This window comes from Tenrec ecaudatus, chromosome 16, assembly GCF_050624435.1.
Source record: "Tenrec ecaudatus isolate mTenEca1 chromosome 16, mTenEca1.hap1, whole genome shotgun sequence".
Taxonomy (NCBI): domain Eukaryota; kingdom Metazoa; phylum Chordata; class Mammalia; order Afrosoricida; family Tenrecidae; genus Tenrec; species Tenrec ecaudatus.
The window spans coordinates 102,528,010-102,797,097 of record NC_134545.1 but is presented as its reverse complement, the minus strand read 5'-3'; the positions used below and the strand labels follow the sequence as shown (position 1 = coordinate 102,797,097).

At 52.7% G+C, this 269,088-nt stretch overlaps 1 protein-coding gene, 1 non-coding gene and 3 pseudogenes across 2 annotated transcripts; 3 read left to right on the top strand and 2 right to left on the bottom strand.

Moving 5' to 3' along the window:
- Positions 1–31,366: 31,366 nt before the first annotated feature.
- Positions 31,367–254,753, bottom strand: GRK5 (G protein-coupled receptor kinase 5). The gene is made up of 16 exons (XM_075533349.1): positions 254,486–254,753; positions 151,452–151,547; positions 102,733–102,845; positions 77,710–77,787; positions 56,697–56,797; positions 54,825–54,917; positions 51,901–51,964; positions 50,719–50,859; positions 48,837–49,027; positions 45,878–45,915; positions 44,399–44,488; positions 42,147–42,355; positions 37,891–38,028; positions 34,038–34,175; positions 33,308–33,439; positions 31,367–31,814 (listed from the first exon to the last, which is right to left on the bottom strand). The coding sequence occupies exons 1-16, from the start codon at positions 254,535–254,537 to the stop codon at positions 31,716–31,718; spliced, it is 1,773 nt and encodes a 590-aa protein (XP_075389464.1). The 5' UTR covers positions 254,538–254,753; the 3' UTR covers positions 31,367–31,715.
- On the top strand, positions 161,502–161,636 carry LOC142429865 (thymosin beta-10 pseudogene; annotated as a pseudogene).
- On the bottom strand, positions 193,513–195,316 carry LOC142429561 (UPF0711 protein C18orf21 homolog pseudogene; annotated as a pseudogene).
- Positions 193,966–194,955, top strand: LOC142429562 (malate dehydrogenase, mitochondrial pseudogene; annotated as a pseudogene).
- LOC142429983 (U6 spliceosomal RNA) lies at positions 250,095–250,201 on the top strand. The gene has a single exon (XR_012780477.1). It is a non-coding gene; the product is annotated as a U6 spliceosomal RNA (small nuclear RNA).
- Positions 254,754–269,088: the final 14,335 nt, after the last annotated feature.

Here is a 269,088-nt window from a genome sequence, read left to right as displayed (position 1 = left end):
AATGGGGGCACGGCCTGGGCAGCGTGCATGGCTTGGCTCGATTCTGGGGAAGCCAGGCGGTCTCTGCTGATGACCCTTGCTAGTATGGCCTCTTCAGGGTCCCCACATGATCCAGCCTCGTCCATTCACTGCCCCCACCTCCTCTCATCTTGGGCCTAAGGGAGGCACGACCTTGGGGAGCCAATCCTTGCTGAGAATCAAACCACCTGGCTGATTGGGCACCAGAAATAGCAAAGGTTCTCTGCACCTGTCCAGGTAAGCCCAGTAGGTCTCCTCCTGTGTCCTCTGCCCATCTTGGAAACCTTGGTGTGAAATAGCGCCATTGGGCAGGCCGTCAAGTTCTCTCCCTGCCGTCCACGTCTAGGCGTAGAGCGTAGAAGCAGGCATCTCCCAGTGTGAGGACCAGCAATAGGACAGGTCCCTGAGCTCACCTTTCAGCGTGTACAGAAGAGTGCAGGTATGTGGGCCCCCCTGCCCCGACTGCCGGTGGAGGTGACTCAGAGGTGCCATGGAAGGCCTGATGGGGCAAGGAGGCCCTTTTTCTGTCCGCCCGTTTATGCTGGACTCGCGCCCGAGTGAGTGGGGCAGTTGCCACAGAAAGAGCAGCTCAGGAACATCAGTGGGATGTGGAACCTCAGGCTGCATCAGCGCTGAGCTCATGCCACGTCCTGCCTGGCTGCTGGAACGTACACCTCGCAGAGCGTCATCCTGAGCCAGTAGCCGGAGGGAGGCCCAGGCCTTGGGAACCCACCTGGCCAGATGGGCGTTGTTCACTAGCATTTCCTTCTCACCCCTGCGTCTGCCCATCGAGGGTGCACCCGCTTACCTGGCTTATTTGTGCTTGCCAGTCTGCGCTGCAGCATTGTATCTACAGGTTAGGATAGAAGCATGATTAAGCCCACGTCTTCTCTGCTTACTGTGAGCTGATACTTGTCAGCCTTACTAATTGATCACCCTCTCCATTCATTCATAGGAATCCTGGTGGTGTAGTGGTTATGTCCTGGGCTGCTCATCACAAGGTCAGCAGTTTGAAACCACCAGGTGCCCCAAGGGAGAAAGATGAGGCTTTCTACTCTCATAAAGAGTTACAGTCTTGCTAATCTGCAGGGGAAGTTCTACCCTGCCCTTGAAAGGTTACTATGAAGCAGAATTTACTCGACGGGACTTGGTTATATCCATTCATCTACTGACTAAAGGAGTTGGATTGCTAACTGAAAGGTCAACAGTTCGAAACCACTGGCCGCCGTGAGAGAGAATACTTTCTACTCCTATAGAGCCACAATCTAGTCAGAACTGTCCTGCTATGTTTGGAGGAGGAACCTCAATGGAAGTGAGGTTTTGTTACTTGTTAAATTTTTTGAGCCCATGTGGGTTACATGTTGGTCTACCACCACAGAGCAGTTCAAACCCGCCAGCTGCTCTGCGGGAGAAAGATGAGACTTGGTCTCCGTGAGGGTGTGCAGTCTCGAAAGCCCCCAGGGTCAGCCCTGCCCTGCCCTACAGGACATCTGTGAGTCAGAATCAACACGGTGACTGTGAGCTGTGAGTGACCAGGTGCTCGTCTCTGGGTGCTGAAAAGGCTGACACACTCGCCTGCGGAAGGTGGGGGGTTTGAATCCACCCAGAGTCACCTAGAAGCAAGGCCTGGCTATCAACTTGTGAAAGGTCAGCTGTTGGGAGCACCCAGAGCATGGTTCTCTGACACACACCATGAGTCTGGGTCGACTTGCAGGCAGCTGGGTTTTACCGTGTGCTAGGATCCATGGAAGGGGTTCTGGTGGCGCGGCAGGTCAAGGACCAGGCTGGCAACCGCAAGGCCAGCCAGTGTGAAACAGAGACCAGGGCTTCTGCTCCAGCCCCACGCTTGGAGCCCGTCAGGAGTTACAGCCTCGGAAACCCACGGGGGCATCTCTGCCCTCTCCCGTAGGGTCACTGTGAGCCAGCATCGACTCGGCAGTGAATGAGTGTGAGGAATGCGGCCAGGGGCTTGGTCGCGCAATGGGTTAAGTGCAGGCGTGGTGGTCGGAATCCACTGGCCCCTCTGAGGGAGAAAGTTGAAGTCTGCTTCAGCAAAGACTCCTAGCCTCAGAAGCCCTTGGGAGCTGTCGTCGGCCCTGTTGGGTTGCTGGGACTCAGGAGTCGACTGGATGGCCGTGGGCCCGGGGCTCAGCACCACTGTGGACAGACGGTAAAGCAGGCTGGAGATCCCTGCTCCATGGCGTCGGCAGGGGTCTCAAACCCGCAGCCCACAGGCCGGAAGTCGCATTGGGTAGAGCTTGGGCTGGCCCTGTTTCAAACCATAGACTTTCCAGCAGATCTGTGTGGCCTAATCGTTCCTTTTCAGGAAAAAGGAAATTACTCAGAGCCCCCTGGCAATTAAACATCTGCCCCTCCTCCAGGATAAACTGTAGGTCCCCTGTCCTTCCAGTGCCCTCCAGGGGTCGGTGTGGTCTGCTTTGGGACAAGGGGTTAAGCTTTCAGAAGCAATGGCAGACAGCTTGTGGGTGGTCCATTGGCGACAGGCCTCCCCCCCCCTCCCCCCTCCTGGTCTCCGTAGCCTCTGAGTGCTTGCTATCTGCTTGCTCCTGGTCCCTGGTGCAGAGCACAGCCCGAGTGACCTTTCTCATGGTGACGGCCATGCGTGCGTGCGTAGGGGACTCGGAGGCCCACCCTCTCCCCCAGCAGCACAGCAAGCACCTCACAGTGCAGAGGGAGCAGCTGACCTCAGCGCTCCCCCCTCGCTCCTCAGATCATAAAAGTGTGAACAGCCATCGCTCCCATTTTAGAGACTGAAAACCCCACCTGTGTTGGAGAGCAAATGTTTTGAGAATGATGAGGGCAATTAATGTACAAATGTGTTTGACACAATTGATGCATCTATGGATTGTGATAAGAGTTGTATGAACTCCTAATCAAATGATTAAAAACAAAACCACCTGTGGGGGGGGGTGGGCGTTGCGGCAGCTCATGGGAACCGAGCCCTCATCTCCTGACCCGGCTCCCCTCTGCCCATCCTCAGCCCGAAGAGGGCCAGCCACGCTGGGCAAACCTGCTGATAGCCTCACACACTGGACACCTCCCGGGCCACGCACCAGAAGCAAGGGGAAGGGACCCTTGGGGACGAAAGAACTCCTTGGGAGATGAGAGGGCGGAGCCACCAGCTCCCTGGGGCAGGGACCTAGGGACACAGTGGCCTGGCTCAGAGCTGAGCTCATGTGCTAGTGGTTTTGTCTTTCCCAAAATATCAGGCTGGAATGCAAAGCTGATGCGTTATGTAAACCCCCACCTAATTCACAATAAATATATCTAGTCAGATATCCGGCTGCCACGCCATGCTCCCTGGGGAGAAGCTTCCTGCGGGAGGGAGGGGGTGAGCTCATCATGTCTCAGGTGGTCCGGTGGCTCCGTCGCAGCTGTGGCAGCGGTGCCACCTGGAGGGCGCTGTAAGAAACACTGATTTTTCTGCCCCCTTCCCCCCATGGGACCCATGGTGACCCTGCAGGACAGAGCAGAACTGCCTCCCAGGGTTCCCAAGGAGCTGCCAGTCTCAGCTTTCTCCCTCAGAGAGACTGGTGCGTTTGAACTGCCAACTTAGGTTAGTAGTTCAATGTGCCACCCAGCCCTCTTCACAGGAATCCAGGGTGCTGGCTCTCAAGATGGCTCCGGGGCATCTGTCCCACCACAGCACCTGTGCCAGGTCTTCCCCCGTGGGCTTCCTTCTGCTTGTCTTAGGTCTCAAAGGTGGTTGGTATAAGGTTTGCCCTGGTCTCGTGAGCACGCCAGGCCACGTCTCATTCCCCAGCTGGGGGACAACCATGGGGAGTGGGGTGGGGTTGGGATTCACACCCCCTCTTTTGGGAAACCCACAGGAGCCATTCTATGTGGCCATCGAGGGTCCCTGAGCCACCCTCGACTCAGTGGCACACCATTCAATCCATCCTTCTGGAGAATGAAGCCTGGGGACTGAACATGGCTCCCGGTAAGCGGGCGGGGTACAGTCAGAGGGACAGGAGCCTGGCTGTTTATGAGCCTCAGCCTGCCATGACTCACAGTGTCTTTGTTTACTTCAGTTTGGCCTGGGGATGTTCTAGAGCTAAGTGTGAAACAGTGCTGTTGGCTTCTGGGGTCTGTGGCTGTGGGCCCCATCGAGGTGAGGGACGGAGGAAGCCCCAAGCTGTGCTGGGAAGGGGCTGGGCCACGGCTCAGGAAAAGCCGACAGACCCTCGAGAAGAGCCCGGCCCCCCAGATGTCGATGGCTTGGTATATTCAATGGAGTTGTCTTTCGGGGTGTTGCAGGGACGGCCAGTGGGTTCCTCTGTGCTGGGGAGCTTGGCTGGAGGGGTGAGCCTCTCCCCATGCCCTGTGGCTGACTGGGTGCTGCAGCCAGGAAGAAAGAAGGCAGGGGTGTGGGGCCCCCTTGGACTTGCTTTCTGGGCCGTGTGTCCCCCTCTGCCCTGCAACTTTCCCCCGTTCATTCACAATAATTGGGCAGAAGGAGCTAGAAGCCACCCCACCCTCCTCTTTCCCAGACGTCCGCCATTGACCCAAAGGAGCCCCGGAAGGGCCAGTTGACCTAGTGGGCCACTCAGTCGAAAGTGAGAGATTCCAAGCCACCCAGAAGCATGTTGGAAGAAAGGCCTGGTGGCCTGCTTGCTGAAAGCCAGCCCCAGAGAGGCCAGTGGAGCCGTTCCAATGGAGGAGAGACTGGGGGCTGTCAACAGCCAGGTGCCAGCTGCACTGCAGGTGATCTCCACATGGGTGGGGCAGGGACTGTGAGACACAGCTCTCACAGCTGTTGGGGCCACATCATGGTCCCCCAGGACCCCAGGCTGGGCCAGACCTCAGCCCAAGGAGCTTGTGGCCACCCCCTGGGAGAAGGCTGACCCCAGCCAGTGGTGGGCTTCTCTCCTCTCCTGGGGGGTTGGTGGTGGAGGTGGGTTTGGGGGAGGGGGCCAGAGCTCCTTTAAAGCTCGCTGCCCACCTCTGCAGGGTGACCCTGTCCCCCTGTGCTGACTCCAGCATAGTTGGCACGCTGCTTTGCCATGCGGGCAAGCGGTGCTCTTTGTCTTTAAACACCGGAATCTGACGTTAAGGTTGCGTGGCCCCCGTGTGGCCTCGGGGCAGCAGATGTCAGCTGGCAGGAGAGGCTTCCCAGGAAAGCAGGGTGCTGTGTCCTGGTCTCCAGAGGAAGGGGCCTTTCAAGTCCCTGGCTTCGGCTCCACGCGTCACGGCCACTCCCCGCCTAGGAAGAAATACCGACCGCAGTCTGAGTAATAAATATTTATACTGTCAGATCCTGGCTGCCTGGGGGCTGTGAACATTTGGATTCACCGTTACCAAACTGGCAGTGTCCCTGGGTGACCCAGACGCTTGCGCATTCCTGCTGACCCGAAGGAGGCAGGTCCAGTCCCCCCAGAGGCACTTAGAAGAGAGGCCTGGAGTTTGGCTTCTACAGAATCAAGCCCAAAGCAAACCCACCGCTGCCGCGGAGTTGACGCCCATGCATGGTGCCCCTGCACCCGCCAGGGAAGAACGGTGCCGCCTGGAATTCTCAAGGGCTAATTTTTTTGGGGGGGTGGGGGTGGGGGTGGGTGGGCAGGAATCACCAGACCTTTCTTCTGAGGTGCCTCAGTAGGCTTGAATGGAATGACCTTTTGGTTAGCAGCTGAGCCCGTAACCATTTGTGTCCCGGAGGGACTCCATACATCAAGACACTTGGCCCCAAGCCCAAGGCTCACAGTGACTGACCCTCTGATTACAGGGCCACCGAGCCACAGAGGCCTCCTGAGAAGGGCGCCCGGTCTCTGGTCTCTGACTCCTGGGCTGGGCTTGTCGCGGCCTCATCAGTGGTCCTAGGGGACACCCCCAGGACCAGGAGCTCAGATTGAAAGTTGCCATAGGAGTCTCCCTGTGGGTGGGCTCTCAGAGCAGGAGAGGGGGAGGGCCCAGATGCACCTACCTGTGAGGACAATGTGCTGGGGTGGCCAGACAGGTGAGTGTGAGACCTGGCAACAGGTTTCTCGAAGCCAGAGATGCTCCAAGTGCAAGAGCCAGTCTGGTCAGGAGTCTACAGGGGTGACTGGCGGCAGTCAGACTCCAGGGGGAGGGAGAGGAAGACGGAGGCAGTGAGCTGGGGGCTTCCCGCTCCTTCCAGACAGCCCGGGTCCAGTAGATGCCCCTAGGAAAAGCAGCTTGTCCCCTTGATGACTTTCCCTGGGCACACAACAGAGGGGTCCCCATGGAAGGGCTGCCCCATGGGCATCCGGTGCCCAGACTTAGGGCAGAGGCAACGCTGGGAGGACAGCCTGCCTGAAGGTCCCTGCCGGTGCTCACGGGAGAGCCGCTACACCGTGGAGGAGGCATAGCAGGACACTATGAGACCCTGGTACCTGTCCCGTGAGCCCCAAAGAGGTGCCCTGCAGTGCCCGCTCCCCAGGACCTGTTATCAAAGGGGCTTCGTGCCCATCTGTTGCTGAGCACCCAGGTCCCAGAAGGGGCAGTCTGGAACTGCCAAGTCTGAGCCAGGTGACCAACCCTAAGGCCCAGGGTTCGTGATGTGAAGTGGGATAGAGGCTTGGAGGAAGCATCGGAGAGAGCAGCTGTTCCGCCATGGGGCTCCCAGTGGGAGGAGATGACTTCTTTTATTCCACTCATTTTTAAAAAACAATGCTATTTTTTAAATGCATAGAAACAATGCTTTAATGTGAATGAAATTGGATTTATTCTGTGAGGTAACTGCACGGTACTCAAGTCACATGAAAGAGATCGAGAAAGGACTGGCCATTTGCACGGCCACTTAGTGGTTTAACCAGGGACTGAGACAATCTCATCTCTCTTCCCCACCGCTGACGTTTAGGAGCTGCCCTGCCACCCCCATCCAGTTCTTAGTTCGCCCCTCGTCCTGGACGCTTGTTCTGAAATGCCAAGATGATCTCCAACAGAAAATAGAACCTCTATCATGCACGCAGGGGCCACTCTCAGGAGTCCTGGTGGGGCTGTGTGTGTGAGTGTGTGTGTGTGTGTGAGTGTGTGTGTATGTGTGTGTGTGTGTGTGTGTGTGTGTGTATTTCAGACTGAAACTTTAGGTGCCCTGGTGGCTTAGTGGTTATGGGTTGAGCTGCAGTCCTCTAGGTCGGCAGTTCAAAGCCACCAGCAGCTCCAAGGGAGAAAGACGGGGCTTCCCATTCCCATAAACAGCTACGGTCTCAGACACTCACAGGGGCAGATCTACCCTGTCCTATGGGGACACTTTGAGCCAGCATCGACTCGATGGCAGAGTGGATGAGTTTGTTTGTTTTGAGGCATTTATTTATGTATGTATTTATTTATGTTCTTAGAGCAGTCTGCTCTACGCGCCGCACAACCACTCAACAACTGAAATCAGTAATAATATCCCATCACACCCCCACCCCATAAATGTGCTTCTCCCTCTTGTTTCCCTCTCACCCTTCCTCCTTCCACAATTTCCTCTCTCTCCCCTCTCCCTACGGCAATGGGGATTATTTGTTTTGTTTTTTAATCGTTTATTAGGAGCCCATACAACTCTTATCACAACCCATACATGCATCCATTGTGTCCAGCACATTTGTACATTCATTGCCCTCATCGTGCTCAAAACATTTGCTCTCCACCTAAGCCCCTGGCATCAGCTCCTCATTTTTCCCCTCCCTCTCTGCTCCCTCATGAACCCTTGATAATTTATAAATTATTATTTTGTCATATCTTGCCCTGCCTGATGTCTCCCTTCACCCACTTTTCTGTTGTCCGTCCCCCAGGGAGGGAGTTATGTGTAGATCCTTGTAATCAGGTCCCCCTTTCCAACCCATCCTCCTTCCACCCTCCCAGTATCGCCACTCACACCACTGGTCCTGAAGGGATCATCCACCCTGGATTCCCTGTGTTTCCAATTCCTATCTGTACCAGTGTACATCCTCTGGTCTAGCCAGATTTGTAAGGTAAAATTGGGATTGTGATAGTGAGGGGTGGGGGAGGGGAGGGAGGAAGCATTTAGGAACTAGAGGAAAGTTGTATTTTTCATCATTGCTATATCGCACCCTGACTGGCTCATCTCCTCCCCGAGGCCCTTCTGTAAGGGGATGTCCAGTGGCCTACACATGGACTTTGGGTCTCCACTCCATACCCCCCCCCCTACCATTCACAATGATAGGATTTTTTGTTCTGATGATGCCTGATACCTGATCCCTTCGACATCTCGTGATCGCACAGGCTGGTGTGCTTCTTCCATGTGGGCTTTGTTGCTTCTGAGCTAGAGGGCCACTTGTTTACCTTCAAGCCTTTAAGAATCCAGACTCTATAGCTTTTGATAGCTGGGCACCATCTGCTTTCTTCACCACATTGGCTTATTCATCTGCTTTGTCTTCAGCGATTGTGTCAGGATGGTGAGCATCATAGAATGCTAATTTAATAGAAGAAAGTATTCTTGCATTGAGGGAGTACTTGAGTGGAGGCCCAATGTCCTTCTGCTACTTTAATACTAAACCTATAAATATATGCATATAGATCTATTTCCCCATCATCATATATAAATATATTTTCATATGTACATGCCTTTATTTAGACCTCTATAAATGTCCTTTGCCTCCTAGCTCTTTCTTCTATTTCCTTTGACTTTTCTCTTATCCCACTATCATGCTCAGTCTTCATTTGGGTTTCAGTAATTCCTCTCAGTTACATTACCCTTAGTCACACCCTACCAGGCCTCCTACACCCTCCTCACCACCGATTTGGATCACTTGTTGTTCCCTTGTTCCTGGATTTGTTAACACCACTTCCTTTCCCCCCACCTCCCCCTCTCCCATGTCCTCCCGGAACTGTCGGTCCCATTGTTTTCTCCTCCAGATTGTTCATCCAGCCTATCTTATTTAGACAGACCTGTGGAGATAATAACATGCACAAAAACAAGACAGAGTAAGACTAAGCAACAATATACAACAAAAGAACAATAACAACAAATCAATGACAAACAACAACAACAAAACAAAACACAAGAGAGAAAAGCTTGTAGGTAGTTCAAGGACTGTTTGTTGGCCTTCTGGAGTGTTTTCTAGCCCAGTCTGTTGGGGCACCATGCCCTGACCCCAAAGTCCACCTTCAGCATTCCCTGGGGACCTCACTGCTCCATTCCCTTGCTGTTCTGTTGCACCCACTTAGTGTTTTGCCTTGGTGTGGTGGGATCAGATTGGGTGCAATTCCCAACTGTGTCTTCAGTGTTGTCCCCTGTAGGGCTATGGGTCAGTGAGGAATGTTGTGTCTCATAGTGGGGTCGGCCATATGGTCTTCTCTGTGGATTGGTTGCTCTGAGCTGGAATCTCATCCTCAAGGCTTGGTGGGCCAGGATGTGCTCCACTCTCTCTTCCTCCCCCTTCATTTGCTCCCGTGTGCTCTGATCAGACATGTCCCTCTTCTGGAGCTGTAGATTCAGTGCCATCCGTTTAAATAAATTCTTCTGGGGGGAGGGGCAGGTGTCCATGTAGCAGTTGGGATTGGGGTCGGCCCCTCAGACCTCTCCACTGGTTCCCTACTCCACGCCGGCATGTTGCATTCACATCTTAGAGCACTGGGTTGAAGTCTGGTCAGGAATGGGGAGTTTTAATAAGGTCTCAGAACTTGGTATTTGGCTCTCCTTCAGGGTTTGGGGGGAGCAAACCCACTGGGCTGTGTTTCCGAGACTGGACCAAGACTGGAGACTGGCTCCAGGCTTGTCAGGGTGGCATCCTTGCTCAGAGGAGCCTGCTTTCAGGGCTGCAGGATGCCAGTGTGGAGGTGTCCCTGGCTGGTCTACCTCAGGAGTGGCGCTGCCTTTGTGGGCACAGCTTCCTGAAGCGCCCCATTACCCACGGCACCTAATAGAGCTCAGAGTGCTTGCCCTTGCACATGCTGACGCTCTGGAGATGGTGTAAGTGTGTCCCTTGAGCAGATGGGGAAAGTGAGGCTGAAGCCAGCACTCTTGCCTGGAGGCCCAGCAGCCCCTGAACTCCCTGCCATCGGGTGGATTCTGACACACTGGACAGAGGGCAACTACCCAGTTGGGGTTCCCAAACTTTCCATGTTTACAGGAGCAGGCAGCCTCCTTGTGCTCCCTGAGAGCCCCTTGGGGGATTTGAACCATGTCGCCAGCTAGCACCAAGCCTCTGTCGCTGGGAACCACTGCTGGAAGGGTGACCAAGTCTGATGGGCTTCACTGTCCCCAAAGCCACTCTCAAGTAACTTTGGAAATGGAGGCGGAATTGTCATTCTGGGATTCATCTTTTACTATTTTTTCCCTCGTTCCTTTCTTTGCTTGTTGTAGGCTCTTTGGAAAGAACCTTTGAATGGTTTGCGACAGTGAGTGACAGTATGTTTGTCAGCGTGTCCTGTGGGCGGTGGCACTCTGCTATCTATTCTGCACACACACAAAGAAAGCCTCGACTCAGCATGCACGTCCCTCCTGGGTGTGCCCATCTGCCCCCTCCACCCACCTCCCTCGGCGCCAACGGGAGGAGGGTCGGGCTTTATCCTGGCTGTGCGTGGTGTTCACATAGCACCGGGAAAGGCGCTGTGGGGGCTCCTGTTCCCCGTGGGAGGGAGGAGTGGGGTTTATCTTGGAAGCTGAGGGGTGTGGGGAGGCAGCAGAAATTGCCACCGAGAAATGAAATGGCAAAGGATAGCTAGAGGAAGGGGGGGAAACATGTGCTGGGTCTGAGGTGTTGGGGTTTAGGTGACAAAAGAGGCAGACACATTTTTTGACAGCTCTTCTCAGAGGCTGAGGAGCCCTGGTGGTGCAGTGGTTCTGAGCTGGGCTGCTAACTGCAAGGTCAGCAGTTCAAAACCATCAGCAGCTCCCTGGGAGAAAGAGGAGGCTTTCTACTCCTGTAAAGAGTGACCATCTCAGAACCTACAGAGTTGCTGTGAGTCGGGCAGCATCGACTCGATGGCAGGGAGTGTGGTTGAGTTCCCAGAGGCCAGCCTGGTGGAGCGGCCCCCTCAGTGAATCCCCGGTAAGGAGAGCGAGGAGGGACACAGAACCAGATGCATTGAGTCAGAGGGTCTGAAGGAAACAGCGAAGGAAAGAATGCTCTTGGGCTCCAGTCTTTCTCAAGTTGGGACCATGGAGACCACCGAGTCTAGTTCTCAAGAGATAGAGCCAGTCCCTGGGGCTTGTTTCTTTCCCCTAATGTTGGGGGTAAAACGGTCCCCAAAACATGCCTCCGTAAGCTCACTTTAGCAAGATGAACTCAGAACACTCCCCACCATCAAGTGGAGTCTGACTTCTAGCAGCCCCGAGGACAGAGTTTCTGAGACGCGAACTCCTGATGGCAGTGGGAACCCTGTCTTTTTGGAGGGGCTGGTGGGTTTTGAACTGGTGACCCTGGGCTGAGCAGCCTGACTGCACCAGGGCTCCTCTTCCTTCAGTTCAGACCGTGAGAGGCAGAGGGAGCCTGTGACTGGCTTTGGGTCCCTGGTGGAGGCAAGCAGCAAATAGGGGACCCTTTCCACCACCCCTTTGGGCCTCTGTCGGTGTTTGCTTCATGGATTTCCGGCACCTGTTTGCTCTGACATGACTCTCAACCCCTGGGCTCCTCGGCCTGCTCCCCTCCCCTGCCCACTCCCCATGCCCCTCCCGCTGGCTGCTCCAAGTGAGCTGGGCACCCTCCAGGCACCTCTCTTCTCTGATTTATTTTTGCTGCCGGGAGCAGGCGCTGCTCTAAAACAGGGGGCAGGGATTTACAGGTAAAGAATACGAAAGCGGGCACACGTGGCCGAGGTTAAAGGGTGAGCGTGGCCGAAGGCCTGTTTGCAAGGCGGTGTGAGGGAAGTCTCAGATTAGCAGCTGAGGCAGTGTTGCTCTGGCAGGATTCTTGCCTTCCAGGCAGGAGGCCCGGCAGCCCCAGGAACACATTGGTCTGCTCACGGTAAGGTCAGCCGTTCTAAACCACCAGCCGCTCTGTGGGAGGAAGATGAGGCTCTCTACTTCCACAAAGAGTTGCAGCATCAGAAACCCACCTGGGCAGTTCTATCCTGGCCTGTAGAGTCTGTGAGTTGAAACCGACTTGGTGGCAAAGAGCTGAGTGTTTGGAGGCAGGAGCCCCCAGCTCAATCCCCACCGCCTCTCCGTTGGAGTGTTGCCCGGCTGTAGCACGGCTGGCTAGGACGGACTGGCTGCTTCCCCAACTCACCCAATGCCAGCCTTCTGGGCCAGAACACATCACAGGGTGGCCCGGGACCAGGCCAAGTGCTGTGTCCACCGCAAGTTGGAGACGAAATATAGGGTAGTGGTCAGTAGCAACTGTCCTTACCACGACCCTGCGAGCTGAAGACACAGAGGCCCAGAGAGAACCTAAGCATTGAAGGGACTTGTTCTGAGTGTCACAGTCAGGCAGTGGCTGGGACAAGACTCGCGAGGCCGGGTCGTCTTAACCCCGGGCCCATGCTGCCCCTGTGTGCTCGAGGGGCCTGGGGCTTGGGGCTGGTATTCCAGCTCCGTTGCTGTCCCCTGCACAGCCATCCCTGGGCTTCAGGCTGCTGCTCAGCGCTGCTTGGCTCCACAGGCTGCCTCCGCTTTCCCCAGGTGCTACTTCTCTACTATCACCTTAAGGGTTTACAGTGCCCGGCGATGTAGACAAGCTTATTCATTTCTTTACTTACATTTATTTTAAAAAATAGATTAACAAAACCCTCCCACTCCTGGTCTGGCCTGTTGCTGTTGTTGCTTTGCTGTTGTTGCTGCAGTTGCTGTTTTTGCCGTTGTTGTCATTGTTGCTGGTGCTGGTGCTGCTGCTGATGTGTCAGCAGCTCCGACCCACAGCGACCCTGCGTCCAACCGAAGGACACACTGCCAGTCCTGTACCACCTTCACAATGGCGGTTATGTTTGAGCCCACGGGGGCAGCCACGGTGCCCGTCCATCTCGTGGAGGCCTTCCACCTTCCTGTTGCCCCTGAACTCTGCTGAGCATGATGCCTTCTCCAGGGACTGGGCTCTCCTGAGAGCATGTTCGATGTATGAGAGATGATGTCTCGCCATCCTGGCCTGCTGCGGGCAGCATCTTCCCCGAGTGGCCGTGGAACAGATTCTGACTCCTGGGGACCCCTTTGGGGGCCGAGGGGGTACTGTCTGCTGTGTGTAGGTTTTCAAAGAGAGCAGGAGGGGGAGGAAAAGAAAAGCCAGAATGACCATTTAGCCTGGGGTTCCCAAGCCACTTTTGCGTTGCTCTGGGGACAATGAAGCCAGATGGACTTGGTTCAGTGTCTGTACAGATTGCCAGGCCTTTCTTCAGAGGCACCTGGGTGGACTTAAACCTCCAACCTTCCGGTCAGAACCCAGGACTCTCCATGCTCAGTGGCTGCCTTTTCCTCTCCATCTCTCCACCCTGGGGGCCCTGGCTGACCTGTTTCAGCCCCAGTTTACCTTTACCTGACCATCCAGGGATGGGCCCCTGGAGTGGACACTGCTCTGGGCACTTCAGTGGGGCCTGTTCCCTCATTTGAGACCCACATGGGGCCCCCTTTCCCTTCCAGGACACATACGCATTTTTACATGATGGGAGTGATACCATCAAGCTTTTGGTTTAGAGATGTGTAAATGGATGAAATCACATTGTTCTGGCTGACTTCGGAGTTAGGGTGGGTGGAGAAGGGGCCTCTGGTTCCTGCAAGGGCTGGGAGGGAGAGGGGCAGGGGATGGGACAGGAGCCTGGAGGAAAGACCTGCAGCTGGCCGGGAGAGTTGTGCCTCCCAGGGGAGAGCCCTGACCCCCCCCCCCCGGGGCTGTAGTGGGTGGGGGGGCGGTCTCTAGCTAGGAAGCCTAGAACACTCTCGACCCAAGAGGTGCTGTCGTGGGCCCAGCACATGCAGGCTGTGAGAGTCTGGCACACTGGCAAAGCCAGTCACAATGGGAAAGTCCAGAGTTCCCGCTTCGGGCTGAAGTGTGGACGTTCGAGCCCACCCAGAAGTGCCTAGGAAGAAAGGTCTGGTGATCTCCGTTCTGAAAACCCTGTGTATCCTATTTCCCACCGAGTGGGAGTCGACCCGATTGCTTTAGAAATGCTTACACCATGGGAATCAGGCAGAGGTGGGCTCCCCCATGGCCCGAGACCACCAGGATTCTCAGCAGGTGAATGAGGGCCCTGGAATCCTGGTCTCTGGTCTCTAATAAACTCCTTCATCAATGGCCATTTAATTTGTAGCGTTAGTTGAAGAAACTGGTGAAACTGATTCCCTGACAAGTCGTGAATTCAGACCAGGGCAGTGCGAAGAATAGCCTCCCCCTAACAAACCAACAAATAAAACACCTCCCCCCATCATTGAGTTGAGTCTGACTTATAGCGAGACAGAATAGAGGTGGCCCTGCGGGTGTCCGAGAGACTGTCTTGACAGGAGCAGAAAGCCTCGTCTTTCTTCCAAGGAACAACTGGTGGGTTAGAACCATTGCCTTTGAGGTTAGCAGCCCATTGCATAATCCACTGACCGCGAGGGGCTTCTGGGAGAAGGAAGAGGTGGGGAGAGGGGACGGCAGAGAAGCACCCATCAGGCAGACCTAGGAGGGTGGAGAAAAGCTCAGTAAATTCTATTTAAGAAAATAAAAGATGCCCCCCACGGGGGTGGGGAGATGAACAACAGAAACACAGGCAAAGGGAGACAGTGGTCAGTGTAAGAGATGAAAACCATAATAATTTATTATCTATCAAGGGGTCATGAGGGAGGGAGGGAGGAGGAAAAACCGAGGAGCTGATCCCAAGGGCTCAAATAGAAAGTGCATGTTTAGAAAAGGATGATGGCAAGATATGTTCAAACATACTTGATGCAATTGATGCATGGAATGTTACAAGAGCTGTCACAGTCTCCAATAAAATGATTTTAAAAATATGTATCTAGTTGGAATCATGATTCTAGGATACAGCTGTGCTTGAGAGCCATGTTGTACACAGAAGGAATGAGATCAATGAGAGACATGATTTCAGAGAAGAAAACAATGAGTTTTTTTAACTAACCAATTATATTTAAGGAAAACAAGCATCATTTTTTAAAACATAACATCCCACACACCTGAAATGTGTTTCTCAGATTTAAAAAGTGAATATCACTGAGTTTTACATATATAAAATAAAACTTTCACTAAAAAAAGCACATTGCTTATTGAATAAAAAATCATTTTTATTTAAACCTGTCCTTCCCCAGCCTTTAAAGAATTTCACAAAAGGATGTTGCCCCTCTCCAAACCTTCCAGAAATAGGCCTAACGCCCCACTTCAAGTCCAGCCCCACGGGGCTGATTCTGAATACAGGGACCACAGCCCGGGCCCTGGGGGGCATGAAGCCAGCGGTGGCCCTACTTCTCGCCCTTGCTTCCCCGTGGTGTTTAAATCAGCTAAGTGTTTCCATTGACTTGAGCGAACACATGTGCCTCTGACAAAAACATGCACAAAAGCTCTGAACGACATTTTCCAACCTCAAATCCCTCATTGACTTTGGAATCTCCAGGGGCCCCCAGAGCCAGGGCAGAACTTGGTAGCATGGCCCCTGTCACAGGCCACTCGGTACTCATAGGGCCCCGAGCTAGAACCCCATGGAGCCCTCCCCTCCCCTCATTGACGACGGGTTTTCCGTCTTGTTGCTGGTTCGGGCCCTCTTTCTGGGCTGGCACAAAGAAGGCTTTCAGAGTCAACACTGGAGGGTGCAGAGGTTGGCTGGCAATTGCTGGCTAGTGGTGCCAAGCCACTTCCAGTTAGAATGGGGCCTGAGAGCCAGGGAACTGGAAATGACATGGGGTGACCTTGGAAGGGGTAGGAGAGACTTGGGGCACTTGTCCACTGGGCCGGGTGGAGACTAGGCTGCAGGGGTGTTGGGGGGTGGTGGTGGCAAAAGGAAGGCATATGGCCCAACCCTGCCCCCTGTGCCCAGCCAGAACCTGAGGGGAGGGCCAGGTGAGAGGTCCTGCCCAGGGTCACTCTTTGCTCCCAGCACCGGCCTGGCCACCAGACGTGTTCCCTCTGAGGAGGGGGCACTGCCCATGAACTCCTGCCATCTGCCCAGCCCAGCCCAGCTGGGGGTGCTGAATCCCAACCCACGGGACTGAACAAGCTGCGGTGGGAGGCCTGGGGAAAGCCAGGCACTCCAGTTCCCTGCCCTCCAGATGAAGATGTGCAGCTGACCGGGCAATGGATTGATGCCTTTCAGCTGAGCTGCTGCTGATGAACTTGAAACCCTACGCCTGTGCGGCCTCAGGGCAAGCAGCCAGCATGCTCCTGAGAAGCGTGGCTGGTGAGACGCTCTCTCCCCTCCTCTGGAAACTCTTGTCAGGAAAGAGTGGTCCCTGGAGCAGGACGCCGGCCTTGGTCAAGCAGTGGCTGCCACAATGAGCTCACGCGGAGCCGTGGGTGTGCTCCGGTGTGGAGGGTCGCGGTGAGTCTGAGCCAACCCCATGGCATCCAACACTAGAAGGACGTTTCTGAGAGGGCCCTGCTGTCCATCTCTGCCCGTTCTCTGTGAGACCAGAAGCTCTGGTGACAAAGATCCAAGGAAGGAAGGGCCCCCGGGCAGGAGTGGCCTTGGGTTGGTCCTCCGTGTGGGCAGCCTTAGAGACCAGCAGGTTAATGGGCCACATGGCGAGGCCTGGATGGTTGCGTCAGCTCCTGGGAACTTCAGAGACCCAAGGCATGAAGGAGTTTTCTCCAGAGAGACAGAAACAGAGGGCAGGGGTCACGCTCAGGGGAAGAGAGAGTGCGCCTGAGGAGGACACAGACAGGAGGGGGGTCTCCCCATCACCCCTCCCCCCACTTCTTGCAGGCCACTCATGGAGGGACCTTAAGAGGGCTGCAGAGGGACAGAGCCGGGACCTCAGCCAGACGTGAAGGAGAGCCAGAGGCTGAGAGGGAGGCAGAGACCCCGGAAGGCTCAGGACACAGGGGAGACAGAGAAGGGGGCACCAAGGCCATGGGGGAGGAGGAGTCCTTGCTCTTCTGGGAAGAGCTGAGGCAAAAGATGGGGGGAGGTGTCTCTGGAATTAGCAGACCCCCAAAGTGCCCTGAGGAGAAACACTGCTCACAGTTGGGAGAAGGTGGGGGGGGGGGTCTTCCCTGCCCAGCCCTACCTTTCCTGGGGGAGGGGCCTCCGGGAGGGATGTGAAGGGCAGTTAGAGGTGGGAGGGGCATGTAGGACAGCTCTGCCTCTGCCGGGGCCACCCTGACTGCTAGCCACCCTGTAGGACAGAATAGAACTGCTCCCGTGGATTTGAGACTAACTCATGGGAGTGGAAAGCCTCATCCGCCCATGGTGCGACTGGTGGTTTCAGACTGCTGACCTTTCTGTTAGCAGCCCAATACATACTGGTCATTGTAGCTGAAGACTTGATTCGGTTCAGGTGGGCTGGGCTGAGGGCGCAGTGGGCTGTGTCTGTGAGTGCAGGCCTCGATGGAGGCAGGAAGCATCCAGGGAAGATGGGAAGAACAGACAGTCACTGTACCAAAAAGAAGTTGTGGACATCCACCATCTCAGGAGGGAGCATGTGAGCAAGAGCCAATGTGCTGAAGGGAGTTGAAGCTGTGCTGAAGGCATTAGCCAACAACAGGCTCCAGGAACTGCTGGACTCGCGGCTGAAATGGCTCAACGAGCTGATGGAGCCCTGGAAGCACTCGCTCGTTGGTGCCAGGACGTTTGAAAGACAGCTACTCGGCCAGCGAAGTGGAAGAGGTCCATACTTGTGCCCATTCCAGAGAAAGGTGACCCAACAGACTGCTCCCCGTATAGAGCAATATCATTGACCATGCCTGCCAGTAAAATGGTTCTGCAGAGCCTGCCACAGCGGATGCCGCAGGGCCTGAACAGGGAATTGGCCAGAGGCTTAGGCTGGATTCCGAAGAGGATGTGGAACAAGAGGCCTCATGGCTGATGCCGGATGGATCTCGGCTGAAAGCAGAGGACACCAGAAAGCTGTTTACTTGTGTTTTATTGACTGGGCCGAGGCATTGGACTCGGGCCTCAGCAAGCGGCGGATAGCCTTACGGAGCACGGGAATTCCAGCACACTTCATTGGGCTCATGAGGAAGTTGCACTGAGACCCAGAGGCCGTTGGGTGCACAGAACAAGGGGACAAGGCCTGGTTTAAAGTCAGGAAAGGCGTGCGCCAGGGCTGTATCCTCTCACCAGAATTATTATTTCTGCAAAGTCTGCATGCTGAGCAAATCACCAGAGAATCTGGATTAGATGTGGAAGCATGGGATTGGACGAAGGCTTACCAACAACCTGAGATAGGCAGATGACGCAGCCTCTCTGGCTGAGCAGGAGGAGGACTTGAAATCAATGACTGCAGGCTTCGGTATGGATTACAATTCCACGCAAGACCCAACCCCTCTCAGCCAGAGCCACCGGTAACATCACGATCAATGGAGAAAAGGTTGAAGTTGTCAAGGGTTTTCTTACGTGGATCCACGATCGATGCTCACGGCGGCGGCACTCAGGAGACCAGATGACTCTGCATCTGGTAGACCTGCTGCCCGAGACTCCGTAGAGCAGCGGGTCTCCACCTTCCTCATGCCACGGCCCTTTCATACAGTGCCTCATGCTGTGGGGACCCCCAACCATAAAGTGATTTTCGTGACTGCTTCATCCCTGTCATTTTGCTACTGTGATGAATCAGGCGACTCATGTGAAAGGGTCATTCGGCCCCCCCAAAGGAGTCACGACCCACAGGTTGAGAACCGCTGCCCCCGCGTTTTGAAGAGCAAGTATGTTTCTTTGAGGACAAAGGAGCACCGGACCCCAGCTGGGGTCTTCTGCATCGCCTCACCTGCGTGTGACAGTTGGACTGAGTCCAGAAGACCCAAGAGGATTGGCTGCAGGTGCGTGGTGGTGCTGGGGAAGCACAGGAAAGTACCAGGGCTGTGGAAAGGACAGACCGACCTGTCCTGACGGAAGGACAGGATGCTCCCGGGAGACAGGGAGAGTGAGACTTGGTCTCAGGTACTTTGGGCATGTTGTCAGGAGAGACCAGGCCCTGGGGAAGGACATGGTGTTTGTAATGTTGAGGGTCAGTGAAAAGGAGGGGGCCTCTCATGAGGGGAATTGACACCGTGTCCGAGGAGCGATCCTGAGGGTGGCCCAGGACAGTACCGTGTTTCGTTTCGTTGTTCATAGGGGTCGCCATGGGTCGGAGCAGACTCCGCCCATACAGCATTCTTTGTATTTATCTGGGGATCCTGCATATCTTCGCTCCCCCTAATGTGAGTCCCCTGTTCAGCCCAGCTCTGTATTTTCAAGGCCAAGAGCATGTATGGAGCCCCAGGAGAGAGCTCTCGGTGTTGGGGGGGCGGGCTGTTCAACTGGGGGAACAGAAGTCACGTGCCCCAGGCCAGTGGCTGCAGAACCGACCTGGCAGCCCCTCCCTTGTCCCAGGGTCTCCCTCACCCCAACTGCAGGGCCTGGCTCTGCCCTCTGGCCACCAAGTGTGGGCAAAGTGAGGGTCTGGTGTGTTGTGTCCTTTGGCTCAAGTGGGACTTTGCTGACAGCCTGCAAAGCCCAAAGGGTTGAAAACAAGAGAAACACCAGGTCTCACAAAGGGCCCTGGTGCTTAAAAAGGAGATGCTTTTCCTCTGTGTCCGTCTGTCTTGTTTTCAGGGGTGCAAAGGTTCCAGGAGATGAAGCCCACACAAGGGTGAGGATCGTGCCTGGGGACAAACTGTGTCCCCAATTAAGAGGACCCTTCTTATATGACACTCCCCCAACACCTGTGCTGTGCCCGGATGTGAGTCATTAGCCCGTGCACAACTTTAAAGTTAATAAGCCCTTATGGGCCGTTTGTCAAGTGGGGGTGGGGGGGGGAGCAGAGCCTAATTCACCAACCCCAAATGCTTAAAGAAGGGACTTTATATGTGGAAGAAACAAGGGCAGGTGGCATCATGTTATGAAAAAAGAGCTTGTAAAAATAAAACAGGTGTGTGTGTGTGGGGGGGATATTACAAGCAGCATCAATGACTTCAAAAATAAATGGCAAAGGGTCAGCAGTTAGAGAAGTTACAAGAGGGATCCCAGGAGTTACAAAGTGGCCACATCCCGCCCCCCCCCCCACCGTACAAAATGGCTACATTCTGGCTAATTAACACAGTATGGTTACATTGTTCAAATGGCAACATCTAAGTTAATAATGATGTTATGGTTGCATTGGGGTTAATTGTGGTGGGTTACTACATCCGCTTCCCTCAAGTGAGGGGGGCATTGGTGGGTTCAGGGTGGGTATCAAGTCTGGATAAAGGAGCCTTAAGGCTGTTTGTCCGTCCTGGGAGCTCGGGAGAGGAGAGCACCCGACACTTAGTGAGCAGTAAAGACAGACTATTGAGAGAAGGCACGAACGTCCACCATTCCTAGACGCTTGTCGTTCCTGGGCCTGCTGCCACAGATGGCTGCCCACTGCGCACATCGTGGCTCACACATAGCACAACGCTTAGCCTTCAGGAGGCCAGAGGTGTAACCTGGGCAGACAGGTGTGTGTGTATATGTGTGTGTGTCCTTGGAAATCTTTGCTCAGGGTCGATGTGGCTAGCTCCTACTTTGAGTGGCCATGCCTGGATTGTTTCTTCTTGGTGCCTCTGCTCAGTGAGCACAGGCCAGGTGACAGGTGGGGCCTTACTGGTCATGAGGACCATGAGGACAGGAGGTGGTCATGGAGCCTAGACCAGGCAGCACGGCTTGTCTACACAGAGGGCTAGGGAAGGGAGAGTCATTTGGGGGGTAGGGTGGGGAATAGCTTAGCAATTGGTAAACTATGGCCTGGAGGCCCCTGTTGTGTTTTATTTTGGGTAGATGATAGATTCCCACTCTGCTCCCCACATCTGTTCAGCCTGCGTGCTTATCGCTGCATCACCTTGTAGGTCACAATGCCTGCAAGATTGCCTATAGAACTCAATTTGCCTTTTTTGCTTATAACTCTCCCCCACCCTCCTCAGAAATAATATTTGTATTGATTACATATTGCAATGATATTTTGAATATATCAGATGAACAGAACTACTAAACTATCTTTTCATTATTTTTAATATGGCTACTAGAAAATTTCACCTTTTTAAAAAAATTAAAAGATCATGTTATCGGGGGCACTTCCAGCAATCCATACATCAATTGGATCAAGCATATTTGGACCTGTGTTGCTGCATGATGGTTTAAGTCTTGCCAATCTCCCAGTGTCTTTTCCGCCTCCATCCTTCTTGCTAAGCTCCTCCTGCATATTGCCCCCACCCCACCCCCACCCCAAGTTCACCCTCGTCTGCCCTCCAGGCCGTGACTTGCCCTCCCAGCCCTGGTACCCACGGAAGAGTGCTTCTCTTCGTGTGGCGAGCACTGCTGGGCTGTTGCTAAGGGTGTCTCACACAGCAGGTGTCCTCCAGCTCCAGCTGTGCTTCCAGGTGTTTTGCTGGTTTGCTGCCATCCTCTCACATTGTGTTGTGTATTTCCCAGTGTGTATGTACCAGAGTCGATTTATCCATCCTTCCGTGGATCAGCCTTGGGGCTTGTTTCGCGATCTTGGCTGTTGTGAGCGGGGCGAGATGAATGCAGTGTGCACGTATCTGCTTGCGTCACGGCCCTCGTTCCTTGAGGGTGTACGCCAAGCGGAAAGATGGCTGGGTGGTGTGGTATGCCTATTCCCGTGGGTCCCAGGCGGCAGCATCCCGTTTTCCCACAGTGGTAGGGCCTGTTTACGGTGGCCCCTGGCAGTGTGGGAGGCCTGCAGGCTTGCTGTCCCCGGGCCAGCAGGTGTTACTTTCTGGACTTGAGAGGTGACAGCTTATTATTTCTCTGACCCGCAGCTAATGGCTAGTGACCAGGAGCATTTTCTCATATCTTTGTTGGCTTCCTGAATGTCTTCTTTGGCACATTTTGGGTTAATCTTGGTCAGTGGGATGAAGTATGGGTCAAGGTTGGATTTATACATATGGATCCGTGTATAAACACACACACACACACACACACACACACACACACTATTCAGTTGAGTCAGCATCATTGGTTGCAAAATATTTCCTTTGTCAAAAACACAATAGGCCATATAATTGGGGGCCTATTTCTAGATTCTCTATTCTTCTCTGTTGGGCTCTTTGTCTGTCTCATGCCAGCCCCACACTGTCTTGATGACTGTCATTTTGTGGAAGTCTTAAAATCTGTAGTTTAAGTCCTTCAAATTCACTGCCCCCCCCAGCTCCCCCACCTCTCTCTCAATGACTTAGACTATTCTAGGTCTGTTATGTTTCCATATAAGTTTGAGAATCCAAAAAAGTGTGAGTATCAGCTAGATTATCAGCCCAGGGAAGTCTGCTGGGGTCTTGATGAGAATTGCATGGAAATGACATAGCTCAGCTTTGGGAGCAGTGGTATCTTTACAATGTGCTGTCCCCCAGTCCGGGAGTATGATGTATCTCCCATTTGTTTAAGTCTTCTTCACTGTGACTCAGCAATGAACTTTCACTTTTAGTGTAGAACTATTTCTGTCTTTCTTTACCCCTAGCATACTCCTAGTGTTTTATGGAGGTTTTATGCTATTGTAAATGGGCAGGAGCCCTGGTGGTATAGTGGTTCCTAATTGGGCTCTAACTTCAAGGTCAGTAGTTTGAAACCACCAGCAACTCTGTGGAAACGCAAAGGGGGCACTTCCACCCTGGCCTATGGGGTTGTTGTGAGTCAGCATCGACTCAATCAATGGTAGCATGGTTTTTAACATTTTAATTATTATTGTAAATGGTACTGATTTTATAATTTTTTCCAACTCTTTGATATTAACATATAGAAAAAAAAACACATATAGATGTACAACTGATTTTTTTTATCTATTGACTTTGCCCCGGTGGCAGAGTGGTTATGCATTGGTTGGGTACCACAAGGTCAGCAGTTCAAAGCCAACTGCTCTGCTGGAGAATGCTGAGGCTTTTTACTTTTGGAAACAGGTCCAGTCTCTGAAGCCCACAGAGGCAGTTCTGCCCTGTCCTGTGGGGTCACCATGAGTTGGACTTGATTGATGGCGGCTGGTTTTTTGTATTCTGAGACCTTTATGTACCACGTTTAGGGGAAGGTGAGTGTGTGTGTGTGTGTGTGTGTGTGTGTGTGTGTGTGTGTGTGAGAGAGAGAGAGAGAGAGAGAGAGACCGAGCAGAATCATTTGGATTTCCTTTTTACATGATGTGTCATTTCTGAATGAAGACCGTCTCATATTTTCTTTCTCAGCTTTTTTCTTGCCTTATTACATTAGCTAGGGGTGTAATGTGGACCAGAAATGGTGAGAGTGGACATCCTGACTCTTTTCCGATCTTGTGGGGCCCTGTGTTCTGAATCTCCGTCTGCACTGAGGTCGCCACTGGCTATCAAGTGGATTCCGACTTGGGAGGCCTCTCAGGGTCAGCGGAGAACTGTGCCCTGGGATTTTCAACGGCTGGTCTGTTTTGTTTGTTCAGAAGCAGCTGTAGGGCTTGGGGTTTGGTTTTCCTGGGTACCTCTGTCAGATGAAGGGCATTCTGTTCTGTTCTTGAGCTTGTATCCTCAATGGATGCTGGGGGCTTTTTCAAATAGTTTTCCTGCATCTTTGAGGATCATACCATTGTTGGTTTTTGTCTGTGACTGTGATTGATAAATTACATCGATTGATTTTGAATCTTAAACTAGCCTCACATTGCTGAGATGAACTCCATCAAGTAGCTGGCTGATAAGTGGGGCTTGCTTCTTTCCCATGAATTTCTGGTTCTAGAATCTTATCAAGGGGACTGTGGCACTTACATCACCCCTGTCAGTGTGCGAAGGGGTGGAGTCTAACCTGTCAATCAGGTCTCTGTGTGGGCATACCTTCTCCTGAGGATTCTGGGAACGTTTGTCTTCCTCCCTGGAGGTGGGAGACACACTCTCTGCTTTGTCTTCCTGATGACAAGACACATGGAGCTCCACTAGAGCCCTGGAGCTGGAGGAGCCACATGGAGCCCCACACCAGCGCTGAGATGCTTCCACTGCCACTGGGTCCATAAGACTTTCCACCCACTGGCCTGTGATCTTCTTCCATTTGGTGTCATTGCATGTGTTTCATGAGTTTGAAAAGGAATTTATAGATTGGTATGGGACATATGGGCTAATATCGGACTTATGGACTTGATCCGAACTGGACTGGGATGTTTTCTCAATATTCAATTGGTCTTGTATATAAAGCTCTTTCTTACACACATGAGTGACTCTGGATTTGTTTCTCTAGTCAACCCAGACTGACACAGGCACCAATGAGGGTTTCCTATTTTTTTAAAAAAGATGATTATTTTGAGTATAATTATGAACTCATGGATTTAAACACATTTGATGTATTTTCACCTTCTGTTGTCCCTATTAATACTCAAATCCACCCCACCCCCAATTCTGTAAAAAGAGCCCTGGTGGCAGAGAGGTTATGCGTTCAGCTGCTAACCACGAGGTCAGTAGTTTTAAACCACCAGCTGCTCCACAGGAGAAAGATGGGGCTTTCTGCCCCTTTAAAGAGTTTACAGTCTTTCTTGGAAACCCAAAGGGGCAGTCCTGCCCTGCTCTGTAGGGTCTCTGAGTCAGCACTAACTCACAGCCATGAGATAAAATGTTCCATCTAGCATAGTGCCCATGTCCCAGCCCCTCCCGCTCCACTGCCAACAGTCATATATGTGGATCTGCCGCTAGTCTGCTTCTGTGCTAGTTTTGTCTGTATTCCGTGTCTTGACTAGTGTAACACAGCCCCTCGGTCTTTGATGGTGCCCTTGTTTTCCTGTAAGACAGAATGTTCCGGCTCTCCATCCCCTAAGCCTGAACTCTCCCATCTCTCCAGAGACGCGTGGTTTCTTGCAGTGGAAAATGCCATTTATAGGTCAGGGTCTTGGCCCAAGGTGCACCCTGCCACGGGATCAATCATTCGTTGTCATGGGTTCAAATTTTGTAAACTTTTCAAAGCTACAAACGTAAAAAAAATTGGATGTATGTTAAAAGGATTTTATTCAACTTCCCTGATTTTCTATTTTTATTTGTCTTACATGAAAATCATTGTTTCTCAAAGACACTGACTCAGTTACTTGTTTTAGCTCCGTAACGTGTAACAGTCGAAGAAGAATAAAGGCCATCGTTACGCACAGTAAGATTTGTGCTAACGGTTTAAGTTTTTTTTTTACGGAGGGGGTTCGTTTTGTCCTTAGAGTGCGTCCCACTCTAGGGACGAGGGGTAGCATTTATGTCCTGTGACGTCTCCTGGAGACCGTTTTTGTTTTTTAATTAGAATTCATTTAATGTTTTTTTTTCTCACAGATACTTTTGCAGTGCTTTCAAACACATATTTGCAATTATTATAGCTCTTTATCATGGTCAGCTTTTAAAACATTGAAATGTTTTAAAGGCCAAAGAAACGCACAAATCCTACTTTGTTGGGAATGTTTTTCTTTGTGTGTTGGTGCTGCCAACACCACACGTGAGTAGAATGCTTCGCTCCAGTGGTGGCTTGGATTTTAGGCATTGCTTAAAGACAATTTTTCAGTTTTATCATTGTGTAAAACGTTGATATCCTTCCCAAACCAAACCCACCAAGCAGGGGGCAGGTAGAGAAAGAGAAGCCTGCCTTCTGTCTCATTCCCTTTGCCCATCTGCTCCCTCTCCCTGAATCCTTGTTCTTTCGGGTCCCCTTGCAGTAACTTCCCCTCAGTGGAGTCTTTCTGTCCATCAACTGGCTTGTGAAGCTTTGCCCCTGGACAGCGTGCAGTAGAAAGGAGATGGCTACCATGCCCTCACCAATGGGGAGAGTTCGCCTGGATGTGGCCTGAATGGGACTTGGGACACTGGAGCCCGCATGACCCTCACTGCCTTGCTTAGAGAGCCCCAGAGCCCATCCTGTAAGCTGTTGTACCTCGCACAGCGACCGTGTCTCAGTCACGGCCCGTTCCAGCTTCTGTCGACCCAGCTGCACTGTGATCCACTGATCTGCTGCTCTTGCGACAGTTTCCCTTGTGCTCCATGTCCTAGTTAAGTGCATTGAGTTTCTGCAAATCCGTAGACGCCGTTATGACCTCCGGCTGATGGCCTCTGCCATCCGGTGTGTTGCCCTGATCTTTGTCTCTCTTCATCCTGTTTAAGACTTGATACATGTAGCTACCAAGTGTATCTGAATTTGGGGTCTCTTCTCCCCTAGAACACTTTCTCCTTTTTTCAGCTTTTGGTCTTAGCAACACACAGGATTAAAAGCAATATAGTTCTCCTATGTATCCCCTCCCGTTTTTTAAAGACAGTGGTAGCCAATTATAGAGTTTTTAAAATCTGCTTACGGGGGAAGTAGCTCCTCCTGTCTGCCACACTGTGGTCTTGGTTTGCGAAGTTGTTACTTTGTTTGAGAAACAGTTGTTACTTTGCTCTGAGGTTGCCTGAGCCAAACTCACTGTAACTCTTAATGGGAGTTGACAGCCTCGCTCTTTTCCTTCAGAGCAGCTGGTGGTTGTGAACTGCGGACCTGGGGTCTACAGCCCAAGGTGTGACCACTCCGCCCGCAGGGCTCCTAATGAGCTGAGAAGTATTTTGTAAACCAGCCGTCCTCAAAACATGAGCATCCAAATCACTTGCTGGCCCTGAACGAGCTCCAGGACCAGCCTGAGTTTCTGGCTGTGTAGGGCGGGGCGGGGCCGGGCCAAACGCCTGCCTCTCTAGTCAGTCCCCAGAGAGACTGATGCCGTTTCTTAGGGCCAGACTTTGAGAACCACTGTTGCAATTTCTCCAGGGCACCACGGAGAACGTGATTATTCTCAGAGCTTCCTGCTCTGGAAGTGGACAGTGAAGGGACAGCGCTGAGACTGAGTCCTGGCTTGACTAAAATCCTTTCTGACTTGACGCCTTGGCTGACACTCGCCTTAGATTCTCCAAGGCCAGCTCCTCAAAGGGTGGTCTGTGGACCACCACCCTCACCCGGAACCCTGCCTGCCCTAGACCTACTGAGTCAGAATCTGCATTCCATCGTGTCCCCGTGTGTCCCCACTTCAAGTTTGCTGGCCCTGTTTTACCTACCAGTAGTCAGGTCCCACGTGAGTCTGTGATCCAAGTATCTGCCCTCTTGCCTTCTCTGCCTCTAGAGTGCACAGCCCTCAGGAAGGACATTCTCTGATGGAGCTCAGCACCCAGCACCTGGGACCCTGCATGTTCTGTGAATCCCTGTGGAGAGACCAGCTAGGAAGCCACAACTCTCTCATTCATCCCTGCCCTCCTCCTGAGACAGCCAGGCTCAGCGACCCCGTGCCCGGCCCAGGCAGCACTGGGCTGATGGAGAGCCACCAGACAGGGCCCGAGCCCTGCCATGCTGTGGCTCAGTGCCTGTCTGTCCCCAGGGGCCCAGCCTTCCCTGCTCTTAAAGGCCCGTGGTGGTGGCAAGAAGACACCAAGCCCTGCAGACCTGCAGAGGGACAGTGGGGAGGCCCACTGGGAGGCTTCCCTGTGAGTGAAAGATAGAGACTGTTCAGGGACCTACTGAACAGACCCTAGAGTCTGGCACATTCCACAGCCGAGCCAAGCAAGTGGAAGGGGACCGATGGGCCTAGGATCAGAGGCCGGGACCTTCAATTCTGGAGCACTGCAGGATGCCTGCCTTGCTGCCCCTCCCTGGGCTCGTCTGTGGCTGCCTTGCTGAAGGCCAAACCTCAGCCCTTCTGGAACCTGCTGAGATTGTGACCAGAAGCCAGTGAGCCTGGAAAGGGTTCAGAAAGTTCCCCTAGGCCCTGTCCACTGAGCCGGGCCATCTCTGGGCAGGTGAGGAGGGGGGGCGTGGTGAGTGTGGTCAGACCTGCTGACGGACCCACCCACCGATGAAGGGGACAATGAAGAACAGCAGCGTCTCGGGGGTGAGGGCCACAGTGGACGACTAGGAGCTTGGCAGAAGGAAAGGAGGCGATGCTACTTTCGGTAAGGAATTTATTTCTCTTAAAAAAAAAATGACAGTGGTTTGATCTGGATCTAGCAGCACTGCGACGCATGAGACGGCACAGACATGGAGTCGGGGTGGCAGGAGAACAGAAGCCGTGATCTTCAACATGGCCCCATGCGGACCGACTCTCATCCCCAGCGTTAACATCTCCCTGAAAAAAACAGAAACCTTTGACGACTAGGATGCCGGTTAGCTTCACAATATGGATGAATCGAGAGCGTTTGCTCGGGATCAATACAAAATGACTTCGCCGCGGGCTCGGGAAAAACATCTAGATTCTTCTTCGGGGAAACACCTTCCCTCCCCAGGAGAGCTGGCTTTTTGAATGCTGTAAGACACTGTTTCTAGAGCCAGCCTCCGAAGGTAGACCAGGTAGGACTCCCCACACCTGGGTGGGTGTCTACCCTGGGGGCCCTGTTGGAGCTCCCAAGGCAGGGTGGGTTGGTGGGTAGAACAGTGTGGAAGGAGCCTGGAAGGAGGGCAAGGGAAGGGGTGGGTGGGGCTTCCTCCTGGTGGTCTGCTGTGATCAGAAGGAAGCTTGGAAACACCCAGATTTCACACCTACTCGCCTTCCAGGACCAAGCAGGCTGTGCCTCATCTGGGAGCCGTGGGCTCTGGAAGTGGAAGGCAACTTGGAACGGTTGTCCTTGGAGGAGGGAAGAGTCTGTCTGGATACTCGGCCCATGAGTAGCCCGAGGAGAGAGCGGAGACCTCGCCCAGACGGAGGTCCTCTTTGTTCAGGAAGACGTGTAGCTGTGACAGGACCTGGGGTGCTAGGCTGAGAGAAGGTGTGAGGCTCCCAGGAGGCCTGTCCCTCTGGAGGGTCAGCACGCGGTCTGGGCCAGTGGCTCACTTGCAGAGGCTGCTGGGAAGGTGATCCAGGCTTTGGAGGAGCGGCCAAGGCATGGAAGAGGGCTATCCAACAAGCTGGTGCCTGAACACAGCCCTGGGTGGCAAAGCCTGGCCCAGGCTCAGGGGCGCAGGCATCCCAGCGGTGCCTCAAAACAAAGAGGGCATCTGTATGCTTGTCCTCAGAGCGTGCCACCAATGTCGTCCACCAGTGGGCCACCGACCGAGTGCACAACACCCCCGGGACCACACCTGCGTCCTTCCATGCCGGAACACAGGCCACCCTTCTGCGGCTGCTCCCGGCTTAGCTTCTGTGCAGGTGGGCAGCCCGGAAGTCGTGGCCAAGAAGGGTGAGAGAAGGGGGTGATGTCCGGAGTGGATGCCCCCTCCGTGGAGGCAGCTGGGTCTTCTTGATATGGTGATGAGTCTCAGTCCCTCTGGGGGCTGGGGGGAGATGTGAGGCAGCCCCTGCTCCACCGAGGACAGCAGCCCGTCTCTGGAAAGGGGCGGCAGAGATGCTTCAGCAAGACCCTGCGTCTCACCTCAAAGGCACTAGGTCAGCCAGCGTCCCTGGAGAACAGTGTCCCTGGGGGCAGAGGACGGCCCTGTGGGAAGAGCTCAGATGCATGAAAACAGACTTCAATCCATTGGACGTCCTGTTACGCCTTCTCCCAAAGGGTGGGTGGGGTGGTGGTGGTGGGTCGATTTAGTGCTTTCTTTTCCGTTTACAAACCTCGTTTTGAAAAACAAGTGTAGGAAACTAACTTAGAGTAGGAGCAGGGTGTGGAAGGGACAGGGGCTTGAGGGGGCGGGGTGAAGGATGGGTTTTAGGCTCTAAGTAAGGGCATCCCATGCAGGTGACAAAGCAATGAGCTGGAAGGAAGACTCAGTTGGAATTGAGAGTGGGTGCGGAGGCCTGCGGGAGGCTCCGTGGGAGCCCAGAAGACTTGGAAATGCAGTCCCCGGCCTCCAGCTGTCTGTCTGTCTGGCTCTGGACTGCATATGGACAGGGCACTGCCTTTGAGGTCTCCAGAGAGACTGCTTTCCACCCCCTACCCCCGCCCTTCTGCAAGGGCCTGGGCTACTGACAGTCCTAAGGGAAGACCAGCCATTTCATCATGAAAGGAGGGACAGCAGGAGCCGGAGGGCCTACATGCAGCCCAGAGAAACTGCAGCGCCTGGCTGCCTGTTTTTGTCTGCTATCTGTCCAGTCTGTAAGAGACCTTAAAGACGCAGCTCTGGAGGCCAAGGGTTGCTCTGAGCAAAACAATACTGTGGGCTAAGGGGAGCCCAGCTATGTCCACCTTCTCTCTCTCCCCCCTTTGCCTAGGCCCCTTGCTGGTGGCATGGTCTGCAAACACACCGCCCAGTCTGGGGAACCCAGGAGGCTGCCGGCTCGGTGCCCTTCCCTTCCTGAAATCTCTGGCCTCACCCCGCCACTGGTCGAGGCAGTGGCTTTCCCTGGAGCCACATCAGAAGGCAGAGTCCCATGCAGGTTCCTGGGTCACACTCCCCCAAAAGCCCACTAGGCGGGGGACGGAGCCCGGGAATCTACATTTTAACAGGAGGTGCTGACACAGGTGGGCAGGTCCCACTGTGAACAGCTCAGGTCTGAGGTCGAATTGGACACTCAGTGGGGCTGGGGAGTCACCCAACTCACCTGTCCTAGAGGGGAGTGGAGGGCTGTCCTCGTGAGGGCAGTAAAGGAAGGCCTGGAGTCCCTGGGACAGGACAGCCATGCTCTAAGGGCCCAGGGATCATCCAGAGGCCCCATGGACTGGCAAGTCCACTTGGGGGCTACTCCTACCTGGAACATGTAGCTCTGCCCACCAGAGCCAGCTTCTGCCCATTGCTCCAGGAAGCAGGAGTGAGTTTGGTCCTGGGGAACTAAGCCCCACCCATGCTACCTCGACCAGCTCACCTGGGGCTCCAGGAAGCCCTCAGGGGGCTTGGGAACACCCAAGGAGCTTGCTAGGGTCCTGGGGCAACCACACCCAACCCTGCAGGCTGTCGGATGAGCTGGTGGGATGGGTACAAAGATGGGGGCTCAGGGGTACCCAGTGTTTCTTGCTTCCTGATTCTTCCCTGGCCAGAAGGGGCCCGCCCCCTTCCCCCTTAGGTGTCTGTGGCTGAGCTGCCTCCTTACCAGGCCTCTCGGTAAAACAGATGCCCCCAGCGCTAACCTCTTGGAAGTATTCTGGCTTGAAGTAAGACCCCGGCCCCCAGGGTGTGGGCGGCCATTCTCCAGAGCCCATGCCCTGTGGGCCCAGCCTGGGGTCTGGCTAGCTCTGGGGGTGTCTTTGGGCATTGGAGGCAAGAGATGGCAAACAGCGGAAGGGCGGGGTCCATGTGAGCCCAAGGCTCTGGAGAGGGTGTAGGTGTGCACAGTGGTCCCCCCTTCAAGGGGACTGTGACTTCGTTTCTACACCTACTAACAGCTTCCCCAATGCCTTTGCTGCGTTTCTGCGTCTCTTCTAGTCAATCTCCTTCCCCCTAAAACAAAACACGTGGCTGCACGGGAAACACCCCCACCCGGCCCCTGCTTCAAAGTCGGATTCTCATTTAAATACAAATATACAAAATGTAAACCAAGACGACAGAAATTTACAAAACTTTTCTTTAAAAATCATCGAGACAAAATTCAGTTCTGGTGACGGCTATGGAAACGCGTGCGTTGTCCTGCGGCCCGGGGCTTCCAGGAGTCATCCCGTCCACACGGCGCCAGGGCCCACCTCTGACCACAGACCTGAGTGGGAACTTCGTCGCGAAACCTCGCGGCTCGGCTGCGAAGGCGAGGCCACCGCCTTCCCCCGTGCCTGGAGGGGGCTCCCAGCAGCCGTCCTGGCCAGGGCTTGAGCGCCGTGGGCCACCAGTCCTGAGACACCAGATCCGCGTCTGGGGGAAGGGTCCGGCTGGTTCCACTGTGGACGTCAGAGCCAGAACAGGAGCTAGCTGCTTCCGGTGGAGTTTGAGCTGACGTGGTTAGAATGTATGTGGCGGTTCAAACTGGCCTTGGAGTTGGGCGCACTCCTGGAGTTGCTCTGGTGCTGGGGGGAGAGAGGGCCAGTCAGTGCGTGGCGGAGTCCACCCAGAGCCCACCTACCTGAGGGGCAGGTGAAGCGCCAGGCCTAGTCTACCCAGCTCCTCCTGGGCAGTCTCCCTGCATGCTTTCACCCAGAGGTGGCCCCTGGCCTGGGGCAGAGGGCACTGTCTGCTCATACCGGGTGGTGGGAGAGCCTCTGGGTAAGTAGGTGTGTCCTGAGCCTGCAGGAGGAGCCCTGGTGGTGTAGGGGTTATGAGTTGGGCTGCTAACTACAAGGTCAGCAGTTTGAAACCGCCAGCCTATCTGAAAGAGAAGGCTTTCTGCTCCTATAAAGAGTTATTTTCCTGGACACCCATAGGGGCAGGCCTGTCCGGTCACTGTGAGCCAGGATGGCATCAATGGCCATGAGTGTGGCTTCTCCGGCTAAGCCTGAAGGGGCCCAGCACATGATTGTCCAGGTTCCCTTCCCTCTCTCCTTTCTTAGCCACGTTCCTGAACCTCTTGGCTTCTATGCCTGGATGCTCAGGGCTGGGGCCAATGGTTAAGCACTCCATTACTAAAGGAAAGGTTGACAGTTCAAATCCATCCAGAGGTGCTTTGGAAGCAAGGCCTGCAATCTATTCCTGAAGGATCACAGCCACTGAAACCCTGTGGGGGGCAGGGCTGAGGGCCTGGCTCCCCTGGCAGTTGGCTGGGAGGGAGAGACAAGGGCAGGGCTAGTAGGAGGAGGGGGGTGGATCTGGATGGAGCACCAGACTCAGTGTTTGAAGGGCTAAGTCAAGAGAGGCTGCTGGGGGCCACCTTGTGCGTGGTTGTTGGGGGCAGTAGGCTTTCACCCTCCTGCTTGAGGTGCCCCGGCCGCATGGACCAGGCCAGGCCCAGTGACAAATGTCTTTTCTCAAAAAGCCAGTCTTCTCTCAATGCCAGTTGGAGGCCTCCTGTCAAATTAAGGGGGCCCTGCCCCAGAGGCTGTAATGGTCTATGGGGTATCACCCCCATCACACTGCCTTTCTACAGGCTGTAGGGAGCAGCTGTCCCCAAGGAACACTGGGCAATACTAGGGCACTTCTGTGCCTCCCCAACACTGAGGGGGGGTGTGTGAGTGCTACTGCATCATGTGGGGAAGGCTGTGGTCCTGCCACGTGTACTACAGGGTACAAAGTAGTCCCTGCCCCATGACTGAGAGCTGACTGGCCCACAGTACTCAGGGTTCTGAGAAGCCCTCTCATCCCATTCATAGCCGGTGGGCAGGGAAGCCGGCACGTCCATTCAGACTGGTTCTGACCATGGACACCCTGCCCCCTACTGTGGTTTTTAGGGCTTTGTCTACACTGTGCTGCCCTTTGCCCCCAGCCCGCAGAACTGTATGTGTGTGTATGGGTGCATATGTGTGTATGCATGGGTTTGTGGGTGTGCATGCACGTGTGTATGTATGCATGGGTGTGTGTGCATATGTATATATAGGTGTGCGCACATGTGCACACACATGGCTCTCACCTGCCGTTTGAAGATTCTCTGTAGCAGTCCTTTCTTCGGAGGCTCTGGAGGACGACTTCTGTTCAGGTCTGGCGACAGGGTCCCGTTCGGTCCAAACACATTCAGTTCTTTGAAGCATTCGGTTTCTATCATCTGTAGGAGTAGGGCCCATATCTAGAGTCCTCAGAGCCAGCACCCCACTTGAGGTCCTCTGGGTCTGCCCTTCCATTTTACAGGGTGGGGCCAGGCTTCTCTCTTCCCCTCTGCCCCCACGAGCGAACACAGCACCCTCCTGGGCAGGGTGCACATTCCTGTCACCTAATCACAACTCCCCCATCATACTCCCATCCACAGCCACCTGATCACACCACCTAGTCCATACTCTCCCCATCCACAGCCACCTGATCACACCTACCTGATCCACATGCCACCAGATTCACACCCTGTCTGGTCCACATTCCACCTGGTCACATCTTACCTTAACCAGAGTCTACCTAATGCATACCCCATTCGGTCCTCCTTCCTTGTCTGTAGGCTGGCAGGCTATGTCAGCCCCTAGCACCCAGCTCTCACCCATCAGAACCTCACACATCCCTCCAGCAAAGTTCTCTCGGAATCACCTGTACAGGTCATGTCTCCTGACTCCCTCTCAGCCTGCTGCCGCTGGGACCCCCCACCACTGCTGCCTCATGGCCTATCCCCACAACCACGTGCCTTCACCATTGCCACACCCCCAGTGGGCCCCACACACCTCGTTTTGCCAGGGGATGGGCACGGAGCCTGTGGAGAACTTGGAGTAGAAGTCGTCGTCCGTGTGGTCCAGGTTGACGCCCTTCACGGTGGAGAACTGCTCGATGTCTAACACGTCCTTACAGTAAACGGCCCGGGGCTGTGGCCGGCCCAGGGAAGAGGGCTCCGTCACAGGCCTGATGAGCCTCTGGAGAACCTGAGCTCCCCGTGGCAGATGGCACCAGGCACGTCCACCCGAGGTGTCTAGACTCCCTGCCCCTCACCTCACAGATCACCCCACGGCCAAGTGGGGAGATAGAACACGCCCCCCCCCCCAGTCCTCGGTGCCGTCAGCCCTGAGGAGAAGATGTAATGACCCCATAGTTAAGCCCACCTAGTGTCTCCGCAGAGAGACCCAAGGAAGCCCTATGGGGCTGTTCCGCTTATTCATGGTCAGTGTGAGCCAGGACCGCCAGCACCTGCAGCAGCCACCGCCCCTCTATCCAGAAGGTGGCTGAGAACCAAGCACACTCAGGTGCTTGGGGCGCACATCTCAGAAGGTACTCGGACCCTCTCCCTGCCAGAGTGTGAAGGACGGTGGGGGCCGGTGGCTTAGCACCCAGGTTGGGCAACCACAGGTCTGGCCTGGGACCCCAGCTCTGCCCCTCTTGGCCTCAGCTTCTCCACCGGCAGGGTGGGGGTGAGAAAAGTCCCTGCTCTACTTTGGGGAGTAGCGAGAAGGGTCTTGACGGCTTATGAACAGCTACCTCAGGTGCCACTGTGGGTTTCTCTCCACGCAGGGGGAATACGGTGGGGAGGGGGCAGCAGAGAGCGGGAACTCTGAGTCCAATAATCGGACGGACCCCGGGAGAGAGGACAGGAAGACTGGGCGGCACAGTGGGGGGTGGAGGCTGGGGACCGTCTCGGAGGAAATGGGCTGGGGGTCTTGAGAGCTCACTGACCAACCACTTAAGGTACAGCTCTTGGTCTGCATGTGGTCCAGAGGCATCCCCATCAGCCACCCCGAGGCCAGCAGCTCTGAAAAGGATGGTGTTCTACAGTCCTGGGTAGAGGGCAGTGAAATGTGGAACAAGACTCAAACTCCTGAAAGAGACTGGTAGAACCCCAAGACTCTGGCCCTTAGTCACCCTTCAGGTCTGAAAGGGAACTTACTGCTGCGTGTTGGAGGAGGCACCCACTGAAGGACAAGGGGGTCAGGAAAGGAGGATGGAAGCAGGGACTCAGGGAAGCAGTGGAATAAGAGACGGTCCAATGTGGGACTGCGAGGTGAGTGGAAACCAAACTGACTGCTGATGGTAAACCGCTGAGTTGCTCTGTAAATCGTCATCTGGCCTCTGGGCAAGAGCTGCTGCCATTATGGTGGTGAGTGACCTTGAACCTCCCCATCCACCGGCATGCATGGGCAGGGCCTGCTCTCCACCATGGCTCACTGAGATGACCTCACTGGGTCTTGCCTCCAGGGTCTGGGGTTGGGGAGGGCCAGCACAACAGGGCTGGGGGGGCTCGAGGCATCCACAGAGAGGACTCCAGGGCAGAGGTGACCTCTGGCCCCCTCTATCCTTGTGCCCCAGCCCTTGGCCCAGCACCTAGCACAGAACTAAGGTGAAGGCCAGCATGTGAGAATCAGGGTCCTGTGGCTCAGAAGACTCCGGAGCTTTCTAGGGCTCCCCGGTCCTGCTTTCTGGGGTCCAGGCACCTGTGGGCAGCAGCTCCAACTATGCCTGGCTGAGCAGGGAACAGTGGGGTCCTGCAGTGAGAAAGTAGGGGCTGGAAAGCAGTCTGTTGCAACTGGACACCAGGCCCCTCTGTACTGGCACAGCCTGCACTCAGGGGAGCCACAAAGAAAGTGCCTTTAAGAAATATGTAACTGACGTTTATCCCTGCTTCTTGGCTGCTCTGGGTTCTGTCAGAATGCGTACATTTGGGTCTAGAAAGAGTGCCTGAGAATGAGAAATACGCATCATTCACTTGGGACGGAGGAAGGTGGTGGGAGCAGCTTTGTGGGGAAGGGCTGGCCTGGCTCCCCAGGGACACATGGAGGAGGCAGGGGGGTGGCCGTGAGAACAGACCCTCCAGCTCACAGGGCCTGGCATCCACTGCCGACAACTTCCAGCCCCAGTGCCCCAGTGGGCTACAGGGGGGTGGGGGGAAGAAGTCTCTAGCCGTGGTTGGCATCTGCTGTGTGCCCCCACACTGGGTCCACTCTTCTCATCCTCTCCACACCCTGGGGGGCATCTCAGGTGTGCCTTCTATGAGGGGCTTTCAGTGCTGGGTGGGGCTGATTCCAGTCAGGCCAGTCTTATCAGCATGGTTCCCCCAACCCCACCCCTGCCCCTGACTGTCTCCTCACACGGACCTGCTCTGATCCTGGTTCCCTCTCTCCATCTCCTCAGACTGTAAATTCTACCAAGTTCACTACCTTGGGTTTGTTCACCACAGGGGTCCCCCAGAGCCCGCACAGGCTCGGGGCATGCTGGGAGGTCGACAGCGACTTCCCCTTGTAGTGACTCATGGGATCCCATTGCCACCCAAGCAGCAGGCAGCCTGGATGCTCCCTCTTCCCCCTGACTGAGGGCATGAGCCAGTGACCGCACCCAAACCACCTCACGTGGCCAATCTAGGTGATTCACAGATGTCACTTCCGGCCATCTCCATAATCCTCAGCTTTAAAAAAACCACACACAAAGCAACCCACTCCTCAACCCTCACTACCATCGGGTCACTGGGACTGGCGCCAATGCTACAGGACTGGCAGGAGCTGCTCCGGGGAGATTCCCAGACGGTCACTCTTTATCCAGTAGGAAGCCCCATCTCTGCCGTGGTTTCGAAATGCTGACCTTGCAGTTGGCGGCCCAACATGTAACCAACTACGTTCTCAGGGCTCCACCTAACTCCTCCCCCAAACCTCACTGCCATTAAGTCCCTGCTGACTCATGGACCCCGTGGGTTTCCAAGACTCACTGTTGCTGGGAGTGGAAAGCCCAGGCTCCCCCACAGAGCTACTGGTGGTTTCAAACTGTCAACCATGGGAATTGCAGCTCAACTCGTAACCATAACCACTACGCCACCAGGTAGGAGTCACTTCTTCTGAGGGGAGACAAGCTGGCTTCAGAACATTGCTGCTGCTGTGGCCTCTTAGCTTGCCACCCCACCCCCCAGCCAGGTGGGGTTCTCGTGGGAACTCTGAAGGAGCAGAGGCCCCGGTTGGCCTTCCTGGAGAATGACATCTGGAATGTGCACTGAGCAGCTGGGAAGACCCCCTCTCACAAGGATGCTCGAAGCAAAGGCTGCCCAGCTTGGCAGGGCTGGTTCCTGGGGGTCACAGAGACGATGGCTAGCAGCCACTGGGACATCATTAGACCCCACAAGGTGAGCACCGGGGGCGGAGCTAGCCCTGTAGCCCTGGGCCTGGCCCAGAACATGCTCACCCATGGGTGCTCAGCGCACTGCTTAGACGGACAGGCAGCGGAAGCGAGGTCCCTGGTCCTCGGTGCTCTGCAGAGCACATGATCTCACCTCTTGTGTACCTCCACCTTTGCGTGGTGGGGAGCGTGGCTACCACAGCCTCTTAAGTGAGGAACTGAGGTTCAAGGAGGTTCCCTGGGTCTGGATGAGCACCAGGGTCTCTGGTGACCAGCGAGGGGTTCCCCATCTGCACTACTTGTAGACATGGTGAGGGGGTCAGGAGCTGGGTCCCAGGTTCCAGGGAGGGAGAAGGAGCTGCCGGACCCTTTGCATAAGGGGGTGGATGAAGGGGAAGCGTGGGAGAAGCCCACTGGGGAGGGGGCAGGGGCACTTGGGATGCACAGAACCGGCGTCAGAGTTAACACGGGCTGACGGCAGCAGCTACTCACATCGGGCACAAAGGGAGGGTCCAGCATCCCAGCTTCTAAGCGCTTGAAGTTCATGTTCCTGAAGAAGGCATGCCGCTTGACTTCCACGGCCCCTTCCTCCTGACAGCCCAGCCTCTGCTTTGCGTCTTTGGTGAGCAGCTGCGGTGGACAGAGAGGCTGTGAGGCCCGGGGGTGCAGGCGTTCAGTCACCTCGCTTTCCCTGAACCCTCCCAGATGCCCCTGCCCCTGTTGAGACCTCACACCCCAGGGCTGCCCCGGGGACCCTGTGTGCATCTGCTTACAGGGTAGTGAGATGCCTGTTTCTCCCTGGACTGGACACCGGGCCTGGTACCGACTGGGGAAGGAAGGAGTCCCAGCAGCACAAAGGGTAAGCGGCCCTATGCAGCCAGGCCTGGCTGTCTGCCCCTGGAAAGATGACAGGCAAGGAAGCCCCGGGGCAGCTCCTCACCCACACGGGTCACGTGAGTCAGAATGGGCTTGGCAGCCCTGAGAGCAGACCACCTGTCGGTACAAACCACTGTGCCGGCAGCGAGGGGCCAGCCCCACGAGCGGCCAGCGGTCACACTCGGGACCCAGAGGAACCCACGTCACCCGCCACAGCTGCCCAGAGAAGGGCACTGGAGGTGAGTCTTATAAGGCAAGGTCCCCGTGGGGGGAGGGGGGTGGCAAGCCCAGGCTGACCATGGCGGGTCTCCGGGGCATGTTTTTGGGAAACCACCTGAATGATGGTGTTGGGCTGGGGGAGTCCCCTCATTAGCATGCGGGCGAGTGAGAGGAAGTGGCTGGTACTCAAGAGAGATCCGACCAAGGAGGCTGGAGGGAGCAACGACTGGCTGTAGTGCGTGGCCACCTGCATCCAGGGCCTGAGCCCAGGTGTCTCTCTCCCTGATGCCATGCAGGGCCTCATTTCACTGTGGGACACTGCCTGGCTGGCCTGGGTGGGGTGGGGTTGGGGTAACCAGTGTGGGCAGAGTGAGCTGAGGCTGGAGGAAGGCCGACAAAAGCCAAGCAGGAGCCATGGGTTAGTCAGTCCCGGAAGGCTCCCCTGGGGCGGGGACACCTGGGGGTGGGGTGGTCTGGAGGAGGCCTCTGAGCTCTCAGGCAGAAGAGGGTGAGCAGTGCTCCTGGGTATGCTAAGGCTCTGGGGAGACATGGCCGATGTGACGTGATGCGGCACAGAGGTGGGCATGCTGGGCAAAGCAAAGGGGCCTTTGCTGCCCCTGGTCGGGGGGGATCTTTTGTGGTCACCCCAGTGAGCAGGTACAGGGGGTCTCACTTCCCCATGTGGGCAGCAGAAGGCGCTGGAGCAGGCAGGGTGGAGCTTATGCCCTTTGGGAGGCTTAGGGTTGAAGGGGAGGAGGAGCCTGTATCTACCAACCTGCTGGCCAGATGGGATGGGGGTGGGAGTGGGGCTGGCTTCCAGAGACATGATATTCTGAGCAGATCCTGAGAGGCCTGGGCCCCTGGAGAAGTGAGGGGATAGCTCTGCAGGGAACCTCCATGTCCTTTCCTCCTAAGGACCCCTCCCTGCCACCTAAGAAGGAGTCAAAGGTCCTGGGGCAAGTACCAGCCCAAACCCAATCCAGCCACTGCCATGGGGTCATTTCTGATGCCCAGTGAACCATGGGATGGCGCAGACCTGCCCCATGGGGTTTCTAAAACTGTCATCTTTATAAAAGCACGCTGCCCTCTCTTTCTCTGGAGCAGTGGCTGGTGGCCTTGAACTACTGACCTTTGATTAGTAACCAAGTACTTAACCACAATTACAAGGGCCTGTCTTTGAAAGGGTTAAGCTAGGAGTCTGGCCTCCTTTAGTCCCCTGGCCCCCTAGTTGGGACCCTGCAGCCCACAGGTGTTACACCAGGCAGTGACAGGGAGAGGTGGACTGGTGGGTAGTGCCAGGTGGCCATCTGTTCCTGCCAGGCAGGATGCTAGGAACTCCCGCTTCTGCTCAGTCCAGGAGCAAATGGGGGATACAGGTTTTTAAGTCAAATCCCCCCCATCTTTACATGTTGGCAATTGGCCCCTGATCTTTAAAACCCTGCGTGGGATGAACAAACACCCACAGATGCTGCCGGCTTGCAAATGTAGTATCAGGGACAGTTAAGTGACACCCACACTGGAAGTGGGAAGGAGAGCTGGGGAGAGCTAGGAGGGAGGAAGGGTGCCCTGAGGCAGGCAGAGAAGGGGTACAGGAAGTCCAGTGGGTAGACTCAGCTGGGACTTGAGGAAGCTGGGACTGGGGGTCTGGACCTGGGGCAGTGATGAGTGGGGAGGGGGTCTGAGGTGACAGGACAGGAGGGGTAAGTCTGGGGCCTGGGCACTGGCTTGCTTGCTGTCTTGTTTGCGGAGTGGCTGGTGCCCCAACTCATCCAGAAGCTGGGAGGCACCCCCCTTATATAAGACATCTGTCCTGTCCTGAGCTGGACAGGAGGCCATGTTCAGGGCATAGAAGAGGCCAAAGACCAGCACTCCCAGACCCTGGGGTCCTTTGTCAGGCAGAACGAGACTGGATCCCTCCGGGGGGTGGGCACACACAGTTTTCACTGGAGAGCAGGTACGGGGAGGTGAGTTTGAGCCTGGGTAGTTAGTTACCCCTGGGCTCTGGAGTGCCCTGAACAGGGGCTTGGCCTTTGCCTTCCCTGAGTGATCACCAGGGGGCAGCAGAGGGACAGCAGTGCCCTGTCCCAGCTGCGGGTGGTGGGGAGTGGGGTAGATCTGTGCCCCAAAGCAGGACCCAAGGGAGGGGGGGGAGCTGCGGGTACCCTCTCTGCCTCTGACCTCTCAGCATGCCCCTTCTTGCACGGCGGTCTCCTGAGACCTGCTTCTCTGCATCCCTAACCTGACCTGCAGCCATCTGGTGATACTCTGACCACGCCCCCCTCTTTCTCTTGTCCTGTGTAACCATACAGACCACTCCCCACAGACAAGCCAAGTGCTGCGCAGCCCGGGCTTACCTTGCCCATTAGCTGACCTCCTGTCCCCTGCTCCCGGCTGGGGTTCTGGGGGAGGGGCTGCATGCTGTCTGGGGGTCCTGGCTTGGGTGCACTTCTGCAGCCCTCCCTTGGGGCCTCTCAGAGGCCAAGCCATCTGTGCTTCCTTTTCTGTGAGGAGGGGTCAGAGGGCAAATGTGGCCCAGACCCTGCTTCCACAGCTGGGCGGTGGTGGAGGGAGGGGCTTCTTAGGAGAGGTGGGGGGTGGGGGGCGCTAAGGTAGATGGTCCCTGGGCTGGAGCGATGCAGCCTTGTGGGGGTTCTAGATCCTGGCACTCCCCCTGGGGGCTGTAGATACTCCCAACCAGCCTGGCCGATGGTGAAGTACAGAGAGGCCCCTCCCCAGGCCCAGCCCGCCCGCTGTCCCCGAAGGCTGCTCCTAGTACAGTGGCCTGAGGGAGAGGAAGTCTGAGGCTAGAAGGGCCTTCCTGTCTGCGTGGGGCTGCCACCAACTGAGAGGGGTCCCAGGTGGCCTGGGTGGAGATGGGGAGCCTGAGAGCCAGGCAGAAATGGGGGTGGTCTCCCTCCCACTCCCCTGCTTCCAAACTACAGCCCTGCTTCCTGAAGATAGAGTCCTGAGGCCTGCTCCTGCCTGCCCTCTCCCTCCAAAGTGATGGCTGTGGTCCAGGGGCCACCTCACTCTCTGCTCCAACAACCCCCGCAGCTCCTGTGACTGCTTTGATCTCTAGCTGCCCAAGCCCATGGGCCCTGCTTATGGCCCGGTCATAGCTCATTCCCCTGGCCACTGACACTCAGCACCAGGCATCACGTTCCTCTAAACCCACTGCCACTGGTGCCGACTCACGGGGACCCTAAAGGACAGGGTAGAACAGCCCCTGTGGGTTTCTGAGACTGTCACTCTTTATGAGAGTAGAAAGCCTCACTTTTCTCCCGCAGAGTGGCTATTGGTATTGAACCACTGACCATGCAGTTAGCAGCCCAACACATAACCACAACACCATCAGGGCTCCCTGGGCAACGTTCCAAGACAGTGATGATTCAGACAGGGAGGCCCAGCCAAGGGTGGGGTCGACCCCTGGGCATCTGAAGGACCAGCTTAGAACACCTCTTTCTCCCTCCCTGACTCCCCCAACCAGTTTGCTAGACCAGAGTGGCTTCCGCTGTCCACCTCAGACCCTCAGTGCCCAAGCCCCCTGCCTCCCCGTCCTGCCCCAAGAGCCCCCTGTCCGAGGCACCACAGAGGCTCCTCTGGGCATGCTGGGCGCCCCCCAGCCCCAGGCCGGCACAGCTCACGGGACTCACCATCTTGCAGATGGACTCTGCCTCCGCGGAGAACTTGGGCGAGTAGGCCTCCTCGGTCTCCAGGACCCGGCGGTCTACCTCCTCGCGCTTGACCTTCTCCTTGCGGCCGCGGAAGGGCGACTGGCCCTCGATCATCTCATAGATGAGGCAGCCCAGGCCCCAGTAGTCGGGGCTCAGGCCATACCTCTGGTTATTCAGGACCTCTGGGGCTACGGCAGAGCAGGAGGAGGGGCGAGAGGTGAGGGGCAGAGCGGGCTGGACCTGCTCCTTACCCTGGGACATGCTTCTCCCTGTGGGCTCCTGCCAACCAACTGCCTTAACCACCATTGCCTCCCAGGAGCCTGGCTGTTTGGCTGTCCTCTGTGGGTGCTGTGTGTGGCTACGGGGCCTATTCCCAGGGTGGGAGCTGCTTTATGCACACTGTGCTGGGGGCAGGAATGGCCCAGGTGTGCGGTGGGTGTCCATGCAGAGTTGTTGTGGTAACTGGAGGTGTGTCCCCGCAATAAAACTAGAGCTTCACGTGAACATGGACTATGCACCCCTATGACAGACTGCCTCATCACAAAGGTAGCAGAGAGCTAGGTTCCCATTCTCAGGCCGGCCGCAGACGCCTGGAGGTGGAGCAGCCCTGCACGCTGGCTACACATAGTCGAGGCTGGGCAGAGAGACCCTCACACACCGCATGGATGCGAACTCCAGCAGACACACGCACCACACAGCCAGACGCCTGTAGGGCGACCTCTGTGTTTTGCAAACGGGGGATTTGCCGTTTCGGCAGTGCACTCATTTCCTGCCTCTGTGTCACATTTGGTCACTCCCATGGTATTTGACATTTTTTCCTTGATGTGTGCTCTCTCTCTCTGCCCCCCCATCACTGCCATCAAGTTGATGCCAACACACAGGGTTCCTATAGGACAGGACAGAACTGCCCCTGTGAGTTTCTGAGACTGTATCTCTTCCTTAGCGTGGCTGGTGGTTTCGAACTGCTGACTTTGGGTTTGCAGCCCGTATGTGCTAATCGCTGATAATTTGGTGGAGGCAAACCTCTGACAAGCATCAAAACTCGGGCCACACAACACAGTCATCTCCAGTGAGTGACCCTGAATAGGATTTCCAGGACTGCGAATCTTTCTTCCATGGAGCGGCTGATAGGTTTGAAGTGCCAGCCTGGCAGTTGGCAACCCTGCGCCTAATTCACAGCACCACCACGACTTATTTCATACACACCCGTTCATGGCCAGAGAGGGGGGTGCCATCTCCTAGTGGCCCTGGAGGTTTCCAAAGGTGTAGTCTGTATGAGAGTAGAAAGCCTTGTCTTCCTCCTGCTAAGCAGCTGGTGAGTGAAATGCTGACCTTGTGGCTAAGAGCCAATAAGTAACCCACTATACTACCAGGGCTCCTCATTCTACCCTATGGGGCTGAATAGGCCGTCCCTGTGGGTTTCTGAGACTGCCTCTCCTTTATGGGAGTAGAAAACCTCATCATTCTCTCGAGGAGCAGCTGGTGGCTTCAAGCTGCCAACCTTGCAGTTAGCAGCCCAATGCTTAAACCACTGTGCCACTAGGAAACCAAATAATTGGTGTGAATCACTATACTGCTGTAGTCTGAATCAAACTTGCAATACCTTGAGTAAGTTCTCCCTGCACCTTCAGTCTCTGCATCTCTCACACATTTGTCCACCTACCTGCATACCTTTTTATCTCACACAGGCATAAACATACTCAGATATGCAATGTGCCAAATTCCATGAAATTCCATGAACGGAATGCTAGCCCCAGGTTGGGTGCAGAACTCCGGCGACACCTAAGCTTGGACCTGAAGCCCAGACTGGACAGGGCATACTAGGTGTGCAGGAGGAAGCCCCCTGCCTTCAACTAGAAGGGACCTGGGGGGACTGGAACTGTCCCAAGGCCATGGTCTCAGGCAGGGCGGGAGCCTGAGACCTCTGGAAGCCACGTCCCTCTTCTGAGCCTATTCCCTGGCCTACAAGGGGACTGCCCACCAGCCCACCGCCTCCAGGTAGTCTCCCCGAGCCCCACCACATCTAGACTTGTCCTCTGGGCACAGAGGGGGCCTGCCTTTGGAGTGCAGGTGAGCTGGGAGCACAGAGAGCTCCATCTAGTCCACCCACACCTGGAGGCCCCTTTGCTCCATGGCACCCTCCCCCAGCAGACCCGAAGGAGACCCCCGATTAATTCTAATGGTATCACACAAAAGGGGCTCTCTGTGAGTGGGCTCCTCCTGGCACTCACCCATGTAGCCGACAGTGCCCACCCGACCTCGAATCAGGTCTCCCTCAGGGATCTTCACAGCCAGGCCCAGGTCGGAGATCCGAATGTGGCCTGAAGAAAGAGCAGGTGGATGGGTCCCTGACTACCCTCTTAGGGCACAGACCTGCTGTGTGACCCTGGGCCAGGCACTTGGCCTCTCTGAAACCTGGGAGTCTTCACCTGGGGCCTAGAGCTGGTGATGTCTCAGGGTGATGTCAGGGCCTTGGGCGTGGGGGCAGGTGTTGGGGGGTGTGGGCAAGTCATTCCTTTCAGGAGTATAACCAAGGCCCAGGGAGCTGCCTGGGTGCTGACTAACCTGCCTCATAAAATGCCATCCCCGTGCTTCCTTCTGAGAAGGCTGAGGTCACAGAGGCCCTGGCCTGCACGGCCAGCTTCCTGGGAGGGATGGGAGGCTCCTGGCCATTTGCCGACCCTCATCGGGGAGGGAAAGTGACAAAGGCTTTGGGAAGCTGCCCAGGCCTGACCTTGCTGGTCTTGGGGGAGAGGGGGAAGGGGGTCAGGGGTGAACCCGCAGCTCAGAGTCTGAGGGGCTGCTGTGTTGAGTGGGGTCAGGCTACCTCGGACTCCTTTTCTCTCTGTGGGTGCCAGGGTCCTGCCAACCTGGACCCCAGCGAGGCCGGGCCCAGCAGGCTGTCCTGGGCTGAAGTGCTAAAGAGTTTCTGCCCAAGGGGGGCGGGTCCCTAACAAGAGGTGGAAAGGGGAGGCTGGGCTGGGGGATGGTGGGACTTCAGTGGGGGCAGTTCTGCATTAGCAGGGAACATGGGTCTATGTGGATTTACCTGCCCCTCCACATGGGACACCACACACAAGGCGCTCAGGTGGCCAATGAGCCACCTCCCTCCCCTCCACTCCCTTCCCCTCCAGTCAGGTTGCCTGGTATGTGGGACATGGGTACTGTAAGGATCTCTCTGGAGGCTGGCTCCACTGAGCCTCAGGCTTGGCCACTGTAAAATGGCACAAGGGTAGCAGCCCTGCCCGCTCAGGTGAAAGGGAGGCTGGAGAGCTGGTGGGGGGGGCTGTCCTCCGCGTCAGCCCCTACTCTCTGAGACACCAGCAATGAGCACATGTGGCACTATAGGAGCTGGCCCCAACTGAAAACAACAACTTCCCCTCAAAGTACGTGGCAGGGGCCCCACGCCACCCTCGCCCTCCGCAGCAGGCTGGGCGGGACCCAATGTCGCCTGCCCTCTCTCAGCTGAGCCACGCTGCCTGCCTCTCCACCTGACAGTGGACACGCTCTCCAGGTTCCCGGTCTTTCCCTGCAGACCAGGACTGAGGGAGGGTATGGGGTCTTCTCCCCCTGCTTGCCCACCCCCTCCCCACTCCCATGGCAGTGCTAGCCAAGGCAGCTTGTTGCCCGAGTCTCTGGGGACCCGAAGCCCTGCGGGTTGGGGTGCTGGCCTCAGCTAGAGAGCAGGACGAGGGCGAGCGCTGACTTACCGTAATCATCCAACAGAATGTTCTCGGGTTTCAGGTCCCTGAAAGGAGAGGAAACAAGCCCCTGAGAGTGGGCCCTGGTGTCTGGGGCCACCAGCTTGGGCACGCTGGGCCTGAGCAGCCAGGGACCTTCCCACCTCCTGCCTTGGGCTGCCTAGCATCTGAACAGCCTCTCCTCTAAGTCCTTTGATCAACTGGCTGCCCAAAGCTGTTTCCCGAACCTGCAGTGTAACCAGGGAGGGGGAGGCCAGTCCTGGCACCCGTCCAAGGCCCTGGGGGGCACAAGTGAGGTGCGACTGGCCACTAACCTACAGGCTGAAGGTTTGGGCTCACCTGGCAGTGCCCTGCGAGCCAGGTCTGGCAGCGGTCTGCTCCACACAGACCAGACAGGAAAGCCCGGCGGAGCAGCTGGATGGGGCCGCACGGCCAGCCGCCATGCCCGGGACTCGAATGGATGGCCACGGGCTTGGTGTGGGCACCAGTCCCAACACAGACAACCGACACCCCCCACCCCACCCCTGCCCCAGCCAGAGGGCTGGGAAGACCCTGTCGCTTCAGGATGCTCTGGGGTGGGCATGCACGTGAGCAAACCCACTGCCATTGAGTCCCTTCTGATCCCTCGAGGTGCTAGAAGACAAGGCAGGGCCACTCCACCGGCTTTTCCACCCAGACCACCTCATCTTCCCCTTGCCGGGTCTCGAACCACGCACCTTCAGGTGGCCCAAACCTTAACCCAGCACACCACCAGGTCTCCCTTTTATGGGCATGAAGGATGAGAAACGATCGTGAATACAGCACCAGATGTAAAACGGTGGGCAGAGGAATGAGGGGCAAGGACTCAAACAGGGAGAGGCAGGCCATTCCCAGGAGGAAGACCTAGGAGACTGGCAGACCCCTGACATCCCAATGTCAGCTGTGACCTGAGAGGAAGCACAACTGTCCTAGTGGCCGCTCTACCCCATCCCTGATGTCATCCCCTTTCCCGGAGTGGGCAGCAGTGGGAGGTGGCCGCGAGCTGGGCTTTGCTGGTCAAGGTCCCCTGTGGGAGGAAGAGCAGGGGCTGGGGGTGTGAGCTGCGGCGGAAGGCACTGGGCCAGTGTGCGCACAGGCAGGCAGCGTCTCAACCAAGTGGCTTTGTTTATTTAACTGATGGCAGCTGTCCTCAAGGGGCGTGGTCCACAGGCCCAGACCCAGTGAGGCAGCCTCAGTTGGTGTTTATGTGTAGTTTTTTTATTATAAAATACTTGTGGTGTTGTTGTTGTTATTGAAACTGCCTGCCTTGATGCGCCAACAATTCCAAACAAGGGCAAGAGCCCACATCTCCACGAGACACCCGGCCACTTGGCCGGAAGGGCAACTCACTGGTGGGTAATGGACAGAGCCCAAACCCCTAGGGAGGCCACAGCCAAAGGCCCCTGCCAGGAGGAGGCACATGGCCCCATCCGCCCCAGAAGGAGAGGACAGGGAGGGACTTGGAGAAACTTCTAAAAGCCATCCAGCAGAGGGTGCCTGCTCTTCACCCCTTGAATGAAAACAAAGCACAAATTGGGGAGAAAGGATGTGTGGGGGGAGGGGTGAGCAGGGTTGGGAAAGTCACCAAGGCCATCCCTTCCTGTTTTCAAACCCTTCTTGACCTCCTTCGACCCCTTCCCCCAAGAGCTTCACACTGGGGTCCCGGGAATATCCCAGCAGGCTCCCAGGGGCTGGTGGCTTTAAGGGCTTGAAGCTCTAGATTCTGAACTTCTTAACACTCCCTCCCAGGCCCTGGGTTGGGGGTGTGTGGTGTGGTGTGGTATGGTGTGGTGTGTGTGTGTGTGTGTGTGTGTGTGTGTGTGTGTGTTTGTGTGTTTGTGTGTGTCTCCCTCCCACCTGCCCTTTCACAAACGCTCTTCTCTCAATTTAGAGAAGAAAAAGCAACCGAGTATTAATGATAGTGCCCTGGTCCAGACCAATCCTTATGACCCCAAAGGAGCCATTACAAATAAGACCCACCGAAAGGCCAATAGTTTGAAACCACCAGCCACTCCTTGGGAGACAGACGGGGCTTTCTACTGCTGGAAAGAGTTCCAGTCTTGGAAATTCACAGGGGCAGTTCTACCCTGCCCTATAGGGTCGCCATGAATTGTCAGCGACTCAGTGGCAGTGAGAGTTGAGGCATGTAACATAAGAAACTGACTTAGCATTTCGAGCCTTAGCATCCAAGGGGGGTTAAGAATACCTCATTCCCATCGATCTACCTCTCGCCAGCACCTTTGTCAGGTGGTGTCTGTGGTGGCCTGTGTGTTGCTGTGATCAAGTCACCCCTGGTGGAGGGTTTCAGAAGAGTCTCCAGACTCAGACGAAGAAGAAAGGCCTGGTTCTCTGATTCCAAGAAACTAGCCATTGAAAGTCCTAGGGGGCGCAGTTCTTCTCTGATCAATAGGAACTGGTTTGGGGGCACTGTCAAAAGCAGGGCGTGACAATTCGATTTTTAAAGTCTCATATTTACCACTGTTTAAATGTAGTAACGGAAAAAACCTTATCCAAATTCTCTGGAGGCGGATGGTAAGAAAAGTTCATGGACTGTGGACACTGGGTCCCGCACGGTCCAGGCCCAGTGGGCCTGAGGGAAGTGGAGAGACTCGGACGGGGTCAGAGCAGGTGGAGGGCAGTGTGGGGTCACTCTATTTGGATGCCTGCTCCTGGTGGCATATCAAGGTCTTCCCAGACTGCTTCCAGCACACAGCACCAGCTCCATGAGCTTCCCTGGTGCTGGGTCAGAAGGCTGGAGGAACAGACTATGTGGGGGACATGTGATTCTTGTCGCCCCCAAACTCTGGAGGCCCCCGAAGGGAACCTGGCAGCCCAGACGCTGTGGTGGGTGTTGTCCGTCCAAAATATGGATCTTCACACACAAGGCCCTTGATCCCTGGGCTGAAGACTACCGCCCACCGGGTTCGCCTAGGTGGACGAGGGGGCTCACCTGTAAACGGTGTTCTCCCGGTGAAGGTCCTCCAGCCCGCACAGGATCTCCGCCGCGTAGAACAAGGCCCGCTCCTCCTCGAAGCCAGGGTTGCCCATGTTGTAGATGTGGAACTTGAGGTCGCCCCCATTCATGATGGTCAGGACCAAGCACAGCGCATCCTTAGTCTCGTAGGCGTAGGCCAGGTTGACCTGAGAACACACGAGCAGCCCCTGGGTAAAGCCAAGTGGGGGGGTGACCACCACCCCACTTTCTCTCTTCTTCCTCGAGCCCCTCAGGACTGCGTGTGGGGTGGGTGTGGTGGGGGCTGAAGCAGCATCACGCTACTCTCCCCAAATGGCCTCATGGTCATCCTGCCTGCGGGCCCTCTGGGCTGACGAAGGAGGAGTTATACTTGAGCCCTTCCTAGTCAGGGGCTGCAGGGAGGCAGAAGGGGTGCAGGCAGCAATTCCAGCAGGACCCTGGCTGCATTTCCCCCCCTTGTGAGCATGTGCATGCTCCATCAGCTGGCACGACTGTACCCTGCCTTGGTGGTCTGTCAAGAGCAGTAGGACCCTCGGGGCTGAGGGGAAGGCGGTGGGAGAAGGGCCTTTGTTGGGTTCCGATTCTGAGATGCGGGGGCTGGCCTGGACTAATGTAACATATGTAAACAAAATGGTGGCTTAAGCCATCTGTCACTCTTTGAAGAGAGAGAGGTGGCAGTCTGCTCCCCTGAACACTGACTGTCTTGGAAACCTGAAGGGGCAGTTCTTCTCTGCCCTCAGAGGTCGCTATGAGTCGGAATTATGCCGATGGATGTCATGTTTGGGAACAGAATTCCTTCGTCCATCAAGCCCATTTTGCTTGAATATAGTGGGTTCTAAATCGAATCACTTCTGAGCTCTAGAAAGATCAGATTAGGCAGTGAGGCCAACATACACTGGAGCAGACAGATGCCACCTGAGGACCATCTACAAGTCAAGGAATCAGCGACCATCTGGGACCACTGACAAGGAGAGAATTGACAGGTGCCACCTGAGGACTATCTCCAAGTCAAGGAATCAGCAACCATCTGGGACCACTGACGAGGAGAGAATTGACAAGACAGGGACTCTGCCTGCAGAAATGCGAGAAGATAAGCGTCTGTTCTTTAAAGCTACCCACGTATATTGGCTGGGAGCAGCAGCAGAAGGGGAGGCAGGGGCAGGGAGGACATGGAATGTGTGGCTAACTGCTTCCAGGAATAGTTGCCTCCCTTGCCACGAGCCTGGAAGAACTGGATGGTGCCCGGCTACCATGATGAATTCTATAAGGAGAATCTTTATCAAAGGGGGGGCAATGTAGAACAGAATTTAAAAATCTTCATGGAATCCAGACTTCCTGGAGTTATGTAGGCTGGTTGAACCCCAGAAACTGTTGCTCTGAGGTAATCTTTCAACCTCACACCAGAAAGAAATCACCTTAAACCCACAGTTTGGTTTAGCTAGGAGAGAATGCCTGCCTCCAGCATCGTGCTTCTTTAAGATCTATTATCTTTGGGATGCAACTGACAACAGCCACTTGGAAGATGAGCTGGGCACCTCCGGGGGTGGGTGGGGGTGGACACCAGTGGGGGGGGCAGCGTAGAGAAGGAGGGTCAAACGGGTGACAGAACTGGAAAGGCGCCATGGCAGGTCGCTGAACCAGACATGCCGAAACCGTTGACCTGAGATGTGTTCTGCTGGGTCTGTTCTCGACAATAACAGCAGCATGGAAATCAAACCATAGCTTTGAGGTGAAGGAAGAGGGCTGATGGACAGAGCTCTGGGGCGGCGGCGGTGGGAGCAGCAGCACAGGGACCCTGGAGAACCCCCGCACCGGCTCAGGAGGGCCGCTCCTACAGTGGAGCCGCACCCGGACTCACCACAAACTGGCTGTTGACCTTCTCCAGGATCTGCTTCTCATTGAGCGCCAGGGACTCCCCTTTCCTCTTCTTGATCCGCTTCTTCTCCAGGCGCTTGCAGGCGTACATTTTACCTGTGGCCCGTACCTGGCAGGCGCAGACCTGAGGAGGAGGAAGGACACAGGCTGGTTTCAATTGAGACTTAAGAGCCGAGGGGTAGAGCACAGCCTGCCAATCAGGCTGCAGCTTGATTGCCTCATTGGGAGGTGCTACAGAGATAAAAGCTCTTTCTTTTACACAGATGAGCGTCTATGGATTTGTTTCCCTAGTCTATCCAGACTGGCACAGATGCCAAGGTGGCAGGGCCGGGGTACAGGGCCTGCTGGGATGCTGGTCTCCAGGGTTGGGAGCTGACGGTGGGCACCAGCTTCCAGTGGTCTCAGGTCTACTGCTTCCCTGGGCCCTGCCTCCCCAAGTTGCCTTTGGCACACTCCACCCCCACCCTCAGAAGGATCCTAGCTCTGGAAGGTGAGAGGCCTCCAAGGGCACGTAGGTTGCAGATGAAGGTTTGTGGAACGTCCACACTGAGGGGCAGATGACTGGTGAGGGCCCCAAGGGCCTCGTCCCTGCAAGATACCTCTCTGCCCCAGGTTCTCAGCCATGTAGAGCGAGTACAACCTGGGGACTTTCCTGCTGGTGGGAGAGGCTGGCTATGGGTGAAGGGTGGAGGGAGTCTGTCATTCAGGGGAACAGGAGCCACAGCACACGGGGGACGGGCCTCAGTTGTACCCCTTCCCAGCTGTGGGGCCTGACTGAGCCAGGGCACCATTCTGAGCCTCTGCATTTGGAGCAACAAGGGAATATCGGAGGGTGAGCTGGAATCAGACCCCACGTGGCTGCACCTATTAACACCGCCCTCAGGCCCTCCCCCCTCATACACGTCTCCTCCAGACTTGAAGGACGCTGGCTCCAGAGAGCACCTCCACCCCACACCCCTGCCCCAGACCACAGCCCTTCCCACGTTAGACTCCGCTGAGTCTGAGCTAACCTCCCTAAAGGCCTGGCCCCTGCCCGCACTCACCATCTCAGCCCTTGAAACACCTACACCACCTGGGACCATCCATCGGCTCAGGACGCCTTGTCAGAAGAGTGCAGCGACTAGACTACCAGAACTTTCCCTGGAAGCGATAAACGTTCACTCACCTCCCCGAAGCCCCCCTTTCCGAGCACTCGGTACTGCCTGAAAGTGGTTTTGGTCACTGGTTGCCTGCAGGGAGGGGGTAGAGCAAGAATCCAACATTTAGTTCATGGCCTGAAGACCCAGAGTCCACAGGAGCCCAGACACACACCCCAGTCAACCTCGGCAGCAGGAAGCACAGTTCTATAGTCTCCCAACGATCCCGAGGACCCTCAGAAATCAGGATGGAGCTTCAAGGACTTACTCTGGGGCTGGGTGTCAAATCCTCTGGACAAGTCCCTGCCAGTTGGCTTGTTGTCCCCCACCCCCACATTACATGAGCCAACTCCTTAAAATAACCTCTTAGCATATATATGTACATGTGTATACACACACACACACACACACACACACACACACACACACACACACGCTCACACATCTGTTGGTGTTGCTTCTCTGAAGAGACCTGGCAGGCGCAGGCTCTGGTGGGATCAGTAGTTCTGCAGGAATAGAACTTAGGGTGATTTCTTGGAATTAGCTTGGGACCATGTGGACCAGGTGCTCTGGTCTGGTTCCACTGAGAGGCACTGAGGACTCTAGCAGAACTCCTGGAAGCCGCAATCGGTACTGTGCCGGGTAAATCTGCCCTGCGAGAGAGACCGCTGTAACATGGAGAGCCAGGGGGTCACGTGCACCTGACCCTGGCCCTTTCCATCATCTCATGTGCACGTAAGAGGTGGACAGAGTCTGAGGAGGCCCACAGCATGGAAGTGCTCGGATGACGCTGCTGGCCAAGAGTACTACAAGGCCCCGGGCTGCCCAGAAAACAAACAAATCCATCTCGGAAGAATGACTTTGGAGACCAACAGGAGAGACTGGGCCCTAGAAAAGACCATCAGGCTCCATCCAGTAGAGAGTCAGCAAAAAAAGCCTCTAAGACCCTTGATGAGATGGATGGGCCTAGTGGCTGCCACAGAGCGCACTTGTGAGGAGGGCGTAGGACCAGGCAGGGTTTTACTCTCTTGTACACGGGGACCGGGCAACATTCTGCTCTGCTATTCAGGGCACCAGGCAAGGACCGGGCAGTGTTCCGCTCTGCTGCACACGGGGGCACCAGGTGGCATTTCACTCTGCTGTACATGGGTACCGGGCGGTGTTCCGCTCTGCTGCACACGGGGACCAGGCTGTGTTCTGCTCTGCTGTACACAGGTCGCTATAAGTCAGGGCCGACTTGATGGTAGCTGATGACCATGATGAAAGGCCAGAGACTGCCCTTCTGTGTCCAAAAATGTAATCCCCTCAAAAGGGTGGATGATAAATTCCCTCCTCTGTGGTCAGGGCTCAGTGAGAATGTCCATTTCCACATTCCATGCACTTGGTACGGTCCAGTCCAGTGGATGCCAGTGGCCACAACAACTGAAAGTGGGAGCCGGGTGGCCAAGTGTGAAGGCCTCGAGTCGGTGGCTGGGTGAGTCCCTTGGTGTGTGACCCAGGGCCAACCCATGACCATCTCTGAGAAAATTGGAGCGAAGGGCAATGCCCCGGCTTCCAAGGCTCTGTCCATGGCTGTGTGTGCCCATGTGTCCCAACAGAGCTGCAGGGACGAGGGCATCCACCCCACCGCCCGCTCTCCAGGGTAACAATAGCAGTGTGAGGAGCACATTGTCACAAGGGGTCTCCTTTTCTCTCTCATCAGCCCCAGGAAGTGGCATGGTCTCGCCCATTCTGCAGATGGGCAGGCCAAGGCTTCCGGAGAGGGAGAGAGTGGCCCAAGGCCAGGCTGGTCAGTGGTGGGGCTGGGGTTTGAGGACAGACAGCCTGTGTCGCAGACCTCCTTGAGACCTGACCCAGATCAAGGTCCAAGGGGTGGGATTTGCTGGTAGAGCTGGTGTGATGATGACAACCCCCCATCCCCCCGCCCTGTCCTGGACCCTCACGGGGTCACTTGCTCTCCTCCCGGCCCCTCAGCTGGTACAAGACAAGTGCTCACTGCAGTCGGCCTCCTGGGGCCAGACAGAGGGTTCAGTTACGCACAACGTCGCTACCCAGGGAGATGGCCCCGAATCAGAGGACCACCTCGATGACCCTCTGCAGAGGAGTGGGTTCAATAAAGGTGGTCGTGCAGCTGCCTCACAGAATGGGGTAGGTTGTTACTGGCTGGTCAGGAGCCCCGGTGGCCCAGGGGGCTATGAGTGGGCTGCTAACCAAAAGGCCAATGGTTCCAACCCACCAACCTCACGGGAGAAAGCTCTCCACGGGAGAAAGCTGAGGCTGTGTGCTCCAGTACGTAAGTGGTCCACTCTGTCCTGGAGGCCACCGTGAGTCAGAATCAGCTCCAAGGTGGTGCGTTTTGAGTTTTATTGGCTGATAGGAGCCTGCTGGGCAGTATGCGATGCATCTCAGTGGTTTGACCCACCAGCCGCTGAGGGAAGATGAGGTTGTCTGTCTGTCTGTCATGAGGGACAGGCTGGAAGCTACGGGGGCGGCTCTGCTTGGTCTTGGAGGGTCACTGAGTTGAGGAGGGCAGCGGGTTGGGCTTCGGCTTTGTTGGCGCGTGGAGGGAGAACTCTTAAGGAGGGTGGTGCTGAGGAGCCAGGGCTGGATGCCACATGGACGCAGCAGGGCAGAGGAGGAGGGGGAGGTGCATTTTCTCTAACGCAGCGGTTCTCAACCTTCCCAATGCTGCCACCCTTTCATACGGTTTTTCATGTGGTGACCCCCAATCATAAAATTATTTTCGTTGCTACTTTGTCACTGTCACTTTGCTACTGTTATGAATTGGGTGACCCCTGTGAAAGAGTGGTGACCCCCAGGTTGAGAACTGCTGCTCTAACGGGAGCCATGGGAGGTTATGGGCCTTACCTGATTCCCACACGAAAACTCTGCACCCCATGCACACTCACACTCCTCACACACACACAGACAGGTGCAAGGGGCCCGGGCTCACCTTTCTAACCATTTCCACTGGAGGAAGCGGTCGAAATACATGCTGTCCAGGTACTCTCGGAAGGGCTCCCCCCGAAGGTAGTCGTGGACGGATCTAGCTCAGATGGGACAAACAGGTGATGTGTTCTAACCCAGGGCTAGAAGCAGATGGGCAGCACGATGCCCAGCAGGGCCCCTCCCGGCCTATCCACATCCAGACTCGAAGACTTTGGCACCCGGGTGCCCTGGGCGACGCTATGGGCCCCGCCAGAGGCTGTCGGAGATGAGGGCGACGTTCTGTAGACATCCCTTATGTGCCTACTACATGATGGCCGGAAGTCCTGGTGGTGGTATTGGTTACGTGTTGGACTGCTAACCGAAAGGTCAGTAGTTTGAATCCACCAGCCCCTCCGAGGGAAAAGGACCAAGCTTTCTACTCCTATAAAGAGTGACAGTCTCAGAAACTCACTGGGGCGGTTCTGCCCTGTCCTGCAGAGCCGAGCCATACAGGTCAAATTTGACTCGATGGCAGTGGACACGTGCCGGCCCAGGAGCCCTGGTGGCACTGTGGTGAAGCACTTGCAGTGACTCTATAGGACAGGGTAGAATGGCCTCTTTGGGTTTCTGGGACTTTAAGTCTGTACAGGAACAGACAGCCTCCTCTTTCTCCCGCAGAGTTAATGGGGGTAGTGGTGGTGGTGGTGGTGGTCAAACTGCTGACCTTGTGGCTAGCAGTTCAATGCACAGCCCAGGAAGCACCCAGGGATCCTCTCTAAAGATGGCAGCCTGGGAAACCCGGGGATGGGGGCGGGGGCAGTTCCACTCTGTCTGCAGGTGGCTCAGGGCCAGAGCCGACACAGTGACAGGGAGGCTGTGGCAGGTTTTGTTCTAGGCCCCAGTGCTGACATTGTGCTGGGGAGATGGCCCCACACACCGTACCGGGGACCCTCATGGACATGGGGAAGGAGGAAATCATAGCTGAGTCCAGAGGAACAGGTGGAGACAAGGTGCAGGAGAGGTATAAGACCCAGAGGTGGGTGGAGGGGGGATGGGCAAGGCAGCCCAGGCAGAGTGTGGCCCACGTGCAAGGGCCCTGTGGCAGCAGGAAGTGGGGGCTGAGTATGGAGGGTATCTGAGGGACAGCCTCCGAGCTGGGGAGGACTGATGAGGTAGCTGGTTTGGGGTGGAGGGCTGGAGGGTCAATGGTGGGGGAGATGACTGGGGGAGGCCTGGAAGTCTGATGAATTGGAGGAATTTATTAGGAGGGGGTCTTGGAGGACTGACAAAAGGGGGATGGTAGGGGGGCTGTGGGCAGCCTGGAGGGCTGATGAAGTCCGGTTGTGGCGGAGGGGTGGGTGGAGAGATGGTAAAGGGGATACAGGAGGATGGGCCCCAAACAACATCACAGGCCACGTTGGGGATTGTGGTCTTCAGAACAGTGGAAAGAAACCACAGGAGACCTGGGCAGAAACAGGTGGCCTGCATCCAGGAGAGGACCCCAGAAGTGGGGAAGGGGCTTTGAGTTCCTGGAGGAGTAAGGGCAGATGGGGGTCCTGCCTCCTCTCCCCCTCATTTGGAAAATACCAGGCACTTGCTGACAGGTGGTGATGATGGGGGTTGAGGGTCTTGGCCCCCTGCAGTGGTGGTGCCCATTTGGATTGAAGGTATGGGGTCCCAGTCCTGCACATCCCTCACCCCCCTGGCCTGGACGCCACTCTCTCCCCTCTGGGCAGCCTGGGACACAGATGGTTTCTTCTCAGAGGGACGTGGGATCCTCTGAGGAGTGGACCAGCAGCTGGTGGGCTTAGCTGGGTCCCTGGGCAGTGGAGGCCTGCACGGGTGCCCAGGGGTGTCGGTGGAGGCGGTGGGGTCCCGGCAGGGCAGCAACACTTACTGTGCACACGTGGAGAAGAGTTCTTTGCAGGGACTCTGCAGAAGCTTCTCTTCCGTCTGGGAGACCAGGTCTCGGTCTACTTGGGCCACGAACACAGGGGACTATAGAGGCAGAGGGGAACAGTCAGTGGGGAGAGGGAAGGTGGGTGGCCCAGCAGGCTCAGTGGCTACTCACAATGCTCCTGACCATCTGCCCCTGGTCCGGTCCTGGGCTGTAGCCACACTGACTAGTGGTCAGAGAGGTGGCTGGGCTGGGTGACGGAGCCCGGCCTTAGAGTCAGATTCCTAGCTCTGCCACTGACAGCTGTGACACCTGGATGCCACCTGGCTCCATGAGACTCACCGTAGAACATGGACACTGACAGTCCTGGCCCTGAGCTTGTGGCCAGAGCCTAAAAAGGTGCTCCCAGCTGTATGGAGCTGGACACGTCCTTGCCAGGTTCCCACCGAGCATGGCTGCAGTGACCAGGGACACCTGGCTGGCCCAGAAGGCTTGGGTGGGGGCTGAGTAGAGCTTTGGAATGACAGAGGCCTGGCTTTGAATCCCAGCTCTGCTAGCTGTAGCTGTGGCTAGCGGCCAAGGTCTCTCAGCCTCGCTGAGAGCAAGGACTAGCAGGTTCTCTGAGGAATCAGTAACACCTTTCGGTAGGGCACAGGCCAGACCCTGGCTTACTAACCCCCTGCTGGCACTTCTTTCTCCTTCCAGACTAAGCTGTCTGGGCGTATCCAGGAGCTGGGTGTCCCACCCAGGAGCCATGGGCTCAGCTGCCAACAGAAAGGGTGTCACCCTAAATGCTGGCTGGGTCCCTACCCTGGAGGAATGAGCCTGATTAATAACCCCTCTGAGTGGAACAGAGGAAGGGAAAATCAGGTCTTTAGAAGGCTAGCCAGCATTAAGACTATTTTGTGGGCGCCCAGATGAGCCCAATTTCCAAGCGATACTTGTGCTAATTTTTTCAGGTTCTCCATGAAGTCGGACTACCGTTCCTAAGATCCACAACAGGCTGCACCAAGCCATCAAACTCGAGCAGCACAGAAATCAGAGTGGTACATTGCAAAGACTTCTAGAACTCATTATGTGGACAGCTCCTTTCCACGTGGCCGTTCCTTCTCAGATTGATAGTCACTCACCGTCTGTGCTGACTCACATCGACCCCCTGCGGATTTCTGAGACAGGAACCCTATGGGAGTAGAAAGCCCAGTCTTTCTCCCTAGGAGCTACGGGTGGTTTTGAACTCCCAACTATGTGGATTACAGCCCAATGCATAACCACTACGCCCCCAGGGCTCCATCAGACTTATATAATGACTGACAAAGCTGGAAAGGTCAGTTCCATTAAAACAAACAAACAAACAAAAACCCCACCCAATTCACTGCCATTGAATTGGTTTAGATTCACAGAGACCCTGTAGGGCAGGGCAGAACTGCCCCAGTGGGTTTCTGACATTTTAACTCTTTAGGGAGTAGAAAGCCGCTTCTTTCTCCCTCAGAGAGGCTGGTGGTTTTAGACTGCTGCTGCTGAGGTTAGCAGCCCAACACATAACCACTATGCCACCAGGGCGCCAAGCAGGAGTTCATTACAGTATGGACATTTCAAGCTCTTGTGGGAGCCCCGGAAACAGCCCTAACACACCTGCTGTGATTGACTGATGTCTAGCAAATTCCATTCCACTGCAACGAGGCTGATTCAAATAAACGCGGCTGCCGTCGGGCTCATGGAGGCTATAGGAGGGGGGCTGAATCCACCAGGGACTCCGGGACAGGGATACGTTCGTGAAGATTAGAGCCTTTGAGGCTCTATCTGTCCTGTGGGGTCTCGGAGTCAGAATCAACGCAAGGGCGGTGGGTTGGTGATGCTTTTCTGTTTTTAGCCCAGGAGCAGCCGTCCTAGGGGGTGAAGCTGTGCAGGCGAGGCCAGAAGGCGCCTTATGAGAGGGCCCCTCCCTGGCACCTGCCCCACCCCCAGCCATTCACACACACACCCCACCCACCAACTGTTGGTGGGGCTGTCTCACCAGCTGGGCCATGAGGTGGGTGTGTCATAAATTATGGGGATAAGTGAGAAAATTGCTGAGTAGGCTCGGGAAGAGGGGGTGTAGACATGTCTCTGCCCCAACGATGCTGACGTCTGAAAGGTTGGTTTGCTCCGTCCAGCTAGTGAAATGTGAGGGGGCTGTGAGGGTGGTGTTAGTCTGCAGGGTCCCCTGAGGGTGTCTGGCAGGGGTGCAGAGTGCCCTCCTGTCCGGGCTGAAGGGAAACGAGGACTCACTTCTGGTACCCTATGGTTTTAAATGCTCATGCCCAAGCCTAGTCCCTCCTCTCTCGCCCAGTCTCTCCTGAGAGCCTCCCTGGAGAGGGATAGGGGACCCCCAGCCCCCAGGGACAGGAGGAGCTAGGATGGCAACTGCCCCCAGTGAAGACAGTCATGTGCCCTGGACAGGAGGGTCAGGACATTTCTTCAGGTGGTTCCCACACCACTGTGCCTGCTGACCCTTCTCCCCGGGCCCTCGGGGTCCCCTGGATTCCAGGTGGTAACGGAGCCTGCAGGAGAGCCCCACCCTCTGCAGCAATGAGCTCTTTCTGTGGAAAAGAGTCCCGGGATACAGAGAGAGCCTGAAGTCCCAAGCTCTGCCACCCCTAGCCCTGAACACCCTCTAGCCACTTCTTCCCCTGTACCAGGCAGGAGCCGCTCCCCAGGGGTTCTTCGAGATAGGGAAATCTAGTGGTGTTTTGCCTCCAAGACTTGGGACTCAGCATGGGAATTCTAGCAGCTGAGTCTCTGAGGGGTCAATGACTCGTGGCCACTTTGCAACAATCCAGTAGTCAAGCTTTGACCCAAGGTCATCGGCAAACACTGCACAGGCTTCTGAGTGACAGCTACTGGCTGGGGCTGCCTTGGGCTGGAAGGCCACAGGCCTGGCACAGACCTGGTGCTCGCTGCGTGAGTTCATGAACACGCTGTATGGCAATGTGACTCTGAACCTGGTGACAGCTGTGCTGTTCCAACGTGACTTTGAGCACGGTGCGGGCCAGCTGGGTGGACAGGCCGTGAGGAGTGACAGAGCCATTGCTGGGACCTTCAGAAAATGGACCTGCACTGCCCACCTGGATGCAATGGTGAGGTGCCACACTCTGCCTTGAGTCTGCCTTCATTTCTCCTGCTGTGAAGCCCACCTTACTCACGGGGGCCAGCCTGGTGTGCAGCCCAGGGCGGGGGTGGGGAGTGGGGGGCATGAAGCTAGTATGGTCCTTGACCTCAGAGTATTTTCCTCTAGTAAGACATGAATGATTGATGTCCCACAAGGACTTTCCAGTTGAGGCAAATGGTTAAGTGCTAGACCTAAGGTTGGCAGTTCGAACTCATCGAGAGGCACGTCAGAAGAAAGGCCTGGCTATGCGTGTCCAAAAGACCGCAGCCAGGAATCCTTGGGGAGTGCAGTTCTACTCTGTGCCCAGATGGCTGCCATGACTCAGAATGGACTCAAGGCGACTGGTCTTTTAATTGCCCATCCTCATATGAGTTGGGCTGTTAACCCCAAGGTTAACAGATCAAGACTACCAGCTGCTCCTTGAGAGAAACCTGAGGCTTTCTCCTCCTGTCAAGAGCTATGGTCTCCGAAACTCACAGGGACAGTCCCACTCTGCCCTATAGGGTATAGGAGTCAGAACTGACTCAGTGGTCAGGAGTCCCTCCACCCCCCGAAGTAGAGAAGTTATTTCTCCTCTGCTCTATCAATGATGTGGACAATGGGCACCTGAACCCGGTGACTTTCACCCTTTTATTAAGGCTTGAATGACGCCCCTCCCAGTAAAAGGGGCCCCGGTGCCGTAGTGGGCTGCCTGGGTTGCTGACCACACAGTCAGCGGCTCCTCGGGACACAGACAGAGGAGGCTTTCCACCCGTGAAGAGTTACAGTCACAGAAACGTGCAGGGTGGTTTCATGCCTGTCCTTTAGGGTCGCTACACGTTGAAATGGACTCAAAGGCAGGCAGTACATAAAGTCTAGCTCTAGAGCAGTGGTTCTCAACCTGTGGGGCACGACCCCTTTGGGGGTTGAACGACCCTTTCACAACAGGGGTCTCCCGATTCATAACAGTAGCAAAATGACAGTTATGAAGTAGCAGCAAAAATAATTTTATGGTTGGGGGGGGGTCACCACAACGTGAGTAACTGTATTAAAGGGTTGCGGCATGAGGAAGGTTGAGAAGCACTGCTCTAGACCCTTTGTTGAAGATTGTTCAACAATGGTTGTAGCCCCACATCAACAGGGAAATGCCCTGAATTCACACGGCTTCAGTAGCAGATGAAGCCGATGGCTATCATGGCTGCTGGCAGACGGATCTTAGCTGAACGCGGAGAGTATCAGAGACATGTTTCCCTGTGTTTCATTGCCCAGACAAATACATTCGACTGTGGATCATCATAAATCATGGCTAACAGCGAAAAGACCAGGTGTTAATTGTGCTCACGTGGGACTTGTGCACAGATCACGAGGCAGGGGTCAGTGTACACGAAGTGAGGGCAGCAGGGTCGTATCCTTTCACCGCCGTGTGCCACCCCCACCCGCGTGCCGAACAAACACGCGATCCAAGAAGACAAATGTGGCAGGAGGGCTGGATGACACAGCCTTGAAGCTTTTACTGATGAAGATCCCAGACGACAGCCTTCAATCTGGATTAGACTTCAATGTAAAGAAGACAAAAATCTTCACAACGGGACCAATGAGCAACATCCCGAGAGATGCAGAGAATGCTGACGTTATCGGGGATTTCATTCTACCATGAACACCCACGGAAGCTGCCGTCAGGAAATCAGATGACACACGGCATTTGGTGAATCTGCTGCAAAAGATGCTTTACAAGTCGTTAAAAAGCAAAGAGGCCACTAATAATAATTTATAAATTATCAAGGGTTCATGAGGGAGGGAGGGCAGGAAAAAAAACGAGGAGCTGATACCAAGGGGTATCAGAAAATATTTTGAAATGATGATGGCAACAAATATGCAAATGTGCTTGACACAATGGATGGATGTATGGACTGTGATAAGAGCTGCATGAGCTCCCAATAAAATGATTTTAAAGAAAAACAAAAAGAAAATAATATTAATAGTATAAAGAGAAAAATAAAGAGTAACAAAAAACAAAGAGGCCACTTTGAGGTCTAATATGCTCTGGATGAAGGCACGGCGTTTCAACGCCTCACATGCTGGCCCAAGCTGGACGAGGAAACAGGAAGCCGAAGAAGAACCGAGCCTGTCAAAGGATGGTGGTGTTGGAGTGCCGGATACAGCGCTGCGGCCAGCCTGTCCTGGAAGAAGCCCACGCGGAATGCTTCTTGGAAGTGAGGAGGGTGAGGTTTCGTCCTACGTGCTTTGGGCGAGTCACTGAGAGAGGCTGGTCCCTGGAGAAGGACACCACGCTTGGTCGAGCAGAGGGTCGGTGACAGAGAAGACCCCAGAGGAGACGGATTGCCACTGTGGCTGTGCAGATGGGCGGACACATACCACGCAAGGGTGGCCAGCCATTCATCCCACAAGCACCCTGAGAGAGATGAGGCTGTCTGCTCCCATTAAAGTTGCTGTCCCCGAACCCTAGCAGGCAGTTCTACTCTGGTCTCCCAGGGTCGCCATGGGTTGGACTTGCCTCAGCGCAACGGGTAACATCAACAACCCAGATCCAATATGGAGCCAGCCCTGCTGGAATAGGTCAGGGCTCCGTTCTAACCACAAGGTTGATGGTTTGAACCCACCTAGAGGTTCTGCAGGAGAAAGATCTGGCAATCCGTCCCTATAAAGATTCCAAACAGACTCACCACCACGGAGTCAATGCCGACTCACAGCGACCCCATAGCACACGGTGGAACTGCCCCTGGGGGGTTCTGAGAATGTAACTGTTTACAAGGTTAGCGAGCCCTGCCTTTCTCCTGTGGAGTGGCTGGTGGTTTCGAACTGTGGACCTTGCAGGTTGTAGCCCAATGCATAACCAATTCACCACCAGGATCCCTCTTGTAAAAGTTACAACCTAGAAAACCCTTTACGGCCGTTCTCCTTTGCCCTTTGGGGTCACTATAAGTTAGATCGACTCAATGGCTCAGCACATGTACCCAACTTAAGAACAATGCAAGTGATCACAACAGCTTACACACGGTCAAGGTGGACTCTGCTCACACATGGTGCTAGGCACTTTTCTGCAGCATTTCATGCTCCTGTCCTTCGGGCTGTGTGTGTGTGTGTATACTAGTATGCTGCCCATTTCTAAGCTACGGAAACGAAGGTTCAGAAAAGTTAAGTCACTTTTCCAAAGCCATGAAGCCAGTCACAGGCAGAGAGGGAGGTCTCACAGGCCAGACTCTGCAACTCTGCAATGAGTGTGCCGGCTGGAGGTGGTTCCCCTCCATCTGTGCCCCCCCAACTGCTCTACCCCCTTGGGGTATGTAGAGTTCAGCCTGCAAACAAAGACAGTGAGAGGCCCACCAGTGGCAGCAGCCTGAATCCATGGAAGAGGATGCAGCTTGGGCCCAGGACTCAGGCTCAGGGCTGGTAGGGCAGTTATGGGTGGGGTCATCTGAGATGGGCTTCAAGCAGGAGGGGTCAGAAGGAAGGTGGAATTGGGCCTCAGACTGCCAATCCTCACCGCCCGCCCACCTGAGGGCAAGGACAGCCAGCTGGCCAGCTTGGACTCGGCTGACTCCTAAGCGGAAGGGAAGGGCTGCCCAGGGCCTGGGGGGTGACCAGCTGTGTGTGTGAAATCATACCACTTTCCATACTCAGGCTGGCAGCAGGCTCTGGGGACACTGCCCCGAGTCCAGGCCCTAATGAGGGGGTTGATGAGCAGCTGGTCATGGGTTTGGCTCCGGGGCCATTGGTTAAAGACCAGTCTCTGGCGTGACATGAAGTGATTAAGTGGCTCCAAACCCTTTCAAGCTCCTCCAGGGCGCGACACCTCCGTCGTTTGCCAACCATAAGGAACAAGACACTGCTGGCCGGTTTACATCTGGAGCAAAAGCCCAGGCCTGCCGGGAGGGCAGCCAGCCGGAGCACACTGCCGTTCGCCGGGGCCTCCCCTCCCCAGCCCACTGCCATTGAGTCCACTGTGACTCCCTGCAGCTCCACAGGACCGAGGAGAAGGGTACTGTGGGGTTTCTGAGGCTAGTCTCTCACCTTTCCTCCGAGGAGTGGCGGGTGGGTTCAAACTACTGACTTTATGGTTAGGAGCCCAACACATAACCCACCAACAATCGCTTTCCCCACAACCCCCCACAGGGCTCCCGACAGTTGCATAGCGACCCTGTGGGGCAAACCAGAACTGCATCACAGGGTCAAGGATGGGCTCTTCAGGAAAGCAGGCAGCCTCGCCTTTTTCCTCCAAGGAGCTTATGGGTTTGAACCACTGACCTCTTGGCTAGCAGCGGAGTGATGAACCACTACATCACCAGCCCTTCCGTCAGTTCAGGGGAGTCTGTTTCAAAGAGGCCACAAAGAAGAAGGGGTGGGCCCACTCTCCAGACAGGAACTGTGGGCAGGGGAGTGGAGTGGCTCTGGATTCTGAGCGAGGCTGGGGGCCCAGCTGCTGGGAGCTGTGCTGTATCTTTTGTAGGCTTGAGAACTCCCTGTGATTCCAGCTATGTACCCCTTCAGGTCCCGGGGAGCGGGGGGTACGGCTGTGAGGTGGGACAGGCAGATGCATCCTCACTGCCTAAGTGACCCCCTCGGATGGGCAGCTCTGTGTCCTTTGCAGCAGGGGCTGTGGGGAGGCCAGGCCAGGTTGACAGGGTATACAGCAGTGTGTCTGGGGTGACTGACAGATTCACAGAGGCCCTTCCTCTAGGCCCAGCCCGGGGCAGGGGTGAGCCAGCACCTTTCAGGCAGGGGACAGGCGGGGAGGGGCCTTTCTCAGGTTCAGCTGCCCCATGATGCTTTACTCGGTGCTCCGTCAGGAAGCACGGCCTCACCAGCCCCAGCTCAGTCTCTAGGGGGCTAGAGTACCCAATTGCCATGGTACCCAGACCCCAAATCACACCATCAAGTCTGACCCCATGCATGGCAACTGCTGGCGCAGGGGATTAAACATTGGGCGGGCTGCGATTGGTCAGCATTTCCAAGCCACCAGTCAACCCGTGGGAGAAAGGTGAGGCTGTCTCCTCCACTAAAGATTTAGCAGTCTTGAAATAAGCAAGGTAGGCAGGGATTCACTTGTGCTTACTTGATACTCACGAGAAACAGTTCACTTCAAATGTGCATGAGAAATAAGCACAACCGAGCCCGCTCTGGTGGCATAGTGGTTTCTCAAGGTCAACAGTTCAAAACCACCAGCTGCTCTTGGGGAGAAAGAGGAGGCTATCTGCTGCTGTGAGGAGTTACAGGCTCTGCATCCACCAGGGGACAGGTTCAACCCCGTCCTACAGGGTTGCCATGAGTTGGCATCGACCTGATGGCAGTGAGTTTGGCTTGATTTTGAAGCCTGTTTTGACCCCACATTTGTTGGGTCACCCACCTCTGCTCAGTGCCCACTCCGTGACTTTGCAGTGAAAGGGCTGGAAGCCCTAGGTAGACGGCCAGCCGTCTGAGCTCTGCTGCTGCGGGGCACTCTGCAAGAGCCTGGAGTCTGTGCACCAGGTGGCGCCATTGAGCCTCGCCATGAGGGAGCCCCAGGTACAAGGCACCCCAAAGGGCCTGACCCTCCAGGTGCCCAGGGTGGGCAGGCCAGCAGGCCATATCTGGAATAATCGAGTTTGGCCTTGGCAGAGATGGGTGAGGGGGCACAGGAGACACAAGCTTGGGAGGGAGCCTGGCAGAGGTTAGAGAAGGGGCTTGAAGAGCAGCTGTATGCAGGTGGAGGTATGCTGTGTGGGCAAAGGCCTGGAGGCCGGAGTGCTGATCGGGAAGAGGGCTCATCCACAGGGTGGCTGTCAGCACCCAAGGCTGCCCTGAGTGAGTCAGAGCCATGAGGCCTGAGTCATCCGGCCCCAAGGTGACCTCCGGGGACTAGCTGCCTCAGCGGCTGCGCCTGCTCCTCCAGCCCCGCTGTCCCATTAGTAGCACGCATCCTGACAGGAGGGCAGGAGAAACTCTGGATGTGTGTGGTCTTATTCCCAGAGCACCTCTGTGCATCCGTCTGTTGTTTCGAGATGTCAGCCTGGAAGTGACAGGGACCAGGCGTGACGGCGGGCTCTGAAAGGCTCTCCCGACCACGTCCCCCCTCCACCCCCGCCTCCAATGCAGGCTTCTCAGTAGCAACGTAGGCATCACTCTCAGAACCTTCTAGAAGCACAGGCACTGATTCTCCTGAGATTCAGGACGTGATACTGAGATGGAGCAAGAGGAGGTGGGGGATGGGGCACATAAGACTCCCCTTAGGAGGACCCTTCAGGCCTCCCCCAACCCGTTCACTTCACAGAGGGGAAAACAGGTCTGCACAGAACCAGGTGCAGGGCTCAGAAGGGTGCCTCTCTCCTTGGCAGGCCCAGGGGGTGGGGGTGGGGATGGTGATGGTGGGTAGTGGTGTGTGTGTGTACCTGAACCATAGAAACTCTAGACTCTCCATCAAGGGTCCTGAGCCAGCCCCATAGAAAGGACACAACTTTCCTGTATCACACCAGCTTGTCCCCATTTCACAGAGGGGGCATCCACACAGGGCAATCTTACTGTGTTTCTACCACCCGCCCCACCTCTCTGCTGGTCCTAGAATTCCTATCTCGGCTCGTCTACTCTGCATCCTCCTCCGGGCTAGGGTCTGTCCCCAAGGGGGTCTTGCGCTACAGGTCCCCACAACTCACAGGACCGAGTCTCTCCAAGGGCCACCCCTGGAGCTCCAACCCCACACTCTGTCCTCGGTGTCACCGCACGCCCCCCACCTCCGCCCAGCATGGCATGCTCAGGGTCAGCTGCTTCCACCCTCCCCCATGCCCCCCACCCCTCAGGTAATGACTATTGACCTCCTCATTGCCATTTCTGAAACACCGAGACCCGGAGGCTGCAGGCTTGGCTGTGTGCATCTCACTCGGTCCTTTCAGGGCAGGTTCACAATTATCACTCCCCCAGCTCACGGATGCAGAAATGGGCTCCGAGGGATCCAGAAACCGGTCCAAGGTCCCACAGCTGCTATGTGAGAAAACATAGGATCGAAGGCCAGGTCCCTGACCAGAGAGCCTGATCCTTGAGCAAGCCATATCCTGCAAGGACACCGTGTTCCTTCTTGGATGGTGAGGCTGGAGGATGGGGTGTGGCCTTGGGGAGGCAGCCCTGCTTTGAGGCCCATGGGGTGGGAGTAGGGGAGCTAGTGGAGGAGATGGTCCTCTATAGTGAGGTGCACTGGACGCTGCCTGTTTTGGCCAAGGCTGTTTGTGCAGACCTTTTGGGCATCCGCACTTACACACACACACACACACACACACACACACACACACACACACACACACACAGCATGTGTGATGTCCACACATTCCACTTCACCCTTTGAAAGCATTGAGGGAGGAGCTTGGCTCATTAACAGCTACGCTGTCAGTGTACTGACAGTCCATCCAGGAGCCACTGTAAGCTCTGGGACCCCATGTGTGTGTCACGTGGGGGCAGCTGACATTCCCACGTAAGCTCCTTGCAGTTCCCAGGTGGACCCATCTCTCAGGGCAAGCTCCAGAAGCAGGAGCCCTGGGGGTCCCCTTCCTTTAAAATGAGGGGTTCCCCAGGATTTGCCCACCCAGCCCATGCTGAGGGGCCACCCCCATTTCTCCTAGGGATGGGGTGGCAGAGGGGCCCTCCCCTAGCGGCACCCTGGCCACCCTTTGACCCCTCATAGGGGGATCTGAGTCAGCTGCAGGGAGCTCGGCACAGAGAGCCACCCAGGGTGGGGATCAGGCCTCCAGCAGGAGTCTGGGTGATTGTGGGTGCCACAGAGGGGCTGCTTCCAGCCTTGACCCAGCGGCAGCAGTATGTGGACCTGGGCATCCTGAAAGGAGCAGACCAGGCTGTCCCGCTTCGCCGTGGTGGGCACTAGAGGCAGAGAAAGAGGGCATTTGCCAGGGGGACCAATGAGGCTGGAGGGACATGCTGAGCACAAGTCAGTAAGAAGGCAGACTGAGGTCACCAAGCAGGGGCAGTGCCTGCATTTCTGCTGCCGAGGGGTCACCATCAGCATCTGCTCGTGGTACTATTGAGGGGGTGAGGGCAAGGGGGTTCCACTTAACTTAGAGCTTGCCTGGGCACTTGTCACCCTTGCTAGGCCAGTGTGGGGGTGCGGCCTGGGCATTCTGTGCAAGTTCTGAGGAGCCCCCAGAAGTGGGAGCCACTGCCTTCAGAGGCGAGCCTAGTCGTGGGGCACAGTGAGCGCCCCCTAAATCCTTGTCAACAGAAGAAAGCGCTGTCCTGTGACTGCTCCACCATTCTGTAGGAACAAACGACGGATGGTGTTTCTGGCACACAGTAGGTACTGAACACACGATGGGGTCTGTGCGCACACGCACACACGGAGAGGAGGTGAGAGGTTAGGGGCGAGCCGAGGAGGTGTGCCTGCCCAGGGGCACCTTCACCAGGCTGCCTGCCCTACCTTCACAACAGCAGGGCCCGTCACAGCTCTTTTGTGTTTAAATCCACCCAGAAGTGCCTCCCAAGAAAGTCCTGGTGATCTAATTCTGAAAAGAATCAGTCATTGAATACCCTATGGAGTTCCCCTACATAGTGTCAGGAGTCGGATAAGGATCTGGAATGTGAGGTTAACTGCCTCCATGTACAACTCCCTCCCAGGCAACAAGATCAGAACTAGATGGTGCACAGCTACCACTGCTGGGCATTTTGATCACCAGAGAACCCCAATCAAAAGGGGTAGAATGCAGGTCAGGAGCCATGAGAGGCTGGGTGAAACCCTGAAACCATTGTCCTGAGATCATCTTTAAACCTTAATCACCACCCCAAGAAATTCCCCAAAGCCTTCTTAAAACCAAACAATGTTGTGTGTTAGGTGGTGTCGAGATGGCAGGCATTCACAGGGACCTGATGGGCAGCAGAACAGAACATGGCCCGGCCCTGCGCTATCTTCACAATTGTTGCTCTGCTTGAGCCCATGGCAGCGGTCCCTGTGCCAGGCCATCTCCTCCAGAGGGTTCCTCTTTTTTGCTGCCCCTCTGCTTTGCCAAGCATGATGTCCTTCTCTAGGGGCGGGGCTCTTCCGGCCGCATGTCCAAATTGTGAGCTAAAGTCTTATCATGCTAGTTCTAAGGAGCATTCTGACCGTACTTTCTCCAAGATGGATGTGTTTGTTCTTCTGGCTGCCGGGGTCCTTTCAGTATTCCCACCAACTCCATCCTACGCCTCGAGTCCACTCGCTCTTCCTTATCCCTGTCCGAGGGCACGGGAGGCGGCTAGAAAAACCCATGGCGTAACGAGTTTGGCTGAACGAGTCAAGAATATCTGCCTTGAGCACTGTGCTCCTAAGATCCAGTGCTGGGGTCAAATTCACAACAGCAACTAAAAGTTCATGGGAAACCTAGGGGCAAAAGAATGAAACTAACCCCACAGAGAGCAGGTGGACTCTGGACACACGGGGTCACCCTGGGTGAAGGTCAACTGGATGGCAAGGATGGTTTGTCTGGAGTAATGGAGAGGTAGGGGTTTGTCTCTGGTCTCCAGGGGTTGGCTGGTACCCAATTGTCTATAAACGTGAGGTTTAGGCCCAATGGGCCAGAGGGGCTTTTGACAGCTGATGCCTCCAGCCCACTGGGAACCCGTCCCTATCCCACTCTGAAGGTGCTTGCTCTAGAAACGGGCTCCTCTCCACTCACTGACCCCAGAGATGGGACTGGAGGAGGAAGTGGAACAAGGGGGCTTGTCTTCGCCCCCCAAATCATGGCCTTCCACACAGCACACAGTGCAAACCTCACCAGCGACCAAGGGGGAGGCAGCCCCAGGGCATCCTTCCTCTGGGTGGACGTAAGGTCTGGCTGACAGGAAGAAAATGTGCCATTCCTCCACCTCTCAAATTGAGACCCTCCTCAGACAGTGCTGGCAGCCTCAGCCCGGCAGGAGGCATCCTCCACGAGCCCCAACAAAGGACAAGGCCTGGGGTCGTTCTTTGGTCTTTGGGGGGATATAAGCTCCCAGACTCACAAGTGGATCACTGGGGCTGCTGTTGTGCTATTGGCAGCTCTCAGTCCCAACACCTGAGCCGGGCCAGGAAGGACCTCCGCGGTCGGCAGCTGCGAGGTGCTACTACTATGGGCAGACACAGCCTGATGGGTAAGGGACACAGGGCTGGGCAGAGGCTGGCAGCCAGAAGTCCTGGAAAGTGATGTGGGGTGACAGCTGAAAAATGGGTGACAGGCAATTGCCCTCTCCCAGGGTCGCCAGTGGTCCTTTTAAGTTCTGAGAAAGGGTGATACATACTTGCATGCTGCGCCTGTCCCAGGAGGGCCGGTGAGCACACCTGCTCACTACACAACCCGCATCTTCCTCGTCTCTGACACACAGGCTTTGGTCTCAAAGGAGTCTTCTCTAGGACACACACCCAGGAGCCCACCTCCTGTCTCTGACTCCCATCATGCCCCGGGAAGATGGCAGCTAATGCACCACCGCGGTCTGCCCCTTAAGAAGCCCCTTGTGCCTGGGGGTTCTCATGGGATTTCTGGAGCTCTGTGTGGTTGGGGGCGGGGGGTGGGTGGGCACGGTGAGGCCCATCATTTCTGGCTCGTTCCCTCTTTATCTCTTGTCTCTCTTTGGTGGAGACCTCTCACTTAGGCGGCTCTTCGGTCAGGTCATTTTAGTCTTCAGACCCTCAGAAGGCCATCAGGAAGAGAGCCCTGGGGTGGAAGGTGCCTCTGCAAGCTGAGACGGAGGTGGGTACTTCCGTGAAGGTTGGCTCAGGCCGACTCCCTTGGGTCAGCCGCAAAGTCCATCGATTCCCCACCCAGGGTCCAAGCCGCACAGCTTCCCAAGACCTCAGTGACCAACTCACTTGGGCAGGACTTCAAGGCTGGCAGGGTCCCAAGGGTGGCGTGGGCCCTCAGCCCCCAAGACGGAGAGTTGGGGAGACCTGGCTCTATAGATGCAGGTGGCTCCATGGCAGAGCCTGAAGAGTGGGATTTGGCTGAGCATAGAGAGCTACTCTTCCACTGGGAGAGAAAACCCCAGGAAGTCAAAGAACCAGTTTCTCCCTGATGGCCCAGCAGGCACTGTTCCAGAGGGATCGGTGCCTCTGTAGGCGGGCCCAAACAGACTCAGGGGTCCTGTGTCCGCAAACCAGCAGATCATGAGTGTTCAGAGCTAGGCCAGCCTCTAGAGGGGGCCCTGGCCCTTCCAGACTGTGCCCTGTTGCTCAGGCCCGAGGGGTCATGCTCCCGGTGTCTCCAATTGGAGAAACAAGGCCCTTGAGAAACAGCCATAGCTTGTCCAGAAGCGGAGAACAGATTGAGGCTCAAAGAGCTTGACCCCTCATTCCTGTGCCATTGAAGTGGCTTCGGGGAAACCAGGATGCAGGGCTTTTAGGAGCCGGAAGAGAGAGAGAGAACATTTAACAACCCTGGCAAAATCTGACCAGGGGTCCTGAGAGTCGGGCGATTTTCATGAGAAAGAATTGAACATGTACAAGCCCCAGCAACCCTGACCCAGGTCTCAGCCCTTGGGGTCAAACGAAAGACAACAATGAAGGGAATAAGGTCCTGGCACACTGGACAGAGGAACAGACATTTCAGAGGTCCCAGCCATCGGGGGCTGCTGGCTTGCCTAGCAAGATGTGCCGAGGCAGCCAGGCCCAGCCACAGCCCCCAAGGTGGCCACAGGGAGTCAGCTGGTAATGGTGGCCCCTGGGGAGCCAGCCTGTTCCCAGGGCTCAGTTCTCTCACCTTGGGAATGAGGAGGCTGGTTTGGCTTAGTGGCTTTGAAATGAGGTTCCAAGGAACCTTAAATGTTCTCAGAGATAGGGCCCAAGGAAGGGGTGCTGTCCCCAGGTTATCTGCAGTAGTTCTCTATGACTTGCCTGTGAGGCTATGGATGGGATAGCCTCATGGTGATGGCCTCCTGCCCCATGGGGCCGATGACCCAGCATTCCAGGCATCTCAATAACAACTTAGGACCCAGCACAGGGGTGAGGAGGGAGCGGAGGAGGGCTAGGACTCAGAGACCAGGATTCTCAAAAAAACTCACTGCTATCAAGTCGATGCGGACTGATAGCACCTTGACAGACGAGGGTAGAACTGCCTTTGTGGGTTTCTGAGACTTTTAACTCTTTACCGATGTAGAAAGCCTAATCTTTCTCCCTGGTGGTTTCAAACGGCCAACCCTGCGGTTAGCAGCCCCACGTATAGACACTGCCACCAGGGCTCCTTCAAGGGAGATGAGTGAGTGTATGAAAGATAGGAGCTTCCAGCTGAGACCTTCTCCTTGGGAGGAGCCAAGGAACGTTCTTAACAACACTGCTTTCCAACCTAGACGCGTGTATGTCGGCTGTAAAAGAAGGCTGACAAACCCACAGTAACAAGACAGACAACCCAACCTGAAAATGGACAAAAGAGTTTGAACAGACACTTCCCCAGAGAAGATGTGCTGCAAATGACCAGTAAGCACAATGACCAGTAAGCAAATGACCAGTAAGCACAAGGAGATGCTCAGCACATCCGTGGTACAGTATCTCATCTGCTGTGCTGTTTCAGAGGGTAGTGGATTGGTTACAAATTGGGTTCCTAACCATAAGGTCAGCATTTCAAAACCAGCAGCTGCTCCGAGGGAAAAAGTTTCTACTCCTGTAACGAGACCCAGAGGGGGCAGTTCTACACTGTGCTCTGAGTTGGCACTGGCTCAGTGGCAGTGAGTTCTTGAGGGTTAAAGTAAAGAGAAAGAGGCCCAAAGGCTCTGGGTCTTGGCAGGCAGAAGAGGTAGGATGTAAAAGCAGTGCTTCCGGTCTGTCGTGATGTATGGTACGCCAACCACATTGCTCTCCAGGCCACCGAGAAGGTGTCATTGGAAAACACACGAGCTTCAGCTCAAACGTGAGTGGAGGCAAGGCAAACGCCCACTGTGTCTGCAAATGCAGCACATGCCTTGAGGGTGCTGTGAGCATGACCGCCGTGTGGCCGGCCGGCCAGCAGCCATGCGGGTACCACTTTCACCCGCCCCACTGTCAAATGGGCAAACAGAGGTTCCCAGGTCCCACACGGAGAGAGTAGTAGCACTGGGGTTCTGTGAGGTTGGGGGGCCAGGCCTGAGGCCCACTGAGGGCCTCCACCCAGAGGCTGAGAGTCTGTCGCCTGCTGAGCAGGCAGCCAGGGGACGGGCGGTGCCCGAGGAGCTGCCGGGAGCCAACAGCCAGAGAAAGCGGAAACTCAGAGTAATTATTGTTTCCTTTCATTCAAGCCCTTTACGTTTGAAAAGGTGGATGTTTTTCCCGGAAATCCAAGCAAACACTAGGAATAGATTTCTTTTGTGCAGGACCTCCGGCTGGTGGCTAATTGCCCCGGAACCAGAAGCGACCTCCCTGAGGTGCCCTATCACTATTTAGAGGAGCGGAGGGGGCGGTGGCATCCGAGGAGGAGACAATGTGCCCCCTCCTGAGACACGCTGGCAAGAATGCACTGCTGGAGTGTCCCCGTATCCCACAGGATGCCTGCCCCACCTCATCCACGCAGGACCTTCCCACGTGACAGGTGAGGGGGCGGGGTCCAAAAAAGCAGAACAGCTGTGGAGGCCAGCCTGGCGCTGCGCGCAGGCCCGCTGGGCCCAATGCTTACCTTGCATAGCCTCCTCTCCTTTCTGCTTAGCTCCAGCTTTGGGCGTCCTCCAAGACGCCACAGTAAACTCAGACTCCCTGCCCCTGAGCTGGTTCTGACTCACAGCGACTCGGCAGGACAGAGGAGGGCTGTCCCTGTGGGTTTCCGACACTGTAACTATTTAAGGGAGTAGAAAGCCTGTATTTCTCCGTCGGAGAGGCTGGTGGTTTTGAACTGCTAGTAGCCCAGTGCATAACCACTGCACCACCAAAGCTGCCTGGGTGTCCTCCTACAGGTCCCTAAAGCCGTGCTGCGCCAGGTGGGCCAGCTCCGTGGGTTTGGGGTAGGGGTGAGTCCAGGCTTTGCCTGCTGGATGGAGCATCAACCCTCAAGGACCAAGACTTTGGCTCTAGGCATGGGCTGCTGCTCTGCTGAGCAGAAACTTTCCAGCCAACAGCCCAGCCTTAGACCCCAGATTCACCATGGCCCTGGTCCCCAGGCAGAGCCACGCGCAGGAAGGTGAGGGGTGGGGGGAAAGGCAGCACCCCAGATCCCCTCACTGAGGCCATTTAAACCATCGCACAGCTGGAGGGCTGTGTGCCCAGAGCTGTGCTGGGGTAGGGACACAGACCAGCAGGTGCCATCATCCCTGTCCCAGGAAGCCAGGAGGCTGTGGAGAAGCCCACTCACAGCAGTGACTCTCAGACAAGGTTCTCTGGCTCTCTTGGGGAGCCTCCACCTGCCCAATGACTCAAGACCAAACCCAGGACTCCTCACCCCTCAAATGGGGCCCCAGGCAACAGCCTTGTCCTCTGCACACTTCCCAGAGTCCCCAGCAGTTCCTTGTCCTCACGGAACCCACAGAGATGACACTCTTTAGGGGTGTGGGGCCTCAGCCTCAGGCAGAGGGAAGTGAGAAAGATGGGGGTGGAGGCAGCTGGCTGCAGGGTGAATGGCCTCCTGGAAATGAGGCATGGGGCTCTGAGACAAGAAGGGACAAGGGCGAGACAGGAGTATAATGGGTGCATGGGGTGGGGGCACCATGATAGAGAAGTCTCAGGGCATCAGGACGTTAGCATGGAAGTCAGTATGTTCCTGATGCCCTGGTGTGTTCACTGGGATGTAGAATTCTAAACTGGTGTGTGTGTGTGTGTGTGTGTGTTCGTGCATGCACACACAACAGGCGTGGTTACCAGTGAACCAAGACTCCTACCACGGGGCTTCTCTGAGCCCGTCCCATGCTCACAGGCAGAGACGGGCGTTGCCTCCTGGCCCCTCCCGAAGGCCCTGCTGCCCCTCCCAGTACCAGGAGCACCTGCCCACAGAGAACAAAAACAGGCCCAGGGGAGGCTGCGGGCGCAGCTCAAAGCTGCTGGTAGGCAAGTGGCCCAGGAGGGCCCCTCACCCACCTCTCCCCAGCCCCGGGGCCACAGCAGATGGTGTGGCTTAAATGTTTAAAATCAAGGCAGACTGAAGGGGAAATGTTGGCAGGCTCTGAGATACTTGTAAAACCGTCTGGGCTGATGGGAGTCTGGGCTGCGGGCCCTTCAGGAGACTGGACAGCTGGGAGCAGAGGTGAGGAGGTGGGCGGCCCCAGAGCAGGGGCTGGGGCCAGGGTTTCTCTAAGAGGGCTGGCTGGGGGTGAAAGAGGGAAGCAGAGCCCAGCACCGGCCTTTTCCAGGCTCCCCTTTGGAAGTGTCCAGACTCTTGCAGCTGGTCAGGCTAGGCTGGGGACCGTGTCACCTTCAGTGCAGGCCCTAGCAGGGCGGGTAGGGAGGTTAGGGCAGGGTGGGGGTGGGGCCGTCAGGGGCATCAAGAAATCAAACACCACCATGGAAAGAGCTAGGGCTCCAGGACTGGCCAGAGTTGGTGTCATGCTTGACTTGTGTCCCCCAAAAGATGTGCTCAAGCTCTAGCCCCTGGCCCCTGAGGATTATGGCCTTGTTTGGACCTGCTCTGTGCAGATGCGGCTAGACGTCACAGTGGAGTTGGATGACCCTGATTCAACCTGACTGATGTCTTTACAGAGTAGAGAAGTGACCCAGAGGGGAAGGCGGCAGCCAAGGTTGGAGGGATGCCGCCACACACCAAGGCCTGCCTGGGACCACGTGAAGCTGGACGAGACGAGGAAGGACCTTCCCGGGAGCCTTCAGAGAGCACAAGGTCTGACCAGACCTTGCATTCAGGCTGAGAAAGACCGGGGAGTTCTCACACTGCTGTTCCAAGCCACCTACTTTGTGGTTTTTACCGAGGAAACACATCTATATGGTTCCCATCCTGCTCTGCCCCTACTAGCTGGGGCAATGGAAGTCCCCCCCCCCCCCTCCGGAGAACCCTGCTTGTCTGCAGGGCCGAGCTGGTGGACTGTATAGGGGGCAGCAGGATTGATTGAGGCCGTGCCTGGCACATGGCGGGCCCTCACTGCATGTCAGAGACACAGAGGGTCGTTGGGAAAGGCCTCCCCAGGGGGCAGCTGCAGATACTACCAGCCAGGCAGCCTTAACAAGTGACCCAGCACCCTGGGCCCCACAGCTGGTCTGTGAACAGCCACATCCCTTTCGTGGGCACCGAACCCATCCAAGAGAATGTCTAGGAGTGCCGGGCACATTGCGGGAGCTTGGTTCCTGCGCTCTTTATCATTCCACCTCCTAGGACTGACGGCCCCGCAGCAGGAGCCAGGCATGGCGCTGGGTGGCTTTCTACTCCTGAATGGCAGGCCAGTCAGTCTCGGAAGCTCTCAGGGCAGTTCTTCTTTCTCCTCTAGACTCGCTAGGAGTCAGGAAAGACTCCATAGCAGACAGTTTTTTGTTTTAGCTTTTTTATGAATGTGGAAATAGACAACGAGAAGCTCAACATTATCCGTCAGTAAACAAGACAAGGGACCAATTTTGAAGCAGACCACCAATTGCTCCCATGCAAGTTCAAGTTGAGACTGAAAGAAAAAAGAACGAAAGAAAGAGAGCGAGTCCCTGAGAGTCACCATATGACCCACTGAATTCACAGACTGCCTCAAGAGCAGGTCTGACCCCCTGAACACGAGGCAAGACAAGTGGGGGGATGCCATCAAGGATTTCAGTCCAGAAGAAAGCCCAAGGTCAGCACAAAGACGGGGGAGAAAGAAAAGACCGATGCAGGTGTCCGAAAAGACTCTGCCACTTGCTCTCGACCAAGGCGCTGCCAAAGCAGAAGAAGAAATGGTGGAGGCTCCAGAGCTGCACGGAGATCGCTGAGGCGGACTCAGGAGCCTCCTAACAAGAGAACAGTCAGGGAAGCGCAGGCTCGGCCCCTCTCCAGCTGAAGTAACCGCAGGAGCAGTGCAAACGTTCAGTGGGGCTACTGAAGGATCCCACCAGGGAAAGATGGAAAGGATGGGCGCAGGACATCTCCAAAGCAGATGGGAGGAGATCCAGAGCCACTGTATCAGCACTGGTTGGTAGGCACCCAGCCACTTCTGGAGGGAGCCTGTGCACAAGGACTGCTGGAGCGGAGGGAGGACCTTCAAGCTGTACTGCAGGCCCAGGAGCAGAACAAGGCTCCAGGAATCGACAGATGCCAGGGGAGGCGCTTCCGCAGTGGAGGCGATCCTGGCAGCGCTCACTTGTCTGTGCCAAGGAATTTGGCCACCAACTGGCAGAGATCCATGTTGGTGCCCATTCCAAAGAAAGGTGGTGCACCAAAAGGTGAAGATCATTGGACCCCATCATGGTTATCACACAAGCAAACGTTTCGGGGTCACAAACAGCGCCCACCTGGAACTCTCAGCGCCCGCTCTGAGCTGGGGGTGGGGTGAGGGGTGTGTGTGTGCATGCTTATGTCCACGTGAACTTGGTCCAAATGAGGGCCAGGAGATTAAAAACAAAAGCCACCCCCCTGCAGCCCCACCACTACGCCACCAGCGGTGTTGGCCACGTGTGGCCACGTTTCCACCTGAGAACCCGCACAGCAGACATAGCAGAGGCCCAAGTCAGCAGCTCTGCAAAGCAGGCTGCTTGCCGAGGGCTCCGTGCGGCTCCCACAACAGCGGCCCTGCTCGGTGTTGGAGTTTGTCGGGGCCACACCTGCATCAGCCCTGCCACTCCTGCCCAGGTTTAACGTTCTTGTGAGGGGTGTGATGATGTCTGCCAGCGGAAGAGCTCAGCTCTGGGTCTGAGGCTGGCGCTCCCTCTGTGAGATGCCGAGAATGCCCCCCGCCAAGAACAGTGGCCGGATGCAGTATGGGCGGCAGCGACACAGCACCACCACCACCAACCATGCCACCCGGCTCTGGAGCACCCACTCCTGGACAAGGCGCCTGCCCCTCCTGCTGCCGGGTGGGGAGCCCTCTTACCTTTGGGGTGAGGTACTTGGTCATTATTTCCTTCCCTTTCTCTCCCAGTTTTTCATCTGGAGTAACTTCATAGTCTGCCTAGAATAGAAGGAGGAAAGGGACAATTGTACATTTGCTCATGAGTGTCTGAATTCTCTCCTCCGACTGGGCAGGACACTGAGGCCCAAAGAGGGAAGAGGACCGGGCCAGGCCCAGACATCCTACCCGATCACTCGGGGGTCTCCGTGGACTCCCTGTCGAGCTGCAGGTGGGAACCCCCAGGAACAAAGCCTGGGACTGGGGCTCCACACCGACAGAGAGTCAGCCCCCTTGGGAAGGGAAGCTGGACAGCTGGGGTGGAGAACCTTGGACTTCAATGAGTCAAAGAAAATGGGCCATTAACAGGCCACCAAACTGGGGGGAACGCAGGGAGGCCACCTTGAGGCACTTGCTGCACAACCTCAGACAATTGCCCACGATTCTGGGAGGGAGTCTACCCCCCAGGAGGTGATGCTGGACACTGGCACTGTGGCCTCTTTGTGAATAGAGCCTTTTGATGAGGTTTACTCAAGTGGAAAGGGGTCTTATACCTGGAGGAGAACAGACAATAGACACACACACTCCCCACTGCCACTCAGTCAGTGTCCACTCACAGTGACCCCAAGGAGGTTTCCAAAGCTATAAATCTTTAAAAAAATAAACCATTTTACTGGGGGCTCTTACATATATTCTAATAATCCATACAACTGTTATATCAAAGACACGTACAATTGATGGTATCAACAATTTCTTTTTTATAAAATCGTTTTATTGGGGGCTCTAACAACTCTTATCACAATCCATCTTTTTTGTCAAGCACATTTGTACATATGTTGCCATCATCATTTTCAAAACATTTTCTTTCTACTTGAGCCCTTTGATGAGCTTTTTTCCCTCCCTCCCCCTCCCTGCTGCCCCCATAAACCCTCAATATATCATGTATCGTTATTATTATTTATTCACATCTTACATCGCCCATTCTATCCTTCCATTTACTATCCTGGTATTCGTCCCAGGAGCAGGCAACCTCGTTTTCCTCCCACAGAGTAGCTGATGGTTTCAAACTCTTGATCTTGCAGTTAGTATCCCAACTCTTAACCCCTATACCACCAGGCTTCCTCGGAGACGGATACCATGTGAAAAGATCTCTACAAGCAGCTGGGGAGCTCCCAGAGTGCCCTGGGCTGCAGACACGGAGAGAGATGAGATCTTCCCTGAAGTCGATAGAGAGCCTTGCCCTGAAGCCCCTGAATTTGGACTCCAGAGCCCACACCTGTGAGACAAAACCCCGTTTTTCAAGTCACCCCCTGGCATTTTCTGTTATGACAGCATTACTCTGTGATGGCAGGTAACTGGTGCCAGCCTCGCTATACCAGGCACAGAGTCAGGTGCCAACAGGACAGAGTGACGGGGCTACGGGATGGAGCTTGTCTTAGCCCAGAGCCTGGCCCATCACAAGCCCACAATGCCTAGCCACTGAGTGGGCACCACTGCCATGGTGAGACCATGCACACAAAGCAAAACAAACCCACACGGTCGCCTCGTCTTGCCAGGTTTGCCTATTTACCCAGCGCACAAACCGAGACCTTTGAGCTGATCGAGTCTGAGCCTGAAAACCCTGGGAAGTGAGGGGGCAGCCGGGTCACCCTGGCTCTGCTAAAGAGGTGAAGAGCAGGAGGTGAGAGTGGCAAAGTAACACATGGAGGCGGAGGGACTGGGCCTTGAACCTCCAAACCCAAAGCTCTTTCCTATCACGGCCCATCGACGGAGTTATAGCTCTGGACTCGCTGGCCAGGTGGGTGCACTCTGAGCTCCAAGGAAGTGAGGCCTCAGCCACACGGGCCTTTTCATTGCTGTACACCTTTGCCAAGTTCCAACGAGACCCTGGGGGATGAGGGGCCAGAGCACGCTAACTCTCTCCGTGGGACAAAGGAACCCATCGCAAGCAGTCCAGAACCATTTAAAACCCCGCCACCTGGGGATCTGTCAGCCTAGGGCCCCAGGAAATCTTTCCACCAACAGAAGTGACATTAGCACAGGCTTTCCCAGGGTGGTAGAGCCCCTCCTGCCTCTCCTGGAGGGTCACTTTTCCTCAGTCCAGCCCTGAAGAGGAAGGCATGCCCAGGAGAGGACAAAGCCAGGCAGCAGGGGGCCATCTGAAGGCAAGCTGGTATGGTCCCCACTCGCGCTGAGCCAGCTTTGAAGCCAGACCACTCTCCTGGCCTGGGGTCGGAGGGCCCTGGGATGGTGTTTCTAGGAGGTCAGTCTCCTCATTGCAGAGAGATGGATTCTGAGGCTCAGCCATGGCCACAGGGCCACCTAGTCAGAATCCCTCTCTCCACAGTCTGGTTCCCCCTCACCATGAAGGTGACCCTGTGGGGGTGCCGAGTTCCTACTTCTTGATCTTTTCCTGTTATTTTATCTCCCTCTCTTTTCCCCAGAGTCCTGCAACTCTCTCTCTCTCTCACTCTTATACACATACATATGTACAAAGTTGCTCACTCACAGCATCTACACACCCCCCCACACACATAAGTAGGTTCTTGATTTACATTTAAAGAAACTATGGCCCAGATTATTGGTTCAAGAACAAGAGTCAGCAAGTGATGGAGCTTGGAGCTGTGTCTTTGAGGGGTTCTTATAGAGCAAAACTGACCACCTCATTCCAGGGCGAGGAAGGAAAGCACGAGTGTCCAGCTACTCCCAGACTGCCCGCCAGGTGGTCTGGGAATTTACCCAGGCTGCTTTGCAGGGCGTGGGTACTGGGCAAACAGCCGACCACCCTTTGGGGTAACTCGGTATCAGTCAGAAGGTGAGACCCGCATGGTCCCACGCTGGGAAGGCGGCTCTCTTTCGCCAAAGAGAGCTCTGAGGCTGCTAATTGGCCTCAACAAGCCGCTGAAAATATCACTGCTCTGGGTATGAAAACCCATGTGAAAAAAATAAGAATAACATGGCTTTCAGGTCAGCTACCTTTGAGCAGTGGCCCAGCCAGGCGGGCAGGCAAGTGGGGGCCACAGCCCTACAGGGAGGCAGGCGGGAGCACGCGGGGACAGGCACCAGGCGGGGATCAAAGGGCCTTTCTCTGTGAGCCCACGCCAGGGCGCCACCACTTGAAGGACGTTTGTGTGGGGAGGCAGGGGTCCAATCGGAGGCTTCCAGCTGAACCTGGAGCGACAGGCCCACGTCTCCGCAAGTGACCTCTGAGAGGGGCTGGGGGCGTGTGGGGGCGCAAGTCCCCCAGGAGGCCCTGGAAGAGAAGGCCCATTTACAGGGCCACCATGGCAGTCCAGCCTGCGGGCAGAGCCAAGGAGATATCCGATGACGGGGACACCCTGCCCAGGGAGTGGACGTGTCCCAAACCAGTGGATGGCAGAAGAGTGAAGCAGTAAAGAAGAGCCTGTGCCAGCAGGCTAGGGTGTACCATCAGATTTGACTTGGGGACATGAGAGCCAGACAAGGCCCTCGACGCAGACGGAGGGCCAGGCTTGCCAGGGAGGCCCTGGCGGGGACCCCCATCTATAGGAGAAAGGCTTTTGTCAATGGCGATGAGGGTGGGCCTTGTCCTTCATCCCCTGGCCCCCAGCAAAGAGGCACACATGTTCCTCTTGGCTGGCTATTCCCTTTGACACCCTACCAACCAGGGCTCCACGGAGCATCTCTGTCAGTGGACTTGAGGACATGGCTCTGCCCCTGACACACCCTGGGAGCCGGCCAAGGGCGCCTCTCTTTGTCCTCAGGAGGCTGAAGCTTGGGACTGGCCGTCATGGGGAGTGCTGTCCTAATACACAGAGCAGAACGCTAGGCTGCCCTTCCAGAAGAAAACGTTAATCAGAGCACCGTGGCCACCGGAGAAGATAGCTAACTGTGTGCAGCCTCACTGCTAGCCTGTGACACTCTCCTGCCCTGCTCTGCTGGCATCACCCATGCAGACAACGCCGGTGGAGACGGTCGCCCTGGAAGACAGCTTCTCTGAAGTGATGCTGAAGGCCAAGAGCAGGTTGAAAGGGCCCGCCACAAGGACTCGGAGAAGCCGGTGCAGGCTTAAAGAGTAAGAGACTGAGCCAGGTTTCTCCTGTCCTTTGCTGAATGGAAGATGCCACCTCCTCCTCCCTGACCGGAAGATGGAGTCAGATGCTCTGAGGTCTTGCCACCTCCAGCTTCTGTAATTACTGATGCTGTCAGCTTTTCCAGAGTCCCCTCAGCAGGGATGAATGACACGGCCAGATGGCAGAGCTGCTCACTGCTGTCCTTTCGGGAGAAACACCCAGTCCACCCACACTGGCCTCTGCAGCTTGCCTGTGGGGACCATGTGTGCCGGGGAGGCACTCTGCTCTGTTCTCCACCACACTGTGGGGTTGGCACCCCTGACCCCTTCCTGCCTGGGGACTCTGGGTTCCTGTATCTAACAGGCTAGACGAGTAACTTGCAGCTCCCATTGGTTCCTGGACGCTCCTACCCTCCCTTGCCCCGGCAGGCCTGGTGGTGGTAAGGACGGCCCCTGTTGCTACCCTGGGTGGACTGCACCCTTTGTTACTGGTTTCCTTGTTAAGCAGTGGAGGCTGCCCTAATTCATGGTGACCCCATTCCCAGTAGGATTGAACTGTTGTGATCCATAGGTTTTCATTGGCTGATTTTCCGGGACAATGCCAGACTTTTCTTCCGTTCCGAGTCCATCTTAGACAGTAAGCTCTGCTGAAATCTGCCAAGTATCTATGACGGTTAATGTTAGGTGCCATACTGACTGGGGCTAAGATTCCCAGTGATTTGGCAAAACACTGGCTTAGGGACTCTTCCATAATATAATACAATGTAATCATCTTTCATTTTGTGATCTGACTTGGGCAGCCAATGAGTTAAAAGGGGGTGTGGCCTGCCTCCAGTATATAAATAGGCGATCTGACAAAGCCCATGCACTCTCTCTTTCTCAACCCTCCACTCTTCTTGTCACCTGAGCTCCAGTTCTTGGGAATGGAGACCTGCAGGAGTCTCCAGCCTGCTGCCTGAACTGCACATCCTGGCCTAGTCAGTCCCCTGCAATCCTTGAACCAGCAGGGGTCCCCAGTTTTCTGTTGGCCCCATGGATTCAGGACTTGTCAGCTTCCACAAGTGTGTGAGCCATACCCTTCAAATCTCTGTCTTTATATATTTACATACAAATCGCACTGGTTTTGCCCATCTAGAGAAGCCAGAATAAGATATCATCACAGTCATGTGTTGATCAGCATTGCCAAGTGGCTGGGCCCGAGGTACACTGACCAGAAAATCCACTGTCGTGCTATGCTACCTACCACCTTGTAAGCAGCCCATCATGAAACGCTCAGTAATCCACACTCTGAGTGCCTACCAGGACCCAACCTTGTACCTGCATGTCCTGCAGACTGGTGGTCACTGACCTGCTTCTTCTTGGATCCCAGGGACTATTGAAACTTTGTTGGGAGGATCAGACAGGGCAACTAGGGGCCTGCTGCTCAACCCCAAAGGCTCCAACAACCCTTGCCTACTGCTGTTCAAACCCCTGAGAAGACTCTTGCCACACAGAATAGAGCCAGCACGGGTCACTAACAGGATGTTACAGAAATGACTGTGTGGACCTCAGAGACTAAGTCGTAAAAGAAAGATGCAAGTGGTAGGAGGGGCGATGGCCTGGTATACCAGATAGAACGGAGGAAAATGTAGAACAAAATTCAAAATCCTAAAACTTGGCTAGGCTTACTGAACTGATAGAGACCAGAGGAACCCCGAGACGATTGTACTTGGAACTTGGACCTGAGCTAGTTTTAGAAGTCATCTTAAAGCCAAATAATAAAATTGGCTTATAAAATAAACAATCTCACAAATGAATAATGCACTCCTTGAAACAATAAACTCTATGAGATCAAACGACCAACATTTACCCAAAAGCAAAGGAGAAAATGCAAGGAGGGGGTGGGGAAGCTAGAGCAACGGAAACAGAGCAAACAAACTGAAAATCGTGAGAAGGCTGACACCTTGTGAGAATTGCGGTCGGCATCATGGGATACATTTCAAACTATACGTTTTACTGTGTTTTCGGTGAAAATTTACAGAGCAGATTAAGTTCCCATTTAAAATTTTCTACACAGCTTGTTCTATGATGCCTTTCATAATGTATTAACGTTCTCATTGCTTCCAATTTGGGGGGCTCTGTTCCTATCAATCTAATTAACAGTTGTATCGTGCACCTCCATTTTTTTTTTAGAGTAAATGTTGACCACTGGTCAGCTATGACATTCTAGCTGGTTATTTAAGGAAGCACAGTATTCAGGGGTGAGATTGTTCATCTTGTAGTTTAATCTGGGGTCTGGATAAAAGGAGGCCACCAGGAATGGCTTTCATTTCAAGTATCTTAGCACAATAGTTTTTTGGGGGGTCCCCCAGGTCTCTAGTAACCCACGAGTCGCGATTTGAAGGAATTTGAGTTTTGTTCTCATTTCCCTCCTTTTCTATCCAGGACGTTCTCTTGTGTCCCTAGTCAAACAGCTGGTGGTGGTATCCAGGCACGATCTAGTCCTGCTCTCAGGCGAGATGAGGCACTAATTCACTCACTAATGAGTCCTGTGACTAGCTTCTTCGCTGAGTTTTCGGTTTCCTTCATTCTTGTTGAGGATCTCTGGTGGTTACTGGTTGGGCTGCTAACTGCAAGGTCAGCAGTTCGAAACCTCCAGCCAATCTTAGGGGAGAAAGACAAGGCCTTCGACTCCCGCAACCAGTGACAGTCTCTGAAACCCAAAGGGGCACTTGCACCTTGCTCTGTAGGGATGCTCCGGGTCAGCGTCCACTCGATGGCAGTGAGCTAATGCTCTTTCCTTTCAGAGCAGTTATACCTGAGCAGGTGACTCATAGCTTTTAAGAAAGATTTCAGGTGCCTTTCACCAAAGTAGGATGCAGAACACTGTCCATGAACTATGCTATGCCAATTGACCGAGTTACCCCACAAGTTGATGGGCCAAGCCTTCAAAACCCATAAAGTTATCCAGGAATGCATTTGGTTGTATCTGGGCAGTATCCATAACTGCGCCCCCTCTATGGTATACAAGGGTAACTCAAAGATTATTGCTACAAAACCCTACAAACCTTTCTTAAGCAAAAATATCAAAATGTGAAGCTACCATTTCTGAACACAGCCTCTATCTATCTATATCCTTCTGGAGGCAGTGTTTCCATCTCTCCAACCCTTTCTGAAGAATTCGGTGCACTTGGATTTGCACCATGCCAAAACAGCGATTTTGGAATCCTCAAGGGACTCAGATCGTGCTCCTCAGAAATGTTTTTTGTTTTGGAAACAAAAAGCAGCCAAAAGGGACACAAGATCAGAACGGTAGGGTGGACAGGGCAAGGTTTCCCAGTGGAATTCTCAATGACTGCTCTTGCGGCCTTAAAAGAACGAGCAAAGAAAGAAAGGAGAGAAACCACAGTGGACCTATGGTGACCGTGGGTGAAAGAGGAAGTTTTTGCTGGGGGGGGGGCACCGAGTTTAATTTAATGGTGGTGGACTAATTTGGAAAAGTAGATGAATTGTGTTGCACACATGGAGAGTAGAATCATGGCACAGAATTATACATGCGGAGGGGCCGACTTGGAGAATGCGTGGCTGCATAGATCGTAGAAGCTACACTGATGGTGAGCGCAAGGAGGAGGAAAATGTGCTCCAGTTGACCGCAGTAATGATGGTACAACTCTCCTGGCTATGGCTGAACAACTGAATGGTATCACATGTGGAAGAAGTGTCAAAATGGTTTCATATTTTTAAAAAAGAGAACGATCAGGAGCATTCTGATAGAAAAGAATTCCTTGGTGCAAATTTCCTGACCTTTTTCAATTTGCTTAAATTGAAAACTGAAAAAATCTTTATAATAAGCTCCCATGAGTGCCTATTGAGAGTATCTCTTGGCAATCCCCAAGCCCCGAGCTAATCTCTCTGCCCTCATCTTTGAAGTCTTCCCAACTTTCCTTAAAATGCATGATCCATCTAAAACTGTGGTCCTCAACCTTCCTAATGCCGCAACCGTTTCACACACGTCCTCGTGTTGTAGTGACCCCCAACCATAAATTTATTTTTGTTGCTCCTTCATCACTGTAATTTTGCTACTGTTATGAATCGGGCGATGCCTGTGAAAGGGTCATTCGACACACACCCCCCAAAGGGGTTGCGACCCACAGATTGAGAACCGCTGATCTAAAACCTATTGTTTTCTTTGGGACAATATTCCTTTAAACTTCTTGCACAGCTCCAATGATTTGGAAAGATGTCCACTTGACTTCTGTTAAAAATTCTATATCAAGTACTCCCTCAACAAAGAACACTTTGTTTTAAAAACCTGGCATTCTGTGATGCTCACCTTCCCTGACATGATCCTTGAAGACAAAATGAGTGCATAAGCTAATGTAGTGAAGAAAGCTGATGGTGCCAGGCTACCACAAGATATAGCATCCGGGGTCTTAAAGGCTTGAAGATAAACAAACAGCCCTCTAGCTGAGAAGCAACAAAGCCCATATGGAGGAAGCACACCAGCCTGTATGATCATGAGGTATCAGTGAGATCAGGTATCAGGCATCTAAGACCCAGAAAAAAAGTCATATCGATATGAATGAGGGGGAGGGCAGAATGGAGACCCAAAGCCCATCTGTGGACAATTGGACATCCCCTTACAGAAGGCCATGGGGAGGAGATGAGCCAGTCAGGGTGCAGGATAGCACCAATGAAGCGTACAACTTTCCTCTGGTTCTTTAATGCGCCTGCCTCCCCCTACTATCATGACCCCAATTCTACCTTAAAAATCTGGCTAGACCAGAGGATGTACACTGGTACAGATAGGAAATGGAAACACAGGGAATCCAGGACAGAAAAACCCCTCAGTACCAATAATGAGAGTAGTGATACCAGGAGGGGAAGAGGAAGGTGAGGGGAGAAAGGGGGAACCAATCATAATGATTGACATTATAACCCCCTTCCAGGTGGATGGACAACAGAAAAGTGGGTGAAGGGAGACAGCAGTCAGTGTAAAACATGAAAAAAAATAATTTATACCTTATCAAGGGTTCATGAGGGAGGGAGAGTTGGGGAGGGGGGAAATAAGCTGATACCAAAGGCTCAAGTAGAAATAAAATGTTTTGAACATGATGATGGCAACATATGTACAAATGTGCTTGACACAATGGATGTATGTATGAATTGTGATAAGAGCAATAAGAGCCCCAATAAAATGACTTAATAAATTTTAAAAAATCTGTGATAATCTTGACCTCAACATTGGTTTTACCCCCCATTGTACGGAACTGTCCCTCTTTTGGAAGGCATCCTACTGAGTGAATTTGTCTGTAGCCGCCCAATGATCACAGCACCCTGTTTAAACATGTTTTGTTTGGAATAACCCTGTGCCTGTATGATCTGGAACCCCAGATGCAATACTTTTTGACCCAGTTATGTGTGTGTATGAATACGTGTGTGCGTGCATCATTGGAAAATTCCGTTATCTTTCTGTTCCACTTTCCCATGACCTTTCTGAAGCCCCGTCATATTCACCACACACACACACACACACACACACACACACACACACACACACACACACACGGGTTGCTTCATTTCAAGGAGATGGTTGACATAGTTGTAGTCCCAAGTCTGTGGGCCACACATCAGACTGGAAGCTTCTCCTGACTCATTTAGTTGCTGGGAATGATAAACTCTAGATCAGCACGTAAGAAGGTAGGCTGCTGCCTCACTGATGTAGAGGCCAACAGATTTAAAGACCAGCAGGTAACACAGGTTCAAGTGCAAAGAATCACAGGCCAAATGATAACCAGTCAGATACAAGATCTGAATTGAGCAAAAAGCCAAAGAGATTGACCAGAGTGTCCAAATGGATGCAGGCCATCTACCCCACCCCACCCCCTAAAAGAAACTCCCTTTCTTGGATTGGCTGCTCCTAGCCAGTTTCATCATGGAAGTGATTCCATTATATAAGAACTCAGGGTAAACTACATCATTACAGAACTGCCATGCTACATCACAACTGACAAACCCAAGTCGCATGGCCTAGTCAAGTTCACACACAACCTTAACCATCACATTTGCCTTTTATAATGAATTTTTACTTAAAATCCATTTTACTTAAAGGCCATTCCTGGTATCTTTTGGTTACTGTTTAGTATATCTAGATATCTAGATAGATATCCAGATATCTAGACAGATAAATGTACATACTTTCCCCCACATCCTTTGATCTTTAACATATTTCTGTCTTTGGTTCTAAGCTGTGTCTCTTGTAGGCAACATATTGATGGATAATGTTGTTGTTTTTATCCACTCTTTGACTCACTGTCTCCTGACTGGGGCTTTTAAGCCATTTACATTCAGTGTGATGGCCGATGGGTAAGGATGTACTGCTGTCTGTTTGTCATGCTCTTTTGTGGTGTCAAATAGTTTCTTTGTTCTGCTTCATTTTCTGTGCTGAGTTCATGGATTTCTTTTTATTGCCTTCGCTGTTATTGACGCTGTGTTTCTGAGTCCCTTTTATTTTCTTCTTCTTTAGTTTGGTGAAGAGATGTGCTTTCTCTGTGGTTATTCTGAAGTGTACTCATATATTCCTAAATTTAAAACACTGTCCTATCTTTCTACCACCTTCCATATGAAGTTCTATAACTACGTCATTCATTACCACGTACTCCCCATTTTTGTTTAGAAGTTGCTGTCATTTACAGATTGAGATCTCTGGTTCCCGGTCTCCAGTTTTATTTTCCTTTTGAGAATTTTTTAACTCTAGGTGATGCTCCTGTGTGTCTTAATCTCAGGTTCTTGCCTGGTATTATTAAGGATCCCTTTTAAAATTTCTTGTGAAGTTGGTGTGGGTTTTTATAAAATTCCATAATTTCTGTTTATCTAGGAATGTTGTGGTTTCAGCATTGTATTTGAATGACTCTTTTGCTGCATATATGATTCTTGGTTAGCAATTCCCCTACCCCACCCAGGGTTTCAGATATGCCATCCTCTGTTTACTTGTCTGCAAAGCTTCTGCTGAGGAACCAAGACTAAGTCACTACTGACCATCCTTTGTAGGTAATATTGCATTTTTTCTCACCAGCTGGATTAGGCTATGCCTTGGAGACTTTGTGTAATGGATTTATAGTGCTTCTTAAATTGAAATCTTCTCTTCTCTTTCATGATAGTAAGAAGTTTTCTGTCAATAAATCTTCCAAGAACTAGGAGGCAAAAGACATTTATAGAAGTATACACATAGGCAGGTACATATGTAAATATATTATTATATACCGACAGGGATATAGGTTCAGGTACACATATTTATAGGTTAAGTATTAAAATAGCAGACGGACATTGGGCCTCTACTCAAGTCCTTCCTCAATGCAAGAACACTTTGTTCTAATAACCTACCATTCTGTGATGCTCACCTTTTTGACAAGATCACTAAAGACAAAATGGGTGTATAAGTTAAGTGGTGAAGAAAGCTGATGGTGCCTGGTTATTACAAGATATAGCATCGGGGGTCTTAAAGGCTTGAAGTTAAACAAGCAGCCATCTAGCAGGAAAGCAACAAAGCCCACATGGAAGAAGCACACCAACCCTGTGATCACGAGGTATCAACGGGATCAGATATCAGGCATCAGGAGACCCAAAACAATCAACCATTTTGATGCAAATGAGGTGCGTCAGAATGGAGTCCCAAAGCCTATCCTTAGATAACTGGACATCTCCTCATAAGAGAGTCACAAGGAAGGGCCGAGCCAGCTAGGGTGCAGTGTAGCACCAATGAAACATACAACATTCCTCTAGCTCTTTAATGTTTCCCGACCCCCACTATCATGACCCCGCTTCTATCTTACAAATCTGGCTAGACCAGAGCATGTATGTACCCTGAACAGGTAAGAGCTCTCAACACACAGGATCCAGGACAGATAACCTCCTCAAGACCAATAATGAGATTAGCGATACCGTGAGATTAGGGGTAAGGTGGGGGGGGACAAGGGGGAGAAAGGGGAACTGATGACCACCTCCCCGCCCCCCCACCCCACAAGGGGATGAACAACAGAAATGTGGGTGAAGGGAGAGTGGATGTGTAAAATATGAAAATAAAAGTAATTTATAAATTATTAGGGGTTCGTAAGGTGGGGAGGAGGAAAAAAGAGGAGCTGACACCAAAGGCTCAAATAGAAAGAAAATGTTTTGGAAATGATGATGGCAACATATGTATAAATGTGCTTGATATAATCGATGTACGGATTGTTATAAGAGCGGTAAGAGCCCCCAATAAAACTATTCATTAAAATTCACAAATAAATAAATCTTCCAAAATTCTCTTTTTTGGATGTTTCTCCCAACCCCCCCCCTTTCCTCCTCTTCTGGAATTGCACTTACACCTAAATTTACCTTCTTCTATTTGTTTTGTTGCTTTCTCAAACAGATCAGTATCAAGGGATTGGTCTCTATTTCACTGATTCTTTCTTCCATTGCTTCAACTAACATCTATTTCTGATATTTTACTGATCTCTTGGATTTCTAGTTGTTCTTTTTGCTTGATTTCTAATTATCTATTTACTTTGTCATTCGGTTCTTGAATTCTTCTAGGGTCTTGTCTGTGTTTTTTTCAATCACTTTCAAGATCCTATATATAAATGCCATTCGATGTCTTTTTCAGGTGGCTCTGTTACCATTTCTTCCCTGGGAAGGGCTTCGGCCCCTCCGTTTTGCTCTTTTCTTTGAGCCATTGTGTTTCTCCCTCCATAGAAGGGGGGTTGAACAAGTCTAGGCAACATTTTCATTTATTATGAACTTTTTAAAGCCTCCTTGAATGAAGTGTTATTGTCTGCTGTCTCCAAGGCATTCTGGTGTTAGTTTATTTATGTATCTACTTTTAAATTGATTTCATGGATGTTTCTTTTGCGTTGGCTTTTTGTTTGGCTTGGTTTTGATGTACCTGGAGCTTGGTTTCTTCTCGTTCTTGTTAGACTGCCTGTCTTCCTTTGTAGTGCTTTGATTGCTGCTGTTTTGTGGCTGGCTGGGCATGACTGCCTCTCACTAATGGGTATGGTGGATTACACCCACACATGAGTTGTCTGTGATTATGCTCATATGTCTTCTCCTACCGGGTTGAGTGGAGGAGGGAGAGCAGGTTCTTTCCTTAGTCCTGGGTGGCAAGTATTGGATGGTTAGGGTCCCTTCACAGTCCCTGGGGGACTGCAGGGTCCTTCTGGGTCGGTGCTAGCAGTTAGTGCGTGTTTCCCACCAGGAGGGAATGCTACTCAAATGAGTGTGGCAGGTCTGCTGTGCACACCCCAAGTGGCATCTCAGTAGGAAGTGGGGAGCCAAGGGGGTTCAGTGCAGGTGCAGACGGCCTGCGGGAGCTGTCTGGGGGTGGGATGCGTGATAGTGCAGCCTGCCTGATGTGGGATGAGAGCACTCACATCTCCTGCACGTTGTTCGGCAGAGGTGTCGATGGCACCTGTCAAGATATGAATGGTGTGATGTGTGAGGTGCTGGGTTTGTCTAGCTGTCACTGCGGCGTGGGTACAGGGAGCATCCTCGCTGGTTGCTGGGCCGGGCACTGTGTGTTCTTACTGCCACGTGAGTGGGTGGGGCTTGTGCTTTGTCCTTTCTCCCCAGCATTATTTGCACAGACGGTCTGCCACCAGCTCTGCTCTGTTGGCAGTTGTTCTCTGGACGCCCCATTGAAGTGGCTGTTCAATGCTGGCCCCAGTGTCCATGCTGCTCCAGGCACTCTGCTTTTCTGCTGGCTTCGTCTGCTCCTTCGACTTTCTTTTTGATGCTTTGGGATCATGCCCGTTTCTTTGGGCCAATTGGACTTAGCCTCTGTTGCCGGGCTCATCCTAAAGTATGTATCTAGGACACTATACTGAGCAGAACCTCTTTCAACACACGTTTGTTGTTTCCTCAAGTCACAAAATGTTGAGGCCATTTGTTCCACAAGCGGGTGAGGGCGCTTCAAAGAATTAAATTTTCCCACAAACTCCTTCAAGCTCTCTCGTACATACCTAATATTTAATAAGTTAGTAAACACATAACTGGGAGCCCTAGTGGCCCAATGGGTGACCATGGAGCTGCTGGTGGTGTTTGAAGCCACAAATTCTCTGGAAGTGGAGGCTGTCTGTTCCGGTGATGACTGACAGCCTCAGAAGGCCACAAGGCGGTCCCACGGAGTCCTATGGGCGTTGCCCTAAGTCAGCATCGACTCAACAGCGGTGAGTTAGGTTTGGAGAAGTCACAGCTGGGTCTCGTGGTCACTTCATTTTAAAAATGCCTTTATTTATTTGTTTTCCATGTTTCATTTATCCAGAAAGCAAGCCATAGTATTTTCAGTTGCCACATATGCATGTGAAAATTGGGCACTGAATAAGGAAGCCTGGGCAGGGGGGAGGGGGGATCGATGCATTTGAATTGCGATGTGGGACTGCCAGAAGGACAAACAGATCTGTCTTGGAAGAAGTCTGACCAGAATGCTCCTTAGAGGCCAGCGTGGCAAAGTCTTACCACTTTAAACATACTGTCAGGAGAGACCAGTCCCTGAAGAAGGGCATCATGCTTGGTAAAGTGTGGGGGCATGAAAAAAGAGGAGGTCCCTCAATGAGAAGAGGTAACGCAAAACATGAATAAATGAATAAAAAGAGGTGGCGCAGTGGCTGCAGCAATGGGCTCAAGCATAGGAACCACTGTGAGGAGGGTGCAGGAGCGCACGGGTTCTATTCTATTGCACCTAGGGCCGCTCTGGGTTGGAACAGACTCGATGGCACTTGACCGCACTCCTCCTGCTCACGGTGTAGACCTCAGCCTCTGAAACAGAGCCGGGCACATAGGAGACACACAGTGTGAGCTGAGTGACACTCGCCGGTGGATGAGCAGCTTCCAAGCCTTCCTACAGCCCAAAGAGAAGAGACCCGAAGGCTTAAGTGAACCCCAAGTGTGGTGACGGGAGGCTCTCAGGGGTTCCAGCCTCTGGTCAAGGCCCCGGAGGACAGGTTAGAGAAGGCCATTCGTCTGAAAGTCCATGGAAAACCTCTCTTGGCCTATGGGGTTGACACTAAGCCCCATCCAATCCTAAAACCAGGCAAGCCCTTCAGCCCTGTCTCACCCCCGCACTTCCCCCACCCTACCCCAAGACCTGACCTAGTCAGAGCCTTGGCTTAGATTACTGACTCCATCCATAGCTCTGTGGGGGGGGGCATGAGGAGCCCCTCTTAAGCTCTAGGAATAACTAATCTCTACAGTCTGCCAAGTGAACCACAAAACAGTCCTGCTGCCCCGGTCACCCCTTAAAGCACAGCTGCAGTCTCCAACGTGACTTCCGCAGCCCAAACATCAAGAGGATGCCAAACAGCAGTCATTCCTGGGGACTACAGAGCCCAGAGCATGAGAGGCTCTTCTGATGGGCTCTTCTTCATCAATGCCACCTGGTAGGAATTCAGCCTGGCCGAGGAAGGATGGCCACACCAAGGACATTGCTGTCTCCTCCCTCTCTTGAGTACCGGCGTGGATGGAGGGAAACGTGTTAGACGAGACATGTGCCAGCCCTGGAAAACTCAATAAAGTCCTCATGCATAAGAGTGTTCCAGAGGCTGAGCACTTGACGTCACGGGGGGTGTTGAAAGGCCTCGCTAATTCCCTGGGATGCGGATAAAAATGCCAAGGGGAGAGAGGGCCAAACTCGCGCACGCAGCGGCACCGTCAGGACAGATGTAAAGAGCATTTGAGGTGTCAACTTGGGGAGCCAGACTCACACTTCCTTTCAGGCAAGGCAAAGAGTTCTTGGGACAGGCCCAGCACAAGGGAACGTCTGCACCACCAGAACGAGCATGGGCATCCACTGGATTTTTTCTTTTCTTTTCAAACGGACTATAAAAACGTCTAATAAAACACATGGCTGGAAAATTCCACTGGCTCCTGAGCTCTGCCTCGTCAGCTCTCTAGGCAGGTCCCAAGGCTGCCACTGCTCCGTCTTTTCCAATACAGGAGCCATGCTTGGTGTATGCTTCCCCTGGGGCCCCTTCTCCGCCTGCACTCCCCTCCTTGGTGACCTCATGTGGTCCCGGGGCTTTAACTACCAGCTAGTGGCTTGCAACTCCCCATTTTCTCTCGCAGCCCAGGCCTTGCTCCCAAACCTCCCCTTGAGCACTCGTCCCCTCTCGGACCCTTCCACTGGAGGTCTGATGGGCATCTCAAACTCAGCATGCCGAAGGTGGCCTGCCTGACCCTCGCCCCAGACAGAGTCCACCGTGGCCTTACTCTCACCCAGCTCTCTTATTGCTCGGTCAACACTTGGATGTCCTCCTTAATGCCTAAAACCCACACTCAGTCCCTCAGGAAATACTCTTTACGTGGCCTTCAAAACACAGCCCCAGTCCAACCATTGCTCACCACTGCCAAGGGTTTCTACCTTGAATTGAGCCATCCCACTGGGGCCTCACCCGATTGGTGCCATAGTCTCCTATCAGGTCTCCCCGTTCCCATCTGTGTCATCTCTGTGTATTAAGTTGTGCCACCCCAAAATTCATGTGGACGTCCTACCCCCAGTGTATGTGACTGTGACCTTGCCTGGAAAGTAGGATCTTAGAAGACATTATCAGCTAAGCAAAGGTGGATTATACCGCTGTGGGTGATTCCAAATCCTATATGACTAGTGTCCTATAAAAAAACAACAACACAAAAAACTCCCTGCCCCCACAGAGAAGAAGCACACGGCCTAAGCGAATACAAGGTGTTGAATGGACCATGTAGCAGATACAAAGGAACAAAAACAATCATTGTGTGATCACCTTCCTCACATAATTGCTGAAGACGAAAGTGTGCATAAGCAAGTGTGGTGAAGAAGGCTGATGGTGCCCGGCTACTGAGAGATATAGCGTCTGGGGACTTAAAGGCTTGAAAGCAAACAAGCGGCCATCTAGCCCAGAAGCAACAAAGCCCACACGGAAGCAGCACACCAACATAGGTGACCATGAAGGACAGAGGAGACCAGGTCTCCAACAACAAAGGTGGGGTGGTGGTGAGAATCACATCACCGTGAAAGAGGGGGAGTGCATGATGGGGACCCAATGCCCACCTGTAGACAGCTGGACACCCCTTCCAGAGGGGTAGTGAGGAGGAGATGGGCCACTCAGGGTTCAGTGTAGCAACAATGAAACTCAAAACCTTCCTCTAGTTCCTGAACGCTTCCTCTCCTCCCAATCATCATGACCCCAATTCTACCTTGCCTTGCGGACCTGGTTATACCAGAGGATGTACAGCGGTGCAGTGGGGATCTGGAGGCACAGGGAATCTAGGACAGACGAACCCCTCAACACCAGCGGTGGGAGTGGCGACACCAGGAGGGAAGGGCGTGTAGAAAGGGAGAACCTATCTCGGAGATCTATGTGTAACCTCCTCTCTGGGAGATGGGCAATGGGGAGGCGGGTGAGGGGAGACGCCGGGGAGTGTAAGATAAGATATAATAATTATTTATAAACTATCAAGGGACCAGGGGTGGGATCGGGGAGGGAGGGGGATGGGGGGAAAAAAAGGGAAACCGAGCTGATTCCAGGAACCCAAGTGGAAGGTGAATTATGAGAGTGACGAGTGCAACGAATGTATAAGGGTACTTTGCTCAATTTATGTATGTACAGATTGTGATAAGAGCCTTAAGAGCCCCAATAAAAAGATTTAAAAAAAAAAACAACTCCCTGCCTGTGTGATTCCAATACACAGCAACCCTGTATCAGGTTTCTGAAACGATCAATCTTTATGAGAGCAGAGGCCTCATCTCTCCCCTGAGAAGCAGCTGACCACCAACCTCCCGGTTAGTAGGATAACGTCTAACTCACAGCATCGCCAGGACTCCAGTGCCCTCTGAAAGAAGAGAGACCACAGAGAGACTCAGGGGAAGGGCAGGTGAAGATGCCATCTACAAACCAAGGACCGCAGAGAAATCCTGGGGCTACTAAACCCGGAAAGGACAGAGGGAAGGAACACGGTCCTGCCTATACCCCAAACTTGCTCCCAGCCACCCAAAATGTAGGATGATCATATATTTCTTTTGTCTAAGGCCACTCGCTTTGTGGCACTTTGTGATGACAAGCCAGGAAAGGCATATGCCCCCACAGCTTTTTCTGAACCCGAGAGCTGAAGAGATCTTCTGAAAATTCAAGGGTAACACATATCGCTCCACCCCAACCCTAGTGGCTCCCTCCCATTTAATCCCAAGTGAAAGCATTGTACCAGATATCCAGGGAGCTGCACATGAATACTGAGGCCCTGACCAAGGACTCAGCAACCAAGGTGAAGAAGTTCTTGCCAGCCAATGGTGAGACCACAGCCCATGGGCAAGGATGCTAACTACCACGCACTGAAACATGCGAGCTGTTTAAATCCGTGAGGAGTTCCAAACCCAAATTGGTTCCAATCAGAAGGTGCTAGAGGACCGGCTCATTATTTTAAAGATGTAAATACAGGAAACATATCAAGCATTTTTTTCTTTCTTTTTAAAAATAATTTTACAGCTCTTATAACAATCCATACATCAATTGTACCAAGCATATTTGTACATATGTTGCCATCATAATTTTCTAAACATTTACTTTCTATTTGAGCCCTTGGTATCGGCTCCTCTACCCCTCCCACTGCTCACACAAGCATTTCTTATGTGGATGTGCCATTGGGTAACCCAATAGTAATCAGAAGGAAGTGGTGCAATTAGCAAAAGAACGAATGATTAACTTAGAGTGTCACCATACTTCAATTCCTACTGGTCTAATTCTAGTTCTAGGTATTGAGTATGAATGGCAGCTACCATCTCAGAGAGAGGCCTTCAGTACCTCAGGAGGGCTGGGAGTAAATGGACACGGGGGTGGGTGGGTGGGTGAGGGGGGATGGGGAGAGGATGCTGTCAGCTGAATGGTAGCCACATGGAGGACCACGGGTGAGGTCCTCCGGAGAGGGAGGTGGCGCTTTCAGTGGGATGAGGTTTCATGGGAGGGACGGTGTAGAAGTAGGGTGAGGGAATGGTCAAGTTTGGGGGGGACATAGGTGCATGTTTGTTGAGGGGAGGGCTCCAGGTGAGAGGTGGAGGAGAGATTGAGGATGCTCTTGGGAACATTAGGTGGGGAGGGTCTTTAGCGGCGTGCAGGGGGTGGGCAGAAATGACCTAGGTCATCTGGGGGTCTCCCAGGAACCCAGGCCGGGTGCCAAAGAGCTAGGTGCCATACAGTCCTGGGTTACTAAATTCTGGAACTTCGGGGTGAATGGTATGATCCAGAAACTGCACTGGTGAAACCCCACACGGCGGGTCTCAACCTGTGGGGTGGCAACCCCTTAGGGGGTCAAACGACCCTTTCACAGGGGTCACCTGATACATAACAGTAGCAAAATTCCAGTTACGAAGTAGCAACAAAAATAATTTGATAGTCGGAGGGGGGCCCTGCAACATGAAGAACCATATTAAAGGGTCTCGGCATTAGGAAGGTTGAGAACCACTGCCATAGGGAACCCCACTGGGTAAGCTGGACACTTGCCACCTCAGAAACACTAGTAATCTGAGGACTTAAGTTGAAACACACATGGGGTCTGAGAAAGCAGAAGACAGCTGTACCGAGAGTGATGTACTTTGGTTGATCTTGTACATGGTCGTGTTAAGAGACATATTGTCCCAGGATTCCTGTGGCGGCTACTCTGTTACATTCTGCTTATGCTTGTGTATATGAGGGTGTATCTCAGAGGAGCGCCGCCACTGGAGGACATGCTCTTGACCCTGTGCTATTTGCTTCTCGGTTTCTCAGTAAATGAAACCCAGGGACATGGAGACCATAGGGAAGGAAAACATATCACGCATCCACTCAAACGGGGAGGGGTGGCGAAATAGAAGGGTGGGGGAGGTAAGAAGGAGATGACGTCAAGAAGCCCAGGAAGGAAAAGTATGTTTGGAGACTGATTATGGAAGCAATTGTAAAATTATGTTTGACACGATTGAACTATGGTATGATATGACACATGTATTAATTTCCAAGTCATAGCAAGTTAAGAAGAAGAAGCAGCAGCAGCAGCAGCAGCAGCATAGAACCAGAAATGAATTCTGGACTCACACTAAATCCTAGCTCCAACTTAACAACAATTAGTTCTTCCATCATGAGTATCTGCTCAATACTCACTATCAGGAAATGATCACTGAAGATAAGGGTGGGGCAGCAAAGTGTGAAGAAAGTACCATATATACTTGTGTATAAGCCGAGTTTTTCAGCACAAAAAATGTGCTGAAAAACTGAGGTTCAGCTTATACACGGGTCAGTGGTACCCTAGTGAGGTGTAACATCTCACTGTGGCCCTCCGAGGTAAGGGGACGAGGACCATTATCTCGTGGGTGATTGCCGTTTCTCCGTTGTTCATTCAAAGCCCCAGAGACACTGCAGGGCTTTGAATGTTTGTTTACTCACATCTAACCAATCAGAGCTGTCCTATGATGTGTATCTTTGAATAAGCCTTTTAAAGACTGTGTGCGAAGGATGTGGCATGAATGGATGTCATCTGGTCAAGCCCGACTAACAAAAGGAGGAAATCTCATGAAGCCTGACGAGTTAATAGCAAAGTGGGTTCGAGATGAATGGGAAGACATTCCAGAAGACATGGTGCGATGGGCCTTCCAGAAATGTAGTATTAGTCATGCTATGGATGGCAGTGAAGACTGCGCTTTGTATGAAAATGACAGCAGTGATGGTGATGACGGCGATCTCAGTGAGGACAGCGTCTATGATGACCTCACACCAGCTGACACTCTGCACTGGGATACGGATGATGATAAGGAATCCAGTTTTGAAGGACTTAACTCTTTACATTTTAGCTTGGTTGCTGATTGAGCTCAGGGAATAGTACTCTTAAGGTATCATTTTTGATACCTTATTGTTGTTTTTGTTGAACCTATTTTCCACTTACTATGCTGGTTTACTAATGTTAAATGACTCGTCCTTTTATTTATGTTTTTTATTTAAAATAAATATTTAAATACATTACCCCACTGATGTCTCAATTTTTAGTAATTTTATTTTCATTTGTTTTGATTATTGAAACTCATCAATAGCTTCTGCATTTTCTACCCTAGGCTTGTACTCAAGTCAATCAGTTTTTCTGGTTTCCCAGGTAATAATTAAGTACCTCGGCTTATACTCAGGTCAGCTTATATTCTAGTATATACGGTAGATGGAATAGTGGTGTCTGGGGTTTTAAAGGCTTGTATTCAAACATGCAGCCATCTAAGCGAGGAGTAAACTAAGCCCACAGAGAAGAAGTACACCAACTTGTATGCCCCAATGGTGACAATTACAAATTTTAAATATGGTGAAGAGAAAAATATCAGGGCTAGAATGATGAACACTCCATTTGTGGCAGGCTGTGGAGGACAGTAGGGGCTCTAAACTCAGCTGCAGAGTATCTAGTCAGACCTAGCTGCTGGCAGATCTGCTCAAGCCAAGGGCAAGAGTCCCAAACAGCCTTACTATCAGGCAGAGACCATGGTAATCTTGATTATGCTGAATTCACCATGGTACTCGGCCAGTTGAATTCTCTAAAGACACGATCTGAAATTGTTCTGGGGCAAGTATCTCTTAGTTGTCCTAGGACAGAAATTTCTTCCCCGGCTCTTTGAATGTTGATAGAGGTCTTTTCCCTCTTAAGGCATCATTTGTGTTTTTGCCTTTATCCTAATATGACCTTATCCTTACCACCTTAGTATGACTTGCTTTTCATTGTTTTCTGTTGGGTTTCCCAGTAGTGAAGCCCAGGAGGAGTGGGTGTATCATGATAATAACTGATACAGGTGTTATAGGGGTGGGAGATGGGCGATAGATCGGGAGGGAAAGGGGATTTCAGAAGTAAATAATGAGGGCAGTGGGGGAGGGAGTACTAGAACTGATCGTGATTACACAACTCATATGGACGACAATTTAACCATGGGATGCAGGGGGGTGGGGATGCTCTAAGATAGATGGGGTGGTGACTGTACAATTCTCCTTGATATGAACAAACAATTGAACTACTAAATTGCATGATAGGTAACTGATGTGCCAATAAAACTGTTGGGGATAAAAAAGGAGAGAGATGCCTCCTGTTGGAAGAACATGGAATCACATAGGAAGTGAGGCATCCTCTAACTATCCTCCAAATCGCTACTGAAGCTGGTCACATCTCCACATCCAGATAGCAATGTCTAAGAATGACAGGGGAACCTGTGAACTGGCCCACAATGGCCCCAGTCCAGGCTGAGGGGAACTCTTCTGATGAATGGCAAACGTCAAAGGGTGATGGGGTGATGGTTATGGGGTATGTTAGTCTGGGTAAACTAAAGAAACAAATCCACAGAAACTCTTATGTAGATAAGAGACTTTTATATAAAGGGTAAATGTACATTAAGAAAGCATCCCAACCCAGTGTTGTCCAAGCTCATAAGTCCAACATTAACCCATAGGTCCAATACCAATCTACAAAGTCCTCCTCAATCTCACAAACATATGCAATGACACTGACTGCAGGAAGTAAGCCGAATCAGTGAGCATGTAAGCATTTCAGCGCTGGCAGGTCTTCACACAGCTACTCCAGCACCCAGGGATGCATTAGGGTAGGTGCATGTGGCTTCTCAGGGATGTCTTGCAGAAAGTGAGCCTTGCCAGCTGAAGCAGGGAACTGACTAAGGCAGCTGTACTCTGGTCCGACCATCAGAAAGCAAGAGACCTGAGAACTAGAAAGGCAAGGCTCACTGGGCCATTTATCTCTCCGTCCGATAATTAATCCCAGGTTGGCACAATAAACCTTAGCTGTCTCATGGGGGAAGTCAAGGCAGGAGACCTTGGGTGGTGCAGATGGGTCACAGGTTGGCTGCTGACTGAAAGATAGGATGTTCCAGTCCACCCAGAGAAGAATGCATGTAACAGAGTGACCTCCTTCTGAAGGACAGCTGGTGAAAATCCTACCCAGCATACTTGTCCCATTCGGACACACAGGGCTCAGCATGGCCATGACAGGATCAACTCCACGGCCACTGGTTTTGTGTTTGTTTGCTGGCTTTTAGTCGGAGAAAACATCAGCTGAGTACAATCTGCGGGACTTCACCAGACCCTGACACACACACACACACACACACACACACACACACACACACACACACACACAAAGCATGCATGTGTTATTCATGAGAAGACTGGGAGTTAGAACATGGATGACCATTTTGGGAGTACGGTTATTTTAAATGAAGGAGCTCTTTGTGTACAGCAGGGGAGCCCCACTGTCGCAGCGGTTACGAGTCGGGCTGCTAACCATAAGGTTGGCAGTTTGAAGCCCCCAGCTGCTCCTCTGGAGGAAGATGGGCTTTCTACTCCTGCAAACGGTTTCAGTCTTGGAAGCCCCCAGGGGCAGTTCTGCCCTGTCCTATAGGGTCGCCATGAGTCGGCATTGACTCGATGGCAGTGAGGGGGTTTGGGTTTTCTGAGCATAGGGATACATTCCGAAAGGGCACAGGAGGAATGCGATCTCTGAGATCTTCTCCTGGCATGGCTGGAGGGGATGAGGTGTTTGGGGGTGAGAGGGGGACGGCGAGGATGGTGAAGCAAGAATAGCCACCAGTTCGAGATTACTGAAGCCTAGGGAAGAGTGTGTGGGGCTTCGTTATACTATTCTGTCGACTTACTTTTTTATAGTTTGGAATTTTCCATAAAAAAGTTATAAAAATACTGGGTTCCACCCCCAGAGAGTCAAAATAATTAGTCTGGGCTTCAACTCAGACACTGCTTTTTTTTTTTTTTTTAAGACTCTCAAGGTACTTCTAACGTTTGGCCAAGGGTGAGAATGTTTGTAATCGCTGACACAGGAGGTGCCGGGAGCCTGAGCTAAGACCCAGGCAGAGGTTCTGTAGAGAAGAGGATTGACTGATCTAGGAGAGGTCAAGGAGCCAGACTGACCCAGATGTGCTTGGTCCATCAGGGGAAGAGATGGGGGAGAGGGTGGAGTCAAGGGCAAGGCCAGAGCTGCTGGCTGTGAGTTTTGTCACTGTAGCAGGAATAGCCAGGCTGGGGCAGCTTTAGGGGTTTCGGGGAGGGGCTGGGTTTCTTTTCTACCGGTGACTTCAAGGAGCCTGTGTGATTTCTGGAGGAGACGCTCAACAGGCAGATGGCTCGTGGTAACAGAGATCCAAGGGGACACAAGAAGCTCAGGCTACACGTGCCATCTCCCAACTCAGGCAGGTTTCAGTCACTAGGCCTTCAAGGCTTCCAGGAGACAGCAGCATCGTGACCCCTGCCCAGGAGGGAAGTGATCTGGGTGACCCCATCCTGGTCACTCCCGGTAGGTCTTCATTACTTGCCTTCTTACCTCTGGTCCACTCCTTGGATGGGAACCCAATGGGCAGTGAGCAATATTAGGGACTCCTAATATTCCCACACTCTGCCTGATGCCAACTAGCATTTGTTACACAAATGAATGGCTGAGAACCTCGGAAGGTCTTCACTCTGGGTAGATAGGCAGGCAGGGCCAGTGGTGAGTGGACTGGCTGGGAGGAAGCAGCCACCACATGTTCTGAGGGCCTGACTGGGCTGTGTTGTGCTGGGCAGTGAACAGGAAGGCCAGGAGCCTCCCCCTCAGGAAGCTTGCCTTCTACTACGAGACAGACAGCAAGCAAGTCTGCAAACACCCCCCCAGCTTTGGAATTTTATGCACCGAGTTCTCTACTGGGGGAAGGAACCACCGAATCCACATGCTACTGGTGTATTAGGGAAACCGCACCATGTTCTCAGGCACTGGCTCGAACCAGAACCTAGGCTCTGGGCTCGGAGAGCTACAACTGTGGCCCAAGGGGGGGGTGGGCGTCTGCCATCGCCCAGCAAGTTCAGACGCAAATCTATGTTCTCAGGCTGCCCCGGAAGAGTCTGAAGGAATCTATCTTTTTCTTGTGGGGAATAAACAGCGGCTGATCTCAGAGGGCCGAGGGGTGCCTCTTCAGAATAGGAACTTACCACCGAGTCGAGGAAGTGGATGTAACACTCCAGCCCAGGTCTGGTCTCGCAGAACTGCCGGAAAAGCAGCCTCCCGATTGGCTGCTTGTCACACAGGCTGCAGTAATCTCTGTCTGGAGAGAAGAACAGAAGTCGGTGGTGAGACCCCAGAGAGGTAGGCTAGGGCTGTCCCATTAGTCCAGGAGCCTGGCCCAATAGGTGAAGCAAGGTGTCTGCCAACTCCCAGGGGCCCTCATTCCCCAGAGGCTCTGTGGACTTCAAGGAGACAAGCCAGTGCAGGGGAAGGCTCCTGTCACCTCCTAGTGCCCACACCCAGCCTATCCCCCCTTCCCAACACCCTGATTTCCATTTGGAGATGCTAGATGCTCTGGGGCAATGACTGGGCCCCTGTCCAGCCAGTCACAGGGGAGTTTTCCGCAGAACTTCCAGATTGAGAGACTAGAAAGAAAGGAGATCTGCATCCACAACTAGCTGATGGAAACTCTACGGAGCACAGAACACTGTCTGGGACGGACATATGGTCAGGATGGACGCGTCGCTGGATGACGACATGGTGTTTGGAGCAGGGGCGGGTCAGCGGGGGCGGGGGAATCCTCAAGAAGATGGGTTGACGCAATGGCACCAACAACGGACTCAAGCTTACGGACACTTGAGAAGGGCGGTGCTTCCTTCTGTTGAACACAAGGTGGCTGACTGTTGGCGCTAACAGCAGCCACAGGAAAGGGTGCGTCCCACCAGTGAGCAGGGTCTGCTCGGTCCACTGAGGTAGAGGTGCTCTTGTGCTCTGGCTGGTGGATGGGCAAGTTGAGGCCAGGGTGTGGGGCAGTATCCTCCACTGGGTAGCGGGAAGCTGCTCTGGAGATGGGCTAGCACATGGACGATCAGGACTGGGAAGGTTGCAAGTGGTGAAGCTAGTGCTACGGTGACCACATGAATTGCAGATCCAGCCATGCCTACAGCCCAACCCACATAAACAAGCATACTGATAGGGCAACACCAGCCCTGTTTTTGCTTCAAACAGTGGGGTTTTGTATGTGTGTGTGTGTGTGTGTGTGTGTGTTTAACTACTTGTAATTCCAAATATCCTAATGCAGTGGTTCTCAACCTGTGGGTTAGAACCCCTTTGGGGGTCGAATGACCCTTTCATAGGGGTCACGATATTCAAAACAGTAGCAAAATGACAGTTAGGAAGTAGCAACGAAAATAATTTTACGGTTGGGGGTCACCACACGAGGACCTGTATTAAAGGGTCGTGGCGTGAGGAAAGTTGGGAACCATTGTCCTAATGGATGCTGTGGCCTGACCAGAGCCAATCCCATCAGCCTAGGCATGCCTCCAGTGATGAGGACCTAGCATTTTCCAGCTAAGGCTACGAGTGGGCTCCAGACCTGGGTGCTGGGCTCCTCTGGATTGCCACGGCAGACAGGTGGGAGGGGTTGGGAGTCCAGTTCTCTCCTTGTAGGGGTAAACTTGTCAAGGGGCTATTTTTCTATTTTAATGGGACCACAGTTCTTAGTACAACAGGGTTTCAGAAAGTTTGTGGGGAAAATCCCATGATCTTTTTATCCCATTTTTACCCCCATACACTTTTCAAAGCCTGGATGTGGTCACCAGCATGGTGGGAGGGTCAAGTCTAATCAGAGGCTCACTGGCAGAAAGATATGGTGATCCACTTCCCAAAAGTCAGCCACTGCAAACTCCATGGGGCACAGCTCTGTTCTGACACATGCACAGGGTCCCTGCGAGTCTGAATCAACTCCGTGGCAACTGGCTTGGCCCCTTTCTTTGCCCTTGCTCTCAGAGGCTGGCCTTGGGTGATTATCCGGATTCCTCGTCCCTCTCCATGCACAGACGGTACGGGGCTGATCCCTCAGACAAGCTTCATTTAAGCTGCCTCCGTGTGTGCCAGGTCCTGAGGGGGCCATGGGGGTGAGGGAGTGGGGGTGGCAATAGGACATGTTTCCAGCCCTCAGGGAGCCGGGGCCCTGTTGGAAAGGGCAGCAGGGATATGTGGGGGTGAGCAGACGAGAGCTCAAGTGCCAGGAATAAAAGGTCACGTCTGAGTGTGATTGTCCGCCGCCACGGGAGGCTGGGCAGGAGGAAGCAGAGGGCGGCAGGTCTCGGTGTTCTGTGACAGGCTGGACCGTGCACCTGTTAGCACCATGTTCTCACTGCCTCCCCCTCAGCCTGCCCCCCACAGGGAGAAAGCCAGCCTCCTTCTCCTTTCCCAGGCAGACCTACACCCTGAAACCGCTGCGCAGCCAACGCCAACTCTGTTCTTCATAGGACACCTTGGCGCCCAGAGAGAGGGGTCTGAGTCCCACAGGCAAGAAGGCAATTCCATGTCAAAGACTGATTCCTGAAGGGTTCATCTACAGGAGTGGGAGGGGGGGGCTCTCCCCTACCCCATCTCCATCTGGCAGCACTTGCTGTCAGTGTAGAAACAAGGTGGCTATCCGTGCACTCAGCACAGTGATCCCACGTGATCCTGACTCAAACTGTTGGCAGCAGGGCCAGGTCTTCCTCTAGGCGTCCGCAGGGTCCCAGAAAAGACTGCCTCCCACTGGACACCCAGCCGGAAGCCAAAGGACCAGTCATCAGCTATACGGTCTTTCCTCAAAACAGACTGAACGAAACCATTTTCTTTTTAAAATTTTTTCCAAATAAACTTTGTTTATTAATAATAATACCATTTTACTACAAGCAACTTGGAAAAGACACACAGGAGAATTTTACTTACAAGTCCCATTACTTAAAGAAATTTCTCTTAAAATCTTGATTTCCCTGCTTCCAAGTATTCACACTTAAAAAAAAATCATTTTATTCGGGGCTCATACAACTCTTATCACAATCCATCCATCCATCCATTGTGTCAAGCACATTTGTTGCCATCATCATTCTCAAAATATTTTCTTTCTACTTGAGCCCTTGATATCAGTTCCTCATTTTCCCCTCCCTCCCTGGCCCCCACCCTCCCTCCTGAACCCTTGATAATTTATAAATGATTATTGTTTTGTTATGTTTTGCACTGTCTAACGTCTCCCTTTGCCCACTTTTCTACTGTCCGTCCCCCAGGGAGAGAGTTATATGTCGATCATTGTGATCCGTTTCCCCATTCTACCCTACCTTCCCCTTCCCCTCCTGGTATCACTACTCTCATTATTGGTCCTGAGGGGGTTATCTGTCTAGGACTCCATGTGTTTCCAGTTCTTAGCTGTCATGTGTTTCCAGTTCTTAGCTGTACCAGTGTATATCCTCTGGTCTAGCTGGATTTATAAGGTAGAATTGGGATCCTGATAGTGGTGGGGAAGAAGCATTAAATAACTAGAGAATGTTGTATGTTTCATTGTTGCTACACTATTCCCTGACTGGCTCATCTCCTCCCCATAACCCTTCTGTAAGGGGACGTACAGTTGCCTACAGATGGGCTTTGGGTCTCTGCTCCGCACTCCTCCTCACTCACAATGATATGGTTTTTCGTGCTTTGATGCCTGATACCTAATCCTTTAGCTACCTCGTGATCACACAGGCTGGTGTGCTTCATCCATGTCAGCTTTGTTGCTTCTCAGCTAGAGGACCGCTTGTTTATCTTCAAACCTTTAAGATCCCAGACACTATAGCTTGTGATAGAGCTGGGCACCATCACCTTTCTTCACTACATTTGCTTATACACCCATTTGTCTGCAGTGATCATGTTTGGAGAGCAAGCCTAATAGAATGCCAGGTTACTAGAACAAAGGGTTCTTGCATTGAGTGAGTACTTGAGTAGAGACCCAATGACTGGACCCATTTTCTGAGCAAGCAGCAGAGACGATAACACATGGGAGTGCAGCATTTGCAGTTCCTTTAGAAATTGGGCGGTAGGGGCTGTACCCACTCCCCAGGACAAAACAGCCCCCAGGGGATGGCAGCCATGGATGGTGTCCCGGTCCTGGAGGCGGGGGTCTGAGAACAGGGTGCTAGCCATGTTGATTCCTTCTGAAGCTGTTGGGAGAACCTGCTCCCCACCTCTTGGCCAGCCGTGGTTCAAAAAAGAAAATAACTCCCTGCCATCAAGTCAATGAGACTCACAGCAACCCAACGGAACAGGGTAGAGCTGCCCCTGTGTGTTTCTGAGGCTGGAACCTTTCCTAAGTAGACACACCTGCCTCCACACACAGGTACACACACCTGGTTACATGCACACGCATACCAGCTCTTAGAAGAAGGTCCGGGTTGGGGCCATGTGCCTCACTGGTCTTTGCTGCCAAATCAGAAGGAGGGTGTTGCATTTTGAAATCATCTCAGCTGGCGGGGCATGAGGCTCCCTCGCCCCAGAGCAACCCCATGCAGCTATCCAGGCTGACTGTGTCCCTTGAGGCCTTCCTTCATTCAACAAACTCCCCCACTGTTTGATCCGAGGCTTGTTCAACTTTCAGATTCTCTTCCCCCCCCCCCCCTGGATTCTCCTCTTGACCCTCAGACCTGGGGAAATGTGGAAGGGTGGTTGGGAGGAGGCAGGTTAGTGACCCTGGAGCAGGCTAGGAGGCTAAGAGCAAGAATGGAGGGAGATGTTTGTGATGGGATATTTGGGTACAATCACGGAGGTCTGGTGTCCTGGTGACTGGAGGGGCTGGACATGGATGGGTTGAAGCATGTTTAGAGGATGGTGGCCAGGAAGGGTCTAGAAAGCCAATTGAGAGCTTTAGGTCACTAAGCTGTGCCCCTGATCCAGGGGCAGCGTGACAAGGAGAGGCCGAGGCTGCTGTACACATGAGAGGTGGAGGATGGCGCTAGAAAGGCGGCTGGGCTCAGATAGGAAAGGGCTGGACTTGCAGGCCAAGGAGGCTGGAATGCATTCCGTGTTCTACTGGAGGGGGAGAGGAGGGTGGGGGAGTGGGTCAACAAGTTTAGAGCCAAACTGATGTGAGGGCCTGCTTAGACATGTCATGTGACCATGGGCAGATGGAGTGGGGAGTAGGGAGGCAGCCACTAAGAGAGGAAGCCATTTGTTGGGGAGCTATTATTAATCGTGGGCTCAGACCTCAACCTTTGGGCAGGAGGGGCACCAATCCTTGCAGTTGGGGTCCTGCTCTGGGGAGGAGCTGGGCAACAGTGGCCTCAAGAAAACAAAACAGCACGTTCTGGGTTGTGCGCCTGCAGTTGTCCCGGGAAGACTAAGCTGCCACCCCCACCCCTCCCCCCTAGCAGCACACAGAGTCCCTGTGGTCTCGCCAGGCAACATTTCCCCAGGCACTGCCAAACATGGTCCTGGTTGGGAACCATGGAGTCAGAAGGCAAACGTGGCACTCTGGGGTTTGTGCCTGACCCGGCCACCGAGTCCCTTGGTGGTGCGAATGGTTTGTCTAGCTGGTGACCCACCCACTGGCACCACAGAAGAAAGGGCCTGGTAATCGGCCCCCATAAAGATGATAACCAAGAAAACACGATGGGCCAACTGTTCTCTGCCACTGGGGAGTCGGGATTAGCTTGACAGCAACAGCAGCAGCAGCAGGCGTGAACTTGGCACACTGGCTGAGCACAAGGATGAGGACATGGTCTTGGCGATGCAAGGTTCCAGCAGGATGGGTAGTGCTTTATCAGCGTGGACGCAGGGCCTTTGGAATCTCCAGGAGACCCCTGTGGAGGTACGGTGGCGGCAGAGCCCAGCATCTGCTTACCTTGCTGACTTTACAGTGGAGCCCTTACCCTTGGCAAAGCCCTTGGGTGGAGGTTTCCATTGTGAATCACCCAAAATGTTCTCGGAGGAGGACAGGCATTTTCATTAGCACATGCTTGGTTGTCTGTGGGCCGAAGACAAAGCAAAGCAACGGGAGCTGAAAGGAAATCCATGGGCTTCCAAAAGGTCTAAGGGCAGGCCACCCCATTTCAGGAACAGCTTGATCCAGGCCTAAGAAGGCACCATCACCACACTGCTCTGGGCTCAGACAGGAGAGGGCTGGCTCTCTCCCTCCCTGGTCACAAAAGATCCACCAACCACACCGGGTATACATGGTCCATAGAGTTCAAGACCTCAGAGACAGGAACAAGTGACTTTCCCTAACAGGGCACCAGGAATTCCGGGAAAGAAACGTGATAACCGCTGAGAGATACATGGACACTGTCAGCCCAGTGGACTAATGGGCCGTGTGAACATCAGTGTCCAAGACCCTGAGACCAGAACTAGAAGGAGTCTGTCTACCACTTGCCAACCACTCATTAGAAGGTCCTGGATTGAGTGGGGGGGGGGGGGGGAATGTGGATCAAAACTCAAAATCAAAAGAAACCAGGCTTACTGGTCAGCGAGAGACTGGCAGAGCCCAGAACGATGGCCCTTCCTCACTCTTCAGTCCACATTCTCAGCTCAGGAGCGGAACTCAGCCCCAGGCAAGGAGTCATCAAGCACTTAGGATCAAAAGGGCAGCATCTGCCCAGAGTTCCAGGGTTAGGAAAGGAGGAGGGATGGGAACGGAAGCGCGGGGAGGAAGTGGGAGAAGTGATGATACAGTGAGAGCATTATTGCAACAGAAGAGCTGAAGCACAACATCGTATGAATGAACTACTGGACGTAAAACTGCTCTGTAATCCTTCACCCATGGCGCGCGCGCACACACACTCACACACACGTTAAGAATAAGATTTGCAAAGTCCCCAGAGAGATTGAGATCAGTGAGGCTTGAGACTCCCTCTGAGGCTGGGTTGAGGGGAGAGCTGGTTCTCCCAAGAAACGAGGACGGGACCCAAATGCTACTTTGGCTTCTGGGGCGGCGCCATGCCTGCTGTAATCCGTGGTGAGATCGGTTCTAAAATCAAGATCTAGAAATACTGTGGCCACCGGACATTGCTGTAGCATCTGGGTGTGTGAGCTGCTGTCAAGCTCACGCGGAGAGTTGCAAGCGGAGTGAGTCTTGCGAAAGTTTCTGTCCGCAATGAACTGGGACTTCACCAGGGGCGGTTTTTAAATCACTGCTTGAAAGTGGTTTTTAAATCACTGCTTGAAAGTGGAGCGCCCTTCCGTCACAGCTCTCTGGTGCTTTGCCGCTGGAGTTCTGGAGCCTAAGAATGTGCATCTTGAACACGCTCCCAGGGAATGAGACGCTGCCAGGCAACGTGTCACTTGCTTCTAAACTCTGTCCGTTTTTGTTAAGCCATGCGTCCAGCGTCCAGGTCCACTGGGTGGCCCTCTGCAGCGGTCACAGACCTAGCTCACTACCATCGAGTCCTGTGGGTGGTCCCAGACTATAACTGTTGACAGGAGTAGAAAGCCCGGTCTTTCTCCCGCAGAACTGCTGGTGGTGGTTTTGAACTGACAATCATGCAGATCACAGCCCAACTCGTAACCACTGCACCGCCAGGGTTTCTCTCTCCTGGCCCCGGAGAGTGGCTAAAAGCTGGGGATGTTGCATGATAGTCAGGACGGTCTCTCAAACAAAGTCTAGCTTGTGAGGTAGCGGTAGGCGAGTCTCAACCGGCAGAGGTCCAGCTGCCTCAAGAATCCAGTTAGCTCACTGCTGCTAAGGAGTAGCAACACCTTATGTGAGCACCCTGCTGAATCTATAAGCAATCTCATGCCGCCTCAGAGAGATGCCATAGGGCAGGGGAGATTTGCCCCTCTGAGTTTCCAGGACTGTAACTATGGGAATAGAAAGTTCCATCTTTCTCCAGCGGAGCAGCTGGTGGTTTCAAACCACTGACTGTGAGGACCGCAGCCCAATGAATAACCGCTATACCGCCAGGGCTCCTCTGTAAATAGTAGTCATCCTGAAAGATCGCATCCCTTGTAGGTGACTCAAGAAATGGTGGCTTTTAGTTCTCGTCGTTGGGAGAACGGCAGGGTTTGGCTCCCCGCCAGCCTCAAAGACGGCCCCCATGGAGCCACTTGACTGCATGCGATGGGAGGGCTGGGATGGGGCCTTCCCCCTGCTCTCACGGAGTTCTTTCTCAGACACAAGTCCCACGTGTCCCACAGTAAATGTCCGAGGTTAAAGTCTCACAACCCACAGCCAATTCCTTCAAGACCTGGAAGCCCCAGTAGACTTAAAAAACAGAACGATATTGACAGCGAAGATAAATAAATGCTGTCACTCTTTTCATTCTTTTCGGGTGACATGAAGTGGGAACATACTTTCTTAATTAAGAGCCTGTGGTATGCGGGTGCTTAGAGGTCAGCCAGACTTTCCCAGCCGAAGGCCAGAACACGGCAGGGAGGACAGCTTGGCTCCCCAACGAAGGGACGCCTCGGAGCTCCCCACCCAGGGCAGGGAGCTGGCCTCCAGCCCCAGACCACTGGGACCAAGAAATGACGGCTGGGAGGGGCTGTCATGGCTGAAACCTGCGAGAAATCTTTTTTTTTTTTTCCCATTGTTGCCTCAGGCGCTCCTTGAACTTGGGTTAAACTCTGGTTCCTTTTCAGAAGTGAGCAAACTTGCTTGCTGAGAAAATGGGGCTGCTTACCCCAGAGCGTCTGGAAATGAAGCAAGGGGAGGGGGCGCCCAGCAGACACCCAGCAGTCCCAGGTTTGATTTTGCACACTTGGCTTTTCTGGAAGACTTTGTTTTGGGCAGGGTGACAGGGGACAGGCCCAGAGGCACTGGAGGAAGACAGCTGTGAGGAGACTGGACTTAAGGGGCTCCTTCAAGTCCCCGGTTCTGTCACAGCCCTCACCTGGAGCCATCTGCCAAAAGATGCTGTGCAAACTGCGTTCAGCACCCTTCCAGCCCAAGGTGGGAAAACCAACCAGGCGCTCGGCTCAGTAAGGGCGGGGGTAGGGGGTGTGCATGTTTCTCTGGCGTTGGGAAAAAGGCAAGAGAGCATCACAGAGCCACAGCCCAGCTCTGCAGAGAGGCAGGAGAGGAAAAGAAAGGCATTTGGTATTTGGTTAGCAACAGCTGAGCGGGCTCCCATTACTTCGAGCACGACGTGTTTGTGACATATGGCACATTTACACAAACACCCCCCAAACAAGCTCGCCTCTCCCTCTGTCTTTCATCCCTTCGTCCTGATCCCCACTTCGATTGAATGTCTTGTAACTTGTCACATGTCGCAGTGTCATCGAAACACGACTCCCGAGTCTGACAAAGGCTGATGGCACCCGGACCACACAGGGTACAGACTAGCGCAGGGAGTCTGGGCCTGGCCTGCAGACTCATGCTTCCGACTCGTGACGACCCCCATGTTACAGAGCAGAACTGCTCCATGGGGTTGTCCTGCTGTCATCCTGACAGAAGGAGACTGCCAGGCCTTTCTCAGGCAGCGCCACCCATGTGTTCAAATGGCCAACTTTTCCATGAGGTAGACGAATATAGGCCACTGGTGCCACCTGGGAACCCTGGAAATGGGGGTGAGGAGTTTGGGGAGGGGAGGGAGGATCGCATCTATGGATTTGTAAAGAAGCAGAGGAGAGAGGGGTCCAGGCAAGCTCTCGGGAAGCCCAGTTCAGTAGCCCCTCCCAGCCCTGCCTCTGACGAGGGTCCAGGTCTTTGTCTTGAGCCCACCTGAAGCAGCCTGGGCCGGGTCGGGAGTTACCTGGGGACCAGGGCAGGGCTACGGGCTGAGAGGGACAGAACATAGAGCAGATGCGGACTGTCACAGGGTGCTGGTCAGCCAGTGACCTCTCCCTTACCCTGCAGGCAGAGATTCTGTGGAAGGGGGCACTTGCTGAGTAAATGCCGGGGTGGGCAATGTGGGGCAGACGGGGGTAGGTGGACACAGGCAGGGAGGGAAGTGCACAGTGGACAGCCCTGTCGGGTAGGCATTGGACTGCCAACTGCAAGGTTAGTGGTTCAAACCCACCAGCTGCTCCAGGGGAGAAAGATGAGGCTGGTTGCTCCCATAAAGATTTTCAGTCTAGGAAACTGTCGAGAGTTAGCATCTGGGACCCCCTGGGTGAGGTCTACCCTGTCCTCTGGGGCCAATAGGAGTTGGAGCGTTTGCAGAGTGAGAGCTATGAGTCAGACTTGGCCCAATGGCAAGAGGCGTGTGGAGTTTTCAGACAGGGCCCAGATTGGTACAGGCAGCATGCTCCACTGCGAACGGGAAGGTTGTGGGGGTCAAGCCCACTTAGGTGTGCCTCGGAAGAAATGCCTGGTGATCTATTTCCAGGAGAGGGGGCAAATCAGCCATGGCATGTTGGCGCGTCATTTTCTCTGCCACACATGGAATCAAATCAAGGGTAACCGGGTATTTTTTTCTTCCTGATTTCAGAAAGAGATGGGTCAGACAGTGGCCCCCTAATGCCTCATCACAATAATGATAAAAACAGATTAAGAAAATGGCCGCTGAAGGGAGATCCCCTCACAGAGGGGTCTAGGGGAGGAGATAAGTCAGTCAGGGTGCGATGTAGCACCGATGAAGAACACAGCTTTCTCCCAGATCCTGGATGCTTCCTCCCCCCAACTACCATGATCCGAATTCTACCTTGCAGGACTAGATAGGGCAGAGGTTGTACACTGGTGCATATGGGAGCTGGAGGCACTGGGAATCCAGGGTGGATGATACCTTCAGGACCAGGGGTGTGAGGGGCGATGCTGGGAGAGTAGAGGGTGAGTGGGTTGGAAAGGGGGAACCGATTACAAGGATCTGCAAGTGACCTCCTCCCTGGGGGACGGACAACAGAGAAGGGGGTGAAGGGAGATGCCAGACAGGGCAAGATATGACAAAATAATAATCTATAAATTATCAAGGGCTCATGAGGGAGGGGGTAGCGGGGAAGGAGGGGAAAATAGAGGACCTGATGCAAAGAGCTTAAGTGGAGAGCAAATGCTTTGAGAATGATTAGGGCAAAGAATGTACAGATGTGCTTTATACAATTGATGTATGTATATGTATGGATTGTGATAAGAGTTGTATGAGCCCCTAATAAAATGTTTAATAAAAAATTTTTAAAAAGAATGTCAAAATAAAAAAAGAAAAGAAAATGGCTGCTGACACAGACAGAGCCCTTGCTGGTAAGCCTTGCTTACCAACGCCCTTGGCAAGCTTGGCTCGGCAGTCCTCCCAACAACCCCACGAAGCGGGGCTCTGTCTGACCAGCCCCCGTGTAGTGGGGTGGGGAGGTTGGGAGAGGGGCAGCTGGCCTGAAACCACTGAGCGAGCCCAGGACAGAGCTGGGACGCAGACCCAACTCTTCCTGACACCAGAACCACCATTCTGCATCTTTTTACTCCTGGGCCCCATAACCTGGCTGTACAGATGACCTGGGCTGCTAGGTACTCAGTTTCCAGGCAGCTGTGGAGTTCGATGTGGCCCACTCACTCCAGAGCCTCCAGCAGCTGTGGGGCAAGCTGGACAGCTATTAGTCCCTTGACACCTGTCCCCTGGAAATCTATCTGTCAGGAAAATGATCAACCCAAGAAAATGCTGTGAGATGCCCTCGCTCTCCTCCAGGAAGCCTGCACTAAAGAGCCTGCTCCTTGAGCTCTGTGAGCTCCACCACCCATGGGGCCACGCCACCCACTCACATACAAACACATCACAATCACACACCATGCACAGACCACGCCACCTGCTCACACACCAAACACATCACAATCACACACCACACATACAGACCACACCACCCACTCACACACCAAACACATCACACTCACACACCACATACAGACCACACCACCCACTCACACACCAAACACATCACACTCACACACCACCCTTGGATCATGTACATACCAAACACATCATACTCATACACTGCACACGGACCACACCACTCACACACCTTAACACACCATATTTGCACACCAAACATACACAATACCCACTCATTAAACACACCAAATACACCAAACTAATACATAAAGCACATCACAAACATAAAACAGACCATTCTTAGCGGAGAGACACACACATACACATACATACATGTACCACACAGAAATATACACACCAAACACACCACAGTTACAAATAGACACAGACACCATTCACCAAACATACCACACGCACACACCAGAGACTCTCTCACACACACAGTCACACCCCCACACACATTGAACATACTAAAACATGCATGTGCCACAGAGCCACACACACCACACAAGACAAAGAGTTACATCTATACACATACACATCACAGACACATACCAACACATGCCACACACAGCAACACACATACACTCCCAGGCACACATACACACCAAACTAAACACACAAACTCTCACACAGCTGCCAGCTGGTCTGCACTCCAGTTACACTCAACTCTCCCGACCTGGCTTGCTGTCCTGCAGAGCTGAGGCCAGCCGGGCAGCGATGAGGTCACAGTAACAGAACCGAGGGAAGAGGGGGCAGCCAGGGGAAAAGGCATCACTAGGACCCTATTTAAGCTTCTTTTGTCAAAAAACCTCTCTCCTTCGCTCCTTAGGGGAGCAGTCCTAAGGTCCCGGGTGTCCAGAAGCAAATGCCTAGCTTTTAATGGGGTGTTAGGCTTGCATTTCACAGCACATTCCTGAGTCGGACCTACATGGAGGCGAGGCGTCCTTCAGCCAACAGGACAGGAGTCCAAACAGGGGCTGGCCCAACTCAGGGCCGACGGGGCCCAGGCCGGCATGTTGGCATGTTCCCACTGCCTTGCAGCACCACACAGAGCCAGCAAGGCACAGCACGCAGTCGCGTTTGTTGAGCAAATGAGTGAGTTTCACCCATCTGTGAGTGCGGCCTGCACTCTAACGCCCTTGGGTCTAAAATTGATCACCCCCCCTGCCCCCCTCCCCCGTGCTAGGTCAGGTAAGTAAGCAGAGTCCCTCCCCCAAACGAATGACTCCAGCCAAGAGCGGTGGAGCTGCAGCCCACTTCCTCCCAGGCCTGGTATATGCCAGAAGGAACACCGGGCCAGGTGGGGAAACTGAGGCCCAGTTAGTGAGGGATCTTGTCACAGCCACCGCTTCAGGCCCAGCCTAGCCTCCTGCCCTGGGCCAATGAGAGCAGGGAGGAGCATGAGGAAGGACTCTGGTGAGCATGCAAAGACTCCCACCCAGGGGCCCCGCCAGGCCTGGCACAGCCCCTGCCTGATGCAGCTGGCCAGCAGGCCCCACGCAGGTGTCTGCTATAAATCTTACAAGGCCGCTCTGCAGGGGGCCAGGGCGACCCTTTGAATCAGCCAGGAGAGCGCAGGCGAAATGCCTCCTGCATCATTTCTTTGCCCCTTTTCTTTTAGTGGAAATAAAAGAAGACAATCAGTTTGTCAGCAGGCAGGACCTCATCTTGCCAAATTCCACTTATTTTTAAGCGAGAGTTTTCTCAGCTACGCAAACACCGACCAGGACTCCAGAGCCCCAGACACATGCTTCTCTGTCCTTGCTGTCTGAAGAGCCCCATGTATCTCCTAGCTGTCAGGCCCTCGCCTGGACCTGGGGTGTGCTGTCCGGGGAGGGCCCTCTCCCCGGGGCCACCAGGCTGGACGTGGGCATGGTGAGAGGCCCTTACCTGGCAGGCCCCTGGTCAAACCTCCTCAGGTAACTGGGGGAAGGGAAGGGAAGGAGGCTGGAAGATCGCAGAGTATCATTATAGCAACACCCCCACCCCGGCTAACTGCTCTAAAAATGTTACCCATCATGACTGTTTGTTTTAAATGACTCCTTGCCAAGAACAATGTGCAGATGATTGAAAAATTCCAAGCTGGAGCCTCCGACGACGCTTACTTATTTTTCCTCTGAGCACCTGGTGGAGAGCAGCTTTGTTCAGGAAATAGAACCCGTGCTGGGGCCCGGCGGCCTCTCCACGACGCTGAATCAGTATGCCGTCCCGGAATGTCCTCGGCAAACTTCTGATCTGGGAGCCCGGGGCTCCAAAGACCAGACTGTTAGTGAAGGTCAGCTGGTCCCCGGAGCAGAGGGGAGGCCGTGGGGAGTCAAAGCTGGGAGGCACAGGCTACTCTGTGGCTGGACGGGGCCCTGTGATATGCAGGGTCAGTGGGTGGGACAGGAGACTTTCTGCTCCCAGAAAGACCGGCAGCCTTGGAAATCCACAGGGACAGTTCGACTCTGTGCTGTAGAGTTGCTGGGAGTCGGAATCGACTCGGGGAATAGCTTTGAGTTGAAGGTGGCTGAAATCAAAGAGGGACCACGGATGGCATGGCCCAAGCAGCCACTGCTGGCAAGGGGGGAGGGAGAGGAGGAGGGAAACTGCTCCAAGTTTATTCAAACTCTCTGCCATCAAGGCCATTCTGACTCATGGGGGCCCTGTAGGACATGGTAGAACTAGCCCAGTGGCTGGTCTCTTTACAGGGAGTAGAAAGTCTCACCTTTCTCCCTCGGAGCAGCTGGTGGGTTTGAACTGCTGAACTCAAGGTTAACAGCCCAATGCATAATCTACTGCCCACCCCGCCCCTGCGGCACAGTTCTCCCCAAGGGTGATGTGCCACCCAATGTCTGCTCCGGGAGCTCAGTCAAGGAAGCTGACAGGATGCTCTGAAGCTCTGATCGCTCAGAGAGAAGGGTGGCCCAGCCCAGAGCAAAGCTGTCAGGGCGCCCCTACCTAGGCCTGGCTGCCCTCTGGCTGTGGGTCCCCTTGGGGTCCAGCCCCTTCCCTTCATATCCAGGGTCACTCAGTGCCTTTAGCTGAGGTTAGAGCAGACAGACAAGTGTCTCCTTCCTGCCTCCCTCCGTTCTTTTCAGATGCATTGACTGAGCACCTTCGGTGGGCTAAGCCCAGAGGATGCAGGACATCCAGCAGCCCTATCCGAGGAGCCTGCAGCAGTGGGCTTCGGGGCTGACCCAGAGTCCCACCTAGATGAGAGGGGGCAGAGAAGGGAGGAGCATGGACTCAGCAGACTACCAGGCCTCCGGTCCCAGCTCCACCCTGGGACAAATGCAACTAGCTCTCCCCCAGGGTCTGCCTGTCCCTTTTCTGCAGTCAGTCACCCCTGCCCCATTTTTAGTTGGGCACATGGTCACCTAAAAGAATAAAGACATTCCTCAGCCACTCGTGCCTCTGGGTATGATTATGTGACTAAGATTTGGCCAGTCTCTGTGAGCAGAAATAATGGGATCAAGTTCTAGGTTGGACCCTTAAAGGTAAGGATGTGTGGCCCCCGCTTCTCCTCTCCTCTTTCCAGACCCTAGAAAGCACACACAGTGGGATGCCACCTTGAGCCATACAAATGGGGACAGCATCCTACGGACAAAAAGAGACCAGAAATTAAAGGACACATAGGCACATCCTTCATGGAGAGTTCGACCCCCACCGACCCCAGCACCATTCCCTGAGAGAGAAATAAGCATCTTCTACTTTGTTCAAGTTTCCTGGGTGGAGCAAACAATTAAGCATGTGGCTACAAGGAACTGAAAGGTTGCCAGTTCGAACCTATCCAGAGTCACCTCAAGGGCTTAGTCCTGGCACTTAGCTTCTGAGTGGTCATAGCCTGGGGGGCCCCACGGAGCAGTTCTCCTCTGCACAGGAACTGACTCAATGACAACCAACCACCACCTTGGGTAAGCCAGTGTCAGTCTGGGTCTCTGCGCGAGCAGCTGAACCTACAATCTGCCTGACCCAACCAGTATGATCTTTTCTGAGACTCTGCTTCTGGATCCTAAAATGTAGATAATACCACTACCGCTACCGACCTCATACCCACTAAGACCCATTGTTGTTGCGTCAATTCTGACTCATAGCAACCCTGCAGGTGACAAATCATCAAGGGGTTTAGCACACACAGCGCCTGGCACATCACAGGCCTGTAGTAACTACAATCTATGAGTACAATGAACAGCTGCTAGACATTGCTGCCCAAATCCCCTTCACTTCCCAGAGAGGGAGCTGATCAGAAAGAGCTGGAGTACAAGCTACCAACTGGATGACTGGAATCAAGGTTCGCCCCCTTTAGCCTCCTGGATGACATCTTACTGAGTTCCAGAGGTGCCTTTGCCACCAAGTTTAACTTAACCATCCAGCCTCCTTTAGTGGGATCTGCGGGGCTTTCTGAAGGCCCCGAGGACCCCCTGTTTCTCAGGTAGCCCCAGCACGTGAATGAATCGAGGGCTTGTTCTCTCAGTGGAAGCGAGCAGCCCACAATCCAAAAAGCTCGGGTTCAATCTCTCAAGCAAAGCAGAGCGTCGCTCATTCCCACCAAGCTCTGAGACATCGAGTGGTTCGCATTTGAAGGTTCTATTCATACACATTCATCATTCAGATTCCGGAAGGTTCTAAAGTCAGCAAGAGGAGTTCTGTGGTACACCAGGCAAAACTAACCCCCTGGCTCCAGGAACTCAAGGGAACGCGCACACTGGGACTCACTTTGGTCTTCCCGAGACACTAGACGTGTGTACAGCTGCCCTCATGCCAGCCACAGCGGGCCACTCACTGCCAAGCTGCGTGCTCTTAATGGGGCATGAGAATGGGGTGTTTTGCGCTGGCCACACCAGTGCTGGTGGGGATGCTAACATCACTTTTGTGGGATGGCAAGTGGGCGGTGGGTATGCATTCAAGGGGTGAGGACCCAGGTGGTCTCTGAACCAGTTTAGGGATTTGTCTGAACACAAGATTGTATTTGGGTTTATCCAGGGCTTCCTGAGGCCTGTCGTTATGGTTGGGTGCCTTCGACTCACGTCTGCTCACAGTGACTCCACCCCACTTGAGAGGGCAGAACTGCCCCACAGGGTTTTCCTGGCTGTGGTGTTTACAGGGGCAGACCTGCAGGACAGCTAACCTTGCAGTAGCTTAACCAGTGCACCACCAGGACTAGCGTTTGTGGCCCCACGCCCTCCAAGAGTCACAGACAGACTAGGAGGGCCTGCAGCTAGGGTCCAAGTTTCCTAAGGGCCAGGCTGTCTTTTCATTCTGGATGGTCTACCCATCTCCCCCAGCTGCAGGCAGTGTGGTGTCCCCTGCACAGGCCCTAGTCCAAGGTCCTATCACCTTTCTTCTGAGGTGTCCAGCACAGGTCCATGAAAACCTTCAGGGCTGGTTTCCTGATGGATTCCCACTTTTCCCCACCTCCAGCCAGGAACTGGGGGGCAAGTCCTGGTCTGTCTCATGACTGGCCATACTGCCCAGGGTCAAGAGCACATGAGCAAATGAAGGTCTGGTGGTGGGAGCTTGCTGACCGTTAGGAATTGAATTGTACGTCCTAAAAGATTCCCACAGAGTCCTAGCCCCTGGCTCCCGGGAATGTGGCCTTCTATGGAAATAAGCTCTTGGAGATGTTCTATGCTAAACTAACATGAGGTTCCAGTGGAGTAGGGTGGGTCCTAGTTCTTATAAAAGAAGAGGAGGCCCTAAGAAACAGGAAGAGCAGCCATGTGAAAATGCATCTACCTGTCAATGGCCACCAGAGGCACCTGGGGCCACCCAAAGTTGGGAGAGACATACTGGGTTCCTCCCCTAGAACTATCAGAGAGGGCACGTCCCTGCCAACACCCTGATTTGGCTCCTGGAGTCCAGGTAGTGAGACCAGACACTTCTGATGGCTTGGAGCCAACCAGCTTGTGGCATTTGTCACAGCAGCCTGAGGAAACTAAGACCCAGGGGACAAGGGAGTGGCTCTGGACAACGGAAAAGAGGCCTCCCATCTAGGTCTCCAGGGAGCAGCAAAGGCTGGGCTCAGAGAACTGTGACAGGGTGAGGGTGGGGAAGCTCAGTGCCACCAGCCTTAGCGTGCATGACAGAGGGAGCTCAGAGCATCACACATCTCCGGGAGCCCCATGGTGCACTGCTCCCCGCCCTTAATGCTCCACTGCCTTCAGGGGTGGGGAGGATGCCCCATGCTGGTGGACAGGAAACCACAACAGTCAGTTTAAGGAACATGCTGAGGCCACACAACAAACCCCAATCTAGTGGGGTTGGTCAGATGCTGAAACCTGTGCCACTCCCAGCAAGCACTGCAGAGGGGCTCAGAAGTCACACGGAAGTGTGTCTGCTCATCCCCCACAGGGGCGTCCCAACATTCATGTTAGTCAGAGCTCAATCTACCTAGTGCCTACTGTGAAGCCCCCACTCTCAGGCTGTACTGCTCCCTCCTCTCGATGAAGTCCCCAACTACCGTGCTGGCGTGGAATCTCCAAACTGTGGTCCACAGGGGCAGAGGTGAAGCTCTGGGGCATGGAAGGTAGGGCACATGATTGCCAGGACATCATGCAACAGAAAGAGAGAGAGAGAGAGAGAGAGAGAGAGAGAGAAAGCAGTTTCTGCTAGCCATCATGTTTCCATCGCCAGCTAGCCATCATGTTTCCATCGCCAGCTGTCCATGCAGGATCATTCTTCAGGTTAAATCAAATGGCTGTACATTATTTTCCATAGCCACACCTCTCTCAGGGGTCCAAGCGCCTGAACCAAGGAGTATACACTGTCTGCCCATCATTCTGCCGATGCTGCCCTCCCCCAGCCCAATGAAGAAGCCCAGGCCCAGCAGGCACACATGAGCGCATAGGCTTGCCACCCTAAGGCTGAGTGGCTAGGGCTCCCCCTGAAGGAGTCCAGTCAGGATGTCCCTGGTGCCTACCACAGGCCTCAGGCTCTGCAGACACTAATGGTCCCAAGGAGAGGGATGCAGAACCGGACCCCGCACTCCACCATGGCCGGGGACCCTCCCCAAGATGGTGTTGACTGTGCCAAACATCTCCCTGACCTCCAGGGCCACACCCACAAGTGTCCTGACCCCTGAGCCTCAGCCTCCCCACCCCAAGGCAGGATGCAGGACCCCTGAAAGGCAGTTGACGATGAGCATTTGCCCAGAGCAAGGGAGCAGTTTCCAGGAACAGCCCACCTGGCTCCCTCTGTTGCTTGATCGCTGGAGCAAAGCACGCCTCACTTGGACCAACCATTCAATGGCTAGTCCTCTCCCAGCCTGCTCTGCCATTTCAAGGAACCACTGTCCCACTGGCAGTACTGGCATCACCCTGGGTAGGGAAGGCAGCTGGCTTTACTTCACTCCTCTTTGGGTTCCCAGCTTGGTCTGGGCTCCGAGCCCGTTTGCACCCGACTGCTTGGTGAGAACCTTTCTCTCCCCGTGCTGGGCTTCGTCCCCCCGCTTTTCTCTCCTCTGACAAGACCTAAGGGTTCCATGGTTGGCCCAGCACAGGCCAGTTGCCAATGAGAGCGTGGGCAGAGGACATCTTAGGAACACAATACTTTGTCTCCCTTTGCCAATTTTGAGAACAATTCCCGTAGAGAAAGCAAATCCTCCAAGAGACTGAGCCGAAAGATGGATGGGGGTTTGAACGAAGCCTGGTGGGCATCTGCAGCCGACAGAAGGGTGTCTGTCACCCTTCCGCTGTGCTGTGGCTCATTTTTACTAGTTGTCTCTTTTCTAGGCATCTCTGTTGATGGTTCTAGGGCACAGATGGAAGGGGGCTTCCGGTGAAAGGAAAGAGAAGGAGCTGGCAGTCCCAAACCTGCCCAGAGGCGAGTTGGGCCAAGCTGGGACTAGAACTCCAGGTATGACAAGTGATTGATCAGACTGGGCATCAACAACGTAGACAAACTGGACTCCAGCTAGCCCAGCGTCAGATATCAGTTCCCTCCACGCCAAACCCGCTACCTTCAGGTCCATTCCGACTCACCGTAACCCGCCAGGACAGGGTGGCACTGCTCTGTCCTGTACCCAAGGCGAAGCAGACGGCCTCATCTTTCTCCCATGTAGCAGCTGGTAGATTTGAACCTCTGTCCCTTCAGTTAGCAGCCCAGCACTTAACCCAATGTGACCCCAGGAATCGAGAAGGCATGAGCCACGGATTGCAGCCTGAGCATCAGCAGCTGTGGGAGGAAAGGAGTGGCAGAGCCCAGGGCAGGTCCTGGCACAGATGAAAGTCGAAACTCAGCTATGCATCTGTCCTGAACACGGTTCCTGTGGGGTTGAAATCATCCTCAGAAGAGTTGTTCTGGCACCAGTCAGTCCAGATTTATCCAAATGTTCACCAAAATGCTGCCCATCCTTCCACCTTGCACCCCACCCAGACGGCATTTGATACGTTCCTTTGCCTATAGTACATTCTGGCAGCATGTATCGATGAAGGCCAAAGACTGGAACTTTCTATAGGGATTACACCTCCACGCAAAGAATGCAAAAATCTTCACAAATGGACCAAGAAGCAATCACAGCACAATACACGGTGAGCTGACTGAGGCTGTCAGGGATCTCATTTGAATTGGATCCGCAATCAATGCCCATGGAAGCAAAAGCAGGAAAAAAAATCACACGATATATTTCATGGGCACAGCTGCTGCAAAAGACCTCTTTGCAGTGTTAATGGAGCAAAGATGTCACTTTGACAGCTAAAGCATGCCGATCTCAGTCTTAATATTCTCAATGACCTCAAGCGCACATGAAAGCTGGAGACAAGGAGAAAAGGACAGTGAAGAATCATTTCTTTGAATGACGGTGTTGGCGGTGACTATCGACCAGATCAGGAATTGCCAGAAGGACAAACGCATCTGTCTTGGGGAAAGCATAGCGTGGATGTGCCTGAAAAGCAAGGGTGATGATCCAGCTCACATGCTCTGGGCATGCTATCAGGCGGGAGCAACTTCTGGAGAAGGACATCATGCTAGGTACAGTAAAGAAGGACCCTGAGTCAGATGGGCTGCTACCGTGGCCACAATAAGAGGCTCAAACGTAGCAATGGTTACCAGGCTGGCACAGAACTGGACCGTCATGCTAGTCTGGGTAGACTAGGGAAACAAATCCACAGAAACGCATATATGTATAAGAGAGAGTTTTATGTAAAGGGTAGGTGTACATTCAGAAAGCATCTCAACCCAGTGCTGTCCAAGTCCATAAGTCCAACACTAGCCCAGATATCCGATACTGATATACAAAGTCCCCCACCATCTCACAAAACACACTATGATGCCGACTGCAGGAGACCGAGTCAGTGAATGTGTAAGCATCTCAGCACTGGCAGGGGTCTCTACACAGCTGCTCCAGCACCCAGGGCTGCATCAGGGTAGGTCCATGTGACTTCTCCTCAGGAATGTCTTACAGGAAGTGAGCCTTGCCAGCTGAAGCAGGGAACTGGCTAAGGCAGCTGCACCCTGGTCTGACTATCAGAAAGCAAGAGACACAAGAACTAGAAAGATGAGGCTCACAGAGCCATTTCTCTCTCTGCCTTTCAATTGATCCCACATGTGTTTAAGGCCAGGTTGGCACAATAAACCTTAACTATCTCAGCCATGTTTTGTTTTATTTTATGTAGGGTCCATATGAGTTGGAAATGACTTAACAACAACAAAGTATATTCTTTAGAAAATCTACTGTGAGAGAAATGTGTGATACATTTTTTCAAATGCTTGTTTTAAATCATCTCTGATTTCCCCCTTCTTCTTGAAAAGTACTTTGGGTACAGAAGTAAAGGCAAACAGTCACTTTCTCTGAGCACATTGAAGTCATCTGACATCCCTGGACAGAGAACCTTGTGCTCTGGCTGTTTTAAAAATCATCTTTTGTCTCGTTTGCTTAATGCAGATTCACCCTGATGTATCTAGTAATAGATTTGTTTGTATTAAGCATGCTTAGGATTCAGTGAATTTGTTAGGTCAGAGGTTTCCTGTCTTTCAGATTCTGCAAAATTCTTGATCAGTATCTCTTTAGTGTCTTTCACCCATTTTCTCCATTACTTTCTTCTGAATCCCGTTAGATGTACGTTAGACCTTCTCACTATAGCCTCTGTCTCTTTTATTACTGTCTTTATAACTTTATCTCTGTGCTGCATTCTAATTCATAGATGTGAATATATGTCTTCGTTTTCTATTTTTTTTATCAGCTAAGTCTTATCTGCTGTTTAAGTGCCCATTGAATTCTTACTTGCATTTGTTACATTTTCATCTCTCTTTATTTCTTTTGAAATCTGCTTTGTCATTTTTATAGCCCCCCGACCTTCACATTTTCAAGTCTCTCTTATATTTCTTGAAGTATCCATACATCCCATCCGGCATGCTCTCCTTACAGTGTGTCAGAGACTGACTCTTCCCTTCAGGTGGTAGGATGTATACTATAGTCCTTCCCTTTGACTCTGGGATGGGGCCAGTCACAACACCAACCGACCATGGTGAAAGTGATGCTGAAACATTGGGGGGTAGGTTGTAAAAGGATCTTGCTTCTGTAACTTCTAAGGATAGGTTCTATGAAGATTAGCACTTCTGCATAGTGCTCCATCTCTTGGGGTACAGAACCAGTCACCATACTGTCAGGCAGCCCCAGCCACATGGCAAAGCCCCAATGAAGAGAAACGCAGGGTCCACCAACAAACAACAGCACCAACCACCAGCCACGTGAGCGACTGAGCCTTTTGAGTGTCCAGCGTGGAGTCTTGTGGCTGAGACCTCGGATAACTCCAGCAAAGTCATGTCAGTTGCCGCATGCCCTCAGCTGACTCATGCCCTCAGCTGACTCCTCGAGTACCTCAAGTGGTACCCTTTTGAAGTCTTGACCCATAAAAATCGGTGAGCATCCTAATTGCTTGTTTTCATAGTTCGGAGTAACGTGTCACACAAGTGTGGTAACTGCAAGGTGCCTCCCTGAGATAGGCACACACTGATGGATGCTTAATAATTATTTGTTGAATTTCGAAAACTGGCTAGCTGATGTATTATTCTTCCGGAATCTACAGGCTCCGCTCTTCAGAAAAGTCCCAAGCTCTTCCATCCCTGATTTGAATAGAGGATCCTCCTTCTGTGGCGCAGTGGCTACCAGCTGGGCTGTGAACCACTAACTCAGTCGTTCAGAACCACCAGCCAGCAGCTCCTTGGGGAGAAGATGAGGCTTTGGACTCCGGTAAAGTGTTACAGTCTCTGATACCCAGAGGGGCAGTTCCACCCTGCTGACTTGATGACAGTGAGTTTTCGGCTCTTTGTCAGGGAATGGAAGCCATGCCCCCACCCACCCCCAGCTCAGAGACCTCACTTGCCCTGCCCAGTTCCTCAGAAAGCAAAGGGTTGGGACCAACCCTGCTTCCTGCCCTCTTGGGATCCACCCTCAAAGCAAATAGGGTGCTTGTCCCTTATTTCCCAAACAAATATTTATATTGCCCTGGGCAGGGTGGTTGCCATTTTGTTTTCCCACAGGAACTGGGGTACTTCCAGGACAAAAGCAAAGTGGGAGGAAGGAGTCACTGCCATAACAGCACCTGCACCATCCAACTGGGGGAAGAATAAAGCCAGTGGAACTGGTTTTACGAGCCAGAGATGCCGCTGCTAAAAATACCGCTTAGAAGGCCAATGACATTAGCAGGTAACTGGCCTGGGACCCACAGCCATCTCAGTGGAGCACTTGTTTTTCCAAAATGCATCAAATCTTCCTTGCCTGGTCCCACTCTGCCTTCATTCTCGGGGAGCAGAGCTGGACCCAATAAAACCAAGGGAAGGGCTGCAGGGGCAAGGGGCAGGCCTGGATTTGGAGCTTTCATTAAAAACAAAAAACCCAACAACAATATGGACTTTGCATTTCCAGAACAGCCCATCTAACTGTTGCCAAGGAGAAACTCGGCAGGACCTGCTTCAATGGTAAATTAGAAGCCGGGGTAATTAGCATATTAATAGCAGTTTGATTTCTAAAGTCCTACAAAAGCTTCTCTCCAAATCTCTTTGCAATCTTGTTTGCTTGGAGGTAATTAGGGAACACAGACCAGGCTGGGGTGTGGGGTGGAAACGTGGTTCTTGACTGGCCTGCTTCTAGCCAGCTGTGTGACCTTGGGCTCAGGAAAGGGGACTGGGTCCCACCGCTGCCATCCCTCCCTCCTTTCCAGCCTGAACAACCTGACTCACCTAAAGTGAGCATTTCAGACCCAAAATCCCCGCAGAAGGGGGCTTCTCACCATCAAGTATGGCTTTCTCTCACCGAGCCCAGGACAGACACGGGCTGCTCAGAAGACCATAGCTAATTTTAAAAGAACTCTCCAAACCTGATACTCCCAGCATCTGGCCAGCTGGCCTGCAGGAGATATGGCCTGGAATGTAAAAGAAGCCCCCAGTGGCCTGGAGGCAGGGGCTAAAAGGGGTGTGGGGGTTACACTGAAACCCCCTCACCCACTTAGTTGGCCCCGCTGGGGTTGGAATGAGCCTAAATGAGAGCCGGATTCAGCCACTGGCTGATGTGAAACACCACAGGACAGGCAGGAGAACAGGAGCTGAGTGGCACTCAAGAACATCTCTGATCTTTTCAGAGGGGCTGGGGAGCTAGCTAGCTGGGGGGCCGGCTGTCTCAAGTGGCCTAATTGCTGAAACTGCACTTTAGCAAAGCCCCACCTAAATGCGCAGAACAGACCAGAATAGACCAAGGAGCTGCCAGCACTGCTCCAAAAGCAACACCAGCTCCCAGAGGCTCCGCCCTCTCCACTCTGCTCTAGACTCCAGAGGGAGCACATGGCTACCACCAGCAAGACTTGGGGACAGGACTTTTGTTCTTCACCCAGGCAGCAGCACCCCACACCCCATAACCATGAGATAGAAGGATTGGCCCTTAGGTTTGGCATCAAGGAAGACTCCTAGAAGGGAATGCTCCTTAAAAGGTGTGGCATTTACCTGTTCCTCTATGAGCTATCCAGAACATCACACACCTGATGGCGGGAGTTGCACTCGCCCTCTTGGGCCAGATGCTAGTGACCTGGAGGACAGAGACCAACTTGAACCATGTCGAAACCTGTGTCCTTAGTGACACAGAAAAGCCAAGACTTTCTTTTCATGAGAGAATACATGCCATCAAAGTCACTCTACTTGACACGCCAAGAGCCGTGGGAGAGTCGTGGGTTACACCCGGGGCTGTTCACTAACTACAAGGTCAGCAGCTGCAACCTACCAGCCACTCCAAGGGAGAAAGAAGAGGGTCGCTGCCTCCGTAAAGCATCACAACCTTGGAAACCCACTGCCGGGGTCAGAAGCACTAGATGGCGGCAAATGGACATCACCCAAACGATGGACATGGGTCTATGACCAAGGAGCACTCTGCCTTATCACTCTGTGGGGGGAGGTCAGATGCTCAGAGACATCCTCCCAGAGGGCCATTAGTTGCAGGCCCCACTCCCGCTGTTAAAGACAATGGACGCCTGCAGTCATCTATTTGGTCCCAGTAGGTGGGGTTTACACCCTACTGATAATGGTTCCTATAGAGATCTAGGGACTAGGTCAAAGTTTAGCCACCATCCTAGACCTAGGATCTGCCCATCTTGTCACATGTAGAACCCCAATCCCTCCTCTTCCTATTGCGTGGATGTCCCTAAACCACCCCCTCTCATTACTGTATTACCTACAGGAGAGCCCCTTCCAGTGACGTATGTCCTCACCTGTAATTAGGGGGCTTGCATGTCCCCAGAGAATATAAAAGGCCTGGGCTAGCATTAAATCGCTCTCTCCCTCCACGTGGACCATCAAGTGGGGCTGAGGTGAACATACTACTATGAATCATGTCTGACTCCATTTATTTCAATACTTCACTTCTATCTCTCATGCTCTCTATAACTTTACTATGATCTTTGCTTATTATCGCTGTACAATTGCGCCTACCGGACCCGTAATGATGTGTTAGGGGTTGGCTTCCCCTGACATCACTCCATCCCTCTCTTTCCATCGTGCTAACGTGCTCTGGACAGGCTGTTAGGAGAGACCAGTCCCCAGAGGAGGACCTCCTGACTGGTAAAGTAGGAAGAGAGGAAGGCCCTGGATAAGATGGATCGGCATGGTGGCTGCATTGATGGGCAGCCAAATATCAGCACAAGCATGAGGATGCCCCAGTGCCCTGGGCAGGGCTTTGATCTGTGCACAGGGCCGCCACGGGCGAGAGCTGACTTGATGGCATCTGACAACAGCTGCAAGGACAACTCCTCTAGGAAACTTTCCTGGGCTGTCCCCCAGAAGAAATCCTCATTGCTCTCTCTGACCAACGGCAAAGAGTACAGCAGGCAGGACTCCGACCTGCGTTCAAATCCCTGTGTTCCCACTTGCTAGTCATGTGATGTCAGGCAACTTGGTCCCACTCCAGGAGGCTCGATGGCATCCATCCATAGTGGGTGGGAATGGGGACATCGCCCCTTCCACAGTGCCTTGAGGACAGGATGCTAATGCTGGTAAAAGCCCTAGCAAGCCCATCGGCACACCCTAAACCTGAATCTAACTTTCCCAGAATCAACTGTTCATGCCACCACCAGGCATTTGAGTATCACTTGTTCACACAATTCCAACAGGGACCTACTGGCTATTTTAATTAAATCCAAGTTTTCGTTGCCTCCCCGGGGAACCACTGTAGGGACGGGTTCACATGCGGTCTTAGATGTGCGGCTGCAATCATCTCACCAGAGCCTGCTTCGCTTTGTAGTGGACTCCAGGCTGTCTCAGAATGAAAGGTGCACACATCTGCTAGTCTGTATCCACCAGGATCTGCACCCATCTCTGTGAGGAGTCCAGGATCTGGGACAGAGCGGGAGCCCATTCAATATGTGCCCAGGGAGTGGATCAATAGTCATTGAAGCCATTCCGGGAGACCTGGTCCGAGAGTTCAGCCCATTTGTTTTCCATGAGTGGTCTAAATTCTTCTGCTCTGTGTCTGGTATATCAAAAACTATCCCCACAGGGCAGGCTGATAGCAGGAGAGTCTTCAAATTATTTCCACAAACAGTTCCCTGAAGCTTAAACATCTTTCACTGTGGTGGGGTTCTGACAACTGCAGAGTCAAACCAGGACTGGCCGGCAGAAGGTGACAGGGACTCCCCCAGACGGATTTGTATTGGGGGATGAGAATTGTTTAACTCTAAAGTGGACAGAGCCTTCTAAAGAACTTCTACGCAACATCAACAGTAGGACCTGTTCTTACAAACCACTTCCACTGGGGAGCCTGGTGACGTTCTGACCACATTGGACCCCAATACCCAATACCACGTCCCAATACCACGTGTGCTGGGACAACGGCTTTGCGGGACCAAGCTGCTGTGCCAGAGACACGCTGGTGCGGGGGAGATATTTGTTGGATAAAAGCTCACCTGAGCAGGTACGAAGCAATTGAGAAAATCACTTTGGGGCCCATGTACAATATTGGACTTGGAACACTTATGCCCACTCAGACTTGATGGCAGTAACTCCCTTGTCCCAGCCACCTCGCTCATCCACGGCCAAGTGCCCTCCTGAGGAAATGAGACAGGTGTGGACACAAGCGGCTCGGGGCCCGGGCCCCACCACCTGCATACAAAGGGCACTACATCTGGAGCGGGAAGGGTACCATTAAAGGCTGGCAGATGGCAAGCAGGAGGCTCCCCTGCTGGGAACGGACTCGACCCACCGGCCCTGGGTGGACTTATAGTTCTTGTCCCTTCAGGAGAGGCCGGTTCTCTGGAAGGCTTGCCCATGGGCAAGACCAAGAAGCAACCATGAGCTGTCGTGGAAAGCCAAAGAATGTAAAGAGCCAGGCCTCGCCTGTAAATGGGCCATGTGAGCAACTTCTTGGAGCCTTGCCTCTGTGATATATGACCTCCAGGGAAGAAAACTACCCCCGAGGCTGGAGTGAGGGGCGCTACGAAGCCCACACCCTCAGGTGTGAAGACAGCAATGGGTATGTGGGTAACTGCCCCAGGTGGGAGGGGGAGTGAGGATCTGGGGGATCCCTACTAACTCAGGAGGAGGAAGAGGAGGAGAAAGCGGAATCAGCTCTAGACAGAGAGCGAGAACTTGGTTGCTGGTCAATGACCCCAGGAAAGGTTGTGCTGGACCTCAGAGAGGCACGCCCATGCCTTAGGAACATCTGGAATCCCAGCAAGATGTATTCCACATCTGTGTCCCTGGGGCCTCCCCCACATGGTCGAGTTGGTAACAGTGAGAGGCCCTGGGAAGGTGCAAGTAGGGACAGTGCCCTCCAGGCATTGGGCACTACCATCCACGGGGAAGTTCCAGAGCAAAGCCCAGAACCCAAGCCCAATGTGGATGACTGGAAACTGCGTCTCAGGGAGCATCCTGGGCACCCACCCCCAAGCCGCCCACTGTCCTCAGCTGCTGCCCTTGCTCCTTACATGTAAGCCCAATCAGAGGGAGGCCTGGCTGACAGCTCATCCACCCCATCACTTCTTCTCACCTTGCGTACCACCGTCCCTCCTCCTTCCTCTTCTGCTGGCCCAGGGTGGAGGGCTCCTCTCTGGCCACAGAGAGGGGACAGTGTTGGGCCTCTCACCCCAGAGCTTGGGCCCCCCAAGTTTTCACACAACAACCAGGCTAGACCTGGGGAGGCTTGTGGAGGACTACAGGGGATTGCTCAGCTCTACTCTCATCTCTTGCCAGCATCTTCAACAATCTGTCTCCTGCTGGTGGCCAGGACTTCAAGAGCAGCCCTCCCGTGGTGGCCGAGGGGGTGAGCAGCGCGGCTGTGTCATCTGCCTCTCCCCTCGTGCTCCTATTTATACCTCCCCGGCAAGCCGTTTCCTTTTTAGGACAAGTTCACCGGCTCAGCTCACCATGGTGTCTCTTTAACCAGAAAACAGCAGGCGGCTGACATCGTGATGCCACACACACACACACACACACACACACACACACACACACACCACCCCACCCCACCTTGAGGCATGTTCCGATGGCCACCTCACCAAACTCAAGGCCAGCGTCCCAGGAGAGGCTGCTGGACGGCTGTGCCTACAGCTGTCCAGGCACGTGCTTGCCCTCACCAGGCTGGGAGCACCCCATCCAGATCCCCGAGAATGACAAGCCTCCTTCTGGCTGAGCAAACCAATGTTACACACAGTGTCACATCTCCCATAGCCCTGACCTGGAGGCACCCCTGGACACCTCCTTCCTTCCCACCAGACAATAGCCTAGCCCATCCAAGAAACCCCGGGGAGGGGCACGCCTCAGGAAACCCCACTGTCAGAGATCCAAAGGGCAGCATATGCCCCCAAAAGCCTGACGGGAAGGCAGGGGAGCCGAACAACTGGGAGCCAGGAGGCCAGGGTGGGATGGGGGCAATGCTGGCACACGTCAGGGAGCGCAACCAAGGTCACAGAGCAGTCTGCATGGGCTCCGGGTGGAAACCGAATTTGCTATGTAAACTTCCACCGGAAGCACCGTGAAACATTTCTTTAATAAGGAAGCCATGCAAAGTCCTGGGCACGGTGTCTGGTGCATAATGAGAGCCTGCTCAATGATACCTGTCATTACTACCTCAAGGTGGTTCTGTGCCAGCAGCTCAGAGAGGTTAAGCCAAGTGCCCAAAGGCACACAGCTCCTGAGGAGGAAAGCAGGGATGTGAAGGTATACCTCCAATGGCCGTGAGGGACCCACCATGCAGGTGGCTGTATTCCCGAGGAACTGGGGAGCCTGAGGCCTGGGACCATGGCTGGAGGGTGAAGGGGTACCTTTCAGGGTGATGTGACAAGGACAAGTCAGAGAGACCAACTTTGGGGGAGGGTGATCAGAGGACAAGTTGGGGAAGATGTCCGGCCTTCTGGTTGTGTGATGCCCAAGAGTCTGGATTGGAAATCTTCAGGAAAGTGAGGGCTAAGAACAGCAAGGATGGCCTGTGGACTGGCAAAAGCAAGCAAAGACAGCTGGACACAGTGGGCCAGCTCAGGAGCTGAGTGTGCAGGCAAGCAAGCGCGCTGGGGTCTCGACCCGGGCAGGTGGGTACATCCACAGTCTGGAAAGCAGACCGGCTAGGGACAGATCAGAAGTTAAGGCAACAGCAGGGTCAAGGCTGAGAAATATTCCCTCCATGTTAAAGTCAAAGGGGACAGAGGGTGGCCACAGCCCAAGAGAGAGCCTGGTGGCTGGCTGTTCCCAGGGGAAGGCTGGGGAACTGACCACCCAGAATGGAGGAGGGGCTCCTTGGGGATCTCATGCCCACACCCTGACCCCTGGGAATGTGCCAAAGCTGAGGACTTTAGATACCCAGGCCCCAAGGGTTGAGATGCTTTTTCTGCCCAGGGCCCTGCCCTGCATGGCCAGTGACATTCACGCCCATCTGCCGCATGAGGGGAGGGAGAGAGGGCAGACAGCAGGGCAGTGAGAAACCACCCTTGAAGACTGTAAGGAAAGAACAGGTGGGGCCCCAGAACAGCTGCTGGCACCATGACTTCTGACTGGGGGTGCTAAGAGCCCCCTGTGGCCCAGGATAACAAAGAAACCTGCTCTGGACTGCAGGTGGGAAGGGCTCCTGAGTCCTACCTCCTGCCCATTATTTGAACCGTGTATCTGCCTGTCTGTCCTGGGCACCAGAAGCAGAGGCCATTTGTGGTACATTCTACATCCTGGGTGGAGTGCTGGGCAGCAGCATCCCGTTTCCCACAGGCTCCCAGGCAAAAAAGAGCAGACGTCCATGGAAGTTCAGGCTCCCTTTGCCTTCCGCTCTCACCCCGGGATAACTGGAGTGGCTATCAACACCGAACATTCATGGCTCCCCTATTCTCTACAGGAAAAAGACCAAACCTTACAGGTTGGAGGCCTGGATGGCATCTCTGGTCTGACCTGACCTGATAGTTCCCTTCCCCCTCATGACGTCTCTGCATGAGGCTTGCCAAGGCAGGGCACATGGCACCTCCCAAAGGAGCCCCGAGTTGTGCCCTCATGCTGGGGAGACCAGGGCCAGCAGGGTGTAAATCTGGCCCTGGTTTGAATCCCGTATCTGCCTCTCCCGGAGCCCTGGGACTTTGAGCTCCCACACCCTGGCCATCAGCTGGGGGTGGGGTTGTGAGGTTTGACCCGTAGTGTGACTCATCAAGTGAGGAAGACCAAGGAAACATTGACGCATCCAAATGACGGTGCTGGAGAAGAAGAGGGAAAGACCACGAAGCGCCAAGGTACAAAGCCACCTAGTGCTCAATGGAAGCGAGGTGGCGAGACTTCATCGCACACACTTGGACATGCTAACAGGCGAGACCAGTCTCTGGAGAAGGACATCATGCTCGATAAAGAACAAGAGGACAGTGGTTACAAGGCGGATGGACGCCGTGGCTGCCACCATGGGCACAGGGACAGTTGTGAGGAAGGCGCAGGACTGAGAGGTGTTTTGTTCTGTTGGTCACCGGGTTGCTATGGATCAAAACCGACTGGCCGGCACCCAGCAGCAAAGGCTCCCTGAGGGTGCGCCTACGAGGCATGCACACAGTAGGGGTCCTAAACCCGACGTGTCAAACCCCAAGACCCTGCCCTTCCTCCCATCTCCTCAACTGGCACCTTCCCTTTCCATATAACTGTCTCCGTCCCCCGGGCCTGCTCCACCTCTGGACACCTGGTACCAAGGAAGGACACTTGGCAATTGTCCACCTGCTATACAGCTGACCCTTTTCATGTGCCCATTACCCAGCACCTGGTGTGGGCTTTCTGCCTGGTCTTTCCAACTAGAGGGGGTGCAGGTTGGGGATAGGTCAGAAGTTAAGGCAGCAGCAGGGCAAGACTGAGAAACACCCCCCAACCCCCATGTTCAAGTCAAAAGGGGCTGAGGGTGGCGACAGCCCAAGAGAGTGAGCCTGGTGGCTGGCTGACCCACCCTCAGGGCTGGGGCTGGCCTCACATCCCACTCCGGTGCACCCCCCAGGCCCAATCCTCAGTGAGACTGAACATGGTCCAGGTGCGAGGTCGCTTCTTTCCAGAGGAAGGATGAAATGACTTTCCAGGAGGTGGGGGGGACCATCTAGAACCTTCAAGTCTGCTGCAGGTTGGAGGGCTGGGAATGAGGTTAGAGAGAGAAGGTTCCACTCAGGACATAGATAGAAACTACACGTGGCCAGGTCCACAGTCATCTCTGAAACCTGGCTCTCCACTGTTGGGCAGTGCCCGGGATCCTGGCACCGGGTGAGGCTTAACAGATGAATGGATGAGTGAATGGGCAGACACTTGAAGCCAGCCGAACGTGGTACCCAGGGGACATCAGTTCAGACATGCTCTGAACTGAAGGGGGCAGTTGACGATGATGCTAACAATAATGATGATGAGGAAGGAGACCATGCAGAAGCAGCTGCAGTGTCCCAAGCTCCTGGGGGTCCAGGGCCGGCACAAACCCTCCCTGAGCTTTCATGGCACCTGGAGACACCTGCACTGTGGAGTGGGAGGCTGGGGCCCAGGCCACTCCATCATGTGCCCACAGGCCAGAAGGACTCAAGCCTGCCACACAGCCCGCCTCAAAGGCTTGTGTTTTGCATCGTTGTCTCCACCCCGACTCAACTGGAGCTGGTTTAGCTTGGTCCCAGTGGACCCGCCTGACGTACACCCACAGTGCCCACAGCTGCTGGGCACGCCCGCGGCTGCTGACACCCAAGTCTGGTGATGGAACCTTTTGGCAGAGCTGTCCTCTGTGCCCCGCCCTGCCCCCAGCTGGGCTCCGTTAGAGCCTGGAGCAGCGTCACCCCACGCCCACCCCTCCCCAGCCAGGGGGGCTCTGATAGTGAGGCTGAGTGGTGACGGCTGTTGCTGGCAGGCTGGCCCTTTGAGGTCAGCTGGGGGCCCGGAAGGGAGAGGAAAGTTCCTCCCTGAAGTGGGTGCAGCTGGCCCTCATTTCCGTGCAACCACTTCTGATAAAAGCAGGCACTCCCGAGTGGACAAGGCACCCGCTGTGCTCGGTCCACCTCAGGGCCTTGGACGTCACATGGCAGGGTCTTTTATGGTGGGGTGGGGGGTGCGGGGGGGAGGGAGGAAGGCCATCAGCAATCCCTCCAGGATATGAGAAGATGAAGTGCCCTTTCCATCTCCATGGGAAGATGCAAAGGAGGGAAGAAGCGAGGAGAAGAGCCAGTGCACTGGGCTGGAGCATTGGGGGTGCACATGGCACCAGGCGGACCCACTGCCCAGCCCCTGGTCAAGCAGGCATCCACAATGGGACCAGCAGGAGGGCAGCCTAGGGCATCAAGCCCACCTGGGGAGAGGTAATCAGGGAAGGCTCCCTGGAGGAAGTGGTCTGCTGGGTAGAGTCCAGAGGTTAGTGACCAGCAGAGGGAAGCTTGTCAGATGGAGGCCGAGGCTGGAGAGGAGGGCTGAGTGAGGAGCGAGCAGAAGGAGGGATGCTGGAGCTGTAAGTGTCAGAGGGATACCCAGTCACTCCAAAAAAGTACTGCCATTGAACTGATGCTGACTCACAGCAAACCTAAAGAGCAGGGAAGAACTTCCCCTGTGGGTTTGCCAGACAGCAACTCTGTACAGGAGTAGAGAGCCCCCCCCATCTCTGTCCCGTGGAGCTAGCAAGTGGATCTGAAGTGCTGACCTCATGATTTGTAGCACACCATGGTGTAACCACTATACCTCCAGGGCTCCAGCCAGCCACAAATTACATCCAATCAATTCTGACTCGAGGCCACACCATGTGTGCTCATCAGGGTTTTCAAGAGCTGAGTTTGGGGAGTGGATGGCCGTGCCTTCATTTGGAGGTGCCTCTGGATGAGCTCGAACCTCCAACCTCTCAGCCAGCAAGCAAGCATGCTGGCCTTTTGCATGGCTGTGCCAAGAGCTATGGTCAGCAGGAGAAAGCTGGCGGGCAGGCAACGGAGTCAGTGGACCCCTGTTCTAGAAGGAGCTTCCTGTGTGATGTGCTTGGTTTGAGGGGGTGGGGGACTAGCAATGGCCTTCAGGCAGGAGGGGAGGCTGGCCGGGAGGAGCAGGGGTTTGGGATGGGAAGAAAGGGGCCCAGCCCAGAGCTGTTGCACAAGCAGTGTTAACTGGACTTGGGCAGAGGTGGCTATGGGGCGGGCAGCGTGTCAAGGAGGCTCTTGGCGGCTGGAGGGAGGGTGACTGTCAAGATCAAAGACATGAGTGGCGTTAGAAGAAAGGGTCACGGTTCACAGGAGGTCAAGAAAGATGCTGCAGGCATCTGTCCAGCCATAGCATCACAGGGCCATGTGGGAAATGGCCAGCAACAATCCACAGAGCACTTCGAAGTCCCTGGGGGGGGGGTGTGCAAACAGCCACCACGCATGGCCGAGAACCAAAAGGTTAAAGTTTACTCAAAGGTGCCTCAGAAGAAATACCTGGCAAACTATTTCTAGGGGAAAAAAACAATAGCAAACCTACCCCAGATGCTCTGACCCCATGGGTCTGGATGAACCGGAAAGCAGTAGGCACCGGGGCTGTTCCGAAGCACTTGCTGCCACAACTCCACTGTCCACCAACAGTGGGTGGGCTGGTGGAGGGAGCAGTTCGAGGTTACATGACTGTGCCACACTGTGGAAGGGGGCGGCGCAAGAACCTGGTCTCGGCCCTGCACTCGGCTGAGATTTCTCCAACCACATGTTTCTTGTACAATGTCAGGGACTCCCGGGCATGTTTGCACGTACACTGGCATGGGGCTCCCAGGCAGGGCTGTCCATGTCCGCGGTCAGAGGGCTGCAGGACTGTGTCTCCATGGTCGCACAGAAACTGGAGAGGCTGGGGGGAACCCAAGTGGTGGCTAGCTCACGTGCCAATCTGATTTTCCTCCTTTTAAATTGCGCTTTTCAAGTCTCATCAATGCGTTCCCAATCTTTTTTGCAACGAGACGAGAACAGAAGGCTAATTTTTAAAAATGTTTTTTCCTGGGGGGCAGGGTAGGAGAGAGAGGGGATAAAGGAGAGATGATATCAAAGAGCTCAAGAAGAAAGAAGAAAGTTTTGAAAATGATGGTGGCAGCAACTGTACAATTATGCTTGATTTAATTGAATTATATGGATTGTTATAATACCTGTAAGAGCTCCCAATAAAATGATTACACAACACACACACACGCGCATAAAAATTTTGAAAGACGATACCAGGCTAGCATGGCCCTAAGGCCAGGGGTGGGGAGGGAGGTAGGAGTGGGGGTTCAGTGCTCAAAACATGTCTTCTTCATGGTCCGTGTTCCTTCCCCACACAGGCTGTTAGCTGTCAAAGAGAGCACCCCAGGGTCTCTTTAGGGATATGTTTTTGGGAGTCAGTTTGTGTTCTGTATTTGATCTTTTAAATTTTTAATTCTAAAGCTCATCTTGGCCCAATTATCCTTCCACCCCCCCCCCCCTCTCCTTTCCTCTCTCTGGCTTGGTGGGACTCAGAACAAGGGATTTCTGATACACCGAGGCAGACGCCGTGTCCAGAGGGAGACAGGCACGGCAGCCTTCACTGCCAAACTCTTGCTGAATGGCCCGATCCTGAGTCCATAAATAGAGGCTGGGCAGAGGTGCCCTACAGTGCTGTCCAGCATCCAGCATCTCTTTGGGCGGCTGCAGGCCCTTGTGTTGGCTCGAGGACCCGTCAGTGTATTTTTCCCCTGTTTTCAGTGATGGCTCTGAGTGGATGGAAAAGACCTTTTGGCACTGGCCTGCTGTGATGAGCTGGGGCAGAGGGGGCCTGACCACGCAGCCTGGGTGAATGTCTCCGCGGGGTGGGGGGTGGACAAGGCAGGCCACTGGCAGCTCCAGTGGCAGCAGAGAGGGAGGAACTGTGCTCCACTATGCAGGGTTAGTGAGATACTTCCTGGCTTTCAAAACTACCATGTGAAATTTAAATGAAGAAAAGGGCAGGTCCTATTTATATAATTAGGTGTTCAAAGTCTTCTTTTATGGTGAACCTTTCTGATACCTAAGAGCCAAGTTTTAAGATGCTCATCATCACTGGAAAGGTCATAAAAGATGCTCATTGAACAAAATAGGAGGGGCGGGAGAGGCAGTGTGGGCTTTCTTGCTTTCGAGCTACAGATGGAAATGACATGAAGAAGTACAACTATGCTCACGTGGCCGCCAGTCATGATGGCAAACACAGGGGAAACGGAGAAAAAGCACAAGCCCGGAGCACTGTGATCCCTTTACCATCAGGTCCATCCATGGCACAAATCAAAAGGTGCAGGATTTGCTGAATGGAAATCCCATTTGCTCCGTAAATGTTCACCCAAACCACAACGAAAACTCTGAAAATAAATATCACTTCAAACATTCAGGTTTAGCTGAGCCTCGTGCAAAAGCAAGAGAGAACTCAGGCATTCGACTGCGGAGCTGGAGAAGACTGCTGAGCAGCTAGCTTCTCACGGACGGCCAAGGCAACAGACACATCCGTCGTAGAAGAGATGCGACCACAGTGTTCCTTGGTAGCAAGTATGGTGAGACTTTGATCGGCTTCCTTAGGGCACATCATTAGAAAAAGCCAAGGAAGAGTTTGCCTACAGGAAATAAGTCATCGATGAGGGACCTGAGCCCATGCTGAGTTGACCAGCAGGGTCATTATTCAACTGACCAGCCCCTGAGAGAAGGATTCTTTGGTGTGTGTCTATTTCATTCATTGATGTCGCCCCCAATGTCACTCAATAAATATGTGTTCAATGAAAAGGTAAAAAGGAAAAAAAAAGTTTGTGAAGATGTTTAATGACATGGGAAATATTTTTGATATCATGTTAAAAAAATTTTTAAGTGAAAGACTCAAAACACGAATGATTGGGGCAGGGAATGTATGGATGTGCTTTATACAATTGATGTATGTATATGTATGGATTGTGGTAAGAGTTGTATGAGTCCCTAATAAAATATAAAAGAAGAAAAGAGAAAAAAATGATTAGGGCAAAGACTGTACAGATGTGCTTTATACAATTGATGTATGTATATGTATGAATTGTGAAAAGAATTGTATGAGCCCCAATAAATTGTTATATAAATAAATAAATAATAAAACAAACAAACAAACAAACAAAAGACTCAAAACACACCAGGGAGCAAGAGAGATGGGGCGGACCTTACAGAGCCATTTCTCTCTTTTCCCTCCAATCAAACGTTGACCTGACGAATCCCACATGTGCCTATTGGCCAGATAGGTATAATTAACCTGCCTATCACAGTCAACATGGATCAAGAGACAGTCATTCAAGCAGGACAAAGGAATAGTGTGTTGTTTAAAAGGCAGGAAAGGAGTGCATCAGGGTTGTATCCTTTAACCACACTTACTCAATTGTATGCTGAGCAAAGTCACACTCGTATGAAGTCACACTCGTATGAAGAACAACGGCAGTAGGGTTAGAGGAAGACTCATGAACAACCTTGATATGCTGCCAACACAACCTTGTTTGCAGAAAGCCAAAAAGAACCTGAAGCACTTACTGATGAAGATAAAAGACTACAGCCTGCCAGATGGATTACCCTCAACATAAAGAAATAAAAGTCCTCACAGCTGGGCCAATAAGCAACATCATGATAAATGGAGAAAGGACTGAGACTGTCAAGGATTTCATTTTACTTGGATCTGCAATCAATGCCCATGGCAGCAGGAATCAAGAACTCCAACGACAAACTGCACTGGGCAAATCTGCTGAAAAGGATGGCTTTCAAGTGCTCCATGGCAAAGATCCCGCTTTAAAGACTGGGATGCACCAACCCAAGTGACGGTACTTTCAATCGCCTCATCTGCACATGAAAGCTGGACAATGAAGAAGGAAGATGGAAGAAGAGTTGATACCTTTGGATTACAGGGTTGGCAAAAAATATTAAATATACAGTAGACTACCAGATGAGCAAATCAGGAATGGTATGCCTCACGGTCGTATCATTATAGTTATTCACTCTGTACGCTGAACAAATAATCCTAGAAGCCAACGATTATTAAGAAGGATGCGGCATTGGGACTGGAGGTAGGATCATGAACAACCTTGATCATCTCGTTTGGAAGAAGTACAGCCAGAATGCTCTTTACAAGGCAGGCTAGTGAGATTTCATCTCAGGGACTTTGGCCATGTTATCAGGAGGGCCCCCAGCCCTGGAGATGAAGAGGAAGACTCTCAGTGGGAGGGAGGGATACAGTGGTTGCAACAATGGGCTCAACCACAACTCTGAGAACAGCACAGGACCGGGCAGTGTTCCGTACTCCCGACTGTTGGGTCACTCTAAGTTCGATCAAGGGCACCTAACAATAGCCCGACCCACACAGCAATTCCAAAAGAGAGAAAGCAGAAGTGCAGTGCAGCCAGGAGTGGAAGGCAGTGTCTTCTCAGTGTCCTGCAGGGGTGACCTCAGAACCAGGCTCTGAGGAAGGGTAGGCTCCTTTCTAACCCCTTACCAACCACTGCCTTGGAGTTAGGTGGTGAGACACTCGAAGCCACTTCTTTCCCAGAGACTCCGCTTACTCAACTGGCTAACGGAAGGCCTAGTTCATGCAAAAGCTGAGATACACTGAAAAGCCAATCTCACTGCCGTCGAGTCAATTCTGAGTCACAGTGACCCTACAGGACAGGGTAGGACTGATCCTCTGGGTTTCTGAGACTGACTTTGTATTGTAGTAGAAAGCCCCTGTCTTTCTCCTGAGGAGCAGCAGCTGGTGGTTTTGAACTGCTGACCTTGGAGTTAGCAGCCCCATGTGTGTAACTGCTGCACCCCCAGGGATCCTGGGATAACAAAGGTAAAAGAAGGATCTGGTTGGAGTTGGCTCTGGGTCATGTGACCGCCCTGCAGCACAGCTTCTGGGAACTCCCTCGGGAGCACCCGGGAAACTTGTCTGTGCGCCATCCAGGGACTCTTGCCCTCCTTGCTTGCTCCCCTGTACCAGCATGTGCCAGGCACCAGGGACTTGGCCCCCTTGCCTTCAATGGGCTGCCCATCTGGGTGGAGCAGCAGTGGGTAGGCAAGCCTCGCCACGCTCTCCCTGCTGCGACAGCCAGCCGCAAGCAGGCCACCTGACACGCTGGCTCTGCCACATCTAAATTTATCTTCCCCTCCAAGGACATGCAGATGCTGTCCCTTATCAGTGCAGGCTAAGTGTCAGACGTGGTGTGCCCTTATCGCGCCAAGGACGGCAGTGACGTCAGCAGATAGACTTGGTTTCCCTGGCGATGAAATGAAGTGTGTGCCTGCCTGCTGGCCTGTAGGCCAGCAGGGGTCTGGCTCACACAGGCCCTCGCGTGGGGTGAGCTGAAAGGGAAGCTGCTGGCAATGGGGCTCCAATCCTGTCCCACCTCGAGCTGCCCATCGTACAACGCCAGAGTCAATAGGAAATGCTCAGTAGGCACCTGCTGCATCTGGGTGGGAGACTTCTGGAGTGATGCAAATGATTCAGCACCAGATGTCGCTAAAGGAAAGGCTGGAGGTTTATCTTCCACCCGGCGGTGCTGCAGAAGAAAGACCTGGCGATCTATGGACTCAAAACAATCAGCCATTGAAATCAGGTCGTTCTTCGCCACATATTTATCCAGACCCTGTAAGTACTCTGCACATGTTAGGCACAAGCAGAGCACATGCAGGAGTTCGAGGAGTACTTGTTGACGGAGTTCTTGTTTAAAGAGGTCGAGCAGTGTCCAGGGTTTTTATCTTCCCTTGCCACGTAGGAGACCTGGGTTCAATTCCTGGCCAGCGCACCTCACATGCAGCCACTGCCCGTCCGTCAGGGGAGGCTTGTGTTGTGTTGAGCAGTGGGGCTGCCTAGCTTTCAGAGGAGCTTCCCAATTATGAGAGCCGAGGAAGAGAGACTGGGCAATCTCCTTCCCAAATGCAGCCGATGAAAACCTTAAGGTTCATTGAGCATGGGATCCCTGAGGGTTGGAAACTGATGGACACCACCAAAGAACCCTTCATAGGATTGCAGATGTGTGTGTGTGTGTGTGTGTGTGTTGAAAATTGATGGGCAATATTTAACCACCACCATCACACACTAGTTTAAGGAAGTCCTCATAGTGTTGCAGTTTTAAGGGATTTGTTTTTCTTTAATGCTAAGATTCCACCTTTTATGAACCTCCTACAACCCCGCGACTTTCCTCCTGGGAAGAGTTAAGGCTTAGGCCAGAGGCTCCCCCACCCAGGAGGGCATGGGGCAGAGCAATGGCATGCCAGCGCAGCAGCGACATGCTGGGAGCAGCCCCCTCATAAACGTCAGCAGGGCCTGGGGAGGGCCCTTGATTTATTATATAGCTTTTGGACAGTCCCTACAGAATTATTGCCAAACTGTGGAATAATCGACTCTTTCACTCAAGCCCCCTCGTACTTTTTTTTTTAATGAAAGAATAAAGTGTGCAATGAGCAGCTAAATATATTAAAATGCCACACTTTTACCCAACAGAACTTCCTGCGTCACTGAGAAATATTTGCAGACCTCAACAATCTTTTATCTTCACGGGACATTCCCGCCTAACAAGCTTTGGCCTCTCTGAGCACTCCATTGATTGAGACTCTGAACCATCTTCTGGGATTGCTATGGATTGGATTGTTTTGCCCCCTACTCTTCCCCAGTGCTGAGTTGTAAATCTTAACCCCTATGCCCCTTGGTGATAATCCCATTTGGGAAGGGGCTGTTTTTGTTGTGTGGATGAGACAGGATTTGCAGGGCGTGTCCTGAGCAGTCTCTTGGGAAATTAAGGAGATTAAATCAACCCAAGAGCAGCAGACAAGGGGAAGAGAGAGGCCAGGCCACTTGAAGATCACCCAGTGCAGAAACTGCAGAGCCAGGCCCTTCTTCCAGAGCCCAGAGAGAGAGGAAGTCTCCCCTGGAGGCGGCACCTGGAATTTGGACTTTTAACCTCCTACACTATAAGAAAATAAATTTCTGTTGGTTGTTGGGTAAAGCCGCCATTTGGAGAATCTCTGCTAGAGCAGTACTAGATAAAGCAGTGAACAATCAATTTATCAAATAGTAATGCACTTAGATGCTGTCAACACTGAACAGATCTTAGAGAACGTTCTCTCTCTCGGTTGGGCTGTGGCCTGCCAGTACACTCTAAAAGGGGCTCCATTTCTAGGACTCACGCTGGAGACTGGTACTGCGGCAAGGTATCTGACATAATCCTCACCGCTGCCAAGCACAACTGTGGGGTCCAGATTAGGGAGGAAGCTAATATGCACCACCCTCCCATCCAGCCAGCCAGCCACCCTCATCTATCCATTCATCTATCCACCAACCCACACACTCACCCATCCATCCATTCACCCACCCAACAATCCACTCACCCACCCACTCAACCATCTACTTATCCACCTAATCTTTACCACCCATTTATCCACCCACTCACACACTAATCTAGTCATCCATCTACCCAGCTAACTATCCATGCGCATGTCTTGCTGTCTATACTCTCAACAACACAAAAGAAGTAAGATACTTGGATAGGCAAAAACATTTATCTCCTTGAATGTTTCTGCATTGAGTCCGTACCAACTGGGATGATGTCTGAGTCGCTATGATGCTGGCAGAGCCCCTAGGGCAGTGCAATAGCTAATAAGCTCAGTTTACCAAAAGGTTGGAGCTTGAAATCCACCCACAAGTGCCTTGGAAGAAAGGCCTGGCACTAAATGGCCCAAAAAAACAGCCATGGAAAACCCTAGGAGCCCACTTCCACTCGGACACTCATAGAACTGCCGGAGTCGGAATTCCCTGAATGGCAACCAGTTTTCGTAAGATGCTGGGATGGGAAGCAGGTACAGTTCAGTAGGAGGGGCAGGAGAGGTTCTGGGCAGGTCATTCCTCCTTTTCAATCCTATTCTCACACCTAGAAATAGGTAGTTGGACAAGATGCACAGTTCTTTCCAGTTGAGGCATGCCAGCTTTCTGTGAAAACCTAACATCATAGTGATGATTACGCAGACGTAGCCTTGGGGGAAATTAACCTGCGCCAGGAGTTACCTCCTCTAAGTGGAGTCTGGTAATTTTGTGGCACTTCCTGATTTACTTAGCAAGGGTGGTAGGGAGTGGAGGGAGGGTGGAGAAGAGGGACTAAAGGGATGCTTTCAAGGTGCCTCTGAGGTCTAAACTTCTATGACTTTAAGCTTAAATGATTGGCTAGGATTGAATACATTGGGGTGGGGAAAGCACCTATTACACAAATTGTAAGGGACTTTATTAAATATCTCAACTCTTGCATTCACTCACCCAATATTTCATGAGCCCCTACTATGTGCCAGGCATGGTTTGAGCCAGGAACCCGCCAGGACGCAGTCGTCATTATCATAGAAGGTCCAGGCTGGAGGGAACCGCAGGGGCAAAGGGTGCAGGCTGGAAATGAGCCTAAGATATTCAAAGAGCAAAAGAGCAGCTAATGTGAAAGAAAGAAAAAAAAAGATAAATTATCAAGGGTTCATGAGGGAGGGTGGGGAAGGAAGTGGGGAAATGAGGAGCTGATACCAAGGGCTCAAGTAGAAAGAAAATGTTTTGAAAATGATGATGGCAACAAATGTACAAATGTGCTTGACACATTGGATGGATGGATGGATTGTGGTGAGTTGTACAAGCCCCCAGTAAATGGTTTTTTTTAAAAGAGCAACAAAAGAAGAAAAAATAGAGCAGCCAATGCAATGGAGGAGGGAGGGGTCCAGGATAAAGGAAGGGGAAGGGCAGACATGGCAAAAGGCCAATGGAGAGAATTCAAGGAGGTCCCTGGACATAGAGGGAGTAAAAGGTCATCTTTCTTTTCACCAACCCACAACTGGAAATGAATCACCTTTGTCAAACCTAACTCGGACCACACCCCATGGTAAGACCTGTTCAAGTCACAGCAGAGCAGCCGCTGATGGCTGCAAACCTCCCTGGCAATCACAGCACTTTCAAAAGCACAGTAGTCAGTAGGCTGGCTGCTCCACTTTGTCATTTAAAGTCTGGACAACAAAGCACACATAGTACTATAGTATCAAGGGTGGGGGTGCGGGGAGGGAGGGGGAAAAAAAGAGGACCTGATGCAAAGGGCTTAAGTGGAGAGCAAATGCTTTGAAAATGATTAGGGCAAAGAATGTACGGATGTGCTTTATACAATTGATGTATGTATATGTATGGATTGTGATAAGAGTTGTATGAGCCCCTAATAAAATGTTTTAAAAAATACTATAGTATCGATGCTTATAACTCTTTAATAACAGTATTTAAAAGGAACTGGATATCTTTGTGCCCCTGTGCATGCTATTTGGGGTTCGTGAAAGTGATATGCTGAAGACGTGCTTCCCCTGAGGGCCAATGGGGAGAAGGTGGGGTTTTTTTTCCCCGGTGGGAGTGGTTTTAGCAGGATCTCACTGTCCTTTTTCAAATCACCCTGGCTGGTGGCTGCAGAATGGTGGCTGCCCAGTGCTGAAGGTGGTGGCGGTCGGGGCTTCACCTGACCACTATTCTGGACAATCTGCAGAGCCAGTCTTCCTGGGTGATCCTGATCACGAATCTGCCCACCTCCTCACCTGCCCGCTGGGCCCTATCACTTTGGCTCCAAGCCCACCTGGGACAGCTCCTGGGTCCACCAGAAAAATATTGGTGCTATTTGCTCCTGTCTGATTTTGCACTGGCCCAGGGAAGTGCTGAGGTTTTTATTTGAGAGTACCGTCCAGGTGGACCCGGCAGAGGCTGGACAAACACGGTGGAGACCGACAGTAAACAGGGCAGACACTCTGAGCTCTGAGGTCCTGGCTCAGCCTGGCTGAGGAGGTTCAGGCAGGCCTTCCTGGTGGCCAGGGTCTGTCTGCATGCTGCTGTGGGCACAGATCCTGCAATGCCCATGAGGAAAACAGAGGGATCCACAGGCCAACACAGGACAGCACACAGGTCCTCACACCCTGGGAGGTGGGCTCTGCCGAGGACCCTGTGGGTCTCAGAGAGAAGGAATCAGGGCCTGGCCATGGTGGTAGGAGTAGGACTCAGAAAATCATAACGCTGACCCCTGGGCTCCTGGGTACCTCAAGCATGAAGTGAGTGCGGGCTACGCAGGACGTGCCTGGTGCTTCTGGGGCCACCCCCAGCCCACGTAAGGAGGAGAGTTGGAGAACTGCTTGGGGGAGGGGTGGGCAGGCACTGGGCAGGTCTGATGAGAATCTCAGAAGAGGAGTGGGAGAGGAGGACGGTGGAGTCAGGTACAAAGTGAAGTCTAGAAATCACATTTCTAAAAGCCCCCCTCCATGGCATTTGTCCCCAGTTGATTACTCCACTTGCTCCCCAACTTCCCCCACACTCTCCCATATGCTGCAAATGTGCCCAGTGCTCCCAATGACCAGTAATCCCAATGCCCAGTCCTCCCAGTGTTCAATACTCCCCATACCCAGTACTCCCAGTGCCCAGTACTCCCAGTACCCAGTACTCCCAGTGCTCAGTCTGCCCAATGCTTAGTATACCCAATGCTCAGTACTCTCAATGTCCAGTGCTCCCAATGTTCAGTATGCCCAGTGCTCAGTACACCCAGTGCCCAGTATGCACAGTGCTCAGTGCTCCCAATGCCCAGTACTCCCAATGCTCAGTATGCACAGTGCTCAGTGCTCCCAGTGCTCAATACGCCCAGTGCCCAGTATGCACAGTGCTCAGTGCTCCCAATGCCCAGTACTCCCAATGCTCAGTATGCAGTGCTCAGTGCTCAATACACCCAATGCTCAGTATGCCCAGTGCTCAGTACTCCCAGTGCTTAGTGCTCCCAATGCTCAATACGCCCAGTGCTCATACGCTCAGTGCTCAGTGCTCCCAGTGCCCAGTACGCCCAATGCTCCGTATGCACAGTGCTCAGTGCTCCCAGTGCTCAATACGCCCAGTGCCCAGTATGCCCAGTGCTCAGTACACCCAATGCTGGGTCGAGCCAAGCTCTCAGAAGAGGTATCCACAGCAACCACCTTTATTCCTCCTACTGACTCACTCCTGGTGCCCCTGTGACCTGACCCACCCTTCCACTCCCCAGACTGGCAGATTTCTACTTGCCCAAAGCCTCCAGGAGAGTGCTAGGTAAAGTTGACAGTGGCCTACCAAACCCCGAGTCCTCCCGCCTTTCTCTGACAGGTAACCCCGAGGTCCCTCTTTCCCCTCCTAGGATTTTTAACACACTGGTCGCTCACTCCTCTTCCACTCTGCTGCACAGGGTCCTTTAAGTCTGGTTTTCAAATCAATCTGTACTCTTCATGCCCCCCAGTCCTCACTGCTCCTCAGGTCCCCACTCTTCACTGCTCCTTCTGCCCAGTGTAATCTGGCCTGTGGAGGAGTGAACCCCAAAGTCCATTGTCAAGCCTTAGTCCTTTCCAGATCAATGACTCTAATCACACACCCCTGTTTAAAATTCTCACCTCCATCCCTCCCCCTGAGCCCTAACCCTGTGCTGGCTCCCCATGCCTGATTAGACAGTTAGGCTGAGACCACACAGGCTGGGTGGGAGGAGATGACCAGTGCTCACTGCAATAGGGTCTCCTTGCCTTTCTGCCATTCCTCACCCTCTGCCTCTATGTGGGGCCACGTGACTTTTCGGGGCAGTGGGAGAGAGCTACAGACACATCTTGGTCCAGGGAGAAGGTGCATGCCATTCCTGTGCAAGACCCTCCACTGTTATCTTCCCACTGTGATGCATAAGGAGGTCCAGTGCTGCTGGCCACGGGATCACAGCCCCCACCTCCGGAGTCACTGCTATTGTCCAAAGGGCTGTGGCTTCTGGAAAGCTGCCCATAAGAGACTTCAAGAAATAAACACTTTGTAATAGAAAGCCTCAGAGATCTTGGTGCTGTTGGTCATTACAACATAACCTAACTCTGCGTTCCTGTTGGTCGGTGCCCCTGGAGTCAGCTCCGATCGTGGCGACCTTGTGTGCAGTGCAACAGGATGGCACACTGCCTGATCCTCCACCAGCCTCGCTGTCGTTGCTATGCTTCAGCCCACTCTTGTGGTCACTGTGTCAGTGCACGTCCTGAAGTCTCTTTATCTATGACCCTCTGGGTTATGAAGCATGCCGTTTCTCTCCAGGGACCAGCTCTTCCTGATGACATGTCCACAGTGAGCAAGGTGAGGTCTCCCCATCCTCCCATCTCAGTAGCATTCTGCTGACTCCCTTCAAGACAGATCTGCCTGTTTCTCTGGCATTCCATGGTCTGGTCTAACTCATCCTGACCGAGGGTCAGTCCTTCCATTCTAGGAACCTCATTGGTTCTCCCAGTCCTTCCCCATCTGTTCCTGTAATTACCCTCTGGATCCGGACCCATGAGGTTGTATCTGAACTACAACCACAGTCTCCTAATGAATCACACCGCCTTCACTTTCTGAACACCTTCTACGTATCCTAGAACTCCCAACAAACACTTTAGTTCCCTATGCATTACTTTTCCTATAATTTGTGGCATTGTCTTAAGACAGAATTGATTACTATGTATGCTTAACTAGGTAAACTAGACGTTGGTTGAACAAAAAGAATAACCTGTGGTTGGTAAATACGGAAGAGATTCTCAACCCACCAGTAGTCAAGGCAACACAAGAGAAAGGCGCAGGTGAGCTGGTCAGCGTGTCAGTCTGGCAGTATCTGGAGCTCCTGAGGATGCGGATGGACGAGCTGGCCCCTGAATTAGCATGGCTGACACCAGGGGGGAAGTCAGCCCCTTATGGCTCACCCTGCCCTGATGTGCCTGAGGGGAAAAGTCGGCCATCCAGGATAAACACAAGCACCCAAGCTCCCAACACGGGGGCAATGAGGCAAGATAGTGACGACTGGAGAATCCTAGCTAGGGAGCTTGGGGAGTGAGTGGGTCTCACACTGCTGGGGGGAGTGGGCCTCCAGCAGCCAGGAGGAATGGTCTACGAACTGCAGAGGAGGAAACTGCCGCTCAGCAGCATGAAGCAACGGGTCGCCGAACACAGAGCTGGAGGTGTTCTAGTCTCAGAGGCCTTGATCCCTTGGGCCAGCTCTGTTCTGGGCCCAAGAACATCACGGGGACACCATACCTGAGTCTAAAGGGGGCAGCATGGTCTGGAGGGGCTCCTCCTCCTCCTCTAGCACCTGACTGTTCTTCACCTGCTCACATGGGATGCGGGGGCAGGGCAAGCAGCTTCCTCTCCTTTCACCAACACCAACTTAGTAGGCACTTCCTCCCCCATAAACCCAATATAGTCACCGCCATCACAGCGAAGACCAGGCAACCACTGGATGGACTGAGTGACACAGGGATCGAGGTCTGAGCAAGCTGGGGAGTGGCACTGAAGTGCCATCTAGTCTAGGAAACCAGGAAGCAGGGTGCAGGCCCTGGGGAGAAGGCTTACGGAAAGCGTGGTGGCTTCACATTCCACGGCAGGCACAGGCAGCTCCCTACAAAGCCCGGGCAGAAGTCCCAAGAGCAGAGGGGCTGGGGAGTGCTGCGTAACAGAGTGTCCTGTGTGCAGGCCTCCCTTGGTCTGATGATCCTAGCATGTGTCTAGTGTGTCAATGACATGGAATGGTCATGTCCTCTCCGCAGAGCACCTGCCACTTGCCCAGTCACCCTGGCTCATCATTGTCATGTGTCCCGAATGGGACTAAGGGCAGAGCCACTTGGATATTGGGCTGTGTGTTTTCCTCAAGAGATGAGGGTGCTTCGTGGTAGTGCTTGGCTCTGTAGGTGCTGGACAGAGAGGGCTGGTCATGCCCAACACGGGTGACCCTCGGGGAGCGTCAGTGACCCACCAGAGCAAGGAGTGCCTAACACAGCCCACTGCTCAGCTCCAGGAACTTGGAGCTCGCCCACCCATGGAAGGGCTTAGACATTTAGACATTGAACTGTGTTTTCCAAAAATGTAGGCCACTTTGACTAGACCATAATTCTCAATATCGTGTGGTTATCCCTCATTTTGTGATCTGATGTCCGAACTCACTGCCAATGGATGGATGCTGACTCCTTGTTACCCTATGGGACAGGAAAGGCTGTCCCTGTGAGTTTCCCCGTTGAAGCTCTTAATGGGAGTAGAAAGCCCCATCTGTCTCCCAAGGAGTGGCCGGTAGCTTGGAACTGCTAACCTTGGCGATGGTAGCCCAACCCAGCCCGCCAGGGCCCTAATACCTATGATTTGAATGAGGCAGCATTTGTGGCAGTTATGTTAATGAGACAGATATGAAAGAGATTAAACAAGCTGGCAGAGATCAGAGGAACCTACTACCACAGGGAAAGAAGAGCCAGGAGTGGGGCGTCCTGTGGGCCTGGGGTACCTTGGCTGAGAAACTCTTTGACTCAAGGAGTGGAGGATGAAAAGGACCCCCCCCCCCCTGGAGCCAACAGAGAAAGAAAGCCTTCCTCCACAGCTGGCCCCCTGGATTCTGCCGCAGCACCTCCTAACCTGTGAGAATGGATTTCTGTTTCCTAAAGCCGCCGCTTATGGCATGTGCCTTAGTGCAAAGTCGCCCTCCAAGAAGGAGCATGGACAGCGTCTCTGGATCGGGCCTGGCCCCCTGGAGCACAAACCCACACACCAAAGTCACAGAGTGCTCTGCACCTCCGGGTCCCATGGGGAAGGTGCAGGAAATAACCGCACCTGCCTCAAAGGCTTACCGAGAAGAACTCATTCTGCCTCGTGCACACCCAGCATTTGAAGAACGTTGGTTTTACCACTGTCAATTAGATGTCGGGGTACTCCCTCCTGGAATCTACAGAATCAGGTGATTTGGTTCTTTGTTGGTTGGTTTCTATCAGTTTTATTGGCATATAATTTATATATCAGACAATTCAATTGTTCAATCGCAGCAAGAAGAGTTGTACAATCATCACCACCGTTTTAAGAACATTTTCTTCATCCTTGTACTCATCCTTATTTATCCCCATTTCCCCCCAACCTTTCCTGCTACACCCAAAGGAACCATTAATCCAGTTACTGTCTCTATAGGTTTACCTATCCTGGATTTCATATAGAAAAACATTTTTTTGAAACTAGCAAGAAAAAAAACTAAAAACAATAACAAGGTAAAACATATTTTTAAAACCTCAGTCAAAAAGAAAGCAGAAAATATTAAAAACTAGAATAAAAATTTTATATGGATCAGAAGAGAGATTCAGTGCTAAATTTTAACCTAACTGCATCTGCAATGATCCCCTTTCCAGTGTACGGTGCATGCTAGTGGCTGCTCACCTCCCTGGTCCATGGTTAGAGGGAATTCATCAGAGACTTAATCCACATGTATTTTCCCTTCACTTTCTTTTTTTACTTGGTTGACTGATAATTCAACTCATTGTATGGATGGTTTGGCGGTTCCCAGGCTCCTTGTGCCCCTCAAGGGGCAGGGGACTCACCTATGGTCCTTCGGAGATCTTCACACTGGCTGATGTGCGGGAACTTCAGGATCTCCTTCCACTTTTTGCTTTTGCCTTTGCGCTTTCCTCCACCCCCTGCAGAGATGAGGGAAAGAGGTTAGTGGTGGCCAAGGTTCTAGAGTCGGCACCCCATTCTACTGAGCCCACTGCCAGCTAGGCAGCGTCAGGTGACTCAGTGAGGTAAGAAAACATGGGCTGACTGGTGCCAACTTACTAAACTACAGTGAACAATTTCTCCCTTTTCCCAGCACATCTAAGACTCTCTTCCTAGGTATGGCTGTCCTCTGTTCTCCAAACCCCAAATCACCTTCCTACAGGATCAAAGTCTTTCCCAAACTGAATCTCAGGGGGATTTGTTCACTGTGGATAATGAGTTGGTTACTTTGTGCCTACTTTACTCATTGGGCAATCCACCCCAGCAGCTGCAGTAAGGTCTTTGGTCAAGCCAAGGAGACCCAGCTCCCATCTCTCTCTCTCTCTCTCTCTCTCCCTGTCCCAGGCCACCATCCAACATGGACTCCTTCCCAGAGACAGCAGGTTCGAGCCCTCCCTGCCTGTACCACAACCACACCAGGATCCTTGAAGTTGCTCCTCCCCAGACCCTCGTAGTGCCTGGGATCTGGTCTTGCAGACCAGACTAGAAACTAGCCTTTTCTTATTCACTGTTTCCTGGAATTGATTGGATAATAACCTCCCGAAGTGTGTGCTGGAATCCCAACCCCTATACTTGTGGACTCCTCACCACTTCCCTTCTCATTTTGTCCCGTTGCAGATATGGTTGAACTACATGGGGAATATCACATGCCAGTAAAATGCTGCCAAAGGTCGTTCAACGACGGTGCAGCCGTACATTGACAGGGAGCTGCCAGAAATTCAAGCCCGATTCAGAAGAAGACAGGGCCAGTTGGAGCTTGACTCAAAGCAGGAAATACCAGGCAAATAATGGTTTATGTTTTATAGGTGATGCAAAGGCACTGGTCTGTGTGAATCACGAGCCACTGTGGGTCACACTGAGAAGAACGAGAATGCCAGACACTTCACTGTGCTCAGGCCGGACCTGCACAAGGACTGAGAGGCAGCGATTCGAACAGAACAAGGGAATAAATACCACGTGGTTTAAAATCAGGAAAGGTGTGTGCCAGGATTGTTTCCTTTCATCGTCCTCATTCATCATCCTCATTCGCTGAGCACATGCTCAGCGAAGCTGGATGATATGAAGCAGACCGCAGCATCAGGATTGGAAAACGGCTCATTAACACTGAGATATACCGACGACACAACCTTGCTTGCTGAAAGTGAAAGGACTTGAACCACTTGCTGAGGAAGAGCAAGGATTCAGCCTTCAATGTGGATTACAACTCAATGGAACGAAAACCAAAATCCTCACAACTGGACCAACAGGTAAGATCATGATAAACAGAAAAGTCTGAAGTTGTCAAGGAGTTTGTCATGCGTGGGTCCACAATCAATACTCATGGAAGCAGCAGTCAAAAGATCAGATGATGTGCTTCATTAAGCAAATCTGCTGCCCAGGATCTCATGAAATTGCTGAGGAGCCAGGAAGTCACTTCGAGGACTAAGGTGGGTCTGACCCCAGCGATGGTATTTTTTATCGCCTCATATGCATGTGAGAGTTGGACAATGGATAAGGAAGGAAGACTGAAGAAGAACTGATGCCTTTGAATGATGGTGCTGGTGGAAAACACCGCAAGTTCATGGACTGTCAAAAGAACAAGCAGACCCGTCTTGGCAGAAGGACAGTGACAACCGGTTTGTGGTCTGTGGTATGTGGATGCGATGTCATTAGTTTGCATCATGCGATCCGAAGTGATAAAAATCACCTTCCAGAGTACAACTTATAATGTAGTTAAGGTATAATGGTGTAGAGTGAATTATAGATCTTATCACTTCAGAGTTATAAATAGCAGAATGGACACACACACAGAACCATCTACAAGTCAAGGAACGCTACCAACAAGGGCAGTCTTCACAGTCAAGATCCTGGTTAACACCCCGCCCCGCCCCATCGATGAGCAAGGACACGTCTGCTCTTTCAGGCCAGCTCATGGACAGCTTTGCCACAGCAGCACGGAGAAAGGAAGGCATTCCCTTGGGGCTTGGGAAGCCTTATAGAACAAATCATTGAGCAAGTGGATTGTGGAGCCCTTACCACTTCCTCTCTCATTTTCCCTGTTGTTTCCTGTCTGCTTCTCCAACTGGAGGCCAAATGTTGGGACTTCAATTTCCACTTTTCTCAGACAACCCTTCTTCTCCACCCTCACAACTTCCAGGTTCTCGGAGGGCCTGTTTCGGACAGATGCCAGAGCACAGGTGTACACTCGCAGAATCTAGCATGCCACTGGATTATCACCCGCATTTGGCCTTGGACCTGAAAACACTTTGTGCCAAGTGGCTTCAGGAGGAGCAGGATGCTGTCACCTTATGATGGGACCAGGCCCCCCTCCTGAGGGCCAGGAAGTAGAAGAGGGAGCTGTTGGGCAGGGGCAGGTCACCAGTGTCCGTTTCTCTGTTCTCCACATGTCCCATCTTCAACCCCAGCAAAGCAGCCCCAGCTCCCCCCTCTCAGGTCTCCACAGGTGGCAAAGGCCACATGCTCCAGGGGGTGGGGGTGAATGTGTGTTGGGCACCACCACTGAGCAGCCACTGTTTGAAGAGCCTCTTGTTGAATGTCCAGAGGGACTCTTGGGCCCATGTCACAGATGAAAGAACAGGCTTAGAGGTTGCATAACTCATCAGCTGGTGGCCTGCCGACACCACCCCTGCACCTCCTCCAGCTGGAGTCAGCACACACACACTCCCTGCAACCACTCCACATGCACCCCACAACGTATCACACACCCCATTGCCTATCACACATATCCTACATACGACCCGCACATGACACATTATACACCATACCACAAATCACAACTCACACACACCATAAGCTGCCCTGAGCCAAGCCCCACACACACCCTCCCCTGCAGTCCTCACCCTGTGCCCACCCAGAGACGAGAAAACCGAGGTGTGGGACAGGGTAGCAAGTCCTCTAAGGCCACTTGGCTCCTACATGACAGAAGCAAGACCCTGAACTCAGAGAGCAGGCCCTGGGCTCTTTGGCCCCCACCCCCACCTCCGTGGGGCTGCAGCACCCCCATTTAAGTGTACTCCAAGTTGGAACTTCTCAAAGGATCCAAGGGAGCGGTGACGGCAGCACCCTGTGACAGATGCAGGAGGCGACGGCACACACCCAGGCCTGCAGCACTCCCCAAAAAGCTGCTGCCCAGAGCCAGGCCTGCAGCCATTCTGTTTGACCCTCACATGCCTTGTTTGTTTCCTGTTCACCGAGCCAGCTGCCAACATTTAAACACCAGGTTTCACATACAAACCCATGCACTGACTTCTCTCACATGGCGAGAACAGGCCAGAGCTGGGCAGCAGCTGACCCAGGACAGGACATGTGGTCTCCAGAGAGGCCCTGTCCCACCTAGCTGGGGTCCTCATTCACATGACCCGCTGGCCCCCTAGGGGTTTGTATGTGGCCCCGCGAAGAGTCAGCCTAAGGCTGCAGGGAAACCAAGTCCGAGACCTCCATCTGGGGCTACACAGCCTTGAAAGGACTTCCACATCCTTTGCCCTCCCCGCCCACCACCCTCCCACCAGTCCGTCCTCAGACCTGGCTGGCTGAGGCCTCTGGACAACACAGATCCCCAGGCGTCCCCCGGAACTCACTGGGCCACAGGCTCAGTGAGCAGAACCCAGGAATGTGCTCCCTTAAAGGGCTCTTCAGGTGGTGCTCGCACATGTGCGGGCGCACGTGCACACACACACACACACACACACACACTTCTCTAGATGAGCATATCCATCAAACTACAGAATTCACCAGCTTCATCCTTTCAACCAATATGGACTGAGCCTCTACCAAACTCCGCGCTGGGGTTGCAGGGTTATGGAGTGGGCATGGTCTGTGCCCTCGGGACTTCCGCTCCAGGAGGGGGCCCGGCAGCAGATGCTCTGCGTCCAGGGCGCTCGCAGAAGGGTTTGGCCATCGCAACTGTGAGCAGGGTGCTAAGTACTGCGGCGCATTCCCTGGCCGTTCTGACCAACATGTTCCAGAGACCTGCGGGGCTGGGGGAGCTCAGGCGTGAGGTGACTGAGGTGGCAATGGCGGGGTGTTCCCCGAACAGTGAAGGTAGACTTTGAGAGGGGGCACCACACAGCCTCTGGAGGCTGCCAGAGTGGGGTGGGCACAGCCCTCCTGGCCCCCAGCTGGGGCTGCTTTCCCCCTATTCTGACCTCCGGAGTTCCAATAACAGTGGGGAGGAAGGGGGAAGACTGTCAGCAGGGTGTCCCTCCCCTGCTGGAGTCTCCGCATCCACATGTGGCTCCCTGCTCCTCAGAGTCCCATCTTTCACCTCAGAATCTCGAGGGCTCAGACAGGCCGGCAGGGATTCTGGCCTAACGAGCAACAACACCGGCCTCAGCAAGGTCACTGCTTGCAGACAAACCCTTGGCCCTCAGTGTGCTGTGGACTGCTGGGCAGCATACTTGAGGGCTGAAGTGTTGATACTGTTTATTGTTTCAGTCAGACTTGATTGTTTCTCAGTATCCTGAGGGCCCTGCCACACCAGAGTAGGAACTCCCTGTGCCCTGGCCCTGTGGCCCCAGCTGCCCTGAGCCCCACTATGCCCTGCCCAGGACCCAGACTCCACCCATCATCCTCAGTCAGGTTCCAGGCCCTTCTCTGCAGTCCCCCCATCTTCTCCCCCTCTGGGTCATTGTCCACAACCTCAGCCTGCTTTTCCAGAAGTCTCTCCCGCACACTGTGGTCTCAGCCTGCACCTGTCACCGTGAGGTGCCCCAGCCACTTGTCTCTGAAGAAAGCCCTTCTCTGCTTCCTCCACCAGGGTCAGTGCAGGAAACCCCAACCCAACAGATGCACGTGCCCCTTCCCCAGTCCACTTTCACCGGCCCATTCGGCCTCAGTGAGGTCCCTACCGATGTCCACCACTGGCCCTGCCTTGACCTGGCCCGCCTGCTGCTCTGTGGACCTCCCCCCACCCCCCACCCCGAGGTCAGTTCTTCCCCAAGTACCTCTAGGCCCCACAGTACCTGCTGAACAGAAAGACCCGTGGTAGCCCTTCTTAGCCCCCAAACACCCTACAGACAGAGTTCTCTCTCCAGGAACAGTTTGCCTGTCCTCTCTGCTGCACCCCCAGGCTCAAGCTTGTGCCAATGTCTCCTCCCACTGGAAGTCCCTCTAGAATGGACTGGAAGACAGAACCCCTGGGGGTCTGGCCTTCCAGAGGGAAGGTAGGGCAGCCATCTCTTTCCCCAACAACTAGCACAATGCCTGGTTCACGGAGAGCGTTTGTCCCGCCGAGGAGTGACCAGAGGGAGAAATGGCAGGAGGCTGGTGCTGCCCACTGTCCTCCTTACAGTGCTCTTGCTCGGCCCCTGGCCAGTGCGAAGGGTTTGCGCTCACCACCAAGCTGAAAGCTGGGGATTCCGCCCACCTGTGGTACTGTGAAAGACAGGCACCCGGCTTCTACGAAGATCCCAGCCAAGCACCCGATAAGCAGCAGCTCTACTCGGCACTGGGTGCCATGACTCACAATCCCTTGAAGGCAATGGGTACGGTGGTGCCAGGTGACTTTTCAGCCCCATTGTGCCGATGAGGCACCTGAAGCTCACAGAGAGGAATGAATAGGGCCAATGGATGAACTGCTCACCAATAGGTGGGCTTTATGTCCCCCACCTCCCAACTTCCCCACTTGCAGGTACTCCCCTCTAGTGAGCTTCATATACTACGGGCTTCCTGGCTGACTGCCCACCTCTTACCTTACACCCTCTGGTTAGCAATGAGGAGCCACCCCTTGCCTCCTTGGACACCCTGCTCAACCCCTGCACATAGCAGCGGGCCAGTGGCCAGGGCGACTGCTTTAGGAGGGACGGCCCTGCCAGCTACAGAGGCCAAGACTGAAGGGAGCGCTGGTCACAGAGCACCAAATGGCCGATCCTTTCCCCTGCATGGATAGGTGGGCCACCCAACCCTGGAGGAAGCGCACTCCAGGGACATGCACGTGACGCCCCCATGCATGCCCTCTGCCTTAGGAGGGCTGGCCTGAAGGCAGGAAGGAATTTGCTTATCAAATTCCACCCCATTCACTTCTGCTTTCTCCTTAGTTGTAGGCAGGCACCTACCCTGCCAAGGGGCTGGGGAAGTACGATAAGGCGGGGTGACCTGCTGAGAAGGGTGGGGCTCTCAGGCAGGAGGCCACATCCTAGCAGGGAATGGAGTCAGGAATGGGGAAACAGTCATAATAACGTCACTACCATTTCTTAAGCACCGGCTGAGCGTGCATGTGCATGATGGGGTTGAGAAAGCTAATGGTGCTCCTTCTGCCCCTGCGGCCCCTCAGGGAAAAACACCAGCCCCCCTCACTCCCACCCCCACCCCGCAAGGACTGCCACCAGAGGAGAGGCTGCCAAGGCAGGGAAGGGTTTATCAGCTGTCAATCGGGTTATTCTGCCTGCTTCTGTGGAGAAGTTTACGCTTTGGAATCAGAGGAGACAGGTGGGGGTAGTAGGGAGCTGAGCTCCAGGAGGGACTGCCAATGGCAGCTTGACCCCCGATGCGGAGCAGGCGGGGGGGTGGGGGTGAGGTAAATGAAGAGGAGGTTGGGTGAGGAGCAGCCTCCAGCCTCCTAGAGACCCGTGACCAACCTGGCACAAGCAAAGCCCCATCTCCCAAAGGACACTTGCAGGGGCACCTCGATGCTCGGAGGGTTGATGTGCTGTGCTCCTCAACCCCGAAACCAAAACCCAACCCTCAGCCGTCGAGTTCATTCAGCTCAGGGCCACCTCGGGCATGACAGAGCTATCATCTGGTCATAGAAGGGAATCTCCAGGCCTTTCATATGCAGCACAGTGAAGGGGGCTCCAACTGCAAAATCTGGATTAATGCATGGGCACATACTCTGTGCCCCACCTGGAGACCTCCTTGGACCCTGGGGCTTCTTATGCCCTCTTCCAGAGCAGTGGCCCCTGACCTGTGTAAAATAACTGACCCCAGACCTCTTGCCCACCTGACGTGGATTTGATTCCTCATACTCCTGGGACCAGGGTGCAATTCACACTGTTCACCCATCTCCACATGTATAGTCCTCACACTAGCCCTGAGAAGCAGGTCCGATTACCGACCCCCTTATACAGATGGGGAAGCAGAGGCCCAGAAAGACAAGAACCTAAGCACCAGATTGCCCAGGCCGTGTGTGTGTGTGTGTGTGTGTGTGTGTGTGTGTCACCTGAACCATTTGGTCTCACACTTAATCTGATGTCTACCTACTTCCTCTAGAGACGAATGTGTAATTGATCAGAGGATGGCTCCTTGGAGGAAACCGAGGGAGCCTCTATGTCTGTTTCCCCAAGACCTTCTTTCTTAAATCTGGGGTTCCTGACAGGAAGTCGTTTAAAATGCTAGCCCTGGCAAACCCCAAACCTGTGAGTCAAGCTGTGGGTGGGGCAACATCCCGCCTGAACAAGTCCTCCCCGAGAGGCAAACCACCCCCCGCCCCAAAGGGAGAGACAGTCCTCCATCGGGGCTTGCCATGGGGACAGAGGGGCCCTTCTTTCCCAGAATTCCTCTGACCTGGCACTCCTGTTCTGCCTACTTCCAAAAGGGTGACTTGGTGGCAGGGTGGTTGCATGCTGGGCTGCTAACCGCATTCGCTCCTCGGGAGAAAGACCAGGCTTCCTGCTTCAGGAAAGAATTCATTTTGAAAGCACACAGAGGCAGTTCTACCCTGTCCTACAGGGCTGCTCTGAGTCGGAAACAGCTCGATGGCAGGGAGCAGTCTTGTTTGGTTGTACTTCTAAAAGACACAGTTCAAGCTCCCTGCCATGGAGTCGAGTCTGGTGCACAAATACCGTACAGAACAGGGTGGAACTGCCCCAGTCGGTTTCCAACACTGTCATTCTTTACAAGAGTGGAAAGACTCCCCTTTCTCCACAGGAGTGGCAGGTGGTTTCGGACTGCTGCGGACCTTGTGGTTAGCTGCCCAAAGAGCCCCGGCGGTGTGTGGTGAAGCACCTGGCTGCCAGCCGAAAGGCTGGCGGTTCTAACCCACCTAGTGGCTCTACTGAGGTCTAGGAAGTCCTACCAAGCAGTTCGGCTCAGCCATGTGGGGTCCCGGTATGTTGGAACGGACAGCTCCACAGAACGCCTTCTCAGGATCTGGTGACATGCACAGAGACGAAGACAAGCTAACTGTCTACCTTCCTCTCAGTTTGAGTCTGGAGACCCTAGGGTCTGGCTTGGGCAAAAACTGGGGCCCTGCCTGACTGACAGCCTCACAGCCACGTGCAGACAGACATGGGAGCTGAGCGGTGGGAGGCATTGCCAGGAAGCCCCAGGAGATGCATGAGAGGAGCCATCAGCAGTGAGACAGCCCTGGGATCCATCTCTGTCCCTTCCTGACTGGAGGTCACCTGGCTCTCTACAACACTGGGCATGGGAGTCACTGGGCACACACCGTCCACTCTACATGGCTTTTCACTGTGTTCTGATTTCAAAGTCACTCTTCACTTAGGATGCCTTGCGGTGACTTGGGTTACTAACTGCAGTCAGTGGCTCAAACCCACCACTGCTCTGTGGGAGACAGATGAGGCTGGCTGCTCCCACCAAGATGGACAGTTTTGGAAACCCTGGATAGGGACCCTGTGAGTCGGGATGAGTGAGTTTGGTTTTGAGGGTTCCCACGATCCCAGAGAAAGGGTCTTTTCTGGAGAGAGGAATGTCCCACAGCTCTACGGGTCTTGAGGAGGCACCTGGCAGCCTGCTTCCCCACGGGGCATGCTATCCCAACTCAAACCCAGGGCAATGCTGGTGAGTGCCGTTCTATGCAGGGTTTGCAGGACAAGCCTCAAGCAAGCTGGTTCGTGAAGAGAGGATTGTGGCCAGGATCCCAAGGCCCTCCCAGGGTCTAAGGAGCTGCAGCAACACACCTGGGCCAGTGGAAAGAGAAGGCTGTGGAGAACCCAGAACTGGGCTGCCTGCTCTGGCTGCCACCCTCTGGTCGCCTGCCTCTCCACCCACCATGCTAGGCTGGGCACTTCTTAGCACAAGAACCCAAGTGTCTGCGAAGGCCCCTCAGTTTTCAAGACTCCTCCGCCCAGCTCAGTATCCACCTTCCACAGTCCCAGAGAACGATCCTGATTGGCCAGCCCACCTTTCCTCTCCAGGCCGCATATCATGGTGCTGTGGTTGAAATTGTGTCTCCCCTGCCCCCAGGAGATGTGTTGAAGCCCTAACCCTGAGCTGTGAAAGGGACCTTGTTTGGGGGAACCGGGTCTCTCTCTCAGTGGCATCAGTTAAACCAGTAGTTCTCAACCTTCCTAATGCCGTGACCCTTTAATACAGTTCCTCATGTGTGGTGACCCCCAAACATAATTTTGCTACTGTTATGAATTGGGAAACCCCTGTGAAAGGGCCATTCAACCCCCAAAGGGGTCACGACCCACAGGTTGAGAACCACTGAATTAGACCATACAGCTGTTAGGCGGGTCCTAGTTCACCCCTTCTCAGTGGTGTCTCATAAAATGGGGGACAGACAACGGAGAGAGTCACACAAAGGCATGAGTGGGAGACAGACACCATGTGACAATGGACATCTATAAGCAGCAAAGAAAGCCAAGCAGTACCCTCAGCCCAGGACACCAGGAGCAGTGCCCCTCCCAGAGTTCCTCTCCACAAAAGGGTGTGTGGGGCCAGGAGCCTGCACTGGGCTCTAGACCCGGCCACAATCACATTGCCCCTTGAAGTCGCCAGTCTGTCAGATTCCCTGTCAGCCTCAAGGCAGACGAGGGTGAGCCAGAGTTGGACACCATCTGAACCGGTTTGGGTGCCACAGGGCAGGCAGAGGGCAGGACAGTGGGTAAAGAAATAACAGGGCCGGTCTCTTGCTGCAGCGCCGAGAGTGGGATCGCCCGGGAGTTGGTCTGGAAGCCAGGGATTGCGTTAAGAAAATGGCAGACATGGCAGACAGGGGAGAAATTGCCAGCTTCGATAGGGCCAAGCTGAAGACAATAGAGACGCAGGAGAAGAACCCCCTGCCAACCAAAGAGACCATGGAGCAGGGGAAGCGGAGTGAAATCTCCTAATCCGGGAGGATTCGTCCCCTCCATCATCCACCAGACTGATGTGGAGGAAGAGTCACCTGCAAGATGGACATGAGTGACAAGCTGCACTGTGAACCCACCGGCCTTCAGGTCTCCGAAGGGACTACCAAATTCTCCGGTCTTCCCTGGGATACTATAGAAAATTATTTGTATGATTAATGAAAATAAGACACACCTCGTGGCATTAAAAAAAAAAAAGGAAAGAAGTAACAGGACAATCCCTGCTCCCAAACCTAGTGCAGAAACTTCCGGGGTGGGGTCCATCCCACCAGGGTTATCAGGAGTGAGGCCACTAGATCCCCATCCTCATCCCCTCTCCTGCAGGGGGCTGCTGCTTGTGGATTCCCCAGAGTCACAGAGCTTGGAGAGAAAGGCTGCCTTGCACTCGGGAGAGGGAGCATGGGTCAGGAGTCCAGGGTGCACTGCCAGGTGGGACTTTAGAATATGCACCTGGGCGGGAGGGGGCGGCGCGGGCAATGGACAGGGGGAGCGGGCAGAAAGCCGAGCAGTGGGGATCCAAGGTCACCCAGTGTGCTGTGACACAGAGGTGGGGGCAGGGCTGTGAGATGATCGCTCTACCAGATTGCAGCTCACCGAGGCCAATGACTCACTTGCTCTCGGCACTCACTGGGATGGAAGGTCACGTTTCCATTCAGCCAGTGTGGGACCAAAGAATGGGTTCAGTTCTTTCTTCCACAGATGAGAGCGCAGCCCTCAGCCCTCACCACGCTGCCAGCAAGACTGGCTTTCCAGAACGCACCGCCACGGGAGGCCGTGGGTGTTCTCAGAGCCAGACCGCCGGTGACAAAGCAAGGGCCCCATTTTCCTGGTGAAGGGGGAGCAGCCCTGTGTCTGCACCCCCGGCCCCCACCCTCCTCCTTCAGTTTCCTTTCACATCCATCTTGGGCCCTGCACCTGTGCCTCACGCTGACCGGGTGGGTGTGGGAACCTTGCTGAGTCAGCGTCTCTTTTCATCCGGCTCTGATTAAGTCAGAACCTCGGTGACAGGCCTGATCGGGGGTGGTGTTCCCCCAGTGACTCAAGCCTATTCAGAGGTGACAAGGCTTCAGCCATCTGTACTTGGGGTGGCCTTGGCCTGCAGGGGGCTTTCCATGACCCAGCACACTTGGCCACTGCTGAGAATGGGAGACAGACATCAGGAGAAACTAGCCCTGTGCCCAGCCCTGCCACTGACTCATGGGGACCAGGAGGAAGCACCTCCCTCTGCCTCAGTTTCCTTGTCTGGGGCTGAGACTATTGCACAGAAACAGTGGGGGCAGAACCCTTTTTGTCAAGAGATCTTTCATTTAGGACCCCAGTAGTGGGTTCCAAGGAGCCCTGGTGGCACTGTGGGTGGGTTCAGTGTGGGACTGCGAGCCAAAAGGTCAGCAGTTTGAACCCACCTCTCCTAGGGAGAAAGACTTTCTGCTCCTGGACAGATTTAAAGTCTCAGAAACTCAACGGAATTGCCCCGTTCTGTAGAGTCGATCTGAGTTGTCATCGACACCACAGCAGTGAGTTTGGTTTGCGTTTCGTATCAGGTTGCACCAAACAGAAACTCACTGCCATCTAATTCACTCTGATCCCTGCAGACTCTGTAGGACAGGGTAGAACTGCCCCTGTGTGTGTCTGAGACTAACTCTTTAGGGGAGTAGGAACCCCCCTCTTTCTCCCACAGAGCACCTGGTGGTTTTGGACGGCTGACCTTGGAGTGAACAGCTACCCATGTAACCACTATCCACCAGGGCTCCCATGGTGTGCTTCAGATTCATGTCTGTCTAGAACAAATAAAGCTGTGGCCTTATTTGGTATGAGGGTCTGACAGATGTGAATCATTAAGGGCCTTGAAATGAGGTTATCCTGAATGTAAGGTGAACCTCAAGTCCAATGGCTGGTGAGCTTACAAGACAATGGTTCTCAACCTGTGGGTCGTGACCCCTTTGGGAGTCAAACCCTTTCACAGGGGTGACCTGATTCATAACAGTAGCAAAATGACAGTGATGAAGTAGCAACGAAAATAATTTTATGGTTGGGGGATCACACGACATGAGGAACTGTAAGAAAGGGTCACGGCATGAGGAAGGTTGAGAACCACTGTTCCAAGAGAAGGGATAGTGGGGACTGGACACAGAGGGACACTAGGGAGAGGTCACGGGAAGACAGCTGAGATTGGTGTGATGCTGCCACGAGTCGAGGCCCGGGGCTGGGAAGGATTTGTCCCTGGAGCCTCTTGGGAGAGACAGCCCTGCTGACGCCTTGATGCTGGCCAGCCAATTCCCAGACTGAGAGAGAATAAATCCCTGTTTTCAAGCCACCGATTCGGTTAGAGCCAAGGACCTCTGGTGTCATGGTGGGTTAAGCATCAAGCTATTCAACAAGGTTGCCATTGAAGTTCACCAGGAGCTCTCCAGGAGAAGGGTGGGGCTGTCTGTCTCTGTAAAGACTGATTGTTTTGGAAGCCCTACGAAGCAGTTCTGCTCTGTCTTACAGGCTCACTAAAAATTGGAATCAACTCGGTGGCAGTGGGTGAGTTTGGGACATCCTGGGCAAAGACACAATGCCCCAGGGTTGATATGGTGGGGAGAGAGGGGATGGGACTTACCAACAGTGAGCAGGGGACACATCTCATCTCTGTGGGTCCTACATTCTGAAAACACCCAGCACTTGGCAGACTCTACTTTGGGGCACCTTCCTGTATAATGACTTTCTGATCGCCCTTGAATCATGGGACTCCAGCCTGCCTCCTCCCTAGCCCCCACCCCTCACGCATCCACTCACCCTACACCTCTATCCAGCCCCCGTTCCTCCATGACCAAGTTGCTTTCTGCTGCATGGCAGGCCCCACCAAAGGCACTAGGCCCTGTGAGATGGGATTTCTACTTTGGTGACTTGAGTAAGCTGCCCTTAGGACAGGGATCAGTAGGAGCTGTGGCCCTGATGCCTCAGAAGTGTGCCCAGTTCCATCCTCGCTGGGAAAGGGGTAAGTTTGAGGAGGGACATGGAGAGATAGAGAAAGGGGGCACAGAGTCCCCCCTTCCAGGGTTTCCCAGGGCTACCCACCACCACCTTCACCACACACTGGGCTTAACCCTCTTTACAGAACTACTGCAATGACATGAGGAGGACGCCTGCATCCCTTGGTGGCCCAAACAGCTAGCACTCTCAGCTGAGAACCCAAAGACTGGAGTTTTGAGCCCACTCAAGGAAGGGAGGCGGAGTACAACACAACTGTACTCTGACATCCAGGGGTCACCAGGCATTTGGAAACCAGCTCAGAGCCACCCCGCGAGATTTAGCCAAGACTGTTCCCGGGGCCCGGAAAGCAGCCGGCCCCAGAGTCAGTAAAAGCAAAGAGATGCAGAAGCCAGGTGGAGGGGAGGGGTCTCCAGGCCCAGACTGGACCTGGGAGCTATACTGCTTAGTGTGGGGTGGGGGGAGAGGGAAGCCCCGCCTCACTGCTGGAGAGGAGAGGCAGCAAGTACTGTGGTGGGCATTGGGTGCCCCGCCCCTGCCCCACCTGCGCCAGGCGTTGCTCTTTGCAGGACAGGAGGTGGAGGGTGAAAATGCATCTGCTTTCTGCCTCAGTGAGCTGTGTGGTGTGGCCGATCTCAGCTGCAGGAGCCTGAAACCTGCCCAGCAGTCAGTCTAAGGGCAGCACGTCTGGGAGGTATGAGGCGTGGAGGGCAGAATGGGGCCTGTGGGCTGTGGGCTGTCGGGAGGTTCACCTCCAGGCCCGCCTCGCAGCCACACAACAGTTGGGGTTTCCAGGGCAGAAAAGCCTCAGCTACAACCAGAAGGAACCCACAACCTCAAATTAGGAAAACCCAAACCAATGCCAGGCCTGGTAACTGGTCACCACGGGGACGGCAGACACGCCTCCTCCCAGCCCACTGAGCCTGGTGTGGTTGGGGGGAGGCTGGAGACTGGGTACCTTCCCGCCCAGGAAGCTCCTGCTGCTGAGGGCAGAGGGAGGAGACTGGGCTGCCTCCTGGAGGGAGGCTGCCGCTGCTTCCCAGGGGCTCGGGCGGCCGGTATCACAGCCTCTTCTCTGCAGTGTGAAGGTGGGTACTTCCACGTGCTTATGTGAGCCTGCCACATATCTGCTGTGTAGCCTTGGTGATGCTCCCCAAATTCACTGCCATCTAGTCGATGCTAGACAGAGCAGAACCGCACCTGAGTTTCCGAGCCGGTGACTGTTGGTAGGAGTAGAAAGCCCCCTCTCTCCCCAGGAGCAGCCAGTGGTTTCAAAGTGCTGACTTGCAGTGAGCAGCCCAATGCAGAACCACGACACAACCAGAGTTCCTGCAGTCGAAGATGGTGCGGCCCAGGCTGCATTGCTGTGTTAGGACTGGAGCCTTGTGTGCAAAACACTTAGCACAGAGTAGATGCTCACTAACTGTAGCTGTTGTCACCACCACCGTCATCTCTGAAACCACAATGATCACTAACAGCACTACCAGGTCCGGCATCGCCACATTCATTTCCGCCACACCCGCCACCACCACCATCAGCACCACAGTCATCTCCACTACCATCGTCACCACCACCACCCTACCATGACCAGCATTTTCTTCCATACCACCACTATTAGAAGCACAACCATCACCATTACCAATGCCATCACCACAGTCATACCCTATCACCACCAATGTGATCATCAACCACCACTATTAATTAGCACCATCACCATCGCCATCACCACCACCACCCCAAAGCCACCACCAGTATCCTCAATTCCACCACTATTCAGCACCCTACTGCCATCAATGCCACCACCATGAATTACCCCACCCCCACCCCACACTAGGGCTTTTGTGGATGAAAGAACAGGGACCAGGGAGCTGGCATGGGGCAGAGAGTACATCTCAGGTCCAGGTCTTCTCACCCTTGATGAAAAGTTCAGGCATCTATCCAACCACTGCTCCCCGCCCCCCTGGCCACCAACACACACACACACACACACACACACACACACACACACACACACACACACACACCCTTCCCCATCAGCATGATGTCAGATCTGTCCCAAGGCCTGGGACATCCTGGGGGATGCCTCAGGGGAGCCACGCAGAGGGTGCTACATGATCTGGTCCGCTAGCTATCTGACCTCCCCTCCTACTCCTCCCCCCATCGCTCACTCTACTCCAGACACGTGGTTCACCTTGCTGTTCCCCAAGCAGCCCAGGCACATTCCTGCCTTGGGAGTTCTGCTCTGGACCAGCGTTGGCCAGAGTGCCCTGTCCCGGCTATTCAATTCTGCCCTTGTAGTGCAGCCGTCATGGGTAATCTGTATACAAACTGGCGTGGCTGTCTTCCAATAAAACTTTATTTGCAAAGCAGGAGTTTGTTGGATTTGGCTTGGGGGATCATAGTTCACACCTGTCTTTCTGTTCCCTCTGCCTGGAACCCTCTTCCTGCACCTTGGGAGAAGATGTCCCCTGAGTAATAGATCCACTTCCTCCAACATTTGCACAGACCTCACATTCTCCAGAAGACTGGCTGGGCTACCCCACCAGCCACCCACCCCGTTCCGTTCTCCCATCCTCCTCCCTCAGCACCGAATTTCCAGGGCACGTATCACTGAGTACAGTCTCCATGACTTGCTCCTTCTGTTTCTTGCTTATTGCCTGTCTCCTTCTCCCTTCCAGTTAGAATGTGAGCATCAGCAGACCAGGGACCTTAGTTTTGCTCCCCGCTGAGTCCTAAGAACCTTGAAGAGTGCTTGGCATCCAGGAAACCCTTCATGAGCCTTGGATGGGTGGGCAGAAGCATGGCGAGAGGGGCAAGACCACACCCCAAAAGATGGTTTCCAAATGAGCCTAAAAGCACAAGGCCCACACCACACACCACAGCCTCCCTGTCCTCTCGGAAAATGGCCAGATACCACCTCCTCCCAAGTAAGGAACATTACAGAGCCTGCCAGCGTTGCCCCCAGGGTGTGCCACCTTCCATTCAGCAGGTCAGTGTCTGTCATTGGACCATGTGCCCCTTCTTCTAGGACAGCCTGGGAAGCTAGGCGGATGGACCTCCTGCTCTTATCATCACAAGCTGAGTGACCACAGGCCACTTCTCCAACCTCTCTGGGCCTCATTTATCAATCAGTGTAATAACCAAGAGCAACCCTACTGGTGCGGAGGGTAAGGTGTCAGATGGAAAGGTATGTCCTTGCCCTCCCCTGGGGAGAAGGGTTTCTGGGAGAGGCTTGACAAAGACAGGGACCCCAAAGGAGAAGCTGGGTGTGTCTGAGACATGCAAGGCAGCTCAGAGCAGCTGGAGCAGAGTATATCCGGAGATGAGGCTGGGAGGGAGGGAGGCAGGCGCGGCCCCTCAGCCTGCAGGGTCTCGTAGGTCATGATGAAAAGTCTGGATTTCATCCTAAGAGCAATGGGAGCCATTGGGAGCCTGGAAGTGGTTTGCTTTTATAAGCCCACCAGCTGCTCCACGGGAGAAAGATGAGGCTGTCTGCTCCTGGCAAGGTCTGCTGTCGCCCACACCCTGTATAAAACCACTGTGAGTTGAAACCCACTAGCTGGCAGTGGGGATTCTTGGGGGGATCCGAACTGAATGCCCTTTGAAGGGGCAATGAGAGTGTGTCCTGTAAATGCTCGTGACAAGGACAGGTTAGCGTGGGTGGGTGTGAGGGCACTTTGATGTCCTTCTCCAGCCACCGCCCCAGTACTCCCCCAGTGCTTCGAACCCACTCTCCTCAGCGGGGCCTTTGTCTCTCGGGAGTCCAGAGGACATTTCTTTGCAAAGAAAGCGGACCCCTGTCGTCTAGCAGACACCGCTGACCTGACGCACGGCCCTTCCAAGTAAAACAAGGATTTTAGCATGTGTTTCTGTGCCGGCACCGGTTTTTCACAGTTGAGAAAGCATGGCCACAAAAATTAACTTTTCCCTGCGAAAGTGATCCCCTTGTCTCAGCAGAGCCCAGCTCTGGCCACTTGCGTCTTCGTGATGTTTCCTCTGGGTGGAGGCAGCTGTGAGAGTTGGGGGAAGGGAGGTGGACAGAGCCCCGGAGAAAAGCCACAGGCCGTTGTAAGTTGGCCTCCACAGCACAACTGTGGTTATTTTGTTGGAGAAATAAACAGGGCTGTTTGCTCATGAAAAATGCCTCAATTTTTCATAGGATCGTCACAAAAATATTTGCATTTCCCTCTGAGTAATAATTACTTCTGCTCTTCCCAGAATTTTTGCACCGCCTCCTAAAAGAAGCTGAAGGGACTCTTTAGAAACCCTTCCTCATCAACCCCCCCACCGTGCCTTTGGTATGTGATGAGGTCAACGGGGCTGAGCACACAGAGGCTGGGGGGTCTGAGGCAGGGAAGAGGTCAGGGAGAGCCAGGTCCTGCCTCATGGCTCCCATGCCATGTCTCTGCATCTCACCACAGCAAAGTGGGTTTAGGCTGCAGATGGAGCACCAAGCCCAGAGAGGTCAAGCACCTGGCCTGGGGTCACATAGCAAAGACATGGCTGAGCTAGGATTGGAACCCAGGAGAGCCCCGCTCTTAACTCTCAGTCCAGGAAGCAGAGACAAGGTGAGAGCTGTGATCCTAGGCAAACTCTGAGGTTATGGGAGAAGCTCAAAGGAAATACACCACCAAAGAATCCATGGACAGAGGGGTTTCCTGGGTCAAGGGGAAGCTCCCCAAATGGGGGTCTAAGAGGAAATACTTGATTCCGACCCATCTTTATCTCATGAACGTCCTCCCCCAGGCCTCCCTGTCTCAATAAACAGCACCTTCAACACCCAGCAATTCAGGCCACAAACCTAAGGGCCTCCCCTGATTCAAGCCCCGGCACAGTCTCTCAGACACAGGTTAGAAAGCACCGGCCAGAGGACCGTCAGCGACGCTTGCCTCCCGCTATCCACAGCCCACGTCCTCAGTCCCTCCCACACAGAGCAGGGCTGATGTGGAAGAATGTGGTTTCCAAGAGGAGGTCATGAACATTACTGTGGCAGTTACATCATCTGTTGTCAGTTTAAGACTACTGAGAGTGAAGGGGTGGAGTTTAGCCCGTCAATCAGCTCACAGCTTGATGACCTCATTTGGAGGCGGTAAGGAGATAAATAGTTCGCTGGCAGCAGCGGGACGCATGCACACTCCCTACGAGACATTTCTGTTGAAAAGACACCTGGAGCTATGCTAGAGCCCTGGAACAGAAGGAGCCACTTGGAGACCCCTGCCAGCACTGAGATGTTTACAATGCCACTGGATCCACAAGACTTTCCACCCACTGGCCTGTGATCCTCCTGCATTCAGAGTCATTGCATGTGTTGCATGAGTCTGAAGAGGACTTTATAGATTGGTATTGGACAGATGGGCTAATATCAGACTTATGGACTTGATCTGGACTGGGCTGGGATGTTTTCTCAAAATTCAATTGCTCTTGTATATAAAGCTCTTTCTTACACACATATGAGTGTCTACAAGTTTGGTTCTCTAGTCTACCCAGACTGACACAGTTACTGTGCCTTCTCAGGTCACTTGCTCTGGAGGAAGCCAGCTGCCATACTCTGAGAGGCTCCTATGGGTAGGAATCGAAGGCTCCTGCCAATAGCAACCACCATCAGGCTGCCAGTCATGCGAGTGAGCCACCTTGGAAGGGTATTCTCCAGTCCCAGTCCAGCCTTCAGATCCCTGCAGCCCAGCCAATATCATGGCTTATGAGAGACCCTGAGCTAGGACAACCCAGCTAAGCAGCTACTCAATCCCTAACCCACAAAAATCATGAGCTAACAATGGTTTGTTTTTGTAAGCTTCTAAGTCTCAGGTGGTTTGTCCCACAGCGACAGTCCACAGACACAGCCCCCACCACAACCACCCCCATCCTGCCGCCGTCCACCCAGGCCTATGGATGCTACCTCTACATGATGCATTGGCACTCCCTTCTCCTCCACGCAGCTGCTCTGGTCCAGGCCACTGTCCGTCTCATGGGACAACCACAGCAGCCATCCAATCGATCTCACTGGTTCCAACTGGTTCATGTTCAGCCCAGTGTCCAAGTTACTACCTGGGGGTTAATGAAAGCTAACCACATCCCAATGGCACCCATCGCCCTCAGGATGAAATCCAGACTCTTCGCCACGACCAGGGAGACGCTGCAGGCTGAGGCCCACCTGGACACCGCACCTGTCTCCCTTCCAGCCTCATCTCCCGACATACTCTGCTCCAGCCGCTCCAGGCTGCCTTCTGTGCCTGGAACACACCACAGTACCCCCTCGAGGGCAGGGACACTCTCCCTGATAGCTCATCAGGAAGCACCTATAGGGGCAGCTCCGCAGAACCTCACCCATGTGCTCACAGGCTTGGTGGGCCTCTCTCGAGTCAGTCAGCACAACTCCTGAGCTGGGTTCACAGAGGTGTGAAGTGCCCTGGACTGGGTCTAGCAGCCTGGGTGTGTGACCAGAGAGGACGCCTCCCCTCTCTCGGCTGGGTTTACACATCACACGCTGTCCATCTGCAGGACACCTGACTGGACTTGGACAAGCCATGTGGATGCAGAGCCGAGAGCCGGGCATGGGGGTGACTGAGCACCGGCTCTGGGGGGGGCCACAAGAACAAAGCTGGAGAAGAGCAGTTCCCCTCACCGGCACAGAAGCAGAGGGATATCGCCCCAGGTCCCGGGCGGAGCTCAGACTCAGCTTTGGTGCTGCCAAGCACATGGGCTGACTCACCGGGAGGCTCCCCGAGCCCACGCCTGACCCAGGCTCCCTCGTGTCATCCCCAGCTGACCTCCAGGTCTGCTAAGAGGGCTGCTGAAGCCTTCGCCCAGGGCCTTTCCCATGGTAATGGAGACAGCTGCCAGCGGGCTTTCAAAGGCAAACAGCGGGCATGGGGGCCAAATCCAGGCCTTCACTGGCTTCCATGAAGGGTAAATTCCTTCCTGCCTCAGGGCCTTAGCATATGCTTTTCCTTCCATCACATGGACTTCCAGCTGCTTGTTTTTAATGAAAGGATTTCACAGGTAAATCTATAGACAGTAGCTGGATTCATGGTTTCTTTGGGGTATGACGGGGAGGTGGGGCGGAGGGAGTGGGGAGCTAATAACCATGAGTACAAGAAAAAAGAAGGCGTTTTACAATTGATTGCGGTGGTGATTGTACCACTCTCCTCCATACGAATGAACTATTGAATTGCGTGATATGTGGGTTCTGTGACAATAAAGCTGTTTTGAAGGATATATGTATAATATTTTAAAAAGAGATTGCAAGCTTCAGGAAGAAAGCGAATAAAACAGAAAAACACATGCATCCAAAGGCTCGATCAAAACGAACCATCAAACGTTCACTCTCCCCTGGGGACACAAGTGATATGCCCCCTGTTTGCATCAGCAGAACCGCCCAAGCACCCTGACACAGGCCCCACGCCTGGTCAAGTCCCCATCCCCTCATCATTAAGCCCCTCCCTGAGCCTCCCCCTGCCCCACGTGAGCTCTCCCCACACCCCTACTGTCCTGCAGGCCCTGGTCTCAGCCCTCCGAGGGCCCTCCAGCACACTGATTTGGGTCATCGTTGGGTTCCTGTCCGAGGGGTCAGGACCGTGTCTGTTTTGTGACCAGTGACTCACCGGTGCCTGGCCCACAGTAGGCCTGCAGGGTCTGTCACACCAGGAGCTGCTACGCCACACTCATGTCCACCCAGGACCTGAGAGATGAGCTTGGCTCCATCTCCATCCACCCTCGCTCTCCCTGCTGTCGGCAGGGCCTGGGGTTCCTGCAGCTTTCCCACCCTGGGACCCCGAAGCATGAGGCCCTGGGAGCAGAGAGGGGTAAGGCTCCACACCAGGTCCCCTGCAGAGTGCCGGGTGACCTCCCTCAGCCCACTTGCCTACGCGTCCACAGCCAGATACCGACTGTCGAGGGCCGTTGAGCCAACACACACAGCACCACAGCCACACCAGGTGGCAGAAAGGACTGCCATAGGGCTTTCCTCGTTGTCATCTTTATAGAAGCAGAAGAATGGCCTAGGGTTTCTCCTGTACAGTCACTGGGTGGGATTTGTTTAGATACTGAGCACTCAATCCTCGTCCCACAAGGGCTCCTGGTCAGACACCTCGTTCCACTCGACCGGAGCAGCTACAGGACACAGCCATGCTCTGACCGAGACAAGGAACCGCAGCCCCTCATACCCATTTCCTGGGTGGAACCGGTCTGGTCCCCACCTTGCTAGCCACACCTGTTCCTGGGCGGGGCACCAGAGACCAACCACACCATCTCAGCTCTCAATGTGTCTAGAGAAAGTCCTAGACTAGGAACACTGGAGTAATAGCATGATACCCTGGCTGCCACTGTCCAGGGAGGCTCTGTACAGGCCAGCATCTCTCCTTTCCCACCTCCACCCCACAAGGCTGACCCTGCTTACAAGAGAGAAGCCTGGGAGCAGAGAGACTTCACCCACTGCCAGGAAGGGGCAGAAGCAGGATCCCCGTTCCCCCTCACCCCCAGTATTGAGAGCCCACAGGCAGGGGTGTGGGGTAGCCTGGACCCCGGGAGGGGAGGCCCGAAGAACCTGCGGAGGTTGATTTTCTTGAGGCCACAAGCAGCCCTTCTTTGCTCGCTTTGGATCACTCCTGGGACTTCAGCCCAGCACCTTAACGACCAACAACAAAGCCAGCTGCAACAGACAGACGAGTCGTGCAGACAGACAGATGAGTCGCACAGGCAGGCATGAGTGCATGCGTAGGACGCATAACGATGATCCTCAGGAACAAACAGCCTCCCCACCTAGCCCTTCCCTCCGGCCACTGCGTCAGGGTGGCCCCTTCAAGCGCCCACACAGGCCTCGTCCAAGGCCTGGCCCCACATGTGTCTCAGTCCCTGTGTCCTCTGTGGGCCCACGCTCACTGGGCTGGGCACTGATAGGAAACCAGCCTGAGTGGCAGAATCCCCATCCCAGAACCTTACCTGCCTGCCTTCTGGACATGGGGGGTGCTGCAGGGGACCGTAAGGTGAGGGCCTGGAGTGGCCCAGACACGGGGAGGGTGTGGTCATAGGCAGCCAGGCCTAGACCATGTCCTGCACTTGTCCAGGCTCCGCAAGAGGATAGGAAGTCTGTCTACCTGTGAGTCGACAGCATCTGTCTATTACACGGGGACTCTAGGTCCCTTGAGCCTCAGAGTGCTCAGAATCCCACCTTTGGTACACATGTACCCTCGGTCAGGCCTGCATGTGTAAGAAAGGAGGCGGCTAAGTTTGTTGTCAACTTGAACTTGTGTGGAAGTGTAGGAGTGGAGTCCAACCTGTCAATCAGGCGGTAGGTCGCCTGATGATGCTGGAATTCTGTGCCTATCTTCAGGGGCAACCCCATGTGGGCTTCTGACCATGGGAGCCAACCTGGGACCTGGCGGGTACCCTACCAAGTTCCCACCAATCCTGGATCCACTCAGGTCTGCACCCACCAGTCTGTGACCTCTCCCTTTCTACATCACCTTTCTGCATCATGGACCTACAGCTACATGAGTCTGAACGAGGGCTATGGCTACCTTCGGGCCCATGGACTTGAATTGGACTAGGCTGGGGCGTCAGTCTATTTGTTAGAAAGTGAGGGCCCATGGACTTGAATTGGACTAGGCTGGGGCGTCTGTCTACTTGGTAGAAAGTGACTTCTTGGTATGAAGTTCTCCCTTGTGCCTCTACGAGTGCCACTGCATTTGTTCCTTAGACAACCCAGCCTAACACATCATGTGGTGCTTTCTGTGGCCACACTGCAAAAGAAGGGGGTGGGAGGCAGAGAGGTAAGATCCACTGTCCTGACGTAGTTTTAACCGAGCATATCCAACGTTTTCTCACCGCAGTGTGTAATCCGTATAGACATTGCTGAGAGAGTTTGCATTCTTTCCATCCGGTATCGGGCGGGTATTTTATACTTAGGACGCAACCCTGTTCCCACGGGGCCACATTCCAAGAGCTCCAGTGTCACAGGCGGCGAGTGACTCTGTTGTGGACAGCGCAGACCCTGGAACACCAGAAGCAGCAGCCTGGAAGGGGTCTGGGGAAGCACACCCACCCATTCACTTGCCACCTGATGGGCAGTGTGCAGGGTGGGCCCCCAGCAGGGATTAGCAGAAACAGCCCCTCCCATGGGGCTCCCATCTGGAGGACAGATATGAGTGAGAGCAGCAGTGGGGAACCATCTCCTGCTGGCCCAACCCCTGTAAGGACATGGATGGCCACCTGTCCAGTCAGGCAGCCTCATGTGTGGTTTGGAAAATGTGGGCGATCCCTACCCTTTTCCTCTGGGCATCAGAACAAACACCTTCCCTGGCACAGCCATCCTCTAGTGTGAAGTCCATCCGCAGACCCTGTGGAAGCCCTTGGAATGTGTTCAGATGGGAGAAAGAAGCTCTTCTCCCACCGGTTGGCAGGAACCCCAGGGAAGTTTGGTCAGGTGGGCCCTGAGGGTGCCAGGGCTAGGGGTGGGCAGGGCCCAGCTGTGGTGGCCAAGGCAGAGAGCCTGTCCACCCCAAGACTCCTCCTCCTGCAGGTCCTGGTGGTCAGAGGAGCCCAAGGCCTTGATCCCAGCTGCCAGCCCTGCTGCTTAGTTGTTCAGCAAGTGATGGTGCCCCACTCAGGGGGACCCCCACAAGTGTCAGCATTCAACTGTGCTCCTCAGGGGGTTCAATGGCTGCTTCTTCAGGAGATCACCAGGCCATTTTGCTGAGGCACCTCAGCTAGCAGCCGAGTGTATTAACCATTTTCATCACCCAAGGACTCCCCAATCCACTGCCATAGTCAATTCCAATTCATAGTGACTCGACATTGGGTTTTCCAGCCTGGACATCTTTATGGGAGCAGACAGCCTCATCTTTTTCCCTGAGAGCGGCTTGAGGTTTTGAACCATTGATTCCATGGGTAGCTGTCCATGCCAACATAGACTCAACACCAAACTCATAGCTATCTAGTAGATTCTGACTCATAGGATAGAGTGGGTGGCTTTCTGATACTGGTAACTTTTATGGAAGTAGAAAGCCTCATCTTTCCTCTGGGGAGTGTGTGGTGAATTCAAACCGCCAACCTTGTGGTTTGGCAGACCCATTCACAGCCTGGCACTCCACCAGGCTTCTAGGGCCTCCCTGACACCAATAGCAGCCCAAAAGGACAGGATAGAACATCCCCTGTGGGTCTCCAAGACTGAAAGTCTCCACAGGAGTAGAAAGCCGTCTTTCTTCTGAGGAGCCGCTGGTGGTTTTGAACTGCTGACCCAGCCGTTAGCAGCCCAACATGTAACCACTGCAACACCAGGGCTCCTTTCCCAGGGACTCGTGTTGCTTTATTTCATGGACATCACAACTTTCCTCACTATCATCAAAGTCCTACTGTTGGTGGGGTTATAGATTATGTGTGGACATGTGACATTAGCTCCTGTCTTACTCAGTCCACCACCCATTCCAAGGACAGGGGCTCCATCTGCCTCATCCTCAGCCATATCCCTGTAGTGCTGAACAGAGTAGGCCACAGAGCAGCCTTCCTCCTGGTTACTGGTCCCAGAGGGCCACAGACGCTCTCTGAGCCCTGAATTGCCTCCTTTTGAAATGTCAGGGATTGGATCACAGATTCAAAGGAACAAAAGGGCTAATGAGCCAGTTGAACCACTGTTGACATGACCCTGAGGCCAGAAGGACTAGATGGTGTCCCACTCCCACCTCCGACCACTCCGATCGGATCACAAGAGAAGACAAGGCAGGATCAAATTCCAGATTCTCAGAACAAGCAGATGTACTGGTCTGACAGACAGGTGGGACCCTGAGATGGCAGTCCTTGGAGAGACAGCTTTCAAGCTGGCACGAAACCTGCCCCTGGAATCAACTTTCAACCAAACAACAGACAGGCATGTAACAGTAACAAGGAGTAACAGTAACAGCAGGAAGGGATGTACCCATTTCAACCATCAACCATCAGAGACCCAAAGGGCAGTCTTTTCCCCCAAAACAATGCTCTACAGGGAGGAAGGGGCAGGATGAACAGAGGAACTGAGGGAAAGTGGGAATCCAGAGATTGGGGGTGGGGTGGGGGGAGCTGTTACATTGAAGGCTGGCAACTTATGTTGCAAAACAATCTGTAACATTGTTAACAGGAAACAAAATGCTCCATAAACTTTCACCCAAACTACAGCAAAGAATAAAAGTGGCAGGGACTGACTGGGGCAACCTCCATACCCCTCCCATCTGGGGACTGGAGGGAGGAGCACTAAAGGGGCAGAAGACCCAGGAAGAAGAGACAGGATACTGTGGGCAACGCGGTCACCTTTGCCAGGGGCAGCGAACAAGGGCTCCCCCAGGACCACTGGGCAAGGGGCCCCGGGAATCCCAGACTTTACGTGGAAGGAACCCCAGTTCCCATCCTTGGAGACTCCCCAGCCACCTCTGCTCTCCCACCTGGAAGGGCCTGCTTTCTGGCCCCAGGAAATATTGACATTTTCATTTAGTCTGGTTTTAAACCACGTGGGCTGAGACACTCCATCCAGTAAGGCAGGGAAAACTGATCCAACTGGGGGGCAGGTAACAGCCATGGACTGAGGGTGGAGTCGGCCCAGCAGCCCCCACCCCACCCTTCACCCTTCGCTGCCCGCTGAGAACAACCAACCCTTGTGAACAGGGGACTCACCATTCCTGCAGAGCCCCAGGAGGCTGTTGGGTAGGCTGGGAGGGCTGCCTTGGCAGATGCTCCCCTCCACACCCCCAGGGAAGGCCGCCCTCCTGCTGGGCAGGGTCTCACCCAGAAAGTGACCCTGTTCCAAATCCAGGCCTCACGCAGGGTCTTCTGAGGACACCTCCGACCTTCTCCGGTTGTGAGAGGTCGGGGGGACGGGGAGCGCGTAAGTCTTTGCTTTGCTACCTTCAAGGCTCCTTGGCAGTGTGCCTCTGGGTGCAGCCAGGGTGCCCTTGGCTGATGAGGACTCAAAATTCCCACTGGCCCCTGCCACCCCACTCCCCCAATCCTCCCTGCAAAGGGAAAGCCAGGAAAGAAAGGACAGCTCAGGAAGACGGCCTCTCTTTACTCCTGGGCAGAAGGCAGGGTTCTGCCTGGATCGGGGCTTCATTTGAGAGGGACCTCATGGAGTGCCAGGGGTGGAGATCAGAGTAAAGAAGTGCTGAATTGATTAGCAATGTCTGCCGATGGCATAGGTATGGTGAATGATGCCATACATGTTAGATATGTGTCATTTAGAGATGGGGTGGGGGATCCAACACTTAAGAACAGCTGTGGGAATTCAGACAACCCAGGACTCAAGTGGTATGGAAATGTGGTCAGAGTAATCCCACCGGAGACCCACAGAGGAAAACCACTGGTCATTTCCAGGGCACAAAGGACAAGCCCCTCCCAGAAAGATCAAGTCACTTCCTCAGCAGCTGGAGAGGCCTCTGTAGTGAGGGAAACGCACACCTGCCGGGGGATGTCACTCAGCTTACCACCCACTTCCACTGCTGCCAAGCCCATCCCAACTCCCAGAGAGCCTGCAGGACGGAGTGGACCAGCTCCACCCAATGTCTGAGACTGAAAGCATCATGGGAGCTGACAGCCTCATTTTCCACCCACACAGAGGATGTTAGGTTTGAACCACCCATCTTGCAGTTAGCAGCCCACCGCCCAACACATGGACCCATGGACTGAGGCTGCTTGGGAGACGTTGTGGGGCCCAAAAGTGATGCCCAAAATTATGAGCCGGGTTTGCTGCTCTTACAGGGTGTGGGGAGGGTGGGGAGGGAGGTGGTTCTCCCTGGGGGCAGATGAGAAAGGGGCTTCCAGCTGCCTGTAGACTTCAGTCCATTGGTCTGAGCCCGTGCAGGGGAGGAACTGTGACCAGAGAGAAGACAGACCTATTCAGCAGTACACCGTGATAATGTGGGCGCCTCTGCCTCCGACTGAGATGTACTGTCTCCATCTCATCTTGGGGCCTGAGGAAGAGGCATCCTAACAAGATGGCGGGAAGATCCCCTCCCACAGAAAGCCGGCTGGGGCCTGCTCCCCACATAGGGAAGCAGGACAGGGCTCGGGGCATGGATAAGGGCAGGGCTGGGAAGAGGGTGAGGACAGGGAGGCTGGCATCCCCCGGCCTGGAGCCATGAGGGTAAAATTCGAGGGAAGGAGTGTTCATTTAGGGAAGAGACTAGGGGTGTTCTCCACATCTACGGGAGACACTTACTCCAAGGACAATGTCTTAGACATAGGAGAAGGTTCCAGAACATGTGACACTAAACTGGAGGAGGAGAGTTTCATTGCACTGTCTCAGGGTTGGGGACATTACAACTAGGGAGGCCATAACTGGGCACCGTAGCACCCCAACTTCTTGGAATAGCATGACCTCTGCAGGCTGCATCACGCCCCTCCCCCTGCCCCCCGTATCTATGCTTTCTCCACCAGAAAAAGAAGAAGGAAGCCGGAAAAGCCAGACTAACTGCCCACTCCTCCTCGGGGGCTGCCCGTGAAAGCAACAAGTGCGTGGAAGTCGGTGGAGTGCCACAGAGGAGCAAGAGCCAGCCAATGTGAGAGAGCCCAGTGGGATTGCAGGTTCTGGTCCTCAGTTCCACTTCAGGTCTAGAACTGAGATCATCCCTAAGTAAGAATAATCGCTATCTAAGAGTGAAAGGGCAGCATATACCAAAGGACAGAGGATCATTTACTCAAGGACAGGGTCACAGACCCCAGGACACAGGGTCACAGACCCCAGGACACAGAGTCATAGACCCCAGAACAGAGGGTCATAGACCCCAGGACACAGAGGGTCATAGACCCCAGAACAGAGGGTCATAGACCCCAGGACACAGAGGGTCATAGACCCCAGGACACAGGCTCATAGACCCCAGGACACAGAGTCATAGACCCCAGGACACAGAGTCATAGACCCCAGGACACAAAGTCATAGACCCCAGGACACAGGGTCATAGACCCCAGGACAGAGAGTCACAGACCCCAGGACACAGAGTCATAGACCCCAGGACACAGAGTCATAGACCCCAGGACAAAGAGGGTCATAGACCCCAGGACACAGGGTCATAGGCCCCAGGACACAGGGTCATAGACCCCAGGACAGAGAGTCATAGACCCCAGGACACAGTCATAGACCCCAGGACACAGAGTCATAGACCCCAGGACAAAGAGGGTCATAGACCCCAGGACACAAAGTCATAGACCCCAGGACACAAAGTCATAGACCCCAGGACACAGGGTCATAGGCCCCAGGACACAGGATCATAGACCCCAGGACACAGGATCATAGACCCCAGGACACAGAGTCACTGACCCCAGAACTCAGAGTCACAGACTCCCGGACACAGAGTCTTAGACCCCAGGACACAGGGTCATTGACCCCAGGACACAGAGTCATAGACCCCAGGACAAAGAGGGTCATAGACCCGAGGACACAGGATCATAGACCCCAGGACAAAGGGCCATATACCGAGTATAGAGGGTCATAAGACCCCAAGGCACAGGGCCATATACCGAGGATAGAGGGTCATAGACCTGAGGTTGGAGGGTTTGGAAAGGCAGAGGAATGGAGACCAGAAATCCCTTGAGGAGCTGGGCAGGCCGCGGCCCATCCAGGGGATTGAAATGAGCGAGTGGAAATGGGCATAAATCGTGGAATGTCAAACTGATTATCTGCTTTGTAGAGCGGCACCTAAATCACAATGAAAAGTTTTACTATAAATAAATAATGCAGACTATGGGGTGGGGGTGTGCACAAGGAGTGCGCCAAGTGCAACCACGGGCCGCGACTCAGCAGGGACGCAGCAGTGCAGTGGCAGTAAGCAGACACACAGAAAAAGAGTAAACACTCTGCGAGTCACGTTGGCAAAGCACGCCCAGTGTTGGAACCGCCCGGGGCAGAGGGTGGTTGGCAGGGGCGTCTGGGTGGTGCTGTTAGTCTAGATGTGGCTCAGGGTGCTGGCGACGAGAGATGTACACTTTGTGGAGAAACACCCAGCTGGGGGGTGAGGGGGCCATTTGTGGGATTTAACAGGATAATGGAGTCTTTGCGAGGTGCCTCAGAAGAAATGTCTGGGGATCTGCTTCCCCCAAAGTGCCAGTGTTTGTTGCCATTGGTGCCAAGCGCATCAGAAAGGTGAAAGGCACCTTCCCCTGCTTCAATGGGGACTGGGGAGGGGAGCTGGGAACCCTGTGTTCTAATCCAGATGGGTTCACTGTGAGAATCAGCACGCTTCTGTTCCTGTTTTAACAAGGGCCAGGGCCAGACCAGTGGCTTTCAAACTGCCTCACTAGGAGTGCCCGGAGCATCCTTTGGACCTGGTGTCTGAGAACCTTCGAGACCCAGTAGACATCAGCTGTAGCGGTTGGAAACCAGAGGACAAGAAACAGCAGCAACCATGGCAGAGCGCAGCAGCAAAGAAATGGCAGAGGCGATACAGGCAGTGAGGTCATGGGGTCATCCGACAGCCACAGTGGGCTGAGAGCAGGCGTCTTTGGGCAGGAGGCTTGCTGGTGGGGTGGAGTGTGCTGTCACATGCTGTAGCACTTGCCTGTGAAGGGCAGGAGCCCAGGGGAGAGCTGTGGGAGGGCCTGGCCGACAGAGGGCCATTGGTGAGTGTACAGAGAAAAGGGCCCACCTGTGTGCACAGCCAAAAAGCTGAGGGTTGCCCTGCTTAGAAGGTGTACTGATTGACCGCCTCCTGTCCCCTGAGCTGTAGCCTGATACTTTACTGGTAAGGGCTGGATGATGACCGCCATGTATTGTGGAGCCCGACAGAAGTACAGGCTGACAGTGGGACCACAGGCATCAGAAATAGTGAAAAAGTTGGAGAGTGACAGTGTGTCTGACCTCTAGCTCATAGGTCCTGATTCTCGCCCCGCCTCCTGAATGCAGTCAGATGCAGGAGCAAGGTCACACCTTTGAGAGCCGGTGTGGTTTACCAAAAAAAAAACAAACCAAACAGGACCAGGCAAAGTTAAAAACCTGGCCAGTGGTGAAGCTGGGATTTGAACTTGGGCCTGTACAATGCCCTTCTCTCCCCGCCACCCACCTGCCTCCCCCAGGTCCAGGAGCCCTTTTTTTTCTACCTGTCCAGGAGTAGCAGCAGACACATGCTCTTAACCAACAAAAACAAGTTAAGAAGCCCGTGTGACCTACACTGTGTCCCCTGTCCTGCCATCTCAGCATTTCCCAAGCTCGACCACAGGAGGGGGCAGGGCAGAAGAAAATACTCCCACTCCCAGATCTCAGAGATTAGCAGGTGGTTGCCAAGCTCCTAAAGAGACAGAGAGTGCTCGGGGCATTGTTAGACGCTGCCAGGCACTGAGCCGCCCTTCCATCCTAAGAGCAAGCAGGTGTCTATTTCAGGTTTCATGTAACAGCACAGTAATTGCTCCTGACCACCCTGGGAGACAAGGAGGGATGGCTGCGGCTTGCACGGGTCTCCTTGTCTCCTGTCTCCAGGGGAGGACAGCTCCCTGCATTCGCATCCACCCACACCACCAGTAGAACCTTTTGAGGCAGTGGGGAGGCGAGTACCAGGTCCCCCTTTGGGCAGGAGGTGGGTGGAGAGAAGCAATGGACGGACTGCTTTTGCCAAAAAGAAGCCAATCTGCCCGAGGCTCTATGCCAAGCATAGAGCAAGTCACCTCACAGTGACCGCCAGTGCCCATGGTCAAGGGCTCCCCAGAATGAGAGCCCTGGGGACAGTGTCCCAGAGGACACATCGTGGATGAGTGGCAGCAATCACTGAGAACACATAGGTGGCATCTGGGAGTCCTGGCTGATTCGGAGCGTGTTGCCCATGCCACTCTGTTCATCCTCCAAAATCTAACATGATCACCTCCGGTTTCTAGACAACTAAGGACATGCATACATTCATGGGAGCCCTGGTGGTATAATGGGTTATGTGTTGGGCTGCACAAAGTCAGCAGTTTGAAACCACCAGCCGCTCAGAGGCAGAAAGATCAGGCTTTTGACTCCTGTAAGGAGTTAGTCTAGGGGTAGTTCTACCCTGGGAATGAGGACATACGGCTCGCGTGGGCCTGGAGTTGAGCCCACCAAGAAGGAGTCCCTGACATGCAGAAGCTCACTGTCCCTGGTGCAGAGGATGTGACCACACTGAAACATCCATGATGCCTGGGATCAAAAGCCAAGGGAGGAAGCCAGGTGATGGCCTGTCCCATCCCTTAAGTCTGCACCATACCAAACTGGTACTTGGTTCCTGAGGGTAAGAACCAAGGTTGGGGCTTTATTTATTTTTATAGCATTCTCTGAACGACCCCCCAAATAGCTACTCCCGCTCAAAGCAGCAACCCCCAAAGGGCTGATGAGCATGGGGCTCCCCATGGGTGGGGGTAGGGAGCACCAGCTGATGGAGGCAGTTTCTTTCTGGCCCCGGAAGCAGCTTTATACCTTGAGTGCCCCAGACCGTGTGGCCACACTTGCTCAGCCCACACACCTGTTTTCCCTGGCCTCCCAGGCTGGCCTTCCAGCTGAGAACAGGCTTTCAAAAGTAGAAGAAATCAACCCACAAGAAACTTGAAGATCATGGTAGTCAAGAAACACTGTGAGATCACACCCCCACCCTCTTCTCCTCCAGCTGCTCACCCCTGCAACCCTGCCTCCGGCTCCACCTGCCCATCACCTCACTCCCCGCCTAAAACCACTGGTCCTTGGAGGGCTGCCTAGCCTCCTCCCTCTGCAAAGTATCCCTCAGAAGGCCAACCAAGGGCAACCTTTTCCTCCCCTCCTCTGGTCCCCTGCTCTGCCCTGGGATCCATTCACTAACAGCCACACTCCCATCGCTGACTTGGACAGGTGCTGGGCTCATCGCCAGGAGTCCAGGGATGAAAGCAGCCCCTGGGGCAGGAGTCTGGTGGAGAAGGCGCGGTCGACACGTAAGCAGCTGTGCATGCCCCTGTGCATGCCCCGGCACGGGACCCGTCTGAACAGAAGGCTGTGGCGGCACACAGGGATCTAGAAGTCTCCTCAGAGGCAAAGGTGGCCCACGGCCACCTGGAAGGACAAGTAGGTGTCTGTCCATCAAATGAGAGCAGGGCAGGCATTCCAGCCGAGAGGTTCCAGGGGGCTGGGTGCCTTTGCAGATGGCTGGATGGTGGGCTGCCCAAGGAAGGATGGGAGTCTCCCCGACTGGGCAAGCCAAGAGGCGCTGGGTGGCTTTTCTCTTTTTCTTAGGACCAGAGCCTCTGCTCAATCAATAACTAGAAGGATCCCTGAAACAGAGTATTAGGCTGCCCTGAGTCCAAGAGAACATGTTCTGTTTTTGGTTTTCAAGCTTGAAACAAAGAATCCTGGTGAACGGCCCGTCTTTCCTGGGCTAGATGACCACATACCCACAAAGCTGAGCTGGAGCTTCTAAGCCGCAGCCTCCTGCATGCGGTTGTAGGTTCTGGAAGTGAGGCCGCTGCTATTTCCAGCACCTGCAGGAGGGCCACCTGTGTCACTGGAGTTGCAGTGGAGCCTCCAGACTAAGATAAGCTAGGAAGAGAGATCTGGCACAAAAAAAATCCCATGGGTCCCAACAGAATTGTGTGCAGTGCCAGGCTGGAAGAGGCATCCGCAGAGTTGAAGGCACCTTGCAGTGTCCACAACTACCGGCTCAAACACACTGACAATCAGGAAGACGGTGTCGTGCTGGGCAAGAGAGGGTTCTGTTTTACATAAAGCTACTATTTGCTGACTCAGTGGTAACCAGCAATCATACAACACATTACAATATAAAGGTCAATGAACACAAAAGAAAAACCCCCTTGGAAGTCGGTCAACACACCACTGCTGAGGCCACGGGCAGACTCAGGAATGGCACGGGACTGGCACCGGGTATGGCTTCCCTGCTTCCACTGGGCCCTCTGCTGACCCTCGGAGGAGGTGTGTGACTAGGACCAAGTCGCTGGGCCTCTTGGGGCTCCAGTCCTGCATTCTCGGAATGCAGGGGATGCAGGAGCACTCAGGCAACAAATGTGCCACAGGCTTTGGACAATCCACCCTACTCACACACAGCCAGCGGACAGCCCATCCTACACACACAGCCAGTGTCAGCTTCCCTCTCAGGGTACCTCCACCTGCCCCCCCCCCCACCTGCTGCCTTCATCCTCCTGGCCCACCGTCTGTCACTCCCCTAGGCCCCTGTCCTGTTGTCTGCCAGCTTCCACCCATGTTGAGGAATGCGACCAGCAGCAGGTCTAATGTTGCCTCCCGCTGCCCAGAAGGACAGTTCCTACAAGCGAAGGCCTTCAGCACTTCCTGGCGGAGGGGAAGCGCTTGTTTACAGCCCTCAGCTAGTCTAGTCTTAGGTCTCAGGGAGAGGAAAAGGCTCCCAAAAACCCTTACGCAAAGCTATGGCTCCAACAACTGCAGGCCCCAAGTGCAGAAACCTCTCCCTCAAGAGTAGGGAAGGGGTCATCGGAATAGAGTTCTGGAAATAGCTCCATGTAGCCCCCACAGCCCTTACCCTCCCCATCCACCAAAGCCTTTTTAAGGGGGGGGGGAGGAATCTCAAAAATAGATGGGCTTATGAAAGGAAACTATGCTCCCTGACAATATTTTCTCATGAAGTTAAAAATACAAGTGTTGGTAGAAGGGAAGTTGTGGAAGGTCGGCGGAGACAGGGGGTAGCGCTTGCTTTCTGAAATCTTGGAAAATAAATAGATTCAAGCCCACATCGCAGACTCTCTTGGGAATGTGACCTGGAGTTCTGTTGGGGGTCGGGCGGGCAGACTTGTTTAAAGAAAAGTTCAAGGGCACAGGGAGGTGGGGATTAGGGCTGGGACACTGCCTCCCTCTGCAGATATCCAGCTGCCACCCAGAGACCCGAGAAGAGGAGGCAGAGAAACTGAGGTGGGCATGAGAGCAAAGAAAATGAGGACACAAAGCCTCCAGTGCTGCCCTATGGGTAGGCAGGGGCTCTGACTGTCCCGCAGGCCACTTCATGCAGAAAGGGGCTTGTCCAACAGGGCCCAGGCTATGGGGGCAGATGTCAACAACACAGGTGCTAGTCGAAGCCATGGGGCAATAAGTCCAAGCAGGGGACAGAGTCACATGGGGTAGTCTTGGGCTACCCACCTCCCAACAGGTGGGACCAGGCACCAGCAGTTTATGTTCGGGTGCTCAGAATCCTCCAACTTCTTCCCCATCTCCCCATCCCTTCTGCCAGCTCTATTGGTAGCAATGTGTGAGGTCTGGAGAGCTATGTGAACCACATACCTGCCCCCCAGGGCTCAGGAACCCAGGGGACTGTGCAAACAGTCAGCTGACTGTAACCCAGGATGCAGCGGGGTGCATCCCTGGTATGAGTGCACAGCTGAAGCCACCAGCTGCTCTGCGGGAGGAAGATGTGGCGGTCAGCTTCCGTAACAGTTACTGTCTGAAAGAAACCCTGTGGGACTGCTTACTCTGACCCCTAGGGTGCTGAGTCCAAATCAACTCGAGGACAGTGGCCTTGATATGGTTTAGGGTCCCACGCTTCTCCCAGGCCTTGCTTCGGGGGCTCAGAAGCCCCACACTCGTGCAGATTCTCGGCCCAGCATCAGTCCTCCTGATGGGATCTTTGGACCTAGTGTCTTTAAGGTCAAGAGCAGACACTCCTCCATTCGAATGTTCCCAGCATCATAAATCATACCATTATACTGGAGACTAACCCCCCCACCCCACCCCCACTCACCCCAGGCGGCCTCAGGGCTTCCAGAGTCCCTCTGTCTTTTCAAAAACTTTGTCTGGGACAAAACTGGCCATAGCTTCCCAAGATCTTCCCTCAGGAGTCAGGATGGGGGCAGCTCACCACTGACCCTCCCACTGGACCTTACAACCAAGTCAGAAAGTGGTTCAACCCATCGGAGAGAGCCCAAGTTCTGTATTGCCCTGTCCCCTCCAATCTGCAATGCCCGGCCCCATCTGGGACCAGATGCCTCCAAGCCCAGGCACTCGGCGACCCTGCCAACAAGCCTCCCTGATGCCTGGGTCCAATGACTTCCCTCCTGACATCGGCCCCCAAGACACCCTCAAAATGTATTCTCAGAACCTCTGTTATGTCTGAAGCCTCATAACCATTTCTGAAGAATACGTTGTACCTGTTCTATGCAACAGCGTCTACTCAAAGGCAACAACGTACAGAACCAAGTCCTCCAGGAGATGCAGCTCTTGAGCTGTGCCTCAACCCCCTCCCCTAAACCCCCAGAAGCAGAAGAGATGTGGGATTTTCAGGAGCCACCCTGGAGAGACCCTGAGTTAGGCACTGGTAATTTTGGGTACACTCACCCTTGGAAGAGAGACCTGAGTGTCCTTGCTCAGGGCTGTCATTCCTCTTGTGTCTGCTACCCATTGGCTACTATAGCCATGGGGTCCACGCCCACCCCAGCTAGCCACATGACCCTGTGGAGCTCTTGAATGTGGCCGGTCCAGATTTCTAGGCCCTGTAAGTCAAACTGTACATGAGACTTTGAAGACTTAGCACAAAAAAATAAACGATTGTGAAAACTCATTATAATCTTCCCACTGATTACAAGGATCGTATTTTACAGATACTGGGTTAAATACAATACATTGCTAGCATTTCAGTTGTTTCTTTGTAGCCTTCTCCTTGCCCTCCTCACCCCATCCCATCATAACCACCCCAGTTCATAAATAAGGAAGCAATGCCGCCTGCGCCTCCCTGCCTCGGGCACCGTGAGTCTGGAGAGAAGAAAGTAGACCCCGTTGGCCACCCACCGCTACACTCATGCCATCTCCCAGCTGCACTGTATCTGTTGGGCAGTGCAGGTGTGCACAGTGGCTCTGGCATGGACTGCTGCTGCCGGCTGCCACTGGCCAACCCTGGCGCATGGCAAACAGCCCTGGCATAGTGGGTTAGACCCTGGGCTGCTCACCACAAGGTCGGCGATTCAAACCCACCAATGACTCAGAAGGAGAAAAGTGAGGTTGTGTATCCCCATAAAGAGTTGTGGGGCTCATAGGAGTTGGAATCAACTCGATGGCAGTAGTGTTGGGTGCTGTTGAGTGTTCCCTATTCCTGGTGACCCTGGGCACAAAGAAGGCAGCACTGCCCAGCCTGGCACCTTGCTCACCGTGGTCATGGTTGAGCCCATTGTTGCAGTCATCTCGTCGAAGGCCCTTTTCTTTTCCACGAACTGTCTGCTTTATGTGTCCAAATACACCCCACCCCACCCGACCCCCTGCTTCTAAGGAACACTCCGGCTGTCCTTCTTCCCAGACAGATTTGATGGCGACAGGTTTGCTTTTGGGATTATGAGTCGGAACTGACCCAGGGGCAGTGGATTTGGCTGGGTTCGGACACACGGCAGTTCTGTGAACACCGAGATGAAGCAATGACCAGTCCTGCACCAGCCACGGCACCCCTGTGACCCATGGGCCTTTGCTGGGCTAATTTGGGGAAGCAGCTCCTTAAGCCCTTCTACCTAGTCTGGAGGCTCCGCTAAAGCCCAGCAGCACCCTGCAGTGTTGTTACGAGGTGCCGTCAAGTCAGTTCTGACTCACGGCGGCCCTCTGGACAACAGAGGGAAACACTGCCTAGTCTCGTGCCCGCTTCACCACTGTTCACCATCATGGTGACACGCACACATTCTCAGGTAGACCGGCGGGGGCTGTGCATGCAGGTGTGCACTACCTGGGTCCCACTGACCAGCGGCTGATCTTAGGCAGGTCTGTGGGTATGCTACCTCCCCTCGTTGGTGGGCCATGGGCAGTTTCCACTTCCTCTCTGAGCTCCAGCATCCTCGTCTGCACATGGAGGATGAAAGCTCCCGTGGCCCGTGGAGTCGCAGCATTGGCTGCCAGGCTGCACTTCACAAGCAAGTACTGCACTCCCTACCACAGGCTGGGCTCCTCGCAAGCCCCAGGGACAAGCAGACGGCCCGCCTGCTCCGAGGGCCAAGTGTATGCCTCTGCTTTCGGACCAGATGTGCGACCTGGAGCCAGTCGCACTGGAGACCTGGGGTCTCCCACCCAGTCAGCAGAGTGAGGACTGGGATCCCGCTACAGACGCTTGATGATGCTAGAATCTCATTGAAACGGAAACCCAGCAGGGTTGTGGAGCCAAGCAGGGCAGGTTGGCGTCAGGGAGGACAAACCACCTGGGTAACTGCATGTTCACCAGCGCCATCTTCGGCACTGATCCCAACTCCCGGCACCCCAGAGGAGAACTGCTCCCTAGGCTTCTGAGGCTGTCTATCTTCGTGGCAGCAGACAGCCCCATCTCTCCCACCCGGCAGGTTCAATCCACAAACTGTTCTGTGAGCTGTTTGATGCTCGGTCTGCTGCACCACCAGCAGTCCTCCTTCCTTGTCATCAGTGCCCTGCCAGGGAGCCCAGAAGCAGAGCTCATTTCTCAACTTGAGGCTCTTTCCTCAGGCTCATTCCTGAGCCTGAGCCTGGCCACCCACAGCCCCAATGCATGTGAGTGGTCCCACCCAGCCCACACCCCTTTTGTCCTCACTGACTAGCCTCTGGCAAGGAAGGCAAAAGCAGGAAGCTGTCCCAGCCCACCCAGCATACTCCAGATGAGGGACCTGGGCCAACAGAGAGCCTGGTCCACTTGCTCCTCCCGCACCGCCCCTGCACCTGCCCCAGTCCATGCACCCCCAAGGCACTGCTCTCCCTGGGCACAAGGCCTGGTTCCTGACCTCCAGGCTGGTGAGGGAGGTGGACGGGAACAGGCAATGGTCACACCGCGTGGCTGAAAGGGGACTGGCCTGCATCTGTGAGAGCAGCCTGAACAGAGTCAGACATGTACCTCCCGGGTCAGACAGCAATGTAGCTGCTGGGAGCTGGCCTGACAAAGAGCTAGAAGAATATTCTAGAGCCAGGGAGCAGGGAGATGGCCTGGCAATGGGCTGGAAGAAAGTTCTGGAGTCGGGGAGCTGGGGCTAGCCTGACAAAGGATGAGGATGAAGAATGTTCTAGAGCCAGGGAGCTGGGGCTAGCCTGACAAAGGATGAAGAATGTTCTAAAGCCAGGGAGCTGGGAGCTGACCTGACAAAGGGCTGGAAGAATGTTCTGGAGCCAGGGGTCAGTAAACTGCAGCTCTCAAGCCATATGTACATGTGGCTCTGAAGTAAAACTGAAAAAAACATAAAGGGTGTTATTCAGATAACAGTGATTTCATTGGCTTGAGAAAATATATTTAAATTGTTTTGAGGGGACAGAATTGGCTCGTCCCTTTCAAAAGTTTGCCAACCCTGCTCTAGACTCAGGGAGCAGGAAGCTGGCCTGGTGGAGGCCTTGGAGAATATTCTAGACTCAGAGAACGGGAAGCTGGCCTGGTAGACCAAGGCCGAAGAGACAAAGGGGCAGATTTTAGGTAGGAAAATCAACTGTGCTGGCGAGAAGCAAGGCAGGAGCCCCGCTGGGTCCCCAGTCTGGTGGCTGTCCCCGGCTGCATTCTGTGCAACAAACAGGCTGGGGAGACCGTGAAGCCCTTCTCTCCCACAGCTGCTCTGCACAGGACAGGGCTGCACGCTCCCCCGCCACTGGCTCACAGGCAGGGCGTTTGTCAGGCTGACCCACCACCTTAGGGTGTGGAATGGCCTAAGGGCCAAGGAAAAGCAGGACAAAGACCCAGGAGGGGGACAGGTGCTCTCTGTGCGCCCCTCATCCCCGAGCACACAGGCACCCTGCCAGTATCAAAGGCAGGTGCCCAAGCCCCAGGGGCAACCTGGCTCCCTCTGTCAATAAGCCACCACCCCGGGGCAGCTGCTGGGAGCCTGGGCATTGCCACAGGCGTCCCATCAAAGACCCACTGACAACAGCGAGGCAAATCATCCCACCACCTTCCCACTGCCGCTGTCCATCAGTGTGTCCAGCTGTTGCTGTGATGCTGGAAGCCCCACCCCCAGTATTTCAAATGCCAGCAGGGTCACCCATAGGGGACAGTTTCAGCGGCACTCCCAGCCTAAGACAGAGAAGGCAGGCCTGGCAATCTACTTCTGAAAATCAGCCCGGAAAACCCAATGGAAAGTGGACAGTCTGGTGACACTGGGCACCAGTTTGCCATGAGCCAGGGGCGGCGCAGGCCGGTCAGGTGGGGACATACGCTGCCAGGCCGGCCCGCGGTGCGTGCAGACTGAGCCAGAGCGACAGAACAGAGATTTCACACTCTGGTCGGGCCGCCCTGCTTTTCACACACTCCCCTTTCACTTCACTGCCCTGGAAAATGGTGTGAGCATTTGACGACAGAGCAGGCAGCGACTGACGTGTGTCTGTGCTGGCCCAGCGCCGGGGACACAAACGCCTCCTCCTCAGCCTGCAGGGACAGAGCTGGCCGGAGCCCCAGGAGGTAGGGGGCCCTGGGCTGCCTCACTCCCTCCTTGAGAACCACAATGTCCTTCTGAAGGACATCCCATGAGTGGGGATGGAGATGCGTTACCAGTGCTCGTTTAAAAACAGAAAACAAAACTCATGACCATCGAGTCAATCAATGACTCAACCTTAAAGGACAAGATAGACCTGCCCCTATGGGTTCCGGAGACTATAACTCCTGACCAGAATAGAAAGCCTCATCTGTCTCCCCCAGAGTGGCTGGTGGCTTCAAACTACTGGCCTGTTCTTAGCAGCCTAATTTGTAAGTTACTATCCCATCAGGGCTAGCATGGCACTGAACCAAAGCCACTGCTTGTCGAGTCAATTCCAGTTCATACTGCTACTCTGGAGGAGGAGAACTGGCCCAGAGTTTCCAGGCTGTCATCTTTACAGAAGCAGGCAGCCTCAGCCTCTGCCTTCAGCTAGTGGGTCAGCAGCCGGGTACTGCAACCACTGCACCCTTGGGTCTAGCTAACAGAGGACCACACACATTGGTGATGGATGGAGGGGCTGAGCCAGGAGGAGAGGGGAAAGAAAGGCCTGGACCAGACTCTTCAGGGCCCGTGATAAGCCAGGAGGCAGCCCGGAAATGACCAAGCCTCTGAGATTTCCTGCCGGCTCCACAGAAACAGCCAGTCTCCTTAAGGCCTCCATGTGGAGCATGGTGGCACAGGATATGACCAGTGCTTGCCAACCCTACAGGGGGTCAACACATCTGCCAGCACCTTGGCTGGGTGGAAGGTGGATCTAGACAGAACGATCCGTCTGAGCAGCCCCTTTCACGTATCCAGCAGCCCAGGCACTCTCAGGGAGGTGCTAAGGCCCGGGAGACCAGTTAGGGGAGACACAGGCCAGGTTATCAGGCTATCACTGGAGACAGGGCTGTCAGAAACGGAACCCTAACCTCAATGCCGGTGCGTATAGTCCCAGGAGGGAATGGGCAATCTTGACTTTAATAACATGGCAAGATTAGTGTGGGGTTTATCTTGCCTCAATCTCGTTTGAGATATGAGAGATTAAAGAATGGAGCAGTAAAGACAGAGAGAGATTAACAGAGAAATCGATCACAACTTATGGCGGTCTAATGAGGACCCCAGAGCCAAACAGGCTCGTACAACTGTCACCCTGAATGCAGATTCCTAGCCTTCTAAACTGAAGAATGAATGTCTGTTTCTTAAAGCTACCCCCTTATGGTATTTCTGTTACAGGAGCACTATATAACGGAGCAAACGGCATGGAGCCACATCTGACGTCTTCCACTACAGAAGAAAGAAGACTCCAACGCCACACCAGCCCTAGGCTGACTGCCACAAGGCAGATATCGCGAGCCTCCACCGCCACCTTGCTTTGCCCTATTCTGGCACCAACCCCTGCTCCCTCACAATAGCAGAGGCTAAAGGAGGCTGGCTGAGAACGAGCATTACTAATGGACCAATTTTCTTAGGAAGTTAAATCTATGCCCACTCGATGATGCCGCCTTCCACTCTCGGTTCTTTACACAGAGCGGAGAGGAAGCGTTGTCTGTAGAAAGATGGATGCATAAAGGTTTGTCGCATGGCTATCTGTGGGAGCCAGGCACTGGCAACAAGCCAGATGAAAAAGGAATACATTTTGTTACATGAAACTCTAGAAAAATACAAACTTCTCCACATTAACAGAATGCAGTATCGGTAGTTGCTTGAGGCTGGGGGTGGGAGTAGGAGAAAGGAATTATAAAGGGGAATGAGGAAATTTTAAGTCTTTAACAGGTATATTATTCCTAACTTAAGTCTAACAGGTATATGCATAAGCCCAAGTCCAAACTCTGAACTCATTGTCCACAAGTCGATTCTGACTCATGGCAACACTATAGGACAGAACAGAACTGCTCCCAAGGGTTTCCAAGATACATATATATTTCAAAGTACCTAAATCATTTTTTGAAGAGCTTTAAAAAAGATACGTTGACTACAACCCTACCTTATCATTTTTTTTTAAAAAGGTATATCTATGTTTCAGAAAAGATTTAAGAAAGCGGAGCTGTTACTCTTTTGTGTGCTGATGTCTTTTCAGACCTGGAAATAGGTCTTCACCAGAGCAAAACATTTTGTTCTCAGAATAGGAACAACATCCAGATTTTACAGATTCAGTTATTCGGGTGGTTGTGGGACACAAAGACAGAGACACTTGGTCCTCTTTCTGAATTAGAACAGCGGTTACTGATACCCAAGAGAAAGCTTCACCAGCTTGTTGATGCTCCAATAGGTCTCAATTACCTTTGAAAGAAAACAGCATAAACCACAAAAGGGCTTTAAAGTCCATCTATCTCTTGGCTCCTTCCAAAGCCCTTTCCTGTGAGCTGGGATACTGAGAACTGCCTTCAGGGGTGGGCAGGATTCAGGTGCTCGGTCCCTATAACCACTGAAAGATGCAAGGAAAAGTTTGCTCTTGGCCCTTACAGTCATTTTATTTTATTTTTTTAGAACAAAAAGTATTAGTTTTCTGATTAGTTTTTTTTTGGGGGGGGTATTCTAAAAGATGTATGAAAAACCTTCTGATTAGCTTTAATTTCAGAAAATACATTAGACATTTCTTATTTTCAAAACCCAGCCTTTACAGAGAAGACAAATGCCTGGCATCCATCTCCGGGCTCTTTGGGACTCTGGCTGACTGAGCAACATTTTTAGTTGAGAAGAGCGGGCCTTTGCTTTGCTAGAAGAGAACATGGGCGTTGACCGTCACATGTAGGTGTTCTCAAGATCAAGGCCGGGCTCTTGCCCTTGGAACTAGACAGTTCCTGACTGAGGTTCCCAAAACTCAGAGCCTTCCTCTCGGTGTCCTAGGAGGGGGTTAGCCACAGGAGCGCCAAGCTTGCTCTTCAGCGAGGAGAGAAAGCTTCTACTTTTACCTTGATGTTTAACTGTTCTGTTGCGTGTCTTACAAGTCACCAACAAGATCCTTTTGGCATCTTTGTACTTTTTCACAATTTTTGCTTCTTTAAACTTGAGTATGACTTGCTTGCCACCAGCTCCTTTGCTCCCGGGCCTGTGCCCCTCCCGCCCCACCATGCTCTCTATCCTCGCCGAGCCAGCGGCCGCTGCGCTCGCCACAACTTCCATGAACCATGCTAAAGTAGCCGTGCTGGGACCTTCTGGAGGAACCGGGCAGCTCTGATATTGCTCATACCCCTGGAGTAGCCGCTGACCTGAGTCACATTGAGACCAGAGCCCATGTGAAAGCTTACCTGGGACCCGAGCAGCTGCTGGACTACTTGAAAGGCTGCGATGTGGTAGTCCTCCCAGCGGGCATCGCAAGAAAACCAGGCATGACTCGGGACGTACTGTTAAACCCCAATGCCACAATCATGGCCACCCTGGCGGCCTCCTGTGCCCAGCATTGCTCCAAAGCCATGATCTGCATCATCACCAATCCGGTCAGCTCCACCATCCCCATCACTGCAGAGGTGTTCAAGAAACACAGCGTGTACAACCCCAAGAAAATCTTGGGCGTGACCACCCTGGACCAGGGCCAACACTTTTGTGGTGGAGCTGAAGGGTTTGGACCCGGCTTGAGTCAACGTCCCCGTCATTGGTGGCCATGCAAGGAACAGCATCATCCCCTGATCTCTCAGTATATGCCCAAGGTGGACTTCCCCCTTGACCAGCTGACGGCCCTCACAGGGCACATCCAGGAGGCCAGCATGGAGGTGGTCAAAGTAAAAGCAGAGGCAGGCTCTGCCACCTTTTCCACGGCCTACGCGAGCACCTGTTTCATCTTCTCCATTGTAGACACGTTAATGGCAAAGAGGTCATCACTGAGTGCTCCTTTGTGAAGTCCCAGGAGACAGACTGCATCTACTTCTCCACACCATTGCTGCTGGGGAGAAACAGGCTGGAGAAGAACCCGGGCACTGGTAAGGTGTCCTTGTTCAAGGAGAAGATGATCACCGACGCCATCCCCGAACTGAACGCTCCCATCAAGAAGGGGGAGGAGCTGAAATGTCACTATAAAGTCATTTCAGAGATCTTTGTTGTTTTTTCTAACTTGCCCCGATAATGTTTGTTGTCGACCATTACCCTCCCTTCCAAATCGGAGCATCAATAAAAGTCATCTTTGATTTTATTTTCCAAGGGAAAAAACAAACTTGAGTGTAAAAGTATTTGCTTCTCAATTCAGAAGTTTCTGTATTTGGTGTCAGTTTGGGCTTCGGCTAGAGGTACACTCGGGAGTTATCCAATACCAGCAACAGGAAACAGTATGGACATGTTTCTTCAAAAGTATCCTTAGCATTGTGTGATGAACTGTAGACCCGGAGGAGAGAGTGCGCTTGGCCGGGGCAGCTAGCTTGTAGCTTCCCAGCCACAGCCTCCAGGTAGTACTCAAGACTATAACTCTTGATGGGAGCAAAATGCCTCATAGTTCTCCTGAGGAGCTGCTAGTGGTCGTGAACTGCTGGTCTTGTGGTTAGCAGCACAGCCTGTAACCCACTACACTTCCAGGGCTCCTTGCATATGCCCAAGCTTCTTAAAATAAGGCAGTGCTAAAAGAATGCAGATTCCTAAGTGCCAGGCCCCATGGCATGTGGCCGAGTGTAGTAATGGGCATACTGGCGTAGATCTTCCCTGACAGTGGGGCAGAGCAAGAGGGACCAAGCTGGGGACCCTGCCACCTCTGTGAGTTTCCAGAACATAATGGGATCATTTCTCAATATCTCCCTGAGTTCCTCCTGGGAAAGTGTGTGAACAGCAGCGACATCATTGTTTTCATTTCGCCATCTGGAAGCTCCTCCAATAGCCACCGGAATCAGTTTGGAGACCTGTGCAGAAGTGAAAAAGTTGTGTCGCTGGCCAGGAATCTGGTCTCTGTGACCCTAGAGGGGTGGCCTGTGAGCTCTTTCCTGAAGGTAAATCCCTTGGGGTGCCAGGGGTCAACAGACACGCAACAGTGTACTGCAGTATCTACTGGGAGGGTATCAGCCCAGCCACCTTCCAGACCGTGACCACCTAGTTCTTTACCTGAGGACATGTAGGCCCCAAAATGTGCTCGCCTGGTCATGTGATCCAGAGGTTTGACCAGAGTCACCAATTTCCCCAAGTGACAAGGACAAGAGATGGGGATGTGGCTATCAAGAGACCCCAACTCAACTTCCATAACCGCAAGGCCTTGCTAATTACATAATGAATGCCACTGAAGCCGAAACTTGCAAATGTCGCATCTGTGCTCTATAAAGGAACCCTGGTGACGTGGGGGCTTTGAACTGCAAGGTCGGCAGTCTGAAATCACCAGCCACTCCAAGGGAGAAAGATGGGGCTTTCTACTCCCATTAAGAGTTACAGTCTTAATTGGACAGCCTCTTACAGAAGGGCCACACGAAAGGGAAAATACATCCAGGGTATGGTATAACACCAATGAAACACATACCTATCCTCTACTTCTTTAATATTTCTTCCCCTTACTATTACGGTTTTTGTTTTACTGCATTAACCTTGTCAGACCTGTGTAGGTTCATTCATATAATTAAGATCATTCCATGCATGGAAGCCAAGATAGATACAGTAATGGGAGTAATGATTCCCTGAGGGTGTAGGAAGAGAGGAAGGGATAAGAGGGAGCTGATAGCAAGGATGACTGTATAACCCCACTCAATGGGAGTGAACAACAGAATTGTAAGCGAATGGATTTATTGGATGAGGTAAGAAAGGGCAATAATAATAATAATATATAATAATAACAATAAAGGGTCCTAGGGAGTAGGGTGGAGGAGGTAGGGGACAAAGGGGAGCTGATATCAAGGGGTTCAAGAAAGAAAATGTCTGGAAACTGATGTGGTAACAACTGTACAATTATTCTTGAGCTAACTGAATTATGTTATGATATCTGTATGAGCTCCCTAAAAAAAGGATTAATAAATTTTTTTTAAAAGAGTTACAGTCTTGGAAACCTACAAGAGCAGTCCTATACAGTCGCTATGAGTCAGAATCAACCCAATGACAGTGAGCTTTATGGAAGGAGTCCCAGTGCCACGGTGGGGTAAGTACTGGGTTGCTAACCACAAGGTTAATGGTTCAAAGCCACCAGCCGCTATACAGAAGAAGGGTGAGGCTGTCTGCTTCTGTAAAGATTTACAGGCCCAGAAACCCTCGACAGGGTTGTCAAGAGTCAGAACTGACGCCATGACAGTGAGTTTTGAGTCAGAATTGATGCCATGACAGTGGGTTTTAGGTTTTATGCCCCATATACTAGGAAAAACAAAACTGGTGACATTGTGTTGGGCCCAAATCATGGGCTCCTCTGAGTTCTCAACGGCTGCTTTTTGGAAAATAAAATTGCCAGGCCTTTCTTCTGAGGTGCCTCTAAGTAGATGTGAACCGCCAACCTTTCAGTGAACCCCAATCACGTTAATCATTTGTGCCATCCCAAATTGAAACAAAACCCCTGCCCTGTACATCAGGCAACACCCTGGATCTGTGCTGCACATCTTTCCGGCAAAAGTCCAGTGAATCCCATCCCTGGGCCAAGGCTAGCAAGTGGCCTGGAGGACCTGGAGCCTTCTTGACATGCCTCGGCGTTGGGGCGGGAGTTCTTCCGCATTTCCCTTTGCCGGCCAAAGCTGAATTTCAACACATTCATTTCCACAAATGCTCAGGAGCCCATAAATGCTTCGTTTTTTATTCTAGTCAGTAACTGCTGGGTGTTTCTCAAAGCACCCACCATCCAGCAACCAGCAACCAAGGGCACAGGGTGCCATGAATCCAAAACCCTCCCCAAGTGGAATCCCACCCCTGGGGGTGCAGACTTGAGCCTGGTTCTGAAGCGCCTCATTTATCATCATCAAAAAAGGTGGCTGCGTGCTCTTCCACTGTAGCAAGTCTCCTTCACAGTAAAGTTTAAATAAACAACATGCCATAGTGAATGGCCCGGGGGACTCCAGGAAGTGGTCATGTGAGCAGCAGGCTATAACTGGGGGTGAGGCCCCCACCCTGGCCAGAGCCAACTGGGTCCTATTTCTAACAGGTCAGGTGCAGGTCACAGTCCTAAGAAGGTCCAGGCCACTGCGGAGGGAAGAGAAACCAAAGAGGCTGACCAACTGCGCTGGGCTGGGCAGGAACCGTGGCTTCCGGCTGGGGCTGAGCGTCACGCCCTTGACAATAATAATGGTTACAGCTGTCATCCACAGTGGTTTGCCAGTGAACCGGGAGGCCTGCTCCCCTGTCTATAAGATCACAGAGACTCTCATGAGACCCATTTTACAGGTGAGAACACTGAGGACCAAGCCAGGGCTCCAACCCTACGTTCTCAGCTGGGTTCCCTGCTTAAGAGCAGCTCTCCATTTCCAGTAGGGACCCACAGTCCACCACAGTCAAACTAGCCCAAGGCCACCCAGCCGGAGCTGAACCCAGGGGTGCTAACTCCGCCATCAGAGTCCACCCAGGCAGCAGTAGCTCTGCTAATGGACAGGAGAACCTGGTGGCCCAAGGGAGAGAGCTACATTAAAAGGTCAACTCAAATACACACCCTCAATTCCAATTCATAATGACCCTATAGGAGAGAGTAGAACTTCCCCTGTGGATTTCTGAGACTGTAACTCATGACAGATAAAGAAAACCTTGTCTTTCTCCCAAGGAGTGGTGGGTGGTTTCAAACTGCTCAGCCACCCAACTATGCCACCACGGCTTCTCAAGGCCAAGGTGTACCAAAGATCACACAACACAGTCTTGGACTCTGTTCATATGCAATGTCTGGCCTAGAGAACTCAGCCTAGGAAGACACACAGACAGCAAATCAGCAGGTACTTAAGATTGGGAGCTGAGGGACACGGGATTTCTCTTGTAGGCAAGGAAACACCCTCGTGTGGATTGTGGTGGTGGCGGGAGCAGCACAGCTCGTTGAAAGGCTGAGACCCACTGGGGTGCCGACTTGCAGTGGGCGGATCCTACGGTCTGTGACTTGAACTTCAGTAAATTGCAGAATGAATGGACCTGGACTCTGACTTAGGGTGGGTGAGCCCACAAGGTAAAGAAAAAGAAGAAAGCACAGGTTGGACTGACGGCTACCTCCAATCTCAACAGGGCAGAGAGACGGCTGTCCCCAATCTCAACAGGACAGACAGAGAGCCGCCCCAATCTCAGCAAGCAAGATGAGTCAGGGCGGGAGGAGGAGGAGGTAGGTCTGCCTGTAGGTCTGAGCTGGAGTCCCACGTCCCTGGGACCCAGTGTGCCAGTGCCTCAGGGTCACCCTGAGCAAGCCTGAGACTGGAAAGTCAGGGGCAGCCACCCCACCCCACCCCAAACATCAATGACCAACTCAGGTGGATCACAAGTGAACTGACTTAAAATGCTTTTGAAATGGTGATGTGCAACTTCTTGAAGTCGCTGAGCCTGATGTGTCCCATAATGAAGCCCCATCTAGAAGAGATGGCATCTAGTCTCTCTGTGGTCCCAATGTCTATTGGGGCACCCCCACCGCTCGCCCCTGCTTCTACCACCAGCCTTAGAAACAGGGTCCATAAGCTCATCTCAGGGGTCCTTTGTGGTTAAGGCGGAGCCGCCAGGGCTACCCTTGGAAACCCACCTCTGACGACCCATCACCCCATAACCTCACACTGGGGACCACCACCCCTGGAATCTCCGCCTCTCCAGCTGAGCGTCTCAAGGTTAAAATGAGGCCCAGTTTAGTTGGTTCAGAATTGGGTTTTTCCCTTCTTCTTCCTCTTTTCCAATGATTACTTGGTTGATTAATTGATTTTTATTATGGGAAATATATGTAACAACACATTTGCCATTTTAAAGTTCCTCACTGACTAATTCAGCAGCACTAATTATGTTTATCATGTTGTTTAAACATCATCATTTCACATCAGTAGGTTTTTACACCTCCCTTTAACAAGAGTCCTGGTGGGATAGTGGTCACTTGTGGGGCTGCTAACTGCAAAGTCAGCAGTTCGAAACCACCAGCCTCACTGAGGGAGAAACACAAGGCTTTCTACTCAGGTAAAGAGTCATGGGCTTGGAAACCCACAGGGGCATTTCTAGTCTTTAGGGTCACTATGAGTTGGAATCAAGTGGACCACAGTGAGTTTGTTTGTTTGGACAGTGACCCCTGTCCCTTCTCTCCCACCCTCTTCTGCTCAAGCTCCTAGCTCCCTGCCATCAAGTCGACTGAGTAGAAGTGCCCACTTTGGGTTTCTAGGGTTGTACATCTTTTACAAGAGCAGACAGCCTCATCTTTCTCCCTCAGAGCGGATGGTGTGGGAGAGGTCTGACACTTACAGACATCCTCCCTGAGGGCAGTTAGTCAGCAGACTACAGGGTAGGCCTGCTCCCTGCTGCTGGGGACAATAAATTATTTCTCCCTTAGGCCTGTGATCAAGCGTTCACACCCTACCAATAATGGTCTCTATCAGTTGAGCCAGGTAACAGGCAAAATTGGCTCTGTGACATTCAAAGTTAAGTTGCCATCCTAAATCTAGGATCCGCCAACCTTGCCATATGTATACCCCCAATCCCTCCTCTTCCTATTACATGAATACCCCTGGATCACTCCCTCCCCTTACTGTATTACCTATAACACAATCCCTTCCTGTGACGTATGTCTTCACCTGTAATTAGGGGGCTTGCATGTACCCAGAGAATATAAAACACCTTGGCTAGCATTAAACCCGGCGCTCTCTCCCTCCACATGGACCACCAAGCGGGGCTGAGGTGAGCATGCTACCATGAATTGTGTCTGACTCCATTTATTTCAATACTTCTCTTCTATCTCTCATGCTCTCTATAACTTTACTATGATCTTTACTTTTTATTGCTGTACAACTGTGCCTACCAGACCTGTAATGATGTGTTAGGGGCTGGCTTCCCCTGACAAATGGCGCCCAACGTGGAACATGAACCCATGACCCTGGGATTAAGAGTCCCATGTTCTACTGACTGAGCTAGCCAGGCCTGTAATGATGTGTTAGGAGCTGGCTTCCCCTGACAGGTTGGTGTGTTTGAACTGTTGACCTTGCAGTTAGCAGCTCAGTGTGTAGACCACTATGCCACCAACACCTCTTACCCCCTCTTAGGAATCACGAATAAATGCTAGTCTATATACAACTGCCCATTACAGTTCTCCCCAGACTCCAGGCATGCCCATGGCATTGCAGGGGAGGGTTATCTTTGGGTTTGTGCAAGAGTCTGAGAAGGTCGGAGTTGAGCAAGGCTTTGAAGGTTATTGGAGGCAGATGGTTGTATTACTGCCAGGGGCCCATCCAACTTCTGCCAGACTCCCTCTGGTCAGCTGTCTCCATGGGCAGCTCAGGCCCCTCTGGAACAATGCGTGATCACTGGGAAGTCCTGCCTCCCTGTCTCTCAGGTTCTATCGGCTGGGCCACCAGGGGGCATGGATGATTGGGAGTATCTAGGGGGGTAGGCCTTAAGATTTTCAAAGACCATGGTGGCCTCTCTTGCTCACTGACTCCCTCCCACCCTCCATCACTCCAGATTCCACTTATTTCCAAGGACGCCCTAGCGCTAGCCTTTCCAGAGGCCGCCATCAGGTAGGACAGCCTTTGCAGGCTCTCACAAGCCATGGCTCAGTGGTGCTCATGATGCTGCAGACAAAGAGTCCTCTGAGCGGCAAGTGCCGCACTCCAGGTCACACAGAGAAGTGAGCAGGAGCTCGGGACAAACCCAGATGTGCAGAAAGCAGACACGCCACTCCTTGAGAGCCAGGCTGGCGGGCCTTTCTCATTGACTCTGGACCTGTTGTCAGGAGAGACCTGCCCCTGGAGAAGGGCATTGTGCTTGGTAAAGAGGCGGGGCAGTCATCAGGAGAGACCCGTCCCTGGAGAAGGACGCCATGCAGCAAAAAAGAGGAAGGCCCTCCCTGACATGGACAGACACAGTGGCTGCAGCCGTGGGCTCAGACCTAAGCACAATGGTGAGGATGGCGCAGGACTGGGCAGTGTTACTTCTGCTGTTCACGGGGCTGCTATCAGTCGGAACTGACTGGACAGCACCTCATCACAACAGCAACAACACACCCCACTGCCATCAATTCCCAAGGAGCAGCTAGTGCGTTTGAACCACCGACCTTGCTATTAGCAACCCAATGTCTATCCCACAGGGCTCCCTTGGATGAGGAAAGAGGCACCTATCAGGAAAGTGATGTCCCCAAAGTCACACAGTCAATAAAAGTGCAGAAGTTGTGACTTGAACCCAGGAAGCTAGCTCGAGTCCACCTGGTTAACCTTTTCACCGGCCTGGCTCGTCAGCATAGCCTGCCGTCACTATCATAGTGCTGACCTGCCCCATGGGAGCTACAGGGCCTGCATCTCTGGTGGGAACCAGGTGACTTCTGGACCATCCAAGGTCGCCGGGCTCCAAGAGGTGGTGGCAGGTGCAGCCGCCCAGCCCTCTCTTGGCCAGCAGACACATCTGTATATGCCGCACGTCTGTTTACCAGTGCAAAACAAAGACGCCCAAACTTGCGAGCCAAATCTGTAGGAAACACATGGTGTCAGCCAGTCTCTGGCCAGCGAACAATGTAAGCCGGCTGGGGAAGAAAGACGGCCTTATTCACCAACCTGCACCCTTTCATTTGAGTTGACAGCTGGAGGCCCTGCAGAGGCCAGTCCAACGTCGGAGAAGGGCAGGGTCCACCCAGGGCACCTTCTGAATGACCAGCCCCAAGGATGTGGCTGTACACAAGTGACCAGGATAGTGTTTCTGGAGGAAAGGGCATGCATGCCACACCGGGTACCCACGACACCCACACCTCCCCAGCACCTGCAGTCGGCTCCATAAGCTGAGCCTGGTGAAAGAGTTCATCTGCTCCTGGGTCAGTAACTGCTAGACAGGCCCTGGTGTTATTAACACTGATTAGATTGTTGCTGCTGCTGCTGCTGCTGTTGTTCACAGCATGTCAGAACAAAACACTGCCCAGTCCTGTGCCGTCCTCACCATTGTTCACATTTGAGCCCATGGCCGCAGCCACCATGTCAATCCATCTTATCGACCGCCTTCCTCCTCCTCGCTGCCCCACTACAGAACAGGAGGTCCTTCTGCAGGGACTGGTCTCTCCTGACAACATGTCCAAAGTATGTGAGATGGAGTCTCTCCATCCTGACCTCTAAAGAAGCATTCTGGCTGTACTTCTTCTGAGATAGATGGACCAGTTATTTTTGGCAGTCCATGACACTTTCAATATTCTTTGGCAGGACCACAATTCAATGCATCAATTCTTCTTTGGTCTCCTTTAGTCAATGTCCAACGTTCATACACGCATGAGAAGATCAGGGTTAATTAGAACACCCGTGGCATTTCAGTGGTGGGGTCCTACACTTCAGCCTTGCTCTTGGAGGTACGGGTAGGATTCCTGTCCCCCCCCCCACCCATGCAGTGACCCTGTAGACTCTACAGTGTAGGGTTCCTGAGGCTGTAGATTTTTACAGGGGTAGAGCCTCACCGCTCTCCCTTGGAGGCACTGGTGGTTCTGAACCGCCAACCTTGTGGTTAACAGTCCACGACTGAGGGGAAGAGTTAGTTGAAATGAAATTCCAGATTTCTGTTCTAAGGAGCCCCGGTGGCACTTTGGGGTGCTAACCACAAATCCAGTGATTTAGAGACTACCAGCCACTTAGAGGGAGAAAGGGGGGGGCTTTGTACTCTTGTCAGAACGCCAGTGGGCAGTTCTACCTTGACCCATATGGCCGCTCTGAATCAGAACTGACTCGTTGGCAGTGGGTTTGAAGAGTTGAGAAGAGTCCCTGGGGAAGGCAAACAGCTAAGTTCTCAACTGCTAAGGTGAGGTGCCACAGAAGAAAGACCTATTGTGGCAGACCCCGTGGGGCCCAGCTCTGCTAGAATACGTGTGAGCGCCACCAGGAGCCAGGTTGGTCCTGGGTTGTCTACGGGGGACCCTCCATACCACCCCACTGAAATGCGGGCAAAGGCTCGGAGAGACTTCTTCAGAAAGAAATGGTTGGTCCTGTTGAACCCATGGGCCAGGCTCACCGCAGCGTGAGCCGCTGAAAGGCAAATACCAAATGCTCTATGCTCCGGACCACACGGACCGCTCTTAACCTTGCAGTTTGCAGGGAACCCTTGGGAAGTCTGGAGACCTCCTCCCTCCAAAGAATGAGCACATTCAACAACATCTGGAGGATCCTCTGAGAGCCAAGGGCAGGGGTGGGGGCTTGGGTCAAGGCCAGGTGCAGCCCAGGTCAAGGTCTGCCCTGACCACCTGTGTTCCAGCTGGGGAGGTGGACAAGACATGAGTAAGCCAACCAACAGACGAGGAGGCTTCAAAAAGGGCCTGGAAGATTCCATTATGTCCCCATGCTGTTTCTCATGAACGTTTCGGGTGCCCTCGTCCAGTAACAGGTGTTGGCAATGCCAGAAAGAAAGAAAGAAAGAAAGAAAGAAAGAAAGAAAGAAAGAAAGAAAGAAAGAAAGAAAGAAAGGAATGGGCGGCTATGAAGGGGACCACTGAGCGGGGGGGGGGGGGGGGAGGTGCACACAATGCACACAATGAAGGGGAGAGGTGGACAAACCTGAAGGTCACTGAGAACTCTGGTGAGTGGAGGGTTTGGAGAGAGAAGACAGGGGTCCTTAGGCATAGGAAAGGAGGTGGGGTGATGGGGGCCTGGCAGAGGGGCAGGAGCTGGGCAAGCAAGGCCTCCTCCCTCCCATCAACCCAAAGGTTCTCCTCGAAGATGGCGCTGGGAGGAGGCTGGGAAAGCAGGAGTCAGTGCCAGTTCCATCTATGGATGAAGCCCATCAGACAGACCTTCACCAGGGGCTCTCCTGCTTCGGTGCCTGAAACCAGGAGTCACCCCTGAGCACAGGGGGAGGGCATGTGGGATCTCTCCGGAAACCTTCTTCCTGGAGACTGGGACCTCCAACACCCACCTGCCCCCATTCTTCTCCCTCACAGGAAGCAGGCCACGGCTATTCTCAATTGTTCTCAGCAGGTCGGCTGGATTGTCAGAGCACAGACCACACACAAGAATAGGAGAACATGTCAGGTCTACACACTTCCTGTGAAAAGTCCCTCTTGGCTGAGAAATGATGCCGGCCGGTTCCTACATTTCCACAGAGACGCACAGACACTTGCCGTGGAGAGTCTAGATGAAGTGAGAGAGCTACCATCAGCCCCCAATCCTATTCCGTAGAGTAAGGTCAGAGCCTCACTCGCCCCTAGAGGGGCAGCCTCCCCGCCTCAGGGTCTTGGCTCCAAGGAGAGGGTACCCCTTTAGCGATCTACTCCCAAGCCACCCCAGGAAAGAGTGATGCCAGGGTGGCAGGGACCCCAGCCTCTAAGGACCACTGACGAATCCCATCTGAGGCCAAGTACTGCAGGCAGGGGGAGAATGGAGATTTATGGGACTAATAACCACTATTAAGCGGCCAGGGTGGCACAACAGTTCGGTCCAAAGGCCCGCGGTGCAAATCCATCAGCAGCTTAAAGGAGACAAGAGCAGGAGGTCCACTCTGGCTGAAAGATTGAAACAAAACCAAGCCCACTGCCCTCGAGTGGACTCCGACTCCCAGTGGCCCTACCTACATAAGGTTCCAAGGCCAGACAGCCGTGCCTTTCTTTGTCCCATTAGGAGCCATGCTACGGTGACACCCTGGGTCATTTGCTGTGAGTTGTAAAGAACACAATGGCACACAACAACCCTCTGCTGCCACCACCACCTGCCCCGAGCCCATCCCAACCCCGGGCAGCCCCGAAGCTGTCAGAGCAGAGTGGGGCTGGCTTTTCAGAAGCAGATTGCCTGCAGAAGCCATTCTCACCCAGCAAGGGGGCTGCTGTGAGCACAACCACCGTGAATTCCACCACCGAGGACTCGGCAAAGGGACTCACACCTAACCCAGCCCGCGGCCAAGGGCTCAATGGTGATTCAGTACACACACATACACACACACACACACACACACACAGCCATGGGTTGCTGAGACTATAACCACTGACAAGAGCAGAGAGCCCAATCCTCCTCCCTCGAAGCTGCTGGTGGTTTCAAACTGCTGGCCATGAGGATCACAGCCCTATCTATGCGCAGCACCAACACCGCTGGGGTCAGTCAACCTCTCTCCTGTAGGGATGAGATGATGGCGATGATGACCGCCTGATCATGAGCACCACGCCCCAGGATGACTGCAGCTGCGAGCACGCACTGAGCACTTGGCGTAGCCATGTTCTGAGGGCAACAGACACATTCATTTAAATGCCCGTCACCTTACCTCTATTACGCCTCCACAGATCACAACACGGAACCAAGTAATTTCCCAAGGCCACGCCCTAATTGATGGAAGAGCTCGAAGTCAAAGACAGGGGATCTGAACTGCTAACCACGGGGTCAAACCACCTCCAGTTTAGCCCTGAAAAGGTCAATCCTGGGAGGGACTAGGTCACGCCTGTTGGCAGGGCCTAAGAGTGCAGAACCATCTAGGGGTACCAGCAGGGATAGGGGTCTGCCCCGGGCAGAGGGTTGGGGTCTGCGCAGGCATGGGATGATTTCCTTTCAGACCAGAAAGCCACTGCATCCAGAAACCAGAGGAACACAGGGTGGGGTGGGGTTTTGTTCCACATCACCTAATGGTCTCTACTCCATTAGCACAGAGGTGGTTTTCAAATGGACTTAGCTAACTTCCAGGTCCCATCAGCTGCCTTAGAAACCAGGTCTCTCCACCTAAGAATGCATGAGGGCAGGAGCCCGCCCAGGGACTCCATGTCACCCAGACACTCCCTCAGGTCCCAAACCCTGTGAGCTCCAGAGAGGACACTCACTGGGGGAAAGCCCACAGGAGGGCACCCTGTCCCTCTCCTCCACCAGGCTTCAGGCACCCCCTCAGGACACTGTTTCCTCAAAGGCAGAAACCTGCCTGTGGGCCTAGCTGGACAGATGGCCGGGAAGAGCCTGCCCCTGTGCTCCCATGACTCCTCCTTCATCCCACAGGTCACAGGCTGTGTGAGGGAAAACTCACCAACTGAACCACAGCCTGGGAGTCTTCCAAGTCACTCCACTGGCCTGGCCTGCTGGACGGCAGAGGCTGGATGATCCCAGGCTGGCACAGGGCCTTTATCTGGGCACCACAATGGCACCTCTAAGAGCAGCGGGATGGGTGAGAGGGGGCTCTGTCCAACATCTGCTGGGACCTCAGGGGGTCCCCTCCATGGTTTCCCATCTGATTTGCCTGTGACACGTGCCACTGTACGTCTGCTTGGACAGAGGTGGACAGCTGACTCAAGAGACTCCCACCGTGGCAAGAGAATTGCTGAGCTGTGCTAACTAGCTTCTCTGACTCGGGGAAGCCCCATCCACCCCCAGGACACTCGGCTGTAGGGACCGTGGAGCAGCAAGGTCAAAGGACGGAGGCAGATGCTATCCTCGGGGCTCTGGTGCTCTTTCCTGAAAACTGGAAAGAGGAGCCTTTGTCTCTTTTATGAACCCCCTTTTGCATCTGAAATGACCCTGCTATCTTCTGGTGCCTGTTGGTCCTCAAAACCAAACCAGAATAGAATGCCATTACTTCCCCAGACAGAGAGCCACTTCCCCGGACAGAGAGCCATGGGTGATTTGAATCCAGACAGCAGAACGGAGAAGGTCAACCAAGCACAGGGGATACCTGCGGCCAGGTCAGTTTGGTGACCCTGGGCACCACATACCATGTTCAGCTCCACCCGAGTAGTCCCCACAGGAGGGTCTGGGGCATTTCTGCTGACTGGGGACCAGGGCTGGAAAGGGGGTGAAAGCAGGTGAGAACCCCTGAAATAGAAGCAGCATGCCCCTCCAATCAAACAAAAACCAAGCTCACTGTCATCGAGTCGATTCCAGCCCATTGGGACCCTGTAGGACAGGGAAGAACTGCTCCTGTAGGTTTCTAAGGTTGTAAACGGAAACCCCAGTTACTCCCCCTCATTAACCTGCCATGGCTCCCTAGTGCTCATGCCCTCCCTCATCATGGAGCACCCACACTCTCCCTAGCCTCCCTTACTCCCTCTTTCCCAGCAGCCCAAGGACCAGAAGTCCCTGAAGAGCCCTGTACCCACAGCCCCCAAAGAGGGTGCCTAGGCCACTGTGGGGGGAACTGACTGGAGACTTTGCTTCTCTCCTTCCCCCAGAGACTGTAACCCTGTCCTCTACCCCAACATCGGGGCACAGTCAGTGCAGCCTCCAGCTCAACCTCCCACCCCAAGGTCCCCAAGCCTGGCCAGGGACAGAAGCCGCTTAGCCAGCAGCCATGAACCCAGCCCCTAGGTAGACCAGCAGGTGCCATCGGAAGCCCCAGCAGATAATAAAACATATCTTCTGGCCTCTGCCCCAACCCAAGCCCAGTGTGAAGTCAGCAGGAAAGGCCCCTCTGGGTTTTCAACTAGCTCGGACATGGGGCAAAGCAGCTAAGCCACTGGGACACCACTCTGCTTCCGGTCCCAGCCTCCAGGACCCAAGAGCACACTCCCTGGCAGACCCTCCGACTTTATAAATCAAACCTCCTCACCCTTGGGAATACCCAAGTTAGAAAGGGGAAGGAGAACCTCTCCAGGCAGAGGCTGAGCATTTGGGGTGGGTTCTTCTGGTAGTTACATAATCTGGTGTCAATTTGAGAGGATTATGAGTGAAGGGGTGGAGTCTAGCCTGTCCATCAGATCATAGCCAATGAGAACTCTGTGTGGGCATGGCTTTCTCCTGAGAATTCTGGGAAATCTGGTTTTTCCTCCTTGGAGGAGGAAGAGACTCTGCACACTTCCTTGGAGACTCTACTGACAAGGCTGACTCCCTGCGAGACATCCCTGAGGAGAAGCCACATGGACCAACCTGATGCAGCCAGAACCCTGGACCTGGAAAAGCCACGTGGAGATCCCTGCCAGCACTGAGATGGACTGAAGAGGACTTTATAGATTAGTATCAGACATATGAGCTAATATTGGACTTATGGGCTTGGACTGGGCTGGGTTGGGATGCTTTCTTAATGTACAATTCCCCTTTATATAAAACTCTTTCTTATACACATATGAGCGTCTCTAAGAATTTGTTTCTCTAATCTACCTGGACCAACACAGTTCTCTTCTGAGAAAAGCCCACCAGCTTTGTTTCTAAATGTAGGTTAGAAACTCATACAGCTCAGGACCCCAAAGTCAAAAGCCCACGGGCACCAAGTCCAATTGGACTCAGAGCCATCCTATATAAGGTTTCCGAGACTACAGATCTTTACAGAAGCGGTCAGCCTCATCTTCCCCCTGGGGAGCGGCTGCTGTGCTTGAACCCCCTTAGCAGCTCAAGTCCTAATCCCAGGGATTTCTTGAAGGTGCCAAGGGCAGACCCAAAATGCCTGAGGACCTGCAAATAAACGCGCTTCCAGGGGAGGGGTTCATAGCCTCCATTACACAGGAGCCTGGGCAGTCTGAGAAAGACCGTGAACCTGGACTTCCAGTCAGGTCCCTGGCTGTACTCTGACCTGCAGGCATAATCCTGACCCTTGGAGTCCGCGGCGGTCAAAGGAGGCCAGTGATGTCTGCCTTACAGAGGACTAATGAGATGAAAACAACTGAGGAGCAGGCAGCAGGGTGTTTGGAAAGAGGCACAGGATGGGACCCCCAAAATGCCAGGTTGGCAGCAGGCAGTCTGAGCCAGCACTCCTTAAAACCTCTATGACACAATGATGCGAAAATGCAACACCCAAAGGGCAACTTTTGCCCAAAGTCGAAGATGGGAAGACAGAGGGGGGTAGGGGCAAGGAAACAGGGTGCATGGCGGGGAGGGGGCAGCGGGATGCCACCGGGAAAACAAGTTTTACCACCACTGTGCATGACCGACTGACTGGGAGGTTCCTTTGCTATGTAAACTTTCACCAGGAACACACTGAAATGCCAACTAATCATAATAGCATGCATAGGAATCCTGGTGGCATAGTGGTGAAACGCTGGGTTGCAATCCCAAAAGTCAGCAGTTCAAAGCCACTCTGATAGAAGACTGGGCTTTCTACTCCCCATAAACAGAGTCTCGGAAACTCACAGGGGCAGTTCTACCTTGTCCTTAAAGGCTCACTATGAGTCGGTATTAACTCGATGGCAGTGAGATTGGTTTGTTTTTAGTTTAATCAGAGCAGGTGGAACTGATCACAAGGATCTACATATAACCCCCCTCCCTGGGAAACAGACAACAGAAAAGTGGGTGAAGGGAGAAGTCGGATACTCTAAGACACAGAAAAAAATAATTTATTGTTAATGATACATAATAATTATTAGTAAAATAAATAATGACTTATAAATTATCAAGGGCTCGTGAGGGCGGGAGGGTAGGAGAGGGAGGGGAAAAATGAAGAGTTGATACCAAGGGCTCAAATAGAAAGAAAATGTTTTGAGAATGATGATGGCCACACATGTACAAATGTGCTTGACACAACGGATGTAGGCATGGATTGTGATAAGAGCCGTAAGAACCCCCAATAAAATCATTTAAAAAATTAAAAAAGAAGAAAAAAATCAGAGCAGGTAGTGAGGCCTCATTACTCTCCCCACGGGGAAGGAGAGGAAAGTGAGGCAGAGAGGTTACGGTCACACAGTTTTTAAGTAGTGGGTGGGAATTCAAACCGAGGTCACCGGATTCCACAACAGACACACTGTGCGTGCCACACTGTGCGTGCCACGTGTGCTGGATGCGTGTGGCTCTCGGGTGCTCTGGTGGTGCCGAGGTTAAGTGCTCAGCAGCCAATTGAAAGCCTGCTCCATAGGAGAAGGATGTGGCCAGTGGCATCCTTCAGGATCAAAACCTTGGAAACCCTGCGGAGCAGCGCTACCCGGTCCTGTAAATTGCTATGCGTCGAGAGTTACCCGCTGACAGTGGGTTCTTCTGTTTTAATCCCAGACCGTTTAATCCTGCTGATCCATCTCCCCTTCCATGGGCCAGGCTATGAAAGGATAACCTACCGTGACTTATCTCACAGGCGTTTTGGTGAGCATTCAAGCCTGCCAGCTATGAACATCTCTTCCCTTCCCCCTGATCCGTGACGGGAGGAGGGTTTACACCATGGAAATGGGCGAGTGCTCCCAGTCAGGTTGTTACGCTTTTACCAGCACACTTCTGCCCTCCCAGGTGCAAAGCTAGTCCAGCTGTGGCCTCTGTCGCACCCAAGCCAGGCCAGTCTGAGAGTTCCAATGACATGTGACATCTGGGTGCTGGGGGTGGTTCTTTTTTAGGGGGTAGTATGGTAGCCAGCCAGCCTTCCCATGATGGGGAAAGAGATGAGTTGTGGTTGGAGAGGATCCAGCAAAGCTCAGAGATGAGGGAGGGGAGGCGGGAAAAAGAGGGCCCAACACTATAGGATGTAACTTGAGCCCCATTCAGAACTTCCCAGATATATGAGTCAATAAATTCCTTTTTTTTTTCCCTTAAACTAGTTGGAATTGGGTTTCTGTTGGTTATAATCAAAAGACCCCCTAATTGTGGTCATCCTGCGGACATTGAGAGCAACCAACCTACAAGACAACCCGGGACAAGTAGAAAACCGCTGAAGCTCATGCCCCCGGCCTTCTATGGGCTCATCTGGATAACAAACCCAGAGGGTCTCTGGGCACTGGGGGGACGCTGGATTTAAGAGAGGCAACGCTGTGAGTCTCCTCAGCTTGTCTTCACCTTCCATGTGTCCATGCTCAGAATGTGTGTTCTGGACAAAGAAATGACTCATAATTAATTCCTCATCAATTAGGCCTTAAGCCTAAAGGGGTGAGAAATCGGAACACCCACTGCCTTCAAGCCAATTCCAACTAGCAGTGACTCCCCAAGGCTATAAATCATTACGGAAGCAGATAGCATCAATTTTCTCCCTGGGACAGGCTGGTGGATTTGAACCGCAGACCTTGCAGGTAACAGCCCACCCCTCAAGGGTGAAAGGAGAGCAGAGAGTAAAAGCCAAGTTACGCCATCTTAGGGACTGAACTTCCTCCTTAGTCTAAAACTCGTAGACGCTTGAGCTAGAAACGTGGAAGAATCACTTCTCCCTGTTTGCCAAGCTGATGACTTTGATAAACTCACAGTCACCGAGCGAGTCTATGCTGACTCCCAGGGACCCTAACGGTCAGGGTAGAACAGCCCCTGGGGGTGTCTGAGACTGTCACTCTTTTCGGGAATGAAAAGCCTCATTGCTATCCCTAGAAAGGGCTGGTGTTTTCAAACTGCTAACCTTGTGGTGAGCAGCCCAATGCATAACCACTATACCACCAGGGGTCCTGATGACCTTTACACAGATCCATATTCTAGGTAATGTCAAGAGATGCTCTTCCAAAAAGAAAATGAAAGTTAGGATCCCAGGGGCAACCTGATTTATATCAAGTGAGAGGATACTTTGTATTCCTCTGTGGGATCTCCCAGAACCCTGAATATGTACGGATGGGCACTGCAAATCTCCAAGCAGGGAATACTCCATTCTCCTTTCATTCCACTTTTCCACCAACCGACTTTTTGAAGCCCCTTCATTTTTGCCTGCAGGCACAGCTGACAAGAAGCCGCTCTGATCCAAGAACTGGTCCTGATCTTGAAATGCAACCTGTTACTGCCCTCATCCGCCCCATCTGAGTCGGGTCCGTGTGGAGAAGCAGAGTGTCAGTAGGGCGGGTTGCGCTCAGAGTTGGTAAAAATGCTGGACGGTGGAGGCATATCTGACCTCCGGGGTGGTGACTCTCTCACCCCCTTGGAAAGTGAGACAAGAGGTCAGCCGGGGTCCGGCTGCCCTATTCTCACACCAGCTCAAGAGCCACAGGTGGCTATGTGAAGGGAAACCTTAATTAAATGAAAGTAATTGAGTTCTTTCATGGCACTAATTACCTTTCGAGAGCTCTTGTGTAACCACAGACTTAGAGTGCCACTATCGGGGCAGAACGTTCTACTGGACTCAGTTCGGACCCCAGCAGCCCCGGCCAGTGATTGCTGGCTGATGGTTTGTAACAGCCCGGCTCCCTGGGCCCTCGGTGGGAGATGCCTACGGTGTGTGCTCTGTGCGGCCTTGGAGTTCCCCAGCAGGACGGGGCCGGCCATCACAGGATAACAAGCACCCTGCATTGGCGTCCTTCCTTTTATCCATTTGCTAAAATCTTCAGAATTGCGCACTTAAGAGAAGGTGGATTTTGCTGTATGTAGATTCCAAAACTTACTGCCATCTAGTTGATTCCAATTCAGAGAACTTGTGGGTTTATGAGTAGAAAGCCTCTTCCTTTCTCCCATGGAGTGGCTGGTGGTTTCGGACTATTGACCTTGCTGTTAGCAGCCCAAAACATAATCCACTACACCAACAGGGTTTAATTAAAGATGGGAGGCGATACCAGGAAGGCAATACTCTTAAGCACCCTGGACATGCAACAGGTACCAGTCCTGTCATCCCCAGAGCAGCCCAGGTATAGCTGGAGTCCTACCAAAGCACCTTTCCAACGGTGGCTCAGCCAGGGATAGCCCCGACACTCCAGACACCTGCGGTATCCCCACGGATACCCAGGGGTGGTGGTGGAAAGGGCATGTATTCTTCCCCCCGCCCACTCCCTCACCAAGGAAAACAGACCACACAGAGCCAGGGTGGTGGCTCCAGTGTTTGTTCCTTGGCTGTAGAGCTCAGTTGTTTGGCCCAAGACTAGTCTAGAAGTTGCTAAGGGGATATCTACATGTGATGCATGACCAATTCAAGGAGCTCTGGTGGAGTAATGGGTTCAGCATTGGGCAGCAAACCCTAAGGTCTGAAACCATGCATCTTTCCATGGGAGAAAGATGAGGCTTTCTATTCCCGTAAAGAGTTACAGTCTCAGCAATCTACAGAAGCCATTCTAGTCCGTCCTATAGGGTCACCGTGAATCAGTCTACTCAATGGCAGTGAGTGAGTAGTTGTTGTTTTTGACTATCAGTTGACTTTATAGAAAGTGCCCTTCAAAAAGAGGGTGGACCCCATTCAATATGTGAAGACCCAAGGAACGAAGACTGGAGTTTCCAGAAGAAGAATGCTGCTGGGGTCTGTGGCCTGCCTGGCATATGGGTTTTGGATAAGAGCCCGGTGGTACAGTGGGTTACTTGTTGGGCTGCCAACCATAGGTCAGTTGTTAAAATCCACCAGTCCTCCCATGGGAGAGAGAGGACTCTTTCTAAAGATTTACAGCCTTGGAAACCCAAAGGAGCAACCCTACCTTGTAGGGACAGTCCAAGCCTGTCCATAGGGTCACTGGAATCAGAACTGACCTGATGGCAGTGGGTTTGGTGAGTTTTGAGTTAGCCCCACAAACAGGTAAATAAATTTCTGATGATAAATAGCTCTCTCCTTGATTGACAAATAGATATCAAACCAAGTCCAATGCCAATGAGGTCATTCCATCTCCTAGAAGTTCAGAGTAGAACTGCCCCAGAGCCCTTCCGAGGCTGTACTCTTTTACGGAAGCAGACGCCACATCTTTCTCCAATAGAGCGACTGATAGGTTCCAAACATGACCTTTGAGTGAGCAGCTAAGCGCTTAACCACTGTGCCACCGGGGCTCTTGACATGCGTGGAAGAGTGGAGGAAAGTGGAATTAAAATATAATGTGATGTTTCCATAAATTCTGTGAAGCACCCTTGTATATATCCTGTGCGTTCTGTTTTTCTAGAGAACGCTGATGCTATGTATTCAATTGTGTCCCCCTACAAATATGTAAGTCCTAGCCCCGTAGTTCTCATTCCATTTGGAAACTGGCTTTCTGTGTCATATTAAGGAGGCAGCATTGGTGTAGGGCATGTCTTGAAGCAATCTCTTTGGGGATATAAAAGAGCAGATTGAGCAAGACCCAAGAAGGCGGTGGATAGATGCCATGCCACGTGGCCATCACCAAGGAGTCGAGGGACTGCCCCAGAGCCACCAGTGAGAAAGCACCTTCCTCTTGAGCCCGCGCCCTGCATGTGGACCTCTAGCCTCCTGGCCATGAGAAAATAAACCGCTGTTGAGTAAAGGGACCCATTGTGGCATTTCCGTCACCACCACACTGAACAGCTAAGACACTGGTCAGTACAGCCAGCCTGCCAGGTGGAGAATTTCTGCTAACGTCTCCCCTCAAGAAACTGGAAGCAGCTGGTCAACACTACTCCCGGAAAGCTGGGGCGCCCCAGTTGGGGAATGGGCAGCTAGAACAGAAGTCTAACGGTCAAGAATGGCAGCCGGTGCTTGCTCGGACAGTGTGGAACATCCACCTCCTGGGCTCGGCCACCTAAGGCTGAGGCTCTCACACATGACAGGTGGTGACCCTTGAAAGCCCCTTGTGACGTGAAGGAAGCCAGGCACGGAGAGAGGGCGTGTGTGTGTGTGTGTGTGTGTGTGTGTGTGTGTGCCCGGTTCCACTGAGGAAATGTCCAGAAGAGGCAGAACAACAGAAAGAGGAAGCAGATTAGTGGCCGCCAAGGACTGGGGTTGGGAGCCGGGGGCTAAGGCGGGGCTGAGGAGGGTACAGAACTTCTTTTGGGGTGATGGGAAGGTTCTGCTATTAGCAAATGGAATTGGTTGAGCAACCCAAGGAGTAAGATAAAACCCAGCCCTGGGGGAGGGGACAGCCTGGGGACCTGTGGGAGGGGCAGCGCCTCTTGCCCTAGCCCTGTATCTGGGAACGGCAGTCAGTACCTAGTTGTAACCTGGCTGTGTGACCTCCGGCAGATTGCCTAAATTTTCTGGACCCCACTGAGGCTTTCAGCAAGAGAAGAGGGTGAGATGGGGGATGGGTAGCGTCTTGTGGGTCCACACCAGTGGCAGTGGGGGCAGGAGTCTGCCCAAAGGCTCCCCTCCTCTTGGCCTGAGCCTCTTGTAGCCTGTCTATATGGGTCCCACGCTGCCGGCCACAAAGGTTTTGTGTCGGAGCAGAAAAGACCTGACCCCATTTAGCCCCAAGAAGCACGTGACTGCCATCACATGTCAACCCAGAAGCCCATGCTCAGGCCTTCCTGAATTCACCACCTCCAAGTAGCCCCTCTCCTCCTGTTTCCCAGAGCCTGGCAGCCTGAGGGCTTCAACCTGGTCACTTCCCACTTCCCACAGGCATGTGGTCCAGCATGAACATACACATACCACCACCACCCCCTGGATATTTCTAGGGTTGTTTTCACAATGTTTTAAATTAAAATACACCTGATACCTCAATGTTTCTTCAGCCTCTCCTTGCCCTCCACGGTACCCCCTGCAGAGCAGCAGATTCTGCCTTTGAAACCCCTAGCTCCAAGCGAATGCCCCAGCAGACCCCAGGCAGGAAGTTAGAATGCTAGGGCCACTCCACCCGCTTCCATCTCTGATTCTCCGTCCACAGGGCGGGGATGACCACCGGCTCTTTTCCCACTCCTGGTTCACATCCATGGGACACTTCTGTCCCACTTGGCCAGGGGGTCATTGCTCACCACTGTATCCATAGTCCCTCAGACATGATGGGGAAAACCAGAGTGTAGGAGGTTTGTCACCTAAACATGCCACAGTATGTGGCTGTGGTTGTGGCTGGGGGGGGGGAACCAACCTCACTGCCATCAAATTGATTCTAACTCATAATGACCCTGTAGGACAGGACAGAAATGCCCCTGTGGGTTTCCAAGACGTTAACTCTTACGGGGAGTAAAAAGTCTCATCTATCTCCCAAGGCGCAGCTGGTGGTTTTGAACCACTGACCTTGATGTTAGCAGCCCAACTTGTAACCAGGGCTTGAGTAATATATAACCACGGGCTTCAAAAAGTCTGTGGGAAGATGGAATTGAGAGACTGTGGGGTTTCCCCACCAGTTTTGTTTTTTAAGCCCCCTCATGTCTGAAAAGCAAAAGGCCATCAGGGAACAGGATTCAAGTTCTAGCTTTGTGACCCTGGGTGGGTCATGGACCCTTTCTGACCCTCAGTCTCCCCTTCTTTCAAAATGGAGTGCCTGGCCAGGATGACCTTCCTGGGCTCATCCAGTGCACACAGTGACGATTCTGGATCGCCGTTTTCTACGATGCCAGGCACTAAGCCCGGAGCGCGTCTCGTCTGGACAGTCAGCAGCACAGCCAGGCTTCCCTCCCGCCTCAGTTTAGTTTAAGGGCAGGGCTCGGCAGAGACACAGCAGCCCTGTAGATGGAGGCGTCACATTTTCCATCAGGTGTCACAGCTCCCTGGACTTTCTCTTCCCTCCCTCTCCCTCCACAAGAGTCTCTTCAAAAGGGTCCCCATGAGCATCTGTAAATAAGTGTGTCTTGTGAAAGCACGTACGTGCGTGTGCGCGTGCGCACACACACACACTCCTGGGACAACCAAACTGCCAAGAGCCTAAATGCTAAAAACCCTCAAGGCCCCCTCCCCCAGGCAAAGCTCCAGAAAGTTCTTCGGGAGATGCTGCATTTTTCCAGAACTGTGTCATCGTTCAAAGGAGTTCACGCTCCGGGCTCTCGTCCGCCCGATTGCTAGGTTTAGCTGCCCAGAGCCACAGTGAAGAAAGCATTGGCCACATGTACCCTTTCTCTGGTGAATGCTGGGTGGACAGAGGACAGGGCTGCTGCTGGGGCTAGCCTGCGGAGTGCCACAACCTCTGAGCACACTGGAAACTGAGTCGGGGAGTCCAACAGCTGCCCCTCAAGTCCACGCTTCTGGTGGAAACTATCCCAAGGGCAGGCCTGGCCTTCTTCCCCACAGGTCCAGCAGGGTCCAGGAGAACTACAGAGACCAGGGAGGTGGGAGCAGGGGACATCTGCCCCGTGTTTGCCAGTGTAGCGCTGAACCTGAGATCCTGCATGTAAGTGTGTCCACCAGGGATGTGCGTGGCTCCATTTACCTAACCAGGGCTGACCGGGGCACACCTGCCCGATGCAGCCATGGCTCCAGGCAGTGAGGATGGGGTAGCGCTCCCATTCCTGGGGGGCTGACAGTAGGGATACAGAGAGGGAAGCCCTCACGGCAGAGGAGCAGAACCCAAGATCTAGATGGTTCTCAACCAGAGGTGACACGGCAACGTGGAGAGGCATTTTTGATGGTCATTATCTACCAGCATCAAGTGGGTAGAGATCAGTGTGCTGCATAGGGCAGCCCCAGAACAAGATATCATCATCCCCAAGTGCCAGCATGCCAGGAGTGAGAAACCTTGGTCTAGGGCCATACCTTTGGGGAGGTTTTCCTTTTATTTGCTTTCTCCCAGACCCCTTCATCATCCCTCTCTCTGGTGGTGTGAAAATGCAGTGGTGCGGGAGAAAGGAAGGGGGGTGTCAACCAACTCAGGGGCAAAGGAACAACAAGTGAACGAAATCGATGGAGAGAAGGGTGTAGGAGGCCTGGTGATGCCTAATCAGGGCAACATAAACAAGAGGAATTACTGAAACCTGAAAGAAAGCCAAGCATGATAGTAGGACAAGAGGAAAGTTAAAGGAAATAGAGGAAAGAACTAGAAGACAAAGGATAATTATGGAGGTCTAAATACAGGCATGCACACATGTAACTATATTTATATATAATGATGAGATAGATCTATGTACATATGTTTATGTTAAGTTTTAAGGCAGCAGATGGACATTGGGCCTCTACTCAAGTACTCCCTCAATGCAAGCACACTTTGTTCTATTACCTTGGAATTCCATGATGCTCACCTTCCAGATATGATCGCTGAAGACAAAGTGGGTGCATAAGTTAACGTGGTGAAGAAAGCTGATGGTGGCCAGCTATCAAAAGATATGGTGTCTGGGGTCTTAAAGGCTTGAAAGATAAGTGGCCATCTAGCTGAGAAACAACAAAGCCCACATGGAAGAAGCACACCAGCCTCTGTGATCACAAGGTGTCGATTGGATCAGGTACCAGGCATCAAAGACCCCAACAAAAAATCATATCTATGTGAATGAGGGGGGTTGTAGAATGGAGACCCAAAACCCATCTGTAGACAATTGGACATTCTCTCACAGAAGAGTCACAAGAAAGAGACAAGCCAGTCAAGGTGCAGTATAACACCAATGAAACCTACAACTTTCCTCTAGTTCTTTAATGCTTCCTCCACTCCACTATCATGACCTCAATTCTACCTTACAAATCTGACTAGACCAGAATATGTGCATGGGAACAGATAAGAACTCAAAACACAGGTAATCCAGGACAGATAAACCCTTCTGGACCAATAATGAGAATAGAGATACCAGGAGGGGAAGGGGAAGGTGGGGGAAAAAGGGGGTACCGATCACAATGATCTACATATAACCCCTTCCTAGGGGCACGGACAACTGAAAAGTGGGTGAAGGGAGATGGCGGTTTGTGTAAGACATGGGGGGGGTGGAATTTACAAATTATCAAGGGTTCATGAGGAAGGGAGGGCGGCGGAGGGGGGGAAATTAGGAGCTGATACAAAGGCCTCAAATTGAAAGAAAATGTTTTTTAAATGATGGCAACAGATGTACAAATGTGTCAGACACAGAGATGTGTGTATGGATTGTGATGAGTTATAAGAGCCCCCAATAAATTTTTTTAAAGAGAGAGAAAATGGAGTGGTGGTGGCATTTGAGCCCATCTCATTTCACAAGGGGAAAAGTTGATTCCTGTGGGTCAGGGGTAAGACATGCCTCTCCCCTCATTTTACCAATCCTCACACCAGCGTCCCTTCCACAACACTGCCTGCTTCTCTGCTGGGTTTGATGGTTGGTTGCAATGGCTACCCAGACCAAACTCGTGTTGTAGGGTTTACTAGGGAAGTCAGGTTTCGATTCAGGGTCAGGAACACTTCTGGGAAAGGCCAGACTCTTCTCAGCCATGCCCACGGGCTGAGCTCTTCCTAGCCCTTAGCCTCTTGGTAGCTGGGTTCTACCCTACTTGGGCATGGGTCAGTAAGAGTAGCTCTTCTTCCAAGACCTCTGTGCTGTCCTCCAGAGTCTTCCAGTTCTGCTGCTACTGTTTCTGCACCACTGAATCTCACCATCTCTCACCGACTCCAGTGTTACGGCTCTGGTCTACCGGGTCTAGGAGGCTCCCAGCACAGGGACCCCAGATCTAAAGGATGCACTCTACTCTCATCCCATCCCTTCTTGGTGGTAGTCAGGTCTTCTCTGTCCATCTCTGGGGTAGCTCATTTAAAACCTAATTAGTTGTTGAAACTGACCCATCCCCTCACTAGCATTCCATATACATTCACATGCACAGCCCCGCCCCCACCAGGGTGCCAGGCACTTTACTCGTACGCTTATTAATCTAGCCAATCACATGCGCTTTCTTGGCATAGTCCTACCCCAATCTGTTTGGTCAGAGTTACAAGTCTATACCTAGAAGGGCCGTATTAAGCAGTTCACGGCATCACAGATGGCAAGAACCTAATTAATGGAGTAGGCCAGTTCCCAGCATCCATCTGTCGGTGTGGTCATCCTGTGGTGACTTGGCTGTGGCTGTGTGCTGGAAGCCACACCACCAGCATTTCAAACACCAGTAGGGTCACCCATGGTGAAAGGATTTCAGCAGAGCTCTCAGACTGAGGCAGAGTAGGAGGAAAGGCCTGGTGATCTGCTGCCAAAGATACGAACTAGTCAATGGATGACCACAGGCTATTGTCCCACATCGTGCTGGCAGATGAGTCCCCTAGGTTGGGAAGCACTACACAAGAGCCACAACAATGGGCTCAGACAGACCCAAGTTCATGGGACGTCACAGGACCGGGCAGCTGTTCTGTGCCTTTGGATGAGAGGTTTCCATGTGTGGGGGCCAACTTGACAACTGGCAGCCAGGCCAACTACAAGGCCAGATAAATGTTCACAGCCGATCAGGAGGGAAGCTCTGGCCTTTCCCATGTGACAACGACTGCTAGGAACTGAACTGAACTGCAGGAAACCCAGCCCTTTGGGAAAACAGCTCAGGATGGAAGGCAGGCCTGAGAGGAAGTCCAAGTGCGCGCATCAGAGAACGAACGGCCTGGGCCCTGTCATCCGATGAAACCAGAAGCGTGGAGCCGGGGCCTGGCCCGGTCGGGGGGTTTTGTTTTTGGTTTTGGTTGTTTGGTTCTTGCATGGTTTTAATCAATGACTTTGGATTCCTCATCCCTCCGGGAAAGTGTGTCAAATGTTGCACATTCCTCGCAGACGACTACTGTCTAAGTATGTGGAGATCCCAAGTCTCGAATTCAAACGGTTTGGGGGCAAGCAGGGCTCTGTTGTTTCCTCCTCTCACGAACGTGAGGAGGGGGGAGGGCGGGGAGGAAAGAATGCACATGTTCGTCATTGAAGACACACACAAAACCAGATGCATTTTCCCCCCTCAAGCCCAAGGTCAGGGAGAGCTGCTCTGAGTCCCAAGACATGCCGCTGCTGAGGCTCAGACAGGACCACCAAGAGATGGCTAGAAGCAGACACGGCACCCAAACCGGACACTCTATCAAAACTGTGTTGCCCTCGGCTGAGGAAGCAGCCTGGGGATGAGAAATCTCGCTGCCTTCACAAAAGGTATTACAGACCCTCTCCACTGGGCACCAAACCAACCAAATCCACTGCCATCCAGCCGATGGCCACACAGAGTGACCCAGTAAGACAGGGTAAGCACTGCCCCTGTGGGTTTCTGAGGCGGCTAATTCTTGACCGGAGTAAAAAGCCTCATCGTGCTCCCACGGAGCATCAGGTGGTTTCAAACTACTGACCTTGCACTTAGCAAGCCAGTGCGTAACCAATATGCCGCCAGGACTCCTGTCCTGAGACCCAGAGGCTGAGAACAGGGGCCGCTCTCTTCAAGCCACCTCCAGACTCTTCCCATGCCCTTCCCCAGTTATCGAGAGACCGGCCCACTGGGGAAAGTTTGACTTCCCGGAAGAAGGGCCATTGGGGTGGCCAGAAAGAGAGGTGGTTGGAATGCGGGCGGGGCCCCAATTCACTTTGGGAAGGGCTGCAATTTCTCTGAGGCCCCTCGGTGGCCGTGAAATGGGCAGTTGTGACAATGGAGAGTAAACACAGACACGCCAAGAGGTCAGGGCAGAAGAGACCTTCACCTGGCAAATGGTGCCAGTGTCCGGTTTAGGGGACAGCTCTCCAAGGGCACCCAGCACAGTGGTCTGGGCAGAGGGCCCCAGAGAGAAAACTGGCTCTGAGGGCCTCCAGCGAGAGCAGCACTCAACTCTTCTAACATTGGCTTTTCTTATGTGCACCTTGAGCCCCACCCAGAATTGCTAAGGCTATGGGAAAAAGGAGAGTCCATTAGAGAAGCCATCTAAGCAATTTTGTAGCAGTTGTCGACATACCCCACTGGATTTATAATACCCTTGCACGTATGCTCTAAGAACTATGATAATAACAATGAAAATAGTGAGCGATAATCCTTAATAGAGCATTTAAAACAGTCCAAGTGCTCTACATGACGTTCACATGTGCAGAGTTGACGGATGATGCATCTGGAACATGTGACATACGATAATTGAGACATGAATTAAGTCACTTAATCAAACCAAACTCTGCCATCAAGTCAATGCCAACTCATAGAACAGCTCCTGTGAGTTTCTGAGAATATAACTCTTCAGGAGAATAGAAAGCCCTGTCTTTCTCCCCCAGAGCAGAGGGTGGTTTTGAACAGCTGACCTTGCAGTTAGCAGCCCAACCTCCAAAGTCAACAAGGATAAACTGTAAGCCTGGTCTGTGAGCTCTGTACGGTACTGTAGTGGATCATCACACCCAGTGGAGCGCGGAGGGACAGCTGATGTCGGCTGGTCAGAGGACTTGGCAGTGGAAGTTATGTCTGGCCTCAGCCTCATAGGGATCAGCTCTGCAAGGATCCTGGTCATTGTCCTCCCTGATATTAGACAGGGTCTGAAGCTACAGTGATGACGACTCCAGGAATCGTACACAGCTATGGAAGCACAAAACAGGTATGGAGTGTAGGTAAACAAACACAACTGTGACCACGTTCCAATAAAACTTTATTTATACAAACACGGAATGTTGAATTCCATCAGTCTCTTCTATCAGGAGATACTATTTTTTATTTTATCTTAATAATCTAAAACCCACTCTTGGCTTGCCGGCCATACAAGAGGATCTGGCAGGTGGGTTTGGCCCAGCGGGCCCAGTTTGCCAGGCCCTGATCATTCAGCGAGCGAGTGACAAAGTCAGACCCTGGAGCTCCAGCAGGCTGGCAGACTGGACTCATCATCTCAGATCCTGGTGCTTCGTCGGGGAGGGAGTAAAACCCAAAACGAGACAGGGAAGCCAAGGCTTGCATCAAGCAGTGCCATTTTATGGAATGCCCTGCAGCATTAAAAAGCGACTCCACAGGTGAGTGGTGGCTGCCATCAGGTCCGACTCACAGTGACCCCGGGAGACACCGTCTAGCTGCCCCCATGGGGTACCCAAGACTGAGATCTTTACAGGAGCAGAGTGCCAGGTCTCTTCACCCGTGAAGCCACCGGTGGGTTCGAACAGCCGACTTGCAGGGGAGCACGCCAGTGCTTGACCACTGCACCCTCAGGGTCTTCCTCCGTGTAGACTCACCCCCCGCGACCCTCCCGCCACCACCACCATCACATCCCCAATAGGTGCTCTGGACACAGGAGAAAAAAACAAAGCAGTTGTGTAGCAATATGTACCTCGGGCTACTCTGTACAGCCTACATCTATGTGCCAAGAGGCCTGGGAAGAAACTTACCAAGTGTCCCTAATCAGAGAAGTGGGGGGGGGGGGGGAGTTCTCCCATGCTGCACCACACGGCTCTCGAGTTTTGAGCTGCTTACGACCCAAATGCACTTGTGTAATGAAAGGAAATGAGAGAGAGAGAGACGGAGGTCCGAGTTACAAACCATCACTTGCCAACCGAGTTGGAGCATTCGAAGAGTTTCCATGTCCCCAATCTAAACACGAGCTGGTTCCAATTAATGACAGCAAGACAGAAACATTCCTTCCCGCGGGAAAGACAAACAAAGGTGGCATCAACTACAGTCAGTTCGCACAGCTCTCTCTTTTGATTATCAACCGTCTTTTTTTTGGGGGGGTGGGGGTTGGCTAACGACATATTAACCTTCTCTAGACGCTGTTAACCTTCAAACCAAGGCTGTCAGCTGTAAACAAAGCCTTCCAGGCTTTTCTCGGGGGCGATGCTCCAGGCATTGCTCTCCTGGCTGCATAAACCCTCACTTATGCAGCCCTTCTGGTCTGCTCCGCTGGCGTGCACATAGCTGAAGATGGAGTCACCAGCTGTGGAAATGAGGTTTCTCTCAGTGCCAATTTATAAATCCAACTTCCAGGTCATCTTATTTTTTGGATGCTTCCCAAACTCACATTTTTTTGTTTGTTTGTTTTATGTGAAAGAGCATATTCCTTTTCCCTAAGCCAGGTTTCCCATTTTCCGTTGCTCTTATTAAATGCATCTTATTCAAATGGAATGTTCTCGAAGTTTCCACCCCTCACTGGTCAGGGGGAGAGGCCAGGAATCGCAAGGTCAGACCAGACAGTCCCCCTTTCCTCACCTTACACGTCTGCAGAAAATTGGAAGGTCAGAGAACCCGTCTCTCCAGGCGAGTAGTGCATGGACTAACCCCCAGACCCCTGCCTCATACTCTGCTCTGAGGCAGACCACAGGGAGCCTTCGGCCAGTCCCTCAGTGCCAATTAAAACAGCAGCTGGCCTGAGTGGACGAAGGTGCTGAAATGCAAATCCTCCAGGAGCCTGGTCCTTCTCAGGTGACATCCAGCCGGGGCTGTGAGGGCTTCTGTTGATCAAACAATGAATGTTTTCAGTCCTAAGCAACACCTGGTTTGGAGGGCACAAGAAGGAGTTTTAAGGCTCGGACAAGGAATACCTCACTAATCCCACATTTGTGACATAATTATCTGCGTTTCCGAAACACTCTCCGAGCTGATGTTTTGAACGGGGCCGTGTCATTGCCCCCTCTGGGCGCCGCTTGCTGGATGCCTGGCTGGCCCATGCCTGGCAACCTCAGAAGATCAAGTTGTGAAAGGAATATTAAAATGCAGGGGCGGCCAGGTCCACTCTGACTCACAGCACATCACCAGGCTCTTCTTTCATGGTGCCTCGGAGAGGACTCCAACCTCTCACCTTTCAGTCAACCACATGCACCGCTGGCAGGCTCCTCGGGAGAAAGATGAGGCTTTCTACTCCCGTAAAGAGTTGCAGTCTCGGAAACCCATGCTGTCGGATCACATGAGTCAGCATTGATTTGATGGCAGTGAGTTTGGTCTTTGATGGGAATTGGTTTTATGATTTTCTGCCTGCTTCCCTCCCATCACATTGGGAATACAAATAAACTTTGCAACAATTTACTTTAGAGTTGAGTTTTATGGCCGATTAGAATATATCTTCCATCACATCTACAACAGGAGTTGGCAAAATAAGGCCTGTGTTTGTTACCTAATGGTGCTGTAGCAGACACTACAAGTGCATGGTTTTAACAAACAATAATTGAAAATAAACAATAAATGAGAGATCACAGATCAGGATCTAGAAGCCCCAATTCAGGGTGGCAGCTCCAGGGGAAGGTTTTCTCTCTGTGTTTGCTCTGGGGAAAGCTCCTTGTCATCCATCTGCCCCTGGGTCTAGGAGTTTCTCAGCACAGAGACCCGGAATCCAAAGAACACACTCAATTCCAGCTCTTGCGTCTTGGTAGTATGAGGTCCCTCTATCTTCTCCCTTCTCTCTTCTATCTCTTTTAAGATAAAAAGTGAATCCCCCCCCCCCATGTGGCACTGGGGCTGTGAAATGATAACAGTGCTGCATCCCACCCTGATCCTCTTAAAATTAATCCACATCAGATCCCATCGTGATATAACTGCCAAATCGCTGAGAGTCATGGCCCGGTCATGGTGATACCTACAAGGCAGCCTCAGGACAAATAGAATGAAAAGATAACGAAAATCTTCCGTGAACTTTTTGAAGCCGCCTCACCTGTGGGGGAGAGACACGAAGCAATCCATGACAAGGCCTATGAGCCAAATCAGCCCAAGGCATGTTTTTGCTAATAAACATTCATAGAACAGGGAGTCCTGGTAGCCTAGTGGGCTATGCACTCAACTGCTGACCACAAGGTGGACAGTTCGAACCCACTAGCCGATGGGCAGGAGAAAGACGGGACTTTCTATTTCTGTAAAGAGTTACATTCTCAGAAGCCCGCCGGGGTTTCTGCTCCACAGGGTCACTATTGAGTCGGAATTGACAGGATGGGGGAGAATTTACAGTGTTGGGGGCCTGTCGCGCCTGTCCATTACATATCCAGGCAGCGTTCACGTTTCAGTGGAGAGCTGGTTGCAACAGAGACAGTATGGCCCAAGTTTGAAATAGTTCCTCTTGGTCCTTATGGGTGGGGTCCCTGGGTGCTGCTGGCCAAAGGGATAGTGTGTGAGCACCCCCAGAGGTAGGTGCCCCAGAAGAAAAGCTCGCCAAGCCCACATCTCAAAAATCAATCACTGGAAGGTGTGCTCCGCATTTCTTAGCTGACTCCACAGCCTAGCTTCCCTCAAGAACCCGCCGGTGGAGGCGCCGCTCCAGCAAGTGTGGGCCTGCTGCGAGGAGGAAGGAGACCCAGACGGACCCGAACACCCCACACCACACCTGCACGCGTTCCCTGGTCCTGCCGTGGGGACAAAACATAGAAAGCCTACCGGATGCTGCTGCTTTTTCCACCAAGCTTAAAAACACTCTCATACAGTACCATGGCATTGAGGATGACAATTGGAGAGTGGCTAAGAAAACAAAAGGTGTAACTGTTTGAAGAAAACCGTCTGGAAAATGTAGTGGGTGTTTCTAGAAAGCCCGAGATGTTCTAGATGACAGTCAACAATATAATAGACCACATACGTCCAGGGCCCTGTCGCTTGGATTGGCACAGCTTAATGCCTTCCTTGGATATTTTGGGAGCACTCTGAAGAGAACTGCTGGTCAGCTCTGGACTATCATATCACCAAGAGAGTTCGTTGATTTCTCCTATACTGTGGATTGTAAAGCAGGGCTTTCATCTAGTGGTAATAATCTTAAGGCTGCATACTTTCTTTCATTTTGGTTTAAATAAACGAGTTGTCTAGGCTCAAAAAAAATCAATCACTGAAAATCCTACAGAGGGGGGTAGAAAGGGGGAACCAATTACAAGGATCTACATATAACCCCCTCCCTGGGTGCCGGACAACAGAAATGTGGGTGAAGGGAGACGTTGGACAGTGTAAGACATGACAAAATAATAATAATTTATAAATTATCAAGGGTTCATGAGGGAGGGGGGAGCAGGGAGGGAGGGGAAAATGAGGTGTTACTAAGGACTCAAGTAGAAAGCAAATGTTTTGAGAATGATGATGGCAACAAATGTACAAATGTGCTTGACACACATGGATAGATGGATTGTGATAAGAGTTGTACGAGCCCCCAATAAAATGATTCTAAAAAGAAAGTAAAGAAAATCCTACAGTCTGCTCCCACCCAGAATTTCAGGAATACTCCCACATTCCAAAGCATACAAGTCAGTTGTCCTCACTTTTGTTCAAGTCAGTGACACGGGAGGATTTCTGAATACCACCGTTGGTTTCTGTTGTGTTCTACACTTTTCATCTGATATTTCATATATATAGCTACAAAAATCACAGAAGCCACTATTAAACAAAAACATTCCAATTGGAAGCTATGGCTCCTTGACCTAGCTTCCACCTAGGTCTACACCCTTCTGAAGGTGAGTTTCTGTCTCTCGCTCTTTCCTGAGAAGTCTGTAATTAGCAGACTGCGGGAACACTCAAGCTGAGAGCTCCACTGACCCAGTCAGTGGCTGGCAGCACTGGGAAGAGAGCGCACAGTGGCCATCTATCCCGTGTCCACCTGGTGTGAGGAGACACAGGCTACTCCCCCACCTGAGACTGCAGGAAACAGCAGCTTTGGTGACCACACAGAGACGAGATGAGCCGCAAGGCTAAACCTCGCTCACACTGATGTGACCTATTCCAGTTTCCTGCTACCTTGCAGCCTCCGTTTGGTTCTCACAGAAGCTCTGGAAGTGGGACTTGCTATTGGCCCCACTTTACAGATGAGAAACCAAGGCTGAAAGAGGACAAGGATTTGCTGTAAGTCACTCTGCAGTAAGTGATGGATATGGGACCAGAGCACAGGTTTGTCCAATCCCAATTCCCTCGGCCTGGGCATCTGCATCCTTTGGATGGTCCAGGTGTGCAGCATCAAGCCCTAGGCTTGCTGAGCTCCCCACGAGCAAACACTCTTCCTCTCTTTCCAACACGAAGCAGGCTCTGATGGTCATCTGGGTCATTTAGATTGCAGAAGAAAAAAATGTATGTTCACATGGAACATTTTCCAAATGCTTTGATTTTAATGTCCCTGGAGCACTGGTGGTATAGTGGTTACACACTGGGCCGCTGATGGAGGGTCAGCAGTTTGAAACCACCAGCCACTGTGCAGGAGAAAGACTGGTCGTCACTACTCAGGTAAAGAGCTGCAGTTTCAGAAACCCACAGGGGCAGTTCTACCCTGTCCTGTAGGGTCACCATGAGTCAGAATCAACTAGATGGCAGTGAGTTTGATTTTCGTTCTTATTGTTTTTCTTTTGGGGGGGAGTGCAGGGTTCAAAACAAAGTTAACTAAAGGAGCCCTTTCTTGCTCCTTCTCTGGAGAGCGACTATGTGACATATCGTCCATAAGGGAACCCTTTTGAGAATGAGAAAGGTGACACTATAAATTCTTATACTGGCCACATGACTACTACTCTTCTTGGGGGCCAGCATTTCTCACCAGCCAGAAAAGCCGGGCTAACCACTTCCAAAGAACCTGAGAACCCGAAAGAACAGCAGTCGCCACAGGGTCAACTCCACTTCCTGGCTTCCCACATGGGGCAGAGCAGGAACCATAGGCCCAAGACTCAAAGGCTGGTTTTTGGGAAGTGAGTGAAGGCTTTCTACAGAGGCACCTCCAGCATCTCAGTCAGCAGCCAAATGCATTAACCATTTATTTGCACCATCGGGAGCTCCCAACAACAACCCCCAAAGCTAGCCCACCCACTGCTGTCTGGATTCTGACTCTTGGTTACTGGATAGCACCGAGCAGAAGTGCCCTGTGGGCTTGCTCAGGCTGTTGCCTAGACTGGGGCTGCCTGCCACTTCTTCCTCCATTGGGGCTCTTTAAGCAGCACCTCTGGGTGTGTTTATGGGGCCTTGCCAGTGTCCGCAGCCCTGCACCCCGCTTTCACACAGGAGCACGAGGCTCTTTGCTCTGCTCTCTGAACGGAAGGAGGCCCCAGCCACTGGCGCCAACCCCAGGCCTCTAACAGAAGCCCTGCCTAGTTGCCCAAGAGGCCAAAGGGCCTGGGGGTGCTTTCTGTCTCAGCACCAATTCTCATTTCCTGAGACCAGACCTTTCTAGTCTCAGAAATTCCACAGGCCGGAGGGGAGGGGTGTCTAGTCTCAAAACAAAGGAGGTGGGCAGATCCCTGGGTCCACCCCAGCCCCCAGCCGGGCCACACCCACCATTCCAGATGGAATCAGATCTCTGCACTTTCCTTTCACCCTCCAGAGGGAACCAGCCTCCTCCCGCGCCTCCTGAACGGGTCCAAAGTCTATGCTCCATCTTTAGGGCAGGCGACCCTCCTGTTCAGGAGGCTGGAGCTCAGATTCTAAGCACTAGGTTTGCGGAAGGCAAATCCATTTTTGAGTCTCCACGTGGATTAAGCTCCTTGAATTTCTTTCGGACCAATATCCGACAATGAGAGTAGCCTGGCCCTCAGGCAGAGCGAATTAGAAAGTGAATTGCTACCGTTCCCTAAACTGACCCAAGCAGGGGAAGCCTAGCCCTCAGCGACTTGGGGACTTCGGGGTACTTTTTAAAGTTTGTCCTCTCATGTCCTATTGAAGCCACCAGTTCTCTGCAAGTCCCTGGACCCCACAATGGCCTCTTGCTTGCTGCTGGTCTCCCCCATCTGGATGAACTGTGTCTTCACCTTATCTTTGTCCTGTTTATCGAGCAAGCCAAACTCACTGCCACAACAGGACAAGACAGAACTGCCCCTGTGGGTCTCTGTCTCTAATTCTAGCGCAGTAGAAAGCCTCACCTTTCTCCCACAGAGCAGCAGGTGGTTTCGAACTCCTGCCCTTTAGTTAGCAGCCCAAGCGTAACAACCACTCCGCCAGCAGGGATCCATTTGCCCTTCCCAGACTTCATAAACGAACCTACCCTGAGAGAAAGGGCTAGTGGCGGTCTGTCAAGATGACGATCCAGAAACCGTGTGTCAGGTGTACTCTGTCACAGAGGGCCACTGGGTGTGGAAACGGGGCAGATTCCAGCCACCTCACAATGCAACTTTCCTCTTCAGACGGGAAGCCCCTCCCTGGGCCCAGAAAGTAAGTAGAGCATGGAGTAGCACACGTGTGTACACACACACATACACACACACACAGCCTTTCTCTTTACATTAGTGCCCCCCCCCCCACACACACACCCTTCAATCCCCAAGATGACTGTAAATGGAAAGAGGAAAGGCAAGGAGTGAGGAGGTTAAGTGGGTCTCAGTCCCTAGCCCAGCCCCTCTTCTCCACGGACACGCCCACAGTCGGGGTTTGCCCTTAACAGCAGCCTTTCCTATAAGAACATGTATGCAGCATCGTGCCCACTAAAACCTGAGTATTTTCCAGCGGCACTGCCTCCCATTTCTGGGTGGTGGGATGGGCATGGGGGGAGGGGAGGGGGGGAGGCACCAGGAGGATTTCTCTCACCTTCACCCTATCCCACCCCACCTGCCTCCCACCTCTCTACTCAAGCCTCTCAGAAGTTCACTTTTCGATGATGCCAAAGCTCCAGGGATAGGCAGACAGGTGACAAAAGAGGACAGGGGCAGTGGCCCTTTCCCACTGAATGTGTGTGAGACACACCGATCCAAAAGCCCCCACCAGGCTCACGCACGGGTCCTTATGGTTGAGCAGAACACGGTCCCTCAGAGATCACCCCCTCCCAGAAAATAAAAAGCTGTGCCTTCCTTCCCGTACTCAATGTCAGGGGAGCGGGTCCAGGCTTGGACCAGGAGGAGCCGGAGCTGCAGGGCCAGGTTCTCTTGCTTGGCTCTTGGTTTGATAACTGAGATGCTGCAGAGCCTGTGGACCCTCAATTCCCTCACCCCTAGAATGGAGGTAACAACAGCGCAAGCCCGGTGGAAGAGGTATTGTTTTCTTAACATCTGTGCAACAGACAGGGAAAGACGAGGAGAAAAATCCTAATTAAAAAGGAAAAAAATTAAATAAAACCAGTGAGAAAGTATAAAGTATGATACCAAAAAAAAAAAAGGAAAAATGCAAAACCCTGCCATCGAGTAAATTCTCATTCAGAGCAAATGTGCGTGGGGCAGAGGAGAACTGCCCCAAAGCATTTCCAAGGCTGTCGTCTTGACCAAAGCAGCTCTTTCTCTTGCAGAGCGGTGAGTGGGTTTGAAAGGTCAGCCTCTGGGTGGCAGCCAAGCACTTTACCACTGCACCACCAATGCTCCAGTAATGTACATAGCATACTTAAAACAAAGAACATCGTTCCCACTGAGTCCACTGCAGCTCGTGGTGATCCTGTGTGTGTGTGAGTAAGACTGTGCTCCGTAGGGTTGTGAACGGCTGGTTCATTAGAAGTGGATCCCCAGGTGCCTCTGGGTGAACTTAAACCAGCCACCTCCCCATTAGTAGCCAGTTGCTTAACCACATGTGCCACTCCAAAGACATTGGCTCTTCACTACATCCTCAGTGGCTCTCGGAAGCGTTCTCTCCAGGCTGGGAGCGAGGGACTGCCAGCCTTCCTGGCAGGGTGGGGAGAGGAGTGCATCTGAGGAGAAAGGGGCCCTGAACATCCGGACGGGCCACCTTGTCCAGCGAACCAGAGCTCAGCCCTTAACTCTGAGCCCCTAAACCAGCAGGAACTGAGCCTGAAGTCTCCATTCACCTTTGGTCAGCCATCTGGGAAGAGGCGGCCTGGTGTGGAACAGAGTCCCAGTGGTTCCAGCTTCATCATTCATTTCCCTCCCCCCTGTGTCCCCCCCCCCCAAAAAAATGTCCTGAGCGCTTACTGTATACAAAGGCAAAACAATAAAAAGACACAGGTCCTGCCCATGAATGAAGAAGCATATAGGCTGCCAGTCCTCAAATCCACCTTTATTGCTAAAGTAGAGCCTAAATAGAACACTCAAACAGGGAAAAATCAGAAATTACACAAGCAGATGTCCCTCTGTACCTTCATGATACAATGACTCATGCTTTTTGTTATTGAACCAATTCATTAGCTTCAGGGCATGTATACAGTCCAAGAGTGTCTTGTGATGGGCCCTCAATAAGGGAAACAGAAAAAGAACAACTTTTGTCACATAATCTCACATCACAGCATGTGTCACGTATCCAGCCAGCCCACTAGCAGTCAGGTGTTTGGCTCTTTCCTCACCAAGGGGCTAATTGACATGGACTTCATAGTGTGATTCCGCTTTTAAAACCTTGTCCTTTTGTGTTAACACTTTCCAGTGGCTTACATGTGAGTCCCAGGACATGGCTCTCAGGTAGGAAAAAGCCAGGTGCTATTATTCTCTGTCCACAGTGCTCACTTCCGTGGTTTCTTTAATATGGATGTACATATGAAGAACATCACAATCGATGAAAGCCAAATTTAGAAATTCAATTTATCACCCCTCCCGGGCTTCCTAATTAACTTTCAGGCACCTTGGCATATCAGATCCATCTGAAACATTACCTCAAAATAGTACCTCTGCTTCTTATGAAATGTGATCCATGGCCAAGATTCTTCGATCCACTTTGCTTCCATTTCCTCATCTGTAAAACGGGATTAACCCATTTGTGATCACTAGGTCTTGTGTCAACATGGTTGGGCCAAGATTCTCAGTGGTTTGGCAGGTAAGGCCTAGTAATCTTCTATTGCATGATCTAACACAATGTCATCAACTCTATCATGGGATCTGCTGTGAGCAGCCAATCAGCGGTAAGAAGCTTGGGGAGGGCTACAACCCCTTACTCTGGTCACAGCCCTGATGCAATTGAAAGGAAGTTTCCTCAAGGGTGTGGCCTACTTCCTCTATAAGTAGACACTGTAGAGTAAGCCTCTTTGCATATCATTATCATCTGGCACATCAACCTCTGGTCCTTTGGACTTGAGTCAATGACGTGCCAACCCCAGGAGCTACCAGTGGCCTGCCGACTTTGGATTCATTTTCCTATTCAGTCATAAGCCTGGCCTGCTGATCACGGATTCATCAGTTCCTGGTTTAATATCTGATCCACAGACTTGAAACCTATCTGGACTGAACTTGTCTACTTCTATAACTGTGTGAGTCACTTTCTTGATATAATTTTCCCTCTCCCCCTCCTAGATACACACACACACACACACACACACACACACACATCACGGAGTTCTGGTGGTGTAGTGGTGATACGTTGGGCTTGCTACCCACAGAGTTAGCAGTTCAAAATCACCAACTGCTCTGTGGAAGAAAAAAGACTTTCCATTCCTATAAAGAGTTACAGTCTCGGAAACCCACAGGGGCAGCTCTGCCCTGTCCTATAGGGTTGCTATGCGTCAGAATTGACTTGATAGCAGTGAGTTTTATATATATATATATATATTCCCCTATTGGTCTTCCTTCTCTACAGAGCGCAGCCTAAGATGGCATACTTACTTCATTCTTCCTAGTGAACAATGGTTAAGCACAGGACTACTAACTGAAGGTTGGTGGTTCGAACTCACCCTAGCAATCTGCTTCCATAAAAATTGAACACGCAATCCTCTCGTCTGTCAAGTCGCTCTCAGCGCAGGGAGAACCTATAGGACTAGAACTGCCCTTGTGGGTTTCCAAGGCCGTCACTTCACAGGAACAGAAAGCCCCATCTTTCTCCCTCGGGGAGGCTGGTGGGTTCAAAATACTGGCCTTGTGGTCAGCAGCCCAAGGTGTAACTCGCTACACCAGCAGGGCTCCCTCCACAACGATTACACCAAGGAAATCCTAGAGGGCAGTTGTCCTCTGGCCCGTGAATGCCCTATATGTGGAGGGGCCCAGCAGCTACCTCACAGCGTTCTGTCAGGGTTGAACTAAGTCATGGAAAGTTCCTCTGTTACTTTGGTTACTCTTTCCAACACCACTAAAGCACGGTGGCTAAGAAGGCAGACTCGGGGATCTGGGTTCAAATCCCATGTCTTCATTAATAATTGTGCATAAGAAGTACGGTCACAAACAGGCTCCCACAGCAAAATCTGGGACAAAATGAATGTCGTGTGAACAGGGCCGCTTCCAAACAGACTCAGCTTTTGTTCCTTATGTCCGCTCCCATTTCCGTGGCGACTAGCAAGCTTGTTTACTTGTTTCCATACTTTTAATACATTTGATTATTGAACACAAGACTCCCTCCCACAAGGGCAGGTGGGTGGGGCTGTATTGTCTGGAGCAAACATCTACCACACCATAGCAAATGCTCATTCTTCCCCACCTCGCCCCACCAGGACTACCTTCTTGGGGCCGCTAAGGATGGCATTCCATGTCAACCTGGTTTCTAGCCAAGCTTCAAATCTTTGGGTCCGCCCCCCACCCCATGAATAAATTTTTTAAAGCCACCAGGATGCCCAGAGGTGCACATCTGGCCCCAAGTGAGATTGGAAACCAGATGGATGCGGGGCCACAGGCTCTCAATCCAGGTCTATCGGATCAGCCCCAACCCACCTCCCCACCAACTCTGGATTCGACGGTCTACGTTACTGGCCTTATTCTCAGGCAGTGACAAAGACAGCCACCAGCAGCTCTGAGTTTCCGCTCCGCCAGCTTGGCCACGCCAGCGGAGGAGGAAGAGGCAGCCTTTCCGGACATTTAAAAAAGACACCCCCACCCCCACGCCACCTGGTTCGAATCACACTTGGCCCAGAAGCAGGGCCTGAGGTGAGAGGTCCACTCTGATTGGCCATTCTGTCACGTGGCCGTAAGCGAAGCCAATAGGGAGCCAGCATCCCATGAGCATAGAAGTGGAGGGCAGCTTCCCCCCGACAAGTGGAGGTGCCACTTGCCTCTGGAGAGGAAGTGGGTGCTGGGCCAGGAAGAGCCATGGGCAGCAGGCTCTGCTGCTGCTGGGCACCGGCGTCCCGCATCCTGTCTGCAGCCTCCACGGCACCCAGCCAGCTAACCTGGAGCCCTCGCATGGTCACTCCCCAGGGCTGTCCAAGGGGCACTGTGCCCACTAGGGCTTCCGGAGTCCTCTGGGCTTTCAGGCGAGCCAAGGGAGTTAATGAGCCCTCCCTCAATCCCGATGGCCACGCTCTTCCTCATGTAGTCCAGCTGCTCGGACTGGTAGCGCAGCATACAGATTGGTAACGAATGGCGACCAGCTATAACCTTGACGCACACTTTCCCTGAGTTTAAACCCCGCTGTATGCGTCCCTTTGTTCTGTTCTGTCCTGGTCTGTGCAGGTTTCCGGGAGCCCAGTGAAGTGGTCTGGGGTTCCCAGTCTGTCCATAGTTTGCTGTGAGCCCCACAGTAGAAATGTGGTCTGGGGTTCCCAGTCTGTCCATAGTTTGCTGTGAGCCCCACAGTAGAAATGTGGTCTGGGGTTCCCAGTCTGTCCATAGTTTGCTGTGAGCCCCACAGTAGAAATGTGGTCTTAAAGGTCACAGTTTTGTCCTTCCGCTTCCCTCCCTCCCTCCGTGTTCACATCAGATACCACGATTGGGAGCCTGGTCTCCCACACTCTCTGTTTTTGCAGGCCGCTGGTCAGCTGCACGAACTCCCTGGAACCAGCCCACCTGGCTTCATCTCATCTGTTGTCAGATGCAAATCTCCCTCTGCTCGGAAACACTGTGGCTAACTGGGACCTAAACTGTACCTCCGCCATTCAAAGACCTCCCGATAGGATCCTCTGCTTCTCCCACCTTCCAGCCCCGTGCCCCTTACGGCTACTCCCATGCTCCAGGTAAAGGGAACCCCCATCTCCCGGGGCTTGGCTTCATCACACTCCCCGCTGTAACCTCCTGGCCGATCCTTCCCAGTGCACAGGCTTTAGGGTCAGGTCACTCTCAGCTCCAACACAGCGGTTCTATGACTGGACACGCACTTGCCTGAGGGATTTGTCATCTTGCAGTGACAATGGCATTTAACCCGAGGGTTGTGGTGGAAAAGGTTGTCTTAGGTTGAATTCTTGTCAGAGGCCCAGGGTGACATTGACTGCTCTAAACTGTGAGCTTTCCGGCACCGTGGGCTGGCTTCAAACGCACAAGCTTTCTGTTTGCAGCTGAGAGCTTGCTTAACTGTTGTTACACACCAGGCCTGATGTAGTAAAAATAACAACACTCTATAAAGCCCCCTTGATAGGGCCTGGTAACCTGATATGCACTCCATGAATGGTGCCTGTCACACTGTCTGCCACTAGCCTTCCCCGGCAGCCCAAATGCCACCTCTGTATGAGCTTTCCTGATCCCTCGCCCCCACCACAACAGCCTTTGTCCGCAGAGCACAGAGGGTTCCGTCGTGTACTTATCTCTCCCTGAGTAGACTTGGGAGGTGTGTGCAGAGCTGCCTCTTTCTGCTGTACTCCTGCAGGGGCACTTTGCTACACGTTACACAGTGAGGAGAGCTGCCGTGGCCCCCACCCCCCTGACTAAACCAACTGGGATTCTGTGCATTAGCTGGTCATTAGTTCACCTGGCAGAGGTGGCAGAAATGAGCCCCTGGATCTCCCCAGGTGGTCAAACACCCCCCCCCACCCAATGCTCACCTCCCACCAGCCTTCCTACCAGGCATGACCCACAAAGGTACAAGAAAAGCACACACTGAGCTTGCGTACCCAGGCGGGGCTGGATGGGGCAGGGCCCTGGTGAGCCTTACTGAATCGGGGACCCCACAGCAGCCCTAGGTAAGATCAATGGCCTTCATCTCCTGCTTCCCTCTCTGCATACTGCTCACCTGCAAAACTGCCAGCCCCTTGGGTCCCTTATGCACCCAGCCTGTCAGTACTTTTGGTCAATACTGGCAAAGTCTGACAATAAAGGGTGTTCTTCCCCAAAATCAAATTCACTCTTAAAAGACAAATGTATGTTGCCAGCTCGGAGGAGCACAAAAGGGAAAAGTGTGTTGCACGTGCACCAAGGCATTTGTTCCCATGGCCAAATTTAAGATTCATTTCAGCCACACAGCTGGAAGCAGCTTTGGACTTCTCAGGGTGACACGTTGAAGGGGACATGTGTATTGCTGGCATTTTGGGGTTCTTTTTCTTATGATCCCATCAGGAGGCCTTTCATTGATCACACTGTCATCCCCTGCCCAAATGGGAGGAACTTTTTCTTTGTAATTCTCCCTGTGGGAATGCTAGGCTTTCCTTAGCCTCTGTTCAGTATATCCTGCCCAGTTCTCCACGTTGTTCAGATGTTGTGGTGGTGGTTAGGCGCTGGCAAGTTAGTGCCAACTCACAGCGCTCGTAAGTACAACAATGCGACACTACCTGGTCCTGCGCCATCCTCACATTGTTCTTCGGTTTGGGGCCATTGTTGCAGCCACTGTGTCCGTCCATCTCATTGAGGGCCTTCCTCATTTTCACTGCCCCTCTGCTTTACCAACCACGATGTCTGTGCTGCTTACAGAATGTTATGTCAACTTGAAAAATGGGTCAAGGGGTGGAGTTTAGCCTGTCAATCGGGTCACAGCCTGATGTTGCCTCCTTACGGGCATGGCCTTGTCAGGATTCTGGGAATGTCTTCTCTTGATTCTGCCATCAGAAGAGGCAGGGGTCTCTCTCTCTCTCTTTCTCTCTCTCACTCGCTCTCTCTTTGCCTTGGTCTTCCTGTTGACAAGCCACGTGGAGACCCGAGCCAGCAATGAGATGCTTCTACCAGCACTGGATCCACAAGACTTTTCAACCACCGGCCTGTGATCTTCCTGCATTTGGCATCATTGCATGAGTGTGAAGGGGAATTTATGAACTAGTATCGGACATATGGGCTCATATTACACTTATGGACTTGATCCAGACTAGGCTAGAATGTTTTCTCAATATACACTTGCTCCTTGATATAAAGCTCTCTCTTACACACGAGTGTCCCTGGATTTGTTTCTCTAGTCCACCCAGCCTAGATCAACGTCCTTCTCCAGGGACTGGTCTCTCCAGTTGATAAGAATAGAGCTGGCCACCTATTTCTCAGTGGCCACGCATCCCTTGAACACTCCCAGATTCCCACCATCAGTCCTCTGCTGAGAGCCACTGAAGCGGTTTCTGATTCTGCGATGATCAGTGCTCTGTGGAACAGCCTGCGGCATGTCATCTGTGTCCTTGCTTTTCCTTAAGGTCAAATCTTAGAAATGGAATGTCAAGATTTGTAGTTTACATACATAAGATACCCTGGTGGTGTGGTTGGTTGTAACATGTTGGGCTGACCTTGTGGTCAGCAGTTTGAAACCACCAGCTGCTCCAAGGGAGAAAGAGAAAGATGAGGCTTCTGCTCCCATCCAGAGTTCTAGCTTTGGAAATCCCCCCAAGGGGCAGTCCTTCCCTGTCCTATAGGGTCTCTATGAGTTGGTATCGACTGGAAGGCAGTGTGATTGGTTTGAGTGAACGAGGAATAGAAAAAGTTGAGCATCGTTTCCTGGGTGGTCTGCCTTTAGACTAGTAACTCCCTCCCTCCCTGCTACTCCCAGTCTCTCTGGCCTTCACCGGAGAAGCCATGTTCTAGCTGACGTTCTCCACACCCCTGGCCTGCACTCTTAACTGCTCCAAGGTGGTCTGCTGCCTCAAGACCTGCCCATAGTTCCCCGGGAGTTGTCAATCCAGAATTGAAAAAGTACATGTCAGTTTCCCTCCACGGGTGGAAGGTACAGGATGTAGAGCCATGAGGGCTACTTTCACCATCAGGAGAAACTAGGCAACTGGAAAGTCAAGAGGAGCAACGAGAGCTGTGAAGAGGGCTAGCTAGAGTGGCCAAGCTCCACGTTCAGGACCAGCCCGCTCCGCCACTTCTCACCTGAGTTCATTTGTCTCTACTGGTTCAGAAGGAACTGCTTGCTGTCTGCGGATGGCAAACAAAACGCCTGCCTGGTATAGATTGTTTACTGGCTGGGTCCTCTTTTGCAAATGTCATGGTCTTTTCTCGTTTCTCTTTCCCCTGGTGACTTTTCTGAGAGCAGACCTATCAGTACACCGTAGGTTGGGCTTTGGGCTGCTGAGTACAGGGTCAGCATTTCAAACCCACCAGCTGCCCTTTGAGGCCGTCTGCTCCCCTAAAGATTTCCCGTCTCGGAGGGGTTGGAATCGACTCGGTGGCATGGGTTTGGGGCGACTTTCCCGGCTTGTCGATTGACTTTTAACTTTTGCTACGACTCAGATGGTGAAACTACCACGGAGAGGTTAAGTTTCGGTCGAAAGTTAGTCAGCAGCGCAGAGCTATTACCAGCCCCCAGTCCCCATCGCCACCTTTCGCCACGTGCGGCTGTGGGAAAACTCCACTGAGGCAAACCACAGCCCTCTCAACGGCTATCAGACTAGGGAAGCTGTGAGTCACCGCTCAAGATAAGGTGCCGTCTAGACACAGTGCCTCGCGAGAATGAGGTGGGTCAGGATTTACCAGGATCCCACCAGAGCGTGTGGTGACAACCATGCCTACAGCCAAGCTCTCCCCCTGGGGTAGCACCAGTCCCCCAGCCACAAGCCGTGAGGAGCAGGTAGTGCCCAGCAATGCCCGACGCCTAGCCGTCCGCATGGCGGGCGTGTTTTCCATCGGTCCTATCTGGACGGAAAATTCTTACATTTTCTCAACAATATTTACTTCTTGTTTTCTTTGGCCAGACGGTGCACTGTGTATTTTTAAACTTTCCAGGAAGACCGCTTATTAAGATAATGTAGTGCAGGACAATCAAACTGTTTATTTTTGACTTTTGATTTAATTTTCCTCTCTATAATCCACTAACAAAAATACTAGGTTCATATATTTTCCTTTCTTAGACTGCAGGCATCAATGAAATGACCAGTGGCAGGTCTGATGCCTGTCTGTCTCTCGTCCACATGTGACCCCCGACTGGCTCCCATTCTGATGGGGGGGGGGGGTTGTCACTTTCATTTCAATTCATAATGCCTGCTCTTCTAATTAACATCCGAGTTTATCATGAGGAACCCATGAGGGAATTACTTTCTGGGGCAAAGGCACCGGCAAATGCTCTGTGATCTCCTGAGCCAGGCCAAGCATCTACCTGGCTGAGGTGAGCTTGGCTCAGAGAAGCCAAGCAACATGCCTAAACTCATACAGTGTATTGTGCTAGTCTTGCTTCCTCTTCCACCTAACTCACTGGGAACACTGATGGAGCTCTGAATGGGAACCAGAAAATCCTGACTTGTTGCCTTCAACAGACAGAGAAGCTACCATAGGGCTTTGAATGGGGGTAGACCCACCTTTGGCAGATTATTTTATGCCTTGAGGTTTTTTTCTGATGTTACCAACACCACCATCGCCCATGGCTAGTGGAGTCTGACCCTTGGGTGACTGTGTCCATCATCGATGCGTGGTGCGGGGAGCATGTTGTTGTTAGGTGCCATCCAGTCGGTCCTGCCCCATAGCCACGCTGGGTACAACAGAACGAAATACTGCCCAGTCGTGCTCCATCCTCACAATGGTTATGGTTGAGCCCATTGCTGCAGCCACTGGGTCAACCCATCTCATCAAGGGCCTTCCTCTGTTTTGTTGTCCCTCCCCTTTACCGAGCACGATGTCCTTCTCCAGGTACTGGTTCATTCTGATACCATGTCCAAAGCAGGTGAGATGAAGTCTCACCATCCTTGCCTCTGAGGAGCATTCTGGCTGTACTGCTTCTAAGACAGATCTGTTTGTTCTTTTGGCTACAGTCTTGGATCTCATCAGCAAGCGGGCAGGGTCTCCTCATTTTTAGCAAGCCAGGTAGTGTCATCTGCATATACAGGTTGTTAACGAGGCTTGCTCCAATCCAGATACCCCAGTGGCTACTTCCTCCAAAGTGGACAGCCTGTTCTTTCTTCATAGTCTGTTCTTAGTCTGTAAGCCCCACTGGAACCTGTTCACTTTGGGCGACCCTGCGGGCATTTGAAATACCATTGGCATAGCTTCCAATGTCACAGCAACACACAAGCCACCACTGTATGACAAACTGACAGACAAGTGGTGGACAGGAATGCATGGGCATAGGAATCTAGAAGCTGGGAGTGGGGGGAGCCAGTTCCCCTCTGCGGCAGGCATCCCTACTGTCGCCAGTATCAGTGCCGTGTCAGCATCCTTAGCTCTACTCTGGGTGTCTCATTCCTGTCCCCCTCCCAGCAGCTCCTCGCCTGTGCCTTACAGTCCCTGCTGTCCCATCTCACTGGACTCAAGGATTTGTGAGACCTACAAAGAGCAGGGCCAAGGCCTCATGGGTTCACACTGCCTCCAAACCTGCTGGGCATCTTCTCAGGAGCGGTCTTCACAGTTAGCACAGGGGAGGCTGGGAAGGCAGGCAGAGAGTCCTGGTCCCAAACCTCCAGAGCTGTGCAACTGAGCAGGCGCATTAAGAGGCAGCCTTTCTCAGCATCACAGGTGTTGAGAGGAAGGGCGTTCCCCATCACTAGAAGGATCGCAGACGACCTGTTAGGGAAGCTTCAGAGGAGCGTTCTTTTAGGAGAGGGCAGGTTAAAAGTCCCAAAGATCATCTCAGAAGAGACTTGGAGTATCAATTTGCCTGATGGTTCCCAATCCGGGTTGATCATCAGGTGCTCCAGTAGACGTTTTAAAATACAGATTCCCAGGCTCTGCCCATGAGTATCTGGTTCCGTGCACCATGGGCAGGACCTGGGAATCAGATTCTCGAGAGCTGCTGAGCCAGCGAGGTGGCGGAGCCAGGCCTGGACACTGGTGCCTTTGGCGGTGGTTCCCTAGGGTCTCGGATTCTTCCTGCTGAGAGAAGGCGCTGCCCTGAATGTGGCGGGCCTCCTTTCTGCACTCACAGAGGACACCAACCTCACAACCATGTTCGAGCTAATCATCCAATTAAGGGGTGGCTCCTGGGGTTTGGTCACTGCCACTTCTAGGCAGAAGGGCAGGGAGCCACCTGAGGAAGCGCAGGCTAGCACAGCTGCAGATGCTGCCAGGGAAGTCACGCCCCTCCCTCCTCCCTCTGATGCACAGACTCTATGCCCTCACCCCAAGCTGATTGGTGGGGGGGGGTGCTGGAAAAGCAACAGACGTTATTTTCATTTGTGTTTTCGATTCTGAGTCTCAGGGTGTGTGTCCAAGGAAGGAACCGTGTGACTGTCGCCTAAGTAAATCACATGGAAACTGCAGTCAAAGTAGTTACCGATAGCAGAAGCCCCAGAACTCCTTCCTTTGGGGGGGGGAGGGGCGAGCCACCAGTGGGCTGCCGGCAGCAGAGGTGCAGCTCGGTGAGGCTTAGGAAAGGCCTCCTCTTCCCCAAGAACCTGTCTGACATCTAGGAATTGCCAGATGCCCCCTGGGGTTGTACACCATCCAGGGAATGCAAAGGACCTTAGAGATGAAGGAGGGGGGCAGCCCAGGCCCAGGAGGAACTGGAAGAAGAAGGAACTTGCTGGGTGACCTCAGCAAATCACCTCACCTCTCTGAGCTTGGGCTATTACAGCTAACAACAGGTCTACCTCAGAGAGCGGTGGTGAGGGTCCAAGGAGGGACACACAGGAACTTATTTGCAAAGCTGTGTGCTCCTGAGTTAAGCTTGTACTCCCAGGTACCCAACTGGATTTGCACATGCAAAACCGCAGGGCAGTCAAACCCAAGCTTTGAATAACATGGCAAAAGCACAGAGGTGAGGGATGCTAGCTCCCAAAGGCCTCAAAACTGTTTAAGAGCTGCTGGGGCCCTGGTGGCATAGTAGTTCATGCATCGGGCTACTAACCACGAGGTCAGCAGTTTGAAACCATCAGCCTCTACTTGGGAGAAAGATGAGGTTTTCCCTCCTATGAAGAGTTACAGGCTCAGACGCGGATGGGTAGTTCTACCCTGTCCTGTAGGGTCGCTGTGATGCAGAACTGACTCAATGGCAGTGAGTTTGGGGAAACCTCAACAGCCCACTGTAGTTTTGTTAAATAAACCAGAAAACAAGTCCAAGATAATGCAAGGCACAGGCCCTCAAAACCTGGTGACTCCCAAGATCCTGCTGAGAACAGCCGGCGTTCCGATGAAATACTACTCAGTCATCTCTTGCCCTTTTCCAAGGCCGGTCACCCTCCCGTTTCATGGGAAACTATAAACACAGATACAGACAGACTGGGCAGCAGACTTCTGACTGAACGCAGCTGTGGCACTGCTTGTGTCCAGTACCGACCCGAGGTGCACAGAGCGGCAGAGGTCTGGGAAAGGCAAGCCTCGGTGCTCGCAGGGATGGGCCTCCAGCCTTGGCTGAGGGGCTCCCACAGGAGGGGGGGGGGCTGCCTTTCTTCTGAATGCATTGCGTTTCTGTTGGAATTTCCTTCGAGAACGTGCACTGCTTGGGTTGGTGTTTGCAGATCTTAACAATGAGAGAAGATGAACTCCTATCCACCATAGCTGTGTGCAAAATCCGTCCTTAACCGTCTCATCGAAGCTCCTGTTGGCACCCCGAGGCCCTGGGAAGAGGGCTGGAGGCTGCGGCTGGGGTAATATGGGCATAGAGACTGGGCTTGCCACTGGATCCAGGTGCTAAAGCCTGCTGGGGCTCTTGGCAAATCATGAAGTCAGTACCTCTGCCGGCTCCCGATCTTCATCGGTTAGAAGGAGCAGGAATAACTAACGGCTACCTCACAGGACTATGGGGAGTCACACAAGATGACGGGCATAAAGGACCAGATAATGTTTTCTTCATTCACTTAGGAAGGAGATGGGAGACGCCGTTAGTCATTGTAGCTTCATACCTCCAAATGTATTGCTGTCCGGTGGAGTCTGGCTCCTAGCCACCCTACAGGGCAGCATGGAACTGCCCTTGGGTGTCTGAGGCTTTACTTCTCCGCAGGTGCCCATGGTCTCCTTTCTCCTGCAAAGTAGAGCTGGGAGGCTCAAACTGCTGACCTTGTGGTTAGCAGCTTAATTCAGAGCCCACTACACCACCATGATACCAAAACACTCGCCCAAAGCTCTCGCTCCTGAAGGCCCCAGGTGTGTCAGAGAATGGTGCTAGACAAGGCTGCCAAGGGGTTTGATCTTTCAGTCATGGATCGCCAGGCCTTTCTTCCAAAGTGCATCAGAGTGAGCTTGAGTCCTGCAACCCTTCAGTTAGCAGCCGGGTAGACTGGCCATTGGCAAGTTCCCAGAAGGCCAGCACACACTGGGGGAGAGGCCAGGGGCCAACCCAGGGCCAGCCCTGCAAGAACTCTGCTCCTCCTGGCCCCCAGCTCCCAAACGCACGGCAGATATTCAGGCACCCCCCTGGGTGACAGAAGGGACACACAGACACAGGGTCACTTCTCAGACCTTGCAAGCCTCCCCAAATCTCTGCCCACCTTACACCCATTCCTGAAATGTTTTCAAACTGCCCAAAAGGATCAGAGAGAAGCCGGGCCCCGTGGTAGACATTCGATAGCCACCCAGTCGTTCCCGCAATGGGAACCAAGCCGAGCACTTTGCAGGGTCCAGCCCTCACGTCGGTAACAAGCGGCACAGTCCTCCCTTCAGATCGTGCCGAGCATTTCAAGGTCTGTGCTGCGCTACGGATCATGATACACGTTTTGGAACCGGCCACCACTGATGGGAAGACATCTGGGGCAAACAGCTCGTTGCGGTGCCTTCTATCCCAAGCTGTGGTTAGTGGTCTGGAGAACGAGCATGCGGTAAAATAACGAGTGGTTACTAATTATTATATATCACAGGGTTTGGCACCGGCCCTAAGGCCCCATCGCACTGGCCCCTCCCCTTTGGAGAGGATAACAGAATGGACTGTGAAGACATTTTTCCTCCGCGTGCACATACGCTTTCTTGGTCTTAATTGGATCCAGCCTCCCAGCTTATGAGCAGAAAGGCAGTTTTTCTTTAACGATTACATCCTTCAAATGCCAGGTCATCAGCCGTGCCTGGGCCTGGAAGGACCACTGCTTGGCTCCATGGTTTCTTTCCATTTGCTCAGCCACTTTCGAGTAGTGATGTGAAAAGCATGCACGGGCTGTGTCCTAAGCGACCTTCCATTTGGCCAAAAAAGGTCCAGTGCTATCAGCACGAACCATCTCTCCCAGCTCAAAGGGATCCGCAGAATGGGCGGGAGCAGCGAAGAAGGGCTGTTTGCCCCCAATGATTGGCCTAATACAAATATTTATTTCTTCCAAAAGAACTGAAACAAACCACTTCCAAATCAGGGGCGGGCGAGGGACGTGCTTTTGCTAGCCAGACATTTTTCCCAGTGAAGACAAACATTTGGAAAACATTTTCCCATTTGCCCTCTACCTTGAGTTCATCTTCCTTAAGCATGTTGAATTGGTCCCTGATTGACCAGCCCCGGGGCCACCAAGGCCATCTTCCGCCTCTGACTTTCTCTGCTCTCCTCCTCTCCTTTGCACAGCATCGACACGGCACCAGCTGTTCATTCTGGGAACGTCACTGGAGGTACATGTGCGTCTGTCACACGCCTTCCCACCCAAGCCTGCGACTGTGGGGGCAGTGGGGATCCGTGGTAATGTTCTCACCTTTCATGCGGGAGACTCATGTTCAATTCTCAGACACTGTGCACCACCCGTCTGTCCGTGGTGGCTTATGCTAAGAGGCAGGAAGGCGCCCTGGCGGCGTCATGGGTTGCATGTCAGGCTGCTAATGGCAAGGTCAACAGTTTGGATCCCCCAGCCCCTCCTCAGGTGAAAGATGAGGCTTTCTATGCCCGTAAAGAGCGACAATCTCAGAAACCCCCAGGGGCAGTTCTACCCTGTCCCACAGGGTCGCTGTGAGTCAGAATCAATTCCATGGCAGGGAGAGGATACTGAACAGGTTTCAGCAGAGTGCTCAGGCAAAGCTGGACCAGGAAGAAAGACTGAGAATCCGAGAATCAGCCTCGGAAATGCATGGAGCAGGACAGGGCAGCCTCTCATCCCATTGTACGCGGGTCACCCCGAATCAGAAGCTGAAGGGATGGCAGCTAGCGACAATCTGTGACCAAGGCTTAGGGCCACCAACACCCAGCAGCACTTCCCTGAGAGAAGGTGAATATTGAGATATCCTTTGCCATGTCAAGCCAATAGCCTGATTTTTTTTTTTCTTACCCCACCCTCCCCCACTACCCAGCTTCTTCCTAAGCTTGGAGCTTCTTCTCAGGGGATGGTATCTGAACATCCCAAGAAGCGCTTCCTGTTTCAGGAATGGACAGCCCTGAGTCCCCTGAGCCAGCAGGGTCTGTGTCTGCACCAGTCATTAGAGCCCTGTTTTTCCTGGGCCATTTGCTGCCCCTTCTCCAGCTTGTTTCCATTTCAGAAGTGGTGCTCAGGCTGTGCCAAGATGGAATGCCATTTTCAAATGAGGTTTCACAAGACCTTTTATCAGATCTGCAGGCCAATTATGCTGACTGGGTTCTCTCCATCCTGCCATTGGGTAATTCTATCCCTCACTTCCCCTGCCTTCCTGAAGTGGTTAAGTCAGAGGTGCACCTTCTCAGGGCAGGGGCAGATCAAAGGCTGGCTGCCCATGCCTCCATTACCAGCAGTGACATCATGACAACTTCTCTCCACCATATTGGATCTGACAGCAACCCCCGGGGAAGTCCCTGGCTACCACAGACTCCCCTGGCCTCAAAGGATCTTGAATAGAAAAGTTGCTAAGTTAATGAGACAACGTGCACACACACGTTGAAATGGTTCTGAAACGCAAGCACCATACAGTTAACTGAGCGGTTTCCCACTTTACCACTACGACCCCATACCGCTCCCAGTGCAAAGACCTGGTCATACACACGAGGTGCCATCACCACACAAAAGTGCTCAAAGAGGCAGGGTACAGGGCCCATGCGAGTTGCTTCTAAAAAGCCAAGACCAGCAAGAACTATCCCCATCACCACCACCCCATCCGATCTCACACCCTACACCAAGGAAGTGGAGCCCCTGCCTGGTGCCAACGATGAAGTACTCCTGATGACAGAAAGACTCCGTACATCTGAATTCACCCAGAGGTGTCTCGGAAGAAAGGCCTGGTGATTTGCTTTCAAAAGGTCACAGCCTTGAACACCCTGGGGATGCAGCTCTAGTGGGATTGCCAAGAGTCGGCATCAACCCCATGGCAAGTGGTTTGGATTTGGCTTTGCTTTGTTTTTGTTTTGCTACTCAGGATTCTCTCCAGCATCTCTCCAAGGCCTGCCAAGAGGAGGAAGAGTGCGAGAAACTGACCTGGCTCTTTTGATGTGTGAAGAGATGCAGGTAGATGGGGAACTAGCAATATAGGAAATGGGGCTACAGAAAGGGCCACAGAATTGATCAACGGTTCTACTTTTAAAATAAGAGGATGCTTCTATCAATCAACTACAACCTAGTAAGAATTACTTCACCAAACTGGTCTCAAATCACAGTTGACTGACATCAGGATCTGGAAGGGAAATTACATTCCCATTCTGCCCCTAATTGCAGCAAGATCAGCCGTTTGAACCCACCTGCTGACCAGCTGGACAAAAGATGAGGCTGTCTGCTCCCATAAAGTCTCAGGAATCCACAGAGGGGTCTACTCTGTCCCCTTGAGTGGCTAGGCGGTGAATGACGCTCTTTCCCCCCAAGAGGAGCGAACCTCCTTCCCTTTCACAATTGCAGCCTCCTGGGAAGATGCATTTGGAAACCACACAGACCTGAGAAATGGGTTTGCTGTTTCTTTGGCAGTTTGATTTTGTTTCGTGTTGTTGCTGCCTAAATATTCTAGGGAGGAGGAAAGGCTTGGTTTAGACTGCTTGGGCACTTTGCGGGGCAGAGGAAATCTGCTACCAATTAGCACAGGAAAAGTCCCCAGCTCAGTGACCTTGGTCAAGGGACTTCCTTACTTTTGTCTCAACGTCCCCATGTGTTAAACCAACCTGGACAGTGGAGGACAGAATGGCAGGCCAACAGGAGGCCTGGAGCAGCCAGGGCCTGGCCTCCCATGGGCCTCTGCCACATCATCACCTAGGAATGTTCTTATCTGTGGATCTCAAGTTCTTTTGCTTTCAGTACATGCCCCGGAAGTTGTACTGTGAGGTGTATTTTGTAGTTACCTTAAAAAAAATCTAATATTTCACTGATTACAAGTTCCTAGAGATGCAGCAGGCTCTCTCGAGGTTGGCCTCCCCGATGACCAACTTCTTGGGTCGTTGTCCCTGGTGACCTCCTTGGCACAACTTCAAATAAGAGTTCCTTTGCTTTGGAAACCAAAGAAAAAGCAATTAACTGTTTGGGTTCAGATGCTTCGGTCTGAGCGGTTCTGATCGGGTTACAGGAAAATGTTTCCAGTCTAACAGGAAACTGGTTTGAAGGAGAAATGGCCATCAAGTGGGGACAAGAACACTGTGCCTTTGCCATCCTCCAGCATTCCTTCTGCTTCCCAATCTATTCCCACAGGTCCTGCTCAGAGGAGATGCAAGTCCTGAGCCAGGCTGTACCGACTCTCTCCCTTTCTTCCGCTTGTGGATTTACTGTACTTACACAATCTAGCATTTCCCCTTAATATACTGTTTGTTTGAAAACAGTCCCACATCAGGAATTTGGAAGGAGAATGTGGGGCGCTGTCTGACTCTTGAATAAGCACTTAAATTCGAATCAGTAAAAGCTAGTTGCTCAATTTAGGCAAAGTTCCCAACAAGGTTAGAAAAAAATGGGAAATATGAGTGTCCCAACTATCCCCACTCCCACCCCACCCCACCCCACCCACAATAAGTACAATTGTTCCTGGACCAAATTTTTCTTCTCAGCTAGTAAATCCCCACTCCCACCCTACCAGGCCCCTACCCTACCCTCCAGGCCTCTCTCTCCCTCCCCCCCTTCCCTCCCTGGTTCTCTAACCCCATTCCCCTTTCTCTCCAACAGCTCTCTCCTCTCCGCCCTTCATTTCTTCCCCCTAGTTTTTAATGTCAGAATGTATGTGTTTTGCACACTCTCACCTAGTTCTATGCATAGAAGTCTCTAGACCAGTTCTGTCCAACTGAGCTTTTGGTGAGGGAGATGGTCTATATCCAGTACAGTAGCTGCTGGCCACTTGGGCCTCTTGGGCCCGGGAAATGAGGCTAGCATACCTGAGAAGCGGAATTTTCTTTTTCTGTTTTCCAGTTTAATGAATCTGAATGTGCATCACACACAAAGTCACTTGTGCTGCCTTGTTGGACCGATTAAAGGTCAAGATGCCTTTAAGCCTTTCAGGCTGCTCCCAAGGCTCTGAAGCAGCAGAGGACATGCTCCAAGCAATCCCAAAGAAGAGCAGGAAGGAAGGGGGCTCCACCATCAGGAGCCCAGCATCAATTCCCCACCCACCACCGCCCAGGCCATGAGACCTCATCATTCCTAGACAGCAGGGTCCGTCCCATTTGTGGGCAAGGCCTTCATTCAAAATGCAAGGTCTTAGGAAATGAACAATTAACTGTCTTCCAGGTTAGGGCCCACCCTTCCAGGATGATCTATCTTTTCATTATCCTTCAGTAAAGCTTGACCCCGAGGTCACGGGCCCATTGTCAACACAGTCTGCGCAGGATGTCAGCCACCCTGCAGTCAGCTTTAGCTCTTCGAGGGGAAAAAAAAATCCAGTTCCTTTCCTTTGTCATTTACCTGTTTCAAAGTCTAAGGACAACGATCTCCAGATCCATTGTCATTTCAGCGCAGGGCCCTTCAACAATGGAATCCCGAGTGAACCCAGCAATGTGAACTCTGCAAGTGCTCCACGGGAGCAGGAATCAACCCGAGAGATGGGGCGGGGCCCAGTCCAAGCTCTCTGTGGCAGGTGACTTGACTGATTAAAGAGTCTTGGGCTGGTATTCAATGGAATCTCACCGTCTTCACCCACAAAGTCGAAAACATCAAGCTTGATTTGCTACTTAAAATCTTGTCACCAGTGACCAAAATAAAAAATCCAAATCTGCTACCATGAGATGGTTCCAACTCCTAGTAACCCTCGGCCAAGACTGTACATCTTCACGAGCACTGACAGCCTCATCTTTCTCCTGAGGAGTGGCTGGTGGGCTCGAACCACCAATCTTACAGTCAGCAGGGCAACAATTACCTGACAGTGCCCCCAGGACTCCTGATTAGAATCTTTCCACGAAGAAGGAGGATACTTTGAAATAAAAACATTTCATTGAACTATAACAGGGTGTGCTTGAAAGTAGCCATCATCCCTATTCTTGAAGGCCCTTTGATCCATCTTAAAGCCCCTTGTCGTGCTCGCTTCGGCAGCACATATACTAAAATTGGAACGATACAGAGAAGATTAGCATGGCCCCTGCACAAGGATGACACGCAAATTCGTGAAGCGTTCCATATTAAAAAAAAAAAAAAAAGCCCCTTGTCTTCACGATTCTATTGTCATCAGAGGGTGGAGGCAGAGAGCAGCAGGGTTGAAGAAGTCACTTCCGGCAGATTATCATCTCCACAATGCAGGACTTACTGTGAAGGAACCTTTTAGAAGCCCTAAGACGTCTTGATGTCAGAGATTTCTGCGCATCAAGATGCTTTATCTTGAGGCACAAATGCCTCGCCAACAAAGGTGGACTTTAAATACTGTCCATGAACCGGGTGGTTTCACAAGAACACTGGGAGTTCCCAGGCACAAGGCACATGGCCCTTGGTAGAGGCGAGTTTAAGGATTCCTGGTGGCACATTGGTTAAGTGCTCAAGGTCAGTAGTTTGAACTCGACGGTGGCTCTGTGGAGAACGATGTGGCAGGCTGCTTCCATTGGGATTTACAGCCTTGGAAACCCTGTGGGGGCAGTTTTGTCCGGGGTCTAAAGGGTTCCTGGGAGTTGGAATTGATTTGATGGTAATTAATGGTGAATTTGATCTTATACTAGACCCAATCCTGAAATTCTTTTCATTAAATACTTAACCATTTAGCTCATTCCCATAAATTGGCATGAATGCCGTCTTAACATCTTTCATTTTGCTTCCTGGGTTTTTTTTTTTGCCCTCAACCACTTTGTAAGGAGGCCAGTCTAGAGCTCCTAAGACGGATCAAGTTGATGCTTCTCGTGAGACGAGGACACATAAACAGCCCACAAAGTACATTTCAGTGGTTTGAAAGCTTAAACCTAAATCCCGATTTTTTCTTATTTCCAGTGGTGGCGCTGAGCTTACATACGCAGCTGGTGATGGTAAGGTGGGCGGGTGGAAGCCACCAACTGCGCCATGGGAAAGAGATGTGGTCTTCTGTTCCCACGAAGGTCACACTGTTGCCCGTTGTCCTATCGGGTCGCTATGCATCACAATGGAGCCGAAGGCAGTGGGTTTGATATATTTGGTCACAGAGGTGCAATGTGCTTGCTATGTTTTCCAATGAACAGCACCCGCCAGGATCATTTTTTAAACTCTTTTCTATTTAGACGCTTTCTATTTTACTGCCTAATTAGATTTCCATTTTAAACAGGGTTCAAGATGACTGGAACTCGACTCTACCTAGAATTTACAAGCCCTCTACCTTTATGGGCACATGATATTGACAAAAGATAGGCCCTAAAATGACCCGCCAGCACCTACCAATGCACCTCCTGCCACAGCATTTGCCACGTGTCTGTCTCTCTGGAAAGTCTGTCTCTCCATTGGCTGGGGCAAATGGGACTTGTGTTGAAAAGCCACATCTTAAACGGCTTACAAGGATATTTTGTGGCAGTGAGTCGGTCAGATTTCCCTTTCGCCCCAATTGGCCAGGTGTCTCATCCGCAGCCATCCACAAGAATCTTTCCAGAAGTGTTCCTCCACATGACCACCCTTTCCGATAGTCGGAAAGGCTGGTATTTTTTATACGAGCGCCTCCGTTAACTAGCTGAAGCGCTCATTCCTAGATATTCGGAGATGATGCCTATTTGGAGAATTGGTCAATGTGACAGAACGGCTTCAAGTCTATTAGAGCTGAACTGAGAAGGGAAGAGTAAATTGCTTTTATTTCTCAAATCCTTCACACCAATTACAATGTATGTGGCTCAAGTCTTAAATAAAGGCCCAGACCAGAGAGAGTGGAAGCAGTTAACATCTAGATGTAATTGAGAAAATGGGGGGGTGGGGTTGTATGAAAATCGAATTAGAAATGAAGTTTCCATTAAGGGATTATTCTCTAACACATGCATCTGCGGCTTGATTGAAAGGCATCTGGAGGGTCCCTTTCTCACCCCAAGCTGACTGTGAAACCCTGGAGAGAAGTGAAAGGGCTTCAGAAGGTAAGGAAGCAAAAGGCACGTTCTCAGCGCTCTTGTCCTCTCGGTAATTCAGCCCTGGAGCCTTCCAGCAACATACTGGGCCTAAGGCTCTGAGAAAACAGAACGGATAGCCTGAAGGTCAGAAACTGCGGGTGGGAAAGTAATTTCAGCCAGACTCCTTGGGAGACCCTCTAAGCAAAGGGAGTCAGGCTATATCACTCATGTTGCCTCTTCTAAGCAAGACATTTTCAAGAAGCAACCAGACGGGGAAGGGAATGGGGCACCCCACTGGCCAAGGATGGTCCAAGACCAGTCTGGAGAAGTCCCTGGGCAGCAGAAGAGACCCCAACCACCCTCTTCTGAAGTGACGTCCTTAGAAATCATTTCAGAGTGGAAGAGTGGAAAGCCTCCCAGCCCCTCTAGCCCTAACCGGTCCTACCATGTCTCACCACTAGGTGGCCGGCTACAGAGGCCACCTCGGAGGGGCTGTTGACTAGCCTGCCCTCCCCTACCAGTCCCAGACAGAGCCCACTAGCTCCCACCCAGATCCAGTTTGCTAAAAACACCAGGAGATGTTAGGAGGAAAAAGTGAAAGTGAAAAACGAAGAACTAAAACCTCAGACTGTTCTGCCTGAAGTCACCCCAAACCCTGTTCACGCCAAAGCTGAGCTCAAGCCAGGTCCTGGGTGAGGCACACCGTTAGGTGCCGGCTAGAACACTCTCGGGCCCTGTTTCCGGCCTTGAGGTTCTATTCTGCACACATCCAGAAGCCAGAATCTATTAATGGCAGCTAACAACAACTAACCCAAAAGTTAGCAGTTCAAACCCACCCAGAGGTGATTGGTGTGTTTCCAGAAGAGGACAGTGAAGACCACCCTGAGAAGCCTGGTCCTAAACCTGAGGAGCAGCTTTGCTCTGTGACACATGGGATTTCCAGGAGTCAGGGATAGGCTCCACTCGCCTCTGCCAACATCTCCTCCGCCACCATCTCTTTCACCTCCACCTCTACCTCTACCACCTTCACCACTATCACCTCCACCTCCACCACCTTCACCACCACCACCTCCACCATCTCTTCCACTTTCCTTCGGTGCTTTCAAAGCAAACCTGCCGGACCGTACCTCTTCCAGAGTGACAAGTGACAACAGACAAAATTACCCCCTGGATGCTCATTTGAATTGCCGAAACCCCCATAGTGCATCCCAGACCCACACAGCTTTTAGGAGCCACAGGGCAATGTAAGGGACTGAGCAAACATGAATCATTTTATTCCTGGTCAGAAGTTCTACCTTCATTCATCAAAGCGGGTGAATGAAAAGATTCAGATATAGGTAAGGCGGGTTATGGGCCACTCCTCAAGGCTCTTTCTGAAGTCAAGACCTTCATTACACCTACCTTGGGTGTCAACTCAGACCTCCTCCCACGAAAGGGAAAACCCATTTCCCCTTTTACAAAAAGGCTGCACCTCAGAGCTTAAGTCTTGGCAAACAGATGTTACATAAATTCCAGGTGTTCCTAAATGTATGTGTTTACAGACACACAGCAAAATCATTTCAGGAAGTATCTAAGTTTCTGGTGGGGGACAGCGCTTTGAGGAAGAGTCAAAATATATTGGGTTTGACTTCTGATCTTACCCCACTCATTTAGACAAGGTTTCCTTCCTGGCTAGATACAGGAAATCTAATGATTATGCACCGGAACACATCTAAATGCCGATACACTTACCATCCTTTCTCTTATCTGTGTCAGAAATCAAACAGTTCGGTTGTCTCTTCCCCACCCCATAAAAAAAAAAAAACACCCACCCCTGAAATACTGACTCATTTTCTCAGGATTTGTACAACCATCCTTTCTTTATTCCGTGAACAGGCTAATTCCTCAACATCTTACTTTGCCTTTAAAAGGCTTCCTTCCACACGACGGGATTTCCCTAAGAAACATTCCCAGCGGATGGCTTCCAGCAATAGCCTCTATCAACTCTCAGCCTGCGCAAGCAAAGACTTGGCTAATTCCAACCTCTCCCCAACTGCCCCCCCTCCCCACACACACACTCACTCATACTCACACCGATTCACACTCAGAACCATCCCGGGCCGGCGCCAGAAGCTATTCCCTTTGCATGTTTGCCCATCTCTCCCTGAATGAATGCTTTTCCGACTGACCTTTCAGAGCTGCCGAGATGGCACGCTCTGCCGGGTCAGAACTGGGAAGGAGGGGAGCCCGGAGCATCCGAATCCCTGCACCCTCGACAGAGCGGCCACCGGATCGAAAGGGCGCCAAGCCCCGAAGCACTTGCAGGGCAGCCCTCCGAGATGTCCGGCGTCGCGAGTCGCTGCGGGCACCCTGCACACGCACAGCCCACCCCGCCGGCACCCGCGCCCCGGCCCGCGGCCGCTGCGCCAGGAGCGCCGCCCTGCTCTTACCTTCCCTGGCTTTCAGCAAGACCGTGTTGGCCACGATGTTTTCCAGCTCCATTGACAGTCGGCGGTCAGCGAGGGAGCCGGCCGGCGGAGCTGTCAGCGCCTGGGGTGCTGCCGCGGTGCTGCCGCCGCTGAGCCGGAGCCGGAGCCGGAGCCGGAGCCGGAGCTGGAGCCCGCCGCCTACCGCATTATTCCTGCTCGGCTCTCCCCGAGTTCCCCCTCTGCACAGAAGAGCCGCCGCCGCCGCGTCTTCCTCCCTCCGTGTCCCCCCTCCCCCCTCCCTCGGCAGTCTCCCCCCCCGCCCCCCACCCTTCGCGCTTCTCTGTCACTCCATTCTCCTCCCTCCGGCTCCCTCGGATGCTTTAATGCTTCGGATGCTTCTGCCTCCCCTCAGTCCCTCCCGGGGGTGTGGTACTAGCAGGCTCCGGCCGCCGCACTGCGCAGGCGCCAGGCCAGGGCTCGCCTGGGGCCGCGGCGCTCGCCGCGCGGGGCCTGCTGGGACTTGTAGTCCTCCGAGCGGGCCGCGCGGGGGCCGAACTCGCGCGCGCTACCGGAGTCCACGGCCGGCCCAGGGCCGAGTGGGGACCCGGGAGTGTTAGGGCGCGGCCGGCCAATGAGAGGCGGCCCGGCCCAGCCGAGCACGGGCCTCCTGCTTCCCCTGCCCGGGCTCTCCACGCCCCAGCCTCCCGCTTGTCCCCTTCCCGCCCCGCTGAAGCCCGGGAAGCGGAGCCAGCAGGCCAGGCGGCGGGCGAATGCCGCCGCCCAGCGGGAGCCGTGGAGCCCTGGGCCGCCCCGGGTGCGAGGGCGGGCGGCCTGGGCCTGCGGCGCACATGCACTCGCGCCAGGTCACCGACAAAGGTGCACTTTGTTCCCTTGGAGGGCGCGAAGGGTCTGCGAGTTGGCGGCGACCGGAGCGGGCGCCCCGCGGCCGCGCAGCTCGAGCGCCCTCCGGCGGCCGCGGGGCGCGGAGCCGGGTCTCCGCGCACGACGCCCCCCGCGCCCAAACGGCCCGCAGCCCCCGCGAGTTTCCGGGGCGCCCTCGGGCCTTGGCGCCCGCCGGGCCGGGTTCCGGGGGCTGGGGCGTGAGAAGCTGCTGGCTATCAACCTCCGTGCAGCACTCCGCGCCCGCAAATTAACGGCTCTGAGCGCCACCAAACTTATGCAAATTAAGCAACCGACAGTCTCGGCTGCAGGGAGCCTCGGGAGTGGCAGGCAGGCGCTGGGCGAGCAGGATGGAAATGCATTTGCAGATTCTGGCCTTATTTATCTTGGTGGCCCCTAACTTCTTTCCACTATTGTCCTCATAACGCCAGGCTCCAGATCTGGGCTTGGCCCCGCTTCCTTGCGTCGTCGGGAGGCCCCACTCCTGTGACACACGAGCCCTCCTCGGTCCTTGGGGTTCCGCCACAAGAGTGTCCTCCGGGCCGGGGGAGGGGCAGGCTGACCCCAAGAAACAATGAGGCCTTTGCCTCATCGGCATCCTGCGGGCCGGATATCCGTTTAGGAGGCTTTGGGCCTTCTCTGTCCAAACGGAGGCAACCTCCTGTCCCCCCGGCTGTCAGGAAGTCGCTGGGAGGTGCCGCCAGACGAGGAGAACAATTATTCTGCACCGGAGAATATGAAGTTTGAGACTTTGCGATCTCTGGAAACGGGACTGGGTAGCTTCCAACCGAGCAGGGTTGTCTTGCGCTAACAGGCCCATTCGAGAAAGCTCTGGCACCCAGGACTGCTGTACAGGCAGAGGAAGGAAGGACGTGGGCGACCAGCGTGAGAACCTGCGAACAATGAGGGCTCCTGGTGCTGGGGCCTCCATCCCCAGGGAACACAGTGCAACCACCGCCACCCCTTCCTGGAGTGTGGGTTGGGGTCAATGCGTCACCCTGAACCTCACTGGTAGTGTCTGCAAAGTGGGGACAGTAATGGGTTTCCTGTCAGAAGGGAGAAGCTCAGCAGGTGACATTTTGAGCACACACCCCCACCCCCCTCCATGAATGACTGGTCTAAACAACCTCTGCTTGGTCTGTCTCAGCAAGGCTGCAGCATCTTAGAGCTCCCCAGCTCCCCAGGTCACCCACCAGCCTAAGGTCTTTTTTGTGTGGTCATTAAAACACACGCCTACGTGTGAATGCCTTCCTGTGGTGTGCACTTCACAGCCACATTCTCACATTTGGATGTTTTTAAAAGGCAGATGTGGGTGGGGGGGTTCTGGAGTGGTCCACAGGAGGCCTCGCAGCACAGAGGTTGCAGTGTTCTGCTTGGCTGCTAGGCAGAAAGGCCTGGCGATCTGCTCTCATAAACATGATAGCCAAGAGAAGACTGTAAGGCAGTTCTACCCATTCACAGGGTTCCTATGAATCAGAATCAAGTCAGCCCCACAAAACAACTCGTCCTTAGCAACACATCCGGTTGACACAATAAACTACTGCACCTTGTGTCTCTGTAAGGAAATTAGTGCATTCCCACACAAAGAATGGCATGCTAATCGCTTTTACCAACAGTGGGCCAGGTCTGTGTTAAATGCTGCACAAGGATGAGCTGATTCAATACATCTGTGCTAACATGTTTGACACGGAGTACTACGTTTAGCACAACATCTGGATGAGGTAGGGCACCTATGTAGGCCCATAGATCAAGTCAACAGAGCAAGGTTTTTTGTTGGGACTTTTTTGTTGGTTTTTTTCCCCTAAACCTACAGCTAACCCTAAACTAAACACTAACCCTAATCCTAATCCTTGAGCAAGATGTTTTACAGTTGCCTCGGATCGTACAGCAAATAAGGAAAAGTCTAGAGATTTCAGCCCAGGCCAACTGACTCAAGAGTTTGTATACTTAACCCTTAGCCAGCTCAGTCAGGATTCCATTCCACCGAGTGAACTTACGTTGTTCTGGAAGAAGCTAGGCAGGCAAATGGCTTATGATTAAGATTTGGGGAAGAAGGTTCTTATTCCAGTTCATATCCCACCATGAGAGCTTCATTCCTTGTCAAATAATTGCATGAGCAACTTGTGTTGTTGGCAACCTTCCAGTTGGTTCTGACTCATAGTGACCGTGTGGACTACAGAACACAATGCTGCCTGGTCCTGCCCCATCCTCACAATTATTGTTAGGTTCGAGCCCATTGTTGCAGCCATGGTATCAGCCCATCTCATCTAGGGCCTTCCTCTTTTTGGCTGCCCTGATGCTTTATCAAGCATGATGTCCTTCTCTTGGGAATGATCCCCCCCTGATGACATGCCCAAAGTACATGAGACAAAGGCTCACCATCCTCGATTTTAAGGAGTGTTCCGGCTGTGATTCTTCCAAGACAGACTTGTTTGTTCTTTTGACACTATTTCTATATTCCTTGCCAGCACCATAATTCAAAGATTCTTCTTTGGTTTCCCTAATTAACTGTCCAACTTTCACATGCATATGAAGCAATTGATAATACCATGGCTCAGGCGTAGCTTAGTCTTCAGAGTGACATCCTCCTCGCTCTTCGACACCTTAAAGAGATCTTGTGCAGCAGATTTACCCAATGCGGATTTTCAATTGCCTCGTATGCATGTGAAAGTCTGAGCCCTCAACTAATGCTTCCATGAGTGTTAGTGGTGGATCCAAGCAAGATGAACTCCTTAATAACATGAGTCTTTTCCCCATTTTCCATGATGTTACCTACTGGTTCAGTGGTGAGGATTTTCTGAACATTGAGTTGTAATCTCTAGAGAAGACTGCAATCTTGGATCTTCATCAGCAAGTGCTTCAAGTCCTTGCTATCAGCAAGCACAGTTGTACCATCTGCATATTGCAGATTGTTAATAAGCCTTCCTCCAATCCTGATGCCAAGTTCTTCTTCATATAGTTCATATAGTCCTCTTGAAAAGTGGATTTGAGTCCCTAATAAAATGTAAAAGAAGAAAAGAGAAAAAAATGATTAGGACAAAGACTGTACAGATGTGCTTTATACAATTAATGTATGTATATGTATGAACTGTGAAAAGAATTGTATCAGCCCCAATAAATTGTTAAAATAAAAAAAAAAAGAAAAATGGATTTGATTCAAGGAAGAATATATTACATCATCCATTAAATGCCGATAACTATGTAGGGAGCCATTGGCAGTGTACTGAGAACAAGAATGGAAACTCAATGGAGGAGGGGGTGAGAACAAGAGGCACAATGTTATGCTTTGAATTGTGGTCCCCTCCCAAAATGTGTTGGTACCCTAATCCCTAGTACCTGTGACTATTATCTCATTTGGAAACAGAGCCTTTAAAAGCACGATGACACGAGATCATTGGTAACCTAGTCTGGGTTCTAACCAGGGCTTCCATCCAGTTTATTCCCTGGATACAGACCCCACGGTGACACTCGCAAATATAGAAGAACCATCAGCGCCCTGTTTTCCAGATTCCCGGTGGTGCGCCCTGGAGTCTGCTCTACTCACCGCAGCCCCGTGCACAACAGGGAAGCACCGCCCCGCTCCGTGCTGGCCTCACTTGTGGCAGCGTGGGACCCCACACTCTGCTGCAGCTGCTGCATCAGTCCATGTGTGGAGCGTCTTCCTTGGTCTCTTTTCTCTTTTAAAACTCCTCACTGCAGGGAGGAAGGGAGCACGGATCACAATGATGGACATATAACACCCCCCCCCCTACACACACACACAGGGGGATGAAAAACAGAACCATGGGGGAAGGGAGACAGCGATCAGTGTAAGATAAGACAGTCGCAATAATTGATCATTTATCAAGGGGTCACGAGGAGGGGGAGGGAGAGAGGGGGAAAAGTGGCACTGATACCAAGGGTAAAATAGAAAGCAAATGTTTAGAAAAATGATGACGGCAACATACATCCTTGATACAAGAGACATATGGATTGTAATAAGAGCTGTAAGAACCCCCAAACAAATGATCTTTTAACAACTAGATCTTTAATTGATTGATTGATTAAAATACAATAAAACTCCTGACCACAGTCCTGGGCAGTGGGTTTTAGACCCAATGTGTTGGGTTGGGATCTCTAGAGACACAAAACTGCAGTCACTGGTAGGTCTTGTACTTAGAGATTCATATCAAGAAGTGTCTTACACCGCTGTAGAAATAGCTTCTGACTGGAGAAGAGGATGAACAGGAAGCAGAGGCAGGGGTGTGGGGGGAGGGGAGCACAGGCTGGTGGATGCAGAGGTCATATGAAGCTGAAGTCAGCCGACTGAGTCCGCTGTCCATAATCGATGACCGTGAGAGCTCCTAGGATGGGCAAATGACACACCAGGAGATTAAGGCACCAGACACAAGAAATCGAAGGGTCAGAGATTAGACTCTACTCAGTCCCTCTCTGACACTAACCTACCCATCACTCGCGTTTTAAAGAGAAGCAAACAGAGGCTCAGAGAGGGATGTCGATGTTAGTCATGGTTTCCCTTACTAGGGGAATCATGGAACTGGTCTGTGATACTTACTTATTAGTTATGTATTTTAGAGGATAACACACCTACACACACACACACACACACACACACACACAACTCTGCAGCCACTTCTGTCAAAACAGAATTAAAAAATTTTTTTTCTCTGAGCTTCTGGCTCCCGACTTTTGCTCCCAAGGGGCCAGAGGAAGGAGCATCCCCCAGGTAAATGTTCTTTCACAAGCACTATGACCAGCAAGAGAAAATTAGTTTTATCTATTTATTTATTGTAGGCTATGTGTGTCTCTGTGTATGTCTCTACCTGTGTGTCTCTCTCTTATTTATGCATTTTCTCCTCTCTCTCTCCCTTTCCTTCCTCCATCCCTCTGGCCTCCCTGTAACCATCAATGTCTCCTACTTTGGGTGGAAATACATTTATCTTGATTTTAATACTAGTGGTCTCATACAGTATTTGGCTTTAGGAGATTGACCAACTTTGCCGAGCATAAAGTCTTCCAATTGCATCTATGTCATGAGGTGCTTGACAGTTTCATCACTGATTTTCAGCGATGCAGAGTAGGTTTTCCTCCTTTTCACTGACCCTCCACTTTACCAAGTGGGGTGACCTTTTCCAAGGCCTGGCCTCTCCTGATAACATGTCCAAAGTACATGTGATCAAGTCCCGCCATCCTCAGTTCTAAGGAGCATTCGAACTACAGCTTCCGGAACACACGTATCGGTTCTTTTGGCTGTCCACGGTACTTTCAGCAATCTTCTGCAATCACCGTAACTCAAATGCAACAATTGCGCCTTCTTCGGTCTCCCTCATTCAGTGTCCACTGGATGAGCTTGTTCAATCTGTTGGGGTTGCCAAGGTAGCTATGGAAACCTCCACACCAGGGGAGGTTTGGATGCTGTCATCGTGGTGGACAGGTTTTAGTGGAGTCACTAGACTAAGACAAACTAGCATCCTACTTCTGAAAATCAGCCAACAAGACGTATGGATCACAGAGGTCCAACCACAGCTGACATGGGGGATAGCGCAGGACTGGGCAGCCCATCACTTCATTGTGCATGAGGTCACTGTGAGTTCGGACAACTCAGAGCCGCTCACAGCAACCAAGCCCACAGCAAACTCACTGCTGTCCAGGCGATCCTGCCTCCTGAGAGCCCTACCAGGCACAGTAGAATGGGCCCTGTGAGTTTCCAAGAATGCCAATATTTCCCCCACATTTTTTAACCATTTATTTGGCATATAATTCTCACACCTACAATTCAGTAGTTGAATCATTGGAAGAGTTGTACCATCATCACCGCAATTAATTTTAGAACATTTTCTTCATTCGTGTACTCATTAAAGGCTGTAAATCTTTATAAGAATGGAAAGCCTCCTCTTTCTCCTGAGGAGCTAGCTGCTGATGGTTTTGAACCGCAGACCTTGTAGTTAGCAGTCCAGCTCATAGCCCACCATATCATCTGGGACCCTTGCTAGCAATAACAGAATCACCTAGACTCCTCGATTCAGAACAGAAAGCTACCGATTGAGCTCTTCAATGTGAGTGCAAGAAAAAGATTCCTACTGAAATGCAGGTGCAGCAGGCTGATGGGCCTGAGGACGTGGCGTCCATTCTGACACTATAAGTGTAGCATCATCTTCTTCAGTAAAACGGTAACTTCCCTTTCTCCTTCCTTAGGTGCCATTTGATGTTCTGCAGGCTTTCCAAGGAGAATGACTTGGGATGGATTTTTCAACACACACACACACACACACACACACACACACACACACCCCTTCTCCAGGACCCATTGAAGGACTCCCCAGAAACTCCCATCCTAACCTTATCCTGCAGATCCAGTACTGTTCCAGCTTTGGAAACTTATGGGACAATTCCTGTCCTCTAGACTCACTAGGAATCAGTATCCACTTGACAGTAATGGGTTTGGTCTACCAGGACCTATTTAAGAGTCAACGACTGTCTGTTCATTAGATAAGGAAAGAATTCAGTAAGTTTATGTGCACCCTCAAGGCAAGAGATCTGAGCCAAAGCCCAAATCCACCAGTTCTCTGTCCTCGGACAGCAGTCATCTCCTTCTCCTCCCACGAGGGGGTTTCAGCCGTAAGTCTCAGGACTACAGGTGAGTATGGGGTAGAGCCCAGTTCACTCAGTGGGGTTTCCACATGGAATCCTTCGGGTGTGGCCTGTGAAGGAGGTGGTGCACGTCTGAAGTCCCAGTAGTCTATTGCACATGGCCTGGGTCACCAAAGGCTGGGTAGGAACTAGGCTAAATGTGTCCAATTAGGAACATGGTGCCAGGCATAATCTCCCCTTGGAGTCTATATAAGTATTGTTTTGTTTTTACAATTATGTAACTTCCTTTATTATTGTTCAGAATACCACTGTGTTGTTGTTGTTTTATCATTTTATTGGGGGCTATGACAGCTCTTATCACAATCCATACTTACATCCATTGTGTCAAGCACATTTGTATATATGTTGCCATCATCATTCTCAAAACATTTTCTTCCTACTTGAGCCCTTGGTATCAGCTCCTCATTTTTCCTTCCAGCCTTCCTCCCTCCAGAACCCTTGTCTCTAAAAGTATTGTTGAGCATTGTTTCCCACTGAGAGGTTGCTCCTCCCTGTTTTCCTACTTTTGCGGAAGCTGAAGCTGGAAAGGTGACAGTTCCACTGCCTGTGGAACTTTGAGACACAGATGTCAGTGACACTTTGGGTAGCCCAAGATGTGAAAGCTCTGACAGGCTGCGTCTTCATACGCTCGTGCTGCTGTCACACGAGCGGGTGCCCTCGAAGAATAGAAGTTGTGTTCTCTCAGTTGTGGCGGCTCAAAGTCGTGTTGCATCCTCCAGGGGCTTTTCGCCTAGTCTCTGGGCTCTGCTGTCAATCAATGGGGTCCCTGGACATCTGGTGCACGCCTATGTCCCGCTTGGCATCTATTTTGCTCAGAACTCACTGAATTTAGGACCCACCTCCCCTGGTTATGGCCTCATTGACATTATAAGAGAAAGCATCTCTTTCCAAACAGTATCGTGATTTATAGGCTCAGGGGGTGGGGCTTGAAGACACACTCTGGGGAAGATGCAAGTCAATCCATAGGCAAGCATCAGTCTTCACTCGTCTGGACCCTCTTTGGGTCGACATAGAATAAAGACACGTGCAATCTCTGCTTTTAAGCAGATCCCAGGGGAGGGGCGGGGTCATAGGAGCCAATATCAAGAATATAAGAAAAAATAAATGTTCTCGAAGGACTGTAGTCACGATTTTTTCAACACTATTTGATAAGAATGAACTATTGAATGGTATGATGTCTGGATTATGTCCTAGTAAAAGTATCTGAAAAAAATTATCTAAAAGTGCATAAACATCGCAGGCTCGTAGAACCAACCAGCCACACATACAAGAGACTGGAACGGAAGACAAATGAGCAGGAGAAGCACAGACGGCCGCCGTGAGTGGGCTGCTTTGGGCTGCGGGGCTCCGTGTTGGCACACTCTCCCGGTGGTAACCATGCTCACTCACAGCGTTTCTCTGAGTGTCGATTGGCACCAGCTCCCTGGAAGGCAGTTTGGCAACAGAGAGTAAAACTCATCGAGACAGATACAGCGCTCAGTCGTCACAATTCCACTTGTAAAGACATAAGCCTAAAGAGAGAGAGAGAGAGAGAGAGAGAGGGAGAGACAGAGAGGAGAGAGAGAGAGAGAGAGAGAGAGAGAGAGAGAGAGAGAGAGAGAGAGAGAGAGAGAGAGAGAGAGAGAGCCAAGACTGGTCTACAAATATTTATAACAATCTTATCCTTGGTGGCATCAGGAAGGGGGAAATGGAAGCAACCTACCCGTCCAACAGGAGCAGATTGGTTAAGTCAAGTCTGGAACATCTTCACAAAGGAATCCTATGCAGAAGCAGATAAAAGATTGTGGGATGGGAGTGTTTTCTCTTACCCTTTCTTGTCTGCTTGGGAAAACATTCTGACATTTTTAGTAATGCATATAAATTTCCTTTATAGCAAAACAAACAAAAAACAACAACAACCCATAATTTCAATTGAATGGAAAGGGGATCCCTTTGGTTAGGCGGGAGGGACTCACAGAAAGTGTGTGGGCCTGAGCCTGGAGGCCTGGGTCATGAAGCCAACATTGCCATGAAGGCATGGGAGGACAGGCAAGAAGAACAGGGCAGGCTAATTCATGGAAACAAAAAGCAGGGGGGTTGGGGGTGGGTGGGTCTTCTGGATTGAGTTATGCTTACCAGTTAAACCCACTGCCACCAAGTTGCTCCTGACTCATAGTGGCCCCATAGGACAGTGCAGAGCCTCCCCCTGGATGCCCGAGACCATCATCTCTCTGGAAGCTGGCCGCCATATCTTTCTCCCCAGCAGCAGCAGCAGCGGGTGGCTTTAAACCACCAACCTGTCCATTCACAGCCAAGTGCTCAGCTTCTGTGCTAGAGTGCTCCTGTGGTTAGGGTTAAAGGATTCTTATGGAGGGTGGAGCTGAAAAGGTCACCATCCCAGAAAAACTGCCTTTGTAGAAAGCACTGAGCCGGAAGTCTGAGGGGTAAGAGGAGGTGTAAAAGTGAGGAAAGGGCGATATGTCAAAAGGAACAGGGTCCTCTCACAAGGGCTCCCGCTGGTCATTTCTGACACAGTCTGAGCACCAAAACAGACAGATAGCGGTAGTCCTGAATAATAACCCATTGCTATTATTGGGGTGGGGAGAAACAAAGCAGGGCTCCACAAGTTCACACTGGGAGAAATAAATGCCTCCAGTCTAACACATTACATCGAAGAAGTGATGGAGTGAGAAGATCATCCACAGAAGCTCAGCCTTCTGATGAAAGCTTGACAAGGAAGAGGGTATTTGCACAGTCTCTGAACATCTTCCACAAGTTAATTGCCAAAAAAAAAGTAGCTTCGCTTGACAGTGGAGAACCACACTGTACCCACACAAGCTTCCCCCCGGAGCTACCATCCACAGTCGGACGGCGCAACAAGGTCCCGCAGTGGTATTGTTGTCAAAGTATTCCAACTGAATCTAATCCTGCGGAAAACTCATCAGCGGAGAAAGAATCTAGATCAAAGAGCTAGCAGGTATTCTTGAAACGTCACCATCAAGGATGATTCTTCAAAGAGAGCGAGGAACAAACACAAGAAGACTGAAGAATTGAGACTGGCGATTTTGAACCAAACAATCCTCTGGTGTAGTGTGCTGGCAACGACAGATGAAAGCGGAATGGTGTCACATTCAACATAGAAAGAAACATCCCAAGATCTATCCCGAAGTACAGCACTGTTGGTGATAAGATAATATTACGTACACCCACAAGGAAGACTATTATTCAAATGTATTGAATCTGACTATTATTCAATACGACTATTATTCAAATGTACGCACCAATCATTAGTGCCAAAGATGAGGAACCTGAAGATTTTTCCACCTTCCACAGCTGGATTTAAGCAAACTATGATAGAGATACACTGGTGATTAGAATTCAAAAGCTGGAGAAAACGATCAGTAGTTAGAAAATATGGTTTTGGATAAACAAGTGACCATCTAGCACAGAAGCAACAAAGCCCACATGGAAGAAGCACACCAGCCTGTGTGACCACGAGGTGTCAAAGGGATCAGGTAACCGGCATCAAAGAACACAAAAGCATATCTTTGTGAATGAGGGGTAGTGCAGAGTGGAGACCCAAAGCACATCTGTAGTAAACTGGACACCCCCTTACAGAAGGGTCTCTGGAAGGAGATGAGCCATTTAGGGTGCAGTGTAGCAATGACAAAACACCACTTTCCTCTAGTTCCTAAAGGCTTCCCCTCCCCCCACTATCATGATCCCAATTCTACATCACAAATTGGGCTAGACCACAGGATGTACACTGGTACAGATAGGAACTGGAAACACAGGGATTCCAGGACAGATGACCCCTTCAGGACCAGTGCTGAGAGCGGCGATATCACAGGGTAGAGGGAAGATGGGGTAGAAAGGGGGAACCGATTACAAAGATCTACATTAAACCTCTTCCCTGGGGGATGGACAACAGAAAAGTGGGGAAGGGAGATGTTGGATAGGGCAAGATATGAAAAAATATATATAATTTATAAATTATCAAGGGTTCATGAGGGAGGGGGGAACAGGGAAGGAAGGGGGAGCTGATATCAAGGGCTCAAGTAGAAAGCAAATGTTTTGAGGAGGATGATGATGGCAAGAAATGTACAAATGTGCTTGACACACAATGAATGGATGAATGGATTGTGATAAGAGTTGTATTAGCACCCAATAAAATTAATTTTAAAATTACACCCTAAATGCCCATAAATAGGTTTTTAAAAGAAAATATGGTTTTGTTCTTTTTTAAAAAATCATTTTATTGGGGCTCATACAACTCTTATCACAATCCACACATACATCCATCGTGTAAAGCACACGTATACATTTGTCGCCCTCATCATTCTGGTTTTGTTCTTTAATAAAAATAAAAGTCCTTTTGTCCTTGTCAACAGAAATGAAGCTGGAGATGATAGGATTTTGTAAGACTAATGACTTCTTTATTGTAAATACTTTCTTTATCAGTAACACAAACAGCAGCTATGCCCCTGGCCTCACCAGATGGAATATAGAGGAATTAAATGAACTACATCTATGGGAAGAGACTGTCCTAGTGGATTGCTATAAATTCGAACCAATTTGAATGGGTCAGTAGGAAGAGAAAGGAGCCCTGGTGGCTCCCTAAGGCAAGCGTTGGGCTGCTAATCACAAGATTGGTGGTTCAAACCAACCAGCTGCTCTTAGGGAGAAAGATGAGGCTGTCTGCTTCTGTGCATTTGTACAACCTTGGACGCCCTACATAGAGTTGCTATGAGTTGGAATCTACTGGATGGCAGTAGGTGGATAAAGCAGCTTGTATGTTATCCGTCATAACTGTGGAACAGACCATCAATTGTTCATCTGCAAGTTCAAGTTGAAGGTGAAGAAAATAAAGATAAGTCCATGCAAGACCAAGTACAATCTTGAATATATCTCATGTGAATTTAGGGAACTTCTCAAGAGTAGGTTTGACACGGCGAGCACGAGTGATGAAGACGAGACGAGTTGGGAGCTGACATCAAGGATGTCAGACATGAAAAAGACAGAATGTTGTTAGAAAGAAAGAAAATTAAAAAGGTCAAGATGGATCTCAGAATAGATTCTGAAAGAAGAATACTAACTGAAATGGTTCAACAAGCTTATGAAACACTGGGAGTACTTATTAGTCTATGCTAAGTCATTTGGAAGACAGTCACCTGGCCAACTAACTAGAAGAGATCCTTATTTGATCATTCCAAAGAAAGGCAGTCCAACAGAATGCGGACATTATCAAACAATACCATTAGTATCATGTGCAGGTGAAACTTTGCCGAAGATAATTAAAAGAAGAGTTGCAGAAGCACACCAATCACAACCAAAGGTGCCCAGCATAGGTTAACATCAGGAAGAGTGTGCATCACAGGTTGTATCCATTCGCCACATGTATTCAATCTGTGTGCTAATCAAATACGAACTCAGCAAAGTTAAATTATGTGAAGCCGACTGCAGCATCAGGTGTGGAGGAAGACTCATTAGCAACCCGCAATATACAGAAAATGCAACCTTGCTAGTGAAAGTGAAGCGAACCTGAAGTGCTTATTGATAGTATCAAAGACTACCGACAGTCCAGTGTGGGTCAACTTCAAAATCACGGAAACAAAACTCCTCACAATGGAACCAATGAGCAACCACAATGCAGACAAGATTGGAGTTGTCTGGGATTTCATTTTGCTTGGATCCATGGTCAAGGCTCATGGAAGCAGCAGTCAAAAAAAATCAAAAGGTATGATGTAGCATTAGGGAAATTCGTTGCACAAGACCTCTTGAAAGACTAAGGTACACCTGACCCAAGTCATGATATTTGCAGTCAGTTCATATATATGTGAAAGGCAGTAATGATTAAGAAAGGGCAAAAAAATTTTAAAAGAAATGCCAAAGAATAATCAATGCCTTCAAGTGAGTATGTTGGCAAAGAATATTGACTATACCATGACTTGTCAGAAGAACACACAAATCTGTCTTGGAAGAAGTACAGCCAGAATATACATAACTAGGAAAGAATGATGACAGAACTTTATTTCACAGCTTTGGTTATGTTATCAGATAAGATCAGTCGAACTTATTAAAATAGAGGGTCCGTGAGATAGAGGAAGTCCCACAATGAGATACTGGAAACGGTGACTGCAACAACAGGCTTACACATAGCAAGAGTGGTGAGGATGGAGCAGGACGAGGCAGTGTTTTGTACTGTTATTCATGGGGTCTCATGAGATGAAACTGACTCCAAGGCATCTAACAACATAACAACAAAGACAAAACTACAGGACGAAAAATCGTATCAATGTGAATGAGGGAGAGTGCAGAGTGGAGACCCAAAGCCCATCTGGAGACAATTGCACATTCCTTAGAGAAGGTTCACACGGAAGAGATGAGCCAGTCAGGGTACAGTATAGCACCAATGAAAGATACATATTTCCTCTAGTTCTTTAATGCTTTCTTCCCCCCACTATCATGATCCCAATTCTACCTTACAAATCCGGCTAGACCAGAGCATGTACACTGGTACAGATAAGAGCTGGAAACACAGGGCATATAGGACAGATAAGCCCCTCAGGACCAATAATGAGAGTAGCGATATCAGGAGGGTAATGTGAAGGTGGGGGGAGAAAAGAGGAACCGATCACAATGATCGACATACAACCCCCTCCCAGGGGACAGACAACAGAAAAATGGGTGAAGGGAGAAAGCAGTAGGTGTAGGACATGAGCAAAATGTTTTATAAATTATCAAGGGTTCATGAGGGAGGGAGAGTGCAGGAGGGGAGAAATGAGCTGATACCAATGGCTCAAGTAAAAAAAAGAAATGTTTTTAAAATGATGATGGTAGAGGAAAGTCAAAGGAAAAAGAGGAAAGAGCTAGGAGGCAAAGGGCATTAATAGAGGTCTAAATAAAGGCATATACATATTCAAATATATTTATATATGAGGATGGGAAAATAGATCTATGTGCATATATTTATAGGTTTGGCATTCAGGTAGCAGAAGGACATTAGGCCTCCACTCAAGTACTCCCTCAATACAAGAATACTTTGTTCTATTAAATTGGCATTCTATGATGCTCACCTTCCCGACACAACCACT

Bases quoted from the DNA above. Each gene is read 5' to 3' on its own strand.
- GRK5 (XM_075533349.1), bottom strand. From the start codon at position 254,537: ATGGAGCTGGAAAACATCGTGGCCAACACGGTCTTGCTGAAAGCCAGG. The intron at 151,548-254,485 runs GTAAGAGCAGGG...TCATCTCTGCAG, and splicing joins CTTGCTGAAAGCCAGGGAAG to GGGGTGGAGGAAAGCGCAAA. The intron at 54,918-56,696 runs GTAAGTGTTGCT...CATCTGAGCTAG, and splicing joins CTCTTCTCCACGTGTGCACA to ATCCGTCCACGACTACCTTC.